We start from the raw sequence: 288,358 nt of genomic DNA, 5'->3' as shown, positions 1-288,358 counted from the left end.
GAATCCCCATGGACAGAGGAGCCTGGCCAGCCATAGACCATGGGGTCACAAACAGTCGGATATGATTGAGCGACTAAGCATAGCACAATGAGGTATGAGGCACAGCCTTATGTGCTGAAATGGATTATTTTATATAATCTTCGCAAGAATTTTATGAGATACCTACTATTTATTTTATCCTCACTTTACAGATGAGGCAACTGAGACTAAGAGGTTAAGTAAATTGTTCAAGGTCATACAGTTGATGAGCAGCAGAGTCAGTTGCCATGCCCTGAACCACCAAGCTCTATTGCCTCTGTTTATGTTCCAATGATAGATGCCTGACCGTGTGCTGGTAATTATTATTCTTACTTCCCAGGGCCCAATCTCCCTTGAAGAAGCTAAACACTGAAATTTAAACATTGAGTGTCCAGATGTATGAACATCCAGAAAAGCAGAACTTCAGGGTTCTCCCAGAAAAAGCAAACAAAAAAACTCAGTCTACAAATTACATGAAGTAAGAAATTCCTGGGCAGTAAGTGAGAGAAACACAGCTCAAAGTGGCTTACTCAAAAGGGGGGACGTGCTGGCCTCCATCCTCGCTGGCCTCCATCCTGGGAGAGGCAAAGGCGAGGCACCTGGAACCTCAGGTCCAAACATCCACAAGGCACCGTCTCTCTCAGTCTCTCACCAGCTGCTGCTTTACGCACTCTGCCCGCCTCACCTCATCCTCCACAGGAATGTCTTTTCATGGAAGGCTGCACAACTAGTGGCAGTTCCAGGGTCACAGCTCTGCTACCAAAGCTGAGACAAGGTTTCATTTCCCAGCTAGAGAGTAAAAATCTCAGTGAAGGTCTCCTATTGGCCCAACTTGAGTCATGAGTTCTTCCCTCTGAACCAATCACTGTGGCCAAGAGCATATGGTTCTATGACTGGCTACCCTGCTCAGGGGGCTACATGGCCCCCATCTGACCAGTGGGAGTGGATTTGTTATTAAAAGGTGGGGGGGGCGGTAAAGATGGCAGCACAGATATGGATTCTGGAGGAATCTCTGAAGCCAATGGTCACTCCAATTGTGTCCCTTCCAACTTTTCCTCTTTCTCAATCCACACCTACTAGTAGAAAGTCACCTAGTGGGCTATTAGTTTCATATTCCCATCTCCTTCTTCAGAAGGGTTCAGGCCATCTTCTATAAGGATGGAGGAGTGGGTCTGTCCTCTTCTGCAGGCCACTTATCCATGGATGTACCTCAGATTCTTTGTCTGCAAAGGGAGGGTGACCGAGCCTGCCCAACCTTCCTTACAGAGCTGTGTGAGGACCACAGAGCTAATGGATGTGAAAATTTGCCTTAGAAAGAACAAAGTGCCATATTTACAAACATAGGATGTATTTATTGATTTATTTATTCTCCTTTGTGTTCTAAAAAAGGATTTGAGGTAGTTTACCGAAATGTACACAATACAGTGGTATAAAAATAGATAAAGTGAGAGAACAAAGGGAAAGCCAGGACAGAAAAACAAAAGGAAGCCGAGGAGAATGCTAGTACACGAAAATCCATGCTCAAAATCCCTGAACAAGTGCAGATCTGAGCTTCGTCGTGAGCAAAATAGTGGGAAGTATAATCAGTTACAAAAGGTACAGCAGCCATGAGGTAAAATTCTATCAGCACGCCAGGAAGGGCCACATAGTTTATCTTGTGCTAATATCTGATAGACATTTCTTCTTATCAAGAAAACATTATTGAATTCCCTGGTAATCCAGTGATTAAGAACCCACCTGCCAATGCAGAAGACACAGGTTAGATCCCTGGTCAGGGAAGATTCAACATGCTGAGGGCAACTAAGCCCGTTTGCCACAACTACTGAAGTCTGCTCACCCTAGAGCCTGGGCACCACAACTAGAGGAAGCCTGCATTCAGCAATGAAGACCGGCGCAGCCAAAAATAAATAAATTCGTTTTTAAAACTATTATGGGAAGGACTCGTCTGCATATTCAACAATATTTAGATTCCTATCCTTTTATTTTCGAGATGTCCCCTGACATCTGCTTCAGGGTGTCAGGTGGGTTCATCATCTATTTGTGATATGGTTTAATTTAGCTAACATCACTGGATACCAACTAGGTAGAAAGCAAAAACTTTTTTTTCATCTATTTTGCTTTTTTTTCTGTTTATGGGAAAATGAGGTTAGGTGCAGGAGTGGTACATGAGCTCCCCAGTGAAGTATGGGACAAAAAAGTTCGAGCATCTTGGCTTAGCTGAAATGTATAAAAATCACTAAGACATAAAACTGATCCAAGCAGGCTATAAAGACACGGCTGCCTTTGCCTCAGAACCTGGGCTATAATCTCCTGTCCTGGAACAAAATTCAAACATAAATCAGCCTCCACTGTATTTTTAACCACCTACGAAATTCTTCATTTCCTGCCTGTGATACTTCTGACAATGAAAGATTTCATTCTCTCCCATTCCAGCTCTGAGAAGGTGCCCTTAGGGCAGTGGTAGGGGTCCAGGCCTGGGCCCTATGGGTCCGGCAAGCCCACGATGGGGCTGGGATGGAAGAATAGACCTAGGGGTCTCCATGACAATTTTGCCAGGGCTGTGGATAGCCAATACAGTGCTTTTGTGCAGGGTTGAAAAGGGCACCCACTGCACAGGAAACCCTTGGATTCCCACCTGGAGTGCCCTCTCCCATCTTCAACTTACCCAGTCTCGTTTATCCTCCAAGACCCATAGCCTCCACCAAGCCACCCCGGATATGCATGGCATTCTTTTTTACCCTGAGCTCCTAATGCATCAACAGTAAGTACCAGACAGCTGGCTTTTAATTATATGTTGTCTGGCATTCACTATTTCATGTTGTCAGTCTGTCTCTCTAACTAGATTGATGACATCTTGAGGGTAATGATTGCTTCTTATTTTATATGTCCACCTTACAGGCAACGAGGGTGCCTTATATCTGGGCACTTTACAAGTAACAAGGCCGTTAAAAACAGAATCCTAGGGTGTCTAAGCTGTCTAGTCTCCCCAGTGTGCCCATTTCACAGACAAGAAAATTGAGAGCCAAAGAAGAGGCTTGCCCTGCCCAAGGTCAGGAAGTGAGAACCTGACCTGGCCAGGAGTGAATCCAGTTCTCCTGTTTGCCAGTGTGGTGCTTGATTTCCCTTAAAAATTTAGCTACAAAATTCCCAAATAGACAGTTCAGGACCACATCTCACTGGAGAACAAAGACAGACAAACAGACAGCCGACCAATAGTAATCCATCTGCATGTGGGCAGAATTTCCGGCTCAAAGCCAGGCCAAGCTGCATCAGGCTCAACAAACAGCCCCCATGGGAATCAAAGCTGGTCTTTGTATGTACCAGGGGGTGAAAGGACCTCAGTGGGTTACCTGGGGTTCTTTCAACCTCCCCAGCACCACCGTCTGCAATGTCTGGGCACATGACAACCCACAGTTGATGATCTCAGCAGGAGGATGAGTAGAGAGGTGAAGAGGGCATCTCCTCTCTGAATAGAGTGTACCTGAGGGGCTGTATTTTGCAGTAAATGACACATCCTTAATAATAGGAAATAAACCAAGTGTTTGCCCCAAACTCCTAACAGCAGATGGTTTACAATAATATCAAAGTTGACACAAACTAGTATCAAAACAATAGCAAAACATATGAATGGCAACAACTGCTAAGCAAAACCCTATAATGAAAAGCTGGAAGCAGGTGCCTTAGTCTTGCTATCTCTCCTGGTCACTCACAAACCACAGTACCAAACACTTAGTATTTCTCACAAGGACCCTGTAAGTCTGACATGACGAGCTTATTTTGTAGTCATGGGAATCAAGGCTCACCGAGTTTAAGTGTTTTGCCCCAAATCACACCACAGCTAAGTGGCAGAGCTGGGACTGGAATCCAGGTCAGCCTCACTCCAAAATTCCCCCTTTTACTACAACCCACGTAGGCTCTCATTCCAGCTTCAATTCATGCATTTTGTCCCATTAGCAGATACGTGGGACAAACTCTGGTTTGGAAAATCCAAGGCTCCTTGGGGAGAAGGATGACAGCTCACCCATCAGTTCACCAGGAGTGGGGAAGAGAGACAAGGGACTGACATGAAGCATACCCATGACTTTTTCTTGGTGCCAAACAAATGCAGAAGGAATCACTTTTAAAAGAACACAGTGTTTTTCCTTCTCTTCTCACCTCCCCTGGGCCTGTGCCTATGATAATTGGGAAGCAGAGAGTCTGGTTTTTCTGGGATCAGAACCAAAGCTATGAAGAGTGTTCTGACAATAAACGCTGTTGATTGACAGTTGATGGACAGTGTTCTAGAGTAAGCTTTTCCTGGGCTGGGTGTTAAGCTAAGAACTGCACTAAACAACTGCTCAACAGCCTGCTTCCTGTTCAGATAGAATTTACTACACTTTGGCGCTGTGGGCCTCAGTCAGGCAGCCAGGCGAGATGGTATCTCAGGTTCCCTCCAGCTCCATCATTCAATGACTCTATCAAGAAGAGAAAACAGATCTGAAAAGACTTTTCCCCCCAAACACTGTCAAGGTTATTATTCACACACAGAAACACAGACTCCAACAGAGAGATAACTGGTCAGAAAATAAGAAGCTGCAATGCTGTTCTCATACTCTTTGACCCAATAATTCCACTTGTGCGAATTTATCTTAAAGAAATAATTCAGAAGGATAGAGCTATGTACACAAAGATATTTGCTTTAGCATAATTTGGTGGTAACATCCAATAAAATAATACAAAAATAAGATGTGTTCACTTGGTGGCAATATACCCCACTGCAAATATTGATTTCAAAACATGGGGAAATGGGACTTCCCTGGTGGTCCACCGGTTAAGAATCCCCCTGCCAATGCAGGAGACACAGTGGGGGAATTGGGGGGAGGGGCGGGTTTGATTCCTGGTCCTGGAAGATTCCACATGCCATAGGGCAACTAAACCCTCGTGCCACAACTACTGAATCCTACACACCCTGAAGCCTGTGCTCTGTAACAGGAGAAACCAGTGCAATGAGAAGCCTGTGCACTATATTAGAGAAAACCTGTGCTCAGCAACAAAGACCCAGTCTAGCCAAAAACGAATATAAATTAAACAAAACGCTTTTTTTAACCTTTAAAAAAAGCACATGGGACAATGTCTATTTCAAATATTTATTCATTAATGAGTCACGAAATAAACTTAATAGGTCTCCTGCCACTAGCTTTTTTCAGTTGAACAGACCAGACTAGAAGATATTTGAGGGCATCATAGGTGGTAACGGTGTTTATCAGGGAACATTAGTTTCGCTTATACGAGTAACTGGGTTACCATACAAAACTGGATTCCAGTTAAAGCATTTCAAAGGACATAGGTCTACAGCATACTGTATGCACAGGACTGAAAGTGAAAAGTGAAAGTCAGTCGCTCGAGTCTAACTCTCTGTAATCCCAAGAACTGTAGCCTGCCAGGCTCCTCCATCCACGAAAGTCTCCAGGCAAGGGTGCTGGAGTAAGTTGATAATTCCTTCTCCAGGGGACCTTTCAGACCCAAGGATTGAACCTGGGTCTCCTGCATTGCGGGCAAATTCTTTACCGTTTGAGCCACCAGGGAGGTACGATAGGACTGCTGCTAAGTCACTTCAGTCGTGTCCGACTCTTCGCGACCCCATGGACTGCAGCCTACCAGGCTCCGCCGTCCATGGGAGTTTCCAGACAAGAGTACTGGAGTGGGTTGCCATTGCCTTCTCCACGATAGGACTACAACAGCATAAAATCTGATGTCTGAGACCAAGCCTGGAGCAGAATACACGAAAACAAAGACAGGAACTGCACTGAGCGGTTGGATAAAGGAAGCTGCTTTTCAGTTAAAAGTCTTCTGTGACGTTTGTAGGCTGTTGATATTACAATAAAACAAGAAAAATAAGAACAAGACGAAAAGGAGGAATAACAACAGATCATTATCAGTTCCCAAAGGACCAAGGGGCTCAAGATGGGGCTTCGAGGTGAGGCAGTGCTTCAGTATGGGCCTTGAAGGTCCATACCGAAGAAATGACAGAATTCAAGGGATGGGAGCTGGCTTCCTCAAACAGCGCAAAGTGGTCCCCAAAAGACTGAAGGACACAGATAACGTTGCTGCGAAAAAACAGCGTCTCTTGTGCTGTAAAGTGGCTTTGGATAAGCAAGGAAAGGGATAGCTCCACCTCTGGGCGGGCCATCGTTCCTTCCGGACCAATCCAGGTACTCTCTCCCTACCGCCCTCTACGCTGAGGCCACAGAGAAAGGTTGCCCCTCACAAACATGGCCGCACCAGGCTGGCCACGCCCCTCAGCCGGACGGCGCCCGCAAGTAGTCCCGCCTCCCGCCACCGCGGCGGCCAATGAGGGAGAAGCACGAGGCTTTGCACATGCGTGGCGCCACCAGTGGGCGCGTCCAATAATGACTCCGGGAACCCGTCGAGTAACATGACGAAAAAGAAGCGGGAGAATCTGGGCGTCGCTTTAGAGGTGAGGGGAGCAGCGGGGGCTGCAGCATGTCGTGAACTTCTGCCCGCGGCGCGTGGTGGGTCGGCCGGGCTACTGGTTGGAGGACGGAGTGAGGGGAGGAGATGAGGGCGACTTGGGTTTGGGAGAGGGACGCGCGGGTGAGAGACGTCCCGCTGCGAGAATGGCAGGTTGCAGAGCCCGAGGGGTCACGAGAGGTGGGTGAGGGGACTCCCAGAGGGGAAGAGACTCGCGGGTAAGAGGAGCCCCAAAGAGGGCGCGGTACGGAAATTTGGAGGCCCTGAGAGGGAACGTTTAAGTGACAGGGGGAACCCAAAAGGGGCGGGTACTCGGAAGTGAGGGGGATCCCCAAGGGGTAGAAATCTGTAGATGAGGGGACCCCCGAAGGTGAGGGACCCCATACTGTTTAATATATAACTGGTGGCCTGAGATGGGGAATTTTCTTCTGGGGTACTGAAGCATGGAACTTGAAAAGTACTTTGTGGGAATCTGTAGAGGATTCTGGAATGGTGTTCTCAAAGAGCTTACAAATAACTGCATAAGGAAGGGAAAGAAAATTGATGCCTATTGAGCAAGTGCTATTTGTTACTTTATTTGCATTCTTGGTTAATCCTCACTACAAGCCTGTGAGATTTTCACAGATGGGGAAACTGAAGATTCAAGTAGAGCCCGAGTGGAAATAGTTGAGGTGCCCAAAATCAAGCACAGGTGATTTGCCTTCTGCTGCATCTTGTTTCTCCCGTTTCATGGTTCCCTTAGATCACCCTTCCAGTGGTTGCAGGAAATAATACTGGGTACTTGTCTTCTTGAACTTACTCCGAGTTCAGTGGTTCTCAGTCTTAAGAATGCATTAAGGATCATCTGTCTTCTTAAAAATGGGGAGTTGAATTCTCCCCCATCCCAAGTAATTCAGTAGGACTTGGGTGTGTATTCTTAACAAAGAATCTGTATTTTTAACAAGCTACACCTATGCTTAATGCAGGAGGTTTTCGTACCACCGCCTGAGAAAATATTGGCCTACTCGGTAGGGAACAAGGTTGGTGGAAATGTGAATCTTCTTGCATTGGGATGGTCAAAAATTTCGTTCGAGTTTTTCTGTAAGATGTTATGGAAAAACACAAACTTTGGGAAGACTGGGTTCAATCCCTGAGTCGGGAAGATCCTACTGGAGAAGGAAATGTTGACTCACTCCAGTATCCTTGCCTAGAGAATTCCACGGACAGAGGAGCCTGGCTGGATACAGTCCATGGGATCGCAAAGTGTCAGACACAACTGAGCGACTAACACACAGTTAAATCGAATATAGATGCTAAAATGAGATGGCACTCTGAAATGGGACAAGCCTAGACTTTGTAGCCTGTATTAGGACATGATAAACTGTTGTAACAGAGAAATCCCAAAATTTGGGGTTTTGTTTGTTTATAAAGGATAAGATAGTAAATGTTTTCAGCTTTATGGGCCATATGGTCTCTATTGCAACTACAGTTAACCCTCTTTGTTCACAGATTACATATTTGTGCATTTGTCTACTTGCTGAAATGTGCTTGTAACCCCCAAATCAATACTTGAAACGCTTTTGTAGTAATTACCAAACTGACTCAAAGCATTGAGATTTGATTCACCTGAGGCACACATGTCCAGTTACGGTCAAACAAGGCAATAGAGTGTCTTTATTTTTCAACTCTTCTGTGTGCCATGAACAAGTGTCCTTTTTCTGGTCTATTTAGTGCCAAGTTTCTTGCATTTTTGTGCTTTTTGTTGGTGATTTTGCAGTTTAAAATGACCCTCAAGTGTAGGCCTGAAGTGCTGTTTAGTCTTCCAAAGTGCAAAAAGGCTGAGACATGCCTTATGGAGAAAATGTGTGTGTTAGATTAGCTTTCTCAGGCATAGTTATAGTGCTGTTGGATGTTAATTAATCAACAATATATATATTAAGGTCTTTTTAGACACAAGCACACAGGGTTTTGTATTGATCAGCTGATAAAAATGTTGTGACCAGAGGTTCTCTGGAACCTGACCTGGTTCAGTATTTGCTAATTTTTTGTTGGCAACTTTATAGAACATAACTACCAAAATAATGAGACTCAGCTATAATAATAATAAAAAAAAACCCACAAAAGCAGCCATAGGCAGTATGTAAACTAATGAGTGTTCCAATAAAAGTTTATTTACAAAAACAAGTCATACACCCAATAAAACTTTTATTTACAGAAACAAGTCGTGGACCCTATTTAACCCACAGGCCGTTGTTTGCCAACTCCTGGTCTAGGGTACCAGGACAGTAGTGGTTCTACCATATTCCTTTGGTCTTGTGGTTCTGCTGCCCCCCAGGGCCTTGTCACCTCATGAATGAAGCTAGGTTGCACCACATTGAAGTGTTCACTGACAGGAAAGATAGAGGGGAGGAAGCACACACAGTGTCTTAAGAATACTAGGCCCAAAGTGCCCTCTCCCCATTGGCAAAGATTGCAGCTAAGATGCAAGGCCTGTAAGGGGTGACTCGTAAATACATTCATCAGCTAGAAGACCATGTGCCCAACTAGGGCTCCGTTGCTGTGGAAGAAGGTGTAAGTGTATTTTGCTGGACAGCCTGAGTCTCCTCAGCAGACTGCATCTTACCTCACAGGGTAGTTTTGGGGATTAAATGAGAGAGTATTTTTACAGTAGCACGTGTGACACACTATGGATAATCAGTGAGCAAGTCTTCCTTATCGGTAGCCATCCTTCCATTGTAACTAAGTTTGGACTTTATGGTTTCCTCACTGGTAACATGAAGGACTTGAACATCGCGGGGGGTTGCAGACTCAGTGACTAGGGTCCATATATAGATCATAGATGTTCATAGATGTCTTTTGTTTGTCTGACATGGGTTTTATTTATTTATTAGAGATAATACCTTTCCTTTTTTAATATTTATTTTTATTTCCTTTCTTTGTTTTGGCTGCTTACTTGTGACAGCTGGGATCTTACTTTGGGTCTTTCTTTCGACAAGTGGGTTTTTTTTTTTAGTTGCAGCATATGGGATCTAGTTACCTGACCAAGGATGGAACCTGGGCCCCCTATATTGGGAGCATGGATTCTTAGCCACTGGACCACCAGGGAAGTCCCTGATGTGAGTTTTAAAAGTGTTTTGAATATGGTGATGTGCCTGCTCTCCTAGTGCCTTATACCAATCAGTTTTGCCCGTTTTTTATTAACCTGTCAATATCAATATAAGTATTTACACTGGTCATCTTGATGACTAGATTACTTTCGTTTGGATATTCTAAGGTTTGAGCTCTGCAACTGTGTGCATGAGAGAAAACTTGGCTTCTGGCTGTCTGCTCACCTTGCTCTTCCTCCGCCCCCTGCAGATCTGAGTATTGAATGTGCACTGGTGTTCAGGAGCAGCAGATATTGTCCTGTTATTAAAAGTCGTGTGCTCCGAGCCAATGAAGTGGTGATTTAATAAAAAATGTTTGTTAATCTGACGAGTGCAGTAAACCCCTACAAGTGAGTAATTTCAGCACCTGCAAACAGTCTCCACTTGCTGTAATGAAGCAGTTACTGAGCAGGCAGCACTCCCCCTGAGGGCTGGCTCGTACCAGCTGGACTGGACAGTCACCTCCCAGGACACCAAGGCATCTCTCACCCTCCCTAACTTGTGGCTTCTTTCAAAGCCTTTTTATCCAACTCTTGTGCCACCTTGTGAGATCTCAGATTTGGGGAAAAACTGGCTACCGAGTTTTACTCTGAATAACAAGAGAGAATTATAATTCAGATGAGAAATCACCCACTCTGGTACTGATTTTCAAATTGTGTGGGAGGAGAGAAAGATTGTATTTCCATCTAAACTGATGGAAGGATTCTGGCTGAGGGAAAGGTTGCATTTCAGTCTCAATAGGATTTTGGCTCACGTAAAACCTGTTTGTTTTTTAATTTCTGATAGTAATGACCTGTTATTTGGTCATTGTACTTTCCCACCACAGCTGGACCATTCACCTTGGTGTCTTTAAATGTTTCAACAGTCTTAAGTTAACAGATGTGTAGTGTCTTGGCTGACATTTAGAGAGTTGGATCTGGTGCCCAGTACAAAAATCTATCAGTTTGGAAAACTTTTAAGCCATAAGTTACAGAAAACTGACCTCAGTGACCTAAAAAAACAAGAATACACTTTTTTTCCCCCATCACAAGAAATTTGGAGGGAGGTAGCTACTGACTTTAGTTCAGAAGGTCAGCTATGTCAGGGCTGGTGTTTCTGCATTTTCTTAGCTGTTTCCTCTATTCGCAAGATAGCTGCCACAGCTCCAATCATCATATTCAACTTTAAGTCAGGGAAAAAAGAAAAAGGAATTATAGCACTCTTTGTCCTTTTTATCAGTGAAGCATAAGTTCTCTTGGTAGTCTCCCAGCTGACTTCTGGATCATCTCATTGCGTAAAAGTGGGACACGACCACTTCTGGCTGCATTGAGGCTGGAAAAGTATCTTTGAGCTTTTCTAACTTCTATGGTGGCATGCAAAGGAGGAGGGGCTGGGAATCCATGTTGTGTTGACCAACTAACAGTATCTGCTAGAGGGAGTAAAAGTGAGTGGTAGTCATTTAAAATTCACTTACCAGAAAAAGAGGCCGGGATCAGTGATGGAGAAAGACAGGTGGCAGGATGAGCACCAGGAGGAGAGGAGCCTGGACACTCGCGTTTGTGTAACGCCGGCCACTGCTGTGACCTCCCTGAGGGCAGTGAGAGACAGTAGCACCAAGTGTGGATGAAGACCGTCTCGGTTCTGGAACAGGCTGTGTACAAGGCTGGTGGGAACCTACCAACTCTCTTAAGACAAAGGTTAGAAGCAGCCGAGTGGGCCATCCATTTACTAAATCAGTCTTGAGAGGCTAGAGGAGGCATTGAACCCTCACCTCTGACTTCTAGGCCCAATTGACTGGTTCATTGGTCAGAGGTCAGGAGGCTACAGTGGAGCAGGCAGCTGGACACCACCTTGCTGGCTGCCACCCAGCCAGGGGCTAGGAGAAAAGCTTGAGGCCTGTGGACACAGTTCAAGGGCGATTGACCATTAAATAAGCCTCAGCTGCTGCCAGGCACAAGCGATAGGTCGCCATTGGGCAGGTGATTCCTCTTGGGCAGCCTGTGTCTGGCTCCACTCCACTTGACGGGGGTCAGGAGACTAAAACCTCATTACCTAACGCGGCTGGATGTCAGCGTGTGTGGAGTGGCTGTTTGCCAGCATCTTAATTAATGAATTCATAAGGCACGGAGTGGATGCCAATTCTTAAAAAGGGCTCTGAGCCTTTCAGCGATGAAGAGGCTTTTGCTAATTTATCAAAAACTGTATATTGGGGGAAAGAAGAGAAAATAAAGCTCAGACGGTGTTCTGGCCCAGGGACGACTGAAGGCTTCAGGCACAGACTGACATGGCTCTGCTTGTGAGCTGCTCAAAGGCCAGGGGGTCTCAGAAGGCTTCAGAGCTCGCGAGGGATTCAGCTGGGCCCCCAGGTTCCTGACCTGGGGCAGGGTGTGACTCTCCAGAGAAATGACAAGCCCCTTAGCTCTCTGCTTTTCCTGAAAATTGTTCATTGATTAAAAACTGGGTGGGTTTGCTGTCATCTGCCCAGCCTAGAAGAGAAACTTCTGATGATTTGGGAGCTGTGGTGGAGGTTTTTGTTTTCTACCCTCAGAAAACAAAAGAGCCTCCTCCACAGAAAAACATCCCTTAGGGCCTATCAGCGTAATCCGTCCTCTGGGGTTTTAGGGTGGTCCCCTGGAAAATCAGGGCCCGTGACCCCCACGTGAGTTGGCTGTGTGGCTTCAAGGCCCCAGATGGGAAGCTGGAGACCATCTGGGCTGGCGGGCTGGCTTCTCTCCCCATCATAATAAACCTCCTGGGGCTTCCCTGACATGTGAGAATGAGTGGATTTCCAGAAATCCAGTTCCCGGACTGCTGGGGCTGGAGATGAAACACTCCAGTGGAGATGACCCCACTCTTCGGGCTGTGGATTGTTAACAAGTAAGAAGAAAGGCTATGGGGAAAGGAGAGGTTTTCAGGCCCAACTAGCCCACCTTTTTCCTTCTCAGACGTGTTATTTGTTCTGTGTGCTTTGTCAGGGTCTTTAGCAGCATAGGTCGTTTGGGGGAGGGTACCTCGGATGTCTGAAGCTCAGAGTTGGAAGGTAATAATTGCCTTCAGTGTGAGTACACGCTGGGCTCCCATCTCACTGTCTCCAGGCAAACAGATTTCAGTCAGGTTCTTCCCTCACAGCGAGTATCTGTTATGTGGACAGAAACCAAGCAAAGCCCTTGTACAAGATTATTCAGAGCAGAGAATCTGTTAAAGTCAGATCAACAAGCTTAGATGGGCTTCAACTGGGATGTGTAATGATTTTGTTCCACAGAACCCTTCTTTGTCATGAATGTTTTCATGAGGGATTTTGGTGAAAGAGCTTGAAGTGGTGGAAAGAGCATGAGCTCTGAAGCAGAAAAACACCGATTCAGACCCCAATTCTGCCACTTCCCAGTGCGATGACCTAGATCGGTTTGCATAAACATGCAGGAGTTTGCTCCTCTGTCAAAAGGGGAAGGTCCCTTTCTTGCAGAGTTGATGCAGACGTTGGAGAGCATGCAGGAAGCTGCCCACAGACTGGCCCAGGGTGTAAGTGGAGGTTTCGCCTAAGAGCTGAAAGTGGCTTCAGGCTGGCGGCTCACAGCGCTGACTCTTACCACCACCCCCTGGGGTACCAGCTGTGTGACCCTGGACAGGTTACTTCATCCCCGTGGCCCTGGTTTCCTCATCCACAAGATGGGGATACTGACACTTCTCCTCACCGCCCAGGGTTATTGTGAGTGTCCTGCGAGGGAGCTGTGTGAGGTGTTTAGAGCAGCGCCTGCTCCCAAAGTGCTGGCTGCTGCCGGTATTACTGTGGACCCTGGGCTTCCAGAGGCTGCTCTGACTGGCGCGCTGCCATCCAGACACGTGTAAGTCCATGATTTGACTTGGGCTTAGGTCCCTCAACACCATGCTCGTTATTAGGTCTTGATGCAGGGAGGATCTGGCCAGGCCGGTGCAGGATATGCCCTGTGACCACTGCTTGACCCCTTAACTCATTCTCAGCCCCTTGTCACTCAGCCCAGAAGCTCCCAAGTAAGGCCAGCAAGACCGGAAATGACTTCCTAAACCAGAAAGCACAGTGGCTTGCCTGGCAGTGCCAAGCCCCAAGTGTGCCTCTGCCCTTTTCCAGAAGAAAGTCTGGCCCTAGACAGTGGCTCCTTAGGAAGTGGGCAGGGGCCACCTCCCAGGCTGTCAGGATGCTTCTGGGAGCGCCATTCAGCACCTTCAATAGGAGAATCTTCAGTGGGAAAGCCACAGCCTACAGCTTGTGCTTGTTGGCAGACCTGCAAATGGCCGCCCGCGGGCTTGGCCTGACCAGGGTGCTGAGTGCTTATCCTTCCCTGCCCCCAAAGGGGCCACTTCAGTACCAGGAGGCTCCACACTCCTGAAAAGATGCCCCCTGGGGATTCTGGGAGAATTTTACAGTTTCTCTTAACAGTGGTTTTATGGCATATAGGACCCCAGGGAGACTTCCCTAAGTTGTGAGAATAGGGTGTTATTCCCCAAGTCAGGCGGCAGAGGCGGTTTTGCTTAATACTGAACTGCCTGCAGGGAGCCCACAGCTGCTTCTGACGGAGAGGCCCTGGCCCTGATGCCGGCCAGCAGGAGCAGTGGCCCCACTTGGCTGGGGCCGGGGCCTCTTCTGACCTTAGTGTCAGTCTGCCTTCAGAACTCCGAGATCTGCTGCAGGAAACACCCCCACCTCTGGGGAGAATCCTTGGTCTTACAGTTCTCCTCACTGAGCCTGCTCCTCTGCCCACTCTCCAATCCCCCAGCCTGAGCTTGGGTAAGAAGGGCAGCAGTTCCCATTCTGACTGTGGAGGAATCCCTCGTGGGCCTTTCTGTTAAAGTATTGAGTTGGCCAGAAAATTCTTTCAGATCTTCTCATAAGATGGTACAGAAAAACCTGAGCAAACTTTTTGGCCAACACAATATAGATTATCTGGCTCCCGTCTCCAGGACCTCCCCCGGGGCCCTCAGCTCCCCACTCCTTGAGAGATGCTCCCTGCCTTTCTCCTCCTCCCTTCTTCCCCACCACGGCTCAGACCGGCAGTCTCCATGGGCAAGTTTTAGCTACTGCTGGTCTTGGGGTCCAGAGCAGACTTTACTGTCAGGACAGGCTGCCTGTTCACCGCCTGTTTCCCGGCCCCCTGAGCTGCTTGCACACAATTTTACACAACATCTAGCGGGTGCTTGGCTCTGTGTGACATGCTAGAAGGCAAACAGTGGTGTGGAGCTCACACCACGGCCTTACTGATTCCTCGGGCCCCTGTGCAGCCATGCTTCGCCTGCTGACTTAGACACACTTTCTATCCCCCTGTATTAAAACAGACACTTGGTCTTCTGAGTATAAATAAAATGTGTAGACACTTCTCTCGTCCGTGTTACTGTCCGCCGGGGCATCCACTCTCTGCTCCCACACAGCCTGAATGAGTGCCTGCCTCAGTGCCCGCTGTAGCTGTTACTGTACCTGTGAGAGCCACAGCCAGCAGACCGCTCCAGGGAGGTCCCAGAACTGAACCAGTGGGGCAGCCACGCTTCTGCCGATTGCCTACCTTCTAGCCTGTTGGGCAGGAGTTCCGGGAGCCTCCCTGGCCTCCAGAGTGTTACCTTCCCTTCCCGTCGGAGTTGGTCGGATCTCTGATGGAGCCTCTTTCTACCTGAAGTCCTGGGCTTTGCATTCCTTCTCCCAGTTTAGCTGAGCACCTGGCCCGAGAGAGCCGCAGCTTCAGGGAACCTGGGCCCCAGCTGCCAGCCCCCACCTGCTGCTTCCCATCTTCTCAGATGCCCGCTGGGGCTCAGACCACAGTTGAGTCTGTTCTGCCCCTAGCCGCTGCTCTTGACCTCTGCTTCCACCAGGCTCAACCTTTACAACATGGCACTGGCTCCAGACCACCCCAGGGTCATCCCAGGGCAGGGTCATAAAGTCCCCAGTGTGCCACGTCCCAAGCCAGCTGGGGAGGCTGGTCTGGAGGCATGGCTGTTCTGACGGCCGACCCTGCAGGCCCTGCTGACCCTCTGTGGACAGGACGGCAGTACCTGAGCCAAGGGGCTCCCCCGCCGCTGCTGCCAGCCAGTGACCAACAGGGAGTTCACTCCATTGCACACTCCCATTTCTCGCTCCTCTTACTCTTGCCACAAATTAACTCAATTTTCTTTTTATTCCCTAAAGATCTAGTTGAAAACCATTCTGCAATAATGATAGCAAACACCTGTTAAACCTTCACTGTGTGTGAGGCACTGTTCTAATATTAACACCTTACATGATTGCTTTGTATCATCTTCACAACTCTTGGAAATAGGAAACATTAGTACCTTTGTTTTACACTCGAGTAAACTGAGGCACAGAATTAAGGAAGTCACCTAGACACACAGCAAGTGACTGGAGAGCTAAGTCGCCAGATTACAGCCCATACTCCCTGTTACCACACTTCTCAGGAACTGCAGCTTCAGGCCTCTGGGTCTTCCAACTGCTCGCCCAGCTCTGACCCTTATTCTTCCGAATCTTCTTGACATCTGTCTCCTTATTCTGGTCCTAAACCATGTTTTCTTTCCTGGTCCTGGCTGTCTTGTCCTCTGTTGCCTTCAGCCTGGTGGCAGAGAGGAGGCTGATCAAAGACTATAGATTTGTTTGGGGGAATCTGCAAAGTGTGTTACCTATGTGCTTGTCATTGTTGACTGAAATGCCAACTAGAGGCTTATTTTAGGTCTCCTTCCTGGGTGCTCGCCCGTATTTCAGGTTCCATCTTGCTGGGCTAGCTCTGCTCTGTGGCAATCACTCCCTGACCCCAGTTGCAACTTAAATGATGCATCTTGACCCTTCCTCCCTGCCTGATCGGCAGCCAGTAGGTCACCAGATTATTTATTTATTTATGGCTCTCCTGGGTCTTTGTTGCAGTGAGTGAGGGCTGCTCTTTGTTTTGATGTGCAGGCTTCTCATTGCGGTGGCTTAGTTGCCCCATGGCACGTGGAATCTTCCCAGACCAGGGATCGAACGTATGTCTCTGCATTGGCAGGCAGATTCTTAATCACTGGACCACCAGGGAAGTCCCTAGGTCATTAGTACTTTTGCAGCCATTTATTATGGCTGCTTGAGAACCAGCTTCTTGTTCAGCAAGTGCTGCAGGGTGTTGGACTGCGGGGTGGGGGTACTTTCTGAGGATGGGTCTGTGGCCTGCTGAAGAGCCTCCCGACAGTCCCAGACTGTCCTCACTCTGCCCACAGCAGGCAGCTGGGTTTAAAGGAGAATTTGATGTTTAGAAGGGAATCAGAGAGAGCTGCAGCAGGCCATAAATATTCATGGAGGGAGGTTAGAACTTTAGTCCCTAAAACCTTGATTTGTGTTAGTCTGTTTATGCTCATTAAAAAGTGGTAAGTGAAAGTGGGGTATTCATGGAACTGCAGATAAATTGGACTCGTTCAGAAAAAGGTCTCCAGCTGCCAGCTCCACAGGCCCTGCCTCAAGCATGACGGCAGACTGGTGTGCCCACTTGTGGTTTGCCAACCTCAATTTAAAGATTTTGCTTAGCATGATGAGTTCCTGGCCCCCAGTGGCCTTGTAGAGGTGTTTAGGGATGGAAAGCCCTGAAATTCCTCCCCAGAATGACACGCAAACCAGGGCCTGGCCAAAGGGTGGCAGGGAGAAATCTAACCTAGCACTAATCCTTGCACGGGGTGGCCCACAAAGCATATAATCCACGTGCGTGCACCATTGCTGCTCCCAGCTGCTTTCTGCTTCTCTGGGCATGAGGGTGCTAAATGAGGCCTAGCTCCGCTCATTCCTCCATGGCTGCAAACACAGGGACTGCAACAGGTCAGGCCTTGCAGTGGCCACAGAGAGGAGACAGATGGCCACCATGCCTTCTAGGGCAGGAGCAACACAGTCAGCCTTCCTTAGAGGCCAGGCATCAGACACGTAAGTGGAGTGGGTTGATCTAGGCTAGACATGACCCTGGGCTGCAGATTATATCATCTACCTAAGGGGTTCCCGGAGTTTGGCAAGATGAGGTTTGAACACCCACAGCGGGATGACATAATATGCGCTTGGCTTCATGAGAGAAGGATTGACTAATCTGCCCAGGGAAGGAGGCAGTACCTCTCCAGCCAAGGGCCGCAGAAAAGGCCTCATAGAGAGCACATCAAGAATTAAGCTTTGTGTGGGACCCAGCATAGAATTTGGTGCCTTTAGTTTCTGCACCAGGAAATGGAAACCACAAGTCTTAGGGCCTGAGGGGTGGCTGTGTGTGTTGGGGGTGCTGCTGTGAAGGGTGGGCCTCACGGGTGGTCTGTCACCTGTTCCTCCTGGCTCCGTCTCCACTAACCTTCACATCAGGCTGTTTCTGTTCCCTGAGCCTGGCTCCCTGGTGCTGGTTTCCCTACAGTGTAGGTTCAGGACGGCCTTTGGCCTCCCCAGGCACCGGCCCCATCTCCTGGCTAGGGCTGTTCCCAGGACAGCCCTCCCTTTGGTACCCACTAGAAGGAAATGACACAATTAACCAAGATATTAACTCAAGGCTCTGCAGTGGCTCTCTCCCACAGAGCCCTGCTTCCAGAGCTGGAGTTGGCGGCAGCTGGGGCTGCAGGGAAGGGGGTAGGTGGTGTGTCATTTGGGCTGAGTGTTGGGACAAGGGAAAGAGGCTGACCCAGAAGGACCAGGGTGGGTGCGGGCCAGGAGGAGGGGCTGAAGACCCAGAGTCTTCAAGGGCAACTCTGACACTGTCCCCAGGGATGCTGGGATTGGTCTGCGCAGTCATTGATTTCCATCTGTACAGGGGTCACTCCAGAAAGGACTGGAGCAGAGAGCTGGCTGAGACCTTTAAGGAGAGGGGTGTTCTACCCTGCCCTCTCAGTAAAGTCCTTCCATCTGGGGGACCCATTCTCTCATTTGTGAAATCAAAGTGGTATTTGCTATCCCTCCTAGGGTTGTGGTAACAGTGAGTGAGGTCATATGGAAAATCAAGCATGAGCTGGACCCAGGGCACTGTTCAGTCAGCTGCTGTGAGGGACACGGCCCTCTGAACTGCCACCCACTGCTGTCTAGGCTCCACCATCAGGGCAGAGGCGCAAGCAGCAGCAGGCCCGGACCTGAAGAGGTGGCCAATAAGACACCTGGAGACAGATGGACACAGGTGAACTTTCAAAGCCAAATGCGTGACACCAGGACCTTGGATGATCCAGTCTAGTATTTCATAAAACATTTCTCCTTAATTCAGATTATTTCCCCAAGAACACATCTCTGAAACTATAATAAAAATAAATGGGAAAACTGGCACCTTTGGCATGTAGCCTTTCAGGAGCTTAGCTGTTTTACCACACATGTTACAGCTGCCTTGATGCTGGTCAATGCTTTTGCACAAAAACCAAGTCAGAAAGAAACTTTTGATCTGTACTTTCAGTAATTTTTATTGGATCTCATGAGAAAATGTGTATTATTACAACTTGGGTTACTTTAAAATGAAGTGTACCAATGTGAAGAAACGCCTCTGCTTTTTGGCCCCTAGATGTCTAATCACGCATGGAGCGCTTTGGCAACGCAGAGGCTGCCCACGTCACCTCATTCATTCTAGGATCCGCCTGTGTAGCAGAACCTGCCACATTCAGGGCTCCGGTTGTTCCTGCTGTGGGGCCCAACTGGGGACACAGCTGACAGGGGCTGCTCCTGTCTGCCCCATCCCATGCTTGGCCCAGTGGGTCAGAGCAGCTCGGAGACCCTGAGCAACGCTTCCAGGTGTCTCCAGCCGGGCTCAGGCTGTACCACCTGGACGTAGAGGACAGCAAAGTGTAATTTTGGGGTGCGGGTGCTATCCTAAGACTCCTAGAGACTCCTTCTTCCTCATCCCAGGATCCCAGCTGTCTTGAAAACTGCAAGACTCTGCCACCCATCTCTACCTGCTGGGTGTGCTGTGTCTTTCAGATCGATGGGCTGGAGAAGAAGCTGTCACAATGTCGGAGAGACCTGGAGGTCGTGAACTCCAGGCTCTGTGGGGCGGAGCTGAGCTCAGAGGCCAGGTGATGCTCCTCCCCACGTCCCCCACCGCTTCGTATCTGTCCCTGGGTCCTGACCTTCAAATTCCATCTCTCCCCTCCCCCTGCCTCCAGAGACCTGGGCCCTTGTTCCTCTTGTCCACCCTGCCCTGTCGTGCCCACTGCCCCTTAGGTGGGAAAAAGACTCAAGCTATTTTGACCTTCCCCCCTCACAGGAGGTCTCTGGAGAAGGAGAAAAGCAGCCTGATGAACAAAGCCTCCAACTATGGTAAGAAAGCTCCTTCCCACTGCCAGCCCCACCCTCCAGTCCCAGGATCAGGAACAGGCAGACCATCTGGGGAGCCCACAAAGTGATGGGGGTCAAGGGTGCACTTCAGCAGGGGGCCAGCCCTCAGGAGGCCGCAGGACCGCACTGAAGGCCCAGCAGCCTAGGAGAGGAGCAGGTTTGCTCTTCTGTTCCAAGGGAGATGGAGAGGCCAGAGGGTCTGTTCTCCCCCATGGGATGGAGGGGGTGGTTGTAGCCAGGTTGAGATCCCTCCCACTCCCGCCTTAGGAGGCCTCTTCTGGCCCTCTCCTTGCAGACATCCATTCCATCCCAGGAAAACCTTGCGATGGGAGCGATGGTAGTAGGGTCTTTGGGGTCCAGGATGGACAGTGAAACTCTCACGTGGGTGCCCTGAAGGGCTGCTGTGGGTGAGGCGATGCTGCCACCTTCTGGGTGCTGGGCGCCGAGCCAGGGGGAGCCCACACCCAGCTCAGAGCTGAAGGGTGGCTGCTGTCCCCCACCACCCTGCTGCCGCCCTGCCCAGCGGCCTGGGAGGTAAAGGGTCTGCAGAGGCTCCTTGGGCTCTGTTCTATTCACCCTGGGGGGCCAGACCTGGCCCAGAATCAGCCCTAGAATAGTCTGTACTGCAGGGAACCTCCCTGAGGAATTTGAATCAACACTGTAAGCACAGTGCGTGTCACATACCCCTGGCTGGGTCCTGTCTGGCCTGCCCAAGGCTGGTTTGCACATATCCCCACTCCCTCACACAGGGAGAAATGAGACCTGTTTCCCCCTCAAAGCTGGCGGTTTTCACAGAAAAGTGTAGCATTTATCACTCAGTTTAGCTCTCACAGAGTACCAACCACCTCTGTTTCACGAATGGACACAGCGTGGCTGTGGACTAGCGGGGCTGGCGTCCTCCAGAGGCAGCCCTTCCACCCCGTGAGCACAGCCAGCCTCCTCTAACCGTCACTGCTAAGTCACTTCAGTCGTGTCCGACTCTGTGTGACCCCATAGACGGCAGCCCACCAGGCTCCCCCGTCCCTGGGATTCTCCAGGCAAGAACACTGGAGTGGGTTGCCATTTCCTGCTTAACTGGGCATCCAGTAGAGGGCAGCCTGAAGTGCTGCTTGTGTGGCCTTACCTTGTACCTGCTCCCCAAGGAGGGCCCAGCTGCCCTCAGTCTCTGCCTGACCAGATGAGATGCCCCGGAGGGAGGGGCCCCACAGGGCCGCCCAGGGACAAGCCGGAGGGCCCTCCTGGGGAGGCCACGCCGCCACCTCATCAGGCTGCCGGGCGCAGCCCTTTTGCTGACTCTCTCACACATGCTGTCTCTGGCTGCATTTGGAGAGAAACGGTTCAGCGGCATTGGGGGTTGGGGCTTTTTTGGGCCCAGCACCTATAGCCAGAAGGTTGTGAGGATCTGGGCAGATCGAGGACACCTGTCCACCACCCTTTTTCCTCCCAGAGAAGGAGCTGAAGTTGCTTCGGCAGGAGAACCGCAAGAACATGCTGCTGTCTGTGGCCATCTTCCTCCTGCTGACTGTCGTCTACGCCTACTGGGCCCTGTGAGGCTGCGATTTCTCCGGTCAGCCCTGGCTTCTCCTCAGCTCCGTGATCATAGCTAAGCAGGCCCTTCAAGCCTCAGGAGCACCAAGGTACAAGGGCTGTTTCTTCCTGACCCAGACACTGGAGCAGGGCTTTCTGTTGGCCTGGCCCGTCTCGCCTCCCATTCCTGCTGTGGGGCTTGGGGCTCCAGAAGGACTTCATGCTGGCTTAGCCCAGGGGAAAGGCAATAAAGAACCTGTGTGCTGAGGAAATGTCATGACCCGCTGGCAGTGGGGTGGCATTCAGGATTCAAGGGAGGAGAGGGGCTATGAAGGTAAGCCCCCAACCCAGGTGGGGAATAAGGCTGTGACAAAGCACCTGCTCAGGCAGAACTTGGGCTGCTGGGCTGAGGCTGACCTGGCACCACTTGTCCCTGTGCCCCCAAATGCAGTCTGGCACCCCAGTCAGTGCCTGCCTATGATCACAGGAGAAAAAGTGCAGCCTGTGCACGAAGGGCAACCTGGGGACGCATGCTTGTGTGGTGGTCCCACTGGAGGGCAGAGTTAATCTATTATCTTCAAGAGGCAGCAGGCCTGGTGAGGTGTGGCAGAGCCAATGGGCAACTGGGGCCACAGTCATGACCAGACAGGCTCACAGTGAGTGGCCAGGAAACCTGGAGGGGTTTGCAGGAAGGGCAAACGCAGACCACCCCACCCTTGCTCACAGCCTCTCCTCCAGCATAGGCGCAGGAGGCTGGAGCAAGGCCAGAAGGATGCGGGGCTTAGGAGCCGAGATCACACCAATTAAGTCAGAAAAGCAGGGAAAGGCATTGCCCTGGACACTCAGGCCGTGGAATGTGAAGGAAGGATCCAAGCAGTGTGTAGGCAGAAGGCTCTAGGTGAGGACTGGCTGGGTGACAGGACTGGGGGAGAAACGTGCCTAGAGCAGAGAGGGAGGGGCACCCGTGGCCTCCAATGCAGGCGTGGAGCCATGGCTCCCTCCCGTCTAGTGACACTAACTGGTCTGACGCCTGTTATTTTAGTCACACAGACTGATCCTGGGTTGTCACGGTGCCACTGGGAGTAGCTGAGTGATCATGTGAGGGGGAGGGGCCTCCTGGGCTGCGGGGTCTCTTCTTACAGGAGCCATAGTATTTTCTGACTCTTCCTTGGGCCCCTCTTTGGCAGCAAGCAGCAGCCCTGGGAGCCCTGAGCGTGGACACGGCACTGATTAAACCAACCCTCTCTTCCCTCTTCACTGAGGAGAGCTTCCTTCCCTTCACCTCCTAGCCCCAGCTGTTTCATCCAAGCCAGCCCCAGACCACAAAGCACAGAGGACACACAGCAGCAGCGCCAGCACAGAACCACACAGGCGTTAAAAATATGTTTGTCTTTAATGATCCAAGGTTCTGCAAGACACTCTGATACCCAGAATTGGGTGGAAATAGTGTCTCAGCGGTGCTGCTGACAGCCTGGGGGGAGGGGCTGGATGCTGGCTGCAGACCCCTGAGGTGGAGTCAATTCCAACCTCATGGGGAGCCTCAGTGCCCTCTATCTCCATGGAAACCAGTCTAGTACTGGGATGGGGCCTTAGGGAGCCCCTGTGAGCATCTCCGAGAGGTATTTCCCATTAAAAACAACCACAGGTTCCCTCCCCCACCCAAAGCTACTGCCCAGCTTCCCCCTCCACCCGCCAAGATAGAGGACATGGAGTGACAACATAAGGACAAACAAAAGCAACTGTGCCTCCTGCTGGGGAAGAAAACAAAGGAGGGGGAGGGTGGCAAGGTGTCTGGGGCAACCAGGAGTGCCATGATCGCCAGGGGACTGAGTGCCACCCAACCCTGGAGGACCCTGTTACAGGGGGCCACCACTGCTGGCCACAGAAAACGCAAGTCTTCAAGGTTTACACTGAGAGGGGTGGGGCACAGAAAGGCTCTGCAGCCCCAGGAAGCAGTCATACCCACTCCCGGACATGCCCCCTGCATCCTAAGTAGTATCAGACGGGGTCCACATGCTTCCCTTCCCGGCCTGCAGGATGGTCAGAGGTGTGGGCTGGGAAGAGATCCAGGGAAGACCAGGACAGGGCAGGGGAGGAGGCAATCTTCTTCAACTTGGCATCAAAACAGAACAAGTTCAAGGAAACAAAACTTTGATTTATATAGCAGCTGCTCCGGCCAGCTCACAACAGTGGGCCTTCTCCCTCTTGGAGTTTGCCCAATAAAAAGTTGGGCAAGGCAGGGGCACGGGCGCCCTCAGGCAAATGCACAAAACTCAGAAAAGTGAGTGTGCACCATGGGCGAGAACAGCAGAGCCCCGCTGCCCCTGACACTGGCCCCAGGTGCCCTGACCTCGACCTGCTGCAGGAGCTGACGGAGTCCTGTCCTGGCAGGGGAGACAGTTCCCAGGCAGCGCTCCAGGGAGGAAAGTTCAGAGTGTCCCACAGAAAGAATATGTGTCCTCTAAAGGCTCCAACTGAGCTCTTCAGAGGAGCTGGAGGGGCCACCACCCTCAAGGCCGGGCTCTGAACGACAGGGTGTTGGGCAGGGTGGGCGCACCCCAGGCCCTCAGGCGCTGTGCGTCTGGATGAAGGAGAGGACGTCCTCCTTGGACAGCTTGTCCGGGTCCTGCGGCTTCTGGGATTCATGCACACGGATGCCATCCCCCCACTCCCAGAAGAGCCGGCCGTAGTAGCAGATGCTGGGGGGAGACGGGAGGTCAGAGGCTGCACCCAGGGGAGCAGGACCAAGAGACCCCCGCCTACCCGGCCCCTGTGACGGGAACGATTCCCTCCGGTAACCAAAACACCCAGTAAGCCCCGCTCCTCACGCCTTCCGGAACCCGCTTTTCCAACAACACATAGCTTCTGCTGCTAACGGCATCCTACTGGATCCTCTCATTACTGATATTCCTGGCTTATCTGTCTCTGCTGCTCTAACAGGACAGTGTTAGTGTGGCAACACTAATTACAGGTACATTAGGGCTCCTGCTGCTGTTGAAACCTATGACCAAGAGTCTGGCAAACAGACGCTGAGAGCAAGGCTGTGGGCCTTACCACGTTCCCACGCCCAGGCCAGGGTCGGCCCTTCACACCCAGGACGCCCACCCAACCTTCACAGCCAGTCCTGACATCACCTGCCTCTCCCTGAGCCACCGCCCAGTCCCAGATACACCCTGCGGAGACCACCATCCCACCCACGGGGGAGGCCCCTGCCAGGGCAGCAGTTGGTCAGGGCACAGATGTGCCCCAAGCACCGGCATCCTGCTAGGAGTTCCTGGGGCTGCTGAGGCGGCAGGCCTGGAGGAGGCCTACTTACTGAAATGGAGCAATGGCGTCTGCAGGGAGGTCAAAGGTTGAGTTCTTGGTTTTCTTGTTGTAGAAGAACTTCCTCTTGAAGCTTTTGCTGAATCCCATCGTCCATGGCTCTGATGGGAAGAAGGGGACAGAGGCTCAGAAGGGACACAAAAGACCCTTGGGGAATGGGTCAGGCCTTCCTCCCTGGTTCCTCCATGCCCTCTCCCCCAAACAGCAGCAGAGAACAGCCTGGGAGGACACAGCCCTCATCATCACCCACAAGGGCTCCAGGAGGATGCCTAGGATGACTACTCAGCAAGCCCACCTCCCCCAGGGCACCATCTCTGGGACCCTGGCTGAGGAAACAGGATTCTATTAGCCAGAGGGAAGAAGATTCAACAGGAGATATAAATGGCCTGGTTTGTCTTTCTGGATCTGCCACTGCCCATGAGGAAGGCCCTTCTCCTGCCATAAGGCCACCATATGTACATATACAAGTTGGGCCCCACTCTCCAGCCCCAGCCCAACCCCCAGGACTACCAAAGACACAAGAGCTCAGGGATGACAGTCCCCCTCAACGTACACCTGGCTCTGCCCCACCTCAGTAGGAAGCCCTGAGCTCCGGCCCAGGCGGGGTGTAGGCCAGTCGCCCTGACGGAGGGAGGGAGTCAGGGAGGGGCTCATCACCCACCATTCACCGTCCTGACGATGTAGAGGCCAGTGGGCACGAAGTGCCGGTCATCCCGCCCTGTGTAGCTGAGCTTCGGTGTGCCACTGGAGCCCTTGATGATCTTCATTTCTAACCTTGATTTTCCCGAACAGGCGTGCAAATAGGAAGTGTGTGTGTGAGAGTCAGTCCTGACGTTAATCTCTGACTAATGTCAAAACCAGCCAACACAATACTTGAATCTCCCTCAGCTCAACATAAGAGAGACTGAAGCAGAGACTTGAGTTGCTCCAGGTCTCACAGTGGGGTGCTGGGTTTAGAACTCAGCCTCTGAACTCCCATCTGAGCAGTGGAGGCAGGGGAATGGCACACGCGTCTGCTATGTTGCTGCTGTTTGCGGGGTATCAGGGTGACACCAGCTGGGGTGAGATCTGAAACCCCCAAGTGCCACTGGGCCTTTGGTTCACCAGCCATGGTCTCAGTGTGGCCACTAAAGAGTTAATTCGGGAGCTCTGAGACCAGGTCTGGCTCCAGTGGCCACAGCGGGCACACCCAGGATGAGCCCCCAGATCTGAGCACCCTGCACAACGGCTGAGAACACGAGGAAGCACTTAGACCCTCCAACCCCCAGGCTCAACCCCTCTCAGCACCAGGGCCTTGCATTTACAGTGTGTTTCAGGCAGCTTGTGCTCTGCCTCTTGTAGGGACACTCGTAACCATTACAGCATCAATGAGCCCGTATTTCTGCCTGACTCACACCTGCCCTGCTCCCCTCCTGACGTTGCTGAATCAGCTCAGCCGGGGGCCTCTGGCTGCCGGGCAGCCATGCAGACAAAGGAGATGGGGGTTAGAGGAGCCGCGGGGGCCACTTGGCGCTGCACCCCCAACCCATCTCTACAGAAAAGCAGAGGAGTCCTGGACGCTGCCACACGCCCCACCCCAACTCCTCTCAAATCCTGAGCTCCCTGGCTGAGCCACTCACCTAACAAAAATCTTCTCCATCTCCTCCAGCCGGTACACCTCCTTCACCCTGTGGAGAGAGGTGCAGAGATGATGAGGGCTTCCCAGGGCACCTGTCTGGGCAGCAGGGGGAGGGCAGGAGGCTGCGCCTGCAGGCCCCACACCACCCAGGCCCCCAGCCTGGCACTGCCTGCACAGACAAGCCCCAGGGTTCACAGCTGCCAGGCACCCTGGAGCCTGGCCAGGGCAACTGGGGAGCAGAGCCACGGCTGAGGAGGACGGGAGGGAGGGAGAGGAAGGTCTGCCAGTATTCCAGCCCCACGTCAGCATCACTAGAGGCCAGGACGCTACGGGCCAGGCTCTCGTCCAGGTCTGTCTACATGTATTTTAGGCCTTCGGGTAGCAGAGTTGCTTCCAAATCATCCGAACAGGCCTATTTCCATCACGGGTGAGGAGACCCTTTACCCAGCCCCCCAGCCCTGGGGGCTGCTGAGCACGCCTTTGGAGCCACTACTGGGTAAGGTGCCCAGAGACTGAGCGACCAGACCCCACACAACAGAGGCAGGGTCCCTGAAGCAGCTTCTCAGGACCTGGCAGACAGGACATTTTAAAGTACGAGGAGAAATCACTTTTTTAGACTTTCAGAAGATTTCTATAAAGTGCATTCTTACTACTGGATTTAATTCTAAGTAAATTTGTATTAAAAAGAATAATGAAAATTATTTTTTCAGTCTCTAGACTCACGAAGCCCCAAAGATAATAACATCAGACCTCAGCCCAGACTAGAAAAGTCTGTTCTCTCTCTGTCTGCTCTGACTGTTCTTATCCTCCTCGCCTCCCACAGGGTCTGGACCTTTTCATATCACCTCACATGGCAACAAACCATGGCCTTCTTTCCATGCACCAAGAATCCCATTACCTCAAACCACCCTTCTCTTTATCACATTCAAAATCTCCCATTCCCTCAGCACCCTTTTCTTGCCTGAAAAAAAATGAAAAGGCCAGGATTGATATGCTAATGACACCCAAGCACGAATGTGTGGCTAACAGGTGTGTTAGCGCCCTCAGAAGCACGTGCGTCTGAAATGAGGACGCCTGAACCCCGAGGAGTGAATCTCGCGGGTGGAGGTTGGCCTGCTGTGACAGGCGGGACGGGGAGATACTCTGGGGCAAGCAGGCACCTCTCCAGGACCCCCAAGCACATCACTCATCAGTGGCGGTCTGGCCTCCGCTGAGCCCTCCCCCACCTCACAGGACAGGGGGGCAGGCACTAACCAGAAAGAAGCAACAGGGAAGGAGGGTATGGGGGAGGTGATGCGCTCACCTGATGGGATTCATGTCAGGCCGACTAGGCTTAGAAACAGCTTTCACAAATTTCTCAGCAAGCTGAATCCTACAATCCAATGGAGTCTCTCAGAGGCAAGTAAGAGTACCTCTCAGGACCCCCGCCCCCAGAGCATCTTCATGGCACCGGTGGGAGGACACTCCTGAATCTGCAGCAAAGCTGCTCTAAGAGGCGGCACCACATCCCCCTGGAGGCCCCCTCCTGCCCTTCTCCACCGACATCATCGGGGAGGCCAGCTCCCCCTCTCTGGATTCTGACCTCTAATTTTACAATTTTACGACATCTTGGTTGGTTTTCCTCAAGTGTAACTTTGGCTGTGCTCAGTCACCTCCAGCAGAACTTCCAAGTATCATCTTTATTGTAAACGTCTGCTCCTTCACCCCAAACCACAGTGCACCCACTCAGATGAGCCAGCTTAGGAGTGATGTCAGCGGCATGGCAGTGTAAGGGTGTACTGTAACTCCCTTTATACAACTGATTAGCATCCGTCCACAAACAGAAGTGGGAATTGTGGGACCCAGGTGAACTGACTTAGGTGGGGCCACCAAGCACAGAACACATTCTTCATGGGAGAAGACCCTCCCTCTCCCCATAAGGTCACCCTCTTGCTCAGCCCTAAAGCAAACATCACTCCTGATCTAAATAGTGGCAAAGTAGAGTGTGCTGGCATCCATGAAGTCAAGGGCAAGCCCTAGTGAATAAAAGTGCCAACACCAACTTCTCACCCTGCCTTGGAACCAGCTAGTGGGTAGAAGACGGAAACTAAGGATGTTCTTAAGCAGAGAAGACCTGAGTGAGGAGCCAAGCCACAGAGGTCGCTGCCATAGCGCCGCCCTGGCCCACCTCCCCCTCTGTCCCCCAGGGCCCAGGTCAGACCGTTGATTAAAGTGCTGCTCCCGCACATCGCTGCCGTTCAGCACGAGGACATCAAGAATGTGGATCGCACTTATCTTCCGCTGGGCCTTCCCCTAGAAAGACAAGGACACTGCCCACCCCGCCAGGCACTGGCCTGGGGCCCACTCTGCCCAATGTGGGCTGCTGGCCGTTCTAACCTAGAGCCGGGGAAAGGGAGGTGCTTTAAACACACTTCTCTCACCTCCCTCCCAGCTGATGCTCAGCCCCAGACTGGCCCAGGCTTCTGAGCAGACAAGAGACCTGAGGCGCTGGATCAACCCCCTTAAATCTCAGACCCAGTGAGACCGCTGCTATGCTGCTCTGGCAGGGGCTGGCTCCTGCTCTGGTCCTCTGCTCCCACTGACTGTTCTGAAAGTTATGTGTATGGTGGTAATACCCAAAGCTCAAGGGAAATAAGTTGCTTCTTTCCCAAGGGATCCTTGGTCAGTAACAATCAATATCTAAAAACTACACAGCAGGTTGACTAGGGCCTTTGCTACCCAGAGATGATCAAGATTTCTGGCACAGAAGGAGACTGTGAGCCTTCCTCCTGAACATACTATGGCTTAAAGCAACTATTGGAGGAGGAGGAATAATTACAAAGCCTTCATTGGGCCCTGGACCCTGTCAACCACCACATACAGTGTAACCCAGTTAACTTGGGGTGTGTAGAGGGGGAGGCAGTGCAGAGCCAAGCCCAGCTGTGCCTCAGTTCCCTAGATGGCAGAGCCACAACGCGTGAGCAGAACCACCTCTGACCTCCCCTTTCAGCTCATGGACAATCTCCACAGAGAGCAGAGTATCCCGGGGTAGCTCTGTCTTCAGGTCCAGCTTGACCCAGCGGTCTGACTGTCGGCCATCCCACGTGTAGATCTGAGACTTCTATGGGCAGAGAGAAAGGGTTAGGTCAGGCAGAATAGGGACTGAGCAGTGAGAGGTCAGTTCTCAAAAAGGCTTTCAGTTGGTGGCTCCAAGCTGACGGGGCTGGAAATGCCAGAAGAGGTCTGGAGAAAGGAGCTGGTGGTACTTCATAAGCGAGGAGCACAGTATTGCCCTCCACTGCCTCGGCAGAAAAGGAGCACTCTGACTTGGTCCTGCCGCGGGGAATAGGCTCAGGCACCATTCAGGAGGCCTGAGTCCATGATCAGAGGCCCTCAGGAAAGATCCAGCTTGGTGTATGTGCGAAGAGGGTTTAGTGAAGGATCCAGAGAGCAGAGCAGAGAGACAGTGAAGAGGGAAAAAGAGAAAAAGTGAGAGGACACAGAGAAAGGAAGTGAGGAAGAAGACAGAAAACTATACAGGAAGACCAGTCAGAGTTGGGGGGAGTGGTGAGGACTTTACCCAGCTCAGATAAAAAACTGAGGCCGAGGCTTTCCCTCGCCTCATGTTACATTCCAAAGGCACCAGAGTAAGGATAGGTGGTGTCTCTGTGAGACAGGGATGGCAGGGGTGGGGGCGGTGCTGCCAGGGCTCGAGCCAGCCGAGCCTGCTGACCGTCCTGCTAGACCAGGAGGCACCACGTCACCAGGAAGGAGGCAGGGCTCCCGTCAGTAATGCACCAAAGTGAACAAGCAAATACATGAGTAAGTGAAAGAATGACACATGGGTAACTCAGAGGAGGAAAGGAAGGGAAGTTTCAAGAAATACCTTCCCTGGGGTCAAAGCGCCAGCTCCTCGGTGCCAAACAAACACGCGCCAAATGTGGCAGGCGGCTGTCCAGATTCCCACAGGCAGAGAGTATGGTTCCACCACCCAAGCCGGGGAGGAAACCAGCTGCAGACTTACCCCCAGGCCGATGAGGAACTTCTGCTCGCTGCCAGACACCATGCAGCGGTAGTCGAGCACTGGGCGGATCTTCTCCAGGGTCTTGGCAGTAAGCAGCGTGGGCTTATAGCTGAAGATGTCAATCTCAGTGCCCTGCAGCCCCGGGTCAGAGAAAACACGGCTGGGTTGGGGGAAGGGACAGGCGCTCAGTAAGGGGGGCTGGGGGGTGGCGGGTGGATGGGGACAGGAAGCACTTGCTCTCTGAAACATGCCCCCTGCTCCACCTAACCAGGAACAAACTGGGAGCTAATTCCATCTGCTTGGAGTGTTCCTTTAGGACCTATTAGAAGAGGCTGGAAAAGGAAAGAACACCGAGTCCCTGAGTACAGATCGATTTACCAGAGCTATAAGGAAATGTCACCAGAATATAAAAGCCTCCCCTTCAATAAAACTGAAAGCAAAGACTTGCAAGCAGTTGATCTGAAAGCAGTTAAGTGATCTCTCCACCTGTTTCAGAAAAATTTACACATGCTGTTTTTTTGAGGCCATCTTGAACCTCATTCTCCAGTCCCTGACCTTCACAACAGCTCAAGATTTGGGCCAGATTTAAATGAAGCCCAGGGAAAAGCTGGAGTTCAGGTGGTAGGAAAACACAGGGCAGAAGAATTCCGGAGACCACTCACCAGAAACAGAGCCTAGGGCTGGGCCGCTCCCCTGTGGAGCTCTCCTGGCAGCCCCTCCTGACCCTCTGACCAGCTCCCGGCCTAAGATCACCTCGCACTTCATGTCTCCCCTGCAGGCACATGGCACCCTAAACTTGCCGGGGAGTAAGAGCCAGCACCACCCTTGGGGCAGTGGGAATGCTGATCACAACACATCTCAGGCCAAGAATCTTCAGGCAGCCTGGTGGGCTCTGCGGGAATTCAACACCCTCACCAAAAGTCCCCACCTGTAGGAGGTCTCAGCCCACCCCTGAAGCCCACGTGGTACCTACACAAGCCCCCTGCCAGGCACCTGGAGGTCTCAGTGGTACCACCTCTTACCAGGCCTCTCTCTTTATTTTCACTAGACACCAAGCTTACCTGGATGAGCTCAAAGAACTTAGATTTTGGGTCTGTGGAAGAAGGAGCAACTCGAGCTTGGTCCGGGATCTGAAACAAGAGCAAAGAACTTCGGTTTTCAAGTGCACTTTTGATCAGGGTTGTGTGTGAGCCTACACGTAGGCTCAGATTGGGCAAGAAGAAATGGCAGCCAAGGAAGCTGGAAAGGGGGCTACGGTGGCCACTTCAGTCACTGCTCCCTTTCAGGCCTTGTGGTAACATTCCTTCAAAGCCATTTACCTTTCTCTGGGGCTCTCTGTGGTCAATACTGCTACCCAGGGCCACCAGCAGGAAACTGAGGCCTGTTCACCCACCACCGTTGTCCTTTCTGACCAGTCTGCGGGGCTAAACTAGGAGTGAAAGAGCCAAGGAAGTAACTCCCAACAGTGCTGAGAGATCCAACTCTTGAGTGCTCTAGGGGCCGGCCAGGCTGGGAGTCAGTCCCAGTCTTCTCAAAAGCTTCCCTGCCCTGGAGCAAAACTGGGTGGGGGGACACTCACCCCCCAGAGCTGGAGGCACTCCTTCCGGATCTCTGCCTGCCGAGGCTCGATCAGGGTCCTGGGAAAATGAAGCCAGTAAATGAAACCTCTGTGCAAGCAGTGTGCCTCCTGCATGCCCATCAGAACCCCAGGGAGAGGAAGTCGGGTGAATGAACGTGTGCATGCCCACATGAGGCCAAGCCGCCATTACCCAAGGTACTTATAACACTCACACGGCTCTGCCTCGGGGAGATGAGAGCACAGGGGCACGGAAAACAAGATGATCTCCTTGTTCAACCACAAAGGGAAGGGAGGAGCCACCCTCCTGACCACCCTTGATGGCAGGGTCCCCAAACACCCTTCTTTCAATTACCCATCAGAACACACTGGTTCCTTCCCTGACACAGACCACATGAAGTCCATCCTGTGGACATCGCCATGCCCGAGGAAGCTGAATTAGCTCCTGCTCACCCCCTACCAGAGGTTTTCCTTGACCAGTCCTCCCTCTCCTTGCCTGATCACTCTTTATGTCCCCTGAACATTAGATATTCTACACATGCCCCTCTACAGTCTCTGATGCACTGGTAACAATTTTTCCTGTATCCTTTGCCTGGGTTACTCTTATCTGTCCAAAGACAACGTAAAGCCTTTGAGGCCGAGGTTCATGTCATACGCTTCTTCGCATCCTTCACCAAATATGGTAAAGTATGAGATAAAAAGTAGGTATTTTTAAATGTTTGTAGAAATAAAGAGCTCAGGTTGGGGGTCGGGGGTGGGGAACAAAACATAAAGATCTTCCCTTGAAATAGGTGAATTCTGGAAAGGGCAACACTCACGTGTCTTGCACAAAGGCACGGATTTTGGCCAGAGCTTTGATCTGCAGACTACAGTGGCTGGAATTAAAAAAAAAAAAAAGATTTTATCTCAGAAGGATTACCAAAAAAGACAGCCTACGGTCATCAGGACAGAGAAGTTTAGCCTGAGCAGTGGCCATCTATGTTTGGGGAAGGGGTTAAAGTCAAAAAAGAACCCTTTCAACCACACCCTTAAGGTACAGTTACATGGACCTGATGAAGGCTTAGGGTAAAGCAGAACAGAGTCAAACTGTCCAGACACTCAGATCTCAAGCCCAGCCAAAAGGAAGACTCTGATCTCATTCTTAAAGATCTGAGGACTTCCCTGTGGTACAGTGGATAAGAATCCACCAGCCAATGCAGGGGACATGGGTTTGATCCCCAGTCCAGGAATATCCCACATTCCGCAGAGCAGCGAAGCCTTTGCACCACAACCACCGAACCCAAGCTCGAGAGCCTGTGAGTCGCAACTACTGAAACCCACGTGCCTAGAGCCCGTGCTCTGCAACAAGAGAAGCCACTGCAATGAGAAGCCCGAGCACCTCAGCAAAGAGCAGCCCCCTCTCACCACAACTAGAGAAGGCACGCTAGCAGCAACAAAGACCCACAGCAACCAAATAAATTATTAAAAAACCAAAAAACTGAAAGCTGCAGTGAAATTATTTTTTTGGCTGCATTGTGCAGCTTGCAAGATCTTAGTTCCCCAAGCAGGGATCCCCAAACCTGCAACCTTTCAATTAGAGTCCTAACCACAGGATCACCAGGAATTCCCTGAACTGATTCTAAATGAAGCAACAACACAGACCAAACCGAGTTCAAGTACACACTAAACTGACTTACCTGCGCTAAGAGCTGCCCCTACTACCTTAGCCTCCACGACTCTTAGAGACAAACTTTTTCATTTAAAAAGTGTGACGTGATAAAGCAAGAAAATGTGACCCAGTGACAAGAGAGGGAAAACAGTCCAACAGAACAAGACCAAGAGATGATCCAAATGTTGAAATTATCAGACAAGACCTTTAAAAATAACTGAAACATATGTTAAAGGATCTAGTGAAAAAGGTATAATATACTTTAAAAGATCGAAAATACTGGCAGAGATATATAAAAACTTTTTCAAAAGCAAAAATTCTAGAAATGAAAAATAGAGATAAATGGTATTATTTATTTAGCTAATTTACAGAAGTATAGTTGATTTACAATGTTAGTTGCACGTATACAACATAGTAAATCAAATTTTTATATATTATACTCTATTTAAAGTTATTATAAAACACTGGCTATAGACCCCTGTAGCTTACATATTTCACACACAGCAGTTTGCACCTCTCAATCCCTTATCTTGCCTCACCCCTCCTTCCTCTCCCCTTGGTAACCTGATAGTTTGTTCTCTATTAGTCCATTTCTGTTTTATTATTCATTTTTTCTGATTCCACATATAAATGATAACTTATCTGACTGATTTCACTAAGATCCACTGCTCTAGGTCCATCCATATTGCTGCAAATAGCAGAATTTCATTCTTTTCTTTTTAATGACTGTAATATTCTGTGTGTGTGTGTGTGTGTGCGCGCGCGCGCGCGCGCGCCCATCAACAATGTACTAGGGTTTCCTTTTTTTCACTTCCTCATCAACATTTGTTATCTGTAGACTTTTTGATGATGGCCATTCTGACAGGTGCAAGGTGATCACGTTTAATTTGCATTTCTCTGATTATCAGTGATGTTGAGCATCTTTTCATATACCTGTTGGCCATCTATATGTCTTCCTTGGAGAAATGTCTATTCGAGTCTTCTGCCCATTTTTTAATTGGGTTGTTTTTTAATTGATATTTAATTATATGAATTATTTATATATTTTGCATATTAACCCTTTATCAGTCTTACCATTTACAAATACTTCCTCCCATTCAGTAGGTTGTCTTTTCATTTTGTTGGTTTCCTTCGCTGTGAAAAAGTTTTTAACTTTAATTAGGTCTCATTTCTCTATTTTTGCTTTATTTGTCTTAGGGCCTGATCCCTCCACCTCTAAAATTTCTACTCTTTATGTCAGAGTGTTCTGCCCTTGTTTTCTTCTAGATTTATGGTTTCTGGTCTTACATGTAGGTCTTTAATCCATTTTGAGTTTATTTTTGTATATGGCGTGAGAAAATGTTTTAATTTCATTCGTTTACATGTAGCTCACCAGTTTTTGCAGCATCACTTACTGTTATAGAGACACAAAGACACAGAGACTGTTTTTTCTCCAGTGTATATTCTTACCTCCTGTGTCGTAGATTAACTGACAAAATATAAAGGGAAAATCCTGAAAGCAGTCAGAGGAAATAGGACACATGACACACTGACAAGGTTTATCCCTATGACTAGTTTATCACTACTACTAGTCTGCGAGTTTTAATGAGTAGATGTTTAATTTTGTTGAATATTCTTTCTGTATCTATCAAAATTATATTATTTTTCCTCTTTATTACTTTAATACAGTGAAGTACAAAAAATGGTTTTCAAAAGGTACACAAATCTTGCATTTTTAGATAAACTCCAGTTGATCATGAGCATTACTTTTATACACTGTTAAATTTGATTAACTAATTTTTAAAAATTGTATTTAAATTTTTGGCTGTGCTGGGCCTTTGCTGCTGTGCAAGCTTTTCTCTAGCTCCGGAGAGCAGGGGCTCCTCTCCAGGTGCGGCCCCCGGGCGCTAGAGCACAGGCCCAACAGTTGTGGTGTGCATGCTTAGTTGCTCCACAGCTTGTGGGATCTTCCTGGATTCGGGATTGAACCCATGTCTCCTCCACTGGGAGGTGGATTCTTTACCACTGAGAACCAAGGGAAGATTTTTATGTATAGGCTCATGAGGGGTATTAATCTATAAATGTGTAGTCTTCTGAAGTTTTGGTGAGATGGTTGGATGGCAATATCAACTCAATGGATATGAGTCTGAGCAAACTCTGGGAGATAGTGAAGGACAGGAAAGCCTGGCATGCTGCAGTCCATGGGGTCGCAGAGTCAGACATGACTGAGCGACTGAACAACAAATAATATATATATTTAAATGCTATAAATTTCCCTTTATTAATCCTTTTCTAATTCCTTTAGGTATATATATATAAAGGAACATATATATTTATCTATTCATCTGTCTATGGACATTAAAAGACATTCAAATTGGAAAGGAAAGCAAAAAATTATTTACTTCCAGAAGATACGGTTATATATGTAAAAAATCTTAAGGAATCTACCAAACTACTAGAACTAATAAGTAAATGAAGCATTCACACAAAATATGTAGTCAGTATATAAAAATCAATTGTATTTCCATATACTAGTAATGAACAGTTAGAAAATGAAAGTTTTAAAACACCATTTACATACCCACAAAATTCTTAGAAATAAATTTAATAAAAGATGTGTAACATTTCTACACTGAAAACTATAAAACTGCTGAGAGATATTAAAGAACCCAAATAAAGACTTCTAGATGAAACTTCTGACTGATATTCTAGTCAGAATATTTTCATTGCTTTAGTACAGTGAAAGTTTTTCAGAGAGACAACAAGAATCACCAACAAAAATTAAAAATTGATAAACTGGATTTCAGCATCAAAATTTAAAACTTCTTGGCAATCAAACTGAAAAGAAAGAAGTAAAATTATCTCAGTTTGCAGATGACATGATCTTTTATGCAAAAAAATCTAAAGATTCCACAAAAAACTGTTATAATAATCAGTCACATTTCTACACACTAACAACAATCTGAAAATGAAGTTAACAACTCCATCTACAATAGGATCAAAAAGAATAAAATACTGAGGAATAAATTAAATCCAGAAGTGAAAGACTTGTACACTGAAAGCTGTGTAACACTGCTGAAAAAACCGAAAACAGATATAAATAAATGAAAGGGCATGCTGTGTTCATGGATTCAGTTCCGTTCAGTCGTTCAGTCGTGTCCGACTCTTTGCGACCCCATGAATCACAGCACGCCAGGCCTCCCTGTCCATCACCAACTCCCGGAGTTCACTCAAACCCATCAAGTCGGTGATGCCATCCAGCCATCTCATTCTCTGTCGTCCCCTTCTCCTCCTGCCCGCAATCCCTCCCAGCATCAGAGTCTTTTCCAGCGAGTAAACTCTTCGCATGAGATGACCAAAGTATTGGAGCTTCAGCATCAGTCCTTCCAATGAACACCCAGGACTGATCTCCTTTAGAATGGACTGGTTAGATCTCCTTGCAGTCCAAGGGACTCTCAAGAGTCTTCTCCAACACCACAGTTCAAAAGCATCAATTCTTCGGCGATCAGCTTTCTTCACAGTCCAACTCTCACATCCATACATGACCACGGGAAAAACCACAGCCTTGACTAGATGACCTTGGTTGGCAAAGTAATGTCTCTGCTTTTTAATATGCTATCTAGGTTGGTCATAACTTTCCTTCCAAGGAGTAAACGTCTTTTAATTTCATGGCTACAATCAGCATCCGCAGTGATTTTGGAGCCCAAAAAATGAAGTCTGACATTGTTTCCCCATCTATTTCCCATGAAGTGATGGGACCAGATGCCATGATCTTAGTTTTCTGAATGTTGAGCTTCAAGCCAACTTTTTCACTCTCCTCTTTCACTTTCATCAAGAGACTTCTTAGTTCCTCTTCACTTTCTGCCATAAGGGTGGTGTCATCTGCATATCTGAGGTTATTGATATTTCTCCCAGCAATCTTGATTCCAGGCTGTGCTTCTTCCAGCCCAGCATTCCTCATGATGCACTCTGCATATAAGTTAAATAAGCAGGGTGACAATATACAACCTTGACGTACTCCTTTTCCTATTTGGAACCGGTCCATGTCCAGTTCTAACTGTTGCTTCCTGACCTGCATATAAGTTTCTCAAGAGACAGGTCAGGTGGTCTGGTATTCCCATCTGTTTCAGAATTTTCCAAAGTTTGTTGTGATCCATGGTCAGAGGCTTTGGCATAGTCAATGAAGCAGAAATAGATGTTTTTCTGGAACTCTCTTGCTTTCTCCATAATCCAGCGGATGTTGGCAATTTGATCTCTGGTTCCTCTGCCTTTTCTAAAACCAGCTTGAACATCTGGAAGTTCACGGTTCACATATTGCTGAAGCCTGGCTTGGAGAATTTTGAGCATGACTTTACTAGCGTGTGAGATGAGTGCAATTGTGCAGTAGTTTGGGCATTCTTTGGCATTGCCTTTCTTTGGGATTGGAATGAAGACTGACCTTTTCTAGTCCTGTGGCCACTGCTGAGTTTTCCAAATTTGCTGGCATATCGAGTGCAGCACTTTCACAGCATCATCTTTCAGGATTTGAAATAGCTCAACTGGAATTCCATCACCTCCACTAGCTTTGTTCGTAGTGATGCTTTCTAAGGCCCACTTGACTTCACATTCCAAGATGTCTGGCTCTAGGTCAGTGATCACATTATCGTGACTATCTTGGTCGTGAAGATCTTTTTTGTACAGTTCTTCTGTGTATTCCTGCCACCTCTTCTTAATATCTTCTGCTTCTGTTAGGTCCATACCATTTCTGTCCTTTAGGTCCATACCATTTCTGTCCTTTATCGAGCCCATCTTTGCATAAAATGTTCCCTTGGTATCTCTAATTTTCTTGAAGAGATCTCTTGTCTTTCCTATTCTGTTGTTTTCCTCTATTTCTTTACACTGATCACTGAGGAAGGCTTTCTTATCTCTCCTTGCTATTCTTTGGAACTCTGCATTCAGATGCTTATATCTTTCCTTTTCTCCTTTGCTTTTCGCTTCTCTTCTGTTCGCAGCTATTTGTAAGGCCTCCTCGGACAGCTGTTTTGCTTTTTTGCATTTCTTTTCCATGGGGATGGTCTTGGTCCCTGTCTCCTGTACAATGTCACGAACCTCCGTCCATAGTTCATCAGGCACTCTATCAGATCTAGTCCCTTAAATCTATTTTTCACTTCCACTGTATAATCATAAGGGATTTGATTTAGGTCATACCTGAATTGTTTAGTGGTTTTCCCTACTTTCTTCAATTTAAGTCTGAATTTGGCAATAAGGAGTTCATGATCTGAGCCACAGTCAGCTCCTGGTCTTGTTTTTGCTAACTATATAGAGCTTCTCCATCTTTGGCTGCAAAGAATTTAATCAATCTGATTTCGGTGTTAACCACCGGGTGATGACCACGTGTAGAGTCTTCTCTTGTGTTGTTGAAAGAGGGTGTTCATGGATTGGAACACTTAATATTGTTAACATGACAACACTACCCAAAGCAATCTACAGATTCAATGCAATCTCTACCAAAACCCCAATGGCAGTTTTTGCAGAAATAGAAAAACCCATCCTAAAAATCATACAGAAACTCAGGGGACCCCAAATAGCCAAAACAACACTACAAATGAAGAACAAAGCTGGGGGCCTCATATATCTTGAGTTCAAAAAACTTTACAATACTACAGTAAAAAGTATGGTACTGGCATAAAGACCAATGGAACAGAACAGAGAGCTCAGAAATAAACCCTCACATGTCCGATCAAATGATTTTCAAAAAGAGTGCCAAGATCATTTCATGGGGCATGCATATAGATAGTCTTCAACAAATAATGATGGGAAAACTCGATATCCACATGCAAAAGAATAAAGTTAGACACTTCACATTACCCATAAAAATCAATTCAAAATGGATCAAAGATCTAAACATAAGAAATAAAACTGTAAAACTTTTCTTTCTCTCAAAAGATAACACAGAGAAAAGCTTCACGACACTAGTTTTAGTGATGGATTTCTTGAATGACACCAGAAGCACAGGCAATAAAAGAAAAAAACAGATAAACTGGACTATATCAAAATATAAAATTTCTGTGCAAAGGGCATAATCAATAGAGTAAAAAACAAAAACAAAATCCTACAGAATACAATATTTTCGAATCATACATCTGATTAAGAGATTAATACCCAGAATGTATTAAGAATTCCTATAACAACAAAAATCAAGCAAATCAGTTTAACAATGGGCAAAGGGAGGTCTGTCAAGATGGCACAGTAAGACCCTGAGCTCACCTCTCCACATGGGACACCAAAATTACAGCACAGGAACCTGGAATATCAGATCCATGAATCAAGGCAAATTGGAAGTGGTCAAACAGGAGATGGCAAAAGTGAATGTCAACATTTTAGGAATCAGCGAACTAAAATGGACTGGAATGCGTGGATTTAATTCAGATGACCATTACATCTGCTACTGTGGGCAGGAATCCCTTAGAAGAAATGGAGTAGCCATCACAGTCAAAAAAAGAGTCTGAAATACAGTACTTGGATACAATCTCAAAAGTGACAGAATGATCTCTATTCATTTCCAAGGCAAACCATTCAATATCACGGTAATCCAAGTCTATGCCCCAACCAGTAATGCTGAAGAAGCTAAAGTTGAATGGTTCTATGAAGACCTACAAGACCTTTTAGAACTAACACTCAAAACAGATGTCCTTTTCATTATAGGGGACTGGAATGCAAAAGTAGGAAGTCAAGAAACACCTGGAGTAACAGGCAAATTTGGCCTTGGGAGTACAGAATGAAGCAGGGCAAAGGCTCATAGAGTTTTGCCAAGAGAACGCACTGGTCATAGCAAACACCCTCTTCCAACAACACAAGAGAAGGCTCTACACATGGACATCACCAGATGGGCAATACCAAAATCAGATTGATTATATTCTTTGCAGCCAAAGACGGAGAAGCTCTATATAGTCAGCAAAAATAAGACCGGGAGCTGACTGTGGCTCAGATCATGAACTCCTTATTGCCAAACTCAGACTTAAACTGAAGAAAGTAGGGAAAACCACTAAACAATTCAGGTATGACCTAAATCAAATCCCTAACGATTATACAGCAGAAGTGAGTAATAGATTTAAAGGACTAGATCTGATAGAGTGCCTAATGAACTATTGTCAGAGTTTCGTGACACTGTACAGGAGACAGGGACCAAGACCATCCCCATGGAAAAGAAATGCAAAAAAGCAAAATGGCTGTCTGAGGAGGCTTACAAATAGCTGTGAGAAGAAGAGAAGCAAAAAGCAAAGGAGAAAAGGAAAGATACCCATTTGAATGCAGAGTTCCAAAGAAGAGCAAGGAGAGATAAGAAAGCCTTCCTCAGTGATCAGTGCAAAGAAATAGAGAAAAACAATAGGTTGGGAAAGACTAGAGATCTTTTCAAGAAAATTAGAGATACCAAGGGAACATTTCATGCAAAGATGGGCTCGATAAAGGACAGAAATGGTATGGACCTAACAGAAGATATTAAGAAGAGGTAGCAAGAATACACAGAAGAACTGTACCAAAAAGATCTTCACGATCCAGATAATCACGATGCTGTGACCACTCACCTAGAGCCAGACATCCTGGAATGTGAAGTCAAGCAGGTCTTAGGAAGCGAAGCATCACTATGAACAAAGCTAGTGGAGGTAATGGAATTCCAGATAAGCTATGTCAAATCCTGAAAGATGATGCTGTGAAAGTGCTGCACTCAATATGCCAGCAAATTTGGAAAACTCAGCAGTGGCCACAGGACTGGAAAAGGTCAGTTTTCATTCAAATCCCAAAGAAAGGCAATGCCAAAGAATGCTCAAACTACTGCACAATTGCACTCATCTCACACGCTAGTAAAGTCATGCTCAAAATTCTCCAAGCCAGGCTTCAGCAATATGTGAACCGTGAACTTCCAGATATTCAAGCTGGTTTTAGAAAAGGCAGAGGAACCAGAGATCAAATTGCCAACATCCACTGGATCATGGAGAAAGCAAGAGAGTTCCAGAAAAACATCTATTTCTGCTTTATAGACTATACCAAAGCCTTTGACTGTGTGGATCACAAGAAACTGAAAAATTCTGAACAAGAAGGGAATACCAGACCACCTGACCTACCTCTTGAAAAACCTGTGTGCAGGTCAGGAAGCAACAGTTAGAACTGGACATGGAACAGCAGACTGGTTCCAAAAAGGAAAAGGAGTACGTCAAGGCCGTATACTGTCACCGTGCTTATTTAACTTATATGCAGAGTACATCATGAGAAATGCTGGGCTGGATGAAGCACAAGCTGGAATCAAGATTGCCAGAAGAAATATCAATAATCTCAGATATACAGATGACACCACCCTTATGGCAGAAAGTGAGAAGAATTAAACAGCCTTTTTTTTTTCCTATTGGAGGCTAATTATTTTACAGTATTATATTGGTTGGTTTTGCCACTAAACAGCCTCTTGATGAAAGTGAAAGAGGAGAGTGAAAATGTTGGCTTAAAGCTCAAAATTCAGAAAACAAAGATCATGGCATCTGGTCCCAACACTTCATGGCAAATAAGATGGAGAAACAGTGGAAACAGTGGCAGGCTTCATGTTTTTGGGCTCCAAAATCACTGCAGATGGTGACTGCAGCCATGAAATTAAAAGATGCTTACTCCTTGGAAGAAAAGTTATGACCAACCTAGACAGCATATTAAAAAGCAGAGACATTACTTTGCTGACAAAGGTCCGTCTAGTCAAACCTATGGTTTTTCCAGTGGTCATGTATGGATGTGAGAATTGGACTATAAAGAAAGCTGAGCTCCGAAGAATTGATGCTTTTGAACTATGGTGTTGGAGAAGACTCTTAGGAGTCCCTTGGACTGCAAGGAGATCCAACCAGTCCATCCTAAAGGAAATCAGTCCTGAATATTCAATGGAAGGACTGATGCTGAAGCTGAAACTCCAATACTTTGGCCACCTGATGCGAAGAGCTTACTCATTTGAAAAGACCCTGATGCGGGAAAGATTGAAGGTGGGAGGAGAAGCGGATGACAGAGGATGAGATGGTTGGATGGCATCACCGACTCAATGGGCATGAGTTTGAGTGAACTCCAGGAGTTGGAGATGGACAAGAAGGCCTGGTGTGCTGCAGTCCATAGGGTGGCAAAGAGCAACTGAACTGAACAGACCATCTATCTATGAGAACCACGTGAAAACTAGCAGAAAAGATTTTTCAGATATAAAGAAGAAATCACAATGAGATGGGTAGGAGAGACAGAGATGAGGTATAGACAACACCCACAACCCTGAGTGGGTAACTCACAAATGGAAAGAGAACCACAACTGCAAGGGTTCTCCCCAAGGACTGAGGCATCCAAGCCCTGGATGGGACTCCCTGGCCCAGGGACTCTGCACCAGGAAAACGAGCCCCATAGCAGGGCTTACTTACAAGTGAGCTGGAGGGCTGTAGGAAACAGACTCTTAAGGGGCACTTGCAAATTCTCACATATTCCCAAGTCCCAGTACTCAGATGTAATTTGAAAGGAGTCTGCCGATCTTTAAATTAAAGAGCCTCCCTGAGAGACAGGAGGCCACTGGGACTCCTCCTGGGGACATATGGTTGCGGAACTAAGAGCCCATAATGCCAGGAAGTGCGGCCAAAAAAAAAAAAGCAAAATTAATAAACTGAAATCTGTTGCATTTCTATACACTAACAACAAACTATCAGAAAGAGAAATTAAGAAAACAATACCATTTACAATTGCATCAAAAAGATAAAATACTTACAAATAAATCTAACTTAAGAGGTAAACCAAGAGGTAAAAGACCTGTACTCATAAAACTGTAAGACACTGATTCATTCAAGAAACTGAAGATGACAAAAACAAATGGAAAGATATACTGGAAGATACCAGAAGAATATTGTTAAAATGACCATACTACCTAAGGCAATCTACAGTCAATGCAAACCCTATCAAAATACCAATGGCATTTTTAACAGAACTAGAACAAATAATTCTAAAATCTGTGTGAAACCATAAAAGACCCCAAATAGCCAAAATAATCTTCAGAAGAAGAACAAAGCTGGAAGTGTCATGCTCCCTAATTTCAAACTAGGAAATATGAGCAATTAAGCTATGACCAAGGAGGCAAGAATATACACTGGGGAAAAGACAGTTTCTTCAATAAATGGTGTTGGAAAAACTGGAGAGCTACATGTGAAAGAATCAAACTGGCCTACTTTCTCACTCCTTATACAAAAATAAACCCAAAATGGATTTAAGACTTAAATATAAATAATACTTGAAACCATAAAACTTCCAGAAGAAAACCCAGGTAATATGCTCTTTGATACCAGTCTCAGCAATTTTGGGGGGACATATTTCCTTAGAGACGAGAAACAAAAACAAAACTAAACAGATAGTACTACATCAAAAGCTAAAAAGCTTTTGCACAGCAAAGGAGACTACCAACAAAACAAAAAGGCAGCCGAATGGGAGGGAGATAGTTGCAAACAATATATCTGATAAGGGGTTACAATACAAAACATAAAGAACTCATACAACTCAACATAAAAAATGAAGATGTGGTGTGCGCGTACGCACACACACACAGACACACACACAGAGGAATATCAGTCATAAAAGAATGCAATAGGGCTTCCCAGTGGTTCAGTAGTAAAGAATGTGCCTACCAATGCAGGAAATACGGATTCAATCCCAGGTCCAGGAAGAAACCAAATTCTGCAGAGCAACAAAGCCCATGCACCCAGCTCCTAAGCCTGTGCTCTGGAGCCTGTGCAACTACGGAAGCCCGCACACCCCAGAGCCCTGTGCTCTGCAACAAGAGTAGCCACTGCAATAAGAAGCCCACACACCGCAGTGAAGAGTAGCCCCCCTCACTGCAACAAGAAGAGCCCACACAACAACAAAGATCTAGCACAGCCAAAAATAAATAAATTTTTTAAATTATTAAAAAAAAACAAACACGTGGAAGGGAGAGGCTTCCCATACCAAGTGATTCTCTGTAGACAACTTTAAAAAAGAATGAAATAATGCTATTTGCAACAACATGAATGGACCTAGAGATTATTATACTAAGTGAAGTAAGTCGGATAAAGACAATATCACACAATATTACTTTGATGTGGAAACTAAAAAATGATGCACAGGTACTTATTTACAAAATAGACTAATTGAAGTTGACTCACAATCACTGAAAACAAACATGGTTACCCAAGGGGGAAGAGGCAGAGAGTGATAAATTAGGAGTTCGGGATTAGCAAATACAAACTACTACATATAAAACAGATAAGCAATAAGGTCCTACTGTATAGCACAGGAAAGTATATTCAATACCTTGGAAAAATGGAAAAGAATGTGAAAAATAATATATATATACGCATAAAACTGAATCACTTTGCTGTACACTAGAAACTAACACAACATTGTAAATCAACTATATTTTAATTTTAAAAACACTTGCTTAAACTATAATTTTAAAAACTGATTAAAGAATAGGCAGAGGATTTAAATATTTTTCTGTGGAAGACATACAGATGGTCAACAAACACATGAAAAGATGTTCAACATCACTAATCTAATCAGGAAAATGCAAATCAAACCCACAATATCACCTCCCCCTGTCAGAATAGCTATTATCAAAAAGACAACAAATAACTGTTAGCAAGGAGATGGAGAAAAAGAAACTCATGCAGTGTTGGTAGGGATGTAAACTAGTACAGTTACCATAGAAAACAGTATGAAGGTTCCTCAAAAAATTAAAAATAGAACTACCATGTGCTGTGTTGTACTTAGTCGCTTCACTTGTGTCTGACTTTGCGATTCTATGGACTACAGCCAACCAGGCTCCTCTGTCCATGGGGATTCTCCAGGCAAGAATCCTGGAGTGGGTTGCCATGCCCTCCTTTAGGGGATCTTCCCAACCCAGGGAATGAATCCAGGTCTCCCACACTGCAGGTGGATTCTTTACAGTTTGAGCCATGAGGGAAGCCCAAGAACACTGGAGTGGGTAACCAGCCTATCCCTTCTCCAGGGCATCTTCCCGATCCAGGAATCAAACCGGGGTCTCCCGCATTACAGGCGGATTCTTTACCAGCTAAGCAGTATACCAGGGAAGCCGGAATTACCATCAGTTCAGTTCAGTTCAGTTGCTCAGTCGTGACTGACTCTTTGCGACCCCATGAATCACAGCATGCCAGGCCTCCCTGTCCATCATCATATGATATAGCAATTCCATTTCTGGCTATTTTTCCGACAAAAATAAGATATATGCACCCCAATGTTCACTTCAGTATTATTTACAATAGCCAATATATGGAAGCAATCTAAGTGTCCATCAATAAAAGATGTAGTATATATACACAAAGGAATATTACTGAGCTATAAAAAAGAATGAAATCTTGGCATATACAACAACGTGAATGGACCTAGACAGTATTATGCTAAGTAAAATAAGTCAGAGAAAGATAAATACTATACAACTTCACTTATATGTGGAATCTAAAAACAAAACAAATGAACAAACATTAACAGAAGAAACAGATTCTTGGATACAGAGAACAAGCTGGTGGTTGCCAGAGGGGAGGGGAACGGGGAGTATGAGTGAAATGACAGAGGGAGATTAAGAGGTACTTACTTATAAAATAAGTAAGTCACCAGGATGCAATGTACAGTACAGGGAATATAGTTAATAATATCTTAATATCTTTTTATGGTGACGGATGGTAATCAGACTTTGGTGAACATTTTCTAACGTATAAAAATATCAAATTGGACTTTCTGGTAGTACAGTGGTTAAAAATCCAGCTGCCAATGCAGGGCACAAGGGTTCAATCTCCGGTCCAGGAAGATTCCACATGCCTTGAGGCAACTAAGCCTGTGGGTCACAACTGCTGCCTGAGAGTCCTAGAGCCTGTGCTCCACAACTAGAGAAGCCACTGCAGCTAGAGACCTGAGTACCCCAATTAGCCTCTGCTCGCTGCAATTAGAGAAAAGCCCATGTGTAGCAATGAAGACCCAGCACAGCCAAAAATAAATAATTTAAAAAAAAATCAAATCATTGTGCTGTATACCAAAAACTAATTTGATACTGTAAGTCAATTATACTTCAATAAAAAATAAAATTTTAAAAATAAAAGAAAAATAGGCAAAGGACTTGAATATATTTCTTCAAAGAAGATATACAAATGGCCAATTTGCATATGAAAACATACTCAACATTATTAGTCATTAGGGAAATGCAAACCAAAACTACAATGAGAGCCAGTTCAGACCCAATAGAATGGCTATTATGAAGAAAAAAAAATAACAAGTGTTGGTGAAGATGTGGAGAAATTGGAACCCTGACATATTGTTGGTCGGAATGTAGAGTAGTACAGCAATCCCACTTCCAGATGTACACCCGGATGAAGTGAAAGGAAGGACACATTCTTCACACCAACACTCACAGCAGAGTTATTCTCAATAGTTAAAACGTGAGGAAAATCCAAATGTCCATCAACAGCTGAGTGGATAAACAAAATGTAGTATGCACATATAATGGATTATTCAGTTCAGTTCAGTCGCTCAGTCGTGTCCGACTCTCCGCGACCCCATGAATCACAGCACGCCAGGCCTCCCTGTCCATCACCAACTCCCGGAGTTCACTCAAAAAAAAGGAATGAAATCCTGACACATACTACACCACGATGAATCTTAAAAGCACTATGCTAAGTGAAACAAGCCAGAGGCAAAAAGAACAAATACTGTATGAATGCACTTACATGAGGCACATACAATAAGGAAATCCACAGAGAGACAATATCAGAGGGCACCAAGGGCTGGGGATAAGGGGAATAGTTGTTGCTATCTCACAGGTACTGATTTTCTGCTTTGGATGATTCAAAAGCTCTGGAAATGCACTGTGGTGATGGTTGCAGAACAGTGTGAATATATTTAATCCCACTAAATTTCACATTTTAAGAAAGGTTAAAATGATAAACTTTGTTATGTGTATTTTACAATTTAAAAATGACTCAAAAAATTTTTAACTTCTGCTTATCAAAAGACATCATTAAGACAATGAATAGGCAAACCACAGATTGGGGAAAAAAAATTCCCCATATACCAGACACAAATCAGTTTACCAGGCTGCTTAAACACTCTGCAACTGGGAGCTTTGACAAGACCAGTTCTGCCATGCATCCACGCACACCCGTATGAAACTGCAGCATGGCTCAACAAAAAGAAGTCCAGAAATGTGACAAAGCCTCGGCTTTGCTGATTTCCGGTCCCGGGCCTGCTTCCTCATCTACAACACGCTGAAACTTAGTATGGGCTCCACCGTGGTGCCAACTCTTAAATCAAGATGAGAGCATTTATGTATCAGTACCACAGAATGGAAAGTTACAGTACTGAGAGATGATGGATAAAGACTTCCTCTCCTCCTATGTTTCCCTAGGGCCACCTACACATTCAACCTTCTCTGGGAGACCTGGGATTCCACTCTTAGAAATGGCCTTTCCAGTATATGTTTGGCCCCTAAGCACACACTTCTATTGATTCATTGCTACTAAACAACTCTCCAAGCTTCCTCATAAAACTGTTCAATGAGGTTTACCCACTTAGAACACTGAGCCAATGGTCACAACTTTAAATTATCACCACTAACAAGAGGGGGAAAACAATTAATGAAGGTTAAAACAAAAACAAAACCAGCATTCAGATGGCCTATTCGAGAAACTCATGGTCTGGCAAAAGTTTTGATACCAGAAACTTCCAAAACCATGTTTTATACTTGCTTTCCAGCCATCTCTTGCTTCCAGCTAAGGGACTTCATGGGACAGCAGACTTTGATGGCCTTCTACAAATGGAAGCAATTAAAGGGAGATTATTCCTTCCTCCAAGGACACAAAACAAGTCTGCCCTCTAGCTTCACTATCATAGTCAGGCTCCCACAGGCAGGGCTATGCCTTCCAGGCTCCCACCAGCCACCCTGTGACAGGGCATGGGAGCAGGATGAAAGTCCTCAAGGTACTCAAAGTCCTAGGGAGCCCTGGAGCGAGCAAACCGATCTCAGCTACCAGTTTTTCAAAACGGACAAAGTGATACCAAGAGCCAGTCATTCAGTCCTTCATTCTCTTCATCCCTACGGCGTTCCTGATACCCTAGAGATGCCAGCAAACAACAACAAAAATAAACGAAGGAAAAAACACATCGGTCTGCTTACCCCTCGTTGGACCGTATCATGTAGTCAGTAAATTCATGGTCTCCCTTGATCACCTCCAAGGGGACCACAAGGTTGACGTCAGAATCAGTGTTCCGCAGCTGGTTGAGTTTAATGTTGACTGAGAAGAGGTAATCCCGCACTTCATCTATGCCCACCTTCAGGCCCTTGCACACCACATACCTGAGAGGAGAGACCCTGTCACTCTACTGAGCAAGGGCTTCCCCGGCGTAATTCCTCCTCCCTGAACCCCCTGCTGAGTCACAAAACCCCTGTCTACGTACCAAGAACAGAGTGCTGCAAAGTTCACCTCAAATCCTTCCTTCTTAAGTTGGGCTGTGTTTCTACTCTCTATGGCAGTGGTTTCCAATTACCCTGTGCCAGGCTGGCTGAATCACCATCAGGTGGGGAAGTCTGCTAAGTTAAGGGCAAACAGACTCTCCAGGGACGTTTCTAACAAGCCACCTAGCAATCTGGATTGGCTGCATCTTCTCTCACTAGATGCATGGGCACTGTGTCCCACCTGGGATGCAAATAGTGACTCTGGTTGGTGGCCCATTTGTCCTTCAGGTAACCCTTCCTTGGTCTCCTTCACCGTCTGGGGACAAGCCAAGGATCGCCCACAAAAGTGTGGTGAACAGGGTTGGTGGAGGAGGCAGAGGCTGAACAGTGCGTCAGAGAACCAAGAAAATCCAAATCCTCTTGGCGCCAATCACTTTTTTTAAATCAGGGTTTTTTAATGTAGCTTGAGTGCTCATGCCAGAGATGCACCAGGTTTTCTTGTTTTGACATTTAGCCAACTAGTCTGATTCAAAGGGAGAGGAAAGCCTCACCTCTCTGAGTTGGCAGGACGGCTGGTAATCGGCTTAAAGAGACATACTCGTTCAAAGCAGCAGTACAGCAGGTAGACGAGCCCCACGCTGAACGGTGTGAAGAGGTCGAAGGTTTTACAGATGAAGTGGCCTCCTAGGTTAAGAGAAAACACCAACGATAGTCAGCAGCTTCCACTCCAGGAAGTGGGTTGGGTCATCTCAGGGAGTATGACAAAGTCAGGGCCCAGATACCTGAGCCCATTAAAAGTCACAGGCCACAGAAGGGAAAGAGTTGCAGAGGGGACTTTGGGGATTCCATAGCACTTTCCCCCCTAAATTCCTCATTCCGTCATGTGTCATCTCATACAAGCAGACCATTAGTTAACTTTCAAGCCAACCCCAATACATGTTCTTGTACAACAGGGCCTCTGGTGGGTCCTGGGTGGGAAGACGGCAGAGAAGTGTCACCTGTCCGGACAACAGACAGCGCCATGAGGAACTGACAGAGCAGCAGCTGTTTGCTGAGGATCTCCTGCAGGTTCTCCTGTCCCTCCACTGAGAAACCCTGAAACGAGAGCACAAGGGTCCGAGGAGAAAAGAGAAGTGCTGAGAACTGCAGAGAGCTCCTACCTCATCTTCCCTGAGACTTCCTCAGGTGTTTCCATCGATCTCCACCAGCTGACTGACACAGATACAGTCTGAGTGTTTAGATTCTCTGGTGTGGTCATATGGCTCACTGTGGTAAAGACAGCACCTGGGACCCAGGCCTGCCTACTGAGCCAGTGCTTTTTTCCTGCTCTATCACTCCTGGGGATCTGCTCCTCCAAGGAGATGGTCCAGAAAATTTTAAAACTCATGCTGGAATCCAAGGGAAGGATATGGCAAGACACAGGCAAAATACGCTAGTCACAAGCCAACTACAAGACAGGAAACTGAATGCCCTGGTGAGTCCAGTGAGACCCAGGGAACACGTGTGGCTAAATCTATATGGGCTCCCTCAGTACTGGGCTGACCACTGAACATGCCCCAGTCTGGTGACAGGAGAAAGAAAGTCTGCCTAACTCTGACAGTCACAAGAATCTTTCTTTCTCTGCTGACCACAGATTTACTCACAAAACCCCCCCTCCTGTCCCAGGACCATGGAGCCTCTTCCTCCAGCTGGCAGAGTCTCTGGGCAGGCTGTTTGTATGAAGAATGTATGTTGCTGTTCTTGGAGTGGTCTCCCTCCCTGTGAGATCCCAGCAGAGCCAAGCTCACAGGAGAGTGAGGGACGCCGGGGGCTGTGATGGGAAAAGAGGCGAGTTGTTGTTTAATGGGCATAGCATTTCAATTTTGCAAACTGGAAAAAGTTTTGGAGATCTGTTTCATGAAAGCATGCTTATATTTAACATAACTGAACTGCAAACTTAAAAATGGCTGCAACGGTAAATTTTATGTTATGTGATTTTTATCACAATAATTAAGAGAAGCAAAGAGGCTGGCCTCCATTTAACTGGCCCCACCCTGGTCGGCAGAAGTAAAAATGTTCAGTAATGTCTTCCAGATTTACAGATGCTTCTTAAAATGCATGGCTGTTTATAGGGAAAGGGGAAAAAAAACACACAAAAAATATCCCACGTGGGTCACCAGTCTATGTTGCCTAAGTCAGAGGACAATCCTTGAGTTTGCCACTCGAGCTGATGCCCTGCACGGCTGCCTCCTAAGCGTATCAGACCCCGACAGGCTCAGTGGAAGCGGCCCCTCCTTCCACCCAAGCCTATCTGTTGTCCCCTGCTAGGCACCAACCTTTGGGGACTGAGGGCATGTTCAGCTCCTGTGCTGACATCCTAAACATTTCTTCACCTCTCCACACAGCTACTGCTTGAGAGGCTGCCCAGGGGGCTCCAGAAGCTTTTTGCAACTCTGGTCATGTGACCCTGGAGCAACTACGGCATTCTCTGATCCTTCTCTACACTAAGCTGTGGCTCACAACTTTTCTGGTAGTCCAGAGAAGACTACCGGCAGCATCAGATTACTAGGGGAGAAAACTGCAGGGGACTCGCCTCTCTGCCTCAGGCAGCTAGCTGCCCAAGAAATGGGTAACCTGAATATCTTCTTCAGCCCAGCCACTGACAGAGCCTTTTGTGGAGTCTTAATTAATATGGAGTGACTGCGTTTGGTTATGTGGTCACCTATCAGCTGCTCCCGAGGCTTAGGAGTGGCCGTGTACAGACAGCCTCTCCAAGAGCAGCACCCGGGTGAGAGATGATGGAAACATCCTTCCCGTCGACTCTGCTGAGTTCATCTTCGTCACGGTGCCCCCTCACCAGGCCTCCACCCCGACCCGAGGCCCGCTGAGGAAGTGAGCTGGCAAGATCCACCTGCCCCAAGCAAAGATGCCCATAACAGCACAGCCTCGACAAAGTTACAAACTGAAAAGATGTACAAAAAGAATAAAAACATACATCATCACCCCACGAAGAGCAGGTCACCTACCCCATCAGCCATCAGAAAGTGGACACCCTTGTGATCGGTGTTATCCAGGACGAAATTCCGAAAAGCATTGATGTTCTCCGGGCGGGTGATGTCTCCGTCTCCATCGATCCCACCCTCACCTGACAGACAGGACACAAGGTTCACATTTAGCTCGTCTGCCCTGTGCATCCCTGGCACCGGGACACAACCTCGCCAGGGCTGTGAACACAGGTACCAGGCAGACCTCAGGCCCAGGAGAGGAGCCTCTGTGAGGAGCAACTCAGTGAAGGACCCATCACACAAGGCTGCCCTGCAGTGATGGGCCAGGAGGCAGAAACAGGGCCCTGCTACAGTAGAGGAGAGCTCAGGAGGAGTCAACCAGCCGTGAGCCATCAACTGAAACAGAAGGTCTTCATGTTCAAGATCAAACGTGTGTTTAAAGCACCTCCATTTAGGAAGCAATATCAATTTCTTAATAAGTTCTGTTAACAAAGGACTTGGGATTTCCTGCCAAATCACAAAAAGCAAGACAGAGTAGAGGCAACTGCTAGGGGGTTGCTGAGCATCTGGCATACAGGGCTGGGGATGGGTGTGGGTTTGTATTTGTTAATAACCCTGCCAGTTCTCAGCCAGAGATCAAACAGTTTTATTATATCCTGTCACCACAAGAGAAGGAAGGAGAAATTAACATGGATCTGCTGAGCGTCTGCCTATTGGAGGGTTTAACCTGGATCCCACAGGCCTGGGGTAAAAGAGACAGTTAAGAGCAAACTGAGACCTTCATGACATGGGCTGGGAACCCTGGGCTGAGACCTGGGACAGAAAACATGGCATATGGATAGTAACTCCTCCTGATAAGACTTGCCCCTCTCGGTCCCTGGTAGCCTCCTCCAAGTCCCTACCGTAGTAGGGTTCGAAGAGCTCACTGGAGGCGGAGTAGAAGTCTTCCAGCTTAAAGTCATTAGGACCCTTCAGAGTCATTCCAAAGCCCTTCGCATGCCACTTCTTCCTCCACAGCACATACTCTGAGAAGCCACCCGGGCCTGCACAGACGTCAGCAAAGTAGAGAAGCTCAGCTTCCCGGTCCTTCACCAGTGGCTTCTGCAAAGGTAAGTGGAAGCAGGGGAGAAAGAGGGAAAAAAATGCCTCAATGGGGAGCAGGAAAGAGAAAGCAGGGGAGTAAAGTAAGCCTTTCAGCAAGCACAGTGCGGAGTTCCTTCTAGAGCCACAACCACCAGGAAACGTGTCTTCTGAGACCACTGCCTTCAGAGTCACCCATCCCCACCTCAAAACACCCCTGATGCCTTTCACACCACCATGCCCAGCTCAGACTCCTAAAAAAATATCCTAATAGGCACCCAAGTGGGCATGTTTTATTTCTCAGAATCTTTTCCCCACTGTATCCTGCCTTACAAGAGTCCCAACGAGCGGAGTAGATGTTCTAGCCCCCCACATGACAGACAGAGAAAGAGAAATGCCAAGATACAAACTGACCTGTTCACAGTCTGCAGCACCGCTTAGTCAGCATCCCGTCAGCCTGACCAGGAGACGCAGGCTTCCTGTCCAACCAGAGTCTGAGGGGCTCTCACATCACTTCCTCCCAGCCCAGGGCCTCACCTTCCAGATGACAGCGTCTGCATCCCTTCGTCCCCTCCTCCTAGACACTCCCTTTTTTTCCCCACTCCAATTAAGTTTTTATCATGGAATAATTTCAGATGTACAGATAAGTTGCGAGGACAAAGTCCCTACATATCCTTCACCTAGTTTTAATAACATCTTACACGGTCAGTTGTAAAAATTAGGAAACTGACATGCATGGGTGCATTCCTATGAACTAAACCCCTGACTTGATTCAGATCTCACCAGCCCCCTTGTTCTGTTCCACAAGTCCATCCAAGACACCACAGTGCACTGTGTGTCCTCCTTTTTTGCACACCCCTGCTCCTGCCTTTGCCCCTCTGCTGAGCAGGGCCTGCGCAGGGCAGAGCTGGAAGCTGATAAGATTGAGAGAACAGGAGACACTAATCTAGGCAGCCATCAGAGCATCCACCCACCTAAAGAATAACTGAATTATACTATCATCATGTGTATCTAATGATTAGTTTCAGCCACTTAAGTGGCTTTACATTCTTAATATAAAAGGCTGGGCGTTCTCTGGTGGCCTAGTGGTTAGGATACTGGGCTTTCACTGTTGTGGCCCAGGTTCCATCCCCGGTCAGGGAACTGAGATCTCACAAGCTGCACAGCTTGGCCAAATTAATTAATTAAATTTAATGTATGCTGAATGCAGATCTAGATTGTGTTTACACTTCTCTTCTACACATCTGGGCCCTCGAGGGTGAATTCTACTTGTCTCAGGCCTCCACGGCAGAGACGTGCCATCTGCACTGGTGACAAGAGTCTGAGCTCCAGAGGGGTGACCACAGGGTACCCTGATGAACATCCAGCAGGAAGGGCTAAGAAAGCTCAGCCTTCTATCCCTCAAAGTCTGGCACGGCTGGGTGCTTGTCCAGAGCTCTCTAACTGCCAGATAAAGATCAGAAGGCTTCAGGGGAAACAGTTATAGGAAAGAAATGGAAATTCTAATGCTCACAGTCCAGTCACTTTCGAGGTGACAGGGGTTTTGCATCTGATGATGGTTATCTAGCTTGATCACAACAGTGGAAAGAGTTTCTGGAGAAAGGGATTGTAGCTACAAATACACTTCATCACCCTGTGGCAAGCCCACTCAGTGTGCTGGGACATTTCCGTTCCTTCTCCCCTCCTCTGCTCCACCACCCTAACATTCTTTGTTCCTGAGCCATCAATTATTCATATTTTCTAACTGTATTCATTTGCACATTAAAAAAGACCTAATGGCATATGCCAAGATATTTTGCAGCACTTCCCAGGCTGCAAAGCGGTAGTGAGGCAGGCATCACAAGTTTAAGGCCTGCACACACTGCAAAGAGTGAAAACACTGTTTCTCATCACAGGCCAAGCCCTAGCCCCAGGCGCCAGCTTCTTCAGGTGAGAGGCTGGCCCAAAGAAGACCATGAGAAGAAAGGAGAATGAATCTCAGCTCTAAAACACAGCATAAATATGGTCTGTTCTGTAATTTCAAGATGTGTCGCTCTCGCAGGCCGCAGCCAGAAGTCCTTTCACAGAAAGGACGGCCGGGGTTCTTACCTCTGCCACTTACTGACTGTGCAGTCAAAGGCAAGAACACGATTTATGTCTTTAAGTCTGAGCTTCCTCAACGACAAACTGGAACTAATGTAGGATATTTCTTAAGGCTACTGTAGGATTAAACAAAGTACCTTATGTCGAAGACCCTTAAAAACTGCACAATGCTGAACAAACGTTAAGACGACATGAAGTTCACCTAGATCAGCCAGCTCCCTGAGAGTCAGACCTTTGTTCCCCCTCCTTTTCTCTCTGCAGAGTCTGGTGCAGTGCTCCACAGCCAGCAGGGGCTTTGTAAGTGCTGTCTAATTTCTTCTAAGACAGCGCCGAAACTTAAAGATCTACATTCAGCTTTTGTATCCTGTCACGCTTCATAGCCAATGCTTTCTTTTCTTACCACAACGATAACCGCAGGCACACAAGTCCCTCACGTAACGTTTATATATAATACGCTTCCATATACCCAAAGAATGTAAACGCCCTTCTCTTCCTGGCCCCTTCCAATTCTTGTTTATGATCTCTCTATTTCCCTAGCCTCTTTTCTCCTTTTACCACAACCTGTAGAAGCAGAAACATGCTGAAAAATCTCAAAGACCCTCCAGCTTCCCATCTCCAACCTCCTCACACTTTCCTGGGCTTCACGCTGTCTGCACTCTTACTCTAATTTCCCTGATCCAAGAGCCACTGAGACTCTAGCAAACCTGGGTGTAATGCCTGGGGCTTCTGCCACTCCCACATCTGCTGGGACTGCTCTAAACACAAGCCTGCTGGGCTTGGCTGTCACTCCAGTCCTTGGGAGGAAACAGGGGTGAACAGACAGCAACAAACACTAGGGGCTAAACAGAAATCAGTTTTATAGTGGAGTGCAGAAGAACTTCTCTGGAAGGGCAATTCTCCATGGCCACTATCAATCAGTCAAGAAGCTGCCTGAAGCATCGCAAACACAGCCACCTTTTCCTATGTAACATCTCCACCCTCCACCTGAATGGTACGACCCTGATGCCTACTTCATTTTCCTGACAGCAAAAGACAATAACCAGATCCCATCTGCTGGAGGCGTTTATATTCAAAAGCCCAAAATGACGCTGTGATTTCCCATCAACCTGACAGAGTTCCTCTGCCAGGCAGGGGTTTAAGGGAAATCATTCGGAGCTCAGAAAATTAAATCAACATTATATCAATGTTATTTTCTCAAGATGCTAATTCCAAGAGCCGTTTTGTACAGCTTGCTGGTACTGTAAGGTGGGAGGGAGACCTGAGAGAGAGAAATAACTAAAGGCTGGAGGGGTCCACCTGCCATTCTGCCAGCATGGAGGAAACAACCAGTTGGGTGAGGCTGAAGCAATAAAGAACTTGGAAAACAAATTTCTTTAAGCAGTGGATAATCGGGGGCCTAGCAGAAGGAGGTTGAGTGAGGCAGAAACTGGACTAGGAACAGCTGGCTCCTGGCCCCTTCACTGTCAGAGAACTAACTTTCTAGGACAGGGTGAAAATGCTTTGAAACTCTGAAGGGAAAGCTAGAATGAAATTTCCTTTTTACTTTCTCTATCATATGGAGGGTCTGTGTTCAGAAATATGAGAGTAGCAAAGTAGAAAATCATTCCGATCCACCACTTGTAATTAGGATCCCACACAAGGCTTGTTCAGAGAAGCAGAAAGGGAAAGTGGCTACATTTGAAGTCACAGATTTTAGAGCTGGAACAAACCTTAAGAGTCTCTTGGTCCTACCCTGGTCCTTTGGCAGGCTGCTGTTGCTAAATCACTTCAGTCGTGTCCGACTCTGTGTGACCCCGTAGACGGAAGCCCACCAGGCTCCCCCGTCCCTGGGATTCTCCAGGCAAGAACACTGGAGTGGGTTGCCATTTCCTTCTCCAATGTGTGAAAGTGAAAAGTGAAAGTGAAGTCGTTCAGTTGTGTCCGACCCTTAGCGACCCCACGGACTGCAGCCTACCAGGCTCCTCCATCCATGGGATTTTCTAGACAAGAGTACTGGAGTGGCTTGCCATTGCCTCCTCCGTTTGGCAGGCTAGTAGGGCTAATTTCAGAGATGAGGTAGCTGAGACCCAAAGAAGGTATGAAACTGAGTGACACCACCTATGACTAAGTGCTGCACCTCCTACCTGCCCCCGACCACAAACACAGACCTTCAGACATGATACTGATTGTAAACAGACCAGTGAAAGAACCCAGATGCCCACATTTCATTCAACACTCAGACATTTCCCAGAGTACTGCCCTCTCATACCAGAAACAGCAGCAACCAAATCAGATGATGTCACAAGTTTCTATCTGGAACATTAACTCACTGTAAGGACTGCTCACAGTCGTCCCTCAGTATTGATAGGGGATTGGTTTCAGGTCCCCCCGCCCAGACACCAAAATCTGCAGATGCTTGAGTCCTTTACATAAAGTGGCGGTTTACAGCTGGCCCTCTATATTCGCAGAGTCAACAGACTGAATGCACTTAGACTCCACCCCAGCCTGTAAGAGGCAGGCTCAAGCTCCCTGGTGGCAACTGGCCTCCACACGTCGACAAGCATGGAGAGGCTCGACACACACCCAACCCTTACCCTTATCTGCTTTCAAGTCCCCCAGGATGTCCAGAACCTAAGCACCATGGAGAAAGGGATCACATCTGTGTATTCCTGGTGCCTAGCACTGTGCCTGGCACGATGTAGGGGCTGGATACATGTTTAATCAGTGCAGCAGGGAGGCCTATGCAATAACTCATGCCCTCACCTCCCTGTTCCCTTGGTCTATGGAGGCCACACCTGCTGATCTGGTCAGGAATTCCCCTCCTCCACTGCTGCAAGCCCTGTGCTCCTCCACCAGGAGTGAAGAGCAGGATCTGCAGAGTCGGGAGCTGGGACTCCGGGCCTGAAGCCCTACAGATAACTGCTTACTAGGGCACTCCTGGGACCACAGGAAGCACTGTGGAACCCTAGCTGAAGAGCTCAAAGCAAAACATATCTCATCGCAAAATGCATCTCCATCACCCAGCAGGAATACTCTCCTAGCATTGTACAAATGGCAATTTCTGAGCCATTGAAGCTGAAGCCTATTTAGCACTATGAATTCAGAAGCAAAATCTTGTTCTCACCCCATAAGAGTCCCTTGGATTTGTAAACATGCGATCGAACACAAAATCCATGTTAGCCATCTTCATTGCTGCCCTGCAACAAAGACAGGAAAGCATACCTCAGTGCCAGACAGATGGGAGAGCTGAGGCTCAAACGGAAACATCGACCAGTGCACATCGGGGGAGGGGAGGGAAGGGAAATGCCAGCAAACCTGTTGAGGAAGAAGACTCCTCGGATCATCTCGTAGGGATTGGCCCGGGTACGAGCTCGCCGCATCTCCTCCCCATCCAGGACATCAAACACACTCTGCCCAGAGAGAAGCAGAACCACAAGGTGAGCATCACCCTCGGGATGGAGCTTGAGGAGCCGGATTCACAGCCCTCTGAAGAGCTAGGCCTCTGCTGCATCCCAGCTCTGAAATGACCAGATGTGTGACCCCAGACAGGTGGCTCGATCACTCTGCCTCTCAACTACTTCACTTGTAAAATGGTACAAAATAAAAGGGAAGCAAGCACGTGCCTGCCACGTGGTAACTCTAATCCTCATTGCTAACCCTCACTGCAAGCCTGCTTCTCCACTCCAGCAGCAACTTGGCAGGGACTGGAGTTTTGCTATGAAGGGTGTACCCAGAAAGATGGCAGGCAAACCAAGATCAGGCTTTTCTGAGGGCACCTACCTCCCAGCAGGGAACCCTTCTCTTTCTTCTCTCTGGAAAGAGAAAGCCTCACTTTACCTGAGGCTATTTCCAACACTCTACCTGCCAGACAAATAAGCTCCATGAGGCTCCTCTCAGGTCTTGCTTCTCCTCCAACTCACTGTTTCCTCAGAGTTTCCCTGGCTCACCCTGCCCCAGGCAATGCATCTCCTGACCAAAGTCAAGTCAGGTCAGAAGACATCAAGGGGAGAGTAACACCAACTATCTCTTTTAACTCTCACAACAACACTGAGTATTTTTTTCTTCCCAATTTAAAGATAAGGAAACTCAAACTCAGAGAAGCTAAAGCAAATGGTTCAAGGTCACTCAGAAAAGAAAAAAAAAATGCTGCAAAACTAGGATTTGAATTCAGCTGATACTGAAGAATGATTCCAAATCTTTCACTATGCCAGCCCCACTTCAGGATTACGACGAACCCACCCACTGAAATTAAGTGGTTCCCTTCCTGGCTACTGACCACAGGGACAGAACAACACTGCAGGGCAGGGGAGTCACCAGGAAAAAAGGATGCCTCACAGAAACACGCCAAACTGACATCTGCTCTCCAGGAAAAAAACCTTAGCTAAATTTCAGCTTCCCCACAACCGACTCAAAAGAACAAGAAAAGCCCAGCACAACCCCTCACGCAAAATCTTCAGCGCCAGCTCTAGCCACGAGGCCTTACCTTACACTTCAACACACTGCGAAGCAGGCCTTCCCCACAAAACTCTGTTTCATCTTCAATAAACATCTTTCTCTACAGGGAGAAGAAAACAATCCATAATGACCACATGTGACTGCATTTGGGGGGATGGATGGAGAAACTAGGGTTCTGAGTGAGCAGAGCAAAAGGGGGCTTGATTCCCTGCCAGAGAACATCAACCCCTGGGGGACAGGAAACAGAAAAGCCTAAATCCCTCTGGCTCGGCTCCAGACAGCTGCAAGAAGGAGTAGCCCCCTGGGGCTCCCACGAAAGCACCATATGGATACAAGACTCGTGAATGCTGAGACTGAGAAAAGCAAACAGGGAGGAGACACCCAAGCTGTCTGTCCCCAGAGCGTGGGGGCAGAAGGATGGGGGATACTTGGGAACACCCAAAATGACAGAGGCTGTCCTTCAGTCAGGAAGCCTCTTCCTCCGTGATGAGAATGAAAACAAGACCTCGGGCACCGACTTGGCAGCATCACAGAAAACAAGGGTGTGGGAGCCTCATGGGGATCTTGAGTTCAGCGTCATGCACGAGTGAGGCTGCCTCTAAATCAGTGGTGTTCAAACTCGGTATTCTCAAGTTTTACACTCTTTAAGATCACTGAGGATCCTGAACAGCTTTTGTCTCTGTGGGAGATAGATGTGTGTGTATGTGTGTGTATTTATAAACCTTATTATTATAAGTTAAAACCAAGATGTTTAAATATTTACTAATTCAGTTTAAAAGAATGTTATATTAATATACACGTGTATGAAAACTGTATTCAAAAAAAAATGGTTGAGAAGAGTGGCACTGTTTTCCATTTTTGCAGAGCTCTCAGCATCCAGTTTACTATAAGACAGTGAGAGTCTCCTGTCCACATGTGCATTCAACATGTGGTATCACATGTCATAGCTTCTGGAAGACTTCTCAGGACACTTGTATGAGAATGAGAATGAAAAAGGCAAATAACTTTTCAGAATTATGAAAATAACTGACCTTGTAGACCCTCTGAAAGGGTCATGGAGATCCCTGAAGTCCCTACACTTTGAGAACTGCTCTCTGGGACATGCTGATCTGGTAAAACTATATACTTAAGTCTTACAATTTTCCAGAAAGAGAATAAACAAATTCCTTTTGTAACAACTCTCTCATTCCTTTCTGAGGACAGGGGTAGTCTTTTTTATCTACCTGAAACAGTGCCCAGCAGTGACCAGAATATACACAGGTGTATAATAAGCTACTCTAAAAAGCATCCAAGAGGAAGACAGAAGTTATACATTTTGTGCTGCCTTGCAAGGTAAATGACTAGGAGGAAAAAAGCCCTGTGTGCCACATCTCCCAGGGGCATATCCGTGAAGCTCTTGACACCCTCTAGATGCAGCATTATTCCTGCCAGAAAGCTCAGATTCACACTTTTCTTAAACTGTGAGTATACAGACACACACACCTGATTTGAGGAGGAGAAATGTCAGAAGTGTCAAGAATTCAGAGTACATTTTCCTGAACTCCTACCTTCCCCACAACCATCCAATCGCTCATTTCCTGAGTGTCAGGAATTTCAGTGGTGCATTCTGGGAACCATGACACCTGCTCACAGGCACTGGGCTACAAACAAAAGAGAGGCAAGTAAGTCAGGTAAGGCAGACCCTCAGGGCCATGCCCCAACTCACCAGGGCTTTCCCCAAAACGATCAGGAGGGGCTCAGAGTGAGAAGTGTCCAGGAAGCTGAGGCCAACGGCAGTGTCAGACCTAAGAACTGAGCCAGAATTCTGAAGTTCAGCTTCTAAAGGCCAGGGCCAATTCTGGTTTGAATTCTAAGAAACTTCTCCAACTTTCAAAGTTTCTTTCATTTGTTCCAATATTATTTGATGAAAACCTACTATGGACTAAGTGCTCAGTACACAGCAAAAAACACATGGTCCTTAAGTCAGGTGGCCTATAGTCAGAGCAGTGGGGACGCAGACAAGAATATAAGTCTACAAGGTAATTACATCAGGAAGACAGTGAAATGAGTCTCACTTCCTGATGCCTTTTATTTCAAGACACAGTAGCAACTGGCTTCTCTAGTGCTGCTTCCTCTTAATTTTTCAGTCACTTTCCTTACCAAGCTAAAACTGTGGTTTTCATCCTGGCCACACTTAGCATTATCTGTAGACCTTTTAAAAAGTACTGATGCTTGGGGCCCACCCTCAGAGCATATGATTCTGTTGGTCTCAGGTGGGGACTGGGTATAAGGACATTTTTAGAGGTCGCCAGGTGATTCTAATGTGCATCCAGAACTAAGTTCACAGGGCTGAAGAGACAACGATTATAAAACCTAAATAGGTGGCTAACCTGCATTGGCAGCTCCACATTTTCCCTCCAAGCAAGTGTAGAGAAGAGATTCACCATTGCGAATTGAAGCAATGAGATTAAAGGTAATATTATATGCTCTGAAAGGCATAAAATGGTATCTAAATGCAAGGTCTTGAGGGCAAGCCAACTACCATCAACAGAGAAAAAGTTTGAAAGAAAAATTACTGAAAACTTTGTCAATGAATCTAGCAGTGAATCATGGCTTCTCCTCCTGATCAAATCTGGTCTCTTTAGGTATAAAAGTTGTGAATTATAACCGGTAAAAAGAAGCTCATACACAATATGGATGCTCCTTTGGAGAGGAATAGCAGATTCAACCTCCCCAAGGAGGTCTGAACATTACGGCTACCTACAAAGTGAACTCGGTCTGAAGCTCCACACCTTGCACTCCATATTCCTGGACAGCAGTGCCACTGGAGCATTCTCCATGCAGTGACTCCAGGAATCAGACATTCACCTCAGGCCGCCCAGGCTCAACTACTTTAAAGAAGTGGGACTTCCCTGGTGATCCAGTGGTTAAGACGCTGTGCTTCCACTGTAGCGGGCACAGGTTCAATTCCTAGTTGGGAAACTAAGATCCCACATGAGCTGGCATGGTCAAAAATAAGCAAACAATTAAATTTTAAAATGAAAACAAACAAAAAGAAGTGGCCACCAACAAATAGTTGAGGCAAATTCTTAACCAAAAGATTATCTTTAAGAAAAAAAAAGTGAACTATGGTAAATGGTGATTAAGTCAGTCTTGCCTCAAAAAAATTATTCATGGAATTCCCTGGTGGTCTAGTGGTTAAGACTTGGCGCTTTCACTGGCATGGCCAGGGTTTAATACCCAGTCAGGGAACTAAGATCTCACAAGCCATGTGACAGCGCCAAAAAAAAACGTTTTTTTTTTCAATAGCCTGTCTCTACTAAAAACAGATTTTATGAGCAAATTTCAAATTCCAAGTTCAGCAAAGTTAATTCTAATTCTGCCCTATTGAGAGGGTAGGGACTTTTCACTCACTTTAGATAAATGAGGACATGGAAAGTACCAAGGAATTTGGAGGTAGAAACCTACATCTAGCCCCAACTATAAATATTTGCCTATTTTGCATTGTTGAGTCTCCTTACAACTACAAGGCTACACAGCAGGAGCCCTCTCAGAATCCATCAACTCCTGGTTTGTTAGCATCTTACTCTGACACTTTATTAGGCTTTTATCATGCACAGGTTCACAGAACTTCTTTGCTGGGCTGGAACATCAGGGAGACAAATAAAATATCAATTTTCCAGAGTTCGGAGCAACATCTGAAGCTCAACTTAGAGCAACTATATGGAAGGCTAGACACCTGTGTTTTACCTTCTCTAGTTTCAACTCTATAATGGTAACATTTTACCATTATTTTTACATACTTTTATTATACTCACTTCAAATCCTCTGTGGAATAAAGTAGGGCATAAGTAAATGAATAAAATCTCAACATTATCTGTGCCATCAAAAGGGAATCTCTTTACATATTCAGGTTTAAAACAAATTCACACCCAAGGAGATAAACAGAATAAACCCACAAGAGAAAGGCTATGTGGCATAAACAAACATCTATTTAATACCAGGATATCATAAACCTGAGGAGGTGCAAGGGCCTTGGAGGGTACCTGATCCAGTGACTCACAAAATGGGAGAGTGGTCCTCATTTGGCTCACATGAATCCTTTCAGCACAGGGAGCTCACTACCTCCTCAGGCATGTTCATCACTGGTGAAAAGCTGTATCTATTTATTCAAGTTCTTTATGGAGACACACTCTGCCTTTCTGTATCTTCTACCCACAAGTCTTAGACCCAGTCTTACATGAAGCAACAGGAAACAAATCCATATCCCACCGTATCTCCCCCAGGCTCCTCTTTTCCATTTTGGACACCCCCATATCTTCCATGTAAAAAACTAGTTCCAGTCTCCACCAGCCACCCTGATCACACTGTCTCTGGGGACTTCAAGTTTGTTAATATGTTTTCATAAAAACATAAATGGCCTTCCCGTCTCCTCTCCACAGGAGGTACCTCTGGCTCATCTCGCCAGTTCACATTCAGCTCTTGGTCAAAGCCTTGCAGTGTCAGACCCAAGCCTCGTCGACCTTTCTGATTAGAGGCCTCAACGATGTCCTTCCGACCCTGGCTGTATTTACCCAATCCTTCACCTTCCTTGAAGCCCATCTTGGCCTGAAAAAGAGAAGTAAATGGTGCATTTATATAAGCAAACAGAAGTGGAGCACTTACACACATAAGACATTTATTCAGTTCTCTACTGTGTCAGACACTGTATTAAATTGTGAGAAATATAAACGAGTAAGGCCTAAAGTTTTCCTTCTAGCCTAATAACTGCAATTTGATTGTGAGCCCTGTGGCTGTCTATTCTGGGGGTGAAAGTCTAGGGCAACCAGAAGTTGGATAAATGAGAAGGGACCTCATAGCTGTAATTAAAGGCACCAAGAGTACATAATGAATCTCACTGGACATTTGCACAACCACCCTTTCAGCTAATTTGTCTGATTAAGTGAGAAGTAAATCTACAGCAGAGCTGATAAAGAGGACATAATTTAAAATGGAACTGCTTCCAGCGGCAACTTCTAAACCTTACCCTTAGCCAGTCAAATGGCCTTACTAGGGAAGGACAATGAGGGCTTGTAGGAGCCCACTTAATCAAGAGATTAACTGAAAAATCACTTCATGTAAAACTGAGGTACGGAAGGTACTGTAAGACTGGACAGAAACATCTGTTTAAATGTCACAACTAACTACAGAGCTTACATTAAACTCTAGAGTCCTGGGCCCAGTTACATATCCCTAAAACCAGAGACCCCAAACCCACATACCCTTATCTAATAAAAGAACTCCAACCCTAAAGACCTGTTTCCTCTAGAGGCCTGTATTCCCTGTGGAAGGGGCACTGCAGGCTCAGCAGCTGGATGAAATTCCTACAGTAGCCACAAACCCTTCCCCAGGTCAGAGTCTGAGTCACCAATCTTCCCATCTCCCACTTCCCCGAAGTTTTTGGCCCCCAAATCAGAATCCTGACCACGACTTCAGAAGTGGCAGTTCTCCTTCTTAAATGACTTCAACAGAAAACAGAGACGTCAACTATAATATTTGTGAAGCTAGACAGAAGACAAACTTGGATTTCCCTGACCTTTGCACATATACTGAAGTCTGATAAGAGAAGTGAGTGAGTCTTTTCTTCCACCTTCCTCCTGTGGTATATCAACAGAGTACCAAAGCTGGAAAGGAAAACTGGGCCCTCTTCTGGAAGTTAACACAGCAGACAGCTCTACTCCCATTTATTTTAGGAACCTGGGAGTGAGCAGGATTTTACTCATTTTTTTTTTTAAGATCACTCACGAGGGCAAAAATCTTAGCATGAAGCCTCCTTATCCACCAACACACATCCATGTACTCACATATGCTCATAAGAACTCACTACTAAGGAGACCAAAGGCTGCCCCACCTCTGGACAGGAGCAACAGGCCTGAACAGCTGCTTCCCATGGATGGTTCAAATGTGATACGTGTATCAAGAAGGGGTTAGGCTCTCTCTACTGAACTACAGCAGCTGGTAAGCAGAGGGAAAACTTATGCCCTCGCTTTGCTGCTTCTCCTACCAACAGTTTCCCTCCTCTCATTCTTTAGAGCTTTAGAAACCCAACCCAAGCACTGACATACCATGAGCTTCTGGGACACACTGTTATACATGGAGTAGCGAGAGGAAGTTCCCTCCACAAGAGAGTCTGCTTTGAATGCATCGTCGAAAGAGTCCGAGCTGCGTTGCTTCCCTTCAGTGTCGCTGTCAGATCCACTTAGGCTTGTAGCAGATGCTAGAAAAGAAAAAAGAAAATGTTTTGGTGTGTTTATGGCACAATATAGCCTCTAAAAGTTCAAGTCTCATGTATACAACTAGTGTTCAGTATATGCATTGCACACACACAGTTCATTAAGTGACCCAGACCAAATGCACTCTCTGCCTCTTACAAACTGTAATCTTGGGCAAGGCCACTGAAGATTCCTAAGGGTATCTGACACACAATGGGAGTTCAAAATATCAGTCTTCCTTTCCCATCTCTTGATAACACCTTCCTCACAGAGTTGTTTGAAGATTAAGTGAAAAAATGTATTTGGGAGCACACTGTCAAATAAAAAATCTATTAACGATATGATTATTATTTCCGCTGCTGTTTATTAGTTGAACATCACTTTCCAAACTGATACCTGTTTTCATTTTCAACAATTCTATCATGGGGACTACTAGTTTGCGATTGTCTAACCTCCTGGCTTTCTGTTTTCATGGTCCTTCAAACTTGTGGGTGAGGGGGGCGTCTACAGCACAGCCCCAAAGAGCTGGCTCACAGAGTCAAAGTGGGGGAAGACAAAGGAAGAAGTGAAGGGGGAGGTGGGGACAGGAAAGGAAGAGGAGGAGAGAGAAGACAGGGAAGACTGGGGTTCAAGCAGCTGCACTGAGGCGGGGAGTAGAGGAGCTGCAACGAAAGGCTCCAGGAGGGAGCTGCCAGCCTGCGTGAGTCAAGCCATTAGCGTCATTTGTCAGCAATTTTGTTGCCAAGACTCCAAACAAGACCCACCTTAGCAGCTACTAGAAGTGGTGGGTAACCTGTCTCCTGGCCAAAGGTGGGATAAGCCACAGTCTAGATAATCACTATAACTGCATCTTTCCTTCTCTTTGACAGATATGTGAATCTCTTAGAAGATTTTAAGTAATTCCCTAGCAATCTAGTAATCAGGACTCAGAGCTTTCATTGCCAGGTCCCTTAAATCCCTGGTCAGGGAACTAAGATCCAGCAAGCTGCATGGCAAGGTCAAAAGAAAGATATCTCAACCCAATATAGTTTTATTCAGGTAGTTTCTTAGGCAAACCCACCCAAATTTGGAAATAAATTCTATCTCAAAGATAGTTAAACAGGGGACTTCTTTGGTGGTCCAGTGGTTAAGACTTCATGCTTCCACTGCAGGGGGCGGGGGTCCGATCCCTAATCAGGGAATGAAGATCCTCCATGGTGCACAGAATGAACAAAGAAAAAAAATCTGGTAAACAATTTCTGCATATTCCCCCTGGAAATGGTATAAACACCAAGCCAGGAGGAATGCAGGACAGGAAATGACAGTGGTAGTGTTCAATCTGACCCCAAGGTTAAAGAAGCTGTACAGTGCTCAGGAGTATACAAATCTCATTAATAGGCAACTGTGCTTATTTAAGAATAAAATTCTGGGGACTTCTTCGGTGGAATAGTAGATAAGACTCCCTCTGCCAATGCAGGGGTCACAGGTTCAATTTCTGATCTGGGAAAATTCCACATGGTGCTGGAAAACTAAGCCCCTTCATCCCAGAGCTTGTGCTCTGCAATAAGAGAAGCCACTAGAGGGAAAAGCCCTTGCATTGCAAGGAAGAGTAGCTCCTACTCATCACAACTAGAGAAAGCCTGGATGCAGCAACGAAGATCCAGTGCAGCCCACAATAAAAATTTTTTTATTTCTTCAATTTATGAATATTATTCTTGCAAACATCTGGTAGTTATTAGGATATAAATGCTTACTATTTAGACCTAAATACTTAACAAACCTGTAGGTATTTCTTTTGGTATTTTAAGGGCATAGTGAAAAAAGCTAAGGCAATGCTAAGAGTGTCAAGAACCAAGAAAACTTGGGGAGCTCCACTCTATGTATTGAAATGATGAGACCACCGAGACACGTTGTCAGCTGGATAACAGAAGACCGAGACCATATTCATGAGCACGGCATCCTAACTTTCATGTTCTCAAAAAGGACAATAAGAATAAAATAGAATAAAATTTTTTATTTCTTGTAATTACAAAAAGAGCTCTTGGAAGGCAAGATATACAAGACCAATAAAAGTGATTAGCCACACATGTGGAGTTGAGGCATAGAGAAAGAATACCAAAATGATTACTTGGAACAAGTGGAAAAAGTGAAGCCTGATTTCTATTTTTTATATCACTAGAGTTTATAGTGGCTATCTTTTTATATTTTTTGATTTATGAACCATGTACATACATTAGCTATCAAAATTTTAAATAAATGTTTAAAAAAAAAAACACCCTAACTTAGCAACATAGCACAATTAAGAAAGAAAGGAGGTCCTTGAGAAGAGATGCTGACTCTAAGTTTGGCTGCTTGTGGGAAGCATTTGAGAAAATGCACAAAAGACAGCCATTTTAAAAAAATTCTCTACGTACCCAAAATGGGCTTTATACAGGTATTCATAACTTGAGGATTACATTCTAATTCTAAAGCCTGTCTGCACTGATCCATCCTTCTCCCTGTGAGAACACGGAGTTGCAAAGGGTTGACAATCAAAGAACGAAGTCTTCCCTAGCACCCAGGCCTGACTTTCCCTTCCACGGAGCTCCAATAGCACCAGTATTCACACCGTCAGCAGAGCGTTCATCACACTGCCTGAGAGCTAGTTGCCACATGCCATCCCACTGGACACAGTCACTCCTAGGGAGCAAGGACTGTGCCACAATGAACCTTCTATCTCTAACACCTGAACTGAGGCTTTGCATTAAAACAAATAAACTAGGTACTCACTGTAGTGAATTTAAAGAACTGGCACCCAGTTGTCATCTTTGCTAAGCATCTACTGAGTGTACAACTCCTTAGGACATTCCCTCTTTTTTTTTTTTGGATTTCATAAAAATGAAGTTTATTTGAATTTTAACATCCACATGGTTTGAACAGTACACAACAGTTTCCCATTTTTGTCCCCCAGTTAACCAGATGCCCCTCCTAAAACTCTTAGCAACTTCTTGTGTATCCTTTTAGAAACTGTTTTAAAAATATTTTTAAACAATCTTTATTCAAAGCGTCAAAAAATTTCAACTCTATTTTAAATTGAGAAGTAAGTGTGAAAAAACAGGACATTCCCTCTTACAATACCTCAAATATGTGGTATAAGACATCCAGCCCTCAGAAATACAGGGAAGAATACATGTCGTTATATATTAGGTTGGAGCAAAAGTGATTGTGGTATTGGATTGTGAATTTTAAAACCGTTATTAACTAGGCTCAGACACATCTTTATTCATCAAAATAGGAACCATTACAATCAACACATTTTGCCAATGAGAAGTAAGTTGGTTTATTCCTATAGAATAAAAATCCATGCTTTGGGGTTCAACAAACTCTTGCAGAGTATTTTCTGCCTCCCACTGGTTGTGGAAGCGTTTTCCCTGCAAAAAGCCATTGAGAGCTTGAAGAAGGGGTATGGTGGATGAGGCAAAACTTGGTAGTCCAATTTGTCCAACTTTTGAATCATTGGTTGTGTGACATATAATCAGGTGTTGTTGTGGCGAAGCATCGGGCCTCATCTGTTGACCAATACTAATTGCAAGTGTTGCAGTTTTCAGTGCATCTCATCGATTTGCTGAGCATACTTTTCAGATGTAATGGTTTCACTGGGATTCAGAAAGCTGTAGTGGATCAGATGGGCAGCAGACCACCAAACAGTGACTATTAGATATTTTTTGGTGCAAGTTTGGCTTTGGGAAGTGCTTTAGAGCTTCTCAGTCTAACCACTGAGTTGGTTATCGCTGATTGTCATATAAAATCCATTTTTCATCATACGTCAGAATCTGATCAAGAAATGGTTCATTGCTGTTCCATAGAATAAGAGAAGACGACACTTCAAAATGACAATTCTTTTGATTTGCAGTCAGCTCATGAGGCACTCACTCACCGAGCTTTTGTACCTTTCCAATTTGCTTCAAATACCAAATGACCATAGAATGGTGGACGCTAGGTTCTTTGACAACTTGTGTAGTTGTAAGAGGATCAGCTTTGATGACCGTTCTCAAGCGGTCATTATAAATTTTCAATGGCCAGCCACTATGACCCTCATCTTCAAGGCTCTTGTCTCCTTTGCAAAACTTCTTGAAGCACCACTGCATTGTACGTTCACTAGCAGTTTCTAGGCCAAATGCGTTGCTGATGCTGCGGGTTGTCTCCACTGCTTTATGACTTCGAACTCAAGAAAATAGCTCGAATTTGCTTTTCATCTAACATCACAGTCCAAAAAGTAAAGATAAACAGCAAGTAAAAAGACATTAGGAGGAAAAAAAAAAAAAAGAAGGCGAGAAATGTGCATTAAAATGATGTATAATATCACATTTATTAAGAATGTACTCCAGCATCAAATGGCAAATTTCAACAATACAAAAACTGCAATTACGTTTGCACCAATCTAGTATTTGTCCAAATACAGAGTGCACAACATCAAGAGTGAACCATAATGCTGTATCAGCACAGGTTCATCAATTTTAATAAATACAGCACTCCAGAGAAAGATGTTGCTAATGGAGGAGGCTGTACACACAGGGGTGGGGGTGTAGGAGGTCCCTTTCTACTTTCAATTTTGTTGTGAAACCAACTGCTCTGAAAAAAAAATAAAATGAAGTCTTAAAATTTTTTTAAGGTTCAACAAAAAAATTAAGCATGAAGATCTATATCCTAACAGAGAACTGTGTCCCCCTTGGACTACTCTTTAGCACCCTGTACCACAAAAGGCCAAAAAAGGACACCTTATTCTGTTTAATAGATCAGACAACAACTTTGGTTCAGGACCTGTTTTTATAAACGGTCCATGTTGTATACAATGGAGTACTATCCAAAAGTATCAGTCCTACTCCCAGAGAGCTTAAAAATCCAACAGCTAAGATAAACATGCACTTTTAAGTGTATATGACATTCTACAAAAGAAAAGCAGGTGAGCAGGTGTGAAAAAATTAGAATAAACTGAAAACCAAAATTCTGGCTTCTGAAGAGGAAAGCTGGCTGAGAAAATCCCTGAATGAGAGGCACCAAATCGGCCTTCATCCTCTTAAGGTGACTCTCCAGCTCCCTCAACAAGGAGCCGACGTGCTGACATAGGCCAATGCAGCACACATCAAGAGTGCTACTCAGGACAGACACAGAACGCTAACAATGAGTAACCATGGAAACTGGGAGGTACGCTGATATTTATTTTCTGTTTTGCCTTTTCTGTGTGAGAAATAAGAATATGTTAGTTTCAAAATTAAGGTTAAAGAAAAAAGAAAGACAAAGAAATAAAGTCTCAGTCAATAAGCCTTGTGCAGAATGTGGTTTCCAGAGTAATCTTCAGAGGACGGCAGATATGAGGGAAAAGACCTGAGTGGCTCAAGACTAAGCCTGGGCCTCTCATCACCCAGGCAGAGGAGAGATGCGCACTCAGCAGAGCTCCCACATGCTGAAGAGCGTTGCTTCCCAAGGCGCAGCGCTTTCTCCTCAGTTGCTTCCCTGTCTCTAACCTGGACCGCTCAGTAGCGGGCAGCTCCCTGCGCACAGCCCTAAAGTTTCTCAGGGAAGCCCAGGGATCCTGCGACCAGACTAACCTAGAAGTTACAATGTCAACATCAGTTGTTATTTCTCTCACCAGCTATCTGGAGACTCACACGCCTATCTATATAAAGGTTAGGAAAGCCTGGTATTCTTCCCACAGGACAATGTGCCCTTGATCCAGCTCTAGGGAGCTGCCAGGCTGTTAGGTTTGCTTAAGGATCCATCAGTGGGCACCCATCAACAATATGATTACCATTCCTGGGCATGCAGGGTTCCTGCCACTGTCAGATCCCAGAGACAGAGAGATCTTTTGTCTTCTTAACATTTTTGGACCAAAATGACAGGGAGAACCAAATTTGGGTGCAAGGCTCACTGGGCAAATCCTTGGTGGCTTAGGTGCAATATTCCTGGATCGGACTCTGGCACAAAGATCTTTCTACTCCATTCCTCTTTCCAAGGTGTCACCTAGAGTATAGCTGTCCCGCCCAGGGTCTGAAGATGAGGTTGACGGGAGATAAAATATCCAACTAGGCTTTTCTTTGTGAGATGGAGAAGTGTGCTGGATTAGCTGCTGCTGCTGCTAAGTCACCTCAGTCGTGTCCGACTCTGTGTGACCCCATAGATGGAAGCCCTCCAGGCTCCCCCGTCCCTGGGATTCTCCAGGCAAGAACACTGGAGTGGGTTGCCATTTCCTTCTCCAATGTGTGAAAGTGAAAGTGAAGTCGCTCAGTCGTGTCCGACCCTTAGCGACCCCACGGACTGCAGCCTACCAGGCTCCTCCGTCCATGGGATTTTCTAGGCAAGAGTACTGGAGTGGCTTGCCATTGCCTTCTCCAGATAAGCCTTATTTCTCTATTTCATGTGCTATTTAAAGCCTGTTCTTAGCCTGACACCATTGAAGCCAAGTGCCCTGGAACAGTCTTGATGTCCACAGACTGCCACGGCAACTACTCATGTTCACCCCTGGGTCTCTGGGGCTACTCTTTTCAGATGAAAAGAAGACACCTGTCTCTGCTGCAGCAAGAGCTAAAGAGGAAGTTTAGCCTCCCAAGACTGATAAGAATTTAGCAAATATTGAGCAGACAATCTTATAATGAGGATATAAATTAACAGGAGTAATAAGGTCAGTCTATTAAAATCATGAGTTTCATTAAGAATTTGCCAAAGCTGGGTGGCATTCCCATTTACTCCCCAGGAGCTTCCCTTCTAAAACCTACCGGAGAGCTCAAGACATTCTTCTGCATTTTCACTTAAGATTTCTTCTCTACCCGATAGAAATCATTACTCTTAAATCATTTTAAAGACAAGAGATTTATTTTAGGGAAGAACCAGAGGTTTCCCAGCTACTGACAGAATTGTTCATAATAGAACAGCAGGTCAAACATGTCAGGATTAAAAATGACAGTGGCAACACATGAGGAGGGACAGCTCTACCCACTAACGGTCAAGGCGAGCAGCACACAGGTGCAGAAGAGTAAATCACGCACTTCAATAGACACCGCAGCCTGCCCAACCACTGCCGTGGAATACGCTCATTTCCGCTTAAAGACTCAATTTCTCCTTCATGCCGGACAAATGGTAACTCGTTAGAGCAATTTAAACAGATACCGATAAAGGAAGTTTTTGATTAAGGTCATGAATCTGGGCTGACAGGAAAACGATGGTGTTTCAGGGGAAATAGCCTATTTAGGGAAGAATTAAACCTGGTGGAGGGGAAGGCACCTTCGGCTGAAGGAGCCCAGGAACTTCCAGAGCAACACGCTGTGGGAGGGCTGGGAGCCCACACAGGATGTGCAGCTGAGGAGAAAAGGAAATTGTCTCGGGGTCTAGACCAACAACCAAAAAGAACAAAATGACTGCCATCTGCCTCTCCTTGCTTGATTTCGAAGAGTATATTGAGGCTTGAAAATGCCTTCAAACTCCTCTTAAAATACTCAAAAGAACACACGATGACCCAGTGGCCATGACAACAGCATCCCTTTTCTTCTTCAGTCTCGTCAGACGTCAGTCTCAGACTGGCAATGCAGCTACCCTGTCAATAATGCAAAATAAACAAACTGATTAAACTAAATAGACCTATTAATAAGTCACCACATTGATCTAGCAAAGGAAGCACAAACAAGGCCCAGACAGACAGAAACTACTGATTTTTCGTTTTTCTATCTGAACTCCCTAAAGAGCATTTTTCAATCATCTATTCAACACCATGTCCAGGCAGAAGTGGTTGGAGAGAAAACACACCTGCTTGAATGCAGTGTCCTCAATGGCAAAGCCACACAGAGCTCTCAGGGGATATGCAGTTTCTGGGGAGACAGAAAACCACCAGAGCACACTGTCCAGGGGATGTCTGAGAGAAGTCAACACAAAAGGAGATGATAGAAACGCAAGGTACTTAATGAAAATGATCCTCTGCAGACTGGAGGAGGGGTGGGCACAATCAAAGCGGTGAAGCATTTTAAGGGTCTTAGAAAAGATACCACTGTTGCCTTCCATCAGTTTTATTCAGTAAATATTTCAGTTCAGTTGCTCAGTTGTGTCTGACTCTTTGTTACCCCATGGACTACAGCACGCCAGGCCTCCCTGTCCATCACCAACTCCCGAAGTTTACTCAAACTCATGTCCGTTGAGTTGGTGATGCCATCCAACCATCTCATCCTCTGTCATCCCCACTTACTGAGCCACTGATTCCATGCCAGGCATGGGGCTGCAGGCAGAGGGGCACAGACAGAAGTCTTGCTGATGGAGACTCCAGACCCTCATCCTCAGAGTTTTCTGTGGAGCTGCCCCACCCCAAAATTAGCTGGCCCGGGAAGTTAACAATGCTTGCCTCTGCCTCATTTTTCTGCCAATCAGAGGGACCAAATGGCTATTGCCAGACATATACAATGTACTGGCCACCTCGAGATTTCCATTCTGCACACACAACAGGAACAGTCAAAGCTGACTGAGTCATACGGTGCTACTTCTGAAAAGGCTGAAGCCATTTGGCAGAATTAAGGGGAGTGTGTGGGAGAATGGGAGGGAGGGGGGATAAGCTCAATTCACAGTCACGTTTCTAAAAGCTTGAAATTTAAATTAGACTGGTTCCCTTGAAAGAGTCTTAAGTATATACCTTCATCTCCTGGGAGTCATTCTCGTGAGAGGAAATGTCCCCTGAGAGCCGCTTAGGACCAGATACCTCCACCACCTAAGTATTCCCCAAGGCACACACTCCCTTTCTCCCTTGCAGGCCATTTCTCCTGCTCAAGACGGAAGGTTCTACCTTCAAGTTGCTCAAATCCCAGGGGAAAAGCAAAATTCCCTTCCTCAACAGTTGCCAGAACTGATTTGCCCAATATATTTTTGCCTTCCCAAATTAGCAACCTCAATGACATTTTCCCACCCACCCTAAAATCCACTGTGACAACTTTAAAGTACACCTGATGCGTAACCGCCCTTCAATTAGCCAACCTCTTGAGAATAAACTGTATTTTTCTATCATCCTCAAGGGAATGCTTTACACTATTTCAGTCACCAATCTGCCACCAAATTTCATTCCAATTTACCATTGATCCAGCAGAGGATACAAAATGCAAAGAGTGCTGGGGGTATTGGGTGTCCAAAACATCATATCCACCCAGCACTGGGAACATGGCATTTGGAAACAGGGTCTCTGCAGACGTAATCAAATTAAGATGAGGTCATACTGGATTAGGATGGGCCCTCATCCAATGACTGCTATCCTCCTAAGAAGAGGGAAATTTGAACACAGACACACACAGAGGCAAAGACTGGAGTTACGCTGCTGCAGGAACACCAGGAATCGCCAGCAACTAGCAGAAACTAAAGGAGGCAAGGCAGGATTCTTTCTTAAAGCCTTGGAGGGAGCATGGCCCTGCTGTAACCTTCATCTTAGACTTCCAGCCTCCAGAAGTCTGGAGAATATACGTCTGTTGTTTTAAGCTACCCAGTTCACAGTACTGTTAGGAAATTAATACAGCTGGCAACTCAAGGAAAATGCAAACAGAGCTACTTCTAATTGTTTGGCATTTCAGGCAAGCTCCAAGACAGAAAGCTTCACAGAAAACACCTGCAGAAACTGTGAACATCTGTCACCCTAGAAAACAAGTAAAATACTAGTTTCAACCAGATCAGTGAAATCCTTAAAGCTTAATGCAAACAGTGAACACAGGGATGCTCCAAGTCCTTCGGGTGTTTCTGACCATAACTGCCAAGGGAACTGAGAAAACAGAATGCAAAAACCTGAGGGAAATTAAGCCAGATCACCACAGCAAAGAGCCCAGCCCTGTGAAAGAGCCCCAGGATCATTAACAGCTGAGAGCAAGGGGCACTCAAGGCTCAACATTACGTCTACCTGGCTGAAGGCAGCAAAAGAGTGCTACTCACTGAAGGACCACAACAGAACTAAGGCACACCTGTAGAAAGTCCAGTATTTTAGTTATAACACATTCCCAACTCCCAACAGGAGAATGGCAAAAGAGAAAGTCTACAGCCGATAGATCTCAGTAAAATTTGCTGAATTTTCCTCATGGGGCAGTGGACTGTATTCTGCCCAAATAGGCATCAGGGATTCAAGCAGCCAGATGGTCAGTGGTCTCTGACCACAGAGGCAAGCTTACCTTTTGCTGCATGATTGACAGAGGAGGGAGGCTCATCATCAGATGTAGAGCTGAGGTTCAGGGCAAGCTCAGCAACTCTTTTCTTCTGCTTCTTGAGAGGGGCAGTGCATTCTGAATCATTTCTCCTCTTCATTGTTGCTGCAACCATAAATCCAGACAGTCAGCTGCCCTGGTCAGAGCCACTAGGATCACAGCAGGGAATTCCAGAGAGTAAACCATTAATGGGATGAAAGCTGGCAACTCCAAACAGCTGCCAGTGCCAGTGCTTGAACAGCTTCTTCCTCAGAACGATATCCAGGAAGGCTAGCCAAACTCTGGTTTTCAATAAGAGCTGTCAGTTTTACCGGAAAATGTGGTGCTCACAGACCCAGAGGTCTCTGGGCTACTGGTGTCAGATACTAAAAAATCATGGATCAACTCCACAAGGGAAAAAAAGGCCTTAGGTACTTGTTATTCTATAGTTTCGATGCAACAAGGGACACGTGTGACAATAGGTACACTGGAAATTAATCATGAAACCTAATGAATATCAACAAATATTTTCAAGGTGAAAAGACCATCCCAGAAAGACTACTCCATCGCCATTATTATTTCACCAGGAAAATTTAAGAGATTACACAATATGATACAAATACTGGTTTTTGGTTTACTTCTGGATGTTTAAAAACATGAGAGAATTGGGAAAATTTTTAAATGGAGTAAGGAATGGAAGCAGTGGTTGACTTGACTGAAAAAATGGAAGAGTGGGAAAGTTAGCAGGACCAGACTTATCATATCATAGGACTCAGGTACAAAAACAGCAATTTTAAGAACAAGAACCCGCCTCCACAAAAAGAGAATGGAAGGAGGCGAAGCACTGTGTCACCATCATCCATGCCTATGGGTAAGCATGAAAAGCAAACATGAGGGGGGTAAATGAGATGGAATGAATAATGAGATTCCTGAAATCATTCCTCAAGGAATGATTAAACTGAAAAACAAGAGTAGGTGAAAACAGAGTGGCTATAAGAGGACTCAGAAAAGAGAAAGTACTCAAAAATAAGAGCAAACAGGTGGGTGCTCAGCTGGCCTGCAACTGCTTGGGGAAGAGGAGCTGCAGGGGCACAAGAGCAGGCGAACAGCATGGGTCAGGGCAGCAAAAGAGTGCTGAAATTCAAAGATATCACTGATCCCTCATGATTCAAACATGAATCACGTTTCACTTCTCTCCAGCTCAAGGATGAGCCAGCCAACGCAACACACTCCTTTCTAAGGAGGTAGCCTCTTAACTAGGCACAGGCAGGAGCTACTCTGAGGAAGAACAGGAGATGCTGAACAAACAGAAAGCAAAACCAGGCTGAGCTACATTTAACTTTAAAGTACGGTCTTAAAAAGCTCCTCCCCACCCCCGCCCCGCAACCACCACCACCTCCAAGGCCCATAACCTAAGCAAAAAGGGCCCTCTGATTCCTAGCACCTCTGGGGGAGGCTGGAAGCACAGGAAACTCAAGAACTGTGTTGAGATGGATGCAGGAAAAGGAGTGGAAATAGTGTGCGAAAGGCAGGAGACACTGGTGTTCTGCCCCTACATATCCTAGATCTGGACCTTCCAAACCACCTCATCCAACCCTCTTTCCTTTGCCTCTGCAAGGAACTGAGGCCCGAGAGGGTAAGGCCGCGCAGCCAACGGACCTACCCAACACAGCTCAAGTGACCTACACATCCAAAAGAATGTGCCCTGGCAGGGAGCTCCTAAGAGGAAGGCAGAAGGCCGGCTTCGACTCGCTGCTCTCCCAGGGAAGGGGTTCAGATCCCCTCTCCATCACCCCAGGCCTGGGTTTCGCACCGCCACCCCTTATCACAAGAGGGAAGAGATGAGCTCGCGTCCCTCCCGGCCAGCCTTCTCATTTGTAGACAACGTGAGTGTGTGAAGAATATGTGCGCAGAGACGTGTGTCAGCAGCGGCTAGTGGACTGGAGACGGGGCGCGGGGGAAGAGACAGGAGCTATAAGGGAGGAGGAGAGAGAGAAGGGGCGGCGAGGGTCACGACCGCCAGCGCGGGGGCCGAGGCGGCGGCGGCGGACGTGAGGATGCTGAGCCCCGCGCGCCCGCCCGCTCGCCGCCCCCCCACCCGGAGCCGCGCGTCGGCACTCACGCTGAGGGAAGAGGGCGACCTGCCAAGGAGCGGAGAGGGGGGGCGGTCAGGCTGCCGATGCCGCCGCCGCCAGGCCTGGCCCAGCCGCTGCCAGAGCCGCCGCCTCCTCCCTCAGTTTCGCTTCCCCACTAGCCCGCCCCGGTCCGCTGGCCGCCTCGTCGCGCTCGGGTCCCGCCCTGCGGGCCGCGCAGCCTGATGACGTCAGGGCAGCCCGCTTCCCTCCACCCCTCGCGGGCCCTGGCCCCGGGGAAGACCTGCTCGGCTTCGGGCCCGCCCCACCCCCACCCTGCCCCGGGGGCAGGGCGCCTGCGCAGAAGACCCGACAAGGAAGGACTATAAAAGCGAGAGTAACCTGGTCGCCTGTCTTCTGGCTCTAGAGGACGAGAAACAAATGTGAAAGACAGAAAAGGCCAAGTGGCATCACATCAACTCCTCTCTCAGTCTCATTATTGTCTTAATTTTACAGATTAAGAACAAGTTTAGAGAAGTAAAGGGTAAAATGGTTTGAAGGCACACACACCTTGTTGTTCACTGCTGTTATCCCCAACATAGAAAAACAGTGCAACCTCTACAGATATTGAAGTAAGGTCCGGAAGAAAGAAGGAGAGATGTCTATGGCCTCTTACTGTATGGACACAGATGGCTTCCCATGCCAAACTACTCTTCTGATCTTCAGACCAATGGGGCCAGAAGTTTGCTGAGCGTCCTCGGTGTCACCTTGTTACTGGAGTCCAAGCTTGCTCTGCTCGCCCTGGGACAGGCCAATGACCCGGAGACCAGGGCTTGAGGCAAGGAATGCAACTTCATTCGGAGAGCTATTTGACTGAGAAGCTGGCAGACTAATATCTCAAAATAACTATCTTGCCAGGTTTTTTTTAATAGATCCGCGATGGGGGGAGGCGAGGAAACAAAGTAAAAAGGCCATTGATCTTGCAAAGATCTCCTAGAATAGCAAGCCTCAGGCAGGGGATGTGTTAATATCTTAAATATTCCCATCTACAGGTGGACAGGGCTCTGAACAGAGGCGCTTTAACAGTCAGGCAGAGGAGCAGGATTCTCTGAGGCAGGGCTTACAAATGATTATAATAACAAAAGCAATGAAAAGCAAGTCTAAGAAACACCTCCAACATGGAGTCAGAATGGGCTTTTTCCTGCAAAGACTTCACACCCATAAATTCAAGTCTGACCTTACCGTTCTCCCATAAGCCTGCTCGTTTTCCAGTGAATGGCACTGAGGTAGGAGATGGATGGGCCCCTGGACTGGAAAGCTAGTGTTTTTACACTGGAGTAAAATCGAAGCTTTGCTTTCCCCAGACACTCCAAGGACAGAAGCTGAGCTGTGCTGAAATAAGATAAAATGACCACTCCTGAGACCAAGGAAGACTTCCCTGTCTGCATAAGTGCAGGAAGGCTCCTTAGGGGTTCAAAAGGGAGGAGGCGCCACCCCATATTAAATGTGGACAAACCCCCTACATATTTCTGTAGTGGAATCCATCTTAACAAAAAGTTGTGCATGCATGTTGGGGAGGGTTCTAGAACAGGTCAAGTGTGGGGGAAAAAAATGAGATAACTGGCCAAAGATTAAAAAAAAAAAAAAGGGAAAGGACTTCCCTGGTGGTCCAGTGGCTAAGACTCCATGCTCCCAATGCAAGAGGCCTGAGTTCCATTCCTGGTCAGGGAAATAGGTCCCACAAGCTGCAACTAAGACTTTACAAACTGCAACTAAAACTCCTGCATGATGCAATGAAGACCAAAGTTCTGCATTTCCCAACTAAGACCTGGTGCACCCAAATAAATGAAATTAAATATTTTTTAAAAGATTTATTTTTGCAAATGGAATTAAGCCTTCAACAATTTTTTGAATCAAGGCAAGAATAATGCTTTTTCAAGGAATATTAGAATTCTTCCAGTATGTTTGAGTTAAAACTTCAATTGTAGTTTTTTGTTCTAAGATTAATGAATTCATCTTTGGTTAGATCAACATCTTAACATCTTTGATTCAGTTTATTTAAGAAAGAAATGGACTGCATATCTGTGGTTCAACTTAGAAGCCATAAGATAGAAATAACTTTTGAAAGACTTCTAAAGTATTCCAGAAATTTGCAGATTTCTCTTTTCAAAGAAATTTGACAGAATTTTATATTACAACTCTGTCTTAGAAAAGCATATCTTCCAGTTTCTTCCATATTAATCACTTAACTGAAAATGTTTTTAAAATTTTTAAGAAGCGTTTATAACATTGACCTCATAGCATTGAATTGAAAGGTTTAACTCATTCACATGATCAGAAGTATATGTCAGGTAAGCCATACATGAAAAACAAAACTCTCATAATGTCCCAAGAGTGGATTTGCTTTTTCTTCTTTGTTTTTAAACTTTCTGTTCAAGTAAAACTTCTGCCCTTAGTTTGAAAATGTGCTTGAAGGCATATCTTTATGAAAACCAGCAAACTTCCATGTGGTACAGAAGGAATTTATATTTTGCTCTCATATCTTTACAAAAAAAATTCAAATGCATTTGACTCAAAGATCTGCCTCTGATAAAGTTGATAGCATTTGTGGCTATTGACACAACCTCTTTTTCAGGGCTGTTAGAAGAATATTTGTTGTCAGTACTTGCCTTAAGTAGAAAGACAATGAGTGGTGTGAAGAGTTTCCTTTCTTATGAAAGTAGTAAAATGAGATGCTTTACCAAGCATCTCAGGGGCTCCATCTGTGCAGAATATAAAGTTTTCTTCCGAAAAGTTTTATTTGGTAAACAATATGTTTACTCTTTTCAAAATGTTCATAGCCTTTGTAGTTTCCAAAAGGACTCACAAGATAAGAACTCTTCCTTGACGACATCAGTATGAGTTCAGTTCAGTTCAGTCGCTCAGTCGTGTCTGACTCTCCGTGACTCCATGAATCACAGCACGCCAGGCCTCCCTGTCCATCACCAACTCCCGGAGTTCACTCAAACTCATGTCCACAGAGTCGGTGATGCCATCCAGCCATCTCATTCTCTGTCATCCCCTTCTCCTTCCACCCCCAACCTTTCTTTTGCTCCATCCCTTCATTCCTTCTAGAGTTATTTCTCCACTGATCTCCAGTAGCATACTGGGCACCTACCAACCTGGGGAATTCCTCATTCAGTATCCTATCATTTTGCCCTTTGATACTGTTCATGGAGTACAGGATACAAAAAGAGGAAGCTGGTGACATTGAGAGCCACATCTTACTTAGATGCCCTTTTAGGCTGGGAAAATGTAAGATGCTCTTTCAATTTTGCTCATTACACTTCAGTTCACATTCATTTTTACACATGCACACACACCATTTGTGTTCTAACACATTGGATAACCCAAGTAAAACAATATAATACAAGGCTGTCATCATCAATTACTTTTCCTTGACATTTCATTTTAAACTGGCTTTGTGAAAAATAGCTGGCTTGAAACTCAACAGTAAAAAAACTAAGATCATGGCATCTGGTCCCATCACTTTATGGCAAATATAAGGGAAAAAAGTAGAAGCAGTGGCAGATTTTATTTTCTTGGGCTCCAAAATCACTGCTGATGGTGTCTGCAGCCATGAAATTAAAAGACGTTTGCTCCTTGAAAGGAAAGGTATGCCAAACCTAGACAGCGTATTAAAAAGAAGAGACACCACTTTGCCAAAAAAGTCCCTATAGTCAAAGCTATGGTTTTTCCAGTAGTCATGTACAGATGTGAGAGTTGGACTGTAAGGAAGGTTGAGTGCAGAACTGATGCTTTCGAACTGTGGTGCTAGAGAAGATGTGACAGTCCCTTGGACTGCAAGGAAATCAAACCAGTCAATCCTAAAGGAAATCAACCCTGACTATTCACTGGAAGGACTGATACAGAAACTAAAGTTCCAACACGATGGCCACTGATGCAAAGAGCCAACTGACTGGAAAAGACCCTGATGCTGAGACAGACTGACGGCAAAAGGTGAAGAGGGTTACAGAGGATGAGATGGTTGGATGGCATCACTGTAGTCAATGGACATGAACTTGGGCAAACTCCGGGAGGTAGTAAGGGACAGGGAAGCCTGGCATGCAGCAATCCATGGGGTGGGACAGTTAGGACTTAGTGACTGAACAATTGAAAAGCAGTAAAAACACATTGTTTTTATGAGCCATTTGAAGTAAATTATATGGGCATGATACCTCTTGGTCCCTAAATACTTAAGTGTTTAAGCCACAAGAATAAGGATAGTCTCTTTCTTAACCATAGTATAATTATAAAAATCAGGAAGTTAACACTGATATGATATTTTAATCTCCAGAAGATCTTATTTCTATTTCACCAATTGTCCCATAATGTGCTTTGTAGTAAATAATTTTTTTGGATAAATGAATAAAAAAATGTGGTATATTAGAGAACAAACTTATCATTGCTAGGGGGAGGGGATAGTTAGGGAGTTTGGGATGGACATGTACATACTGTTATATTTAAAATGGATAACCAACAAGGACCAACTGTATAGAACATGAAACTTTGTTCAAAGTTATGTGACAGCCTGGATGGGAGGGGAGTTTGGGGGAGAATGGATACATATATATGTATGGTTGAGTCCCTTTGCTGTCTACCTGAAACTATCACAACATTGCTAATCAGCTATATTCCAAATCAAAAAGTTAAAAAAAGAGAGAAAATGTGGTATTTACTTACATAACGGGATAAAGAAATCCCATTTGCAGCAACATAGGCATAACTAGAGGGCCTCATGCTAAGTGAAACAAGCCAGATAGAGAAAGTGAAATACTATATGGTATTACTTATATCAGGAATCTGGGGGTTGGGGGGTGGTCAATCTCATGGAAACAGAGAGTAGAAAAGTGATTGCCAGGGGCTGGGAGGTGTGGGGTGGGGGTTATAAGAATAGGTTGGTAAAAGTATACACAAACTGCCATTTTTAAGATGAATAAGGTCTGGGGATTTAATGTATAACATGGTGACTATAGTTGATAATATTATATTGTATAATTGTAATCTGCCAAAAGAGTAAAACTTAAATTTTCTCACCAAAAAAAAAAGGGGGTAAATATAAGAGGGGATAGATGTGTTAACTTCATGGGGAGGGCGACTCATTCACACATTAATCATCACATTGCACATTTTAAATAGCTGAAATTTAATTTGTCAATGACATCTCAATAAGCTGGAAATTTTTCTGGTCCAGAGACCAACCCAGTATCACACATCAAATTATGTAATGTCTCTTTAGTTCTCTTTAATCAGGAACAGTTTCTAAAAGTTTCTAGTTTATAACCTTGACATTTTTAAAAAGCTGTTTCGTGAAACGCCCCCAAATTGTAATCTAATGTTTCCTCATGATTAAATTGGAATCATGTACCCTTGACAAGGATAGTATAGAAATGACACTGTGTCCCTCTTACGGCAGGGGAGGGGCATGATGTCTATCTGTACCATTTCTAGTGACAGTAACGTTGACCACCTATTCAGCTGTTTAAGGGGGTCTAAGTTTCTCTACCATGACATTACTATTTCTTCATTTTCCATTAACAAGTATTTTGAAACTATCTGCATGTTCTGTTCCTCATCAAACCTTTACCAACTAGCTTTAGCTTTTGAGGATGACTCCTGCTCAAATAAATTTTCACTGTGTAATCTACTAAATGGTAGCCTTCTAACGCCATCATTCTTTCTGACTTTAATGGTCAGCATTCTATTGTAAGAAGTTTTTCTTCTCCCTAATGTATGCATGTATATATGTTTGTGGTTATAATAGCATTAGATCATGATACATTACTACTGTTATTTATTTTAATGCTCCAAGTAGTATTTTTGAAAGAATTTTTGTATGGTTTTTAACTAAATTGCTTTTATGAACCTATTGATAAACAAGTAATTTGTTTGTTAAGTAAAATGATATTTAAGAAATATGTATAGTAAGTTGTAGAAGATGGCAAGTTTTATACTTTATCTGGTTTCATCCCCTTTAATGACTTTTAATCCTCAGACGCAGATTATAGCAGTAGCAGCTCAAAAATTGAGAGATTGGTTCAAGAGGGCAGAGTAGGACACGTACCCACCTCTTCCCATGAGAGTGCTGAAATCATGACTAACTGCTGACCAACCGTCAGCAGGGAGACACTGGAGCCCACCAAAAGAGATACCACACTTGCAAAAACAAAGGAGAAGGCACAGAAGGAGGAGTAGGAATCCCCAGAGAATGTGACTTTGAAGGTCAGTGGAATTTGATTACAAGACTTCCACAGGACTGGGGGAAACAGAGACTCCACTCCTGGAGGGTACACACAAACTCTTGTGTACACCAAGACCCAGGGGAAAGGAGCAGTGACCCCACAGGAGACTGAACCAGACCTACTTGCTTGTGTCGGAGGGTTTTGTTACCGAAAGTTTGGTCTATCACTGGTCCTGAATCAAATCCCAGAGTTTTAGATGAAGTAGAAAAGGATAACTTTATTACTTTGCCTGGGAAGGGAGGCTTCTGCTATGTCTCAACCCCAGAGGATGTGATGAAGTTTTTTTTTTATAACAGTGGTTCAGAGGTGGAGTCTCTGACAAGATTAGGGTGTGAGCAGGGTTTACAGTTTAATCTTAGGTGGCCATTTCCTCAGTTTCTCTGGTCCCTTTAAGAGAGTCCTTTGGACTGCATGGAGATCAAACCAGTCAGTCCTAAAGGAAATCAACCCTGAATATTCATTGGAAGGACTGATGCTGAAGCTGAAGCTCCAATACTTTGGCCACCTGATGTGAAGAGCTGACTCATTGGAAAAGATCCTGATGCTGGGAAAGACTGAAGGCAGGAGGAGAAGGGGATGACAGAGGATGAGATGGTTGGATGGTATCACTGACTCAATGGACATGAGTTTGAGCAAGCTCAGGGAGATGGTGAAGGACAGGGAAGCTGGTGTGCTGCAGTCCATGGGGCCACAGAGAAGAACAAGACTGAGCGACTGAACAGCAACAATCTCAGGTAGTCATTTCCTAATCTTGATAAGCCTCTCTGGTCCTTTAATCTTGACTAGGGTAGTTTCTTGGCTGCACCCCCTTTTTTAAAATTAAATATTTATTTTTGGCTGGGTGTTCATTGCTGTGTACAGGCTTTCTCTAGTTGCAGTGTGCTGGCTTCTCATTATGGTGGTTTCAACTCCGGAAGATGATGAAGGACAGGGAAACCTGGCATGCTGCCGTCCACGGGGTAGCAAACGTCGGACATGACCAAGTGAACAACAATTCTTGTTGAGGAGCACAGGCGCTAGGGCATGAGGGCTTTAGTAGTTGTGAAACTATAATTGTCACGCACTGTGTTGAATGGTTTTCTGTCCCTTCCTAGAAATACTGGTTCTTATTTTTTATATCATTCACAGTTTACTCACAAAGTCTTTATCATCTATATCACATAGTAATACAGTGTTATAATCTTGTGGTTTTAAGGATAGTTAAGAAAAGAAGGAAAAATACAGTCTTTCATATTAACCTATGGATATACAATTTCTGGTGCTCCTCATTTTTAGCTATGGATGTGGGTCATTTTCTGGTGTCATTTCCTTTCAGTCTAAATTATTTCCTTTAGTCTATCTTATAAGCGAGCATAGCAATGTTTCCTGTTTTTACCTAGTATTGTCTTTATTTTGGTTTCATTTTTGAAGGACAGTTTTGCTGGATATAGAATTCTTCATTCAGCACCCTGAATACATCAACCCACTGTCTTCTCCCTTGTTTTGGATGAGATTCAGCCAACAGTTGTATTAATTAATGCTCCCTATATGTGGAGTCATTTTTCTCTTGCTACTTTCAGATTTTCTCTTTGTCTTTGAACCCTAGATTAGGATGTGTCTAGGAGTGGATCTCTTTGTATTAATCTTACTTAAGGTTTGTTGCATTCTCGGATATATAGATTCATGTTTTCATCAGATTTGGGAATTTTATGACCATTATTTTTAAAAAAGTTCTGCCCTTTATTCTCTCAACTCCCCTTTGGATACAACCATTAGATATACATTGTATGTCTAATGTCTGTAGGATGTTGTCCCATGCGTCTTTGACCACCAGTCTTTGTTTTCAGTTAAAACAAAATCTTCAGACTGGGTAATTTCTATGAATTTATATTTGAGTTCAATGATTCTTTTTCCTGCCATCTAGAATCTGCTGCTAAGCCCCTCTAATGAATTTTTCATTTAGTTGTGATAGTTTTTGTGGTAACACATACATTACATATTAATTTAACATTTCTAAAGGTATATAATTCAGTGGCATTAAGTACATTCATATTGTTGTGCAGCCTTCATCACTATTCACCTCTAGAACATTTTCATCTTCCCAAAATTGTTACCATTAAACAATAACTCCTTGTTCCTCCTCTCCCCTTAGTCCTTGGAAACCACCATATTTCTATCTGTATGAATTTGCCTATGCTAAATTTGCATATAAGTGGAATCATACAATATTTGTCCTCTTGTGACTCATTCTCTTTGCTTAGCATAATGTCTTCAAAGTTCATCCATGTTGGAGCATGTGTCAGAATTTCCTTCTTTAAGTTGGACTGTGAATTAAGCTGATCGCCGAAGAATTGATGCTTTTGAACTGTGGTGCTGGAGAAGACTCTTGAGAGTTCCTTGGACTGCAAGGAGATCCAACCGGTCCATTCTAAAGGAGATCAATCCTGGGTGTTCATTGGAAGGACTGATGCTAAAGCTGAAACTCCAATACTTTGGCCACCTCATGTGACGAGTTGACTCACTGGAAAAGACTCTGATGCTGGGAGGGATTGGGGGTGGGAGGAGACGGGGATGACAGAGAATGAGATGGCTGAATGGCATCACTGACTCGATGGACATGAGTTTGAGTGAACTCTGGGAGTTGGTGGTGGACAGGGAGGCCTGGCGTGCTGTGATTCATGGGGTCGTAAAGAGTCGGACACGACTGAGCGACTGAACTGAACTGAACTGAAGGTTGCATAATATTCCATTATATACATATATACATACACATATATATCACATTTTGGTTATTCATTAATCCATCAGTGGGTGCTTACATTGCTTCCACCTTTTGGTTATCATGAATAGACTTCTTTGAAAATGGGTATACAAGTATCTGCTTGTGTCCCTGCTTTCAATTCCCTTGGGTATATACCCAGAAATGGAATTACTGGATCATATGCTTTCTATGCTTGATATTTTTAGAAAATGCCATACTATTTTCCATAGCAACTGCACCATTTTGCATCCCCACTAGCAATGCACAACGGTTGCAATTTCTCCACATCTCCACCAACACTTGCTATTTTCTGGGGATTTTTAGTGGTTCGTTTTTTTTTTTTTTTTCATATCTGTCTCAATGGGAGTGATAATGAAGTGACACTGTAATCTCATTATGGTTTTTATTTGCATTTTCCTAATGACTGGGGCTTCTCTGGTGGCTCAAACAGTAAAAGAATCTACCTGCAATGCAGGAGTTTCAAGTTTGATCCCTTGGTCGGGAAGATCCCTTGGAGAAGGGAATGGCTATCCACTCCAGCATTCTTGCCTGGAGAATTCCATGGACAGAGGAGCCTGGTGGGCTACAGTGCATGGGCTAACAAAGAGTCGGACATGACTAAGCAACTCAAAATGATTAGTGATGTTGAACATCTTTTCATGTTCTTATGAGTCATTTACATATCTTCTTTAGAGAAATGCCTATTCAAGTCCTTTGCCCATTTTGCAGTTGCATCTTTGGGGGTTTTACTGAATTATAGGAGCTCTTTTTATATTCCAGATATTAATTCTTTATTAGATATATGATTTGCAAATATTTTCTCTCATTCCACAGGCCACCTTTTAACTCTGTTGATGTAATCCTTTGATGAATTAAAGTTTTTCTTTTTTTTTTAGCCTCCAGCATCTTTTATTTTTCCTAGAATCTGTATACAATTAACTCTAGCAGCGCAGTACTCAATACTGTTTAAGCCTTACATTTTATATTAACTACTTAATATTATTAACTACATAATACTACTACTTAATATTATCTACTTAATATTGGGCATCCAGTCCTGTCACTTCATGGCAAATAGATGGGGAAACAGTGGAAACAGTGGCTGACTTTATTTTTCTGGGCTCCAAAATCACTGCGGATGGTGACTGCAGCCATGAAATTAAAAGACGCTTGCTCCTTGGAAGGAAAGTTATGACCAACCTAGATAGCATATTAAAAAGCAGAGACATTACTTTGCCAACAAAGGTCCGTCTAGTCAAAGCTATGGTTTTACCAGTGTTCATGTATGGATGTGGGAGTTGGACTATAAAGAAAGCTGATTGCTGCGGAATTGATGCTTTTGAACTGTGGCGTTGGAGAAGACTCTTGAGAGTCCCTTGGACTGCAAGGAGATCCAACCAGTCCATCCTAAAGGAGATGAGTCCTGGGTGTTCATTGGAGGGACTGATGCTAAAGCTGAAACTGCAGTACTTTGGCCACCTGATGCAGAGAGCTGACTCATCTGAAAAGACCCTGATGCTGGGAAAGATTGAGGGCAGGAGGAGAAGGGGATGACAGATGATGAGATGGTTGGATGGCATCACCGACTCAATGGACATGGGTTTGGGTGGACTCTGGGAGCTGGTGATGGACAGGGAGGCCTGGCGTGCTGTGGTTCATGGGGTCACAAAGAGTTGGACATGACTGAGTGACTGAACTGAACATTATAAATGTGAATGCACATCCTTATAACTGGGAAACTAAATGACATACATTTACTCATTATTTATGTAACCATACAAAGTTTTATATGCAAGGGGAGCTTTTATACTATAGAATCTGACCTTAGAAACTAGCTTACATATAAAACATAGTTACTCTTTGCTCATCTGTCCTAACCTAGAAAGTGTTACACCAATGCTTAAGATGTGATTAAAACGGATGAGTTCTCAAAACAAGGTTAACATACCTGAAGCTCCACCCTAGAGATACAAACCTATAAATCAAAAATTGTTTCACCAGAAATAGATTATGAGCAACTCTTACCAAAGTAGTACTATAGGGAGTTACAATGCTGACCCAAAGAAGACACAGGTTTTTCATTAAACTTTTTTTAATGGGTCTCAAATTTTGTAACAGATATTTGGTCAAGTTGTTTTCATTAAAAAGTACTGATTTTAAAAACTAATAACTTAAACTGCCACACACAAAACATATGGTCCACAAAAACATTCTCCTTTCCTTCTGAAGGTTTTACAATGCATTGTTATCATTAACCAGTCTTTTAGTATTAAACTTAAATGGCCAATTGAGACAAAGAGTTTCCAGAATGTTCTTCCACCGCTGATTAAGACTTGGGTGGCAGGTATTGGGGATAATATTCATTTAGCCTTCTGAGCTTTCTGGGCAGACTTGGTGACCTTGCCAGCCCCAGCTGCCTTCTTGTCCACCTCTTTGATGACACCCACAGCAACTGTCTGTCTCATATCACGCACAGCAAAATAGCCCAGGGGAGGATAGAGAAGCTCTCGACACACATGAACTTGCCAGGAACCATATCAACGATGGCTGCATCACCAGATTTCAAGAATTTAGGGCCATCTTCCAGCTTTCTCCCAGAGCAATGATCAATCTTCTCGTTCAACTCAGCAAACCTGCAAGCAATGTGAGCTGTGTGACAATCCAGCACAGGTGCATATCCAGCACTGATTTGGCCTGGATGGTTCAAAATAATCACCTGAGCTGTGAAGCCAGCTGCTTCCATTGGTGGATCATTTTTGCTGTCACCAGCCACATTGCCACAACGAACATCTTTGACAAACACGTTCTTGACATTGAAGCCTCCATTGTCCCCAGGAAGGGCTTCACTCAGTGCTTCGTGGTGCATTTCTCCAGACTTCACTTCAGTTGCCACATTGACTGGAGCAAAGGTGACCACCATGCCAGGTTTGAGAACACCAGTCTCCACACGACCCACAGGGACAGTACCAATACCACTGATTTTATAGACATTCTGGAGGGGCAAACGCAAGGGTTTGTCATTTGGGTGAGTTGGTGGCAGGATGCAATCCAGAGCTTCAAGCAGGGTGGTTTCACTGGCACTGCTGTCCTTTCGGGTGACTTTCCATCCCTTGAACCATGGCATGTTAGCACTTGGCTCCAGCACGTTGTCACCATTCCAGCCAGAAATTGGCACAAATGCTACTGTGTTGGGGTTGTAGCCAATTTTCTTAATGTAGGTGCTGACTTCCTTAACAATTTCATTGTATCTCTTCCAGCTGTAGGGTGGCTCCATGGAATCCATTTTGTTAACTCCAACAATTGTTTCACACCCAGAGTGTAAGCCAGAAGGGCATGCTCACGGTCTGCCCATTCAAATTCACCACCACCAGCAGCAACAATCAGGACAGCACAGTCAGCCTGGGATGTGCCTGTATTTTTGATGAAGTCTCTGTGTCCTGGGGCATCAATGATGGTAACATAGTACTTGCTGGTCTCAAATTTCCACAGGGAGATATCAATGGTGATACCACACTCGTGTTCAGCTTTCAGTTTGTCCAAGACCCAGGCATATTTGAAGGAGCGCTTTCCCATCTCGGCAGTCTCCTTCTTGAACTTTTCAACTGTTCTCTTGTCGATCCCGCCACATTTGTGGATCAGATGGCCAGTCATGGTAGACTTTCCTGAATCTACATGCCCAATGACAATGATGTTGATATGGATCTTTTCCTTTCCCATTTTTGCTTACGTTTAACAGCGGTTTTCACGACACCTGTGTCCTGGCAGCAAACCCATTGTGAAAAAGCTAAAGATTTTAATTGTGATGAAGTCCAATTTATCTATTTTTTATTTTGTTGCCTATATTTTTGACATCATATCCAAATAATTATTGCCAGGTATAATGCATGAAGATTCTTTCCTATATTGTAATATTTTAAGAGTTTTATAGTTTCGCTCTTACACTTAGGTCTTGAATCCATTTTGAGTCCATTGTTGTAGGTGATGTAAAGGTCCAACCTCCTTTTCTTGGATATGGATATTCAGTTTTGCCAACACGGCTCGGTATTTTTTTAAGATTTATTTATTTATTTTTATATTTTGGCTGTGGTGAGTCTTTGTTGCTGCACATGGGCTTTCACTAGTTGTGGCAAGCGGGGGCTACTCTCTAGGTACATGTGTTGGCTTCTCATTGCAGTGGCTTCTCTCAGTGGAGCATGGACTCTAGCTGCATGGGCTTCAGTAGTTGTGGCACACAGGCTTAGTTGCCCCATGGCATGTGGGATCTTCCTGGACCAGGGATCAAACTGGTGTCCCTTGCATTGCACAGTAGATTCTTAATCACTGGACCACCAGGGAAGCCTTCCAACACCACTTGTTGAGAAGACTGTCCTTTTCCCATTGAGGTCCTTGCATCTTTGTCAAAAATCATTTACAATCATTTGACCATGGAGATTTCCCTGGCGATCCAATGGTTAAGACTCCATGCTTCCACTTTAGAGGACAGAGGTTCAAACCCTGGTCAGGAAATTAAGATCCCACATGCTGTGCAATGCAGCCAACAATTAAAATTTTTTTTTTTCTTTTAAAGTCACTTGACCATATGGGTTTATTTCTGGGCTGTCTATTGCAGGGGTCCCCAATCCCTGGGCCACAGACCGGTACTGATCCGAAGTCTGTTAGGAACAGGACCACACAGCAGGAGATGAGTGGCAGGCGAGTGAACAAAGCTTCATCTGCCACCCCCCATAGTTCACATTACCGCCGGAACCATATCCCCCCTCATTCCACGGAAAAAGCGTTTTTTATGAAACTCGTCCCTCACGTCAAAAATGTTAGACACCCTGCTCTATTTGATTCCATTGGTTGATATGTCTGTCTTTATGCCAGCACCACACCGTTTTGATTGCTAGATATTCCATATGAATTTTAGGATGGATTTTTCTGTTTCTGCAAAAAAAGAAAATGAATGTTGTTGGCATTTGGATAGGGACTGCATTGTTTTATAGATTATTTTGGGCTGTTACTGTATTCTTCAACCCCAGAATATCCTTGGGTTCTTATTATTTCTATCTCCTTATTGAGAATCTCTATTGTTGATTCATTGTGATCATAATTTCTTTGAATTCTTTAAATACAATTTCCTTTAGTTCTTTGAACATCCTTATAACAGCCTCTTTGAAGTCTTTGTCTGCTAAGTTCAGTATCAATAGTCACTCAGAGTCAATTTATATTAACTGTTTTTTTCCAAGTATGGGTCAGGCATTTCTATTTCTTTGTGTGTCTTATAATTTGTTGTTGTAAATTGGACATTTTAGATAATATCTTGTAGCAAGTCTGAATTCTAATTACCCCCTGCAGGTTACTGTTATTTCTATTTGTTTATCTGTTTATTGTTTCTCTGATTAGTAACTTGTCTGGGCTAAATCCATGAAATCTGTCTCTCCAGCAGAAAACAGCTACGACTTCTGTCATTTTTTAATTTTTATTTCTGTCTTCCTGAAGTACTTGCCTCATGTACTTCATAACTGAGTGACTAGCCACTGATTAAACAGAGCTTGTGTCCAACCACCTCAAGCCACTAAACAATCTTCTGTACCCTACTGACAGATCTGTGGATGCAGGGGAGTGTATTCATAGCTTAGGCCACCGTTTTCACTCTTATCCAGCTTTTACTTATTGTTAGGCCCTTTTGTATTTCCTCTGCACATACACAAAACCTCAGGGTTGGCCAGGAGTGTGTAGCTGACTGGGGCCTCTCTTATCTCTGTGCACGCATGCAGCTTCATCCTGGAAGCTTGCCCCAACCAAGACTACAACCTTAGGATGGTAGAGCCATCAGATAACTGAGGGAGACAGTGACGGAGCAGCCTCAGGCCAGAAAATCACAGATTTCCACTATTCTTACCTGAAGTTCAGCAGTTTTTCAAACATAAATGCTTCTCAGATTGTTGTATGATTTTGTTTGGTTTCTGGGGAAATGAAATGGGTGTTTTGTCATTTTTTCTTTATGTCAACTATTGCTTTTGTCCCATTTTCTTTTGGGGTAAATGAGATGCCAATCTCTTCACTTGGCTATACCTGAACATCTTACCTCCAGTTTTCTTAAATGCTCAGGGAAATTCCTTGGTAGTCCAGTGGTTAGGACTCTGAGCTTCCACTACAGGGGGCACTGGTTTGATCCACGGTCAGAGAACTAAGATCCCACAAGCCACACAGCTAGGCCAAACAAATAAACAAAAGACCTCTCAGTATTTTCTAAGGAAAATTAATACGTAAATATAGCCTATACAAATACCATGTGTTTGTTTATACCTTTACTTCAAAACATAGACACTGTACAAAGAGAGCTTACAGTGTAAAATAAAAGCACCTCTGCTACTTGCAGAATGTGTAACTCTATACATGGCCCATATGGTGTTAACAATACTAAATCATCTTAAATAATATCCAGTAACAGTTACCTCAACAATTAGACAGGTTTGAAAACAACTAGGCCACACTTCTTGACTGCATACTTGCTCACATTACCAAAGGTCAAGCTGCCTTATGGAGTGTTAAGAATTCTCATTTGGACTGTCTGGTTTGCAAAACCTGAACCAACAATGGAAACAACTTACCTCCTCTGTTTGATCTTGTTTGATCAACAAATAATTTTTGATAGAAGTTCCTCAAAAGGAACAAAGATATCAGAGTTATCAGTGTGAGAAACACATTGATCCCTAGGTTCAGAGTTCCCCAGTAGCTGGCCAACTACAAAACACAAAAATGCAAGACCGTAACCATGTATTGTTTTTGTTGTTCAGTCACTAAGTTGTGTCCAACTCTTTCTGACCCCATAAACTGCAGCATGCCAGACTTCCATGTCCTTTACTATCTCCTGGAATTTGTTCAAACTCATGTCCGTTGAGTAGGTGATGCCATCCAACCATCTCATCCTCTGTTGCCCTCTTTTCCTCCTGCCCTCAGTCTTTTCCAGCATTAGGGTATTTTTCCAATGAGCCAGCTGTTCGCATCAGGTGGCCAAAGTATTGGAGCTAAAGCTTCAGCATCAGTCCTTCCGTAAATATTCAAGGTTGATTCCCTTTAGGATTGAATGAATCCAATGAATGAATGAATCCAGGATTTATTCAATCCTAAAGGAAACTGTGTATTATCTAATAGTAAATCTAATAATACTGTAATTCTGAAGGAAGGATGAGTAGAAATAATATTTTTAAATATTTTCAGCAATTTAAATATATTAAAACGGCTATGGTTTCTATTGGTGACAAAGCTAATCTAATATTCTGAGGCTTGTTGCCTACTGTATTAGTTATTGATTGCTGCATAACAAATTGCCCCAATGTTTAGTAGCTTAAAACAACACAATCTCACACCATTTCTGAGGGTAAGGCGTCTAGGGGCAGCTTAGCTCAGTAATACTGGTTTCTCATGAGGTTGAAGTCAAGCTGTTGGCCATCTGAAGGCTTGACTGGGCTGGAAGATCTATCTCCAAGCTCATTCATATAGTTGTTGGCAGAATGACTTGAACCCTATTTCATTCTGAGTGGCAATTCGTCCAGCTGAAAAACTTTAATGCTCGTTTCCCTTGCAGCTAGATGTGACTTCATACTACATGCTGGCCAATGATGTGTAGTTAGAAGTTGTTGGGTGGAAATTCCAGGAAGTCTTAAAACTTTTGCTGTCATGGGCTACTAGGCAAACCCCAAGGATGGTGAAGGACAGAGATAGGAAGAACTTGAGTCCTTAGAAACAACTGAGCCTCTCTTCAGCTTTCATGGGGGTAGGGGTAATGGCTTGTTTAGGGCCCTCTATTAACCTAACCTAATTCTGAAATGCATATACTATCTCATTTCACCCTCACAGAAACCCTGAATGGAAGGATTTTTATTATCCTCATTTCATGGAAAGGAAATGAGGAGAGGTAACCTGACCTGCCTAAGCTCATATGAATAGTAAAGACAGAGCCAGCTGTGTCTGACTCCCTGGCAAGCGCTCACGACATTGGACCAGATAGCTGTGTACCCTGGGCAATAACGGTAGTAATAGCAATAGCTAATGCAGGAACTCTTGCTGTGTTCCAGGCACTACGCTCCAGGCTACATACTTACCATTTCATTTAGTCTTCACAACAACCCCCATGACATAGGTATTACCATCCTCATTTTATAGATGAGAAAACTGAGGCTTGGAAAATGTAATTCATTTGCCGATGACTCAAGGAGACACACGGGGCCATTATATGACCTCATGTATACTTTAGAAAGCCACCTTGGGATGAGGTATGGGGCATGGATTAGAACAGAAAAGAGCAAAGACTAGGCACTTATTTAGAAAGCTTATCGAAAGATTTTGAGAAGAGAAGAGGAAGGGCTGAGCACGGTGCACTCTGTCCCAGGACCTGGCATTTAAGTTGCAAAGTATGTTGGCTGAGGAAGCTCCTTGTAAGAAGCCATTTGCAAGAGGATAATGTTAAGGACACATCTGTCTCTCCTCCCTGAGCTTTTAGGAAGTTCCTTCCATTCCCCTTAGTCTCTCATCTCCTTTAACTTCCAGAATGTCCACTGTCCCAGTCTCACCCAGTGTTTTTGAAGGGAAGACGACGAATGGAAGAGAAGAGGTGATAAATCTATTTGCTTTAGAATGTTATGAACTTAAAATAGAAGCTTCCAGGGACCTCCCTGGTGGTCTAGTGGTTAAGAATCCACCTTTCAATGTCGGGGACATGGGGGTCGATCCCTGGTCAGGGAATTAAAATCCCACATGCCAGGGGGAAACTAGGCCCATGACCCACAATTCCTGAGCCTGATCACGCTAGAGACTGCATGCTGCAACTAGAGAAAGCCTGTGCCCCACAACAGAGACCCAGCACAGCCAAGATAAAATTTAAAAGAAAAGACAGAGAGAGAGAACCTTCCACGGGCAGGGGGGAGGTGTGGTATCAACAATGAGCAGTTCAAGCTGTCCCTCATACTCAGCACAGACCTTTGAGGGACGGGTCACCCAAATCCTATAACCAGAGCAGGTCAGAAGGAAATGCCCTCTTATCTTTTAGAGCTAGTAACTGAGACTTCCGCTTCATTGACTATGCTAAGCCTTTAACTGTGTGGATCACAACAAACTGTGGAAAATTCTTAAAGAGATGGGAATATCAGACCACCTTACCTGCCTCCTGAGAAACCTGTATGCAGGTCAGGAAGCAACAGTTAGAATTGGACAGGGAACAACGGACTGGTTGCAAATTCGGAAAGGAGTACGTCAAGGCTGTATATCGTCACCCTGTTTATTTAACTTCTATGCAGAGTACATCATGGGAAATGCTGGGCTGGAAGAAGCACAGCCTGGAATCAAGATTGCTGGGAGAAATATCAGCAACCTCAGATATACAGATGACACCTCCCTTATGGCAGAAAGTGAAGAGGCACTAAAGAGCCTCTTGATGAAGGTGAAACTGGAGAGTGAAAAAGCTGGCTTAAAACTCAGCATTCAAAAAACTAAGATCATGGCATCCAGTCCCATCACTTCATGGCAAAGAGATAGGGAAACAATGGAAACAGTTACAGACCTTATTTTCTTGGGCTCCAAAATCACTGCATGGCACTTGCAGCCGTGAAATTAAAAGATGCTTGCTCCTTGTAAGAAAAGCTATGACAAACTTAGTGTATTAAAAAGCAGAGACATCACATAGCAAAGACATCATAGTCATTGCTATGGTTTTTCCAGTGGTCATATATGGATGTGAGAGTTGGACCACAGAGAAGGCTGAATGCTGAAGAATTGATGCTTTAGAACTGTGGTGTTGGAGAAGACTCTTGGGAGTCCCTTGGCCAACAAGATCAGGAAATCAACCCCGAATATTCACTGGAAGGACAGATGCTGAAGGTGAAGCTCCAGTACTTTGGCCACCTGATGCAAAGAGCGGACTCATTTGAAAAGATCCTGATGCTGGTAAAGATTGAATGCAAGAGGAGAAGGGGGCAGCAGAGGATGAGATGGTTAGATAGCATCACCAACTCAATGGGCATCAGTCTGAGCAGGATCCGGGAGTTGGTGATGGACAGGGAGGCCTGGCATGCTGCAGTCCATGGAGTCGCAGAGTCAGACACGACTAAGCAATTGAACAACTGAGACCCACAGAAGCTGGGTAACTGGCTAACAGTCACAGAGCAAGTAAAAGGTAGACTTGAAGCTCAGACTCTTCCCCATCACATCTGCCACCTACACAAGTAGTAGAACCTGATGCAGCCAACTCAAACCAAAAGAAAATGTTTTAGAAGAATACAGTCCAGCTCACAGGACTAAGGCAAGGCTGGACAGGCTGTGTCAGTCTTCTGACTCAGGAGTACACAACAGAAATGACTTCTGGGTACAGTAATTAGAAAAAGAATATATTGAAAGGATTAAAAGGATACATCAGAAAGAGGTTTAGCAGCTACACGGCTAGTAGTAACACCCAAAATTGTACTACAGAACCAGTTTGGTGGGTCTATAGTCACTACTGCCCCCAGCACCTGGGCACACACACCAGAGCTTATGTGGCAGATACCCTTGACCAGGGACCATCCTGCAAGCGCCACTGTCATGACTGCTTCTAGAAATGACTTATCAGCCACCTCTCTCACAGTACATGATTCTGCTGGTCCCAGCATCTTAAAATCCCATTCCCAGTTCACAGGTTGAGTGAGCCAAATTAAGGCATCCTTGTTATGTATGTAGCTCTAGCCACAAGGAGTTCTGGGAAAGCAAGTACTTTCAGCTTCTTTGTGGGGAAGTGGGCTTTGCTTCATAAGGAACGGAATTAGTTATTAATATGAAAGTAGTCTGGGTGATGAATAGTCAAAAAAGACAAATGTAGGTGAGATAGATGCAAGAAAAGGACAGGAACCAAAGATTTTTGTAACAGCATCTTAATGCTTAATTTGTTTCGACTGTTGCAGCTGGAGATTAAGGTGGAAAAGAAAGTGGGTGATAAGTAAAAATACATCCTCAAAAATGAAGCTCTTATATATTATTTAAAAATATGCTATCTTCAAGTGAATATATCTATAAAAATATATCCATAAGAACAATGTATCAACATATAACATAGAAATATATAATAAATTGTAATTTTATTATTTAAATAAATTTATTGTACAAATAAAACAATAATATTAATAAAATACATATGATCTATATAATTAAGGGGGCTTCCCTGGTGGCTCAGATAGTTAAGAACCTGCCTGCAATGTGAGAGATCCAGGTACAATCCCTGGGTGGGGAAGATTCCCTGGAGAAGGGATGGCAAACCACTCCTGTATTCTTGCCTGGGAAATTCCATGGACAGAGGAGCCTGGTGGGCTACAGTCCATGGAGTCACAAAGAGTTGGACACGACTGAGTGACTAACACACATGTATAATTAAAACAAATGAGGTTACTTTCATGAAGGAGAGTGCTCATGAAGCAAAGCCCCATCATTTTATTTTGAGATAAGAACATCATTGGTTGGTTGTAGAACTATTCCAGCCTTTGAATACTAAATCCACACATCAGTTCTCCAACTCCCAGCTCTCTCTTTCAGATACTGTTCTTTGATCCTGTGGTAACTCCATCACTTCAACCCCTCTTCACCTCCACAGGACCCCCTTATCCAAATCCCCATCTCTGGAAATGTGTGGATGAAGGCACACCCACTATGCTGGCTTTTAGGTAGGCAGCACTGCTAAACCACTTCCAGAGGATCTGATGAAATCTTGGGAAGCTTTTGATCTTTTGACTCTTTACTAGAATGTAGTTTACAATGGCTTTTTTTCTTTTGTTTGGGGCATAAACCCCTAGAGCAGGACCTAGTAAAAAAATGGGCATCCAACAACAATTGCCGAATTGAATTGGAGACATCCAGAATTCAAGAAGCGACTAGACGACTGAGAAGCCACTTGAGATTTGAGTATTCACAGGTCCTGGGGAAGATGGACAGCAGGGAGAGTGGGTCTGGAAATTGGACTTGACCTGGGGATCCAGATTAGACTCTGGTAAAGCAACAAGCTGAAAATACTGCTTGGAGATTAAATTGATGAGCTTGGGTAACCCCTGGTGGGCACACTGTTTGGGGATGCTGCAGACAAAGGACTTCCAGCATCTGTGTATTTATTGTGCAGGATTCATAGGCTCATCTAAAATGAAAGAATCAGATAAACAAGACAGTTACTTTTCATCAACACAAGGTCCCATCTTCTCCTCGGGAGCTCCTACTGCTTCAACCCCAATTGATGGAAACAGTTAAGAGTTGACCAGCTGGGAAGTTTTCTGGTATTCAGAAGAACAAGCACTTGGCCTCCGGTTACCAGCGGCAGCATTCTGCTCAGATCAGGCCCTGATCTGCTTTTCTGAGTAAGAGACAAGACTGCTTTTCTGAGTAAGAGACAGTGATACTAGGATTTTAACCATCTTAGATTCTTCTTAGGTTAGGACCACAGTTCAAGTTAAGACATTCCTTCCTTTAAATTTCTATGTCAAATAGATTAATTGTAGACTTTTTTTTTAGAAGCCTAGGGGAATGAGTTGTTGAGACAGACAAACCTAGGGCACGCCTGATTTATCTTCAGATAGTAAGTGAGGAGATTCTACACAGAGTCAGGCTGTAAAAAGCCAAACAGGCAGTTGGAGAAAGGTGCCCATCCCAGGCGCTCTTGGAGCTGTGGTGACTGCTTGGATGGTTGTTCACAGAGCAGAAAGTAGTGAGAGAGAAGGGCTGGAGATAACGAGGGGATTTAGGTCCTTCTATAAAAACAGCAGTTTCCAATCAGAAAATCAGATGACAGGTATCCAGCTATCCAACCCACAAAGGGCAGAGTCCCCCGCCCTGGCAGATTCTGATTGCTGGCATGAAGACTGCCTAGAGGTAGAGTGAGCCCTTTCTAGGTTAACATAATCAGATGGATACAGGACACCTGCCACTCACTGCAAAGAGCTTCACAGAGCTTGCTGGCTGCATTCATCTGTTTAATAAAGCCAGAATCTGAAACAAACCCTCTTTACCCAGTTTCTCAGAGCCCTGTTGCAGAGAACATGCCTTTAATTAGAGCCAGAATGCACAGTGGTGGGGTTCAGCTATACTGTGGTTTGGTGCTGCAAGGCAGAAAAGTTACCACATATCTTCCTAGGCAAGCAAAATGGAGATGGTGTTTCATATCAGATATCGCTTCAGGAAAAGAACATATTGTGGGTGAGAGAAACAATGCAAAATTTGGGTTAATTTTTGGTTTGTGTCCTTTAATAATGGAGCATTTGTTTCTGAGCAGTGCAATAATTGGAATATTTAGACCTCACAATAACAGATCAGGGTATTTTAGATATGAAGAAACTGAGGCTCAGAGAGGTTGAGTAACTTGCCCAAGGTCACACAGTTACAAATAGCAGGGCTGGGATTCACACCCGTTTTAAGTCTTTTTTTAAGAACTCACTTTCTGAACTTGTGTGCACCCTTGAAACATGTGTTTTGGAAGGAGAGGTGTCACCGTGTCCAACAGCCAAGGAAGAGAAGGATCATTCTGTGAGATCAGTCTCTACATACAGCCTTTAGGCTCTTGAGTTGAAATGTGTCTCCTTTGAGGATCTTTCCTCCAGTGATGTATAAGGGTGTTCCCTGCAGCACTGTTTTAAAACTGAGTAAAAAGAGGGAAGCTACTTGTCCCCAACATGGTAAAAAAAAAAGTGGAAGTGTTAGTCACTATCATGTCCAACTCTTTGTGAACCCCTGGACTGTACCTCTGTCCATGGAATTCTCCAGCACGGTAACCACTTGACTATGCAAGAACCAGTTAACTATAGTTTTAACTATACAGCTCACTTATAGTCACCCAACACAATTATATACCATGCAACATAAATTATAAGGATTTAAGTGGCAATGACACAAATCTTACTAGAAATGAAGTTGATTTTCTCAAGCCTGGATCTTGTCAAAATGTAAATGGCTATTCATACCAAGTGATATAGTTTTCTTGGTTGGTTGGGAGCAGACTGATTTTACCTTGGATACTCTGCCTTGGTTTTACTGAAGTTTTGTACTGTAGGGTTTGGTGGAATTGGGAGTCTAATAGATTCTGTTCTTATTTCAATGTAGATTATTGAAACTGCAGATGGAAGTAGTCAGATTACTATGGAACCAGATTTACTAGACCGTTACTAACATTTAGAAATAGCTATATCCATAAATTCTTTTTAAAAAAGATTGCAACTCCTTGATTTTAATAAAGAACTCCCACTAGGTGAACTTCCAGATTTCCTTTTTTTCATTCTTCATACACCACTTGATGGAGTCTATGTCATTTTTGTTGCCATTATTTTTTGTTTGTTTTAGTTGAAAGTATATATTCTGAGATATATTTAATAGGACTTTGAAAGCTGTATGAAGAACGTGTAAAGGGTTTAAAAAAATTTAGATTTAAAAAGAGAAAAACTGGAAAAACAAATTTATGGTGCAAACACATAACAGAGTAATAGGCAGCTGTAACACAGAAAGAGAAGATTGCATACGTTCTGACATGGACCAATCATCAAGATGTAATTGAGACCAGCAAGGTACAAAGCAGTGTGCAGTTTGTTACCATTTGTAGAAAAAAAGGTAAAGAAGGCCTACATGTATGTTTTTGCTTGTATAGACAGAGAACATCTCTGGAAGAACATACAAGGAACCAGCACCACTCATCACCTCTGTGCAAGAAGTGTCACTGGGGGACAAAGGTGATGGGCTTTTCACCCTAGGTCCTTTTGTACCTTCTGATTTCAAAACATGTAACCACATTACCAGATGATTTTAAAACATGTGACCCTATGACTGGATGATTATAGGCAGATGACATGATTTTTTTTTACATTGATTTATTGATCTATTTTTGGCCGCACTGGGTTGTTGTTGCTGCATGTGGGCTTTCTCTAGTTGTGGCAAAGAGAGGTTACTCTTCAGTGGTGGTGGCTTCTCTTGTTGCAGAGCATGGGCTCAAGAGCGCAGGCCCAGTAGTAGTGGCGCACAAGCTTAGTTGCTCCAAGGCACCCAGGGATCTTCCCGGACCAGGTATCGAACTGGTGTCCTTGGCATTGTGACCACCAGGGAAGCCCGGCATGATTCTATACATAGAACGCCCTAATGACGCCATAGAAAATTACCAGAACTTACAAATGAATTCAGCAAGGTAGGATACAAGATTAACACACAGAAATAGGTTGCATTTCTTTACACTACCAACGAAATATCACCAAGGTGATGTAAGAAAAAAAACAATACCTTTCAAAAATCACACTCCAAAAAATAAAATACTTAGGACTAAACCTGACCAAGGAGGTGAAAGACTTCTACACTGACAACTACAAAACATTAATTAATAAAGGAAACTGAAGATGACTCAAAGAAATGGAAAGATAGCCCATACTCTTGGATTGGAAGAATTAACATTATTAAAATGGCCATACTACCCAAATCAATCTACAAATTTAATGCAATCGTTATCAAATTACCCATGACATTTTTCACAGAACTAAAACAAATAATGCTAAAATCTATATGAAGCCATAAAAGACCCAGAATTGCCAAAGCGATCTTGAAGAAAAAGCAGCAAGCAGGAGGCATAAACTTCTCAACTTCAGACAATACTACAGTAAATTAAAACAGAGTGGTATCTGCACAAAAAACAGACATGTGAGGCTCAATGGAACAGAACTGGGAGAGCCCAGAAATAAACACACACACCTACGGTCAATTAATCTTCGACAAAGGAGGCAAGAATACACAAGGGGAAAAAGTCTCTTCAGCAAGTGGTGTCAGGAAAGTTGGAGACCCACATGTAAATTGATGAAGTTAGAACACACCCTCTTACTATACACAAAAGTAAACTCAAAATGGCTTAAAGACTTAAACGTAAGACACAACACCATTAAACACCCAGAAGAGATCATAGGCAAAACATTCTCTGACATAAATCGTACCAATGTTTTCTTAAGTCAGTCTCCCAAGGCAACAGAAATAAAAACGATGTAACCAGTAAGGGGTTAACTTTCAAAATACACCAACAGCTTATACAATTCAACAACAAAAACCCACAAACAATTCAATCAAAAAATGGACAGAAGACCTAGACATTTCTCCAAAGGAAAAATACAAATGGCCAATAGGTACATGACAAGATGCTCAACATTGCTAATTACTGGAGAAATGCAAATCAGAATTACAATGAGGTACCACCTTGCACCAGTCAGAATGGTCATCATTAAAAACTCTACACATAACATGTAAAAGAAGATGTGGAGAAAAAGGAACCCTCCTACACTGTTGGTGGGAATGTAAGTTGGTACAACCACTATAGAAAAATGTGTTGAGGGTCCTCAGAAAACTAAAAGTAGAATTACTGTATGATCCAGCAATCCCACTCCTGGGCATATATCAGACAAAACTCTAATTCAAAAAGATACCTGCACGCCTTATATTCATAGCAGCACTACTCACAATAGCCAAGATATAGAAACTAAATATCCACTGACAGATGAATTGATAAAGATGTGATACATATATACAATGGAATACTCCTCAGTCATAAAGAATGAAATAATGCCATCTGCAGCAACATGGACGCAGAGATGTACTTCAATTACACTAACTGAAGTAGGTCAGAAAAAGAAAGACAAAATACCATATGCTACCACTTACAGGGACGACAGAGAATGAGATGGCTGGGTGGCATCACCGACTCTGTGGACATGAGTTTGAGTGTACTCCGGGAGTTGGTGATGGACAGGGAGGCCTGGCGTGCTGTGATTCATGGGGTCGCGGAGAGTTGGACACGACTGAGCGACTGAACTGAACTGAACTGAACCACTTACAGGTGGAATCTAAAATATGATATGAACAAACCTATCTACAAAACAGATTCATGGACACAGAAAACAGATTTATGGTTGCCAAGGGGAAAGGGATTAGGGGAGGGGCTGAGTGAGAGGTTGGGGTTAGTAGACGTAAGCTTAATATATAGAATGGATAAACAAGGTCCTACTGTACAGCACAGAGAACTATATTCAATGATAAAATATAATGGAAAAGAAAATTAAAAACAAAAAGTATATATAACTGAAGGAAATGGCAACCCATTCCAGTATTCTTGCCTGGAAAATCCCATGGACGGAGGAACCTGGTAGGCTACAGTCCATGGAGTTGCAAAGAGTTGGACACAACTGAGTGACTACACTTCACTTCGCTTCACCGCAGAAAGTAACAACATTGTTATCAATTGTACTTCAATTAAAAAAAATAATAATAAAAAAACAAAAACAAGCTCTCATAGCTAACCAGAAGTTTTGGAGTTGGTCTCTGGACATGAGTCTACCACCTCCCCAGACTGTCAGCTTTTCTAATAAAAGCACCTTTCTTTTTTTTTAATACAAGCTCTGGCCAGTTTTATTAAAGAAAAATTGTACATGATTTACTTTTCACCAGTCTGTTCTGGCATGCTTCTAATAATATCAGAATCACCTGGATCAGTGATAGCCAGTGTGTATACTCTGTAGTATTCTCCACATGCTGTGCCCAATTCAATATTATTGCCACGGGAGTGATGGACACCAGTTTTGGCCAACATGGCATAATACTCTATTTCAGATTTCCTCAAGGCTGGGCAGTTGTTGGCGATGACGACCAGTTTCGCTTTGCCTTGTCTGATCATTTTCAGAGTCTGTTTGTACCCCAGCACGTACTTTCCACTTTTCATAACCAGCTGGAGCCTAGAGTTGATCGACTGCAGTGACTTTTTCATCTTCTTTGCGGCCACCATCTTCCTGCATTAGATGCAGGACACCCCCAACCAAACGCAGCCGCCGAGATGGCCAGGAAGCGAGAAAGGGCACCTTTCCTTTCTAAAAAAAAGTATTTATCTGTACAATGCTAGAAATATTTATATCCCATGCAATGTATAAACAAAACACATGGACATGGGATAAACAAGAGACTGTTACATCAAGATGGTAGTAACCTTCCTTCTATTTCTCCAGAGATTTTTGATTCGGTTATAATGGCCATTTTTTTTTAAGGTTTTTAAAAAATTTTATTTATTTTTATTCATTTGGAGGATAATTGCTTTACAATATGGTGTTGGTTTATAATGGCTATTTTTAAACTATTACTTTCTATGTTTAACTTATTCTTCCTTGACAGCATCAGTATTTCAATCAGTAATCCTGTTGAGAAAGATGGAAGTGAAGACTAGGGACACCAGAACCCCAATACACAGAAGATTCAATAATGGAAAAACCTACCATCGCTATGAAATACTTGTAATATAAACAAAGAACTACCAAGAACAGTTCTATAGCAGGCGGTAAAAAGGGAGAGGAAAATACTTTTCCATCTGGAAACAAATCACTGAATGACACAATGCACAACCAGTTTCCTACTGGAGCTCCTTGTTTTAAATAACTGCTCTGCAGCTTCCTGTGTTTTCCTTCCTTCTCATCACTGGTTACCAGGGATACCACAGGTTTTCCTGCGCTTCTGTTTCCCAAACATCAAACTAGTTTTGTTTAAAATGGGAAAGCAGCAAAAGAGAAATGGCTTTTAATTTTTTTTAAAAAAAGCGTATCAGGTTCTCAGACAATCACTGCCTGTGTTTTCTGACATTAGGTAAGACAGATACTTTGGAACTCCAGCTGAAAGAAGGGAATTCACTCCATCCCAAAACCAGGAAGTGGTGACTCATCTCTGAAATGAAAAGGAGACACACCAGTCAGGGGCTTAACAGAGCCATCTGCTGTGGTCATGATCTTGGGCTTGGCTTCTGAGGCAGACATTCACTTGAGTATATCATCTGATACAGTGACTTTCTTGGTTGCGATTTATGAGCTGCCAGTGTTTACTTGTGAGACTGTCTGGAGCTGGAAGGAAAGGAAGATAAATATACCAAAGCCCAGCTGAGCAACTGATTGGTTTTACATTTTATTTTCAGGAAATGACATCTTGTTTTCACAAAGAAGAGGTATGCCATCCTCTCAAATAGAGGCTGCCTTCGCCTTCGGGGGTAGCAATAGGGGTAATACCCAATTTGTCCCAAACAAATGTCAACAGAGGTGCTTCTGAGGTACCAAAACAATAATAACAACAAGTTCATAAAGTACAACAGAAATATATAACCCATACAACACGTAGTGAACAGAGTCTCTCAAGTACCCTGAAGCAGTTGGGGCTTTAGACAATGGTGGCAACAGGGACGGCCCAGGCGGAGGCTCGTGATGGAGGGTTTCCTAACTCAGTCTGTCCCAGTGGCTCCATCCCATGCTCTCATAGCCACCCAAGACCTGTCCAAGAGAATCCTCCAGACCATCTGAAGTTCCCAGTGCCTGGAAGTCTGTCAAACACCTCTGGAGCACCGTCTTCAGAACAATCTCTTTCCTTTGGAGAGAAAAAAAGAGAGAGAAATAGAGTAGGAGCCTGCATTTCCCTCCCTGGCCTCCCTGCTGCCCTCCTCAGTCCTTTCCCCACACAGCAGCCACGGTGAATCAAGACACAGATGTGAGATCACATCACTCTGCTTACAGCCCACCCCTTTCTTCTTCCAGAGTAAAAGTTGAAGTCCTTCCAAAGGCCTATAAATCCCTACTCAGCCTGCCCTCTGCCCAACCTTCTGACCTCACTTCCTGTTCTCCTCCCCATCACTCATTCCACTCCTGCTACATCGCCTCCATGCTGTTCCTCCAAAACCCTCTCTCCAGCCAGCGCCTTTAGAACTTCACTCAAATACTACTTTCTCCTCAGTGACTACCCTGACTACTCTATCAAGAACTGCCGACACTCTCCCCATCACTCCTGGCCCCTTTCTTACTTTATTAGCAAGAAAGCACAAATCACATCTAACTAATTAGATTTTCACTTCTCCTTCTATTCCTCATACCTAGAAGGGTGCCAGGCACAAAGCCGGTCTTCAGTTAATACCTTTTGAAGGAAGGAAGGAAATGCATATACAGCAACAGGCAGGGAGAGGTGCAATTCAAAGTCTGTCCAGAGAGGGAGGGGGTGGGAGGGGCTATTCACTGGCCTCTAGTGTTTTCCATTAGCTTCTGTTTCCTTGATCCCAGAGAAGCAGGGATCTTGGCTTACACCAAAGGCAATCTCAAGACTTTCTTTGAGATTAAGGTGTGGAATGCTTTGGAAGGCAGATTGAAAGGGTTATTACATTTATATATAAGGGAATAATAAGGGTTATGGAGGAGACATTCATCAAGGGACAAGGCAAGGAATGCCAATAAGTGACGAAAGAGAAGGGAAGGAAAAAGGGAGGGGCAAAAATGAGAGGGTGGTGATGGAGAATTTTTTTTTTTAAAAAAGCTTCTATTAACAAATCTGCTAATTTTTGATCCCATGATAATTTTGCAAAGGATAAATTTTTAAGAGTCCAGCATTATAAACTATGTGAGTGCATGTATGTGGACACCTGCCCCACCCCATGCCAATCTTGCTGAGAGCCACTTTATCTTAGACAAACACTGTCCTTATACCATGTGGGCATTATGACTTCATGCACATGACCCTCTAGGTTCTTGGTGCAGGACTGGGTACTTGCTGGGAATCCACTAGCGGTCCAGTGGTTCAGTTCAGTTCAGTTCAGTTGCTCAGTCATGTCCGACTCTTCGCGACCCCATGAATCACAGCACGCCAGGCCTCCCTGTCCATCACCAACTCCCGGAGTTCACTCAAACTCACGTCCAACAAGTCGGTGATGCCATCCAGCCATCTCATTCTCTGTCCCCTTCTCCTCCCGCCCCCAATCCCTCCCAGCATCAGAGTCTTTTCCAGTGAGTCAACTCTTCGCATGAGGTGGCCAAAGTATTGGAGTTTCAGATTTAGCATCAGTCCTTCCAATGAACACCCAGGACTGATCTCCTTTAGAATGGACTGGTTGGACTCTGAAATTCCACTGCCACAGGCACCAGGTTAAATCCCTGGTCAGGGAAATAGATCTCATCTGCAACCCACATGGTAGAGTCAAAAAACATAAAATAAAACATCTTGCTAACAAGTATTCTCTCTGGATGAGGTCAACTTGGCAGACATTGTTACTGCTGCCATTCCTTGCTGCTGCTGCTAAGTTGCTTCAGTCATGTCCAACTCTTGTGCGACCCCATAGACGGCAGCCCACCAGGCTCCCCCGTCCCTGGGATTCTCCAGGCAAGGACACTGGAGTGCGTTGCCATTTCCTTCTCCAATGGTGAAAGTGAAGTCGCTCAGTCGTGTCCAACTCTTAGCGACCCCATGGACTGCAGCCCACCAGGCTCCTCCATCCATGGGATTTTCCAGGCAAGAGTACTGGAGTGGGGTGCCATTGCCTTCTCCGCTGCCATTCCCTACATAGTCCTTTATGAGGCTCTGTCTTTCAACAGGTGATGATGGGTAATAACCAGGGAAAGTCTGCCAGGTGCTCTCTTCAGAGACAGAGTTTCTCCTGTCCTGTGTCTGGATCACCCTCCTCTTAGCCTATAGGAAGCCGGCAAGAGCCACAGGCTATGTGATCTCACCTGGGCCAATCTTCCTGCTGCTGCTGCTGCTAAGTCACTTCAGTCGTGTCCGACTCTGTGTGACCCCATAGACAGAAGCCCACCAGGCTCCCCCGTCCCTGGGATTCTCCAGGCAAGAACACTGGAGTGGGTTGCCATTTCCTTCTCCAATGTGTGAAAGTGAAAAGTGAAAGTGAAGTCGCTCAGTCCTGTCTGAACCTTAGCGACCCCACGGACTGCAGCCTACCAGGCTCCTCCATCCATGGGATTTTCTAGGCAAGAGTACTGGAGTGGCTTGCCATTGCCTTCTCCGGGGCCAATCTTCCTAGAGACCACCAATCTCTGGAGGGACATCTCTATCATAGATTCAGGAAAGCTGCGGTTCATAAACCTTTCTCCCCACCTCAACACCCCTGAAAGGCCATGAACAACTCCCACTAGCAGCCTCACTTTCATATTATAGTACCAAGGGAGCTGGGAACTGCAATTTGAAAAAGTCTCTGGACTGAAAATCACTGTTCTAAAGGACCGACAAGATTTTATTCTAGATAATTTGCTTTTTTCTTTTTTGAGCACAACCTAAAGAAACTCCGAGGGAAAGCTTAAAGGGAGAATGTTAACACTCATGTCAACCAATCAACACTAAATGAAAATAGAATAAACGGGGAAGGGGGAGCAACCGACAGAAGACTCAGCTCCAGCACCTCCCCAGCTCACGTCACAAAAGATCTTTCCTTCAGAAAAACCTCATGTCAATATCCCAGAGGGCTGCAATTACTCATGCGACACATACTTAACATTCATTATCTGCCCCAGCTCTAGGGCACCCTTTCTCCAACACAGGATCTGGCACCTTAACACTCTCCATCTCCTCCCCTCTTCTGGATAATCTGGCCTCACAGACTTTACTGAGGATCTATGGCTAATCAATCATGAGGCTTTACTCCTCCCATGGGGATATGGGCCTTGAAGACACCAACCAGCCAGGCAGGCCTGGAGTAGCACTGCTCTTGGTGAAATCAGACAGGCAGACCCTCCTCTCCGAACTTGTGATAAGCACTCCCCTACCCAGGAGGAAAACGGCCCTGCCAGGGTCAGAACTGTGACAATTACAAGCCTGCCAATTCTAGTTTCCAGATCCTACATTTGGTCCTTTAAAAATTCCCATACACTGGGGATTAAACCGGCTTTCAATTGGCAAAGAAGGTTGGTATCTGAACTGAGAATTTCCTCTAAACTCCATGCTGCAGCCCACTGAAGCTGCTGATGGCTCTGGCACCTGTTTCCCTAAATCAGGCCTCAGCACCTCCGTCTGTCTCTGGAGAAAACCTCAAAGCTGCACTCGCTGCGATAACTGCAGAAACCAAGACTGGTGCCAGCGCTGCTCTCAGCCAGTGTGTGCATCAGGGAGGCCAATTCGGTTTACTTCATCGGCTCCCAGTGTCATCAAAAAGGTACCTGCTTTAGCCTTCAGAGAGAAAAGAGGGGTCTGATATTATCCACCTTGCAGTATTAACTCTGTGTGAGGGGAGTCAGAGATTAATTTAGGACACAGGGTCCTTCTTTCTCTTTCCAATGGCTGCATGCATCTACCATGCTTGGACTTTTGAGAAGAAACCTAGTCAGTGGGGCTGGGTGAAGAAAGGCTATATAGGTGTGTGGAGAGAAAGGAACCCTCCTCCACTGTTGGTGGGAATGTAAACTGGTACAACCACTATGGAGAACAATACGGAGGTTCCTCAGAAAATTAAAAACAGAGCTAACATAAAACCCAACAATTCCACCTCTGGGTATTTATCCAAAGAAAATGAAAACATTAACTCAGAAAGACATATGCACCCCCAATGTTCACTATTGTCATTAGTGACAACAACTACAATACGGAAAACTTAGGTGCCCATCAACGGATGAATAAAGAAAATATACACAAATACATACACACACACACACACAAGGGGCTACTGCTCAGTCATAAAAAAGGATGAGATCTTCCCATTTGCAACAACATGGATGAACCTAGAAGGTACTCTGTTACGTGAAATAAATCAGAGAGAAAGGCAAATTCCATACGATTTTACTTAAATCTGGAATCTAAAAAACAAATGAACAAACATAACAAAACAGAAACACACTTATAAATACAATCTGCAAAGAACAATCTGGTGGTTGCCAGACGGGAGAGTGATAGTGGAATGGGTGAAACAGAGGAAGGGTAACTTCCACTTACAAAATAAATTAAGTCACAGGGATGTAATGTGCAGCACAGGGAATATAATCAGTAATACTGTAATTGCTTTGTATAGTGACAGATGGTAACTAGACTTATTATGGTGATCATTCTGTAATGTACAAAAATATCAAGTCACTAGGTAGATCAATTTTACTTCAAAGAAAAAAATAAAAACAATAACCTCCAAAAAGCAAAAAGAAAGTACATGGGTATCCCCACCCACAGACAGATCCAGCAAACTTAAGCTCACAGGCTTGGTCAAATCCGGGTTCCCAGGTCAGCATTCCTCTCAGAAAGGGAAGAGAGAAGAAAACAGAAGGCATTCACAACACCTCAGCAGACACTTCCTAAGCCTTGGCTGTCCTCATGCTCCTCTGGCACCACGCAGACATCATGTCCTGTTTGGGCCACCAAGCGGGCACTGCGAGGAACAAACAGCTCACTGCTTCTCATGCCTCTGTGCTTGTGCTGGTTCCGCTGCTTGGAAAGCATCATCCCTAGAGCCTTTAGAACTCGGTTCAAAGGTCACTTTTGTGAAGCTTGTTCCCATACCTCCAACCTGTCCAGGTCAAACTGAATGTCCTCTCATCTGCAGTTTTCCAGCACCCTATTATGGAACTTGCACACTATCTGCTTTTCTGTCTCCTCCACAGATTGTGAGAGCTGAAATAATACCTTATCTCTCTATTCCAGTGCCTAGTGTAGTGTTCCTATAAATGGTTAAGGACTGATGAGAGGTGGAAACAGCAATGGATTCTGCCAGAATCAAGTGGCTCCTAGGAAGTAAAAAATAAAACACCTATGGGGACTCAAAACTGGGCACAAAGTCCAATAGCACATAATTGTCAAAAAAGCAGAAAATACTTTGATTTCAAAGAACCACCTGAGAGCTGCCCCACCCTCCCAAAAGTCAGAATGTCTTCCTTGGGCAAAACAGGCTCAACACCTACCCTGTGACCAGTTTGCTGCCCCTGCAATGGCTCACCAACCAAGAGCCAATTCAATACTACAACTGCTTACAAGTCAGCATCAGATTTCTGGCCTGATTTAAAGAGGCTGATATTTGCTGAAGGGCTAAGAGAAAGAAAGCAGTAGACAGAAGATCCTGGTCTTAGCAATGTGGCATTTAAGCCTTTATCTTCTCTTAACTCAGAAAAGGGTACATCCAAATACATACACGAACATGGCTTCCCGATGGCCAGGTGGTGGGAAGCAACTGGAAGGGCAGTGAGGTTTTGGTTCTTCTTCTCTGACTGGCCCTTTATGTGCAACCAATTGACCTCTCAGTACTCTGGCTGTGAGCTTTCCCAGAGGGCAGAGCTGTACAGGATTTCGTAAGGGACTGAACATAATCAGATCGACCCTCCTCTGAACTCTCATCCCTGCCTAATAACCAATCCTTCTGATCCACTGGTTTCGTTGTGCTCTGCCCCAGGACACATTATTTTGCCACAAGGACATTTAAGTCTCAAGCAGAGTGGCTCTGTAATCCTCAACAGAGCAGGCCCCAAGTGTGATGAGATCACTTGGGTTAGAAGAGCAGATACTCTCTATGGGAGTATGGTTCCTTAAGGAAACTCACTCACCCCCACTTCCCTAATCTCTTTATTCAAACTCTCTCTGGGAAACTTGTTTATTACGACGCCCAAAATTAACACAGTAGGATTAAATTAATTTCTTTTTGGCTTAAAGTTATGCCCGATTTGTGTAGTTAAGCTGTGACTGTCTTACAGATTCACATTTTTGGGCATTTTCCAAGGTGTGAATCTTTGACTTGTACACATCCTATTTATAATTTATTGTGTACCCAACCCAAGGTTTCTGCAACCCACCAAGAGCTGCTAAGTCACTTCAGTTGTATCCGACTCTGTGTGACCCCACAGACTGCAGCCGACCAGGCTCCCCCGTCCCTGGGATTCTCCAGGCAAGAACACTGGAGTGGGTTGCCATTTCCTTCTCCAATGTGTGAAAGTGAAAAGTGAAAGTGAAGTCGCTCAGTTGTGTCCGACCCTTAGCGACCCCACAGACTGCACCCTACCAGACTCCTCCATCCATGGGATTTTCCAGGCAAGAGTACTGGAATGGCTTGCCATTGCCTTCTCCGAGAGCAACAGACAGCAACTAAACTGTCTTGAACGACAGCCCCATCTAGTGACTAACACTGTAAGTTGTCCACCCGTCTGTTTTTCTAATCCCATCTTTTCTTATCCCATAACTAAGACACAAACAAACACCTAAGCCGCCCCATTCCCTGCTGCTCAAATATTTCACTCTGCCTCAACTGTTTCTTACATGTTTATTACCTTTAGCTTCCTTTACTTTCCCCCATTTCTTCCACCTCCTTCTTAAGCTCAAGAATCATTTACCTGACTCTTCTGGATCCAAAAAACTCTTTAAGTCTGCTGAGGGGACTCACCTCTTTGCATATTCACTCACCTTTTCGTTCCCTGATGAGGACGATTCGTCGTTCTTTCACTTCTGAGTTCAGATTGTCTACCATCTTACTAATGCAATTGTCCAGAACCAGGGAGCGGGTTTTGGACTTGATGTCCTTCCGACAAATGGGGCATTCTACTTTCCGCTTCATCCACTCATTGATACAAAAGGAGCAGAAACTATGGGCACAGTTCAAGGTGACAGCCTAAAATGGAAATGTGAACACACACATCAGAACTGTGACGCTTACTTCCCCAGGGCGGTGTGATCTCAGAGTTAGGAAAGGAGTTAGTTCTCAAGACGAAATGGAAATTAAACTATAACTTCATCTAGAGGGCTTACAAAGGGTATCAGAAACATTCCCAGGAACAGGGAATTTTAAGCTTCATGTTAGATAATTTGTTTTCTCTCTCAAAGTTAAGCTCATAAACTCAGGCTCCAGGTAGGCTGATTTGTCTTATTTTGTTCCACCAACTCAGTTCACAATGCCAATGTGGCTTAGCTACCCTGCAAATAAATGTCACTGGACTTAAGGAGGACTAGAAAACATGTGAATGTCTGATACAAATACATTACTAATTCTCTCATGAAAAATAAATTTATGTCCTAATGGTGAATTAGAACCTCAATTTTAATTCACACAGTGAATACTCAGTATACAGAATGGTAGGAGGGCTTTATCTCTACTCAAAAGAAGCTTGAAAAGTATATATAAAAGAACTTAGGCTAGGGAAAAAGAATCTAAAAACAAAATAGGAAAAAATGTAATGGATTCAACTAACAGTGCCTTAAGTAATATCAAGAAGCCTATGAGAAGAGAAAAAGAAAAAAAAGGCCCGTATCTGAGGCGCTCCTGAGCAACCCCAATGGTCAGCTTTCTGCCAAGGTCCTTATCACTTTTCAAAACATAAACCATACTCTTCATTACTCTTGTTTTTGTACATCTCCTAAGATACAACTTTTTCTGGAGCTAAAGTTTTTCTTTCGTGCTTTTAGGAAAAGCGGGGGGAAATAACATGAACTTTGTATTATTGTCCAAATGCCAAGTGGAAGCCAGAAGGCCAAATAGGAGACATTCTCAGTAAAGAAGGAGACATACAAAAAAAGAAAAAAGTAAAAATAAAGAATGAGACAAAATTCTCATAAACAGGACTAAAAACCCGCTTGACTAAAATGAAATCTCTTCCCCAACACTGGTTTTAAGAGGACCAGCAGGAAAGGCCAGCACATTTTGTAAACCAAACAAAGATCAAGCTGTTCGTCTCTTACATGTTGTGCGGACACTCTGGGTTGGCTAACTCATCACCCATTCCAACCCCTTTCCTTGTCATCTTCTATTACGGTGGATAAGTCATGTCGAAACAGTACTGAGTTTCTCCAAAGTAGGGAATCAAATGACTATAAACTATGGGGGAAATTATGAAGTCAAAGTAGATCCAAAGTAAAAGAAACAGGTCTATCCAGGACAGATTTTTCAGGAGGCTAATAGACCCAATCTCCCTAAAGGCCACCAGAAAAAAAGGAAGCTGTGTGTGTATGTGTTTTCTTATTAAATGAGTCTGAAAAGCACTATCATTTAACAACTTTAGTTTAACACTTGTTGTGTAAGATGAACTAGATACAAATGGTAGAATTTGTGAAAATAAGAGAGTCTGTGCAAAAACAAAACAGGATAACAAATGAAATCCTAGGCGGGATGTTTCACTTTCATAAGGAGTCTCAGAGTCCCTGAAAAATGTTCCATTTGGCCACTGAATCCCGTGATCATACCTCAATGACATTTACCCCCTTGTTCAAAGGCTGCACTGCAAGCCCACTCTCAGCACTGTGTCCATTCAGAGCTTTATTGAGTAGCTTTATTCTGACACTTCAAATTTCTAATGCCATCTAATTCTGGATTCTGCCAGAATCAAATGGTTCCCAGGAGGTAAAAAAAAAAAACCTGCAGGACTTCAACACTAGGCGAAAAAAAAAAACCCCACAAAACCCAACAGCACATAGTTGTTGGAAATGTAGGAAACATGACGTTCTGACCTGTGGGAGGGTGGGGCAGCTCCTAGATGGTTCTTCAAAACCAAAGTGTTTTTCCCTCAACAACAAAAAGATAAAGGCTTTATTATAGCCCGAAACACTGATTCTGCCAAAAAAAGAACTCAAGAAGAAATGAAGAAAAAAGCCAGTGGAGGTAAAGAAGACCACAAAGACAAGTGAGAAGTGGCTACCCTCCAGCAGCCACTTTGAAGTCAAATAGCTACAGTAAGTTCCTGGAGGAAAGATCTCTTCAGAATGTTACCCTACAGTTGAAGCAGTCTGTGTAGCTGAGGCTCCATTCAGGGGTGGGAGAGTGAGAAGGCGTGAGTCACTGCTCATCATTACCTCAACGAAGTATTCTGAGCAAATAATACACTGGAGCTCATTCTCTAGCACGTCATTCATGTGGCTAAGAACTTCCTCCTTCTGTGCTTGCACCTTCTCCTTCTCTTCCTGCAAAGACATATAACCCCACCCGTCATTCGGGAGAACTAACAAGAATGCAAAATAGGACACAGCAGGATTAATAGTCTGCAGTAGGATTCAGAAAGAATCTAAATTAAAAATTCACCCTGGCGTAGTAACACAAGAATAAAATTCTTGCCCCAAGGATTACTGCTTCTCAGAACTGCTTTCTAATATAGGGCACTGTCATCCTTTTTTTTTTCCCCTTTCTTGACTTTATGAGTATGTATTGGTATTGCAGTTTTGGTCTCCTTCCCAAAAATAACCAAATGAGAAAAAATGAAGTCCGCATACCAACCCCACCAACCATCTGAGGCCAGAATAAGACATTAGGTATTCTATAGCACACTGCAGTTCAGAGGGGATACAAAATCATCCTAAGCAGCCAAGAGCTCACTGGATAAGAAAGAAATGAGAAACAGTTCATAAAGGCAGGAAGCTTGAGGTAGTGTATAAGGTCCCCTGTGTTCTCTGCAGCTGTCTCTCCTACAAAATAAGGATAATACCCAAGGTGCCTGGAGGCAGGAGGCTGGAGAGACGGCCTGTTGAAGTATGTTCAGGCCTCATGCTCTGTGATGCTTGTTACTTCCCACTCCTGCCATGCAATTTCCCTGTGCTTTCCCCAGGAGACAGACTGCTGGTGGACACCCTTTTCAAGGAGGATCTAGATTTGCTCTCTTGAAGTCAACATTTATTAAGTGCCCCTAGCAGGGAGAGGAAAAGCCAAAAGAGGGTCTATTTGAGAAGTTATTTTTCATGTTTCATTTTCTCTTCTTATCAAAGCAAAGATTGTGAGACTAATCAGGACAGTGAAGAGGGAATGGACCCATTTATACTAGAGTCAAGTTCCTTGAAAACTTTCGAATTTAAAAAGTTTTTGGATTTAAAGATGTGGTAGCGTCTTAGAGGCTGGGGAATAAAGTACTACATGATTTAAACAGAGGATAAGGATAGCAAACCAAGGGGGCAAGAGTCCCCTCCTTTCTGCAATCTGCTCCAGATGTGCACCTGAGGAAGGATGGGCTGAGAGATGCAGTCAGACTCAGGCATTAATTCCCATCAGAGGATGCAAACTGCTGGCCTGTGGGCTACATCCAGCCTATAGACTGATTTATTTAGTTTGGCACTCATCATATCAAAAAACTGAACCTGTTACTACTACTTGAAAATTGGGATACGTCACATAAACATCTGGATTTCCATTTTCTGTGGAAAACTCAGATCTGACAACACTGGGCCTGCACTTCTGGTTGGCAACAACTGGCTGCTGCAGAGAAGAGCTGCTCTTGGGGTATGGGTGAGGGTGGAATTCCGCCTCTCAGTTCCCCGCTGTGCTCTTACCCCCAGGCCACTTTATTCACTTCTATTATCAGTCTGACTCCAGGGGGCATTTGAGTCTACAACCCCTAATTTAAGAATGTCATTGATTTGATGTGAGAAATAATTACACAAATGCATCAAGATGAACTACTTTTTATTTTGACTACACCACCCCTTAAACTATGTGAGCGAGACACTCTGAAGGAGCATCTACCCCAGACAATGGACTAGACTGCAGGATGTATCATTCCCAGCATTTCGCTTCTGAATGAGGGAAGGAAAGAGATGTTGTCTTACAGGCAGAACCTTCTACAGGCCTAAATAATTTTATAGATTATTTCCCTTGAGGCAGGGAATAGCCATACCTCTCCCTTCATTCACCAAAGCAATCCTTGCACTGTTGAAAATGCTGAATTGCATGTACTAACCAAATTCTAAACCTTCTTCTTCTTTCCAGTACCTTGGTCTGCTCCAATTCTTTGTCCTTGGCTTGAATGATTGCTTCAAAGTTCTTCTTGCTGCGATTTAGCTCTTCCATCAGAGACCGATGCTGCAGAAACACAGCAGATACATACTCAAGATGCATGGCACTATATTGTTCCTTTTAGCCACCACGCCTGTCCCTCCCTCTGTCAGCAGCTTTGGTTCAAGAGATTAATGGACTGGGCAATTTCAAAATAATGTTTTTGTTTCTTCAAGACATCCCAGTTAAATGCTGCTTTTTTTTTTTCAGGGAAAGGAGCAGATAGGGACGGAAGCCATCAAATCTATTAATCCCTCTGGAAATGACCCAAACTTTATGGTCATCCAAAGCAACTGAAGAACTTCCAGAGAGTCTGACTTTGTGGGTTTGGCTTGGGGCCCAGGGATGTGCATTTTTTTAAAAAATTTTATTGGAGTATAGTTGATTTACAATGTTGTGTTACCTTCTGCTATATAGCAAACTGAATCAGTTATACATGGGATGTGCATTTTTAAAAAGCCACCCAAGTGACTCCGGGAACCAATGCTGAAGAACTAGTAACTAACTCTAAGGCTACCCAGCACTTGGAGCAGCTTTTAAGAAATAATCAGGGATATACAGGATTCAGGAAAACTAGATAACTGTTTTCATTGAAATTTAAAAAAAGACCTTTAACCTATTTACTCTATAAATCACATACTATGTGCTGATAAGGCAACATTGCCTGAACCCTGCCTTGGTATTCTGGAAACTGGCATGCCCAAGAGCTAATGGCTCATTTACCATGACTCACTGCCTACATCAAATGTCAAGAAGTTCCATTTCTGTGAAACATAATTTCTGAGTTCCCTAATGCTTAAGTATAGATTATATTTTAAATTTCATTTCAGATCCTTTTTTAAAGAGGTGGTTAAGTATTCTGAAAAGATATCACTCAAAGAAATATATTTTAAAATGCGTGGGCTTAAAAAAAAAAAAGTTATATCAGAAGTCCTTAGTATTCACCTTGACCACTAATTAGATGCCTGTGCCTTAACTTTCTCATCTATAAAATGGGAAAACAGGTGCCCCTCCTACATCAGGGTTAGTAAGAAAAAACAAAGACATACATGAGAGCACTCAGGAAAGTTTTAAAATTTCTATGTAAAGGCAAGTTGTTTTATAGGTCTGGAAAATGAAAAAGAACAGCTTCAGAAGGACCAGCATGTGGAACAAAAAACCACCATGTTTCATTTGAGAGTGGTAAGTCCCCTAGGCATGTTGTCAGAGAACCATGACCTGAAAGTATCCCATTTTAGATTAATGAAGGGAGATGGGCCAAGTGCCTTTTGCTAAATGATAGTGTTTTCCAGTCTGTCTCAGAAGAGTGTAAGGCGTTGAGGGTGCAGGGTACTTAATGATTCCTCAAGGATTTTCAAGAGCAAAACCTTCCTCTTTTCCAGTCAATTTCAAAATGATATCTGAATATTAATTTAATAATCCTCTAAATGGGAAACATGCCCACCCTCCCAACCTAGAAAATACACAAGCTTAGAAAATAAAATTCCAGAAAGATTGAATTTTTCACCTAATTCTTTCCAAGGCTGTTTGTGAACCCAAGGAAATCAAAGTGGGCAAATTCCCAAGCATGCAGGAATATGTGACTGTTAGCACTGTAAGAAGGTTGACAGAAAGGTAAGCAAAGAAGAACCAAAGGATAAATTAAAAACAAATTCTAACCCAACTGCTCATTTTTCTCAAGAAGATATGAACACCAACCTCCTGGCTAAAATTACTAATCATCACACATAATTGATAGAAGACAAAGCAGGTTTTTAAGATGCAAAAGAACTCATTAAGAAATAAACAGAATGAGGTACTAAAGTTAAATAAGTAACAGGCAATCTTTTAGGATAATTTTATTCCTGTGAGTCTTGCCCATTTAGTAAATTGATATGTTTCAGTGGCTGGTAAACTGCAAATTCTCAGCCTAACCTAAAATGCTTAATTGGAACATTCTTGAATGGTTTTAGAATGGCTTCAGCTCAGGCATAGTGAGGTAATGGAGGCATTGCAGGCCCTGGTGGCCAATCACGGCTCGCAATTTCCCTCTGCTGCCCTCACCTTTCTGAATGTGCAGCCATTCTCCCAGAGAGCCTCCTAATTGCTACAGGCTGTTTCATCTTCACTAGAGCATCTCGTGCTCAGATGAAGATGTAAGCTTTCACGCTGAGGTCTGGCATGTCTGTGAGGTTCCAAATCTCAGACCTGATGGTGTGAGCTGCTGCCACCTGCTCTGTCTACAGACTGGAGATGCTGCAGAGGGGTGTGCTAAGTAGCAGAGGCCACCAGTGGGCACATGAAGCCTGGCTGCTCCCAACTCTGTCGCCCACTATAATCTCAGGACAACAGCAAGACACAAGTTACCTCCTGCAGAGCCTGGGCCAGTTGCTGCTTCAGGTCCTCTTCCCCTTCCTCTTTCTCCAAACCCTGAAAAGCCAAAAACAAAATGGGAGGCTTCCCTGTAGAAAGAGGGCAAAAGGGGCAAAATACAGTAACAAGCAGAGCTGACCTCCTCGCAGAAGCATCTAGAAACAATGGGGCAGGGAGGGAGTGGAAAATCTCCCATTTTACTTCAAGCTGTTGGCAGTAAGGGACTTAAGCAGAGTTAAACTGCTCAAACACTGAACATCTCAGGGCTGCCACCTTCAAGTCACCACTCAGGGTGTTCTGGAGAAACTCTGGATTAATACTCCAAGTCCCCTTCACTGGCTAATGCTATGACTCTCAAAAGGATGGAAACTAAGAGTTTCTGCATCACCAAATATCTAAATCGAATACAATCTCCTGGGCTGGCACTCACAGCTCCGCCATGTTTCTTTCCGCAGTTCTGGCCACTCTGTCTCTCACTTCAAGTCTTTACCACCTCTGGCCCATAAGCTGTTCCTCCTCTGGCTGCCTGGGCTGCATCTCCTCCAAGGGCCCCCTCGGGTGTAGATGTCTTCCACATCATCACTCCCCTACATCCAGCACCCTCCACGAGAACCTCTGGGTCCTTCCCTCCTTAAGAATTACCTACCCGCTTAATACACCAACTGGAAATTGTTCTCTAATTTAAATCTATAGACTTTTGAAACTACTGTGATTATTTTGTGTGTATCTCGTCTCCTCAACAAGATCTATCCCTTAATGACAAAAACCATTTATTAAGCATCTTTATAACCACCCAGACCCAAGTATAGTGCCAGGCATCCTGCATGCTCAAAAAAAAATCTGTGTGGGAATTCCCTGGCCATCCAACTGTTAGGACTCTGCACTCTCACTGCTGAAGACCTGGGTTCAATCCCTGGTCAAGGAACTAAGATCCCACAAGCTGTGCTGTGCACCCACTCCCCCACCGCCCCCCAAAAAATCTGTGAAATAACAAGGGTTTAATGAGATTCTGAGCAAGCAGCAAGGGTAGGATAAATTCCTAGGGCTTGGTGACAGAGGAAAATGGAGCTAATATTAAAGGACAAGATACACCTCACTATGAGCAATTAATTTATATACGACCCTCTCATACCTAGAGAAATTCCCTAAATGAGTCCTTTTTGCCTTTCTTTATTCTTTTAGTATGGAAAAAGACTTGACAGCTAGCTACATCTTGAAGCATGCCCAGAGCAGTCACAAATATTAATTAACAGTAACTCTTGTTATTGAGCACATTAGCCTTTAAAGAGAGTTCTGCTGTGGTGAAGGTGTCATACACTATATATGTAGAGATAAACCTCCCTCTATTAATTTCAACAATCAGTCCAGGCTGGAAAAGGGCAGCAGAAAAGTACATAAACAAGCAATGTATACCCTGAGAAAGACCTACTTAATCCATGGCCTTTGCTAAGACCATCAGTTCAAGGGGATAGCAGAGCTTAGATGAAATCTATAAATTGTTCAGAAATAAGCCAACACAAGTGGTTGTTTCTTACCCTGAGTAAAGTAAAGGAAAGATAAAAGCTTATTCACTTCAATCCTGATTGGCCCTTCTTAGTTCTAAGTCAACAATGGGGAATTCTTGACATTCAGTCTTACCTGAGGAAGTGGGTGGGAGTAAATCATGTGGTTCTGGCCAGATGGGAACTGACATTTTGAGCAGAACCAGGATCAGCCCTAGCCGAGCAGCTCTGTGCAAGACCTTATCATCTAAACAAATGACTCAGGGATGCAGACAGTTACTCTCACCCTGACACAGCTAAGACAGTCATTTCATCTACTGAAGAGGCAGACAGCCTGTGGAAGGCAGCACTCAGCCCAACAACTGAGTGATGGTGCATCTGCCCCCTCCCATGCTGGCTACTCAGGACAGAAATAAACATTTTTGCCTTTCTAGCCTCCCACTTCCTAGGTTAGCTACAAAGCTAACAAGTAACAGGCAAATCAAGCGCAGAGTAACGGCTGACCTCTACCTGCCTTGAGTACAGGAATTTGGCTCTGACCTCAGAGGAGAAGAAGATTACTCATGAAAACAACTAATACTTTAATTGGAATGTACTGTAATTTGGGGGTATCTTGACCTTCATCTAGCCTCTCTCTAAATTCACCTCAGCTCTGAGATGCCTCAGCTTTTACAACCTCACGCATCTTGGCTGGTTCTGCCAGTCCCCTTACCCCATGATGGCAACCCAACTCTGGCTCCTGATCTGATTATCATGCAGACCTCAAAGTTTTCTGATCACATTACATCTCCTGTCCCTGGCACTAAACATATGGTCCCTGATCTAGAAACAGAGAGCTCTGGTCACAGGCTCACAAAGGGCCTGCCCACCCCAAGGGGCATTTTGTCCTTCCCTCCTGTGTGGTACCTGGAGATGCTGCTGCTCTTCCTGGATAGTCTTCTCCAGCTGCTCCACTCTGGCCTGCTGTTGGGCCTGCTCTGCACACAGCTGGGACTGTAAATCCTGCAGTTCCCGCTCCATTTTCACAATCTTCTTTGAGCTCCCTTTTTTGGTCTGCTTTTTCACATTCAGAACAGCTACCTGTTTTTCCTGCATCTGTGTTTTCAGCATTAGAATCCTGGACATGGTTACCTTAAACAGCTCTAAGTTGCTCTGAGATGCTGAAGGATTTGAGGCTTTCTTCTTCTTACGATGAAGCTCTATAACTTTTGCAGGGCCTGGGTTAACATGAGCCCCCGTGGTCTTACCACTTGGCTCAAAAGAAGTCAACTTAGGATCCAAATATTCAGAAGGTTGACTGGCCACTTCACCCTTCCCATGTGACTTCACTGGCTGACCAGGTTCACAAGACAATTTACTTATTTTGGATTTCAAATTTGAGGGGCCTTCAGCTCCAGAACCCTCTAATTCATCCAAACTAAATTTCCTTTTAGTTCTCAAGCCCTTATTTTTCTCCATCATCTGGTCATTTTTTGGGGAAAGACAAGGATAAATCCTCTCCCAATCTTCTTCGGTAACTTCATATTCAAACTCTGCATTCTCCTTATTTTCCAGAGGTACCCCAAGCTGGATGTGATCTCCTTTATGGATAGAATAGACCTTTAAAGGTTCTAGACGTTCTCTGTTTAGCCAGACACCATTCAGACTCTGGGGAAAGGGAAAGAAAGACAAAATAAGCTTCATGATTTTCCTCCTCTTAATTTTTCTCCTGCTGCTGTAAAACCTTCTGTCTTTTTAGGAAGAAAACCCTTGAGAACAAATAGAAAGGAAAGAAAGGTTCACAAACCACCATTCTTAGAAACAGGATTCTTCAAATAGTGCTTTGGCTTATTACCTATATGACGTTCATGTCTTCAGAGAACTGCCTGTATAATAGGCAGGAGTCACCTTATTACCGGAGGATGAATTTACTCAAATAAATGCAGGAGCATTAAAAGAAACTGAAATCGAATAGTTCTACTGACAGAAACTAGGGACAGAGGGCCAAGATTGAAAAAACTGCTATTAGTAAAGGAAGTAGCATTCTAATGATGAGGTTCCAAGAAAGTCATGCAAGCACTATCTCTGGATGTGTGTGACCCCTGAGCACATTGGTGAATTGAAAAAACACTGCCCAGAACTCATAAACCAAGAAAGAAAGTACCAACACCTAGCATTGTGGTCAAATTGAAGGTAGGATATGACCCAAATAACAGCCCCAGAGAGGAGACCCAGGTTCGATCCCTGGGTCAGGAAGATCCCTGGAGAAGGGAAGGATTACCTACTCCAGTATTCTTGCCTGGAGAATTCCATGGACAGAGGAGCCTGGCAGGCTACAGTTCATGGCGTCGCAAAGAGTTGGACACGACTGAGCAACTAACACTTTCACTTTCAATGGGTAACAGAACATAGAGGTTAAGAGCCAGAGCTCTGGATTTATACAAACTTAAGTTTATCGCTCAAATGAACCACCCTGGGTATCTTAATTGCATGGCCTTCAGCAATTTACTCTTTGTACCTCAGTTCTGTCTGTAAAATAGTACAGTTCCTACCTCATACTGCTCCTGTGAGGAATGACTGAGATAATTCATGCAAAACACTTAGCACAGTGACTCGCATATAACAAATGCTCGATATTTACTTTTGTGGTTTAAATCATAGTGTGGAGATTAAGAGCATGGACCCTGAAGTCAGACTGCCTGGGTTTGTAAACTGGCTCCATTACTTAACAGTTGCATGACTCAGGCAACTTTCTTAACTTCTCTAGGCCGCAGTTGCCATATCTATCAAGAGGAAGATAATAAGAGTTTCCCTCATGGTGTCTGTGTGGATTTAATGAGAAAATATATGTAATATACTTAGAAAAGTACCTGGCACATGGTAAGCATTATGTAAGGGTATATACAAGTGCTCACTACTATTTTCTGGCTCAGCTGATTTATCAACAAGCACTTCAACCCTATGCTCAGCATCGTGCAAGGTAAACATACTGAGTGCAAAAGCAGAAGATATGAAAACAACTTTTAGCAGCTGACTGTGGAAAGAAAAACACAAGGGCATATTTAAGCAAATGTGGGATTACATAGAACAGCCTATAAACGCAAAGGAATATCATGTAGAGCTGAGTTAGCTAAGAGATGCTAAGTGGGGATGACAGGTCCTAAAATAGACTTGAAGCAAATGCAGGATTTAAAGTTTAAAGAGACAAGTGGGCATTTTAACCCATATCAAGGACTTAACTTTGGGGGACAGGTCGGAGATGAAATTCACATCTGAACTGGGACTAAAAGTTATATTTATTAACATAGGAGAAGAATAGAATGGAGACCAGAAAAAGAGTCGATTTGAAATTATACACAGGAAAACAGCCTCAGGGAAAGCAATATGACACAGGTAGCCACCTAATGCCAACATTTAAAAAAAACTCAAAGGCAAAGTCAAGGTTAATAAATAAAGAAGGTTATAGGAGTAGCCTAAGACTAGAGAAAGCAAGGATTCCCTAAAAAGCGGGGGCAAACTCTTGAAGTTCTTTGGCAGCCCTCCACTAGATCCTCTGCATTAACCTGCCTCCTTCGAAGCCCTTTAGGTCTGAAAAATAAGCTTTCAAAATTTTCTGATCACATTTTATCCTTGGATCCCTCTGTTTACCCATTAATCACTCCTTGGTGACACCTAGTGGTATAATTTGGACCAAAGGCCCAAATCGAGTTCGTTCACAAAGCAACTATAAAAAGATGAAAACACCACAGCTATATAGGAACAATCAAGTACTGCCCAGGATATGATCTCAAATACAATGGTTTAAATAAATCAAGCTCCTGTCAACATTTTCTTGATGCTGGTTTTCATAATCACCAGTTTGAACAATGTCAGCAGCAGCAAAGTAATAACCAAAGAAAAGCCTGCCCAATGTCTGAGTCATCAATGGAATAAGGGTGGAATAATCCTCAGCCCCTTAAATGCTAATTACTTCACTTGATGCTCAATCTCTGTCTAGAGTTTTAATCAGTTGTTGAGAACAGTGGAAACGCAAAGCCAAAAGCCAATGTTTCTGTGCAGTTCCCTAGGTGATTTATGTAGCTCATAAATGGTTCTCAGCCCTAACCCTATAGACTGAAATCACCTGGAAATGTTTAGAACAAATAGCAGTGCCTGAGTCTCATCCTCAGACTGAATTAATTGGTCTGAGATGGGAACTAGGCATCAGGATTTTTAAAGCCAGGTTTAGACACAAACACCATGTAGAATCATATCAAGACACAAGACACCTTTGCAGTCACCCCTTCTCCCATTCCCAGGCATCTATCTACTCATCTGGTCTCTACATAGGTCTGCCTTTTCCAAATGTTGTATAAATGGAATCATACACAGTATGTACCCTTTGGAGTCTGGCTTCTTTTGCTTAGCATGATGATTCTGAAATGTGTCCACTTGGTTGCATTACAGTAGTTTGTTATTTTTCTTGCTGAGTAGTACTCCAGAGTATAGGTGTACCTGCTTGTTTCTCCATTCCCTAGTTTTCCTTCAGTTTTTGGTGATTATGAATAAAGCCACTAGAAACATTTAGGTGCAAATTTATATGAGAACATAAATCCCTATTAATTTGGAGTAAATACCTAGAAATAGAATCACTGGTTAAGTGATTAACTGTTTAACTGTAAGAAACCGCCAAACTGTTTTTCAAAGTGGTGGTACTATTTTGTTTCCTCACTTGTAGTGTTTAAGAGTTCCAGTTACTCTGCATGCTCATCAGCACTTAGTAATGTATTATTTTAGCATTTCTAATAGATGTACCAGTCAATATTCAAAAAAATTCTTTACTAGAACATAGCTACAAACATAAAAGGTATAAATCATAAATGTACAACTATATGAATATCACAAAGTGAACATTTCAGTGTAACTACCACAATGTTTAAAAACAAAAAATCCCACATTATTAGCACCCCAGAAACATCCCCGTGCTCCTCCTAGCCACTAAGCATACCCCTTGCCCCTTGCCATAAGGTGACTACCAGCCTAGCTTAATATCACACATTAGCTTTGCCTGGTTTTGAATATTATATAAATGACATTCAGTTCAGTTCAGTCGCTCAGTCGTGTCTGACTCTTTGCAACCCCATGAACCGCAGCACGCCAGGCCTCCCTGTCCATCACCAACTCCTGGAGTCCACCCAAACCCATGTCCAATGAGTCGGTGATGCCATCCAACCATCTCATCCTCTGTCATCCCCTTCTCCTCCTGCCCTCAGTCTTTCCCAGAATCAGGGTCTTTTCAAATGAGTTAGCCCTTTGCATCAGGTGGCCAAAGTACTGGAGCTTCAGCTTCAACATCAGTCCTTCCAATGAACACCCAGGACTGATTTCCCTTAGGATGGACTGGCTGGATCTCCTTGCAGTCCAAGGGTCTCTCAAGAGTCTTCTCCAACACCACAGTTCAAAAGCATCAATTCTTCGGTGCTCAGCTTTCTTTATAGTCCAATTCTCACATCCATACATGACTACTGGAAAAACCATAGCCTTGACTAGATGGACCTTAGTCGACAAAGTAATGTTTCCGCTTTTTAATATTCTGTCTAGGTTGGTCATGACTTTCCTTCCAAGGAGCAAGCGTCTTTTAATTTCATGGCTGCAATCACCATCTGCAGTGATTTTGGAGCCCCCAAAAATAAAAAGTCAGCCACTGTTTCCCCATCTATTTGCCATGAAGTGATGGGACCAGATGCCATGATCTTTGTTTTCTGAATGTTGAGCTTCAAGCCCGCCTTTTCACTCTCCTCCTTCACTTTCATCAAGAGGCTTTTTAGTTCTTCACTTTCTGCCATAAGGGTGGTGTCATCTGCATATCTGAGGTTATTGATATTTCTCCTGGCAATCTTGATTCCAGCTTGTGCTTCTTCCAGCCCAGCGTTTCTCATGATGTACTCTGCATATAAATAAGTAGGGTGACAATAAACAGCCTTGACATACTCCTTTCCCAATTTGGAACCAGTCTGTTGTTCCATGTCCAGTTCTAACGTTGCTTCCTGACCTGCATACAGGTTTTTCAAGAGGTCAGGTCAGGTGGTCTGGTATTCCCATGTCTTTCAGAATTTTCCACAGTTTGTTGTGATCCACACAGTCAAAGGCTTTGGCATATTTAATAAAGCAGAAATAGATGTTTTTCTGAAATAATATGTACTCTTTTGTGTCTTTTTCTTTCACTCAATATTATGTTTGTGAGATTTATCCATGTTGCTGGATATAGTAGTCATTCACTCATATAGTGTTTCATTGCAAGAATATTCCACAGTTTGGAAAGTGAGGTTTAAGATGGTTCCCGCGAAAGCACCAAAATCACAACTAGCTGTTGAACAACCATTAACAGGAGGATACTGAAAAAAAAGATACTCCATGTCCAAAGACAAAGAAGAAGTTGCAACAAGACGGTAGGAGGGGTGCAATCAGGATAAAATCAAATCCCATACCCACTGGGTGGGTGACCCACAAACTGAAGAACAATAATACCAAAGATGGTCTCCCACTCTTGTGAAGGTTCTAAGCCCCACATCAGTGGGATTTGATTACAGGACTTCCACAGGACTGGGGGAAACAGAGGCTCAACTCTTGGAGGGCACAAACAAAATCTTGCATGCACCAAGACCCAGGGGAGAAGAGCAGTGATCCCACAGGAGACTGAACCAGACCTATCTGCTAGTGGTGAAGGGTCTCCTGTGGAGGCACAGGTTGGCAGTGGCTCGCCTCAGGGATGGGGGTATGGGCAGCAGTAGTCCTGGAAGGTGCCCCTTGGCATAAGACCTCTTGAAGGTCACCATTAACCCTACTATATAACCTATAGACCTCAGAGCTGGGTCACCTCAGGACAAACAACTAACAGGGAGGGAGTACAATCCCACCCATCAAAAGATAATTGTATTAAAGTTTTACTGAACATAGCCCTGCCTACCAGTTCAGTTCAGTTGCTCAGTCCTGTCCGATTCTTCATGACCCCATGGACTGCAGCATGCCAGGCTACCCTGTCCATCACCAACTCCCGGAGCTTGCTCAAACTCATGTCCATTGAGTTAGTGATGCCATCCAAACATCTAATCATCTGTCATCCCCTTCTCCCGCCTTCAAAATTTCCCAGCATCCGGGTCTTTTCAAATGAGTCAGTTCTTCGCATCAGGTGACCAAAATATTGGAGTTTCAGCTTCAGCATCAATCCTTCCAGTGAATAGACAGGGTTGATTTCCTTCAGGATTGACTGGTTTGATCTCTGCGCAGTCCAAGGGATTCTCAAGAGTCTTCTCCAACACCACGGCACTCAGCTTTCTTTATAATCCAACTCTCATATCCACCTCACATTCAACTCTCACATTGGGCTTCCCTTGTGGCTCAGCTGTAAGAAAAGAATCTACCTGTAATGCGGGAGACCTGGGTTTGATCCCTGGGTTGGGAAGATCCCCTAGAGAGGGGAAAGACTACCCACTCCAGTATTCTGGCCAGGAGAATTCCATGGACTGTACAGTCCATGGGATCACGAAGAGTCAGACATGACTGAGTGACTTTCACTCACTCACATCTATACATGACTACTGGAAAAACCATAGCTTTGACTATACAGACCTTTGTCAGTAAATTAACGTCTCGTTTTTTAATATGCTGTCTAAGTTGGTCATAGCTTTTCTTCCAAGGAGCAAGCATCTTTTAATTTCAAGGCTGCAGTCACCATCTGCAGTGATTTTGGAGCCCAAGAAAATAAAGTCTGTCTCTGTTTCCACTGTTTCCCCATCTATTTGCCATGAAGTGATGGGACTGGATGTCATGATCTTAGTTTTCTGAATGTTGAGTCTTAAGCCAGCTTTTTTACTCTCCTCTTTTACTTTCGTCGAGAGGCTCTTTAGTTCCTCTTCACTTTCTGCCATAAGGGTGGTGTCATCTGCATATCTGACGTTACTGACATTTCTCCTGGCAGTCTTGATTCCAGCTTGTGCTTCATCCAGCCCGGCATTTCACATGTACTCTGCATATAAGTTAAATAATCAGAGTGACAACATACAGCCTTGACGTACTAATTTCCCAATTTGGAACCAATCTATTGTTCCACGTCTGGTTCAAACTGTTGCTTCTTCACTGGCATACAGATTTCTCAGGAGGCAGGTCAGGTGGTCTGGTATTCCAATGTCTTTCAGAATTTTCCACAGTTTGTTGTGATCAACACAGTCAAAGGCTTTAATTTTAGTCAATAAAGCAGAAGTAGATGTTTTTTGGAACTCTCCTGCATTGAAAAATTGCTTTTTCGATGATCCAATGGATGTTGGCAATTTGATCTCTGGTTTCTCTGCCTTTTCTAAATCCAGCTTGAACATCTGGAAGTTCATGGTTCACATACTGTTGAAGCCTGGCTTAGAGAATTTTGGGCATTACTTTGCTGGCGTGTGAGATGAGTGCAATCGTGAAGTAGTCTGAACACTCTTTGGCATTGCCCTTCTTTGGGATTGGAATGAAAACTGACCTGTTCCAGTCCTGTGGCCACTGCTGAGTTTTCCAGATTTGCTGGCATAATTGAGGGCAGCACTTTAATAGCATCATCTTTTAGGATGGTTAATAAGCTCAGCTGGGATTCCATTACCTCCACTAGCTTTGTTCGTAGTAAATGCTTCCTAAAGCCCACCTGACTTTGCATTCCAGGATGTCTGGCGCTAGATGAGTGATCACACCATTGTGGTTATCTAGGTCATGAAGATCTTTTTTGTATAGAAAGAGCAAGACCTAGCTGAGCAATACCCAGTTTTTCCGACTGCCAGTTCCTCCCATGAGGAAGCTTACACAAGCCTTCAGCCTCATCCACCAGAGGGCAGACAGAAGAAAGATGAACCACAATCCGGCAGAGGCTAGAATGAAAACCACATCACAGAAAGTTAATCAGAATGAAAAAAACAGAGGGTTATGCTCCAGATGAAGGGACAAAACCTCAGAGAAACAACTAAATGAAGTGGAGATTAGGCAACCTTCCAGAAAAAGAATTCAGAAGTGTGACAGTGAAGATCATCCAGGATCTTGGAAAAAGAACACAGAAGATGCAAGTAATGTTTACCAAAGACCTAGAAAAACTAAAAAAACAAGCAAACAGAGATGTACAATACATTAGAAGGAATCAATAGCAGAATAACTGAGGCAAAAGAATGGGTTAAGTTACCTGGTGGTCACTTTTGGATGTCTCACGTGCATAAAACAGAATGGTGGAAATCACTGCTGCAGAACAAAATATAGAAAAATGAATGAAGAAAAATGAAGACAGCCTAAGAGACCTCTGAAAATGAAAAGTGAAACTGTTAGTTGCTCAGAGACCCCGGGACAACACTAAATGCAACATTTGCATTATAGCGATCCCAGAAGAAGAGAAAAGACCCAAAAAAATATTTTAAAAAATAATAGCTGAAAATGTCCCTAACATGGGAAAGGAAATAGTCAACCAAGTCCAAGAAGCATAAAGAGTCCCAGGCAGGATAAACCCAAGGAGGAACACACCAAGACACACAGTAATCAAACTGACAAAAATTAAAGATAAAGATAAAGATAAAATATCAAAAGCAACAAGAGAAAAATGACAACTAACAGACAAGGGAAATTCCCATCAGGTTATCAGCTGATTTTCTCAAAGGAACCCTACAAGCCAGAAGGAAATGGAATGATATATTTAAAGTGGTGAAAAGGAAGAACCTACAACCAAGAATACTCTACCCAGCCAGACTCTTGTTCAGGGAAAACCTAAATCCAAGAATAATACTTTACCCAGCAAGACTCTTGTTCAGATTGACAGAGAAAACAAAAGCTTTCCAGAGAAGCAAAAGTTAAAGAGAATTCAGCATAACCAAACCTGCTTTATTTGTAACAAATGGTAAATGAACTTCTCCAGGCAAGAAACACAAGACAGGGAAAAGACCTACACAAAATAAACCTGAAACAATTAAGAAAATGGTAATAGGATCATACATATTGAAAATTACCTTAAATGTAAATGAATTAAATACACCAACCAAGACACAGACTGGCTGAGCAGATGAAAACATGTGCATGTACGTACTTTCACTTACCACATCACTCTGCTTGACCCCCCTCATTGTATGTAATTATTTTATATTGTTAGGTTAATCATGTTATCATTGTGACTTGTGATTGGAATTATCTTTTATTTTTTGTCTGGCTATTGACTGTGAAAACTGATAAATATCTTCTACTATTGTAAAAAAGAAAAGGACAGTGAAGCAAACAAAAGTGAAAATAACAGGGCCCCTCAAAATATTCATGTTCATCATTTCGTAATATCCATCACAGCTTTACTCCACAATCTGAAGAGGACAAAATATAAAACAAACATCTTTTCCCAGGAAAAAAAAAGAATATTCCATAGTTTATTTATCCATTCTACTGTTGAAAGATATTTGGGTTGCTTCCCTGGGAGTGAAAATATAGTGTGTGTGTGTGTGTGTGTGTCTGTGTGTGTGTCTGTGTCTCAGAGCTTCCCAGATGACTCAGTGGTAAAGAATCTGCCTGCAATGCAGGAGACCTAGGTTCGATCCCTGGGTTGGGAAGATCCCCTGGAGGAGGGCATGGCAACCCATTCCAGTATTCTCGCCTGGAGAACCCCCATGGACAAAAGGGCCTAGTGGGCTGCAGTCCATGGGGCTGCAAAGAGCTGGACATGACTGAGCAACTAAGTGCGTGTGCCCATGCACGTGTGCACACACACACGCACACACCCATCCAAGTATAAGCCCTTCACTGATTATATCTTTAGTAAGTATCTTCCACTTTGAGCATGCTTTCACTCTCTTAATGATACATTTTGGTGAATGGAAATTCTTAATTTTAATGTGATATCATCAGTATTTGTAAAAAGTATCCCATGTATGGGCAAAATTGGAAACAGTTGAAAACCACTGCTCTAGCTGCTGGGAGGCAGAAAGCTGCATTGCCCCAAGCAGCAAGGTTTGTTCAGACTCAAGTGTCCCCAGAAGGGGTTAAACTAGATCATCTCTAAGGTCCCCTTTTCAGTGCCAATTTCTATTCTGCTCACAGTGCCTTGCCAAGAATGCCAAACCAATTTACTTAGCTTTTATGCTCTCCTTCAACACCATGCCAACTCAACTCAATCCTAGTGCAGGAAGATACTTTCTCCAACACCTTAAATCTAGCAGTTCTATGCATGCAAAATGAGGCTGCTGGGCAGGCCAGCAGGATACCTGTGATACTATGAATTATAATAAGAAATATATATTTGGTATTCATCCCCATTTCTAGCACAGAGTTTCTAAAACCCTTGAAATTTCCTAAGTGGTAAGAGAGAGCAAGGTATCCTTTGTTATGTTAATGAGGTGGCTTTTGGAATGCCCCAGGGTCACCTATGAGGTCTGGCTGCCAGGGTGACTGGAGGGCTGGAACTCTCTTAGTTATCTATCTTAGTTATTATCAGATTTCAGTTCCACCCCTCAAGCCCTGGAAGGGGAGAGAGGCTAGAAGCCAGTGATTCAATCAATTACATGTATGTAATAAAGTCTCCACAAAAACCCAAAAGGATGGGGTTTGAGCATGGAAGCTCTGTGTCTTTTCCCATATACAATCCTAAAGGAAATCAGTCCTGAATATTCATGGAAGGACTGATGCTGAAGCTCCAATTCTTTAGCCACCTGATGCCAAGAACTGAGAGCATAGAGAAGTAGTCATCTCTGGGCAAGACAAGTGAGTAGCTATGGTAGAAGACATATTTTTTAATCTTTTAATTTTGTACCATGTATTACCTTTGGGGAGGGAAAAAATCCTAACCTAAAAATAAATAGCAGGAGGGAGATTCAAGAGGGAGGGGATATACATATACCTATGATTGATTCACAATGATATATGGCAGAAACCAACACAAAACTGTAAAGCAATTAAACTCCAACTAAAAATAAATAAATTTTAAAAAATCCAATAAAAGTAACTAGGCTTCTGTGGATTACTGTACCTTGTTGTCCATAATTGTCCACTGGCCCTCAGCATTCTGCTTCAAAATACAGTGGTTTCGGGAAATCATCAGAGGGCATATTTTTGATACCAACTGGTATGTGACACCAAACCCTCGCCCTACAGTCACCTAGGAAGATAATAACAAAGCAAGAGACACAATCAGCCACTGCACTGAAAAAGGAGGTCCTTTACCATCTTGTCAACCAGCAGTCGGAGAAGGCAATGGCAAGCCACTCCAGTACTCTTGCCTAGAAAATCCCACGGATGGAGGAGCCTGGTAGGCTCCTAAGTCAGACACGACTGAGCGACCTCACTTTCACTTTTCACTTTCACGCATTGGAGAAGGAAATGGCAACCCACTCCAGTGTTCTTGCCTGGAGAATCCCAGGGACGGAGGAGCCTGGTGGGCTGCCGTCTATGGGGTCGCACAGAGTCGGACAAGACTGAAGCGACTTCGCAGCAGCAGCAGCAGCAACCAGCAGTATCCACAAATCTTGACTTATGAAACCAGACTCCCGCGAAACCCAAAAAGATCACTGGCCATCTCCTCCTTCATTTGCCATTAGAGCCACTGAGTAGAAAAAGGCAAAAAGCTCTGATGAGATAGTTGAACAGAGTTAGCCATGGATTAGGGTTGGTAATGAAAGTCAATTCCTAGGCAGGTTGATAAGAAGTCCCCGAGGAGGAGAAAGGGGTCTGGGGCTCTCAAAGCAGAGACAAGGGTCTAGGGCTCTCAAGGAGGAGGAAAGGACAAACTTTTTTTTCCCTTCTACATTCCTTAGTCTTGGTCACGTAAAACATTTTTCCCTTTAAGCTCGGAACTGATGATTACAAAACAAACAACTCAGTTTAAACTCTGTACTAAGGATTATATAACAACAATGTATCCTGCTGGAGGACAGTTTCTCCTTCCTGAAAACCTTCTGACTAATCCTGTTATTTTAAAATGTAAATTATGGGAGTAGGTCTAGTAAGATCTTTACAACCTTGAGACATGCTTTTGCTTTATTGTAATAACTAATTAAAAAGTATATAACTCCCTTGCTAACACTCGGGAGGGGAGTTCTCCATCCCCCTCTGATGTCTACGTCAGAAGCTTTCCTGTCCCTTTTCATTTTAATAGAACTGCTGAACAAAAGTTCTTGAGTGATCAAACTTGGTCCCTGGTCCTGAAGTTAAATCTTCTTCAGATTCTGAAAGGCCACTCATAGAATGGAGGATTCCTTTCTACACACCCCCATCAACTAGTCTTAAACACTGTCAAGAACTATAGCTCCTATACAAGACAGTCTCTCCAATTTTTTAATGGCTCTGACTTGGCCTCTTTCTTCCTATAAATTCCATTCTTTGGCCCAGGCTCTGCTCTGGGCACCACCAGAAAAATCTCCAATCCCCCCTTTTCACATGGCAGCTATAAAGTATCTATTGAATCTTCCCTTTTCTTGACCTTGTGTTTCCAAATACTTCGACCTAACTACATGGCATAGGTTTGAGTCTTTTTGCCATCCTATGGGTCTGTGAAGAGGCCCCTGGTTTATTTTTATGCCTGGATGCCACATCAAGAAAAATAAACCTAATTTTTATTACATAGCCAGATGCAAGTATCACTTTCCCAGTCCTAGATATTATCACTGGAGCATATAAAATGCATTAACTTTCATAGCAGATATATCGCACTGTCAATGTATCCTTAGGCTTAGGAATAATTAGATTTCTTGGTCTAATCCTCCCCTGAAAGTAAGCTGAGCACCAAAGAACTGATGCTTTTGAACTGTGGTATTGGAGAAGACTCGAGAGTCCCTTGGACTGCAAGAAGATCAAACCAGTCAATCCTAAAGGAAATCAGTCCTGAATATTCATGGGAGGACTGATGCTGAAGCTGAAACTCCAACACTTTGGCCACCTGATTCGAAGAACTGACTCACTGGAAAAGACTGAAGGCAAGAAGAGAAGGGGACGACAGAGGATGAGATGGTTGGATGGCATCACTGACTTAATAGACAAGAGTTTGAGCAAGTTCAGGGAGTTGATGATGGGCGGGGAAGCCTGGCGTGCTGCAGTCCATGGGATCGAAAAGAGTTGGACATGACTGAGCGACTGAACTGAACCCTCCTCTAAGAATTTTTAGGCTAAATCATGTCTCTTCTATCCTATATTTGACTAGTTGGAGTCTAGTGCAGGACCAATTGATTCCTATTAAATTTCATCTTGTTAGTTCAGCCTACCATGAGCTTGTCAAGACCTTTCTAAATTTTTCATCTGCCATCAGACATACTCAGTATCTCTTCCAGCTTTGAGTCACCCACCAAATTGACATGATGCCCTCTGTACCTTCATTCAAGACACAGATAAAAAGATTAAAATAGGCTGCAACCAAAGGCAAAGCTCTCAGGACAGTCTAGTAAACATTCCACCACACAATTCAGCGATCACCTTCAACAGTTATAGTTCAACCAAAAGATGAAAAAGTCCTTATTTTCCATCTTATCCGTAAGATAAGGACAGGTTGCAATTAAGTACCAGTTCACATCTAACATATTTTTTTGACAAACCTGTCGAGTTCATAATAACTCTGTGAAGGAAGGAAATAAGATTCTTTTGGAATCCAGATCACAGAATTTGCTGCTTTCTCTTCTTGGTACACAAGTCACCTCTTTAATGATCTATAACCCCAAACTTACCTGGGAATATTAAGCCAAATAGTCTGTGGTTTTCTAAAAGCTGCCCCTTTTGTTCCTTCTGAAATTCTTTCAAAATCATGTCTGTTCTCAGTCCCTCAAAAACCACCATAGCTCTTTGCTCCAATCTATTCTTCCCCACAAACTCTCATCTCAGTAACTCACACCACCACCCTACCCACTACTTAGCCCCAAACCCAGGAGCCATCCATGTCCCTCATCCGGATCCACATTCAAATCATCAGCAAAATCTACTGGCTGTAATTCAAATATGCCCTAAATCTATTCACTTCTATCAGTGGCCACTATCTTAATCCAAACCACACTGCTTCCTCTAGTTATGCTGTTTTTGCTCCTATGCTAGGCCCCATTCTTTACACAGTAGCTAGAGTAATAATATAAGAACCTTAAACCAGATCCCCTTTCTTAAAATTCTCTAATAATCCAAACTCACTTCCACAGTCTCTAAGGCCCTCAATGTCCTAACTCCCTCTATCCCTTCAGTTTATCTCACATCATGGTTAGAAACGCTGAGGGTATTTTCACCTGTCTCCTCTGATTAGAACATTCTTCTTTCAAACATTTGCATGGGCTCCTTCCCATCTTTCAAGTTTCAGCTCCTCAGTGGCCTACCCTGATTACCTGATCTAAGGTTGCTGCCTGTTCCCTCCCTCGCCATTGCATCCCTTCACATTATTAGCATGTGCTTACCACAATCCAAAATTATCTTGCTTGTTTCACTTATTTTTGTCTACTTTTATTTATTTTTCTAAATTTATATTTAGAATTTAAATTTCATGAGCAGGGACTTTATCCATCTTGTGTACCACAGTATTTCTGTATTCCTTAGAGCCTCTTTCTGCTCAGTAAATATTTGTGAATAAATGGAATAAAGAGATCTTGCTTATGAGTCCTCCTGGATTCCAGGAGATGGGTGTTTTTTAGGTCAGAAGTTGGAAAATGGGTTATTACCACTGGAAACCATGGAGCAGCAGCCAGGAACCTTACAAATTTGATTTGTTTGCCTTTAAAATGTAGTGATCACCTCAACCAAAATCCTGAGTCTGAAGTTTCTCAATGCTTTGACAGTTTGCCAGAAATTAATTATAGAAGTTCCTCTGAACACACATATCCTTTAAAAATGGAATGTTAAGGATTTATCTGTTATCCATATTCAATAAGAACCTTCATTTAGGTAGTTTTATTTCTAACAAGAAAGTATTCAATATTCCACTTTAATATTTGAGGGGAGACAGACAGACTGCCATTATGGGTAGCCTGGAGAAAATAATACAAAAAAGGGAATAATGAGTGCTTTTTCTGAAATTGCCTATGAACTCTGAATCCAGGAAAGGAAGGAAACACTTTTTTGTCTTTCCCTTCACTATCTGGTCCTAGAATATACCCTGATATACTGATAAGTTCATCTACACCATGGTTAGAGTCTGCATGAGCTTATCTGAATATCCCATCATCATTCATAACATAAAACTAAATTTCCCAAGGGAACTGAATGCCAACAAACTATCAACTATTGGTTATGGGTTGTTTCCATTTATAAAGTTGTGCCAGCCTCTTCACTTACTGACAGTATTAGTCTACAAGATAATCCTGTCCTTACCCACCTTTACTAATGCCTTCCTCCTAGACATGACTCCTGCGTGCATGTATGCTAAGTTGCTTCAGTCGTCTCCGACTCTGCAACCCTATGGGCTGTACCAGGCTCCTCTGTCCGTGGGATTCTCCAGTAAGAATACTGGCGTGGGTTGCCATGCCCTACTCCAGGGGATCTCCCTGACCCAGGGATCAAACCAGTGTCTCCTGTGACTCCTGCATTGCAGGCAGATACCACTGAGCCACCGGAGAAGCCCAGGCATGACTTCTACTGTATCCCAAATGACCATCAACTCTTCTCAGATGATACTTTCCCTTTTAATAACCCTCTTAGGGCTTCCCTGGTGGCTCAGCTGATAAAGAATCTGCCTGTAATGTGGGAAACCTGGGTTGAATCCCTGGGTTGGGAAGATCCCCTGAAGAGGGGAATGGCTACCCACTCCAGTATTCTGGCCTGGAGAATTCCATGGACTGTATAGTTCATGGGGTCACAAAGAGTTGCAAGCGACTGAGTGACTTTCACTTTCACTAGGGCAAAGAGCTTCGTGAAAACCAAATACAAGAGAGGAAAAAAATTAAAATGAAGATACTATGGTTTTCCCCAAAGGCATAGATATTTATAGGGCCTGGGAACTAGCTCATTTGTAGTAAATCTATCTGTTTTTCTACCAAGCTCTCTGGATTGGTTTAAGAAATTTAAAGACAGCCATTCAGGCAGACAATTTGCTACAGTATCTCTTTCAGTGAAATGAGAGGAACTTTCATTATTACAGCTGAGACTTTGGGGGAACTGGGAAGGCAAGAAACTGACCTTACTCTGCTGTTGCAACTAAATGGTATCAGCAGACCTCCTAAAAGCTTGTGTGCACCATCCTGTGCTATGGTTTGGGGGCTGTTAGAATTAGCAAAACATCACATCTTGGCTTTGACTCAAGCTCTGCTCATACAACACTGCGTGCTGTGTACGAACCACTTCCTAAGATCTGACCTTGCGACGGCAGGGCTATGAGGAGAGCCCCATTAGAGGTAGCCTCAGAAAAAATTATCCAATAGTTTAAAATATGTATAGGAGTACCCTTGCTCTTGCTGCAGAGGCTTTAACTCTTTCTGCCTAAGACTCTCAGTGCTACCAAGCTATTCAGAAGCAATGAATTAATCCATCACAACTGAAATTTTCTTTTTTTATGGGGGTGGGGAGAGTTGGGTGGGCTGTGCAGCATGTGGAATCTTAGTTTCCCAACCAGGGATGGAACTTGTGCCCCATGCATTTGAAGGGCAGAGTGTTAACCACTGGACCATCAGGTAAGTCCCCATGGCAACTGAATCTTAAAGAACGAATTAACATGACTACTAAATTCCTTATAGGGTTGTGTGTGGGTGTGGTACATGTGCAGGGCTTGCATTAAGTGATGTATGTGAATGAAAGTTTGGCCCTATAGAAAATAAGGTATAGTTACTATTATGCAGGTGTTAGTATCATCATTTGTTAAACTTCCCCAAAGTAGGGAGACTTCCCTGGTGGTCCAGTGATTAAGAATCTGCCTTGTAATGCAGGGGATGTGGGTTCGATCCCTGGTAGGGGCACTAAGATCCCACACGCTGTGGAGAAACTAAGCCTGCACACCACAACTACTGAGCCCACACACCACAATGAAAGATCCTGCAAGATGCAGTGAAGACCCTGCATGCCATAACTAAGATCAAATAAGTAAATGAATAAGTTAAAAAAAAAACTTCCCCAAAGTATATGCTTTTGGAAAGGGCCATGCAGGGACGGTCAATGCTCTCAAACTGAAAGAAAGAAGGCCTAATGTGGAGTTTTAGGCACTGTTAACACGGATAGAGATCTGGGGGCACAGGTATCTTCCGGGTGTTCTTCAATTCACAGCATACAAGTAATCCTTCATAATCACCAGATCTAGCAACATTTAAGGCTGAATTTGAATCCCTCCTCTGACCATTCTTAGGATGTTGTTGTTCAGTCGCTAAATCATGTCTGACTCTTTGAGACCCCATGAACTACACCGTGCCAGGCTTCCCTGTCCTTCACTATCTTCTGGAATTTGCTCAAACTCATAGCGACTGAGTCAGTAATGCTATCCAACCATCTCACCCTCTGTTGCTCCTCCTCCTGCCCTCAATCTTTCCCAGCATCAGGGTCTTTTCTAAGGAGTCAGTTCTTTTGCATCAGGTGGCCAAAGTGTTGGAGCTTCAGCATCAGTCCTTCTAATGAATATTCAGGGTCGATTTCCTTTAGGATTTACTGGTTTGATCTTGCAGTCTAAGGGACTCTCAAGAGTCTTCTCGAAGAAGGCAATGGCAACCCACTCCAGTACTCTTGCCTGGAAAATCCCATGGACAGAGGAGCCTGGTAGACTGCAGTCATAGGGTTGTTAAGAGTCAGATATGACTCTCGACTTCACTTTCACTTTTTACTTTCACGCACTGGAGAAGGAAATGGCAACCCACTCCAGTGTTCTTGCCTGGAGAATCCCAGGGACGGGGGAGCCTGGTGGGCTGCCGTCTATGGGGTCGCACAGAGTCGGACACGACTGAAGCGACTTAGCAGCAGCAGCAAGAATCTTCTCCAGCACCACAATTTGAAAGCATCAATTCTATGGCACTCAGCCTACTTTATGATCCAACTCTCACATCTGTACATGACTACTAGAAAAACCATAGCTTTAACTATATGGACCTTTCTGGCAAAGTGATGTCCCTGCTAATAATACGTTGTCTAGGTTTGTCACCGCTTTCTTTCCAAGGAGCAAGCGTCTTTCAATTTCACAATTGCAGTCACAATCTGCAGCGATTTTGGAGTCCAAGAAAATAAATTGTTACTGTTTCCACTTTATCTCCATCTACTTGCCATAAAGAAGGGACTGGACACCATGATCTTAGTTTTTTGAATGCTGAATTTTAAGCCAGTTTTTTTCACTCTCTTCACTTTCATCAAGAGGCTCTTTAGTTCTTCACTTTCTGCTATTAGAGTGGTATCATCTGCATATCTGAGGTTGCTACTTCTCCTAGCAAACTTGATTCTAGCTTGTGATTCATCCAGCCCAGCATTTTGCAAGATGTACTCTGCATATAAGTTAAATAAGCAAGGTGATAATATACAGTCTTGATGTACTACTTTCCCAATTTTGAATCAGAATGTTGTTTTATGTCAGGTTCTAACTGTTGCTTCTTGACCTGCACACAGGATTCTCAAGAGACAGGTAAGGTGGTCTGGTATTTCTATTTCTTTAAGAATTTCCCACAGTTCATTGTGATCCACACAGTCAAAGGCTTTAGTGTAGTCAATGAATCAGATGTTTTTCTGGAATTCCCTTGTTTTCTCTGTGATCCAACAGATGTGGGAAATTTGATCTCTTGTTCCTCTGCCTTTTCTAAATTTACCTGGTACATCTGGAAGTTCTCGGTTTATGTACTGCTGAAGGATTTTGAGCACTACCTTGCTAGCATGTGAAATGAGTGCAACTGTACAGTAGTTTGAACATTCTCTGGCATTGTCCTTTAGGACTGGAATGAAAACTAACCTTTTCCAGTCCTGTGGCGGATAGTGACTTTTCCAAATTTGCTGACATATTGAGAGCAGCACTTTTACAACATCATCTCTTAGGATTTGAAATAGCTCAGCTGGAACTCTGTCACCTCTACTGGCTTTGTTTGTAGTAATGCTTCCTAAAGCCCACTTGACTTCACACTGCAGGATGTCTGGCTCTAGGTTAGTAACCACACCGTTGTGGTTATCTGGGTCATTAAGACCTTTTTTGTATAACTCTTCTGTGTATTCTTGCCACCGCTTCTTAATTTCTTCTGTTAGGTCCTCACTGTTTCTGTCCTTTATCGTGCCCGTCCTTGCATGAAAAGTTCCTCTTGACACTTCCAATTTTTTTGAGGAGATCTCTAGTCTTTCCGATTCTATCGATTTACTCTATTTCTTTGCACTGATCACTTAAGAAGGCTTTCTTATCTCTCCTTGCTATTCTCTGGAACTCCGCATTCAGTTGGGTGTTTGTTTCCCTTTCTCCCTCGCCTTTTGGTTCTCTCCTTTTCTCACCTATTTGTAAAGCCTCCTCAGACAAACCGTGCTGCCTTCTTTTCCTTAATACTAAATAAACCACAGCTTGGTACTTGATTAGCCTCTGCATGGATGTTCTCACACTGCTTCACTGTATAAAATCCTCCTTTCCCCATTCAAGCAGTGAACTCTTTGAGAGTATAAGTCGTTATTCATCCCTCTCTTACTATACCAAAAAATGTAAGTACTCAATAAATACCAAAGAGACTGAACTGAGATTACCTAACTTATAAGGAAAATCTAATTAAACATACAAAATTACCTAAAGACTTCTTCGTCCTTCACACAAATGTTTCCAAAACCAAAACGGTTCCCAGTCACCCCAAAATGGTCCCTGATCTAGCCATCCTTTCCAAATAGACTGCATTCTCTCTTCCCTCTCCCTTCCAGCATCGTCTGTAAAACCACCACCCCAGTCCTAGCGGCCCCCAACTGAAACCGTGCCTCAGCGCTCAAGTGTTTTTGCTTTGCATTTATGACAGCATCAGAGAACGTCTTACATGGCCTCTGGAGAGAAAGCTCATATTTCTGAAGCCCTACCCCAACCCAGGAGGTGCCAATGGGCAGTACCGAGACTCACAGGAGAATTGTGGCCCACATCAAAGCGCCAACTCTCATGAACTGGTGAAGAAAAAGGCACTTTTACGTTTAAGCCTGGGTATTTCAAGGGACACTACCCCAAACTCGCAATCGTTTTCAAAATAAACTTGAGAAAGTTTCCTCTCAGCAGTCCTCCGAGCTTCCCCCTCAGACGCCGGGCGGCTCCGAGACTCTCGGAAGTCCCGGCAGCTCCGCCTCCCAGTTCCGCCACCCGAGCGGGCGCCGTCGCGCTGCGTGAGACCCACAGTCGCCTCCTTTCCCCTCGAAACCCCAGCAGTCCTCACAGCCTCTACCCTCACCTCTCGCTCTGCCCCTTGACCAGGCTCCTTCCCGCAACCCAGACACCTGGCCCAGCTCGCCCCTCGGGCCTTGGCCGCTGTCCAAGGGGCCATCTTTTCTCCCGCACGGCCCTACTTCCCCCGGACACCTCCCACCTGAGACCCACCCCCCCGCACCCTAACCGCTCGCACCAGGCGCCTTTCTCCGTTCCCTCCTCCAGGACCCACCCCTCACCGCTCTCCTCTACTTCTGCCACCTCCTCTTTCCGGTTCATCCCTCCCGCCCGGACACAAGGCCTCCCTCGGAACCCGGCCTCCTCCAACCCCCTTCCCTCGCCTCAAGAAGACCCCTCCCCCTCACCTCGTTTCCATCCTCCAGCAGCAGCCACTCGGCGTTCATCCCCACTCGCCGCAAGCACCAGCTCCGTTCACCCGCGCGGCCTTCTGTGACCAGGGAGCCGGGATCCCCCATAGTCCACTCGGACCAGGGTGGCAGTCAGCACACGGCGAGACCCTGACGTGGGTTCCCGCCGCCTCTTGGTTTCCTCGCGGGCGCCATACCTACACCACAGACAGAAGCAGTCGCTACGGGCTCACGATCGATGTGAATGTTCGCTTGGGCTCCGCCCCCAGCCCGCCCCGGCCAGCAAGCGGGAGTCACTGCGCCTGCGCGAGAGGAGGGCGCTTGGCGGCAGGTAGCCCAGGTGAGGGTGGTCTAGGCCGGGAGAGGTGTCCTAGGCCAGCTGAGGGTGGTCTAGCCCAAGGTGCAGCATTTGCCCCCTCCCCCCCGCCCCAGGCATTCCAATGCTCCTGTCACACCTTGCCCACCCTTTGTAGAACCCTTACCCCAGTCTTAGCCTCCCCAAACTGGAGTCTCTTCTCACATTTCCTCCTTTTTAAAAATTTTGCTTTATAACGCTAAGTTGTTTAAAATTACGACCTACTATTAAACAACTTTTAACTTGTGATGTTTTACATATATTAAAGTTGCTTTAAACAGCACCTCTTTTGCACCATCTCCTTTAACTATTTTTTTTAAAAACTTTGAAAAAAAATATTAAAAAAAAAAAGAAAGGAATCCCTTGGCAGCCTATTGGTTAGGACTCCTCGCTTTCATTGACAGGGTAGCACAGTTCAGTCCCTCGTTGGGGAATTAAGATCCTAGAAAAAAAAACATCCTGCAAGCGTAGCAGGGCGAGTCACCCTTCCCCCGCCACCCTCCCCGCCCCCTGCAAAAAAAGTATAAAAAAACACTTAGACCTTATTAGGCAAATCTATCCAGGCAGACGGAGACGGCAATGGCGAGCCACTCCAATACTCTTGCCTAGAAAATCCCATGACGGAGAGCCTGGTAGGCTGCAGTCCATTGGGTCGCCAAGAGTCGGACACGACTGAGAGACTTTACTTTCACTTTTCACTTTCATGCATTGGAGAAGGAAATGGCAACCTACTCCAGTGTTCTTGCCTGGAGAATCCCAGGGACGGGGGAGCCTGGTGGGTTGCCGTCTGTGGGGTCGCAAAGAGTCGGACACGACTGAAGCGACTTAGCAGCAGCAGCAGCATCCAGGCAGAAAGCAGTTACCTTCTGCTAAGTGTGGAAGCCAGGGGGCTGAATGCAAATGGACTTGAGAGACTTTTCGGAGGTGATAGAATTGTTCTAAAACTGGATTGTGGTATACACTGGAACATAATATCCTACATCAATTATATTTCAATTAAAAATAAGTAAATAAGTGAAAATGAAACGAGATTGTAGTGATGAGTGTAAATTTACTGTAAAATCCTTGAAGCATGCATTTCTGATGGATTTTTTAAAACTTTATTGACATATAGTTGATTTACAATATTGTGTTAATTTCTGCTGCACAGCAAAGTGACCCAGTTATACATATAAATTCTTTTCCATTATGATTTATCACAGGATACTGAATATAGATCCCTGTGCTATTCAGTAGTACTATGTGATTTATTCTATATATAGTAGTCTACAGTTGCACCTCCCAAACTTCTAATTTATCTCTCTCCTTGCCCTTCTACTTTGGTAACCATAAGTTTGTTTTCTAAGTCGGAGAGTCTGTTTCTGTTTTGTAAACATTTGTGCTTTTTTAGATTCTACATAAAAGTGATATCATATGGTATTTGTCTCTTTCTGACTTACTTCACTTAATATGATAATCTCTAGTTTCACCATGTTGCTGCAAATGGCATTATTTCATTCTTTTTATGTCTTAGTAATATTCCATTGTATATATATACCACATCTTCTTTATCCACCAGTGGATCAATTTTATGGTGTGTGAATTATCCTCAACAAAGTTTTTAATTAAAAAACAACTTTAGACTCTTTCCTTTGAGTCTCCAGTATAGTCTTTAGTAACTACGTCTGTTAATAACTCAATGCCCCCTTTCATCTTTTAATTTTTCAGTATGTGGTTAACAATTTTCTTAAATTCTGTTGGCAGAAAATATATATACTAAATAATCATACAAAATGAGACAGTAAATGGCTAACATTTATTGTGCTTTTACACAGTTCATGAGATTCTCATGGCAAGTATACTGAAGTGGTTTGCCTTTCCCTCCTCCAGTGGGTCATATTTTGTCAGAACTCTTCTCTGTGACCTGTCCATCTTGGGTAGCCCTACACAGCATGGCTCATAGGTTCATTGAGTTATGGCAAGACCCTTCACCATGACAAAGCAGTGAAGGAACTAGAGATCAAATTACCAACATTCACTGGATCATAGAGAAAGCTAGGGAATTCCAGAAAAACATCTACCTCTGTTTCATCAACTGCACTAAAGCCTTTGACTGTGTGGATCATAATAAACTGTGGAAAGCTCTTAAAGAGAAGGGGATACCTGACCATCTTACCTGTTTCCTGAGAAACCTGTATGTGGGTCAAGAAGCAACAGTTAGAACCCTATATGGAACAATTGATTGGTTCAAGATTGAGAAAGGAGTACAACAGGGCTGTCTACTGTTACCCTGTTTGTTTAATCTATACACAGAGCACATCATGAGAAATGCTGGGCTGGATGAGTTAGAAGCTGGAATGAAGATAAGCGGGAGAAACATCAGCAACCTCAGATATGCAGATGATACCACTCTAATGGCAGAAAGTGAAGAGGAACTAAGGAGCCTCTTGATGGTGGAGGAGAGTGAAAGAGCTGGCTTACGACTAAATATTAAAAAAACAAAGATCGTGGCATCTGGCCCCTTTACTTCATGGCAAATAGAGGGGGAAAAGGTGGAAGTAGTGACAGATTTCCTCTTCTTGGGTTCTAAAATCACTGTGGATAGTGACTGTAGTCATGAAATCAGAAGACAATTGCTTCTTGGAAGGAAGGCTATGACAAACCTAGACAGTGTGTTGAAAAGCAGAGACATTACTCTGCTGACATAAGTCTGTATAGTCAAGGCTATGGTCTTCCCAGTGGTCATGTACGGTTGTGAGAGCTGGACCGTAAAGAAGGCAGAATGCCGAAGATTTGATACTTTCAAACTGTGGGGCTGGAGAAGGCTCTTGAGAGTCTCTTGAACAGCAAGATCAAACCAGTCAATCTTGAGGGAAATCAGGCCTGAATACTTGTTGAAAGGACTTACTGATGCTGAAGCTGAAGCTCCAGTATTTTGGTCCTCTGATGCAAACAGCCGACTCATTGGGAAAACCCGATGCTGGGAAAGATTGAGAAGGAGAAGATTTGAAGAGGGCATCACAGGATGAGGTGGTTGCATGGCATCATTGATGCAATGGACATGAACTTGGGCAAACTTCAGGAGATGGTGAGGGACAGGGAGGCCTGGTGTGCTGCAGTCCATGGGGTCACAAAGTGTCAGACAGGGCTGGGTGACCGAACAACAACAAAAATATTTATTGGTGGCTCAGAGGTTAAAGCGTCTGCCTCCAATGCGGGAGACCCGGGTTCGATCCCTGGGTCGGGAAGATCCCCTGGAGAAGGAAACGGTAACCCACTCCAGTATTCTTGCCTGGAGAATCCCATGGACGGAGAAGCCTGGTAGGCTACAGTCCACGGGGTCGCAAAGAGTCGGACACGACTGAGCAACAGAACGGAACGGAACAGAAGTCTCATTCCGATTCAACAAGATCACATACATACTAACTCACTCTCCAGAAACCATACAGGCTTCACTCTTTATGCTTAAATAAGTATACCCTGGTGATGGACAGGGAGGCCTGGCGTGCTGTGATTCATGGGGTCGTGGAGAGTCGGACAAGACTGAGCGACTGAACTGAAGTATCAAGTACTAGGCCAAGCACCCTACGCACTTTATCCTGCTTGCTTCTCATAAACAATATAATGATGGTGGCTACAATTATAATTTCTACTTTAGGAATGATGAGAAAAGAGGCACAGAGAGGCTTAATAATCTTCCCAGAGTTAACAACTTACATAGTGGTGGAGGCTGCCAGTTCAGGTCTATTTCCAGAACCTAGTGTCCTAACTAGGTTACAGTCCCAGCCTGGAACATTTTTTCTGTGTGCCTTTGAGTCAGGAAAATTGGTGGGAGCTGCACCTGCACTCCGGAGAAGGCAATGGCTCCCCCATCCAGTACTCTTGCCTGGAGAATCCCATGGGCAGAGGATTCCATGAGGTCGCTAACAGTTGGACACAACTGAGCGACTTCACTTTCACTGTTCAGTTTCATGCAGTGGAGAAGGAAATGGCAACCCACTCCAGTGTTCTTGCCTGGAGAATCCCAGGGACGGGGGAGGCCATCTATGAGGTCACACAGAGTCGGACACGTCTGAAGTGACTTAGCAGCAGCAGCACCTGCACTCATGGAGATGCCTCCCTAAGCTTTGGATGAGAGTCTGTCCCCCCTCTCACCTTAGTGCTCTGTCCCAGGAGGAGCAAATGCACCTGAAGGCCAGCCTGACATTGAGTTATCACATCTCCTTAGGCTCTTCTTGGCTGTGACAGTTTCTTGGACTTTCCCTGTTTTTGATGAATTTGATAGTTTCGAGGGATATTAGCTAGGTATTTTGTAGAGTATTTCTCACCTAGGACTTGGCTGATATTTTTCTCATGATTAGATTGGGGTAATAGGTTTTGGGGAGGACGACCACAGAGATAAATTGCCGTTCTCATAGCACATTGAGGGTACATGCTATCAATGTGAATTATTACTATTGATGTTAATCTTGATCACCTGGCTGAGGTGGTGTTTGTCATGTTTCTCTACTGTGAAGTTACTCTTGCCCTTCTTTTCTATACCCATGTTCTTTGGAAGGAAATCATTGCAAAACCCACATGTGTGTCGAGAGTTTCACTCCACTTCCTTAAGGGCATGGTATCCACATAAATTACTTGGAATTCTGCGAGAGAAACTTGTCTTTTCTCCCCCACTTATTTATCAAGTAATTTTTGACATCAGTATGAACTCATGAATACTTATTTTATACTTTGTGCTATAATCCAATACCACTTTGTTACTCAAACTGTTCCCACTTTGGCTGTTGAGAGCTCTATTGGCTACGTTGTTCCTTTGGCATACTTCCATTATTGTGTTTTACTGAGCACTTTCTTAATCCCTAGCATAAGATGCTGTCAACCTGGTATGAGCCACTTCCCCAAGGAGCGCTGGTTCCTTTTATTGGAAAATGATGTTAGAAACCAGGATCTAGGCACCAGGTATGCTCATTGCTACTGGGATGTTCTTGCTTCTAGGTTCTCTCAACTGGCAGAGCAATGAGTATATGTCCTGGGAAGCCATACATGTGAATACCAACCCTTTTATATCCATATGGGCTTCCCTGATAACTCAGTTGGTAAAGAATCTGCCTGCAATGCAGGAGACACTGGTTTGATTCCTGGGTCGGGAAGATCCCCTAGAGAAGGGATGGGCTACCTACTCCAGTATTCTTGGGCTTTTCTTGTGGCTCAGCTGGTAAAGAATCTGCCTGCAATGTGGGAGACCTGGGTAAGATCCGTGGGTTGGGAAGATCCCCTGGAGAAAAGCTTCCCACTCCAGTATTCTGGCCTGGAGAATTCCATGGACTGTCCATGGGGTTGCAAAGAGTCAGACACGACTGAGCGACTTTCACTTATATCCATGTATCAATGAATATGTATGTATGCAAGCATGTATGCTGTGTGTCTATGTAATAACGTGTATATACATAAACATGCATATAAACATAAACATACATATATATATATCCATTCGTGAATTAAACATGTGCGTATTGATGTCTTACAATGCTAATGCATTACTGCTGGATCATTCTTGCTTACCTGTGACCTTCCACTACTCCAAAAGTGAGAAGCCTTGCTCTCACCATGTGCCATCCATTTACTTAATCATCAGTTCCAGTATACATGTACAGTGGTTTCAAAATTGCTAACCCATACACCCATGGAAAACAACTTTATCAGTTACACTATACAATTTACATGCAGGTCTTTTCCCTTTAGTCTCAAAGACTTAACACATTTCCAAAATTACTTAGATCAGCACCCTTTCCCCCCACCCCCTTCAGAGAGGCTGTTTCATACAGTTAGATTCTTTTGCCACCTCTGCATTCTGTCTGATGGAGAAGGCAATGGCAACCCACTCCAGTACTCTTGCCTGGAAAATCCCATGGACGGAGGATCCTAATGGGCTGCAGTCCATGGGGTCGCTAAGAGTCGGACACGACTGAGCGACTTCACTTTCACTTTTCACTTTCATGCATTGGAGAAGGAAATGGCAACCCACTCCAGTTGAGAATCCCAGGGATGGGGGAGCCTGGTGGGCTGCCGTCTATGGGGTTGCACAGAGTCGGACACAACTGAAGTGACTTAGCAGCAGCAGCAGCAGCATTCTATCTGAAATCCCCTGACTGCCTAAATGATTTTTTAAAATTTATGTACATTCAAAGGTTCACTCTTTTGAATGCAAAGTTCTACAGGTTTTGGCAAATGTCTAGGGTCATGCATAGCATCACAGAGAATAGTTTCATCACCCAAAAAGATCCCCCTTGCTTTATGCATTCACCCTTCTCCCACGCCTGTCCCTTACTTGTCTCATTTAACAATATATCGCAGCCATCACTCCATAGCAGTATATGCATGTAGTTGTCCTTCCCCTTTGCAGTGTGTGTTCCTCCACTGTGCTGACTGACCACTGTTTATTGACCCAGCCCCTTACTGGTATACAGCTGGGTTCTCTTCAGTTCTTTCACTATCACACAGCCCTACAATGAGTCAGTAGGTGCATTTTTGAGTATCTATCGCATTATCTTACTTGATTCTCATTTACCATGCTGCATCCATTTACCTGTGAGGAACCTGGGGCTCCTGGGTTGCCCACGATCTCATTACCATGAGCTTCTTGAGGGGTTATGTCTTATTTTCATTGCATTCCTGGCATTTTTATTGAATCAGTGAAACTCTGCTAATAAATGGCAGCACAGGGGACTGAAGCCAGGGCTGTGAGACTGGATCTATCTAGCCCCAAAGCTGCAATCATTACGGTCCAGCAGCGGTCTCTAAGGTGGGATGTCCATATCTCAGAAAGCGCACAAGACAGGCCCATTTGCTTGTGAAAAAAATATATCAGGATATCTAATTAGGATTTTATCCTGTTCTTTTAAAAATGTCCACTTTGGGGACTTGCTGGTGGTCCAGTGGTTAAGAATCCGCTTACCAATGCAGGGGACACAGGTTGTAGTCCTGGGCTGGGACGATCCCATAGTCATGGGGCAAGTAAACCCCTGTGTCACAACTACTGAGCCCACACTCTAGAGCCAGCGAGCCTCAACTACTGAAGCCAGTGCACCTAGGGCCTGTGCGCCGCAAAAAGAGAAGCCACTGCAGTAAGAAGCTCATGTACCATAATGAAGAGTAGCTCCCCCTCGCCGCAACTAGAGAAAGCTTTCACGTACAGCAACAAAGACCCAGCACAGCCAAAAATAAATATTTAAAATGTCCACTTTTGTGAATACTTTTTACTTACATAAAAGAACGTAGAGAATATGTGTAGACTTTACATGAATAAGTAAATATTCAGATGTCAGACTGTATGCTCAGACTTTGTTCTGATGCTAAGAGTGAATGATAAAAACACTTTGGAGTTACTGTCTTCTAAGATTTGAGGAATTTATTAACTCCATTTCTCCTATGAAGTGAAAGTGAAAGTGGCTCAGTCGTGTCTGACTCTTTGTGACCCCATTGACTATAGTCCACGGAATTTTCCGGGCCAGAATACTGGAGTGGGTAGCCTTTCCCTTCTCCAGGGGATCTTCCCGACCCAGGAATCAAAACACCCTACAAATCACAAGATAGTCCCCACAATAAGAATTATCTAGTCCAAAATGTCAGTAGTGGTATGGGTAAGAAATTTTGCCTTACACTCATCCCAAGAGGGAAAATGGAGAGAGTAACAGAGCAGGATGCAGATAAGGAAGTAGGGTGTTATCTATATCTGTGGATCTAACACCTGTCTCATTACATACACCCAATTAATGTTAATTGAACAGAGCCAAAGAATGTTAGAGTTGGCAAAGGAAGGTTTGGGGAGTGGGAAAGGAAAAGGACAGGAAGAGGAAGCACAGGGCAGGGAGAAGAATGGGAAAAGGAGGGGAGAAAAGTGCAGCAGATTGTTTTCCAAGATGATTGCAACAAGATTGCCCATGCCCTGCACTTTCACAATGTGACACTGACATTCCTCACATTGCAAGATGGTGTCTCTGTTTCCTTCCTTTGAATCTGGTGGGTATGTGAGTCCAGCAGAAGTAATGCTATGCCATCGAAGGTGATACAGCTTCCACCTGGCTTTTTGGGATGCTCTTAGAATCCAGTCAACCATGAGGAAGGGGAGAGGTCTCCTGATAAGGCCACATGTACATGTTCTGGCTAATAGGCTGAGGTCCAACTAATATGCCAGCCACAGGAATGAGGATAGCAGTTTTTGAGTCATTCTGGTGAGGCCCCAGACGTCATGGTCAGTCAGTCAGTTTAGTTAGTTCAGTCGCTCAGTCGTGAGACCCCATGAACTACAACACAACGGGCTTCCCTGTCCCTCACCAACTCGCGGAGCTTGCTCAAACTCATTTGCATCGAGTCAGTGAAGCCATACAACCGTCTCATCCTCTGTCGTCCCTTACTCCTCCTGCCTTCAATCTTGGCCAGCATCAGGGTATTTAGCCAAAGTATTGGAGTTTCAGCTTCAATATCAGTCCTTCCAATGAACATTCAGGACTGATTTCCTTTAGGATGGATGGGTTTGATCTCCTTACAGTCCAAGGGACCCTCAAGAGTCTTCTCCAACAGCACAGTTCAAAAGCATCAATTCTTCGGCGCTCAGCTTTCTTTATAGTTCAACTCTCACATCCATACATGACTACTGGAAAAACCATAGCCTTGACTAGACAGACCTTTGTCAGCAAAGTCTCTGCTTTTTAATAAGCTGTCTAGGTTGGTCATAGCTTTTCTTCCAAGGAGCAAGTGTCTTTAATTTCATGGCTGCAATCACCATCTTCAGTGATTTTGGAGCCCAAGAAAATAAAGTCTGTCACTTTTTCCACTGTTTCTCCATCTGTTGGCCATGAAGTGATGGGACCAGATGCCATGATCTTAGTTTTTTGAATGCTGAGTTTTAAGCCAGCTTTTTTACTCTCCTCTTTCACTTTCATCAAGAGGCTCTTTAGTTCTTCTTCACTTTCTGCCATAAGGGTGGTGTCATCTGCATATCTGAGGTTACTGATATTCTTCCCAGCAATCTTGATTCCAGCTTGTGCTTCATCCAGCCCGGCATTTCTCGTGATGTACTCTGCATGTAAGTTAAATATTCAGGATGGCAATATACGGTCTTGACATCCTCCTTTCCCAATTTCGAACCAGCCTGTTGTTCCATGTCCAGTTCTAATTGTTGCTTCTTGACTTGCATACAGATTTCTCAGGAGGCAGGTAAAGGGGTCTGGTATTCTCTTCTCTTTAAGAATTTTCCAGTTTGTTGTGATCCACATAGTCAAAGGCTTTGGCATGGTCAATGAAGCAGATACAGATGTTTTACTGGAACTCTCTTGCTTTTTCTATGATCCAGTGGATATTGGCAATTTGATCTCTGGTTTCTCTGCCATTTCTAAATCCAGCTTGAACATCTGAAAGTTCTTGGTTCACCTACTATTGAAGCCTAGCTTGGTGATTTTTGAGCATTACTTTGCTAGCCTGTGAGATGAGATGATCCTAAAAGATGATGTTGTGAAAATGCTGCACTCAATATGCCAGCAGATTTGGAAAACTCAGCAGGGGCCACAGGACTGGAAAAGGTCAGTCTTCATTCCAATTCCTAAGAAAGGCAATGCCAAAGAATGCTCAAACTACTGCACAATTGCACTCATCTCACATGGTAGTAAAGTCATGCTCAAAATTCTCCAAGCCAGGCTTCAACAATACGTGAATTGTGAATTTCCAAATGGTCAAGCTGGTTTTAGAAAAGGCAGAGGAACCAGAGATCAAATTGCCAACATCCACTGGATCATTGAAAAAGCAAGAAAGTTCCAGAAAAACATCTATTTCTGCTTTATTAACTATTCCAAAGCCTTTGACTGTGTGGATCACAACAAACTGGAAAATTCTGAAAGAGATGGGAATACCAGACCACCTGACCTGCCTCCTGAGAAATCTGTATACAGGTCAGGAAGCCTTAGTTAGAATTGGACATGGAACAACAGACTGGTTCCAAATAGGAAAAGGAGTACGTCAAGACTGTATATTGTCACTGTGCTTATTTAACTATTATGCAGAGTATATCATGAGAAGTGCTGGGTTGGATGAAGCATAAGCTGGAATCAAGATTGCTGGGAAAAGTATCAATAACCTCAGATATGCAGATGACACCACCCTTATGGCAGAAAGTGAAGAAGAACTAAAGAGCCTCTTGATGAAAGTGAAAGAGGAGAGTGGAAAAGTTGGCTTAAAGCTCAACATTGAGAAAACAAAGATCATGGCACCCAGTCCAATCACTTCATGGCAAATAGATGGAGAAATGTTGGAAATGGTGGCAGACTTTATTTTCTTGGGCTCCAAAATCACTGCAGATGGCGACTGCAGCCATGAAATTAAAGACAGTTGCTCCTTGGAAGAAAAGCTAGGACCAACCTAGACAGCATATTAAAAAGCAGAGACTTTACTTTGCCGACAAAGGTCCATCTAGTCAAGGCTATGGTTTTTCCCATGGTCATGTATGGATGTGAGAGTTGGACTATGAAGAAAGCTGAGCACCGAAGAATTGATGCTTTTGAACTGTGGTGTTGGAGAAGACACTTGAGAGTCCCTAGCACGGCAAGGAGATCCAAGCAGTCCATCCTAAAGGAAATCAGTCTTGAATGTTCATTGGAAGGACTGATGCTGAAGCTGAAACTCCAATAATTTGGTCACTTGATGCGAAGAACTGACTCACTGGAAAAGACCCTGATGGTGGGAAAGATTGAAGGCAGGAGGAGAAGGGGACAACAGAGGATGAAATGGTTGGACGGCATCGTGGACTCAATGGATATGAGTTTGAGTAAACTCTGAGAGTTGGTGATGGACAGGGAGGCCTGGCATGCTGCAGTCCATGCGGTCGCAAAGAGTAGGACATGACTGAGTGACTGAACTGAACTGAAATGAGATGAGTGCAATTGTGCAGTAGTTCTTTAGTGTTGCCTTTCTTTGGGATTGGAATGAAAACTGACCTTTTCCAGTCCAGTGGCCACTGCTGAGTTTTCCAAATTTTCTGGCATATTGAGTGCAGCACTTTCACAGCATCATCTTTTAGGATGTGAAATACTCAGATGGAATTCCATCACCTCCACTAGCTTTTTTCGTAGTGATGCTTCCTGAGGCCCACTTGACTTTGCATTCCAGGATGTCTGGCTCTAGGTGAGTGACCACACCATTGTGGTTATCTGGGTCATTAAGACCTTTTTTGTATAGCTCTTCTTGTATTCTTGCCACCTCTTCTTAATATATTCTGCTTCTGTTAGGTCCATACCATTTCTGTCCTTTATTGTGCCCATATTTGCATGAAATGTTCCCTTGGTATCTCTAATTCTCTTGAAAAGATCTCATCTTTCCCATTCTATTGTTTTCCTCCTTTAGTTTGCATCGATCACTGAGGGTTTCTTATTTCTCCTTGCTATTCTTTGGAACTCAGCATTCAGATGGGTATATCTCTCCTTTTCTCCTTTGCCTTTAGTTCCTCTTCTTTTCTCAGCTATTTGTAAGACCTCCTCAGGCAACCATTTTGCCTTTCTTTTTCTTGGGGATGGTCTTGATCACGGCCTCCTGTGCAATGTCACAAACCTCCGTCCATAGTTCTTCAGGCACTCTATCAGATTTAATCCCTTGAATCTATTTCTCACTTCCACTGTATAATCGTAAGGGATTTGATTTAGGTCATACCTGAATGGTCTAGTGGTTTTCCCTACTTTAAGCTGTATTTTGCAATAAGGAGTTAATGATCTGAGCCACAGCCTGCTCCCAGTCTTGTTTTAGACATCATGAAGTAGATCTAAACCATCCCTGCCATGCCCCATTTGAGTTCCTGACCTACAGAGTTTGTGAGCAGAATCCAATGGTTGTGTTAAGCCATTTAGTTTTGGTATAGTTTGTTATACAGTTATAAAAAATTGGAACAGGAAGGGTGTGTGAGGGCTACCTTAGGAGAATTGTCTGCTTTATACAGGCTTCCCAGGTGGCGCCAGTGGTAAAGAATCTGCCTGCCAATGCAGGAGACATAAGAGATGCAATTTCAATCCCTGGGTCCGGAAGATCCCCTGGAGGAGGGCATGGCAACCTACTCCGGTATTCTCACCTAGAGAATCTCATGAACAGAGCAGCCTGGCAGGCTACGGTCCATCGGGTCACAGAGAGTCAGACATGACTGAAGAGACTTGCCACACACGCACTGCTTCATATACTAGTTAGGGTAATGCTTGCTGCTGTAACGTACAAACCCCAAATTTCAGTGGCTCTACACAATAAAATTTATTTCTTACTCAAATAATTATTCAGTGCAGTGTTCCTGATTGGTGGACAGCCTTCCATCAAATCACCCAGGAACTCCAATTACTTCTATTCTGTGGCTTCTCTCTTCCTCAGGGCTTCGGTTCGTTTGCATCCAAAAAGCAAAACAGGGGAGGAGAAAATGGAGAAGGCACACCTGCTTAATTGTCTTGTCTCAAAAGGGACACATATTTTACTGGAGAGGCCTAGTCACATGACACCATCTACATCCAAGCAAGGCTGTAAAATGTAGTCCCTGGTTAATCAGCCAGTTTCCAGAAACAGTTGTATACTCTGGGAAGGGCAGCATGGATTTTGGTAGACAGCTGTCGCTGCAGACTTTAGAACTCAAGTTAATGAATTAAAATGATTTGATCATGATGATCAAATCTTTCTCTTTCTCTCCATCTCTCTCATTTCCTTTATCTCCCTGGAATAGAGGTGGCATAAAAGAATGGAGTGTAAGTGATTGCCTTTTGTTCTGTGTTTTTTTGTGAGGCCAGTTCAGTTCAGTTCAGTTCAGTCGCTCAGTCGTGTCCGACTCTCCGCGACCCCATGAATCACAGCACGCCAGGCCTCCCTGTCCATCACCAACTCCCGGAGTACACCCAAACTCATGTCCACAGAGTCGGTGATGCCATCCAGCCATCTCATTCTCCGTCGTCCCCTTCTCCTCCCGCCCCCAACCTTTCCCAGCATCAGAGTCTTTTCCAGTGAGTCAACTCGTCTCATGAGGTGGCCAAAGTATTGGAGTTTCAGCTTTAGCATCAGTCCCTCCAATGAACATCCAGGATTGATCTCCTTTAGAATGGACTGGTTGGATCTCCTTGCAGTATAAGGGACTCTCAAGAGTCTTCTCCAACACCACAGTTCAAAAGCATCGATTCTTCGGCGATCAGCTTTCTTCACAGTCCAACTCTCACATCCATACATGACCACGGGAAAAACCATTGCCTTGACTAGACGGACCTTGGTCGGCAAAGTAATGTCTCTGCTTTTTAATATACTATCAAGGTTGGTCATAACTTTCCTTCCAAGGAGCAAGCGTCTTTTAATTTCATGGCTGCAATCAGCATCTGCAGTGATTTTGGAGCCCAAAAAAACAAAGTCTGACACTGTTTCCACTGTTTTTCCATCTATTTCCCATGAAGTGATGGGACCAGATGCCATGATCTTTGTTTTCTGAATGTTGAGCTTCAAGCCAACCTTTTCACTCTCCTCTTTCACTTTCATCAAGAGGCTTTTGAGTTCCTCTTCACTTTCTGCCATAAGGGTAGTGTCATCTGCATATCTGAGGTTATTGATATTTCTCCCAGCAATCTTGATTCCAGCTTGTGCTTCTTCCAGCCCAGCGTTCCTCATGATGTACTCTGCATATAAGTTAAATAAGCAAGGTGACAATATACAACCTTGACGCACTCCTTTTCCTATTTGGAACCAGTCTGTTGTTCCATGACCGGTTCTAACTGTTGCTTCCTGACCTGCATACAGGTTTCTCAAGAGGCAGGTCAGGTGGTCTGGGATTCCCATCTCTTTCAGAATGTTCCACAGTTTATTGTGATCCACACAGTCAAAGGCTTTGGCATAGTCAATGAAGCAGAAATAGATGTTTTTCTGAAACTCTCTTGCTTTCTCCATGATCCAGCGGATGTTGGCAATTTGATCTCTGGTGCCTCTGCCTTTTCTAAAACCTGCTTGAACATCTGGGAGTTCACGGTTTACATACTGCTGAAGCCTGGCTTGGAGAATTTTGAGCATGACTTTACTAGCGTGTGAGATGAGTGCAATTGTGCGGTACTTTGAGCATTCTTTGGCATTGCCTTTCTTTGGGATTGGAATGAAGACTGACCTTTTCCAGTCCTGTGGCCACTGCTGAGTTTTCCAAATCTGCTGGCATATTGAGTGCAGCACTTTCACAGCATCATCTTTCAAGACTTGAAATAGCTCAACTGGAATTCCATCACCACCACTAGCTTTGTTCGTAGTGATGCTTTCTAAGGCCCACTTAACTTCACATTCCAAGATGTCTGGCTCTAGGTCAGTGATCACATTATCGTGACTATCTTGGTCGTGAAGATCTTTTTTGTACAGTTCTTCTGTGTATTCCTGCCACCTCTTCTTTTGTGAGGCCAACCCCTACTCAATTCCTTGGTAAGCCAAAGGCTACTGCAGCATGTAGTGAGGTGTGTGGAGTCTGGAGTCACGTTGCCTGGGTTCAAATCCCAGTTCTGCTACTTGTTAGATGTGAGATCATGAGTAGGTTACCTGACCTCTCCAAGCCTCACTTTCCCCATTTATAAGATGAGGGTTAGGAAAATGATAGCATTAAACTTACAGGGTTGTTGTGAGAATTGAATTGTTTTTGGCTGTGCCTCTTGCAGTGGAAGTGTGGAGTCTTAACCCCTGGACCAGCAGAGAAGCCCCATATTTGATTTGGTTAATTCCCATAAGATAATTATGCTTGGTACAGAGTAAGTACCAATAATTGTTAGCTGTTGCTGTAGAAGATGGGCTTCCCAGGTGACTCATTGGTGAAGAATCTGCCTGCCAATGCTGGAGATGCAAGAGACTCAGGTTTGATCCTTGAGTTGGGAAGATCCCCTGGAGAAGGAAATGGCAGCCCACTCCAGTACTGTTGCCTGGAAAATCCTATGGACAGAGGAGCCTGGTGGGCTGCCGTCTTTGGGGGTCGTAAAGAGTTGGACATGACTGAGCCGTAGAATGGTCAGTTTCTGCAGAACCCACCCCCTGCAGGAAAAAACTTTATCTCCCTATACCTTTTCTATGCTCCCTTGTCCAGATATGAAAACAAGATGTTTTCTTTTCTTTTAATTGGCAAGTTATAAAGTAGAAAGCCAATCAATTTTAGGCTCTTTTATTACCCATCTCCAGCATGATGGGTTTTTTAAATGTCTAAACCAGAGTTCCTTCTGTGAGCAAGGGTTGATCCACTCTGGGGGCATAGCTCTGCCAACTGATTTGAAGCATGGTTCTCCTTTGAGAGGTTCAGTAAGGGTGAGGTAGGACTTTTGCATTGTGTTTTCAAAAGATAGAGCAGAGAAGAAAGGTGTCTTGATGTAGCATCTAAAGTGAGGTCCTGTGTTTCTCTTTAAGGACTCTCTAACCTTGAGATTGCAGGTCAATTTTTTGATAGACTGCTACATTTAGTCACCCTGGGGATGGGGTGAACAGTGAGTGCACAGCTGGGTCTCCTAGACTTGGAGGAATTCAGGGTGAGTGACTGTTGGAGAGATAAGGCCCCAGATGGGGTGATATAGCCTTTGTCTCTGGGGGCAGGGGGCAGGGGTGGAGAGGTGGGGCTGACAGCTCTACATTCTCCTTCATTCTACTTTTTTCTTATTCATTTGTCCTCCCATCATCTCTTCTCTGCCCATCTACAAAATGGAAGACTCAGTGCTAAAAGAATCAAGGAAAGATGTCTTTTATTTTGAAAGGGAACTTTTTAGAAAACCCGAAGTAGGTGAGGAGGGGGAAAGGGACCATCTGCTTTGGATGGCTTGTTTATTAAGTGCTATTTTATGTAAACATGGGGTTTCAAGTATAGAGTTATATTTCTGAAACCTTTAATCAAGTTTATTATATTCTGGAAGTACTCAGGAGTCACTGAATTTATTATATTCTGCAGTTATCTGTAATCAGTAATTAGGGTGGATGATTTGGAGGTACTTGAAATTAGTACTGTAGGCAACGAACTTCTTCCTTTTTTGTTGGGGCCCTGGTTGTTTCTTTAAGGATCTACAACCTCGTTCAAATATTTATTACCCATCTGATTCTATTAAAGGGGGGTGAGGAGGTAGGCAAGAGAGAGGGAAAGAAGGCAGTGAGAATCAGCTATCAATAATTACTGCCTTGTTTTCCTCTCATTGCAGAGTTGGCTTCAGACTGTTTATTTTTGGAAATAATACATGGTATCAAGCATCTAATATAAAATCAGGCCTGCGGTGACTTACAATTGAATCAGATCACTGTAAGCTGGCTACTCTGGGGCTACAAAAATCACGAAGACTCATAACTTAGTGCACCTCTGTCCAGGGTTGGGGAAATGGGCAAGAGTAGGGCTGCTCATCATTTGCAGAAGCTTGAGTTCTACAAACCAAGGTAATAATGCAATTTTCATCACATGTTTTTGGACTCATAAATTTATTGCACTATCAGCTCTAGTATTTATTATTCAGGACTTATTGGAATGTGCTTACATTTATTACAGCTAGTAGCAGCCTTCTCTATTTCCATAATATTTGGAGTTGTGTTTTTCAAACAGGTTAACACTCAGTAATGAATATTTTAAAACTAAATATTTTTAAAAACTAAGATCATGGAACCCGGCCCCATTACGTCATGGCAAGTAGAGGGGGAATAGATGGGCGTAGTGACAGATTTCCTCTTTTTGGACTCTAAAATCACTGTGGATGGTGACTGCAGCCATGAAATCAGAAGATGATTGCTTCTTGGCAGGAAAGCTATGACAAACCTAGACAGTGTGTTGAAAAGTAGAGACATTACTCTGCCGACAAAGATCCGTATAGTCAAGGCTATGGTCTTCCCAGTGGTCATGTGTGGTTATGAGAGCTAGACCATAAAGAAGGCAGAATGCCAAAGAATTCATGCCTTTGAACTGTGGTGCTGAAGAAGACTCCTGTCCCCTGGACAGCGAGATCAAACCAGTCAATCTTGAGGGATTAAATCAACCCTGGATACTCATTGGAAGGACTGATGCTGAAACTCCAGTGTTTTGGTCATCTGATGCGAACAGCCGACTCATTGGAAAAGTCCCTGAGGCTGGGAAAGATTGAGGGCAGAAGGAGAAAAGGGCATCAGAGGATGAGATGGCTGGATAGCATCACTGACGAAATGGACATGAACTTGGGCAAACTTCAGGAGATGGTGAGAGACAGGGAGGCCTGGTGTGCTGCAGTCCATGGGGTTGCAAAGAGTCGGACTGGACTAGGTGAGTGAACAACAAAGACTCTTGACCTCTATTTTTGAAAAATGGAATACAATAGAACAGGTCAGAGGCCATCACAAATAGTGAGGGCAGGTGCTGTTGTGAAATGTTGCTCATATTTGTGTATGTATCTATATGGGTCTTAATGTAAAATGTGTTGTCAGTTTGTTTGTTTTTTTTCCACTAAAGGTTGGAAGGGTTTTTGGTTCTGGACAAGATGGAATAAGCCCACTGTAGTCTCTCTGCCAACAGTTACAACTAAATATTCTGGAAAAAATACAACTAACTGAGAACTCTGCAAAGTAAACAAGCAGGCAAATTAGGGAGCTTGGAGAAGCTATCTGTGTTGGGCGGCTCAAAATTTTTTTCCTTTTTTCTTTCACAGCTTTGACCAGAGAGTAGGCCCCCTGGAGGGGAGTTCACAGTAGCAGAGTCAGCAAAAACTTGAAGAGAAACTACAAGAAAACAACTCTTGTCTCTGCTACTCTTCTCACAGCTTTACTTCTGACACCAGACGTGTGTGGGTTTTTTTCCACACCAACCAATTCTCTTAACTCTCCAGACACCAACTGGGTGTCCTACAGTTCAGTTCTGACACTAACTACCTGGAGTTAGTGCATACCTCAAAGATTCAGGGCTCATTCCCACAAGGTTGTCTGTTTCAGATGCCAGTCACACATCTCAGGATACCATCTTTACTTCTGAACAACAAGCTACCGATCAGGAGTTCCCATAACCCACCTCCTCCTCAGGTTTGATAATTTGCTGTATCAGAAACTCAAGAAAACAGAACTCAAGGAAACACTTACCTTTCCTGGTTTATTATAAAGTAACAGCCAGATGAAGAGGTTCATAAATGGAAGTCTGGGAGGAAGGGAGCTGAGTGGAGGAATTTCTGTCCCTGTGAAGTTGGGGAGCACCACTTTATCAGCATATGGATGTGTTCAACTGGAATCTCTCTGATCCTCTTTGGTAAGGATTTGTTATGAAGGCTTCATCACATAGGCATAATCGATCATTAATTCAATCCGCAATCTTCCTCCCTTCCCCAGAGGATGGGTGGTGAGGCTGAAAGTTTCCAGGCTTCTAATCATGATATAATCTTTCTTGTGACCAGGTCCCCATCCTGAATCTATTCAGAAGCCCACCAAGGGTCACCCTCATTAGAACAAAAGATGCTCTTACCACTCAGGAAATCCCAAGGGATTTAGGAGATCTGTGTCAGAAACTAGGAGGCCAAGATCACATGTCAGGAAAAAAAGAGAAGCCTAACACCCCTTGTTGTTTCTCAGTTCCTAAGTCATGTCTGACTCATTGAGACCCAATGGACTATATCCTTCCAGACTCCTCAGTCCTCTACTATCTCACAGAGTTTGCTCAAATTCATGTCCACTGAGTCAGTGATGCCATCCAATAACCATCTCATCCTCTGTCATTCCCTTCTCCTTTTGCCTTCAATCTTTCCCAGCATCAGGGTACTTTCCAATGAGTCAGCTCATCAGGTGGCCAAAGTATTGGAGCTTCAGCTTCAGCATCAGTCCTTCCAATGAATATTCAGGGTTGATTTCCTTTAGGATTGACTGGTTTGATCTTCTTGCTGTCTAAGGGACTCTCAAGAGTCTTCTCCAGCAACACAGTTTGAAAGCATCAATTCTTTGGGTTCAGTCTTCTTTATGGTCCAATTCTCACATCCATAAACGACTAGTGGAAAAACCATAGCCTTGACTACATGCACCCCTAATTCTCAAAAAATTAAATGACTTTAGGAGCTCTGTGGCAGGAACCGGAGGCAGAGACCAAATACATATTTCTTTCACAAACCCCATCTCTCTGACCAGACTTGGGAAAAGGGTTGTTCCAAGTCAGAATTCTCATTAAAATTTTTTTCTGTCTCTCCTGGACCGGTCCCAAGGGTAGCCCTCAACTCTGAAGCAGTGGTGGCAGCAGTATGGGCAGCTGAAATTTCAAGAGAAATGCTGTCATTCTGGTTCACTGACTGGGAAACGAAGCCCTGGTGAACCAAAGAGGATAGGGAGACACCCCCCTCCTCGCCCAGAGAGGGGCCAGCTAGAGAAGGGGGTCCCCTAATTCTGTGTGTGAACTGGCACATCTTTTGCATCATCAAACCCTAAACAGCCGAGCAAAGCTTCTGAAAAACTGAAATGACACTGGGACAACAGCCCACAGAAAAAGAGACAGAGCTTGCAATTTGAACCGAACTGGATTGATTGCCTGCTAAAACAAAACAAAATCAACGCTTCCTAGAGCAGGGGTCATCACACTTTTTCCATAAAGGGACAGATATTACATAGTTTAGGCTTTGTGAATCATACAGTCCATCACAACTATTCAACTCTGCTGTTGCTGTGCCAAAACAGCCATAGGTAATATGTAAACAAACAGGCAGAGTTGTGTTCCAATAAAACTTTACTTATAAAAACAGGAGGAGGGAACTCCCTTGTGGTCCAGTGATTAGGACTCTGCATTTTTTACCAGGTTTAATCCCTGGTCTGGGAACTAAGATTTCAAAAGCCTCACAGTGCAGCCAAAAATAATAAAGAACAAAACAGGAGGAGAGCTGGATTTTTAATAAGACCCAGAGCCTCTTTCAGTAGCTCAGCAGTAAAGAATCCACCTGCAATGCAGGAGACATGGGTTCAGTCACTGGGTTGGGAAGATCCCCTGGAGAATGAAATGGCAACCACTCCAGTATTCTTGCCTCGGAAATCCCATGGACAAAAGAGTCTGGCGGGCAAGGAATTGGACACGACTTAGTGACCAACGACAATAACAGAGTCTCATACACGGTACTCAAAATGTCCAGGATACAATCCAAAATTGCTCAACAGGTGACAGAAGAGGAATCAATGAACTTGAAGATAGATGAAGAGAAACTATCCAGTTTGAAGAACAGAAAGGGGGGGGGAAAGATTAAAAGAACCTAATGAATAGGAGTGTTAGGGGCTGTGGGTCCAACATTCTTTAGAATCCCAGGGGATGAGTAAGAGATTGGTGCGGGAAAAAAAAAAAATTGAAGATGTAGCTGAAAGATTCTCAATTTTGGTTAAAGACAAGATTACAGATTCTTGGGACTTCCTTGGAGGTCCAGTGGTTAAGACTCGGTGTTTCCACTACAGGGGGAACAGGTTCAATCCCTGGTCAGGGAACTAAGATCTTGCATGCTACATGGTGTGGCAAAAATTAGGAAAACCAAAAAAACAGATTCAAGAAATTCAGTGAATCCCAAACAAGATAAATGCCAACCAACCAAACAAACCCTCCAAAAACCAAAGAAACAAAATGACCCAGTCAGACACATAATTAAACCCCAAAAAAAGAAAAAATATCTTAAAAGCACTCTCAGAAACAAAACAATATGGTGGTTTCTCAGATAATTAAAAACACAATTACCATATGATCTGTCAATTCTACTTCTGGGTATATACCCCAAATAATTGAAAGCAGGGTCTCAAAGAGATATTTATATACTCATATTCATAGCAGAATATTCACGATAGACACACAAAAAAAGGAAGCAAGCCAACTGGTGATGAATGGAAAAAATATATGCATACAATGAACTAGCCTTAAAAGGGAAGTCTAACATATGCTCAGAAAAGGCAATGGCAACCCACTCCAGTACTCTTGCCTGGAAAATCCCACGGATGGAGGAGCCTGGTAGGCTGCAGTCTGTGGGGTCGCTAAGGGTCGGACACGACTGAGCGACTTCACTTTCACTTTTCACTTTCCACTTTCACACATTGGAGAAGGAAATGGCAACCCACTCCAGTGTTCTTGCCTGGAGAATCCCAGGGACGGGGGAGCCTGGTGGGCTTCCGTCTATGGGGTCACACAGAGTCGGACACGACTGAAGTGACTTAGCAGCAGCAGCAACATATGCTCAGAAAAGGCAACGGCAACCCACTCCAGTACTCTTGCCTGGAAAATCCCACGGATGGAGGAGCCTGGTGGGCTGCCGTCCATGGGGTCGCTAAGAGTTGGACATGACTGAGCAACTTCACTTTCACTTTTCACTTTCACGCACTGGAGAAGGAAATGGCAACCCACTCCAGTGTTCTTGCCTGGAGAATCCCAGGGACGGGGGAGCCTGGTGGGCTGCCGTCTATGGGTTCCCACAGAGTCAGATGCGACTGAAGCGACTTAGCAGCAGCAGCAGCAACATATGCTACAACGTGAATGAACCTTGAGGACCTTATGTTAAGTTAAATAAGCCAGTCACAAAGAGACAAGTACCGTATGATTCTACTTATATGATGTACCTAAAGCGGTCAAATTCATAAAGACAGAAAGTAGAATGGTGGTTGCTAGGGGCTGGGCGGAGGGGGAAATATGGAGCTATTAATGAGTACAGAGTTTCAGTTCTGCAAGATGAAAAGAGTTCTGGAGATGGATGGTGGTGATGGCTGTACAACAGTGTGAATGTACTTAACACTACCGTACACACACATACATACACACACACCTCCCTGGAGAAGGAAATGGCAACCCACTCCAGTATTCTTGCCTGGGAGATCCCATGAACAGAAGAGCCTGGTGGGCTACAGTCCACGGGGTTGCAAAGAGTTAAACAAGACTTAGTGACTAAACAACGACAATACTATATATATATAGCCATGCCGTGTGGTTTGTAGGATCTTAGTTCCCTGACCAGGGACTGGACCCGGGTTCTGGCAGTTTTAACCACTAGACTGCCAGCTCATTCCCCAGAAATGATTAAGATGGCAAATTTTATAATATGTGCATGCACCTTTTGCTACAATTTTTTTTAAAAAGTCTGATAAAAACGGTTATTTAGATATAGAACAATGATTTCGATTGCTATGGATTTCTCATCAGAAACTGTGGAAGTGAGAAGACAGTGGGACACCGTTAAAGTGCTGAAAAAAAATAACTATATCTAGAGAGAACAAATTCAGGAATGAAAGCAAAATAAAATCAATTTTCAGATGAAGGAAAACTAAGAGGACTACGTACTTCCTCTAAGAGAAGTGCTCAAGGGAGTTTTTCAGGCTGAAGGGAAATAATAGCAGAGGGAAACTTGGAACAGAAGGAATCAAGGAAGAACATAAATGGTAAACATCTCCTCTTAAGTTCTTTAAAATACATGTAACTATTAAAAGCAAAAATTGTAACAGTATCTGGTAAGGTTTTCAATGTATCCTGACATAATTTATATAACAATTCTAACATAAAAGGAGGAGAATATATGGCTGAGAGGCATCTACATTTTACTGGAAGTGATAAAATATTAACAGTAGGTAGTTAGATTTGTGTATTATAATCCTGAGAGCAATGTCTTAAAAAACAGAGATATAACCAAAAGTGAATAGACATAGTACAATGAAATACTAAAAAATATTCAAACAACCCAAAAGTGGCAGGAAAGGGGAGAGACAAACAAAAAACAAAGAGAACAGACAGAAAAAAATAAAATGGTAGACTTTAAAGCCAACCACATCAATATCATTTGTAAATGGCCCAAATGCATCAAATTAAGAGACTGTCAGATTGGACTGGAGATCAAGGCCCAACTATATCTGTCTCTAAGAATCCCACATTAAATACAGGTTAAAGGGATGGAGAAGAAGAAGGATGGAGACCAGTGGCTTGAAGAGACGGTCTGGGTTTGCCTCTCGGACAGCTGGGTGGGGTAGGACAGGTGTGTTAGGGTCACTATAGAGACAGGCTTGGTATCTCCAGAGCAAGTAGTGGCGCCTCGGGGTCTGGCTTCCAGACTCCCCACCTCCAGCTATCAGTTCAAGAAGGGACTTTCACATTCATCACTCAGAAGCCACAGCTCACAGATCACCTGCTGAATCAAAATCAACATGGATTCTCCTTGCTTCTAAGAATTCTAATTCAGCCTTTGCCAAAACAAGGAGATGCTCTGATCGGCTGTAGCTGCAGCTATCCTGGCAAGTTGGCACAGGCTCGGAAGAGTCTGGTCACGTACAACGTGCTGTTCTCTGATCCTGTGTGAATCTCACCTGTTTCATCATGAATCTAATAAATTGACTTCTTGGTGTCTGCAGCAGCTTTCAAAATGGTCTCCAACCAGGAACGAAGAACTGGAAGTCCTGAGGAGAGGTATGAAGGGCTCAGTTACTGGGCCTTAGGTTCTGACTCCAATCCTTGAAGCTTTACAAAGCTGTGTCTGACGTGCAAAGTCCAATCCAAGACAAGCCAAACTCTCAACACGAGATTCACACCTCTAAGAACAACAAGGTCACTACCACTCTCCCCTCATGGATGAATAAAAACAGAAACAGGGCCTAGTTAAGTAGAATTGTAGAAGTTCTGATCGCAGAAAGAACAGATAAACTGCAGGTCAGAGTATGCCAAGATTCATCTGAAAAGTTTTCACCAATTTTCTAATCAGGATTAAACATATTTCAGAAAATGCTTAACTTTCTACATAAATGAAAAACAGAAGTTTTGAATGAAGCCAAGTATAGGTCAGTTATTTTCTCTACCAGCCTCAGGAACAATTAATGACCTGAGTCCAAATAATATCATATAGAAATACTATTTTATGAAAAAAGTTAAATAATAAGTCTGAGCATGAACGATCACTTGAATTTCAGTCAGATCCATCCCCTATTCCCATATGCTTATCAGAAAGTCTCCATTTTCAAAAGTTCTTTTTGTAAATAATGCCACTCAAATTCTAGTATCTGTTCTTCCCTTCCTCCATGGTTTCGAATCCTGATTCTGAGCTAGGCATATGGTGTCCTGGAACAGACTAATCCCCACTAAGTCCTAGCCTATGAGTTGTAAGCGGAGATAATATGGAGCGGCCTTCAGGAACTTTATATAAAATACTGCTCCACATTTCCTGCACTTTTTCTTGTCTCCTTTCTTTAATCTATCTTGTTGCTTGGAAAATGGATGTTGGAGCTGGAGTGCTAGCTACCACCTTGGCCAAGAAGACCTGGAGGATTCCAGGTTCCTAAAGACTTTGTGAAACAGACTCATTGTACCAGCCCCAGGTTGCCTACTTTTGGACACTCATGGTAGCGAGAAGTAAATCCCCATGCTGTGTGAACCCAGCTGTTATTTTTGGTTTCTGTTACATGTAGCTGAATTTGATCCTAATATGGCTCTTAATGACTGAAACCAAGAAACACTCTCCAATGAATCCCAGGGAGATGTTCTCGGTGGAGAAACTACCATTCTAGTTCATTCTTTGTAGAAGGAAAATGCAGTCAACTGCCTTTCTTAAGATATTTCTCAGTAAGGTTACCAAGAGAAAAACTAACTACCACCACCGAAACCTCAAAAAAAACCCAAACACAAACAAAATAACCCCAACCAAAACCTAAGTGAAGGGCCAGTCTGTGGAAGGCCTATCCTCTAGTTCTCATTCTTGATGACCCCTCCTTGGCCTTGGCCTGGTTGGCCTTTCCTCTGTGAACAATGAGGGTGTTGAACTAGATGTCTCCAGGCTTTCATCTAGTGCTGAAATTCCAGTCCATTTTCTAACCTCCATTCGATTATATACTCCTTTTGTATAAATGAAATAAACCTCAAGTGCTTTTCACAGTGCTTCGCACACGACAAGGTGCCCTATACACATGAGCGATGAAGAATCACGAATCACGTTACTTGTTTGTGTCAACAGTATCCACACAGAGGTGGTGCTCGCAAGTGTTTACCGACATCCTAGAAGGCTGCCTCCCGCCCTCCTGTCGATCCTGTGCTTGTCCTACAGAAAGCTCGTCCTCCCATGCTTACAGGCATCGGCACGAAGAGCCCGAGAAAAGGAGACCTTAGGTTCGGGGTTACGCAAATCCACGGCAGAAAATTCAGCAGTGGAGGAGGAAATACACTATTTATTTACAGTCTTTCACTTTATCCACAATTTCCCATACAAACATAAAAACTAAAAAAATAAAACCACCACTTGGGAACACAAGTGTCTTTCTTTAATTAGTCCGGTCGAGGGAGGACCACAGCCCTCTCACTCTGTGAAGGAGGCTATTGAGGCACACGGACGGGGAGAAGGAGAGGGCTGGAAAGAATGCCTGAGAAACAGCTCCTGGTGAGAAATGTAACATGCCGGCGCCATGGGCGCCACTGGGAGACTCAGGGCCTCACCCGCGGGGACACCGCCCAGCTTCCCCAGAGGGTGCCGGCTGCCTGCCGCCTCCCTGCTCCACCTCTTCGCTGCTGAACACCCGGCATCTAACACAGGTCAGCCGTCTGGTGAGCGGTGTGGGGGGTGATGGTGATAGTGGGGGGACACCAAATGCCTCTCTCTGGGAAGAGCCCCAGGCCCCAGGAACACGCAGGAAACCCCTCTCCCTTGGCACTGACAGTCACATCTTATCTTGAATACCATGCTGCCTTGTTAAAAACGTGAAAACCAAAGCCCTCCCCCAATTCCAGGGGAAAGGCAGGGGGCCAGAAACTTGCAGAGGGGCTTCTGCCTCTGCAGTCCTGTCCCTGGGGGTGGGGGAAGCAGCTGTGGTGAAGGGAGGGTAGCTCTGACTGCCCAAGACGGGGAAGGAACAGGGCAAATGTGCCACGGAGGCCTGGGCCCGGGGGGCAGGAGGGGGAGAGGAAAATCTCGGAGACACTGATGCTCATCAGAGCAGCTCCATCTGTCGGCTGCGCTCACTCTGGCCGATGCCTGTTCACTTCCCTCATGGGAGGGGCGCCTAGGAAGCCACCTGCCTGGCAACTTCATCTGTGCTAGTGACCTAGATTGCTTTCACATGTTGATGCACGTTATAAATATAAAAATCATATCTGCTACAAAGAAGACATATATTTATACATCTTTACCCATATACATAATAACACAATTTACACATAATAATATCTTGGAGTGGGTCATCACGGAAAAAGCGGGGGGTTCTCCCTCCCCTGACCTGATCCTTCTCATGGGATGCGTGTATACTTGGTCACTGGGGCCCTTCCCAGCTGGCTGTTTGACGGGGCTGGTCCAGACACATTCGGACATGTAACTAAATGCTGATGGGTGTGCACACCCACCCACCCACACACACACACACACACACACACACAGACGCAGGCACACATACAGACATCTGTGTGAGAAAAGGAAAAATAAAATTCCTAGCCCTTGGGTGTAGGTCTCTCCCCAGAGTTAAAAGCATCAGTGCCTCCTCTGACTGAGAACAAAGCCCCTAGGAAGCTGCCCCTCACTGGCTCAGGCTCGGGCAGAAAGGGAAGGGCTAGGAGCTGGGGGTAGAGGGGAGGGGCCCGGAGTCTTCTGGAAACATAAGGCATTTCTGACCTATGAGCAAATCAAACGACGTCACAGAAAAGCAACGGTGTCAGTTGGGGTTGGGAGGCAACAGACAGCCAGTCCACGTAGGGCAATGTGAGTTGAGACCCTGAGCCTTCCCCTTCTTCCCTCCGGTTTCTCTTAAAGGGGCAGACAACCCTGTACCTCCTTTTCTGTCCTCTCCCAGAGCTGCGCCCATCCACGTGTCATGGAATACTGATAGTGGTCCAGGAGACCCGTCCAGAGACATGGAGCGGTGGGCAGGCACGCCAGAAAGTTAAGACCTGGGCGGCGGATGTGAGCTTTGTACAGCAGGAGTGGTTCCGGGCCGGAGTCCACGGCTCGCACAGTGGCCACAGTGATCAGATTGCCATCAGAGATGGGGGGCAGTCTGGGTCCCCCTGGGGAGACAGCACCTATCGGCGGTAGTGATTGGGGGCATCAGCGAACATGTACTTGAGTCTATAGGCCTCGGCGAGGAGCAGCCCAATCTCTTCGTTGCCCCAGTGTATCGTAGGTAGGTTTTGCAGCAGCATGAGGAGACCCTGGAATGCAAGAAAGGACTTTTATCATTTGATCACTGCGGGACTACTGACCAAGGGACCCGCAGGCCGTGGAATGGAGCCCCTTCCTCCTGGGTCAGCCATCCCCGGGGTCTGGCCTCCCTCCTCCCATGCGGCACACGGCCCTTAGCCCCTAGTTCTCCTTCAGGAAGCCTTGAAAAGCCTCTGCTGAGTCTCTGATTCAGTAACACCTGCCTCTTTAAAAATATTATAAATAGAGGATGACAACAATAAATAAGCATCTTTAAAGGAGAAAAATAATCACTCATCCAAATATACCTCTCTTAATTTCAAAGTATTCCTTTTCTTTTTTTCACATGCACATTTCTTTAAATAGCTGTAATCATAATTATGATTTTACATGCTTTTTAATCATCCTTTTTTACTATAATTTTTGTGTTTTTCCACACAGCTTTCAAAAATGATTATTCTCAATGTTAGTACTCCATCATGTGACTATACTCTAATTTACTAAAACATTTCCCTTTTATTAGATACTTCATTAATTTCCTTTAAGGAAAAAAAAAGCACAAAACACCTTCATGGGGAAGACTGCTACGAACCTTTTCGCATTGAACAATCTTTCTCCTAATCCCAATGTTTGCTTGTTAATCACTGTATTTATCCTCTGCCCTGTTCCCCAAAGACTGTCCTCAACCTACCTGTCCAGCTTATTTCCCACTATTCCCAAGGTATGAGCCTCATCCGGCCAGGTCCACTTCAGCCACATTTATCTGTGCCTCCAGGGTTGAATTTAGGTTGTTCCTCTTGCTTGGAACACCTCCTCTTTTATTCTTCTACCTATCTAAATCCTATCCAGTTTTCAAAGCCCAGGTCCCTCAATCAGCTCCATGGAGACAGCCTAGTAAAGAGGATATTAGAATAAAGGATGAATGTGAACTTTTAGGTTATCTCAATAATCTAGTTACCCTTGCCTTTGCTGCCACTTTGCTTTCTCTCTCTGCCTTTCTGAACTGGATCTTATTTTTCTGATTGTAAAAGAAACAGTAGCAAGACAGAACCCAGAGAGAGACGGACAGATTTGATACAGTTTTGAAACCTCGTGGTATCAAGGCACAAAAATGAAGTTAAAATACAAGAAAACTGACTATAGGACAATATTTATAACACTTATAAAAGACTAAAGGTTAATATCTACAATAAAAAAGAAGTACCTACAAATCAGTAAGAAGAAAAGGAAAACCACTAAATGGAAAAAAAAATCGGATGCAAACAGGTAATGTACAAAATGCCAATGGCCAATCAACATGCTGTAACCCTGCCATTGGCCGATGCGTGCCCTCTAGCAATGCTTCGTAGTTTTTACTGAAGAGGTCTTGCGTATCTTTTACAACATTTCTTCCTTTAGTAACAGAAGTGTAGCTGGGCACAGAGATACATGGGAACATCACTGCTGGGTATGGCCAGTATGATAAGTTCTGGCCAATCTGGGGGGCAGTGTAACTCCTGGGTTCTGCCCTAAACTCCTCCTCCCCTTCCTAGAAAACGGTGATGAATGGAGGAGTCTGAAGCAGTCATCTTAGACCCTAAGAATAAACCTATGTGTTGAAGGTGGCAGAGCAACAAGAGAGAAGAAATCCAAGTCCTTGCCACCCTGGAGCCACGTTAGCCCTGGACTCTTACACTCAGCCTCTTAATGGAAGAAAAGCAAACAACTACTTTGTTTTAAGCCACTGTTATTCTCTGGTCTTGGTTTCAGGAGACAAGTTTATATCATCTTAACAAACCAGAGATGCAGGGACTGCCCTGGCAGCCCAGTGGTTAGACTCAGTGCGTGCACTGCCGGGGCCTGGGTTCCAGCCCTGGTTGGGGAACTAAGATCCTGCAAGCTGCACAGTGTGGCCAAAAAAAACCCCACAACCAAACAATACCCCTCTCCCACAAAACAGAACAAAAAATCAAAGGGGAAAAAAATAAACCCAGAAATACACATGGTCACTGATCCAGCAACTTAACTTCTTAGTACTTCTTGGGAAACATTTGCACTCCTGTACAAGGGTCAGCTCCGCACCATTGCTTCAAATAATGGGGAAGAGGACATGAAGGAGGTGCCTGTCAGTACAGGGCACTTAGAGAACACAACTGTCCAAATTATGAAATACAAGCAGCACCTATAAAATGAAGCAGGACTACATGTGTCAAGGTGCAAAGATATCAAAGACATTTTTAGGGGCAAAAACAAGCAAGCTGCAGAAAAAGTTATGATCCCACTTAGGTAAAAGAGAAAAGACAACTATGTTTGCATATGCACGTCTGTGTGTAAAATTTTTAAAAGGCTAGGTGGTGAAACTGTTAACACTGGTGGATGTGAGACTTTTGCTTTCTCTCATTATATTTCCCCTCATTTTCAATTATTACAATAAAGTCTTTGTATATTACTTATGTTACAGAACATTTTCCCCTTAGTAATACACATTTTCTGCAAGTTTGTTTGTTGAAAGTAACAAAGCACAAAATAAACCACCCTTAACTTCACAATCAAGAGGAAGAGACTGTTAAACATTTCAGCATTTTTCCTCCCAGGCCTTTCTCTGCACATTTTGACACAGATGAAACATTTTCTCTAAACACTTTTGAATCTGTTTAGCACTTAACATAAGCATTTCCTCTTATATTAAAAACTCCTTTTAGACATTTTCAGTGGTCAAAGAATTTTCCATGATGCAGAAGTACCCTAATTTACTCAGTATCTTCCTGTTTTGAGCATTTAATCATTTCTGGTTTTTTACTATAATGAACTGACAATGAACAGCCTTGTGCATAAAGCCGTATTTTAGATTATTTCCTTGGGCTAAATTCCTAGGAATGAAATTACTGTGTCAAAGGGCATGAACACTTTAAAGGTACCTAAGACTGATCCAGAAAAAAATGCTCATGTCCCTGGATCTCTACCAGGGCTTAATACTCTCATTCAACAAACTTGGCTAATTGTAAATTCTGTCCCTGGATTTCCAAGCCCAAGAATCGAACTGAAAGCCACAAGTCAAGCGAATTCCCTGGCAGTCCAGTGGTGAGGACTTTATGCTTTAGCTGTTGAGTGTACAGGTTCGATCCCTGATCAGAGAACTGATCAGATAGAGCAAGCTGCACAGTGTGACCAAAAAAAAAAGCAAAAAAACAAAGATAAATCTGTAAAATGGAATACCCTGCACTCAAGTTATTAATGCTTTCACAATTTTTGTATGAGCATGTACTCATGTAATGTGCGAAAAATACAAAAACGGGAAAAATTATACACATCTATACATTCTGACATTATGGAACACCTGCTATATTTTGTACCAATGATAAAAAGAGGTTACAAAAACAACATATTTGACAACATCATATAGAAAAACCTGAACAGGACTTCCCTGGTGGTGCAGTGGATGATGAGAATCTGCCTGCCAGTGCCAGGGACATGGATTTGATCTCTGTTCCAGAAAGAGATTCCACATGCTGAGGAGCCAACTAAACCTGAACGCCACAACTACTGAAGCCTGCATGCTCTAGGACCCACGAGCCACAAGTGATGGGCCCCTGCGCTGCAACTGCTGACGCCCTGCGCCTAGAGCCTGTGCTCTGCAGCAAGAGAAGACAGCACAATTAGAAGCCTATGCACAGCAACTAGAGAGCTGCCCGTACTCTCCACAACTAGAGCCTTGAGTGCGGCAACGAAGACCCAGCACAGCCAAAAATAAATACATGAAACACAGCGGTGTGTACATGTCAAGTAAATAAATAAATAAAAACCTTAAAAAAAAAAGGAAAATCCAAACAAACCTTCTGGCCAACCCAATACACAGAGTATTTCCATTAAGGGTTATGTACAGACAATATGCATTTATTCACATAGATGTGCATGGCAAAATGTCTGGAAGGAGATATATCACCTTTGTATGGTAAGATTTCAAGTACCTTCTTTTTTCTTATTGGTATTTTCTAATTTTTCTATAATGGTTGCTGTTAGTCGCTCAGTCGTGTCTGACTCTTTGGGACCCTGTGGACTCCACCAGGAGGACCCCCACCAGGCTCCTTTGTCCATGGAATTCTCCAAGCAAGAATACTGGAGTGGGTATCCATGCCCTTCTCCAGGGGATATTCCTGGCCCAGGGATCAAACCTGGGTCTCCTGCACTGCAGGCAGATTCTGTAATGGTTACATACACTTGAATAACTCATAAGCAAAAACAACCAACAGTTAATGTGTCTAGAGGAGAATATTTTTTTCTAGGAGAGAATCTACCTGTAACTTCCAGTTTTTCTAGTCTTGCTAGAAACCTCCCAGAAGCCCTGAAATAATTCTACCCTTGAACATATCAGTTTCCTACTACCTCTCCCACCAGCAGTTGAGGCTTAGGCGGGAGGAACCATTCTGCCACCTGGTGGCCGTACCCAGGAACTGCACCTCCCAATGCACAGCTCTGTAAAAATGGGAACCCTGTCCATGCATCAGGGATAAAGAAGCAGAAACTGAAATCATCATGGGTGTGAAAAGACGCTGTCAATTACAAATCAGGTACGTTAATCAAGGGGTTAGAGAAGATACACTGGTGGGGTGGGGAACAACTGCATGTTACAAAGCCAGCTCATGGAAGTACGAAGCATTAATACACAGTCAGGTGAAACTGCAGGTGTGAGAGGACAGCTTATGGGGCAAGCAGCTGAGTGGGATTCCAAGTGAACGAGAAGAGGCCATGGCTCTCAGAGAAGAAAAGCTCGAAACGCTTGGAAAACGTACCTGCTGAGAATCCAGATTCCAAAGGAAGAAGAGGAAGAACGAGCCATGTGTGAGGGGGTCGGGGGAAGACAACAATTAGACAAGGGGGCCGGAGGAGAAGGGGTAGCGGGTAATAAGCAGAATCCTTGGTAAGAAAATGAGCAGGGGAAACTCATTAGAGAATGTTCAACAGATGGAAGAATCGAAGAACAAGAGGGGGACCATCAAGGATAATCACCATCATAGTGGTAATTACCGCGTACTGAGCAGTTACCACTCACTCGATGGGGTCTTTACATGCACTCTAGCACATTTAAGCCCCATATCAACTCTATGAGGCACATCTTATTATGCCCACTTCACATACGAAAAAAGTGAGGGTGAGGAGTTAAGGAACTTGCATAGGATCACAGAGTAGTGTTGGGCTAGGATTTGAACCTGGGTAATCTGGTTCTGGGCTTCCCTGGTGGCTCAGACAGTAAAGAATCTGCCTGCAACGTGGGAGACTCGGCTTCGATCCCTGGGTCAGGAAGATCCCCTGGAGAAGGGAATAGCAACCCACTCCAGTATTCTTGCCTGGAGAACTCCATGGACAGAGGAGCCTGGTGGGCTACAGTCCACGGGGTTGCAGAGTCTACATGACTGAGTGACTAACAGCAGACTCATCTGGTTCTAGAGTCTGTGCTTATAACCACTATGCTAAATACTGTGTGCCTGAGACAAGAAGAGAAGTGGGGAATGATGCAGAAGGAATGAAAAGACAAGAAGCCACAGAAGGAGCTGTCTGAAGGAAATCTGCAAGAGCTGATTAATTTTACTCGGTAATAAGGGCCAAGGACAACCAAATAAGACGTGAAGTAATTAATAACAGAGAACTTAAAGGGCACAGAAAATATATACTATTAAATATGACACTGTGGGCGGAATCACCCAGGAACACTGGAACATTCTTTGCAAACGTTAAGTGTATTCAGGCATGTAAAAATACTTTCCTAGTCACATAAGTTTTCTCTGTGTGTGTGCACGCATGCTCAGGGTTCTTTACTTCTCATTGTGAAAAATCACTTCTGAGGAACTAAAACCCCAGAAGGTAACCATGACAAAAACATGTTAAGCGCTTTTTTCTCTTTTTCTGAAAACAGTGACTCAAAGGCAGACTTGTAGACTTGTAGCTCGTAAGGAGACAGAAGGAATATGCAGCCTCTGAAGGGAACTGTTCTAATTATTGCCTAAAAAAGTAAAGTTATACAACTATATTCAAGGACATAAGACAAAGCACTACTTTAAAACTAGGATGACTGAACAGTTAGGTGAAAAACAGCTGAAATAAGAAAGGGAAATGGACTTAAGAATAATCTGAGTTGGGACAAGGATCCATCAGTCCTGGATGCATCTGTTATCTGAATATCTTGAATCACTGGGTTTCCTGTTTTACCTTCCACAATGTCTTTGCTGAAATCTCAAATCAGCATTCTTATAGAAGTAACAGTTATCATTTTGTTAGGATTCAAAATTTCATTCCAGAAGCCATCAGGATTGTGAATAAATGCCAGGCCTTTCATTTTACCATCATCAGGTTTCTTTCCACACTGGACTCCCAGTTTTTCAAACCTTTTACAAGCCCCGTGAATGTCAGGAACAGCAATTCCAATGTGACCAAATCCCGAGGGTCTGAATCGCCATTGTGGTAACTCTGGTCCCAGTGTGTTCAGTGCTCCAATTGTGTGTCAGTTCAAGGGCAGCTTTTCCGGAGATGGCCCATGATGCATCTTTTATTTTTGGCCACACCATGTAGCATGTGGAACTTCCCCAAGCAGGGATCAAACCCATGCCCCCAGCAGTGGAAGCGTGGAACCTTTACCACTGGACCACCAGGGAAGTCCTTTTATCTTATCTTCTGGGTGTCGTTTTTACCTTCCTAAGCCAAGGAACAGTGAAAATTTCCCAGTGGGAAAACCTAATTCTGGGAATAGTCTCATTCCAAGAATTCTAGCACAAAAATCCAATGACTTCTTAGGATCCCTAATTCACAGGAAATCGTCCCTGCTGGGATCCGGGTCGCAGCAGCAGCTGAGGGTGGTCTTGTTGGTGAGGCTGCCAGATGTAGGCTGTAGTTCTGCCGTGGTCGCACTGCTGTATCGAGGTCCCTAGGAACGCTGCAGCCACCCACACTCATCCGGCTTCCTAAATAAGTATTCTGAAACAAATCCCTCTTGTTTTGAGAATCAGTGAAGCAATTCCCTTGGTCTCAATAAAAACTTCCAAAGACATGTCCTTGTTATGTAAACTTTTCCAGCATCACACTTATTCACAGGTTTCCCAGCATCAAGAGTACCTACGACATTTAGTGCAAGACTTCCCCTAGAGAAAGTTGAGTCCCCTTCCAATGTTTGTTTTGTTTCTATGTTGAGGAATTGTATCCTTTCTCATACCCGCCTGCTCTGGGTGGAAGATCTTTAGTTCCCAGGGTACTAAAATCTGGGCACTTTCTGGGGATGATTCAAACTAGCAATTTACTGGATGTCTCTGAAAGTGGGGCCTGTGTTTGGGCAATGTTCCACAATCCCACCCTTGAGTTCCCACAGAAGTGGTGGGTGGATGCCATCTGGTTCAAGGGCATTATTTACTCTTAGTTGGTTATCCAGGCTGGAACAGCCCATGGGCTTAGCACTATTTAACAACTCTGACCTGTCTCCTACAAAAGTCACTTTCAGGGTGGGAATCTCTCCAAGGTTTGCTTCTATAATATGAAAGCAAGGGATTGAGACCAGCTGCTCCTCTGGTTTAAGAGTCATCAGCAGGTCCCACCAACTCCTCTGCCAGTTCCCTTTTTATGTATTTAAAGGAACTCAGTTATTGGTCTTGGAGCTCCCTGCACAGGGCTTCTGAAGATCACTTCTGAGCCATCTGAGGGCTGCACCTGCCCTGACATCTCTGTGGGGTCCCATGCTCTCCTGGACTCCCAGAGATGCTGCTTTTCCCCAAGGGGAATTTTTAGGTTACATGTGACCAGGCATTTGTTGAAATGCCTGTACTCTCTGACTTAAATAATGTATCTAGGAAATCATTACCTCCATAATAACGGAGGAGGAGAAGGAGGATGTAAACTGAGCTCCAGTGGCCCAGGAGGTCCCTGGCCAGGCCCCAAGGGAGCAGCAGGACCCACAGTCCACGCCCAGAGCCCAGCTCCCGGGTCTCCACCACTTGAATCAAGCCAGTACTTGACTCCCCTGGGTGACCTTGGCTTTGTCACTTCATCTCAGGTGTGACTAGGCACACACCATAGTCACACTCACCATGACTCAGTTTCCCCATTTGTGAAATAGGGGTAGTTATTACAACTTTTCTTGTGGGATGGTTGTAATGAGCTAACACAGAGAAGCACTTGGGATAGTGCCTGCTACATTAAAAGTGCTGCAAAGTCGCTATTATTAGATTGAACCTTATTAAACTGCCAAAACTTGACTGTGTGACCTATAGACAATTTCATAAAATGCAACTGGACATTATCATTATTATTCTATTCAGCCAGCCCAGGCTGAGGGCCAGAATCGCCGAGGCCCCTTCTACCAGGAAAGGGCCTTGGCCCAGCTCTGCCAGAAGCTCCAGTTTCAAGCAGCCTACAGCCCAGAGGACCGGGCCAATCTGCCCCTACAGCCCCTGTGCATGGACACACCTGAGGTTCCCTTGCTCAGAGGTCTCAGCAAGGAAACCTCTTGGAGTGATCCTCCTGTGTCTGTTTTCGGTCCTCCACCCCAGGCAGCGTGACCCTAGACAACTGCTTGGCCAGGGAGAAGCGGGTGTCCTTCCCTCTGGGGGCTCAACATGGCTGGGGCACCGCCCTTTGCCCCTGCACCCTCTGAATACCTCCTCTCCAGCTCCATTTGGTCATCCAGCTTGGTCGTACCCAGGATTAGCCTATCAGGGTTTATGCAGGTAAGTTAAAAGTCACTAAAAGAGTTGGGTTCCTGACGCTATCTTCATTTCACTGCTTCCCAGACTCAGAGTACACTGCAGGAACTAATAATATTAGGGTTAATAAGCTCACTGCTTTGAAGGCCACGGGCTAAGTATACCATTTGGACAGCTTCAAGGGCAGCAATTTGTATAATCCTCATTAACAGCTCTAGAAGGTAAGTACTCTCATCCCATTTTACAGGTAAGAAAACTTACAGTCCCAAGTTAGTCAGATGAAGGTAGCAGACCTAGAAAAACAGCAGAGCTAGGATTTGACCCCAGGCAGACAGGTTCCAGAGACTGAGGCTTAACCACTGGACTATTCTGCATAGTCCCCAACTTTAGAAGGGGGCGGGGGTCGCTGGTTCCCCTGATATATGCTCCACTGGCTCCCTTTTCTTTAAGGGTGATAAAATGTCTGGTCTGCTGAAACTGCCACAAACTCATTTAATTCTGCAGCTACTTCACCTGGTTCTTCTTTGAGTCACTCAGCTTTTAGCTCGAAAACCTTCTCTCCCATGGGCTGGGCATGTGAGGCTCTCTGGGACACCTGTACTCATGGACAGAGCCTCTTCTGCAGTGTTTTAGCTGCAGGCGGCCTATCAGTAGTTGGGCAGCGTGGGCTGTCTTTCTCTGCAGAGGTCACGGGCCCGTATCTCCCAACACCACACGACACTCTCCTGCCCTTGCTGTCTCCTAAGGGACACCGCTGGCCTACCCAAGCACAGCCAGGCGCCCTTCTTCCTTCATTATTCACAGAATTATACATCTGTGGAGTTGCAGGGAACTCTGCAGATTATCGTTTAATCACCCATTCCGTTTTGTCTCAAGGAAAGAGGGGAGATTCCTCTATTGAGGAGGACGAGCTGAGGTGTTAATGAGTCAACAGAAAGCCCACTATCATTCTGTGGGTTACTGCAGAAAGGCCTCAGATCCATCAGATAATCGAATGTGCTGCCCAGCACAGAACATCTTCACATCTACACAGTTTTAAAGTCGCAGACCATGGTCCTATACTGTCGATGTTGTGAATTGCTACACGCCATTCCAGGAGTTACCTCCACTCCCCTCTGAGCTAATCTGTGAAGCGCTTCTATCACATGTGACAAGGCCCTCCGAGCCTGGCTCATGATAAACCAAATTAGACTGTGGGCTCCCGATAGCTGCGCCACCTCAACCACAGTATTGAAACTGACAGCTCACCCAGCGCGTGCTCAGCCCAGCCCCTTGTTCATCCCGGGCACCACACACACTTCTGGCTGGCAGAAGCCTCAGCGCTTTGCCCGCCACCCTGGCACCTACCCGCAGAGGCCCACTCCTCCCTTTCTCTCCCAAAGCCCTTCCTTGGGCAAGTCGGGTCCTGTCTTTCCACCTATTTGAGGGACAGGTTTCTTATGCTTTAACCACCTAACACCAATTACAGAGTGGGCCTGCCTGGGGGTCACCTGGAGAGGCTACTGTTCCTGAGAATGCCCACGGTATTAGTTAGAAAAATACCCAACCTTCTCTGGCTTCCCCCCTCCTCACATTTTTAAAAGGAATATATGCCCATTAAAACAAAAACACCCCCAAACCCCTCAGTTCAGCAACATACAAAGCAGAAAAACAAAAGCCCACTGCCGCCACCCTGAGAGATTATGACAATCAAGCACCCTCGGCCGTTCTCTCTGCAGACGCAGAGCCCGGCAGCCTCTCCCCTCAGTCCCCACTCCCCATCCCCGGCTCCTGGGCCCCTGCAGCAGCTGGCGGGCTTCCACCACCTCTTCAGTCTTCTTCGCATCCCCACCTCGGGTTCGAGGACACTGCACTCCCACTGGTCACCCCCTCTCTCTCCCTGCCCGACTATCTTTCTTCCTTGATCTCCCGTAAGCGGGGGCACCGGGTCTCAGGCCTGGCTCTTGTGTCTCCTCTGTTCACTCCCACCTCCTTTGGATTTCATCCAGGGGCCCGGCTTCAAGGACCATCTAGCCAGAGGCTCCTAAACACGCATGTCCAGTCCAGACTCCTCTCTCTTTCAAGTTCAGACTCACAGGATCTATCTTCCTACTCCACCTCTCCATTTGGATGTCTAATGGTGTTTAAAATTCATCATGCCCCCAAATGAACTCCAAATGATCTTCCTCCACAAACCTGCTCCTCCTATAGCCTTCTCGCAAACTGTGGAGTCACCCTCATCCCTTTGGTATACTCTATACCTGATTTCTCAGGAATCCCTGTTGGCTCTGATTACAAAGTGCATCCAAGACCTGGCCACCTGCCTCATCTCCACTCCCCCATCCAGGTCCAGGCCACCCTCGTGTAGCCTCCAGGGTGGACCCTAGCGTCCACTGGCTCCACCTCAAGTCCACACTAGAGGGATCCCCTGAAACTGTAAGTCAGATGATGCCCCTCCTCTGCACAAGACTCTCTCCTGGATCCTCTTCCACTCAGAGTAAAAGCCAAAGTCCTGACTCTGGCTACAAGCTGCCATGACTTGAGTCCCCTGTGACTTCTCGGGCCTCTTTCTCTTTCCTTGGGCCACTCTACTCCACTGACCACTGTCATGGTTCCACAGACAGCTCAGGCACACTGCAACCTTACTGCCTCTGCATGGCTGCTCCAGCTTTGTGGATGCTCTCCCCGCAGATCCCCCGATGTCCATGTGGCTCCCTCATGTTCTCCCAGCCTTTGCTCATGTCGCCTTCTCAGTAAGCCTATCTTGACTACGTTATTTGAAACTGCAACCTGTCCTTCCTGACCACCTAGTAATCCCTTTATCCTTTAAAAAAAACAAAAAAACTTATCCACCTTAAAAAAAAATTTATCACCCTCTAATATTCTTTCTAATTTACACTGCTTTTGTTTACTGTGTCTCTCCCCAGGTAGAACGTAAGCTCTGCAAGAATAGGGCTCTCTGTTCTACTTTCTGTGTTTTACTCCCTCAGTGGCGCCGAGCACACTGCAGCCTTTCAATAAATGCTTGTCAGCGAACAACAGTAAGGCCTCTTCGACCTGCCCAGGTGCTCTGCAGCCCTTCCAGTGCTAAGACCCTTTCACACTGAAGAACTCTGGGCCCCCAGAGCTTCCTGCTACCTGGGAGGGGTGCCCTCTTCTGAACATCCCCTCACCTTTCCTCTTCCCAGCCAGGCACCTGCTGGGGCACCTTCTCCCAGGACAGCCCCACGAGCGGGATAATGCCTGCTCTGACACGCATCCCCAACACAGGCTGAGCTCAGGCCCCTCACCTGAAAGTCCTCCTCATCCAGGATCTCTTTCCTCCACTTGATCAAGAAAGCTGCACACACGTAGAGATGAAAGTGGGAGAACCCTTCTGGTTCAGACTGGAAAGGGGTAGAAAAAAAAAACAACAGAAAAAGTTAGGTCTCCAAGCCCTGATGAGAAGCTGGCTCCAGCCCTCTCAGACCCCTCCTTCTGCGAGGGGGGCAAGCAGAGCAGCACCCCTTCCGTGGCTGGGTGCACAGAGCCATGCCCTCAAGGGCAAGGCAGACACAGAGGCGGAAAGGAGGTGGGGAGGACTTCCGAGCCGGCAGGGAGCCGGGTGCCTCAGGGACAGCCCGGCGGGTGTGTTTGTTGAGGGGGAGGTCTCCCCATACCTGGTACGTGTCCCACAGGCGGATGGTGCAGCGAAGGGGAAGCTCCCGCATTAGCAGGTTATTCATCCACCGGAAGGCAAACTGGAGGTATTCCACCTCGTACCTCCTGAAGTGATTATGTACCTGCTCTGAAACAGAAAGGGTCATTGGCCCCCTGCGCGTCACCTAGGGGATCGGACCCTGACTCACATAAACCAAAAAGGCAGTTTCTGGCTCCTTTTCTAAAATTTGTTTATATAGCTGTGTCGGATCTTCACTGAGTCACGTGGGATCTTTCGTCGTGGCGCTTAGGTTTGGTTGCTCTGCGGCATGAGGGATCTTAGTTCCCCGACCAGGGATTGAACCCATGTCCCCTGCATTCCAAGGCGGATTCTTAACCGCTGGACCACCAGGGAAGTCCCAGTTTCCATTTCTGTTCCGCTCCTCCCCCTGGGGAAGCCTGGCATAGAGGGGCCAAACCGGGACCTGACTGTCCAGTGTTGGATCCCACCACCTCACAGCAGTGCTGCTTGGTGAGCTCAGCCCCGCACGTAGGAGAACTATTTGAACATCCCACGGTGACGTTATGGGGGCCTTTCTTCCTGTGCAGGGCTGCTCGAGCCATCAAGCGGGGGAGACACAGGGCTCACTTGGCTGCGTGACCTTGTTACTCATCACAGAAGGAGACGCAACGGAAAAGAACTGTGTGGGTCACCTTGGCCATCCTCCCACCGGTGAGGATTCCTCTTTAGCATCTCTGACAGATGGCAGCCAGCAGGGACTTAAACAGCCAGGGAAAGAGGTTCACCGACTCCACTCAAGGGCAGCCTCTCCAACTGATTAAGTGATTCACCGGAAAGTGCTTCACCACATTCAACAGACGCCAGCTCCCCCCACAACTCCCACCCCGTGGTGTGGGCGTGGTGTTCTGGCGCAACCCAAACACACCTGACCCCTGTTCCGTACAGCAGCCCTTCAGATACTGCTTGATAGGGGTTTTTTTTTTTAAATCACTATCCTCCTCAGTTTCCTAATCTATAAATGGGGATACTCATTCAAACTTCAGTAAGTCTGGGGGCGAATAAAATGAGAAAATAAAAGTGTCTACGATAGCACCCTCATGTGGTAAATACTACAGCTTTTAAAAGAGTAACTATCAATAATGGTTATATCTAGGGAGCAGAATTTAAAGAAGGGGGAGGATTTTTACTTTGGGGATTTTTTGGAATTGTCTAAATTTGTGTAGTGAGTATTACTTCTATAATTCAAAGCACAAAGATATACACATTTAAAAATACACTATATCATAACATACTATGCCTTTTTTATATCAGATATTTTTGATGGCAGAAGGGGAAAAAAAAGGTCAGACCAGACAATGGAAACAACTACAGCACAGACCCTCTGGAAGACAGCCCCTGTCAGACAGCTCCGCATACGCCCCGTCCCAGGAGCCAAGTGAGGGAGGTAGGAGAGCTGGGTGTGGGCTTGGCATGGAGCTGACCGCTGGGCCAGGCAACGAGGCAGAGAGCTAAAAGCATCCCATGTGCAATGCATGGGGAAAGAACAGCAAATAATCAAATAAACTCTAGGGACTGAAACCCTAAGTTGTAAAAAGGAGCTGGAGTGAGCGGAACAAATCAGGGAAGGTTTTCAAGGGAAGAGAATCTGGGAAAGGAGAAAGATGCAATCTCCATATGGGGGGTGGGGGGTGGGAGGGACGAGGAATGCACTGATGAAGCAGAAAAATCCATGATGGAAAACCAGATAGTGGGACTTATTAGTTGTGTAGCAACTGATAGAATTAACTGGTGCTGGACATTCCACTTAACAGAAGACCTTGCTGTTAGACCTGTATATGATCTTCATGAAACTTAATTTCAACTTCTCTCCCCGGGCCTCAGTTTCCTCATTAGTCAACAGCAGGGCTTCCTGACCTGCCTTCAGTTCTAACACTCCAGGATCCCATGGTGGGGCTAAAGACTTACTGCAGGGCTCCTGTTCCTCAAAGACATTGCTTCGGGAGGCCGCGACTCCTGTTCCCCACCCAGACGGGTCACAGGGATCTATGGGATGTCCTGCTGGGGTATCAGGCACACCTGAGGACCCTGCATCGAGCCCAGAAATCCTGAGTCACATCACAGGGGGAAGGACGAGGTCAGACTACAGACTTGATGCTAAAAGCAGCGGAGAACGTGGGCGGGTTCGGGGCGGAAGCGGGATGAGACCGGAACAGAGCTCTGGAGAGATGGAGGTGTGTGGCAGACACGTGCAAGAGGGACAAGGATGCAGGAGGCGAGTGCTGCTAGGAGGAAGCTGCAGAAACCCAAGCATGGCTGGACCAGCGCTGTGGCCAGGGCCATGAAGAACAAAGGGTGAATCTGAGGAGAGATGCTCGAGGACTGGCAGAACCTGGTGACGGGAAACCAAGGCGAGAAAAGGACGTGACCTAACAGCAGAGTTCTCGCCTCGCCGCCCCGGTGAGATGCGGAAGGGTGCCAGTGCTGCCAACAGCACCGAGCGAACCGGAAGGCGTCACGGCCAGGACAGGGGCCGAGGAGATGCCCCCCACCCACCCCGCACCTGCACAATCACACTGTGTGTGATCCACACTTGTGTCAGAACCACACTGCTGCAGGGTTCTTCCTCTGAACCTACCATCGATCCGACTGACAAGCTCTTCCAGCGCCTTGACCTTCTTCTGGATCCCTGGTTGTGCAAAGGTGTAGTTATCCTGCAAACGACACAGAACCTCAGGCCGAGCAGGGAATGCCGCACCGTCGGGCCACCCCTCCCCCGTGGTCACTGAAACATGTTTCAAAGCACAAGCTGTTTCTCCAAAGCTGCTGCCAGTGTTGTAGGGAACAAAGGAATCTCACAGAACAGCAAAGTGTGGGGGAAAGGCATGTGCTTCGGAGGCAAACTGCATGTCTGGGGGCACTGCAGAAAGGCGGGATCAGGCCCTAATGAGAAAGGCAGAGCAACGCGGAGACTCCCCTGGACACTCCAGGGCACATTAGACCATCGCTTTTTTTATTGCACAGCACAACTTGTGGGATCTTCCCCAACTAGGGATCAAACCGGTGTCCTCAGGAGTGAAAACGCACAGTCCTAACCACTGGGCTGCCAGGGAAGTCATCTAGAATCACTGCCTTTTGAAAGCTGTAAAGCTAATGAATGAGGTAAAGATGGATGGCCCAAAAGGGGAGGAGCCATGCTGGGGCCAGAGTGGGGTGGTTGTCTGATGCAGAAGAGCAACAAGGAACCCAAAGGGAGCCCCAAGCAGGGCATCCCAAGAGGGCAGAGTCACTCACCTGGATCCCGTCCAGCAGTTTGCTCATGCACCAAAAGCTGTCGGCTTCTATGCTTCGCAGCATGTCCTGAGACAAATTGGTCACGTCAAAGTTCTCCACATCCTCTTCTGTAAAACAAAAGGTGAAGAAAGTCCAGAGGTTTTCTCTAAAAAAATGGAGAGAGAAAGACAAAGTCTAGTATCTTCAATGGGGTTCTTAAGGCCCGGAGGGAGCCAGGCTCATGTGAGGCCAAGGAACGGGGCCTGCCCCCGCCCCATCCCCTTGCCAGGTGGGCAGGCGTGTCCCAGGAAGGCACTCGAGAATCTCATGGCAACACTACACAGGCCATTTCTCACACCGGGTTGGCTGGGTTCCACACATCTTTTTCTTCCACTGCATTTTTCATTTAGTTTGAGGAAAAAAAACAAAAAACTTCAGGCTTCATGTTCAATGAGCTATATCCAGCCCCCTGGAGACAGTCTGGAAAAATTCTTTGATTTCAGAAATTCAGTAAACTAACACACTCACTCTTATGGGCAGTGAGAACAGCTGGGATCAGGGAGCCCCTTCAGGTCCTTTTAAAGACAGAATTCCCCAGAAGTGAGGATGAGCTGTGTGAAGGAAGATGGCCCAAACGCACGAAAGCTTCCAGGATTTAATTTCAACCAAGCTGGCAGTTATCAAGCTGGATTCTGCAAAAACCTCAATCCTATAGGATACTCAAGTAAAAAAGGTTCCATGGACAAACACAGCAGAGAAACGTTGCATTATATATCCTCATCTTGGAGATTAATAAAAGGATTCGAGAAGTTATTAGGAATTCTGCATTAAGAAAATCTCCTTCATCTGGCTTGCTCAGCATTCCCCCAGTTTCTTTAGCCTTGGCACCTCTTTTAAAGAGGCCTGCCTATGAGCGTGTCATGGAAACCCCACACTAAGTGACAAGAGTGAGAGGTTGTCCATCTGGGCTAAGATGTAAGAAGCGAGAACACAGAAGTCTTCTAGAAGAAGGAATGTGTGATGTTTCCTTCCTGAGGGAGACAAGGTAGACAAGACAGGCCACCTCAACCCACAGGCCCTGCATGCCCGTCAGAGGCCACACATGGAAACGCTCCGGCCCTTGCGCTCTGTGTCAAAGGCAGCTTCTCTCCTTGGAGCCCTGTTTGAAAACAGCATGTTCACTGCAGTCCCTGGTGCTGCAGACTCAGGTATGACAGAACGTATTCAGAATCCAGACCTTTATGAGAATTACCCCTCTATCAAGACTTATAATTGGACTTTCTCAGGATGCTGCACAACAACTCTCTGATTCTCATCCTATATAAACAGCGTTTTTTTAATGGACCTCAAGGGCTGTAAAAACCCTTTTGGGGAGGGCAGGGTGCTTTGTCAGAAAAGCTATGAGCCTGGCAACAGTGTAAGAAGTCCACAGTTAATAAAAGCAAAGTGTCGACAACAGACCCTGGCACACGGTAGGCATGATATAGTTAATTTTAGGTGAGGTTTATTAGGAATTTGTAATGACATGGGGAAGCATGTTACAGCGTTGAGGGAAAGGAATAAAGTACAAAGTTATTTATGGTTTACTCTCAACTACTGTACATACAATATTTATGTGTTTGCATAAGCACAGAGGAAAAACAAAATATATCACAAGGGTTTACAGTGCTTATTCCCAAGGTAGTAGGGATAAAGAATTTTTATTTTCTTTAAGCCTTACTGTTCAAAATTTCTACAGTAAGTATAACTTTTAGGCAAGAAAAAATGCACACGATTCTAGCAAAAAGGAGGTACCATGGACTACATCTGCCTTTTACTACCAAAAAGAGAACAAGATTTTGTAAAACAATACTAAGCCTACAGAAATGAAGACTTCGGATAATATATAAAGCTCTATTTGAGAAACCACACAAAAAAATCCTTCCATGAAATACCATCTTTCTTTTTTTTTTCTAATTTAACCATTTATGTAGTGGGTGTTTTGCCAGTGTAGGGGGTGGCCATATGCATACTATTAATTTAATCAAGTGATACTGGGCTCCAAGACCCTGCTCAGAATCTTCCTTTTTCTTTTTGCTTCATCTTACATTTCTAACATCCCTCTGTGTTGCTGTTCAGACCTCTAGTTCACTGCCCCACACAGGCCACCACCTCTTGACCTATCTGTTCCCCGCCAAGGATGGATACCCAGGGGCCTCCAACACCCGCTACCACAAATAATGGCTGGAGGAACCACACGAGAACTGCTGTGGGCCAAAGGACCTAACCACGGGTACCAGCAGACCACTCTCCAGGAGCAGACTCCCAGCAGTGCGCTAGGGAACCACGTGGGCTCTCCCTTTTAGTGAGTGTGGCTGATCACACTAACCAGCCTGGGCAGTAGCTTCCCTTCCTCTGTAAAAAAAAAAAAAAAATGAAGCCCATAAGGAAAGCTCAAGATAAAAGCTCTGCCACTATTTGTACGTGTTTCACAAATGAAGATCCCGAGCTCCACAATAATCCGAAGGGTCTTGTCCTACCTGGGCATTCTACCATTCCAGGACACTGCAGCAGATGTCACTGGGAATGGAAACCGCACACAGCAGAGCAACTGGGAGAGAGCGCCAGGCTCGCTGAGTATGATGGGGAGCAGGCTGCCACACGAGCCCTGGAGACCTGTGGCTTTTTCGTCAGAACAGTCAGCGGTCAGGAGCACTGACTCTGAAGCCGGATTGTGCAGCCAAAATCCTGGCCCTGTCACTCACAAGCTCTGTGACTTTGGGCAAACGACTTTACTTCCTGAGCCTCAACGCTTCCTCTCTGAAGGAAGTAACATCCTACCACCAGTGAGGCACGTTGTAAGGATTAAACAAGTCAATATATGAAAAGAACGAACTGTGCCTGGGATAAAATAAGCATTGCGCAAATGTTAAGTATTACTGCTATTAAAGCCTCGGTTATTTTAGATCTCTGTTATTTGCAGCCAAACCTAACCTAATTCCAAACGTACCTTAAAAATAAAAGACAAATTTCAAAGCTTTCCATTTCCACCTTTGGCTCTTAAGGAAGAAAATCGAGCAACATGAGGCCCAAGTGGATAAGAACCTGCTCTCAGTAACTGTGCCAGTTCCCAACCTTAGCTGTCCCGGGGAGAAGGGGGTCAACAGTGGACGCTGAACCCTCTCTTGGAGCCTAGTGAATTGGGAGCTGTCCTTTCCCTGTGCTCTGCCCTCACGCCCCGCCTGCCTGCTGGCGCTTGGCTTTCACAGGCAGTCGGGGAGCTCACCAGCACTCGAGAGTGGGAGGAGGGTTTAGTCCTAGCGTTCCGCCTGCTGGGACGCTAAAACTCACACATTCAGTCAAAAACTGTGAGCTAAGCGCACCAGCAAAAAGCAGCAGAGAAAGGGAGGCCCACATGCTCTCGGGAAAGGTTTCATTCAGCATCAACAGTCTGTTCAGAAGGATCATTAAACATCCCACTTGAGAAAATTCAACACATAACTGAAGCCGGAATGGGAAGCCACGCCAGCAATGCAGTCTCAGATGAGGGCAGCGTCTCTGGTTGTCATTACGGAGCATTCAGCAGCCAGGACTCGGACTGGAGGGAGTGAGATTTTTAAGGGATATTTTATGACTGTTTTAAGAGGCAAAGCATCCAAAAAGAGGAAACCCAACAGCTCTTTATAAAAATCGAATTGCCCACTCTAGGCTTGACAAGAACATGCTGTGAAGCCCAGCGTTATTACCCGATAAATGTATCTGAGTGGTGGCCCCAGTCAAGTGTTCATTTTTCTCAGAACTCCAGATCTCGGGCCTAAAACTAGCCTCACCTATGCCTCAAACACTCCCCAACAGCTTAGGGAAGAACTGGTTTTGCTAAAACTGGAAAGAGAACTTGTCCACTCAGTGCTCAAGGCATTTCCCAGAAAGTATCTGTGATCACAGGGCAATTGCTAGATTTTGTGATCTGTTGGGTCGAAATCAACCAGCCCGACACGCAGACACGAGAAGATTCAAGGCACCAGACTACAGACAGCCCTTCTATTTTCCAAAGCCTCTGGCTTACATGATTCCTGTCTGTTTTTTTTAACTGGACTCATGAGAAGAGCTTACTTAATACTTTCTGACCACAAAAGTAAACTGCTTGAGAAAAGGAAAAAAATAAATCTTTTCAGCCATACATCTAAAGAACCTCATAAAATAGGAATTAAATCTTTCATCCAGAAAAACACAGTTTTAAGAAGAGTACCAAGGAATTCATCCTATCACCTGAATGCAATAATTTTAAAGGGGTTCAAGTGCCATAGAAACTTGTTGGGTATTACTCATCTGGCATTTTTCAGGCAACTATCTGTGACAAAGCCACCAGAGCCGAGTATGGACAAGGCGGAGGGACCCCTCGGTTAAACCCAGCAAAGTCACACCAGTTGACAAAGAAAGGACACTGAGGACAGGGAAGAGGTTTTTACAGAGCAGAAACCCATGGGAGCGGGTGGTATTGTTTCACGAGAACCCTGTTCCAGACTGTGAGAGGAGACACGCTGTTTCCAAGACAGTGAGAAGCAGCTGACCATAGAGCCCTCCCCGACATGTTGCTGGTCAATCAGGGCAGCGGCTAAAAGGTAAACATGAATGCAGAACGATCTCTGGTCATCCACTGCTCAGCATGGGGCACCTGGCTAAAATGAATTTTAAAAACCAACACACACCAAACCGACTCTACTTTCCTGAGGTTCGTGTATTACTTCTACTTTTATTTAATGAACACTAATGGCTGTTGGTTAAATCAGCCTCTTGATGCCCGGACTACAGGAACCCAGACTGTATGAGTATTCGGGTTAGAGGGGCAAGGGAGGGGTCAGGTCCAGCACACACTTTGCCTTCACCTTCTAGGACCTGCCCAAAGACTACCCACTGAGCCAGGCAGCGCGTCCCCGAGACTCCTGTACGCCAACCGGCCCTGGGAAGTCCAGGGTCCCTGGAGCCGGTGGTCAGCTGCCCACAGATTTCTCATCTAGGCTCAAACATCTTAACTATGTTGGCTACCTCAGTTTCTCCTCTGTCACAGTGTCTCGCTTATGTATGCCTGGGTCAGAGAAAAGAGACAGCAAGTGAGCATGCACAAGTCACTTGGCTCACCGCCAGGGAGATGGCGAGCCACAGCTTGCCTTTGGAGAGCTTACCTCTACATGGGAGGAAATCCAGCCCTGGACATCCCACCAAATGCTCACACTGCTCCCAACTGCCCGCTGAAAGTAACCCTGCTCAGCACTCTGACTGGGCGTCTCCACATATATGTCTGTTGCTGGAAAGAGCCTCAAATATTCCTCAAATTTCTTAGCATGTACGAGGCTGCTTCGTCTATGAAGACGGGGCCAGGAGGCACCTTGAGGAAAGGGGTAAAATGCCAGACAGGGTGAGGGCTAAAAATTCAGCATCAGCCCCACTCCCCAGTTCCCTCCAAACTCAGAGCAGGAGAATGAAAGGTGGAATATCCTTATTCTAATGACTCAATTTATATAAAGTTTAGAGGCAGGAAAAACTAGCTGAGGTGTCAGAAGTCAGTAAGACATCCATAGTTACCCTTGTGTGGGTAAGAAGGACTATATGCTCTTATTTTCTGTGAATAAACATCTAGAAGTGATAGGCAGGGATTTCTACTTTTTTATGGTCATATCCCCTGTGCCTAGAGCAGTGCCTGGTACAGAGTAAGAATCAATAAGTAACTGCTGAGTAAGTGATGGTGCTCCATCTCTACCCCTTACAAAAGAGAAGAGACAAGAAAGAACTTTTGGCTAAATCAGCACAGAATCAAAATGCTGTGATTCACTGCCCTCCAGTGGCCAAGGCCGGCAAAGCTGTACTATTTCCTGACTATCTTAAACCACTATGAAATTTTCATTCTCTCATTCATTCAGTGCTAAAGAATCTGCCTGCCCATGCAGGAGACACTAGAGACGCGGGTTTGATCCCCGGGTCGGGAAGATCCCCTGGAGTAGGGAATGGCAACTCACTCCAGTATTCCTCCCTGGAAATTCCATGGACAGAGAAGCCTGGTGGGCTGTAGTCCATGGGGCTGCAGAGAGTCAGCACTCACTCTTAATCTAGACACATGCGGAATTTATGGACACCAAAATGAAAGCACTGGGAATGCTAAGATGTTTCAAATAGTCTCTGGCCTCAAAGAATCATAAAGACCAGTGGCAGATGGTAGGAGGGAAACATACAGTAGTTGGTGTCACAGAGTCCTTCAAAGGGGAAATGCACAGTTAGGGAAAGAGTGCCACTAGGTGGTGGTGGGAGGAGGGAGGGAGGAAGTCTCAGGGCAGGCTTCCAGGAGGAAGGGGAGCCTTAAAGAATGCACATGGATTAGCCTGGGGATAAAGAAGTCGTACGGGATAAGGCTTTAGATTAAAGACGTCAATTTTGGATTTCTGCCTTTGAGAGGCGAGGCAGAAGTAGAGGACACAGCGCCTTGCACAACAAGCTACAGAATGTGGACTTTTTTGTCTGTGCTATGTGGCTCGTGGGGATCTTGGTTCCCTGACCAGGGACTGAACCCAGGCCATGGCAGTGAAAGCCTAGAATCCTAACCACTAGGCCACCAGGGAACTCCCGAGAATCTGGACATTTTAAACTGTAGGTGATGAGAGGCTAGTTAAGGGTTTTAAGCAGAGGGGCTGAACAGGCAGGTCTGTGTTTAAATGGTGTGAAAGATGGTATTGACGGGAATAAAAACCAGAGATGGGAAAACATACTTGGCCGTTTCAGCAATCCAGGCCTGAGCTAGAGCAATGGAGAGAGAAAGAGATTCAAGAAATAGTTAGAACATGAAACCATCAGAGCTTTGTAACTGATCGGATATGAAACAATGAGAAAGAATTATTAATACAAACAAGTCTTAGCATTTCTGGGCTTCCCAGGCAGCACTAGTGGTGAAGAACTTGCCTGCCAATGCAGGAGATGTGAGAAATGCATGCTTGGTCCCTGGGTGGGGAAGATCCCCTGTAGTAGGAAATGGCAACCCACTCCAGCATTCTTGCCTGGAAAATTCCAAGGATTGAGTCTGGCAGGCTACAGTCCATGGGGTTGCAAAGAGTTGGACACGACTGACTATGCGCACACACACACTTAGCATTTCTGACTTAAGAGACAGGAAATGTTGGTGACTGAGAGAAAAGGGTGACTGGGCATAGGGAGAAGAGGAATTAGTCAAACGCTGAGTTTGAGGAGCCAAAGGATACTAAAGACCATTGTTGTCCATGAATACCTGCTACCACTTCCTCCTCGATGATAGGATCCTTAAGGGTGCTGGTCACCTGGGATACAGACTGTGTTTTCCAGGCTCACTAGAAGATGGGAATCACCGTAAGACCAAATTCAGATGAGAGATTCAAAACCAAGTGTTACGTACTTGGGAAGTGTCTTTCAATGGAAAGAGTATGTCTTTCTTCCTTTCCCCCTCCATAATGGCTGGAATATAGATGTGATGGCTAGAGAACAAGCAGCTATCTTGGATCATGAGTAGGAAAACACACGCTGAGAATGGCAGGACAACAGAGAGAGGCTGAATCCCTGATATCATGGAACCCTGGACTGCTCACCTCCTGACTTTTAATGTGGGAGAAATAAACTTTTCTCTCTTGTTTACAATACTGGTATTTGTGGTTCCCTATCAAAGTAGCCAAGCTAACCCTAATTGGTCATTTATGACATGTCATTGTTGTTCAGTCACTAAGTCGTGTCTGACTCTTTGAGACCCCATGAACTATATGGCACACCAGGCTTCACCATTTCCCAGAGTTTGCTCAAACTCATGTCCATTGAGTGAGTGATGCCATCCAACTTTCTCATCTTCTGTCGCCCCCTTCTCCGGCCCTCAATCTTTCCCAGCATCAGGGTCTTTTCCAATGAGATGGTTCTTAGCATCAGGTGGCCAAAGTACTGGAGCTTCAGCTTCAGCATCAGTCCTTCCAAAGAATATTCAGGACTGATTTCCTTTAGGATGGACTGGTTTGATGTCCTTGCAGTCCAAGGGACTCTCAGGAGTCTCCTCCAGTACCACAGTTCGGCCTTCTTTATGGTCCAATACTTACATTTGTACATAATTCCTAGAAAAACCATAGCTTTGAGCTTTGTGGGTAAAGTGATGCCTCTACTTTTTAATATGCTGTCCAGGTGTGTCACAGCTTTTCTTCCAAGGAGCAAGAATCTTTCAACTTTGTGGCTGCAATCACCATCCACAGTGATTTTGGAGCCCAAGAAAATAAAATCTGTTACTGGTTGCACTTTATCTTCATCTATCTGTCATGAAGTGATAGAACTGGATGCCATGATCTTAGTTTTCTGAATGTTGAATTTTAAGCCAGTTTTTTTCCACTTTCCTATTCTGCCCTCATCAAGAGGCTCTTTAGCTCCTCTTTGCTTTCTGCATATCTGAGGTTATTGATATTTCTCCCAGTAATCTTGATTCCAGCTTGTGAGTCTTCCAGCCAGCATTTTGCATGATATATTCTGCATAGACATTAAATAAGCAGGGTGATAATATACAGCCTAGTTGTACTCCTTTCCCAATTTTGCACCAGTCCGCTGATCCATGTCCAGTTCTAACTGTTGCTTCTTGACCTGAATACAAGTTTCTCAGGAGACAGGTAAGGTGGTCTGGTATTTCCATCTTTTTAAGAATCTTCCACAGTTTGTTGTGATCCACATAGTCAAAGGGTTTAGTATAGTCAATGAAGCAGATGTTTATTTGGAATCCCCTTGCTTTTTCTATGTTCCAATAGATGCTGGCAATGTGATCTCTGGTTCCTCTGCGTTTTCTAAATCCAGCTTGTACATCTGGAAGTCCTCGGCTCACGTAGTGTTGAAGACTAGCTTGAAGGGTTTTGAGCGTTACCTGTGACATATCTGAGCATAAATGTCATTCAGGGAACATGAGTCAGAGATTTTAAGACTTCCCTTCTGGGACTTCAATTGCTACTGTGCTTCTGAGTAAAACCTGAAATGAAAATCCTGCTGTACTACTTCATGCAGAGGAGAAGGGGGAGAGTTGCTCGCTAGTGTTTCATTTTGCAATGAAAGAAATCACCAGGCATCGTTCTTCTTTTGAAAACAGGACATATCCTGGGTCCCTCTCTTCCAGACAACTCCTCATTCACTTACACAGCTGCTGATATGCAGCTTATTTTGGTGATGACTATATTATTAATTACAATATGTTCTGAATTAGATCAATAGTGCCATCTAAGTCCTAAAGGGTTTTGAAGAGTCCAGAGGGGTCACAGTCCGGAGACTGTATTTCCCCAAGGGTGACCCTCGAGCACTGTCACCGCTGGACCCAGACACAGCTGGCTTATCCACAGAGGTCCCACTTCAATGTGAGCTGCAGGTTTCAGAAAAAAAAAAAAAAAAATGGGAACTGAGGGCGTGGGGGGGCTAGGTTAGGTACAGAAAAATTCTCTCAACAGAGGGGAGTCACCGATGCCCCCATTTTCAGCTATTTTACAACAAACATGACACGAAGCATGAAATAAGCTCAGGTGCTACTTTATACGGAGAAGGCAATGGCAAGCCACTCCAGTACTCTTGCCTAGAAAATCCCATGGATGGAGGAGCCTGCTAGGCTGCAGTCCGTGGGGTCGCTAAGGGTCGGACACGACTGAGCGACTTCACTTTCACTTTTCACTTTCACACATTGGAGAGGGAAATGGCAACCCACTCCAGTGTTCTTGCCTGGAGAATCCCAGGGACGGGGGAGCCTGGTGGGCTTCCGTCTATGGGGTCACACAGAGTCGGACACGACTGAAGTGACTTAGCAGCTACTTTATAAAAGTAATGGAGAATAGGGACTTCCCTTGTGGTCCAGTGGTTAAAAATCTGCCTTTCAGCGCAGGGGATGAGGATGATCCCTGGTCAGGGAACTAAGATTCCACGTGTCACGGGCATCTAAGCCTGAGCGCCTCAACTATGGAGCCTGTGTGCTCTAGAGCCCGATGCGGCAAAAAATAAATAAATACATATTTTTTTAAATGTTTTTTAAAAGTAATAGAGAACAGATAGTGGAGGAGATAGGAGAGAGGCCAAACAAGGTCCTGTGTGTCCCACAGCTCTACTAGGGCACATCCTCCGTGCTACAGCTCAGGGAGATGAGGCGGTGGGCAAGGCTGCCTGGGGACACCTGCCTGGGATGGCAAAGCCACCTGCCTGGCCTGTTGCCTGGGTGCAGGATCCCGGAGGCCTCCTGTAGTAGGGAGAGTCATAATAAAACACCTTTCACAGCAGCTGCCTTCCTAGGATACGGCACTATTAGAGAAAGGGAGAAAAGCAGCATTGTTACTCAGACAAGAGAACTGTTCTTGGAGGCCACAAACAATGTTGAGTCTGTGTTCAGGAAAGGCCTTGAGGCTGGAGAGAAGTCTGTATGCCTTGTTTCTTTGAAGCTTAATTTATATCCAGCAACTGATGAACCGGTACATAAAATGTGGTGTGTTCACACGATGGAATACTCATTTGACCATAAAAAAGGAGGGGAGCACTGACACAGGCTACAACCCAGACGAACCTCAAGAACAAGCAAATGAGAGAAACTGGGAGGGATTAGGGGCGGGAGGAGATGGGGACGACAGAGAGTGAGATGGCTGGGCGGCATCACCGACTCTGTGGACATGAGTCTGAGTGAACTCCGGGAGTTGGTGATGGACAGGGAGGCCTGGCGTGCTGTGGTTCATGGGGTCGTGGAGAGTCAGACACAACTGAGCGACTGAACTGAACTGAACTGAGACATGAAAGATCACGTATCACAGGGTTCCATTTCTATGAAATGTCCAGAAAAGGTAAATCCATAGAGACAGAAAATAAAAGCAGGTAGGGGTAGAGGGGGTGGGGGACTTGGCACTGATGGATATAGGGTACAGAGTTTTTTTTGGGGTGGATGAAAATATTCTAAAATTGACTGTGGTGATGGTTATACAACTCTGTAAATATACTAAAAATTATCGAATTGTACATGTTAAATGGGTGAATTATATTTGAATGACATCTCAGTAAGCTGCTATCAAAAAAAAAACAAAACACAAAAAACAACCCCACAAAACTAATTTGTAAAATGACTGCACCTCCAATAAAAATTCTTCTTACTTCCTAAAGTATGTAGGTTCCCTATTTCCTGAACTTGGCAAATTCATCCAGAAGAAGAGTTAAGACGATTTTTTAAAGAGGATGATGAAAGAAACCAGCCCTGAAATTATAATAAAACACCCTCTAAAGCTCAAATATCCAAGTTGTACATGCATAGTACGTGTGTGTGTGTGCGAGAGCACGCGCTCATTCGTGTCTGACTCTTTGTGACCCCACGGACTGCAGCCCGTCAGCTGTCCATGGAATTTTTCAGGCAAGAATATCGGAGTGGGTTGCAGTTTCCTACTCCAGGGGATCTTCCTGACTCAGGGATTGAACCTGCATCTCTTGAGTCTCCTGCTTTGGCAGGCAGATTCTTTACCACTGAGCCTCCTGGGAAGATGCATAGAGATAGAGATAAATGGAATAGAAATAAGCAAAACCACGTAAATAAAGGAATTTATACTATATTATGAAGAGAGATTTCACACCAGTGAAGAAAGTATGTACTATATATAAACAGTGATAAATAATGAAGTATCCAGTTGGAATAGTAATTTTAAATATCAACCCCACTGTAAAAGAAAATAAATTTTACTAATAGAATTTAAAAATCTAAATGTAAAATCAGAGCCACAAGAGTACTAAAAGAAAACATGAAAGAGTATCTTTATAATATTGAGGTGGGGAAGGTAAAACTTCCTAAGCAATATATCAAATCTAGAAACCACAAAGGAGGAGGTATTTCCTTTGCGTCATGCTTTGCAATGACTTACTTCTTTGTAAGCCCCTCAACTCCCCACTAGATCGGATGCTCCATAAGGGGGCAGGGCCCACACCTGTTATCTTATTCACTCTATCCTCTGGCATAGAGTTCAGTTCAGTCGCTCAGTCGTGTCTGACTCTCTGCGACCCCATGAATCACAGCACGCCAGGTCTCCCTGTCCATCACCAACTCCCGGAGTTCACTCAAACTCATGTCCACAGTCGGTGATGCCATCCAGCCATCTCATTCTCAGTCGTCCCCTTCTCCTCCCGTCTTCAACCTTTCCCAGCATCAGAGTCTTTTCCAGTGAGTCAACTCGTCACATGAGGTGGCCAAAGTATTGCAGTTTCAGCTTTAGCATCAGTCCTTCCAATGAACACCCAGGATCGATCTCCCTTAGAATGGACTGGTTGGATCTCCTTGCGGTACAAGGGACTCTCAAGAGTCTTCTCCAACACCACGGTTCAAAAGCATCAATTCTTCGGTGATCAGCTTTCTTCACAGTCCAACTCTCACATTCATACATGACCACGGGAAAAACCATAGCCTTGACTAGACGGACCTTTGTTGGCCAAGTAATGTCTCTGCTTTTTAATATATTATCAAGGTTGGTCATAACTTTCCTTCCAAGGAGTAAGCGTCTTTTAATTTCCTGTAGGAGCTCAATAAACACCTGTTGAATGGACAGGTTTGACTACATAAAAATTAGGAAGAGCTATATAAGGAGACATAATAAAAGCTGAAAAGATAAATGATGATCTGGGAGAGAAAAAATACTAGGTTGAGCCATAAAGAATTCCCATGGAGTGGGTGTGTCAAAAAAGGTTGAATACTAGCAACACATAACAGATGAAAAATGAGTATATCTAATCCACATAAAGCTCTTAAAAAACGAGACCAACAGTACAATAGAAGAAAAAAAACAGTGTAAATATCTGAACAAGCAGATGACAAGAAGAAAAAAATGCTAATATACAAAAGAAAAGATAAACCACCTTGCTGATGAGTAAGTGGCAATAAAACTGAAACACAAACCATGGATTATCTGCCAGACTGGTGAAACACAATTAGACTTGCTAATAAGGGTGTGAAGAGAAGTGCACCTGAACATTAGTGGCTGGAGTACAAACTGCCACAAACCTCTCTGCAGTGGAAGGTACTACTATCTATTTGGCATGCTTTTAGGACTAGCAGTTTCATGTCTATGGATGTTCTTTCAGAAAAACACGTATTTCAAGACAAAGGTATAAGAAAACATGCACAAGGATATTCATTAAAATGTTATCTATAACGGCTAAAAATTATAGACCATTTAAATGCCCTACTATAAAAGAACTGTTCACTACACTATAGTAAAGCTAAATGAAAATAGATGGAATTGCTGAAAATGACGACACAGACCAGCATGTCCAAACCTGGAAAGCTGGCCAGATACTTGTGAGTGAAAGCAAGAAAGATTTAGAAAAGTATGGATAGTCTGATTCTATTTTGCTGGACAAAACAAAGAAAAATAACACATGTAGGTCTGTTCTCACACAGGAAAAGGGTTGGAAAAATACACATCAAAGGGTGTTATCTCTTGTGGTGGAGGGTACGGGTGAGGTAATAACACTTCTTTATTGTTTTGATCTTTTACTTCTACTGTAATTTTTTGCTTATTTTGGTTTTTTGCTTGGGGCAAGGAGTAACAAGAAATGTGCCACATGCTTTGCAACAGAAAATGGAGAAGAGGCATCTAAATTGCGATACCACCAAGTCACATAAAGAGCACAAGTGAAAGTGAAAGTCGCTCAGTTGTGTCTGACTCTTTACGATCCCATGGACTATATAGAGTCCCTGGAATTCTCCAGGCCAGAATACTAGAGTGGGTAGCCTTTCCCTTCTCCAGGGGATCTTCCCAACCCAGGGATCAAACCCAGGTCTCCCACATTGCAGGCGGATTCTTTACCGCTGAGCCACAAAGGGAAGCCCAAAGAGCACAAGCATTCGGGTCAAAAGATGAAGGTTTGAGTTTGGGAAGCTCATTAAATCTCTGAGTCTTCGATTTCTCACTTGTAAAATGGGTTCACATATCTACTTTAAAGAGATACTGGGGGCTACTAAAGGAAGTCATGTCAAAGTACTTTGCAAATGGTCAAGTGTTTTAAAAATTATGGTAATATTACTGGTTGGCATGGCAAAGTCCCAGTTTGAAAACTGGGAAAATAAGAGAGATGGATGGGAATTGATAGACTGAAACTTAAGAGAGATAACAGCAAACTAGTAGAATGTGTGGACCTGATCTGAACCTTGATTCAAACAAAATGTTAAATACATTTATGGGAATCAAGAAAATTTGAATACTGCTGTATATCAGACTATATTAAGGAACTATTATAACTTCTTAGATGTAATAATTACATTATGTCTGTGAGTTTCTTTAATCATGATCTTTGAGTGACACATATGGAAATATTTATGGATGAAATTATACGTTGCTTGACATTGAGATCTGCTTACTCACAAAGATGAGTGAGTGAAGAACTGACAGAGGTGTGAAGCTGGGTGGCAAGTGTATGAGGATTTATGGTATTATTTTTTTCTACTTTTACATATGTTTAGAAATGTAACATAATTAAAGCTTTCGTAAAACATGAACGGGCCCCACTTTCCTAGCTCTGGAACGAGGTACCAAAGACCCATCTGGAGGCTGCTGCAGAGGTGAGGCTGACTGCAGCCTTACTCAGAAAGGTCTCCCTGCTGAGGAGCAGAGAAGCCCACACTTTACTGTGTAAATGCTGTGGGTGAGCAATGATTTCACTGGTCAGCAGGTGGGGCTGACAAACCAAATAACCAGATCAGAATGCGGTCATATCTGTCAGAGAAAGGCACAGCGCACCGTGTGGCTGACGGAGGTAAGGTAGTAACGGGATGGGCGCCTATAGAAGGTGAAGGAAAATCGGGGACAAAAATAACAAATGACAGCTCACAAGATAATTAACAGCCAACTAGAACCGCAGCTGTTGAGGATTTCCTAAACTGGCATAATAACTGGCAATGCTGCATGCCAGCATCTAGACCTCAAATGTAGATTAATGAATGGATTAATATCTTCCTGGGCTCATCCTTGGGTTCCCCTGGTGGTTTAGTGGTAAAGACTCCATCTGCCAATGCAGGAGACCTAGGTTCAATCCCTGGGCGGGAAGATCCCCTGGAGAAGGAAATGGCAACCCACTCCAGTATTCTTGCCTGGAAAATCCCATGGACAGAAGAGACTGGTGAGCTACAATCCAAGGGGTCACAAAGGAGTCTGGACACGACTTAGCAACTAAACAACAACAAGGCTCATCCTTTAATATCATTTCAGAAAAGTACTCCTGCAAGAATCACATCCCAAAGCATCAGCTGCACTGCTCTTTATAATTAAGTTAAACACACAGAATGAAGGCATTTGCAAAAACAGATCAACTGATAAGAGGGGAAAATAAAAGTTCTCCAGCAAAAGCTTTATTTATATGCTTTTGCTTAGGGTCACTTCATAGCGTGGACAAGAGTGTGACTTTCCACCCTTACTCCCAGTTCTGCCCTGGTCGCTGTCACGTAAGCAGAACAAGGAATGACATCATTTGGTTGCCTTCCTTTTTGAATCATTAAAAAAAAAAAAAAGCTGCCTCATGAAAGACCAAAACACCATCCCTTTGGTCCCACCAGAAAACCTGCAAGGGAAGGATCAAGTGAGACATCTCTCATGCCTCCCACCCCAAGGGGCTCTAAGCCAGCCCCCTTCTCATGACTGACCTACCCTCTGCGATGGCATCATCTCATTACCTACCACCCCCAGGGTCTGAAGAGAAGGGTTCTAGTCCCAGCCCTGCCACTAATGAGGCAAGAAAAGGGGCGGAGAAGACGGATAGTTTCCTAAAATCCTTTCCCATGTTCTGATTCCCACATGAACTTCTCTTTGACTGACTAAGAGAACAAAAACATCAGGCCATATGACAGATGGGTTTTCCTGTGAACCTTGAAGCACAAGTGTTAGGGAAATTAAACGGTCTTGTTTGGCTTCAGAGACAAAGCAGAGCAGGCCTCTGACCTTGCATCTATCCTGTCTGGACACTGCTCTGACTGCTTGATGTGAGTGCAAGCCTGGCAGCACCACAGATAAGATAGGGGCTGAATTTTGAGACTGTTGAGCCGCTGAACAGGGTCTGGCCAACCAAGCCTCAGGCTTAACGACATTCCAAGTTTTATACGACAAAACAAACAGCATTAAAATGAAATAAGAGCTGCAATTTGCTCACAGATTGATGATGATCTCAGTTTGCATCCTGGGATTATAAGCGGAACCCCGAACTGCAATTTTTGAAGTCTCACCGTGGAGGGGATACGCTGCCTGGACCTTTGCCCAACTGGGACTCCAGATGTGCTGTGACACAGGACTTCCAGGGCTGTTTAAGTTTATGGATGTTGGTCAAAACCCAATTTGATGATGTACCCTCTGCTGTTTCTATTTCTCTTTTCTTTTAATGTTAGAATATTGAAAATAAGTGACATAATTCTCTAATAAATATTGAAAGTGAAAGGCACTCAGTCATGTCTGACTCTTTGCGACTCCATGGACTACACAGTTCATGGAATTCTCCAGGCCAGAATACTGGAGTGGGTAACCATTCCCTTCTCCAGGGGATCTTCCCAACCCAGGGACTGAACCCAGGCCTCCCTCATTGCAGGCAGATTCTTTACTAGCTAAATCACCAGGGAAACCCAAGAATACTGGTATAGGTAGCCTAACCTTTCTTCAGGGGATCTTCCCAACCCAGGAATCAAACCGGGGTCTCCTTCATTGCAGGCGGATTCTTTACCAGTTGAGCTACCAGGGAAGCCTAATAAATATTGATATTGTTTATTTGAATATAACGAGTGGCTTCTTTTGTTAACAAATCCTTTGAACCTGAGACAAAAGTGAAAACTTTCTGCAAAACAACAAGAGATTAAGGCAACCAATAGGAGAAGTGGAGAATTCTCAATGCTTTTTGAGACTGCCTGATTTAGGCCTGGCTGGAGTAGTGTAGCTGGCGCTGTAAGAAAACCTAACTGCCGGGGACTTCCTTGATGGCCCAGCGGTTAAGAATCTACCTGCTACTGCAGGGGACAAGCATTTGATTCCTGGTCCAGGAAGATTCCACGTTCCGTGGGGCAACTCAGCCCATGTGCCACAACTACTGAGCCTGCGCTCTAGAGCCCACGAGCCGCAGGCTGAGTCCACACGCCACAACCACTGAAAGCCCTCGCTCGCGCTTGAGAGCCCGTGCTCTGCAACAATACAAGCTTCTGAAATGAGAAGCCTGTGCACCGTAGCTGGAGAGTAGCCCCCACTTGCTGCAACTAGAGAAAGCTCACACGCAGCAATGCAGACCCGGTGCGGCCATAAAGTAACAAACTTTTTAAAAAGAACTATCGTCCTTAAAAAAAAAAGTGACAAGAACCCAGTGAGGTAAGGGGCGAAGAAGGAAGTGGGAGAAACCAAGGTCCTGGAGCTCTCCTTGGCCCATTTCATCATCTCCAACGTGAGCTGGAACCTGGCACCACCCTGCCTCCTCTGCAGGCCCATAAGCCTGCTCCTAAGATACAGCATGGGAACTAAAGCATGGGGGCCTGATGCATAATCTGAAATTCCAGCTTTCACTGATGAGGGCCTGTGTTAGAGCCAAGTTCAAAATAACCCTAAAAGAACCTCAGATAAAGCACCAAACCATCTGTTTATGGTGGAACATAAATATGTCAACTTGGTCATTCTTGTGGCAGAGCAGGTCTTTTAGGTGAGATCTGTGACCATCTCGAGAGATAAATTCTAGGCTGCTGTTGCTGTTAAAACAGGTTCAGCTGTGTATTCCAAAGCCACTATCTCTTTTTTTAGCAAGATGTGCCCACTGGCTGCACTCTTGGGAAAAACAAATAGACCACAGATAAAAAAGAGAGCAATAGCTTGTTCAACTTGGTACTCATGCTTCTTACCCACATATTCTGAGAGGAAGACGACAAAGAACGGAGTGACCAGGTCATTAATTCCCTGGACATACCCACTGGCAGGGTGTCGGATGGCCCAAATAAATAGAATTCTTTCGAAGATCTAGGAAAATGAGAAAGAAAGATGTCATGACGTTAAATCATGGGGATACTCTCCCTCCCTCCGTTTATCTCCCTCACAATTTAACTCAGCACTGCCACAGAATTTGTAGGAAAAATTTAAAAATTACTGTGGGACAAAGGAAGTCTGTAAATACAGGAAGTTTCTAAGATACAAATTGCTTTTAAACAGGCGTTGGTAAAGAATCCATCCGCCAATGCAGGAGATGCAGGTTCGATCCCTGGGTCAGGAAGATCCCCTGGAGAAGGGAATGGCAACCCACTCCAGTATTCTTGCCAGGGAAATACCATGGACAGAGGAGCCTGTGAGGCTATAGTCCATGGGGTCACAAAGAGTCAGACATGACTTAGCAACTAAAACAACAACAACAGGTACTTCTTGCCCTTTACTTCTCTTTCTAGTATCTAGTCATCGTGACATAAATTTGGGAAACAGAAAGGAGAATGACATGGGTGGCTTAGGGAAAGAGTTGCTATGGATGTCATTAATTCAGGCCACCGTGCTCATTTATGGATGCTGTTTCTCTATTTCCAGGAGTAAGATATCGGAATATCTAAGTTCTGACACATTTTCTAAATCTCTTTTGCTCATTACAGTACATAGAGAGGAAATCTCTTCTCTACCACCCTCTTCTTTCTCCCTGCTGAGACGGAACGAGATCTAGATCTGGATTTACTTCTAACCCAGCCTGACTAGGAACCAGTGACAGACAATACATGCAGGAAGTCGTTTTACACATCAGGATGCAACCCGGATGTTTGCTGGGGACAGGAAGTCAAATGAACCAAATCCTACAGCTAGGAAAGCCTCTGGGGTTAAGTATATTAGCCACAACAGGCCAGAGGCTTAGTCTGGAGAGAAAGAAAAGACCCTTAGGGTCCCTTTACAGAGTCCCATCCCACTCCTTTCTCTTCCCCTCCTCTCCGCTTTCACTAGACCCTCAGGGTTTCCTGTCTCCTCTCTGCCTGCTGGCACTCATCCTGCTTCGGCCTGCTGACCACAGCTCCTGGGCCCAACACATCCCTCAGAATGGCTCTCACTGGACTGTCTCCTGTCTCTGGACCACACCAGATGGATGACAGAGCTGACACTGACCACGTGCGGGAGGGACAGGAGAGGAGGGGGCCTCCACCACACCTGTATTCTGCGGAGCCCCATCAGTCAGCTCTATGGGCAGACTGAAGAGGCCTCCCGGAGGTCAGGCGCGAGGAGCAAAAACTTCCCAAGGAGAAAAGTAAAAAAGAGATGGTTGTATGGTTTTGGAGTTGGTTAGCTAGTGTAGGAGAAATGTGGAGAATCTAGAGACACAACAAAGGATGTTTCCCAGCCCAAATCCCATGCTGAGTCTGCCTTATAGCTGGCCGAGCCAGCCAGCAAACACTCCCATCGGCAACACCCCTGTCCTAGCAGGCAGTGTGAGCAGGGCCCTGTCTGGAACGAGCAGGCCTCTCTGCCTCCCCTAGAGGGGCCTGCTTGCTCTCTGGGGCTGAGGGGAAAGGCGTGGCATCCTCGTTTGTGTCAGGCCCAGCATTCCAATGGGGCCCCTCTGACATTCTTTCCTCTGCTGCTAAATGCCCTCCTCCCTCCCTTGAAACTAGGGCTCAAGCTAGACCCACCGTGTTCAGGAAGCTCTCAAGAGTCCCCTGCCCTACTCTGTCTCCTCACACCTCCAGTGGCCTGTGTCTGACTGGACGTCTCTATTAAAAGCTCCTCCAGGTCAGCCCTTCTGAAGGACTTATCAGCGCTTCTATTTCAAACTACCAGTTCCTCGTAAATACATGCATCTCTGGGGAGTAAGGGCAAGGAAGCTAGCCATTCAGAATCAGGAGACCTGCAGTAATCCCTCTCTAGTACAGATAGGACAAGCAGACATACTCACGCCATGCAAGTGGAAATGCCAAAGAGATGGAAATTGAAGAGCATCAAGCCTGGTGACCTGGGGAGACCATAGAACCTTCACTACAGAAAAAGTCTGGGACATGCCAGACACCTCTGAGACACCTCTGCTACTAGTGTGGGTGATTCTCACTATTCTCAATTCTCAAGTGTCTTTCAGGATTGTAAAGCAAGTCTCTCGATATTCAGTGTTACTTAATGTTCTGCTCCCTGGTTGGCAATTTATTCTGTTTATGATGACTATAATCTGCTAGATGGAAAGGTGATTCAAGGAAAACTGGAAAGATGGCAGTTTGAGTTTCTTTCTCTGTATGCCGGGTTCCACTGCCTGGAGAATCCTTTTAAACAAAGTACTTTGCCCTATCTCCAAATTTAAAGGAAGCATGCACAGGTGAAACATCTGAACATCTTCAATCAAGTTAAACTGAGAAATAAGTAGGGCTGAGCCAAAGGAAACTGAAAGGGAGACACAAAGATATCCTGAGTGGGTTTTTACCTTCCTTTAAGCTGATTCTTACAGGTAAAACAACGGCATGACCCTCAAAACTGGTAAGTTATGAAGGATCCCATCATTAGACACATCTATATTTAAACGGAATTGTGAATATAATCTAAAGTCAAACAGAAATTATTTTGAGCATTTTAGATCACATTCTTTACTATGCGGATGAGTGAAAACATAATTCAAAGAGCGCTTCCACCCAGAGTCCGAGCTACTGTTAAGTTGGAAAGGAAATCCCTAATCTCGAGGTGCTTATCCTTCTTGCTTGGTCAAAAGATAGTAGTCCCACTGAAACCTTTCATGTGCTTTGTTTACCGCTAAATTGTTAGGTCTCAACACATCACTACTAATTTGACTTCTGGGCATGTATCTGAAAAGAACTCAAAATAGAGACTCAGACACTTGCACACCCACGTTCACAGCAGCACTACACACAAGACCCAAAAGGTGGAAGCAACCCAAGTGTCTGCTGACAAACAGCAGATCAACGATGTCTTACATACGTATAATGGAATATAAGTTCGTTTTTAAAAGGAAGGAAATTCTGACAACATGAACGGACCTCAAAGGTATTATGCTAAGTAAAATAAGCCAGTCACAAAGGGACAATTACTGTGTGGTCCCATTTATTTGAGGTACCTAGAATAGTCAAACTCATAGACACAGGAAGTAGAATGGCAGCTGCTGGGAAATGGAAAATTATTGCGTCACGGGTACATAGCTTCAGTTTGGGAAAATGAAAAATTGTAGAGATGAATGGTGGTGATGACTGAACAACAATCTGAATGTACTTAATGCCACCAAACTATACGCTTAAAAATGGTTACCACAGTGAATTTTATGTTATGTTCTGTTATGTATCATTACCACACACACACAAATCACTACTCCCAGTTTTATCAACTACAGGACTACGAAAATTCTAGCCGCTTCCAGCCTTCATTCGGTCACCAGATGGACTCTGACTCTGGGCAAGTCCCTTAACCCCTCAAAGCGCTACTTAGCCACAGGTTTGTTATGAGGATCAAATGAGAGCCCACAAGAAAGTGCTCTGAAAAACCAAAGCTCCATCTGCGAACGCAAGGTACCACCATGATTAGCCATACGCCTGCCCAAGGTGGCAGGCAGGGCCGAGCACTCAGCCACATGGACAGCGCTGCAGACGTGTGGGGGGGTGGACAGTGCTGCAGAGGTGTGGGGGAGCGGACAGTGCTGCAGAGGTGTGTGGGGGCGGACAGCGCTTCAGAGGTGTGGGGTGGGGGAGGGCCGACCGCCCTAAGTGCTTCTCTCACCTCCTGGACAAGTGGCTGCTGGAACAACGGAATGAGAGGATTCGTCCTTGGAATGTCAATGTGAATCTGGAAAAGACAAGCCATTATCCAAAAACACAAATGCCAGTTTGTTCTTTTGAGAAGTTATTTTCTTAGGATCTGGGAATCAAAGGGAGTATGAATCAGAGTCAAATTTTATCTTTAGAAAGAACTTTAGAAGGCTTGAGAAACCCACCTGTCCATGTGGAATACATTCCCATGACAGAACAGTAATGAAACCTCCCCAAACAAACCACTTAACACCAAACAGCAACAGGCTTCCAACTAGGAGAACCAGTTGCTTTTCCCTATTGTCTGACATCTGTTTTACTCTGGGCCTGTACTTAAATTTAACAGGTAGGATCAAAATGTGTACGTCTCTTTCAGATTCTTAATCCTCAACAGTTTGTAAGAACTAAAAGAGCTCGGAAAACTCCAAAACTGTACCAGGACAGGGAACCAGAGGGAGTTCGCGTTGAGTAACTGGCACTGAAAGTTGTGGTTTCTGTTACCAAAGATGTCACGATGATTGGTTTTGGCCTTGGGATTTACCAATGTCGAACAAGCCATCAGGCTTCCCTGGTGGCTCAGCGGGTAAAGAACCTGCCTGCCAATGCAGGAGACACGAGTTCAATTCCAGGGTTGGGAAGATCTCCTGGAGAAGGAAATGGCAACTTACTCCAGTATCCTCGCCTGGAAAAACCCATGGACAAAGGAGCCTGTTGGGCTACAATCCATGGGGTCGCGAAGAGTCGGGGACACAACTGAGGGACTAAACAACAGCAACAACCCTAAGGACTGTATCAGCAGCAGCTGAGGCCACTTCAGTTCTTGGGACCTGTTGTAGACAGCTGCCCGCACCCAGTATCTTCCCCTCTGCAACCATCAAGCTCCTTTTCACACCTTCTACCTTTCCACTGGCAGTGCGGACCACTATGGGCGATGGTAGGGCTCTCCTAGCTAAGGCTGCTGACAGCTATGGCTCCAACGGACAGACACACACGCCAAAGAGGCACTGCAGCTGTCAGAAGGACATACTGATGTCACAGGGCAGAGGGATGGACTCACTGAGCAAACTCATTCTTCATCTTGTGTTCCACCACCCTGACTATTAGCAAGGGCCGTCTGTGGACCAGCAGTGTTGGCATCGCCTGGGAGTTCACTGGAAGCCAAGGGCTCACCCCAGATCTCCTGAATAAGAATCTGCATTTTACCATAATCCTGAGTTGGAATTTTATCAAAATCCTAGGTGATTTCTATGCATATTAAAGTCCAAGAAGCACTGCTACTGACCAGGAACTCCCCCAAATCTATCTATTGAAAATGTCTAGGGACTTCCGTGGCGGTACAGTGGTTAAGACTCCATGCTTCCACTGCATGGGTTTGATCCCTGGTTGGGGGACTAAGATCTCACATGCTGTGTAGCACAGTCAAAAAAAAAAAAGAAGGCTAAAATCAGAGCTACTGAATTAGAAAGAGAGGATATAGTTCTGGGAATCAATTTAATTCCTAACCACTGTAGCCTGAAGACTTGGCAAACCTGTATCCCGAGAGCACTTCCAGGAGCCACACCTGAAGATTATGACTAGTGGGCAAAAGGGCAGCAGGCGATGACGTACCTGTCTGTAGGTATCCTGGTGATGTTCCTCATTTCGAGAGTCATAATACTGTTCGATGAAGCCAAAATACTCCTCCCGCTTCCGCTGCAAGGTCAACTTCCTCCTCTCAGTGTTTGCTGGGAGATAACCCTGTAGACAGGACCGCTTGTCAGATGGGGACAGGCACTGGTTGGATGAATCCTTAACTTTTATTTTAGTCTGAGCAGTGGCTTTGAAACTTTCAAAGGAAGGGAAAGAAAGATGCTAAGAGGACAACGGTAAATCCCTTTTTGGTTTTGGCCACCCAGGGTTCGCCCTGTCCTCATTCAATGAGATGCACATGTGGGCAGATGAAGCCCAGCCGGATTTCTCAGGGTTATGTACTCCGGCAGTCCTGGGCGCAGGTCCTGCTGGGGAGCACTGCAGAGCTCCAGGCTTGGCACAGTAAAGCAGCGGATGTAGGTCAGTGGGAGGGAACTGGACCCAAGTCAGGACTCCTGGGGCTGTGTGTGTGCGAGGCAATCCTTCCCAGGGTCACAGAGAGGTGGCCGCCTCCACGGCGCGTCTCAGTGGCGTGCTGTGTGAGCCTGTGCTAGTTACATAACCCTTTCCCGCAGTAATGTTGAGAATTACCAGCTTAGGAGGCTGAATGGAATCTGTGACCCAGCAGCTGCAATGTCCAGACACAGAACTTCTGGCAGCAGCCCCTCGCTCCTGGCCCCAGCTCCCGGCCATCCCTGGTCTAGATCCCATTCTCAATTCTGACATCTCTTGATCCCCTTCCATTCTCACCGCAACTACTTCTAATAGCATTTGGACTTCTTAGAAGAAGCAGGGGCAGTGACTCCACAGCTACGAGAGTCAGGGGTGGGGGCCTATTAGGAGCAAGAGTTGTCCTCTTGCAGGCAGGGAAGGGACACGTCTACAGAGAGAGCGGGCGCCTGGCAAGCCGGAGCTGTGCCGGGCCCACCTCTGTGTATCCTCGCAGCACCTGGCACCATGCCCAGTGAACAGCTTGCCCTCAATAAATCCTTATGAATGAATGGATTTTACGGGCTCAGGAGATCAAAGTGTTCCTACCACAGTGGCTGGCACAGGGCTCCGTGACTTACTGAACATGGGACGAGTGCAGGCTTCTGAGGGAGGCCCGTTTACCAACTCTTCACAGTTGGGAAGTGGGTTTCAACCCCCTTAATCATTCGACTGAGAAAGGAGGGAAGCACAGGGAAAGTGGGACCTGCTCACAGGAGAGCTGGCTCTCCCAGCCTCACTGTACTCCTCCTCGGTGCTGAGAAGGCGAGATCGGGACTATCCACACAAACCTACGCTCTTCTACACGAGTGGGAACAAGTTCTTGAGGATGTGATTCTTTATGCAGAGACAGGACTTCAGTCCCATATCGGGTAGGACCAGAGAAGTCTACGGGGCAAGACTGATGTGCCCAGACCAGCCCGCACAGGCAAGCGGGGCCATGTGAGGCTTGCACTTCTCTACCCAGTGGGCAGAACTCACCGACAGGAGTCTCCAGGTTACAGGCCGAACCTCCCTGGGAACCCCCGGCCAGCTACACTTCCTCAGTTCATCTGCAAAAAGATGAAGGTGTGGTTGGACTTAGCCCTTCCCATAGGTGCCCTGAAACAAGCCTCAGCCAGCGCTGCCTGGTGCCTCCCAGCGTTTCAGTAGGATGACCGCCATCGCCACTGCCACCACCACCACCAGCTACCAACAAGCATGGGTGAAAAGCCCAAAACAACAGCCCTGAGCAGCCAAGGTCATAGCTCTGCAGCAGTGATCCAGTCAGCTCAAGAGATTAGAGTTAGAGGGAGGAGGAAGACCAGGAGGTGTGGATTTCAGGAGGAATCGCCTGGAGGTAGGGGAGACCAAAGCCAGAATGGTTGCACTGGGTTCGACAGGCCACGGAGTCCAGTCCCGCCTAATTTGGCCCCTGATTTCTAGTTAACGCATTTCTGACTGTGATACCTGCGTGTCACGTCAATGGGCACCAGATCAGGAGATGCTGGAAAAGTAAAAGAAGGAAGAAAAAAGGGCAATAGCTTCCGGGTCTCTGAGAATTCCAGTCACTGAGAAGTCCGAGCTTGCCCGGGGCTCACGGGGGCCGGGTTGGGGACTCACCCAGGTCGGTGTTGTGGCTGGAGAGAAGCTGACGGAACTTTTCCAGGCGGGTTTTCTCCCGGACGGTCATCGGGGGCGCCCCAGAAGCGTTCTGGTCTGAGATGCGGGCGACGAGCGGGATGACGGGTCGGAGCGGGAGTGACTGCTGTTTGTGGAGCGGGTTCCTCAGGCATGAGTCACCTGAGGGGTCGTTTGAAAGGGAAAGAGGACAGGCTGTGTGATGAGCACAGATCCAGAGACACCTTAGACCCGACCGCTGGGCATGGGGCTCCTCCAGAGCCACGGCTGCCAGGTCGCCCAGGGCGGGGCCGCCAGCCAGCAGGTGGAAATCCAGCCGCCCTCCTGTTCACTCAGGGGAAGGTCTGCGTGTTTATCATACATACCAAGGCACCTTCTGCGCAGAGACTCCAGTTACTGCAGCAAATCTGACACATTTTTTGTGACTTCAGGGGAAAAATCTATTGTTATCCCAACCTGGAACTTTTCTTGGGTGTCTAATAGCAAGTTTGGGGCGGGGGAGTGGAGGGCAACGTGGTCAAAGGCAGTATTTGCCTTCCCTTTCCATGTCTCAGAGCACAAAGAAAATGACACCGTAAAAGCACACCACGAAAAAAAAGGGGACGGCCGCTCTCCCGAGGCCCCAGGCCCCAGCCGGCTGCCCCGAGGGCTAGGAGGGTCAGTGCTCCTCGCGCAACTCTCACCTGTCTTTGGCCCAGGCAAGAGAGGCTCTGACCGAAGGCAGGTCCTCTATGCCTCGACGTTTCTCACCAAGATGAACCGGCTTCTCGTTCTGCCGGGATATGACTGAAGTAACAGGCACGCGGACTCAAGCTGAACTCTGTGTCTGGTTCCAGACACTTCTGAACAAGAGGGTAGCTAGGAGAAGTGGGCAGGAGAGCGCTAACATTTACTGACTGCTGACTAAGGCACTGAGCTGGCCACAGTTCCCTGTGTTCTCTCACTTGACCCTACAACATACTACATCAGGAATTTATTACGATTTTGAGGGAACTACAGCTCAGAGAGGTTAAGTACTTTGCAAGGGAGAGCTGAGTTATCTTGGGTCTGTCTGACGCCAAAACCCTTATTTATTTTACTCCCCCCAAAAAAACTCAGTTTTAAATTCTGACCATCCTTTCACGACTGTTTCACATTCTTTACATATTTGGGCCTCAACAAGTAGTCGGCACAATAAGAATTAAACAGGGAACCCTCGCCAACCAGCACTAGGTTTACAGACTCAGCGGCCACAGGGTGCTTGGGCTGGAGGCCTAGTGTGACACAGGGCTGAGAAAACGCAGACCGCATGCTCCAGTGCTGAGGCTGAAGGCTGCTTCCAGTTCCAGCGACGGGCTGACCGATGCTCACAGGAGGGAACCCGGAACGGGAATGCTCTGGGGGGTCTTGGCTGCACAAGGGCAGCTCGTCAGGGACCGTGGTGGGGCCCCCTGAAGACCCTCAGTCTCATGTGAAGACACTTCCCACAGCCAGGAGCTGTGGTCACCTGGCCAGTGGGGCACTGAAAGCCTGTCTGGGTGCGTCATTGGGGCCCAAATCAGAGATGCGAAGTGACTGTGGAATGATTTTCCAGGCCTTACAGCCTCATTTCCGGAGCACATCCTTGTCTGAAACTGTAGAAGAAGTTCTCCGAGAACAGGAGCCAGGACACGTGCCAGGGCTCTGACATTCCACTTCCTTTTCACCCTCTACCACAGTCAGCTGTTTTAACTCTCACTAGCAGGAGGGCACTTCCCCTCCAGCTCAGAATGACTGACTCCCATAAAACGCTTTAAGGCAACATTAGACACAGCAATGGATACTAAAACAAGTACACCAAGGTGTCTCCAAACATCCCATAAAACCACCATCATCTCAACCGGTTACTGCTGCCAATTTCCTGAAAAGAAGGTGGGACCTCCTCCCACCCCACCCAAACCTGGCAGGCAGGGAACTGTGACACAGGGACTCCGAGCCTGAGGAACAGCAGAGAGACGACCTGCTGCTAGGGGCTCTTTCCCAGAGTGGAGGAATGGTGCCAAACATGTTTGAAATTCAGCCACTAACAACTTCAACTACATTTCATCTACACACTTCAACCTGACCAGGCCCAAAGAAATGTGAAGCAACCACACCATAAGCGTTCTGGACCCCAGCACAGAGAAAGGCAGGCAACACGGGGGTGTCAGAAGTGAAGCCCCGGGTCCCAGGGCCAGGCAGCCATCCGGGCAGGAGGAGTGAGCACAGCTCCCGACCAGTGAGGCCCCCTGAGGGCCCTCAGGCTCCAGCTCGCTTATTTATCACCCAGTGGATGATCTAAGGGATGCCCCCGCTCCCCGAACCTGCTTTTATTTAAAGTGCGCTCTACTGAAAAGGCTGAGTCTATGGAGGGGAGCTGGATAGACTTACTGGAATTTCTGGACAGCTGGGCGTCACTGCTGGACTTTATGACCTTGTAGCTGGCAGGTACATCGGATGTCGTTGACTGGGACCGTTCTGGTTTCACCCTCAGCTTGCTGTGGTTTTCCAGCACTTGGGCGGCGGTCGCCAAAGCAACTTTTGAGTTCAGAGTTTGGAAAGCAGGGGACGAAAAGTCCTCTTCCTCGTCATCACCAATGTCCCAAGCATCACTGGTGTTCCGGGCAAACTCGTGAAAACTGGAGGCCTTCTTATTTTTCAGAGGAACCGTGCTGACTTTTGACCGTTCTTTAATGAAGCTTTAAGAAAGGAGACACTGTTACCAAGGAACAGTCTGACATATCCAACCACTTTCTCTTAACAGATTATTAATAGTATTACACATTATCTCATAAACAATCATTACCCTCTTCAAATAAAAAAATATCCATGTCCAGTCCTTATCTAGAAGCGTCTAGACCAGCATTATGCTGCAGAACCAGATGAAACAAAGACAGCATCACTCTCCAAATATTCCACATGCTCCTCTATACTTCCTAGCCCCTGCACTTAGGTGAGGCTACTTGTTCTGGCCAATGGGCTGAGGAGAGAAGTGAGGCAGTCCCTTCTGAGCCAAAGTGTAAAGAACAGATGTGAGTTCTCCCTCTTTTTTTTTTTTGCCATACAATGTGGCATGCCGAACTTCCCCCGCCAAGGATCGAACCTCTGCCTCCTGCAATGGAAGTGCAGAGTCCTAACCAATGAACCATCAGGGAAGTCCTACGTGTGAGTTCTCTGTAAGCCTTGTTCTGCTGTGGTAACTGGCGAGGCTCCAGGTGGTGGCACCTCCTTCAGCCTGGATGACAGTGTGACTGTGTGGAGCAGAGTCTGCCTTCCACACCCACTTTACCCTCCCTTGGTCTGGAAGCATGTCTGAGAAATAAGCATCTGTTGTGTCAATTCACTGAGATTTCAGAGTTAATCTGTTACGGCAACATACCCTAAAATATTTTCTAGAGCAGGACTTCAACTACTGGTAGAACAGGAGATAATTTTAGGTAGCCCACGTGTATTATTATTAAACACTGAGTTTCAAAATGAACAAGTTGTTCTCTTTTTACTCTGTTAAAGTCCTGCTGCCCTTGAGGAGGGATCTGAGTTTGACACCACTCTGTCTTTAGGATTATTTTTTAACAAAGTGAAGGCAGCCTCAGGTTAGGTTCAACATTTTGTAAGCAACAGGATCTGGCTTAGAATTTAATTAATAAGACTGTTTTGTGTTTCACTGTATTTCTAAGGTTATTTTCTATTTTGGGCAAATACCGGTTTTCCACTTACAGAACTAGTAAGGTTTATTTTAAAAGTAAATCTAATTGAGTACATAAGTTTATTTTTTCAAGTGCATTTAATAAATAATATATAAAATATTGCAAAAAAGTGAAGACGGTACATGACTTGAGTTTGGGAAATACTCAGTTAACTTGTTGAGCAAAGAGAGCCTAGTCCTAAGAGTTAGGTAGACCATTCCCACTTTCCTGAATGTTTCCTCTTTTTTTTATGGCTGTGCCATGCGGCATGCAGGATCTTAGTTTCCCAACCAGGGACTGAACCCACGCCCCCTGCAGTGGAAGCAGGGAGTCTTAACCACTTCCGCCAAGGAAGTCCCCCTAAAGTTTTCTTCTTTCTGTGAATCCCTTAAGGTCTGGTGGCCCTTATTCTGGTTCCAGGGGACTATGTGGTTGGGATGTTTCTATAACTGAGTCTTATCTAGCATCCCTCATACCCAAGTAGGGAATCAAAGAATACAGCCTCATGTAAATTTACACGTGAGGACTGGAATGCAACATCATTAAAATGCCTCACTATTTCCCTCGGCAAGGCAGGGCAACTCTAGTCTAAAAACCAGGCTCTGCCAGAAAAGCTGAAGTCCCCCATTTCCAAGAGATATTCTTCCCTTTAGGTAGATGAGGCTGGTCTAATACCTATGACACCTCCCATGATATGTCCAACGGTCATTCTGAAAGATAGCTGTTGTTAGCATTGATAAAGACAGACTGGTAACTCACACAGCTCATCGGAAAGACCCTATTATTAACACTAAAAAAGGAGTAAGATATGACAGGCATATTTTCAAACACTGGCCTCACACAGAGTAAAGGAAAAGGTATCACACAAGATGCAAGAAATAACATAAGATTACACTATGTAACAGTTCAAACGTGATGGAAACAAGAAACCCACCCACGAAATTAGCAAAGATTCAAAAACGTATCCTCTTGGTGCTGACCCAGGTGTGGTGAGACCAGCTCTCTAATAGCACAGGTGGGGGTGTATGTCGTACCACCTTTCGGAAAACAATCTAGCAATACCATGAGCCTGAAAATGACTCATAATCTCTGACCGTAAGAAAATAATCAGACAAGGACCTATTGTGTAGCACATGGAACTCTGCTCAGTGTTATGTGTCAGCCTGGATGGGAGGGGGGTTTGCGGGAGAATGAATAGGAGTATATGTATGGCTGAGTCCCTCTGCCTTTCACCTGGAACTATCGCAACATTGTTAATCGGCTCTACTCCAATACAAAATAAAAAGTTTAAAGTTTGAAAGAAAAAGAAAAGAATCAGAGAGTCAAACAAAGGTGATTTGAAACAGTTTATAATGGTATTACCCATTTTGGTTAAAAACTGCAAACATAAACATCTAGAAATTGCAAATGATGAAATATACTATGGTTCAGCCACCAGATGCCACTGAAAATCACACCGTGAAGGCTATTTAATAACACTAGAAAGTGATCTCAATAAAGTGAAAATTGAACCAAAATTATGTATTTTTTATGATCTCTATATTTCTTAAAAAGTATGTGCACAGAAAAGACCAGGAAGAAAATGCATCAAAACTGTTAACACTGCTTATCTCTGGGCTCTGGAATGATAGCTGACACTTAATTTTTATACTTCTCTGAATTACTCATGTTTTCTACAATGAGCATATTATTTTTATTAATCACTGGAAAAGGTTGTTTTGTTGGCTCTCGTCAATCCCCAAAGAAAGAGTACTTCTAAACCTACTGAAAAAAAAATAAAACTGAGGCAATGCAGCACAAAAATCTGCTAGTCAGAAATACACCCAGGAGCCAGAGGCAAATTACTCTTCTGTAGAACCTCTGAGGCTGTACGTTCTGGACTCGTCACTATGATGGCTTCTCCTCTGTGAAAGGGGACCCAGATCCACAGCCTACAGTACTCAGAGGGTCCGCTGTCAAGAACAAACAGGCAGATGTGTCAGAAAGAGCTGCCATGAAAAAAGAATGGAAAAAAGCACAGGAGGATGCTGTTTTCCTCCTTGGAGACCACGTGAACCTCAAGACTGCACATAACAAATTCAACAGAGTGATATGAAGTGCTTGGGAGGGCAAGGTTATTATTTGTTTTTCTCCTGGCTGACGTTTCCTAAATACCCTCTTGAAGTCTTAAGGATTCTTTAGAGATATATGGCTGAGTCCCTTCACTGTTCACCTGAAACTATCACAACATTGTTAACTGGCTATACCCCAACACAAAATGCTTTCGGTGTTATTTATTTATTTAATAAATAAATAAATGAATAAAATCTAAAAAAAAAAAAAGAATTATTTAGGGAATTCCCTGGCGGTCCAGTGGTTAGGACTTGGCGCATTCACTGCTGTGGGCCCAGGTCCAATCTCTGTTAGGGAACTAAGATCCCAAAAGCTGCTCTGCATGGGCCAAAAAAGAATCCTTTAAATAAACCATGAATCAAGAGGCTCAAAATCAAGCTGAATTTTAATTCAAGTCAAAGAACTGACTGGATATGGTTAGTCTAACACTGGGTGAAACAATAGGGACACCCTGCAATGGATTAAGACACTGCACCGAGAGACGGGCCATGCTGAGCATCGGGTTCTGACAGATGCTGAGCTTTCCATACCAGTGAAGAAGGCAAATTAGCTGAGTGGTGGGTACAGGAGTGTTTGTTATCTTTTTCCTTTAACTTTTTTATGCATTTAAAATATTTCATTATATTTTTGAAGCAGATGAAGGTTCAAAATAAGTGAACTAGAATAAGAATTGGAATTACTCAGATGACCATTCTGCAAATAGACATTGGAAGGAAATATTCCAACACAATGGAGAGGAGAGAAGGGAGGAAAGGCTGCCTTTCCCTGTGGTGAGAAGACACGAGACAGTCCAAGCTACCCATTTACAGTCTGCTAGAAATTAGAGATACCTACCTCACAAAAGCCCAAACTCAGTCATCAGCCAGTTAAAGAAGTCAGCTCTGTCCTTAGGAAAGAGACCTTCATGGAGGAAGGGGTTGGCATCACCTACAGGGGAAGGAGTCTGAGGACAGAATAAGGCTGTAAGAACCGCTCTCAAGATTGAAAGAGGAGGGAATTTCTCGGTGGTCCAGGGGTTAGGACGCTGTGCTTTCACTACAGAGGCTTGGGTTCACTCCTGGTCGGGGAAATAAGATCTTGCAAGTCACGCAGCACAGCCAAAAACAAACAAAAAAAGAGGAGCGTGACAGTGAAGAGATTCCTCAGAGGAAGCAGAAAGAGCTACAGACCTGCCACAGTGATGGGAAGGTTTAAAAGCTTTGAAGCTTTCCTATGCTTATTAATATTGTTCTCCACGGGAATCCTGTAAATTCATACATACATGGTTTCGCTGTTGTTGTTTAGTTGCTAAGTTGTATCCAACTCTTTCTGCGACCCCATGGACTGCAGCCCGCCAGGCTCCTCTGTCCACGGGATTTCCCAGGCAAGCATACTGGAGTGGGCTGCCATTTCCTTCTCCAGGGGATCTTCCTGACCCAGGGATCGAACCTGTCTGGCAGGCAGATTCTTTACCACTGAGCCACTAGGGAAGCCTTTATATACATGGTATAACATTTATTGGCTGTGCACATTTATTGGCTGTGCACCAGGTGCCAGGTGCTGTACTACTATTTATATATATCCATTTTTCTTATGCTCATTCATAAGCCTATGGAGGTACTATTATTATTATTCCTATAGACAGATGAGGAAACTAAGGCTTCCTGAGGTCATAAGCAGGCAGCGAAGTCTGGGCCCAAATCCAGGTCTACCTGTACTTGCTAACCACCCTGCCTGGAAGAACTGGTTAAAAAGATGAATCGAGATGAGGATCTGCAGCCTGGGAAGAGGAGTTACCAACCTAACTGAGCACACTGCACCACAGCTATAATCTCCACATGCCCACAGCTGACAGCCCTAACTCTGTAGGGAGACTCCCCTCTCTACATCAAACAGGCTGTGTGTGCTGGAAGCCAGAATGGGAAGAAGCCACATCTGGGGATGTGGTCCTTGGAGGAGAAATGTCTCTCTTCCCCTCTGACCCCAGCAGTCACAGTAAAAAGTGAATCTAGGTGATCCTGGCTGGGGGCGCCTCTGGCATACAGGCTGCCTCATTTTAACATGGTCCCAACTTAACCTATAACTAACCCAAGGCACAATAATGCCACAGTGTGGCTTCAAGTTTAACCAAAATTATTTAAACAGAACTACACCAAAGTTACAACCAAACTGGCCTCATACAAACACCTCCTTATAGCTGTATGCCACATTATAGGTTAAGAAGCACTTTCACAGATACCTCATTTAATCCTCACAACAACTTTGTGAGGTGAGCCTTATTATTTCTACTTCATGGATGAGGAATCTAAGGGTCAGAGAGGTTGACCAATTTGCCGAAGATCATGGAGTTAGTAGGTGATGCATAAAAAGAGATTCCAGAAGTGCAGGTGACACTCAGAACTCACAAATACATAATGAATGACCCATTAAGAGAAACTCAGTTGTTTGATGATTAATAACTTGTTAAATGGTAACACAAACAAAAGGATATTTTGGAGAAGAGTGGCTACAGGTTATAGGGGTTAAGAAAGAAAAGATCAATAACTCTGTAATTGGATTAATATACCTTTTTTACTGATATGGCTGTTCACTTAGCAGAAATATGACAAAAATTTATTTGACACTGGTAAGGGATGTAAGCAAGTAGGGAATTTGGTAAATCCAGTCATATCAATAGCTGGAGGGGCTTCACATGAACTAGAATTATAACTCTGAACTAGGATATTAATTCAGAAAACAATAAATTTAGAAGCCTGTCATACCATCAGGTAGCCAATGGGGCCACTCTGCGGTAAGTCTAGTTCTATCTGAGCAATAAAAATTATTGCAGGCAGTATTATCACTAATGGCAATTATTTGGCAAATGGAAGTCAATATACACAGACGGGGAATGACTGCTTGTGCTTGTGCAGTTTAGATGATTGAAGGTCCAACATAAAGGCTTCTGCTGTGATGAGGATTAACCACTCAGTAATTAATGGCCTAAAGTGGAACGATAATCATGTATCAGAGAAAGCAATAAAAACGTCCCAACAAAGGTACTAAAATAAGGGCAATAAATGTTTTACAGTAACAATCTGGAGTTGTAAAATGGTCCAGGGCAGACCTACATGTGGTCCCTTACTGTCGAGAGCTAATACCAAGCCACCATGTGCGCACACACAAAAAAGGAGACACAATTTATTCGGTGACAACAATATTCCTCCCAAATTACAAAGCTAAATAACTACTTCTACTGGTCCAGCATGAATGCAATTCTGCTGAATGACCAGTGGAAACATTCATGGTTTTATATTGTTAACAGGTGCAAAACAAGAGTGTATAAAGTTTGCCTTTGCAGTTTGGGATATGGTGATATTTTAAGACCCATCCTAAACACAGATTCAAGGAAAACTCAGCTGATGACAGGTACAGGCAAGGTATGGTGACTCTGAACCAAACATAAAATAGGATAGTACATCCCACTGCCTTACAAACATGGACAAATCCTAGCTGTGAACAGAATTGGCTAAAAGGAACAGACTACTCAACTGTGACACTTAAATTGTAAAGACAGTGATGTCAGGGTACTGAATTGGTGTCTCTGCAATTCTCTTGTCTTTCCCTCAGGTTACAAGTTAACTGTTAACAGTTTTTGGCACCTTATTTTCACATTAACGCATGCAAAAGCAGGGAATGTGAGTGGAGACAGAAAGTGGCTTTCTTCACAAAATCATCTCTTACTGATCGGAAAAGAAAATCCTGCTAAAAACCCTCCTTCAGACTTTTCTTTTACAGCTCACTGGCCAGAACCAATGAGATGAGCCCATCACAGATTAGTCACTGGTATTACCAAGGAATTATTATAAAAGGCTTAAACTAACCCAGATGCCTACTCTAAGTACACTGTTGCCCATTCAAGAGCTGAATGAAACTATGGTCTTGAGCAAGGAAGAAGCAGGGGCCGGGAAGGCAGCTGGATAGGTAATCAACAGTGCCTGCCCCATTGGTCAACAAACCAGACAGTCTACTGTGAGTAAAACTGGGAAACAGAACCCATCATACTTAATGGAAATATTACACAAACAGCACAGAAAACATGTATCCCCTTGAGAAGATCTAATACAAGATACATACTAAGAAACATTAAAGAAAAACCTACTGTCTAAGCAAATGGAGGGATTTCATTCCTTCTTTCCATAAATATTTACTTAGCACCTTAGGACCTAAAATAAGGGCAATAAACGTTTTATAGTAACATTTACTGAATTTTATTTTCTGCTCGTCTGGGTGTTAAGGCACACTGGTGAACAAAACAAAGTCCCAGCCCTCAGAGAGCTTACACTGGTAGTTTCTGATTAAAAAGACAAAACAAAACTGCATTTTACAGAAATGAACAGCAGTCATGCTTCACAGTATTTCAGAAGACTGTACCTTCTACCTATTGGCCACACTGAAAAAAGAATGGGTTGGTGGAATTAGAGAAAAGTTCACCACACATTAAGTTATTAAAATAATATTAAAATATTGATAATGCATATTTGTAAGGTATTTTTCTAGGTATTCAAAATACTTTAATGTATATTCTCTTTACGTCCTCACTGACTATGAAGGAAGAAAGGGTGGCTATTATGACACAGGCCCCAGAAGGATGAAATCTAGGTCTCTTGTACCTCTTAAATCATTCAGCTTTCACTACGAATGATAGCTTTCCTAGGGGTAAGACTCTAAGATTAAACTTGCAAAAAGAGAGAGGCCAAAGTTCTTAGAACATGTCAGAAGATGCCCCATCATTTAAACTTATTGTGACTGGACGATGGCCCATGAGAGAAAGGTGTGATAAAGTGATAACTGGGGGTATGAATACACACCCACACATCTGGGATTTAACTAGGGCTCTTCTGTGTTTGAAAATAACGTATTAGAATTTTACTAGAAGAAATAGCCTCCAGGGATCTTTTAACTCCACCATCTGGCTGGGTTTCCTTGAGTGTGTCAAAGAGAAAAAGGACCTGAAGAATGCCAGCTCCAGAGTTAAGTTCTATTTGCCCCAGTTCTCAGAGAGTAAGTAAGGAAGAGCGGAGGTGATCTGTCTATCTACATATATATCTTCAGAAGCATGGTCTCCAGAAGCCAGAAGATCATCAATCAGCCAATTTTAGGACAATATTTACCAAATAAAGACATTCTCACAGAACGGAGACAAACCCTATATAAACCACCTTCCAACATAAGAAAAAGGTCTTTGATGTAACTTAATTTTACACTTAGCAACAGACTGCTTAGAGGTAAGATGACGGTTCATATTCTGATCCAAAACAGAACAGAGGAGCAGCCAGAAAAGGTCAAAGTGGAAACTGCCACTTCTCCAAAGTAGGGAAGGGTTCCACGGGTTTTAGAAGAAGTACATGCATGACAGGAAAAATATCTTGACTTACTTTTTGGTGAGCCGAGGGTCCAGAGGAGGGTGCTGTGCTCCATACACAGGCTGGATGCTAAAAGCAAGATAAAAAGGAAGACAGAAGTTGTCAGGAAGGTAGATATGTTGGGTGAGTACCACCTGCATCACAACGTTGGAAGGGACTCCGAGAAACAGGTGACCTCCAAGAACAACTATGCCCAAGCCAAAGGACAGCAACCTACTCTTTAAAAAAAAAGTTCATCTTCTTCCCTGGTGAGGTTTCAGCACCCTACGCAATTATCAGGAAGTTCTATCTGTAAAGGCAGCATGGGAAGGCTGACAGTTGGACAGAATACAGTTCAAATGCAGGTTGTGGCATCCACTATAAACCTTCACTAAATTACCTGACCACTTTGAACATGCTTCCTTATCTGTAAAATTGAAATATTGCCTACCCCAAAGGACCACTTGGACTACACAACAGTGAAGCAGCACCGCAGATCAAGGGAGGAGTGACCCAAGGGGTTCTCACAACTGCTGGCAGGGGTCTAAACTGATACAACCACTTTGAAAAAGCTTGGCTATATTGAGGAAGAACGAAATATGCATACCCTAAGACTAAAGACACACATATATGTGTGTGTGTGTGTGTCTTTAGAAAAACAAAGATATGTGTATCAGGAAACATATAAAAGTGTTCATAATCTCAGATATGCAGATGACACCACCCTTATGGCAGAAAACGAAGAACTAAAGAGCCTCTTGATGAAAGTGAAAGAGGAGAGTGAAAAAACTGGCTTAAAACCCAGCAATCAGAAAAATAAGATCATGGCATCCAGTCCCATCACTTTGTGGCAAATAGATGGGGAAACAGTGGCAACAGTGACAGACTTTATTTTTATGAGCTCCAAAATCACTGCAGATGGTGACTGCAGCCATGAAATTAAAAGACGCTTGCTCCTTGGAAGAAAAGCTATGACAAACCTAGACAGCATATTAAAAAGCAGAGACATTACTTTGCCAACAAAGGTCAGTCTAGTCAAGGCTATGGTCTTTCCAATAGTCATGTATGGATGTGAGAGTTGTACTATAAAGAAAGCTGAGAGCCGAAGAATTGATGCTTTTGAATTGCGATGTTGGAGAAGACTCTTGAGAGTCCCCTGGACTGCAAGGAGATCCAACCAGTCCATCCTAAAGGAAATCAGTTCTGAATATTCATTGGAAGGTCTGATGTTGAAGCTGAACCCAATATGTTGGCCACCTGATGCGAAGAGCTGACTCATTTGAAAAGACCCTGATGCTGGGAAAGATTGAAGGTGGGAAGAGAAGGGACGACAGAGGATGAGATGGTTGGATGGCATTACCAACTCAATGGGCATGAGTTTGAGTAAACTCCAAGAGTATGTGATGGACAGGGAGTCCTGGTGTGCTGCAGTTCATGGGGTCGCAGAGTCGGACACGACTGAGTGACTGAACTGAACTGATAGCATTATGGATCCTGTTAGCTCCAAACTAGAAATAACCCAACTGTCCATCAACAGAGAAATAAACTTTCATGGGTTCACATAATAAAACACTTTACAGCAAAGTAAATAGAGTAAGGTTGCAAGCAATGTGAATGGATCTTGCAAATGTCACATTGAACAAAAAAAACAAGCAAAGAATAAAAGAGTAAATACTGTATGATTCTATTTATACATACTTCACAAACTGGCAAAAATGATTTCTATCGCTTAGGGATCATCCATACTAGTAACACTATAAAGCACGGAGTGATTAACATAAAAGGATGTGGTTATCTCTTGTGGGGGAAGGAAGGAGGTGTGATAGAGAACAGACACAGGGGCTTCCGGGGTGTTCACTTTCTGATTGTTTATCAAGTTTATCAAGTTACCATACCACACAAATGTTTTATGTACTTTTATACAGTAGTTCACAGTTTAAAAAAAAATGAAAAAAAAAAAAAAAAAGAGTGACCTGAAATAATTGTATACTAATCAAGGTCCGTCTAGTCAAGGCAATGGTTTTTCCCGTGGTCATGTATGGATGTGAGAGTTGGACTGTGAAGAAAGCTGATCGCCGAAGAATTGATGCTTTTGAACTGTGGTGTTGGAGAAGACTCTTGAGAGTCCCTTATACTGCAAGGAGATCCAACCAGTCCATTCTAAAGGAGATCAATCCTGGATGTTCATTGGAGGGACTGATGCTAAAGCTGAAACTGCAATACTTTGGCCACCTCATGTGACGAGTTGACTCACTGGAAAAGACTCTGATGCTGGGAAAGGTTGGGGGCGGGAGGAGAAGGGGACGATGGAGAATGAGATGGCTGGATGGCATCACCGACTCTGTGGACATGAGTTTGAGTGAACTCCGGGAGTTGGTGATGGACAGGGAGGCCTGGCGTACTGTGGTTCATGGGGTCGCGGAGAGTCGGACACAACTGAGCGACTGAACTGAACTGAAGCCAAACTGTGGTTTAAGTACAAACGCAACAGAAAAGCACACTTCAGCATGTAAGAACTCAGGGAATCTGGTTTCCTTGACTCCTTCCTGAAGAAACTACTAGAGGAAAAACTTCAATTAATAATATAATAATTGGAGACACTACGGCAAAAGGCTGGTGGTAGACAAGAATCCACCTGCCAATGTCGGGGACACGGGTTCGATCCCTGTACTGAAAAGACTCCACATGCTTCCCCATGTCCCGGCGCAACTAAGCCCGTGTGCCACAACGACGGAGCCCAAGCTCTAGAGCTGGCAAATCACAACTACTGAGCACACACGCTGCAACTGCTGGAGCCCACCCACCCACCTAGAACCTGGACTCTGCAACAAAAGAAGCCCCTGCACCACAACTAGCCCCCCACATAGAACCAAGACCCAGTTCAGACAAAAGTAAATAAGTACGTAAATTTTTAAAACTTTGTAAAGATTGAGCCTTAAATTTGAGGCTTTCTGGCTGCAGAAGAGGATGCAAAAATAATGTAACTGGCAAATGTTAAAGTGGGATGGAGAAGTAGACTGAAATAAGTAGACTGATTTCCTCATCTTTTACTGATAAGGCTCAAAAGATATTTATAACTGGTAGTTCAAGTAATATATAGGTATGTTGTTGTTGTTGAGTCTCCCAGTCGTGTTTGACTCTTTGTGACCCCATGGACTGCAGCATGTCAGGCCTCCCTGTCCCTTATCATCTCCTGAAGTTTGCCCAAGTTCATGTCCACTGCATTGGTGATGCCATCCAGCCATCTCATTCTTTGACGCCCTAATATACAGGTATGTTTAAAGATATAAAATAAAACTAAGAAAAATAACAATAATCAACTAAAAGCAGGTGGGAAGGAGGCAGGAAATAGTGCTAATTTCATCATTACTCATGGTAGGGAGTCAACAGACACTGTCTGAAGAAACATGGCATAAAGTTACACACAATCACTAGAATAAAAAGATAACTCTTTCAAATCATCAGAACCTACACCAGAATATACCCACCTCCTCCCAAAGCAAGTACAGTCCTGATAGTGAAAGTTTTTTAAAAGAAAATATTAAAAATAGAACTAAAACCAAATATATCAGTCACTCCAATAAATATATATGGGTCAAACTTACCTATTAAAAGAAAAGGGATTATTATCAATGGGACTGGTAAAATCAACTACAGTACATCTGTTAAAAAGAATGAGGTAATTCTATATCCACTGACATGAAACACTCATTGAAAAAAAAGATGCAGAATTATATGCAAAGTAATAACTCCATTTTGTGTAAAAATCTTTAAAATAGAATATATCCACGTACTTACATATGATTACGTTTATGTATTTACAGTGCATTTCTGAAAGAACACATAAGACTCAGAAGCAGTGGTATGGAAGTGGAACTGATGATTGGAGGCTCTGTGGCAGAGACTAAGTTTTCAGAGCAAACCTTTTTATACCTTTCTCAATTAGTATTGTACACACGATCACCTTTCTAAGAAATAAATTAAGCAATCTTAAGACCACTGGGAAGTTTAAATGGGATAATGTGTAAAAAGTCCTTCAGCACAATTCCTACAGGTAGTTAAGCAATAATAGCAGGTGATGAGGTAAATGCTGCCTGGCACACACTCAGTGCTTTAAGAAATGTTGGTTTTCTTCCTCCCCCTGATTTTTGTAATTTATTTCTTACTAACATTTGGAAAACAGAACAAGTAGGTTTACCAGGTACCTTTGACATGAAGTACTTTGACATAAAGATGTGATCCTAAAGTTGCTTTTAAATAAAAATGTAGTCAATCTGATCATTTTCACATTGATTTCTACTAAGATTCGGAAGGGAATATTCATGTATAAATCTTTAGCTATGAGTAGGAGAAGGCAATGGCACCCCACTCCAGTACTCTTGCCTGGAAAATCCCATGGACGGAGGAGCCTGGTGGGCTGCAGTCCATGGGGTCGCTAAGAGTCAGACATGACTGAGCGACTTCACTTTCACCTTTCACTTTCATGCATTGGAGAAGGAAATGGCAACCCACTCCAGTGTTCTTGCCAGGAGAATCCCAGGGATGGGGGAGCCTGGTGGGCTGCCGTCTATGGGGTCGCACAGAGTCGGACACGACTGAAGCGACTTAGCAGCAGCAGCAGCAGGACCCTGACCTTTTTAGTAGTAAGATTTCGGAACATCTATGGAGGATTGCTGAGTAAATTGTAAACAAACCCTCACATGTACTACTACAGAAATACAAACAATGCTACTTGAATGTGTTTACAGTTTCCCAGGCAGCGGAAAAGAAGAGAGAAAAGAAGGATTCAAGAATACAGGAAAGTTTGGCTTAGAGAGAGAAAGCTTAGACAAAACAAAAAGCTCAAACAAACTAGAAAACCCAAAGGGCCACTGATTTGTATTTCAGCATTTGCAAATACTCTTAAGATGAGTACACTTGAACTCTCTAAGTCCATAAGCTTCTATGTTAGCAAAATAAAAAGATCAGAGAATAAACTCTGCAGGAAGATATTAATGGGCAAGTTGGGTTGGGTGACTGAGTAGCAGAATAAGAATCTTCAGATTCTCTCCATAAAAGAGTATTACCACCTGCCAGTAATACAGCAGGAAAAAAAGCGATCCTAATGGTGTAGCTAATGGTATTTCATGTGAAATAGATGGAAAAACAGTGGAAACAGTGTCAGACTTTATTTTTTGGGGGCTCCAAAATCACTGCAGATGCTGATTGCAGCCATGAAATTAAAAGACGCTTACTTCTTGTAAGGAAAGTTATGACCAACCTTGATAATATATTAAAAAGCAGAGATGTTACTTTGCCAACAAAGGTCCATCTAGTCAAGGCTATGGTTTTTCCCGTGGTCATGTATGGATGTGAGAGTTGGACTGTGAAGAAAGCTGATCGCCAAAGAATTGATGCTTTTGAACTGTGGTGTTGGAGAAGACTCTTGAGAGTCCCTTGTACCACAAGGAGATCCAACCAGTCCATTCTAAGGGAGATCGATCCTGGGTGTTCATTGGAAGGACTGATGCTGAAGCTGAAACTGCAATACTTTGGCCACCTCATGGGACGAGTTGACTCACTGGAAAAGACTCTGATGCTGGGAGGGATTGAGGACAGGAGGAGATGGGGACGACAGAGAATGAGATGGCTGGATGGCATCATCGACTTGATGGACATGAGTTTGAGTGAATTCTGGGAGTTGGTGACGGACAGGGAGGCCTGGCGTGCTGTGATTCATGGGGTCGTGGAGAGTCGGACACGACTGAGCGACTGAAGTGAATGGTGTAGCTTTAGGAGCTAAAGGCCATCAATAATCACCCAGGAAAAGGACCTTAACATCACTGTAGACTATTTTTTAAAGACGTTCAGCCCAGAGTGCTGGCATAGCCAGAAAGGCCAAGATAAATGATGGACTTTATCAGCAAAGGTATCAGAGCCTCAGTTCAGTTCAGTTCAGTCGCTCAGTCGTGTCCGACTCTCCGCGACCCCATGAATCACAGCACGCCAGGCCTCCCTGTCCATCACCAACTCCCGGAGTACACTCAAACTCATGTCCTAAACTGAACTTATTTCTGAACTAAAACCATAATGTATCTGTTAACATTTTTAATTAACATATTCCTGAACTAAACCATAATGGGTCTGTACCTGGAACACTCTGGATAGTTTATCAGTTTACTGAATCTCAAAAAGGAGAGGCAAGAAGTTAGAAGAGGAAGAGAAGCCCAGATGACTACATGAAGACACACTGAAAGAGCCTGGTGATTAAGGTGCTCAATTTCTGGGCATGTATAATTCACCTATCAACTTGTACAATACACTTCTACTAGACTCAAACTCAACTCTACAGTAGGCTGGTCTCCACACACCCTAACCTCAAACGCTAAGCTGGGCTCTTCTCCCCATTGCATTTTAAAAATATTATCCATCCTGAAACATTCCTTCAAATTCTACACCCTCTGCCCCATGAGACTTTCTCTGAGCCTATCCCCAGCATCCACTAACCCATGCCTTCGCTGATTCCCTAAAACACGGACATTGAGGCTTATGCTGCTTTTAAAGAATAAACTATTTTTAAAGTAAACTAGATTTAGAGCATAATATAAAGTATACCCAGGTAGGGGCTCAACCCCTACGTAAGAAATAAGACATTATGGAGCCGAAACCCCAGCACAACCCTTTTCTGGAAACCACTGAGACTGGCATTTTTCATCCTCATTTTTGTTTTTATAGTTTCTGTGCATGTATCCCGAAACAATACAGAGTATTGTTTTGCATGTTTGAAAAACTTCATATAAATGGCATCACAACTGTATTTACGACTTACTTTGATGCTAAATCATAAATGCTACTTTAAATCTTACTTAATTTCATGGCTGACTGGCTGATTTCTCCAACACACATTTAAAAAACATTTGCTTTACCACAAGAGTAAAAGGCATTTAACTCACATTTTCAAAAACAAAGAAAAGTATAAAGATATAACACACACCCACGAACCCATCACTCTGACTTAACAAATAATTAATGCCTGCCACATTTCTTTTTCTAAGAAAATAAAGTGTTAAAGAGACTTCTGAAGTTCCAGTTGCAGTCCCCAGACCCGTTCCCCCACCTCCCCAAGAGATAACCACTATCCTGAAGCGAATACAAAATCCTTCCTGTCTGTTTTTATACTTTTACATATATTCATGTATCCACAAACATGCGATATCTTTTTTTATGTTTTAAAACTTTTACATGAAAGACTGCACACTGGACATATCGGTCTACATCTTGCTTTTCTCACTCAACAGTGTTTTCACCCAGCTCCACTTTTCAGTTTTTCTGATTACAAAAGTAACATATGCTTAAGTGGAAAAACCAGAAAGACAATAACACTGAGCATCCTCTCCACGGGGAAGCTGAGCTGCCGAGCACTTTCAGATTCTACAGAGCAGTGATGGGGCCATGTCTTTTTCTGTAGCCTCCTCACCACCTGGCAGAGCATGACACACACCAGCAGGCACTTAACAATACTCATTGAGTCAAGCCTGGAACGATGAAGAACCCAGGCCTCTGTTTAAATTGACTCCTGTCTTCAGTTCAGTTCAGTTCAGTCACTCAGTCGTGTCCGACTCTTTGCAACCCAATGAATCACAGCACGCCAGGCCTCCCTGTCCATCACCAACTCCCGGAGTTCACTCAAACTCATGTCTGTCTAGTCGGTGATGACATCCAGCCATCTCATTCTCTGTCGTCCCCGTCTCCTCCCACCCCCAATCCCTCCTAGCATCAGACTCTTTTCCAGTGAGTCAACTCGTCGCATGAGGTGGCCAAAGTATTGGAGTTTCAGCACTACCCCTACAAATGAAGAGGCAGTCACACTGTATCTCAGAGAAACCAAACTGCATATACAGAGAAAAGAAGGCCATGGGCTGTGCCACAGCAAAGGAAAAAATGAAGCAAAAGTTTCGGTCAACCTCCATTGTTCCCTTCAATAAAACAACACTGCAGAACATGTTGGCATGGCTGGTTTACGTAATTGGAACAGTGCAAAAAGCTTGATAGGAAAAAAGATCAACAGGTGTTTGTTCAGCACTGGCAGAGGAGCTAAAGCAAACACGGGAACAGAGCTATCCACTTTGAAGCCAAACACGCTGGCAATCAACGCAGGGTCACACGCTCAGTCGATGGAAGTCTTCCAGAACTGGGGATCCACGCTGCTGTGGTGATAATTTAGTATCTCCTAGTCACTGACTAAATCAGTAAAGCATTTCCAAGCTAAGAATAGGTTGTAATGTACCTGCCCAGACAGGCTGGGACCATTACACTGAGTCTACTATCAGATTCTTTAAAGTTACAAAAAATGACCAAATGACAGAGAAGGTTTCAGTTAAAAATCTACGGGCTACTAAGTAATTCAAGGAATCAGACACTTCTCAGAGTCACTGAATATTAAAAGAGCTCCTTGACTTTAATAACACATGTGTGTGTGTGCTAAGTCACTTCAGTTGTGTCTGACTCTTTGCGACCCTATGGACCATGGCCCACCAGGCTCCTCTGTCCATGGGATTCCCCAGGCAAGAATACTGGAGTCGGTTGCCATGCCCTCCTCCAGGGGATCTTCTGACCCAGGGATTGAGCACCCACCTGTTACGTCTCCTGCATTGGCAGGGAGGTTCTTTACCACTAGCGCTACCTGGGAAGCCCACTTTTCCTTAAAAAGAGGGAGAAGCCCTTCCCAGAAAGATTGGGGATGAGATTGTGGGGAATTAGCCAGGCTGTGGCTCACATTTGTCTCTCCTATTCCAAGTCTCATCCATACTTTCACTGGAAGCATCTACATCCTTGAACCAGATGAGGTGCTTGGACAGAGGGTTATTTCAGTCTTAGCAGAGACTGTGGGAAAGGGGAGGCAGTAGCAGAGTGTGGACCAGGAGTCAAGAAATTTGCAGTGTGATTTGGGGTTACTTTCCCTCTCTGGCCTCAGTTTCCTCAATCAGCAGTGCTCTCAGGGTCGAATTATAACATTCTATAATTTCCTGACACTCAGACATGTGGTGGGACCAGAAATTCATTACTTTCCAAAGCACAAGATAGAAAAACCTACCTTCAGCACTCCCCGCCCACCCCCAAGCTATTCTTACCTATCAATCATACCTCTGTGACTGACAGAGCAGGAGAGACATCCACTGACATGAGCTGAAGTTGGCAAGTTTAACAGTCAACTTCAGAACCAGTAAGAGCCTCAGAGCTCACTTAATCCAGATTTCATTTCATAGATAAGGACATTGAACATGGAGTAGTTAGCATGTTGTCCTAAACTGTGGCTCTTTCTGAGGATAGGACACCACAATCTTACCTGACCACCTAAGGCAGAAACCTGAAGGTGACATCCCTTCAGCCCCTCTTTCTCCCTTACTCCCCAAATCCAGTGATTTACCAAGTCCTGTAGATAGTCCGAAACTTGTCCCAATATCTTGTAGATATTGTCCAAACTTGTCAATAAGACTAGAAGAGTAGGGTCTTCTTACTCTAGTTGAAGACCTCATGGCCTGTCCCTGTACTAACTGCAGCAGACTCTTAACTACAGCTGATTTGAACAATGGGGGTTAGGGGCACCGACTCCACTCACAGCCCAACCCAGGGATCAAACCCAGGTCTCCCACATTGCAGGCGAATTCTTTACCAGCTGAGCCACAAGGGAAGCCCCCACTCACAGCAGGGTGACCAATGAGGAAGGTACAGCAGTGGTCCAGACAAGAGAGGACTCAGTTTGATCCTGAAAGTAGGGAGTAGAAGTGATGAGAACTGCTCATATTCAGGATATATTCCAACAAGCCAACACAGAACCTGCTAATGAACTGGATGTAGCAGGACGAGAAAGAGAATGAAAGACATCAGGATTTTTGGTCTGAGGGACTTGGTAAATGGCTGGACCATTCACGTGAGACTGGACAGAGTAGATTTGCGGGAGCGGGCAAATGTGGAAATCAAGAGTTCTGCTTGGATGTGTTACGTGAGAGATGCTACTAGATAGCAAAACAGAGATGCATTAATTGTTCAGTATCCAGGGACTTCCCTGGCAGTCCAGTGGTTAAGACTCCGTGCTTCCACTGCAGAGGGCACAAGTTTGATCCCTGATCTGGGAACTAAGATCCCACAGGCTGCACGGTGTGGCCAGTATCCACTGGGGGAAAGCATCCAGCATGAGAAATCGGGTTTTTTCAATCTAATTCAAGGCTCTCTACTCAGTGGTTCTCAAAATGCAGCTCCCAGATCAGCAGGAGTTGTACCCTTTGGGAACTTCTCAGAAACTCCGCTTTGGGTGCTCCACCTCAGATGGACGGAATTAGAACTTGGAAGTGGGGCTTGGCAATCTATGTTTTAACAAGCCCCTCCAGGTGATTCATTACAGTTTGAGAAGCACTGCTCAAAACTATACTCCTCATTGCTAATGAACCCCTGACAGTCACAGTGACCCTGCATCAGGCTCTTTCGTGCTCCCATAAACCCTCCGCCTAATCAACAACAGGTAGTATTTTCTCCATTCAGGACTCACTGCGGGGCTCCAGACACACCACTGATCAAAGTTCTTCAATTCGAGTTTCTGAAACTAGAGCAAGGAGGAGAAACAAAAATAGAAGCTACTGTAATCACAACTAGCATTTGCATAATGGCTAATGTGATTGAGTACCTTCTGTGTACTTTCCATGCATTACCTCATTTAATTCTCATAACAGTCTTATAAGGTAGACACTCTGTCCTCATTTTACAGGAGGAAACTAAGGCACCAAGAGGTTAAGTAACTTGCCCAAGGTCACACAGAAAGTGGCAGAGCTGAGATCTGAAACCAGTCAGGTTCCATAGCTTGCATTCTTTTTCCTTTTTTCTCCATTTTTGGAGCTATAACTGACACATAATCTTGTGTAACTTTAAGATGTACATTCTGTTGATTTGGTACACCTACAGTCTCTCTCTGAAGTCTGGTCCACAGTTGGTTGAATTTGTGGATGGATACAAAATTCATAGATATGGAGGGCCAACTGTACCACTACCTCATATAAAGGACTCGAACATCTGCAGATCTTGGTATCCAAGGGGGTCCTGGAACCAATTCCCTCCCAGACACTGAGGGACAGCTCTACTGCAATATGATTAATACTGTCGCATTGGCTAACACTTCTATCATGTCACATAATTAACATTTCTTCTTTGTGGTAAGAACAATTAAGATCTAGTCTCCTAGCAACTTTGAAGATTATAATACTGTGTTGTTGACTATAATCACTATGCTGTCCATTATCTCTCCAGAATTATTTATCTACTAGTTTCAAGTTTCCAGAGCCTGTATTTTTAACCACATGGTACATACTGCCTCCTGTCTTCCCAGGCATCCACACAAGGACCATTTGATATATTAAGCACATGGGGTTCTTAGGAATAACTGAGGACACTTATAAAGATGTTTAATTCCATCAAATTACTATATGAAGTAATCCTACTTCTACACAGAGTCAAAGGAATGGGAAACATACTTTCACACAAAAAACCTGCACACGGATTTCACAGTTTTATTCATAAGAGCCCCAAAGTGGAAACAACTGTAACGTCCATCACCTAAAGAATGGATAAACAAAGTGAAGTACATACGTACAGGGAATATTATTCAGCCGTAAAAGGAATGATGTACTGATCCATGCCACAACAAGAAGCAGCCTTGAAAACACTACACCTAAAAGAAGCCAGCCACAAAAGGCCTCTTAGTACATTATTCCATTTATACAAAGTGCTCAGAATAGGTAAATTCATATAAACAAAAAGATCAGTGGTTGCCAAGGACCAGAGGGAGGGGGGAAGTGGGAGTGACTACTAATGGATATGAGGTTTCTTTCCAGGGTGATAAAAATACTTTGAAATTAGTGTTGATGGTTGCACAAAACCATTTATACTCTAAATGAATGTACTAAATACCACCAAATTATACACTTCAAAAGGGTGAATTTTTATGATATGTGAAGTATCTCAATAAAGCTGTTATTTTACAAAAGGATGTTTAATTCGTTTTGAACCTGAGGCTATTTTACTACATAAAATTCCTATTTGCTGTAATTAACGTTGCTGGATCATGATCAAAGAAACTGAAAGTCATCTGCTCCCGTTTTGAATTTTTACCTTTCAGTTTGCAAAGAGGAAGCTAGTCTCACTTCTAAGTTGCCACGGACCTAGACAGTTATCTGTGTCATTTCTCCAGCCAGACAAAGTTTTTCTTCACTATGACTGAAAGAGTACAAATGCAAAAGTTCTATTCTTGAGAAAATGTACTAATATTTTCCTTACATCAAAGCACTTTCTCTCTAAAAGAATTTTTATTTTCTCCCATAACCAAGGGCTCCTATGGCTTCCTTGCTAAAAGCACATAGTCGAACAATATTTCTCTTCAACAAGCAAAGTACTAAAAACCATTATGAATCATGGTAACATTTTAATGTCTTAAGATAAACAATGAACATAAATACCTCTTACTGGAATAAGGATCAGAAAAACATTCTTTTAAATGTATACTTTCTCTAATAATAACAGAAATATTCATAACTAGTATTTATTGAGCAACTATAATGTGTTAAATACAAATAAACACTGTTTTAGGTTCTTTACAAATAGGATGTTTAATTCAATCCACGTAGGAATCTTGAAGAAAGTATTTTTAATCCTCTTTTCACAGATAAGGAAACTGAGGCTTAAAGAGATTAATTGTCCTTGATCACACAGATAACACTCCAATAATAATCCAAAGCTTTCAGAACTCAAATGTTCTCTCCTCTATCCTTTCATATTCCTCTTCAAAATGAAAAAGGAAGCCACAAACTTGAAGAAACTGAAAAGATTCCTCTTCCTATCTCACAAAACATAGTGCTCTGCAAAAAAGATGACTGCTTCTACAATCCAAAAGAGGAAATATAGAAAATAAAAACTGTTATTAACAACCAGCAGTTGGTAGGCACAAAAAGACTATGCCATGTCCCACATCTCAAATACTGCTTCCTGATTTAAGTTTTCCCATAGATTCTGATTATAACTTTTGATGTCAAAATTTAATGATCTCACCATGGAAAACCCCGGAGAATAGCAGTTAGAAAGACTGGAGAGCTCCCTAGACCAGGAAGGAAAAGGAATCAGTAGGCAGGAAGTGGTGCCTATCTAAAAACATAGAAGTCTTTAGCATTAACACTTTTTCCACAACATTTCAATCTGAAGTTATTTCTGAATTCCCTTACCCTATTTTTTTTACTATATTAAGAAAAACTGATCCCCGACTGTCTAACAGGATACTATCAATAAATAAATCCACGATACAGCCACCACTGACCCTGATTTGTCTCTTGATACTGATAAAACAAACCAAAAAAGCTACAGTTTTAAAGGATTATCCCTTTATCAATCAGCTAGGAAGGGGAGCACATGGGGTACAATCAATCATGAATTTCATCATCAAACAGACTGTGGCTGGCTGAAATCTTAAATTGAAGATTGAAACATACACTCCTTTTACTTCTCAGCACTACCCCCAAACAAATTGAAACTATAAACCAACAGTAGACTGATGAATGGACAATTGTTAAAGAGTCTCAACGTATACCAAAAAGGGGTGGGACGAGAGTGGAGATTATTTTAGAAATAATCTGTTCTCCACCTAAACAACTCTAGAACGAAAAAATTTAATGCATTTGAACAAGTACATTACCAGGCAGAGGAGAAGAGGCCACTGGGGTATGACAAATCCTTAGAAAATGCTAAAGAAATCATCTCGATTCTAAATTACCCTGTAATAATTCCTAATGGGAAAGGTCCAACTCAAGATATCTTAAGTGAGGTCGAGTTGAAGAATTTTCCTCACTTTTCTTGTCCCCACCCAACCCCCGCAGACCAGAACCTTTCTAGGAGTCCAGGAGAAAAATTCGTACGTGCAGAGCTGGGGGAGCAAGTGAAGGGGCCATCCTCGTGCAAACAACCACCTGTGCGTGGTGAAGACCCCCGCCCCCTCAAGAAGGGAGTTCTGCTTAAAGTGAGAAGCAGCTCTGAGGATAGCTTTCCAAACCCAGAACCGACAGTGATTACTCACCCAACTCCACTGTCCCCTGTGCGCGAACTCCGGCCACCTCCCGGCTGAGGGAAGCCCCTCAAGAGCCCGACGCCCCCGGACCCGGGTCTGCTCCCACACCCAACCATCTCCAAAGCTCGCCGCCCACTCCTTTGCCTGACAGCCGTCCTGCCGCCACCAGGCAGTCCCAGCTCCCCCCAGCCCCACGCCCAGGTTTTCCAAACCAGCATTCTTGGATCGCTGGCGCCCCAGGCCCGCGGGATTTAGGGCTTAGGATTTAGAAGGGTTTGGTCCAATCTCCTCTTCCTCTCAGCCTCCTGGGCTCACCTCCCCGGCAGCTTGGCGCTCCTCTTCCAAAACTGCTTGCTATTCTCGGCGGCCATTGCTCCGGCCCGGGGAAGGCCTTGTAGGCGGGCCAGGGGGTTACCCAGCGAAATGCCCCCAGGACCCCGCAATCGCAGGGCCAGCTCAGGCCGCTTCCCCGCTGCCGGTCACCCGCTCCCAGCTCCCGGGGGCGCCATCTTGGATGTGGGCACCCCCCAACCCAACGCCGCTGCCATTGGTGGGCTGCTCAGGCCGTGGGAGACGGACCAATCGGGAGCCAGAATCCTGCAGGCCGCTGAAGCCGAACGGTGACGTCAGGGGTTGGGCACACAGGTGAACCGAGAAGGCGGATCTTGGACGAGCTGGGAGGCGGGGCTGAAAGTTCCTTCTCCAGGGCCCGGGAAGAAACAGGTAAAGAAAGGGACCTATGGGAAGGAGAAGGTGCTGTTTTCTTTGGGGGTAATGAGGTTCTTGAGTCAAATATTTTTTGAAAAGAGCATATATATTTATGTATATAAATCTTTGACCTAAATATAAGGGCCAATGTATTGGTTGCTGCCCATTTTTAACATCTCTCAATTCGATGACACTCTGGTTATTATCCTTCCCACTCCTCTCGTTCCGTTCGGACTCTGATTTTTTTCAATCGGTGGAGGAAAATCAATAACTGATCCGACGGTCCAGAGTTGCTAACTGTTCAACACAACACGTGACTAACGGTTGGTTCATAAGAGCCTCTCTCTCCTCAGATAATTGATCCTTGTGAAAGGACTTGTGCCGTACCTGAAATTCAGATGATCAATTCTCTGTTTCAACCAATAACCGTCTCTTTCTGGCCAAGAGAACCTAGATGTGGACAAACTGTTCAAGAAATAGTCTTCTTTTATCTATCCAATTCAGACAGCCAAAGGACATCTTTAATTCCTTATTAATCTACTATAAATCTTCACCCTTGATTTTATTTTCGATCTAGTTTTGACTCAGAATGAGATTTAATATTAGCATTTTGAATCCTTTGAAAGTCTTGTCAGTGTTTTTTCCCCTTTTTGAGTTTCTGTGCTTGTATATCACAGTGGTGGGGGGCCGGGGGAGAGCAGGAATCACACCCTAGTCCACAGTAGTTTCTGTCCCATCAAAGGACTCTTGAAGTGGGCTGATCGGTCCTCACCCCCCGCTCCTGGTTATTGCTAGCACAGTCCTTCCACATGTTGGAAGGTCTAAAGGACCTTTTTTTTTTTAATATAAATTTATTTATTTTAGTTGGAGGCTAATTACTTTACAATATTGTAGTGGTTTTGCCATACACTGACAGGGATCCACCACGGTTGTTCCCCATCCTGAACCCCCCTCCCACCTCTCTCTAAAGGACCTTTTTTAATAGGCCCACTAATGGCCTCTTTCTGCGTAGACATTACCCCCATTTTTAAGTTGTTTTTGTCCCCTAATTTCACAATCATGAGATTGCATGAAAAGGGCGATTTTAATTTTCTCTGAATGTCTCATGTTTTTGTAGACGTTCATCTTATTTTGTCTCAGATATTCATATTTATAGACGTATCCTCCATCAAACAAAAGTCCCTCTATCCTTTTAATCATTTTAGTGGCCTTTCCTTGCCTGTTATTCTTCACAGGATGCAGTGACTAGCACTGCATACCATGATCCATAAGGGAGTTCCTGAGGTTTTTGTTGAAGCTGATGTTTTTGTCATTATTCTGAAACCACCAGAACTTTTACTGACATTTTGGATTTTACAAGAGCTGATATCTTGAAGGAATAACCTACAGCAGCTTCTGATCCCCTTCTTGGGGGCAGCTGGCAGTTCAGAGTTCATTGTCTTAAAGATGTCACCTGAATTGTCTCCTCCTGTGTGAACTGCCTTAGACTTGTCCACATGGCAAGTCATCTTCCACTTTCCAGCCTACTCATATAGCTTTAGAAATGTTCCAAGAGACACTCCCAATTGACTTGACATTTCAGTATGTGGAAAGCAGAGTATAATTTGTGTACCCAGAAAAATCTCAAAGTATTCCTTTTTCTTAATCATTTATGAAATGTTAAATAACACTGATTCCCAGAGGATGCTATTAACATTGTTCCACCCTGAGAAGCCATTAATATTCCTACTTTTTATTTTCTACTTCTAAGCCAGTTTCCCATCCAAGATTAAAAAAAAAAAGTTGTCTAGTGATAACTTTTAAAATTGTCTTTGTTAGATAAGTTGAAATCCTTGAGCCTTTTTTCACCACCACCACCACTGTGACCAACCAAATCTAAACCAACCACAGCCTTACAGCAGCCTGCTAGTAGGCCTCTTCCACTCTTGTACCCTTAGAGTCTATTCCCCACACAGCAGAGTGGGCGAGAGAGAGCCTGTTAGAATGTCAGTCAGGTTATGTCACTCCTCTGCTCAATACCCTGCAATGGCTCTGTCTCACTTGGCATAACATTCCAGCTCGTTAAAGACTCTCTATGGTTTAGTTCCACTCTCTGCCTCGCTTAATCTGCTCCAACCACACTTATTGGCTTTTTGCTGTTCCTTGAACACTCCAAGCATGTTCCTGCCTCAAGGCTTTTGCAATAGCCACTGCCTCTGCCTGGGATTCTTTCCCCTCAAGTATCTATTTTTCTTTAAAGTGTTACCCCTACCTGCCATATTTTATACCTGTATCTTGTCCATCTCCATCCCCTAGAATGTAAATTCCACATTTCCAGAATGTAAATGTAAGGCAAGGATTTTGTCAGTTCTGTCTCTGCTCTTCTCACCTAGAATAGTGCTTGGCACACAGTAGATGCTTAATATTTTCTGAATGAGAGAATGAAGAGTATAAACTATTCTTGTCTTTTGGTTCTATGTTGTTCACATGTGTTTTTTTGTTGGAAAAGATGATAGAAACCATTTTTCTAATCCCTGGCAGGTGTGTCCACCTTACCTATAAGCTTATTTATGCTCTTTGTTGAAAAACAGCCTTCCTTTCCTGGGAAAGAATGTCCTCTTCAAACTCTTTTGCAGCTTCAGAGGGCTGAACTTGTACCTAAAATGATGAGGGACAGAGGTCATCCGCCTGGCCATCTGTCCATCAAAAAGTGATAGCTGTGGCAGCAAGACCACCGTCACACCAAACTTAAGGTGGAAATCATTGGTTTGAGGTTCCCAAGGGGTGCATGGAGCACTTTTGGTAGAGACTCAGTAATACACCCTGACTGGTCCATTATACTGGTGCTTCTTATACTTTTTTAAAATTTATTTCTTTTTGGTTGTGCTGAGTCTTCGTTGCTGCACAGCAGGGCTGCTCTTCGCTGCGGTGTGCATGCTTCTCACTGCAATAGTTTCTCTTGCTACAGAGCACAGGCTCTGGCGTGCCCGGCCTCAGTAGATGTGGCCCAGGGGCTTAGCTCTCCCATGGCATGTAAGATCCTCCCAGACCTGTGTCCGCTGCATTAGTGGGTGGGTTCTTAACCACTGGACCACCAGGGAAGTCCCTCTCATACTTTAATGTATGTGTGAGTCGCCTGGAGATCATAAGTCTAAATTCTGATTTAGTAGGTCTGGGGTGGAACTTACGTGATAGAGGATGAGATGGTTGAAGGGCATCATTGACTCAATGGACATGAGTTTGAGCAAACTCTGGGAAATGGTGATGGACAGGGAAGCCTGGTATGCTGCAGCGCGTGGGGTCGCAAAGAGTCGGACACGACTGAGCGACTGAACAGCAACAGCCAGGTGACCCTGATGCTTGTAGACCTTGCTTTGGAGACCTTTTGCTCGTGGAACAGAGTGACCTATGATCCTTAAATTTATTTCAAAATTTATTTACTATTTTGAAACTAAGTAGAAAACTCTCAATGTTGTCTGGCTGCAAGTTTTTAACTATTCCCTCTTTATCTTCATCTTCATTCAGAAGAGAGTAAAACAACTTAGATTGGAGCAAAGTAGAGTTTGGAGCAAAGGGAATGAGCTATGTCTGGGTTGTATGTGGACTCAAAAGAGGTGATTCTATCTCAATCCTTAGAGAAAGTTCTATGGAAGAGTTAAACTGAGAATGGAGACATGAAGGGAAAGAAAAAGACCCAAAGGACCTTTCAGAGTAACAGCTACAGAGGGAAATAAAAATCAAGAAAAAAAAAAAAGAAAAGCCTTTGGACTAAGTTCCAAAGAGATCACTAAAAGTGAAAGTGAAGGGTCTGACTCTTGTGATCCCCATGGACTATAGCCCGCCAGGCTCCTCCGTCCATGGGATTTTCCAGGCAAGAATACTGGAGTGGGTTGCCATTTCCTTCTCCAGGGGATCTTCCCTACCCAGGGATTGAACTTAGGTCTCACACATTGCAGGCAGACTCTACCATCTGAGCCACCAGGGAATCCCAGAGATCACTAGCAGACTTTAATTTCAGCATAGGAGTGGAATCGACCCTGTGCTGAGAGAAGAATTAAGAAATGAGAGCGAGAAGCAGACTTCACAAGGCACTGCAGAAAGTTGGACCACCAAAGGAATGGTGAGGTCAAACTGGGATCCAACAGCAAAAGGGCTTTTTCAGCACCTAATCAACCACTGAGAGAATCACCTGAGAGAGACCAGTGATGTCAGGGAAGCAAAAGGCTAAGCAAGACGACTGAAGAAGCAAGAGGTCATAGGAGTAAAGAGAGGCAGAGTAGAGTGTGGAGCGGTGGAAGGAAGATAAAGTGTTTCTTTCCTAGGAATTTATTCTAAGAAAGTCAGTTAAAAAGAGGGAGGGGGACAGCTCTGTATACAAAGGAGTTCTTTGCCTTGTAACCAGTAACAAACGGGGTAAATCAAATGATTACAAAGGTTTAAACATGAGAAGATGGTTATACAAATTATGGCATGTGGTTTGTAAACTTGAACCAGGCTGTCATTAAATCGTGCAAATTTGCATGCTACATAGCACGTCAAAAAGGTTTACGAAGTGATGGCCAGCATGGAAAAGGCAGAATGCAAAAAAATCTTTGCCTAATTTCAGTAAAAATACATTTGACTCTTATCAAAGAGGAGACGAAAACATGGAAAATTTTAGCAACTTTTGTTAGTAGAATTATACATCTTTTTCTTTCTAGAATTCTTCTCTAATGCTACCATATTTTTATCATTATAAAATATATGTCATATAATAAATTGGGGGGTGTTGAGACTTCCTTGGCAGTGGTTAAGTCCAGTGGTTAAGGCTCTGTGCTTCCCCTGCAGTGGGTGCAGGTTTGATCCCTGGTCAAGGAACTAAGATCCCACATAGTGGGCCAAAAAATATAAGTAAGTAATAAATAAGTTAGAGGGTGGCAGACTTTTCCTATAAAGGGCCAGGCTGTAAACAATGTTTAGCTTTGCAAAATTACCAAGGCTGTGTTCCAATAAAACTTCATTTGTAACTACAAAAATTGGAATTCTATGTGATTTTCCCAAGTTAAAAAATATTCTTCTTTCAATTTTTTCCAAATATTAAAACATGTAAAAACCATTCTTAGTTCACAGATCATGCAAAAATACTGTACCAGATTTGGCTAGGGATGCAGTTTGCCAACCCTGCAGTAAAGAATAAAGAATAAATAACATTTGCGAATAAAATTAAGAAACAAAAAAAACCTTCCAAGTCCCCATTATGCCCCTCCTTGATCCCATTCCTCTCCCTTTCTCCAGTGGAAACCACAATCCACTCTCTTCCACATTACACACTTTTACTATATATGCGCCTATCTATAAACAACATGTTTTTCATGTTTTGAAACTTCATAAACAGCAACACACTGTACATATGCTTCAGCAACTGGCTTTTTTCACTGTTCGTTCTGTTGATGCAAGGAGCTCTAGTTTGCTCATCTTGACTGCCCTGTTGTGTTCCGTAATGTAAACATTCCTCAGTTGTCATCGCCAGTTATTTCTATTTTGAGCTGTGCTCAATTAATGTTCTTCTACACGTTATCACGTGCACAATTTTCTCTCGTGTGGCGTTTTTCAAAGGACACTTTGTCAACTGTTATAGTGAGTTGAAATACATTTAAAAGTTGAAACTTTTAATGAATTAGAATAAATGGGGATAATTATACCTGATACACAAAATTGACAGTGTTGTGTCAATTATATCTCAATTAAAAAAAAAGTAGGATTAGAAAAGATCAGAGTGTTGCATGTAATAGGAAAAGGCATTATTGTGCAAAAATTTTATTTCCACTTTTTACATACTTATGCATATGTGTGTATGTGTGTACTTGATTGTAATGTAACGCATATATCTCAGTAAGAGATTGTTGTCACAAAGTTTGAAAAACCGCTGCTTTAAGGTGCTGAGGGATACCCAGAAAAAACATGCCAGATCATAGAATGTGCACAGTTTCTACTTAACTAGATACTGGAAAATGCTCTCCAAAATGGTTTTTCCAATTTATACTGGTCCTCAGGCAACGGGTAAGAGTTACCATTGCTTCACATCCTCACCAGTAGTGGGTTTTTCTCATGGGATATTAAATAAACCACATACACAAAAGATTGTATAGCACTAATATGTATTAGTTCAGTTCAGTCGCTCAGTCGTGTCCGACTCTCTACGACCCCATGAATCACAGCACGCCAGGCCTCCCTGTCCATCACCAACTCCCGTTCACTCAAACTCATGTCCACAGAGTCGGTGATGCCATCCAGCCATCTCATTCTCTGTCGTCCCCTTCTCCTCCCGCCCCCAACCTTTCCCAGCATCAGAGTGGGGTAGCTCCTCACAGCCGCACCTCTTTGCGTGGTTCGTTGCGCCCGGGCCGGCGTCTCTCGCGTCGTGTCTGCGCCGCCGGGGCTGGCGTCTCTCACGTCGCGTTGTATAGTTTGATGAATAATAGTAACATTTCCCTGAACGTCCCCCACTCCCCACGCTATGCAACAGAACATCACCAGTACCTTAGATGCCTCTTAGGAGTCCCTTCCTCTGGGCATTCCCCTGCCTTCAAGTGTAACCACTGTGCAGAATTTTGTATTAATCATCCTCTGTGTATGTGTATTTTTTGACTTATTTTCCTAGTCTTAAATAATGTAGTTTGTATTAATGATTTAATGATATTGTATGGTATCTATTCTCCTGTTGCTTGCTTCTTTTAGGCAACAGGATGGTTTTGAGATTTATCTATGTTGATAGATTATAGCTGTAATTCATTTTCACTGCTGTATAATATTCCATTTATAAATAGCACCACTTACCTATGTTACTACTGGTGAGTATTTAACTGTTCCAAGTTGACCTGCAGCCTGAAGCATAGTGAGAAAAATAGTCACTTGTGGTTGTAAGCCACTGGATTTTGCATTATTACAAAGTGAAATGGAAAAAAAGTAGAAGGGGAAAGAGAGCTAGGAGTACCCTTTCAAGAAGCTTAGCTGTGGGGAATTCCCTGGCAGTCCCATGGTTAGGGCACAGCAGTGCTAGGGACTGTGTTCAGTCCCTAGTTGAGAAACTAAGATCCCAGAAGCAATGCAGTATGGCAAAAGCAAACAAACAAAAAACAGCTTAACTGTGAAGAGACAGAGAAGCTAGTTTCCTCCTCTTCCTCCCCGTCATCATTGCCGTTCTGTTGGAGTTCTTTAGATGCCTGTAATATAAACGCTTTTCCCATGTATGGAGAATTTTTCACTCTATGAAACCTTGTGGGAAGCAGAGCCCACCTACCAGTATTGTAGCTAAAAATGGCAGCTACTTACTCTCCCATCCTTTCTTGTGAACTAAGTCAAGTGCACGTGTAATAGGCTCTGCTAATGAAATTTTCCCAAAGTATACTTTGAATCAGGAGGAGCTTATGATGCAAAGAAAGAAGAGAATTCATTCTTGGTGAGCAGTCCCAGTTGTGACAGCAACACCCAACTTAAGGGAAAAGCTCTGGCAGCGGCAATACCTAGAGTCTTGTGCCAGAAGGCCTCTCAGTGTAACTTTGGCATCAGACGTTCATCACTGGCAGCAGCAGAGTCTTCAGTGGCCCAGCTCTGTGGCCTGATATTGGCTGCCATCCTGTAAGCAAAACCTCCGAATGTGGTGTGATAGATGATGGTATCAATGCCCCAATTCTTGTGGGACCTTCTCAGTCTTCTGACTTGCTGTGATCAAGGGATTTTAGCAAGCATTATACAAGCAGAGGACTTCCCATATGGCACTAGTGGTAAAGAACCTGCAGGCCAGTGCAGGAGACATAAGAGACTTGGGTTCAGTTCCGGGGTCTGTAAGATCCCTGGAGGAAATGGCACTCCACTCCAGTATTGTTGCTTGGAGAGTCCCATGGACAGTGGAGCTTGGCGGGCTACAGTCCATAGGGTTGCAAAGAGTCGAAGTCGACTGAAGTGACTTAGCATGCATGCACACATACAAGCAGAAGCTTGGAAAACATTCATGTGGCTGCACTTACTCTCTTAGTCTATGTGTGATTATGTAACAAAATTCTGCAAACTGAATGACTTGTAAACAAGAGAGATTTATTTCTCACATTGGAGGCTGGAAGTCTAAGATCAGAGTGCCCGCATGGCCTGGTTTTGGCAAAGGCTGTCTTCTGGGTTGCACACTGCCAACTTCTTGCCATGTCATCACACAGAGGAAGGAGCAAGGGATCTCTCTGGGACTTGCTCATTCAGGAAGGCTCCACCCTCCCGACCTAATCAATTCCCAAAGGCCCTACCATCTAATACCATCTCATTGGGCATTAGTTTTTCAACATATGAATTTGGGGAGGACAAAAGCATTCAGTCTGTAGCACCCTCACTGCTGGCCTCTGCCATTGCAACATGTCTGGGCTAGCCTGTTGGATGATGAGAATCACGTGGACCTAGGCCAAGTCTCTCTGAGTTATCCCAGCTGAGGCCATCCTAAGTCAGCCAACAGCCAGTTGACCCTCAGGCATATGAATGAACTCAGCCAAAATCAACAAAACTATCTAGTCAACCAACGGTTGACCCCAGATGTCAAGTAAGCGGAAATCAGCCCAGCTCAGCCCAGCCCCAGAGAAGCTGAACCCCACAGACTTGTGAACTAAGTACTGTTCATTGTTACACGCTGCTGAGGTTTTGTGGTTATTTATGTAGCATTGTTGTGGCAATAAGTAACTGACCCTTTGCACCCATCTCTGAGCTATGACTTTTCTGCTTAAATCAGCCAAGAGCCAGTATTTGTTGCTTGCCCTGACACCAAGACTGAATGTAAATGAGAGAGAAACTCAGGGTCAAAGGAGAGATTGTTTGAGCTGGAAGAGACTTTGGCATGCTTACAGACAAAGTGTTGGAGGCAGTCTTGTTTGTTAGGACATGAGTTTGGGTGCAAAATAACAGTGCTTCAACCGTGACAGAGGGCTTCCCTGGTGGCTCAGCTGGTAAAGAACTCACCTGCCAATGAAGGAGACGCAAGAGACAAGGGTTCGTTCCCTGGGTCGGGAAGATCCCCTGGAGGAGGGCATGGTTACCCACTCCAATATTCTTGCCTGCAGAATTCCATGGACAGAGGAGCCTGAAAGGCTACAGTCCATGGGGTTGCAAAGAGTTGGGCACAAGTGAGCGTGCATGTGCTCACACGCACACATAACCATGACGGAAGTTTATAGTTTCCCTTGGTCACATAAGAGCCTAAGTAAGAGAGGCAGCCCTGCTCTGTGAATCGTCAGAGACCTAGATCCTTCTGTGTTTATCATGTCCTTGCCCAGTTCGTCCAAGGTCACCCTCTATTCTCCCTACTTCATCCACATTTCAGCTGTTTGGAAGAGGGAAAAGAAAGATGACTTTCTCCTTAATACGTGGTGTGTGAATGCTTAGTCATGTCTAACTGTTTGCCACTTGATGGACCATAGCCCTCCAGGCTTCTCTGTCCATGGGATTCTCCAGGCAAGAATACTGGGTTGCCACCCTCCTCCAGGGGATCTTACCAACCCAGGGATCAAATCCGTGTCTCCTGCATTGCAGGCGGATTCTTTACCCCTGAGCCACCAGGGAGGCTGGTCCCATTCATTTCTCCCCCTTTCAACCTATTCTCAGGAATCGGTCAGATGGCCACACTCAGCTACCAGGGAGGCCGGGAAAGGCAAACCTTATTCTGGCCAACCATGTGTATATCTAAAAATCCTGCTTCTGTGGAAGAAGGGGAAAACAAATAATAATAGCTCTTCGCATGTCAATGAGGGAAAGGGGATAATTAATGGAACAGGATCTCCGTGGTTGACTTTATTAGCCATTTCCTTCCTCCTTCCTTGGGAAGGGAACTCATTATTTTTGGAGAGGTGGGGCAACTGTGTTCCCAGTTGGCATGAATCACGATATGTCTTAACCAGTTATGGCAATCCTACTGAGCTTGTCAGAAACTGATTTCCACAGCCTCCCCTGCAGTGTTGTGTGACCATGTGACCCAGCTCTGGCCAGGGAGCCAGGAAAAGAAGGCTGCTGGGGGGTTCTGGGAAGTGCTTTCCTTCCTATGGAAGAGACAAATGCAGAGGAGAGTTTGGCACTTTCCTGCTTGTGGTACTCATGTGAGACTTCTGACCACAAAAGAAAGGTCAAGAGAATCACAAATGCCAAACTAGAGCCCTGGCACCTTCTTGAGGATTCACATGACCTTGAGGGATGAGTATGAGCGAGCCAAGTGTAGAAGGGGAGGAAAGACATTGAAGGAAATGAGAGTATTATATACACAAGAAGGAATGCACAGAGATGTTCCTGGAAAGTTGGATTGGAGTCAGATGGTGAGGACTTTATAAGCAGCAGTGTGATTTATTGTCCAAATTGCCTCATTCATAGCTGGGACTGGTTTCCTGTTTGTTGACTGATTTACCACAAAGCATGACAGGCGTCTTCCTTTTGTAGGTTTAAGAGGACTGCCCATCTTTCCCCCATTAGACAGTTTAAATACTTTTGTTTTGGAAAATCTAGGCTCTCAAAGGCAGAGATCTTGATTATGTGGGTGGGTGGGGGTATAGATCTGAAAAGATGAGCGAACAGGGAATCACTTCCGACTCCTACAGCGAGTGGGGTTTCCCTACCCTCGGGGAATGGAGAAGTGCCTAGTTCTGCCCACCTTCGGACCCGTGTTTGACCCCAGAGCCACAGGATGATTGATGGGTTGGCTGTGTGGACCCCAGGCTGGGGACTGAGCTGTGAGCCACAGCCTTTGGGGCTATGAGCAGTGGGACCACTGAGGCTAGGACATCAAGCCTCTTACACTCTTACGTACTGAAGTACACTCACACGGCCTGAAGTCCAGAGCCCTTCCATGAGATTCTAGAATTGGGTGAACCTGGGAATTCAATGTGACTCCATCAAGGGGAGAGAGAAAAACACTTTGAGATAGAATTTCCCCCTAACTCCTTGAGGAAGATGACTGAGTCCAATTTTATATTATTTTTTAAAAAATAAAAGAAGAGGGGGCTTCCCTGGTGACTCAGTGCTAAAGAATCTGCCTGCCAATGCAAGAGACATGAGTTCAATCCCTGGTCCAGGAGGATCCCACATGCTTCAGACCAGCTAAGCCTGTGTGCTGCAAATATTGAGCCTGTGCTCTAGGGCCTGGGAACCACAACTGCTGAGCCTGTGAACCTTGGAGCCCGTCCACAACAAAAGAAGCCTCCACAATGAGAAGCCTGTGCTCTCTCTGCAACTGGACAGTAGCCCCTGCTTGGCGCAACTAGAGAAAAGCCTACAAGCAATGAAGATCCAGCATAGCCAAAAATAAACAAGTAAATAATTTAAAAATAATAGTAATAAAACTGCTTTCTTGCACTAGAGTGTCCGATTATGGTACAAATTCCTTCTGTGGTATACAAAACCAAAGGAGAGGGAGTGAGAAGGGTTCATAAATTATCTCAGAAGTTCTTTTTTTTTTTTTTAAGTTGATTTTAAAGAGAATGTAGAAGATGTATCTCAAAAAACTCAGGCTCCTATATATGCAAATTATCCATTTTCATTTTTAAAAATCCAATTAAATTGGCCTGATACTGCCAGGCTAGGAGGAAATCCAACCTCCATTATGATCAGAGCTCTTCTGGCCCTCAGGGATGCCTCAGAATCCAGAGGTAGAACCTGGTGCCAGAAACAGGGGCCAAGCTCTTACCCACGGCCATCATGGGGCTGCGGGCAGCTGCCTTGTGCAACCCACCGAACAGAGACTTGAAGCTCACTAGCCCCTGTTTCAAACCCCACATAAGGTGTAGGCATTTTTACTGAGGTGTTAAAAAAAAAATTCCTGAGGGAACTCCTTGGCCGCCCAGGGGTTAAGACTGAGCTTTCACTGCTAAGGGTAAAGATTCCCCGATCCCTAACTGGGGAACTAAGATCCCACAAGCTGCGTGGCACCGCCAAAAAAAAAAAAAAAAAATTATGACAAATATGTTCTAAACCAGGGATGTACATTTACTTTTGGTGGGAGAGTGAATTTATAACAAGCATTTGGTGTTTTGCTTATATCTAGTATTTTTATAATTATATTTATATATGTATATATAGCTCTGGGACTTCCCTTCCTATACAGAGAGTGCAGGTTTGGGCCCTGATCAGAGAGCTAAGATCCCAATGCCTCATGCCAAAAAACCAAAACCTAAAGCAGAAGCATTATTGTAACAAAGTCAATAAAGACTTTTTTTTTAAAATGGTCCACAGGGACTTCCTGGTGATCCTTGCAGTGCTGGGGACTCAGGTTCAGTCCCTGGTTGGGGAGCTAGGATCCCACATGCTTCAGAGCAACTGAGCCTGAACGCCACAGCTGTTGAGGTCGTGCGTCTCAATGAAGATCCGATGCAGCTAAATAAATAAACAAATATTTTTTTTAAAATGGTTCACATCAAAAAACAAAACAAAACCTTTTAATTGACGTAGGTGACTTCAGTTCAGTTCAGTTCAGTTCAGTCGCTCAGTCGTGTCCGACTCTCCGCGACCCTCTTCTTTTTCTTTTTTATTTATTTGACTGCATGTGGGATCTAGTTCCCTGACTAGGGATGAACCCCGGGTCCCCTGCATTGGGAGCATGGAGTCTTAGCCACTGGACTGTCAGGGAGGTCCACTTTATAATGTGTTCACTGCCATTGTTATTTCCCTGCCTCAACCCAATAATGCCAGAGATCGAGTTGAAGGGAGCTGGTAGCAACATCCTCTGTTGGAATCACAAGTTGAATTGTGAAAAGAACTAGAAATATTGAGGTAATTCCTTGGCTGCCCAGTGGTTAGGACTTTGCACTTTCATTGCTAAGGGTAAGCGTTCAGTCCCTGATTGGGGAACTAAGAACTAAGATTCCCCAACTAAGAACTAAAGTTCTTAACATAATTGTGTAAGTCTAAGATATCATCAAATGCAAGATGCATTAATATTTCAGATATCACTGAGAAAAAAATACTATTAATTAAATTATTCCTTCATGCTTTCTTGCCACTTTGTATTTTTTATTTTCTACTTATAAAAATGATTTTAGACTTATTTATCTTTTACTTATTTTGGCTGCACCAAAAACCTGCATGAAAGGTCTTCGTTCCCTGACCAGGGATCAAACCCATGTCCCCTATATTGGGAACACAGAGTCTTAACTACTGGACTGCCAGGGAAGATAGTTTTAGACTTATTTAGATGTAGATTTTTTGTATTTTTTTTTTTTTGTTTATTGATTTATTTTTGGCTGCACTGGGTCTTTGTTGCTTTTCTAGGACTTTCTCCAGTTTTGGTGAGTGGAGGCTACTCTTCATTGTCATGCACAGGCTTCTCAATGCAAACGTTTCTCTTGATGCAGAGCCCAGGCTCTAGGTGCGTGGGCTTCAGTATCTGTGGCTCACAGGCTCTAGAATGTGGGCTCAGTGTTTGTGGAGCATGGCCTTAACTGCTCCGTGGCACGTGGAATCTTTCTGGGCCAGGGATTAAACCCATGTCCCCTGGGTTGGCAGGTAGATTCTTATCCACTGAGCCACCAGGGAAGTCCCTAGACAGAGACTTTTAAATCACATATTGATATTTATAAAAATACTCAACTTCAGAAGAAATCAGTAGACTACGAAAAGATGCTCTCTCAGTGTTGACATCCTTAGCATATTTGCTGTTGTCCCTATGCCTGTTGCCTCATGGTAACAAAATAGCTGCTGAGATTCTAGGCATCATACCACATTCAAGCTAAGAAGAAAGAAAATGTAGAGATCAGTTCAGTTCAGTTCAGTCGCTCAGTCATGTCTGACTCTCCGCGACCCCATGAATCACAGGACGCCAGGCCTCCCTATCCATCACCAACTCCCGGAGTACACTCAAACTCATGTCCACAGAGTCGGTGATGCCATCCAGCCATCTCATTCTCTGTTGTCCCCTTCTCCTCCCGCCCCCAACCTTTCCCAGCATCAGAGTCTTTTCCAGTGAGTCAACTTGTTGCATGAGGTGGCCAAAGTATTGGAGTTTCAGCTTCAGCATCAGTCCTTCCAATGAACACCCAGGACTGATCTCCTTTAGAATGGACTGGTTGGATCTCCTTGCAGTCCAAGGGACTCTCAAGAGTCTTCTCCAGCACCATAGTTCAAAAGCATCAATTCTTTGGCGATCAGCTTTCTTCACAGTCCAACTCTCACATCCATACATGACCACGGGAAAAACCATAGCCTTGACTAGACGGACCTTGGTTGGCATAGTGTTACCTAAAAACTGAGTTTGCTTCTTGGTGGGTGCCAATAGACACACCAAGCCAAAGATTGGGAGAAGGAAGGATTTATTATTACTGGCAGCAAATAAGAACACTGGGGATCTTTTCCAAAGCGATGTCTCCCTGAACAGTGAAATGGGGAAGTTTTAAGCTCAGGGTACATGCATATTCATGAGAGGGCTTGAGCAGAGGAGAATTCAGCATAGAACTGGGGCCAAGGTTGACAGAGTCCAAGCTTTAGTTGGACCTAAAGTAGACTTCTGTTAGCAAAGAAGAGGAAATGGGTATTGGGAAGAAAGCTGATGATATCTTCTGCAACACAACTTAATAAATAGTAGTTTTACATACATAATAAATAGTAGTTACCCCTTGGCATATTGTCACCCTGCTTATTTAACTTATATGCAGAGTACATCATTAGGAACACTGGGCTGGAAGAAGCACAAGCTGGAATCAAGATTGCCGGGAGAAATATCAATAACCTCAGATACGCAGATGACACCACTCTTATGGCAGAAAGTGAAGAGGAACTAAAAAGCCTCTTGATGAAAGTGAAAGAGGAGAGTGAAAAAATTGGCTTGAAGCTCAACATTCAGAAAACAAAGATCATGGCATCTAGTCCCATCACTTCATGGGAAATAGATGGGGAAACAGTGTCAGACTTTATTTTGGGGGGCTCCAAAATCACTGCAGATGTTGATTGCAGCCATGAAATTAAAAGATGCTTACTCCTTGAAAGGAAAGTTATGACCAACCTTGATAGTATATTAAAAAGCAGAGACATTACTTTGCCAACCAAGGTCCGTCTAGTCAAGGCTATGGTTTTTCCCGTGGTCATGTATGGATGTGAGAGTTGGACTGTGAAGAAAGCTGATCGCCAAAGAATTGATGTTTTTGAACTGTGGTGCTGGAGAAGACTCTTGAGAGTCCCTTGGACTGCAAGGAGATTCAACCAGTCCATTCTAAAGGAGATCAGTCCTGGGTATTCATTGGAAGGACTGATGCTAAAGCTGAAACTCCAATACTTTGGCCATCTCATGGGACGAGTTGACTCACTGGAAAAGACTCTGATGCTGGGAGGGATTGAGGACAGGAGGAGAAGGGGACGACAGAGAATGAGATGGCTGGATGGCATCATCGACTTAATGGACATGAGTTTGAGTGAACTCTGGGAGTTGGTGATGGACAGGGAGGCCTGGCATGCTGTGATTCATGGGGTCGCAAAGAGTCGGACACGACTGAGCGCCTGAACTGAACTGACTGAACTGACCCCTTGGCATAAAGCAAAAATGACAATAGCAAAAACTTGTATATAGTACAATGCTTACCATGTTCCAAGCACTGTTCTGAATGTTTTAAATATATTAACTCGTTTAAGCCTCACAACAACCTTATGAGGTAAATATTGTTATTATCCTTGTTTTATTTTAGTGTTTGTTTTTTTTTTTTATCATACTTCACATGCTCACGGTTAGACTTATCATAATCTTTGGTGCATGACATAGCCCTAAATGATGCATGCATAACTCCTTTATTTACTTTAAAAATATTACTCATTTTTAATAAAGTAATATTTACCCTCAAATCCTCTACCCAAAGTGAAATTAAGATCTTGTCAGTAAATCAGATCTGACTATATGATCTCCCCAACCCATTTCACTTCCTCCCCTGGCCCAAGGTGATGGTTGTTTAGAATCCCAAGTTCATCATTCCTTTATTTTCCTTATATAGTCTTGTAGTTTTATTGCATCTGTATATAGAGTCCAAAAATTGTGTGTGTGTGTGTATATAACATACCTATAGTTTCTTTTACCTGTGTATCTTCTTTTGGTACTTTTTCACTTGCTATTACATTACTAAGATTCATTCCAATTGTTCTGTGTTGCTACAGTAATTCACTTTGATGACTGCTTAACATCCCATCGTGTGAATACGTAGCAGTTTATTCGTCTTCAAACCAATCTTTACTGAAGTACCTATTACGTTCTTAGTGATTTTTTTCTTTTCTGGTTATCCACTGGACTAACTCTATCATATCCAGGATTGCTAAAGGCTTCATGTAATTTGAGCAGTTTTCTTCATCATTTTTAATCGCTGCATGAGATCTTGAAAGACTCGCAATGATGCTTTGCAAATTACTTGCTTTGTGTCATCAGTTATTTACACTGGGCTCTCAGAGAGGGGCTGAACAATAAAGACTTGATTTGATGGACTTGGTGCACACAGAGAACCCTTAGTTTCAGCCTAGGGGAATGTTGTGGTGATAGGGGAAAATGGGGAACATCAGTTCATTGATTAATATTTCCTTGTTATGATCACTTTTCCTTCCCTGGTCAGCCTGGCAATCGTGGAAGTTTGGATTTTGACCACTGAGATAACAAGAATCCCCTGCACCTCAGAAAATTCCCTAACACTCCTGACACAAAAGGTAGAATCCATTTCTCCTCTCTCTGAAAATGGCCTAGCCTTGATGATTCACAAGAATGAAGTGCAGCATTAGTTCAATAGCCAAGACATGGAAACAACCTAAATGCCCATCAACAGTTGACTAAGGAAAATGTGATATGTATATAAATATCATATATATAATAGAATCTATTCAGCCATAAAAAAGAATGAAATGATGCCATTTGCTGCTACTTGAATAGACCTAGAGATTATCATACTAAGCAAAGTAAGTCAGACAGAGAAAGACAATGCCATATGATATCACTTATGTGTGGAATCTAAAATATGACACAAATGACCCTAGCTACAAAACAGAAACAGACTCACGAACATAGAGAACAGATTTATGGTTGCCAAGGAGGAGAGTTGGGTTGAGAGTTTGGGATGAGCAGATATAAACTATTGTCTATAAGATAGATAAACAAGGTCCTACTGTATAGCACAGGGAACTCTATTCAATATCCAAATAATAAATAATAAACCAAGGTGGAAAACCAAATGGAAAACCAAGTAATAAACCAAAATGGAAAAGAATATGAAAGAGAATATATACACACACACAATACACACATAACTAAATCACTTTGCTGTACATCAGAAACTAACACAATGTTGTAAATTAACTATACTTCAAAAAAGAAAAGAACAGAGTACAGTAGAAGCAACCCTGTGCAACTTCCAAGGCCAAGTTTAAACAAGGTGATACAGCTTCCCCTAGTTCACTCTTCTGGGGACATTCACTCTGGAGAAGCCAGTCAGCAAGAGATGAAGAAACCCAAATGAATCCACACAGAGAGACCACATGAAAAGTCCTATATGGGGAGGGACTGAGACCCCCAACTGACAGCTGTTAGCAATCGCCAGACATGTGCGTGAACGAGTCTTCAAGGAGAGGTCCCCCAAATTCATGAGTGGTGACAAGATCTCCTGGATGTGTCCCGTCCAAATTCCTCATCATGCACAGTGTTAAGCTAACCTGCAGAATCCTCCACGCACAGAATCCACATGCATAATGAATAACTGTCTTATATGTCTTATGCTACTAAGTTTTGGAATAATTTGTTATGTTGTTGTTGATTGGTTGCTGAGTCATGTCCGACGCTTTGGCGACCCCATGGACTGTAGCCCACCAGGCTCCTCTGTCCATGGTGTTTCCCAGGCAATGATACTATAGTGGGTTGCCATTTCCTTCTCTAGTCAATGATACTAGAGTGGGTTGCCATTTCCTTCTCCAGGGGATCTTCCCAATCCAGGGGTCCAACCCTCATCTCCTGCATTGGCAGGCAGGTTCTCTACCACTGAGCCACCAGGGCAGCCCATAATTTGTTATAATAACTAGTAAAATTACAGAAAGAGAAAAAAGTAACCAATACACCCAATTTTAAAGATGTGGGGACTTCCCTTGGTGATCCAGTAGTTGAGACTCTGATCTCCCACTGCAGGGGGCATGGGTTCAATCCCTGGTTAGGGAACTAGTATCCTACAGGCTGTGTGACACAGCCGAAAAAAAAGAAAATGTGGAGGAAATTCCTTGTTGGTCCAGTGGTTAGGACTCCATGCTTCTATTGCAGGGGGGTACAGGTCCCATCCCTGTAGTTGGGGAACTAAGATCCCACAAGTTGTGCAGCAAGTCCAAAAAAAAAAGATGTGGAAGCCGAGGCCTGGCAAGGATAAGTACACAGTAAGTGGAGAAGCTAAGCAGAAATAACAATAGTCTTGCCTGGGAAATCCCATAGAGAAGCCTGGCGGGCTATAGTCCACAGAGTCAAAAGAGTCAGACAGGACTTGGCGACTAAACAACAGCTTATGCTTTAAAATGGTTAAGGTGGTGAGTTTTATGTTATGTGTATTTTACCACAGATAAAAATAAAATTTAAACACTTAAATAAATAATTCCAGGAAGAGTCATAACCATGCCTGTTTCATAATGTGGTATTTTTGTAGTTCTGTTGTTTCTGCTGGTTCTCCCAGTGCCTCGTTCCTTGTATGCTCAGGTATGTTTCACTACGTACTAGTCATTGTCCCTGAAGAATTACTAAGGTAATTCTTTAAGGACCAGCACAAAGATGTATCCCTCCAGAGGGGAGGTGAGCTTGTTTCTCCCAGGCCCTTAGAGACACTTCCAGTTTAGGACTACGTTATTTTTTATTTTATTTTTGGCGGCACTGGGTCTTGGTTGCTGTGAACGGGCTTTCTCTGGTTGTGGCGAGAGGGGCCTTCTCATTGCAGTGGCTTCTCTTGTTGCAGAGCACGGGCTCTAGGACACACAGGCTTCGGTACTTGTGCTTCAGGGAGCCCTGGCTCAGTAGTTGTGGCACAGGGCTTAGTTGCCCTGCCGCATGTGGGATCTCACCAGACCAGGGATTGAAACTGTATGCCCTGCATTGGCAGGCAAATTCTTAACCACTGGACCACCAGAGAAGTCCTGCGTTCCGTTCCGTTCCATCGCTCAGTCGTGTCCGACTCTTTGCGACCCCGTGGACTGTAGCCTACCAGGCTTCTCCGTCCATGGGATTCTCCAGGCAAGAATACTGGAATGGGTTACCGTTTCCTTCTCCAGGGGATCTTCCCGACCCAGGGATCGAACCCGGGTCTCCCGCATTGAAGGCAGACGCTTTAACCTCTGAGCCACCAGGGAAGCCCATGTGAAGTCCTAGGACTACTTTAAACCAGACTTATTACTTAAAAGTTTTTTTAAATACTTCATGTAATTTGGGCTACAAATCTGTAAAAAGTTAGTTACAGTGACAGTGTCTCAAGGAGCATTTTCTCCTGAAATGTTCAGTTAGGACTAAGTTAACTACCTTGGAGTCTCCTCGGAGAAGATGGAGGCAAGTTTACTTCTGATTCCCCTTTACTGTAATCATAACCTTTTGGGGCCATGACTAATATAGGGAAAGCCTTCTAATAGACTCTCCACCTTGGTGGACCCTGAGCTTTAATTTCATTCCACGTTATGCTGCAGAGTTCTCATAATGAAATTCAAGTTTGCCCAGATTGGCAAAGGGGCTTCCCAAGCAGCGCTAGTGATAAAGAACCTGCCTGCCAATGCAGGAGACTTAAGAGATGTGGGTTTGATGCCTGGGTCGGGAAGATCCCTGGAGGAGGTTGGGGGGGCAGGGCATGACAACCCACTCCAGTATTCTTGCCTGGAGAATTCCATGGACAGAGAAGCCTGGGATCACAAAGAGTCGGACACGACTGAAGCGACTAAGCACACACACACAGATTGGCAAATAACCTCAGAGCAGATTTGCCTTTCATGCTTGCTTACCTGCCCTGTTCCAGTTCCTGAAGTCCTATAGTCTTTTTTTTTTAATGTTATAAAGTGATTTTATTAAATTGATTTGGACATACCGTAGGTCAAATAATATTTTCCGAAGATAACAATTATGGACTTTAAAGCTCGACATAAAATTAGTAGCTTCAAAAGTGTTAGTCATATTCCCCAGCAACAGCATGATAAAATAATTCAACTATGTAGAAATATAGAACTCTAGGACTAGCTGGAAACTCGGAAATCATTTAGCCTAATGTCCTCATTTTGTACGTGAGAAAACTAGACTCAAAGATTAAGCGATTTTGCCCAAGCTCACATACGTAATAGTAATAAAGCTAGAAATCAAACCAATTTTTCCTAAAACTAAAATTCTATCAATGATATTTCAACTGGCTCGCTATCAACTAAAAGTCTAGGCTTTTCTCCACACTACTGTGACATGAAAGAGTGTTAAGACACTACAGTAAATCGTAGTCGAGGAATTCAGGCCTGGAAGGGGTTTGTCAAATAACTAAGCCAGCCCTCTCCTTGCAAAAAGGAGGAAAATTACGCGAAGTGACTTCCCAAAGGCTTGTTAACAGAGCTACCCAGATGAAAATTCAGATGGTAACACGTGTACCCCCAAATCCCATCTCCCACTTTCAACCACTCAGTTATGTGCCCCTTCTAAATCTCCTTTATGCGCTGAGGTTTTAGTTACATGAAAACCCCTTCCAGTCAAACAGAAGATATTAATTCAAATATGAAGAGAAAATCAAGCTTTGTTTCCTATTTCGGTGACTATTTCGGGTAGTTCATTTTCCAACCTCTCAAGACAGTGGACAGATACTGCTACCCTGATCACCCAGTTCAGAGCTTTCAAAAAGCCTTCATTTCCCCCAAAGACTTCCTGAGCAAAAACGACTACATGTGGGAAATCAACGAAAACAGGAATGAGGAGAGAAACAAAGTTCAAAATCAGTTGCTTTTTGTTGTCATTGGGGACTTTTGGTCTTCTGAACATTCCTGGAGTTCCTCCACATGAGTGTTTAATATCAATCTTTGTGCTTTTAAGCCCCTGGAATCTTCCTCTTGAAGAATAACCTCGTTCGTCTCACTTGCAGGGAAAGGCCTGCCCAGTGTCCCCTGCAGCCGGGGGCGAGATCCTGCGTGCTGGCCTTGGTCCCCGGGAGCCTCGCCTTGCAGCGTCACTATGACATCCCACCTCCTCCGCATCAGACAGCAGCCTCCCAGGAAGCAACCACTGTGGGTCCAGGAGTGCCAATCCTTCCCTGTGAGGCCTCCCTGCACAGCTGCTGCTCCGGCGGTCTCCTGTGATCTTGAGGAAGGAGCTCTCTCTTCCACAGAGATGTGTCTCTTGGATTTGCAGGTCACAGTGACGGAAGTCAAAACCCCCAAGGCATTCCAGAGGAAGAGTCAGGGCCCACTGTGGCTGAAGGGCAGCAAGAGCCTCGGGATCCTGGGTGAGAATCCGGCCCTTGTTATGGTCAAACAATGGAGGCGTCCAGCGGCAGCAGCGATCTGCGCTGGGTGCCCGGAGGTTCCTCAGCACCTGAGTAGGATGCTCCGCTGGCTCTGCTGGGACGCGAGGCGCGCCGGTGCCTCGGCCGCCCGCCGGGTCAGCGCGGCCAAGGCCTTCTCGCCGCCCCGGCCCCCCGCTCCCAGCGTGCACCGCGGCGAGCGCTCGGGTGGGACCCTATAGTCTTTTGTCTCCTACTTCCTATCTTGTCAGCACTTCTGTACTTTCAAGAATATTTAGAAACTATTTTACCCAGCAGTTTTTAGTTTTGTTTTTTTTTAACCAGCAAGTTGGCTCCACTAACCTTAGCAATCGGAAGTCCCTCTATCTTTTCTTTCTTTTTATTAATTTCTGTTCTTTTCTTTGTTTTCTTCCTCCTATCTTTTTTTATTCTTATTGGATGTTTTTTCCCCTGACTCCCTAAGTTGAATGCTTAGCTCAATATTGTCTTTTCTTTTTCCATGATAAGGCTATTCTAAGTTTTTAAATTTCCCTTAAAGTACACCTTTCATTGTATTCTTCACGTTTTGATACATAGTGGAGGAGTGATTACTCAAAACCTAATGTTTTCATCCCCTCGCCCAGCAAGGCTATTGTGCTGCTACCCTGACTTTTCTCCTGAGATACCTGCACTGAAGGTCTGGACAATGCGGCCAATTTTCCCAATTGGGGGGCAGCAATGATAACCCAGGGCAAAACTGGAAGAGAAAGAGCACAATTTAACTTTCTTTATTCAGTATTTTAGGCTTCCCTGGTGGCTCAGATGGTAAAGAGTCTGCCTGCAGTGCAGGAGACCCAGGTTTGATCCCGGGATCGGGAAGATCCCCTGGAGAAGGAAACGGCAACCCACTCCAGTATTCTTGTCTGGAAAATCCCATGGATGGAAGAGCCTGGTCAGCTACAGTCCATGGGGTTGCAAAGAGTCGGACATGACTGACTCTTTCTTTCTTTCTTATTCAGTATTGTCCAATACAGGCTACAGATGAAAATCACTAGGAAGTTTTTTAAAATACTGATGTCTGGGTCATACCCAGAGAATGTTCTAGCTGGTGTGAGGTGGGGATTGTCAATAATTATAATGTGAAGCCGGGGTTGAGAACCACTCCTCCAGTTTATCTGCTCACTGCCACCAGCCTGGGACTGCCTCCTCCTTCCTCCCCACTCAAACTCCCAAACAATTTTAAACAGCCTTCCGTCTTCTCCAAGCTGTTACTGCCTGGTGTCCACATTTCTCTGTATTGCTTCTCCAGGTGAACTGGGGGAAGGAGGCAGAAGTCCTGGGTAATTTGGCACATTGGCAGGAATCACAATTATCCCCGGCCCTGCTATTGTCTGTCTTCACAGGAGGTCTCAGCATGAAACAGCAGCACTGGTGTGGCATGACGGCCAAGATGGGCTCCCTGTTGTCAGGGGTCTTTACCATCACCGCCGTGGACTTGTACCTCATCTTCGAACAGAAGTACTTAAGGAGAAACAATTGCACTGAGCAAATGTCACAGATCAAGAACCCAAGTATCCTGATAAAGCTGTTCATCATCTGTTGGAGCCTGACTATCGTCTTCTTCCTATCTTTCGTCACCATCCTCGTCAGCTGCTTGCTCCTATATTCAGTGTATGCACACATGCACAGGGGCCTGGTAATCTACATTGTTTGGATCCTTTTCTACGAAACCGTAAACATTGTGGTACAATGCCTGACCAATGACGACTCTTCCACTGTGGAAGTCAGAGTCATGCGCTGGTTTGGTCTGGTGTCCCGTATATGCATGCACTGTTTCTGGATGTTCTTTGTCATCACTTACGCCTACATGATCTACAAAAATAAAAGTCAGGGCAATATCCTCTCCTACAACAGACGTATTTCTACCAGCAGTGGAGTCTTCCCGCGGCGGAAATCCAAGATCATCAACTTTTCCCGCCGCTACAGTGAGTAACGTGGCCCTGTTCCACAATGGCAGGTTCTCATGGTAGTTCATTTTCCATCTCATTCACTTTTCAGTAAGCAGAGACTCTACTACCACCCTTTGGGGGGAGATACGGTGAGAAAAGGGATTACCATCACAGGTGGAACACCTTGCTAGTAGAGGATGTTTAATTAGAGGACATTGTTACTTATCAAGTTCTCCTTGACTTCCTCTTTCCTTTTCTTGTCAGTACCACCTTATTGGTCAAAATGAAGAGAGGCAGGGATGAAAAGAAGCTGAATTGCAGTCTGGCAATCCTTTCATCTTGGTGTGTCTTCATCAGCCTTCAACTCACAGCTCTCTGGACATAACCCTAGAATAGGCAAACCTGTATTTATATCTCAGATTGTTGTAGCAAAAAATATATTGTTGGGGTCTTGAGATGGTTTTTTGCTGCTTTTTTCCCCTGTGTCATCTATACTATATTCCATATAAGTAAAAGAATAAAAATAGAGACAAATCATACTTCATTTTCTGTCACTTCCATCCTCTCCCCCAATAAAAACTGTCAAGAAGCACAAATGCACTTGTGATTAATCAAAAGCTATTTGTTAAACTCTTCTGTCTGTCACTGTGCAGGACACACTGTGTATATCTCCACTGCAGGAGGATACCAAAAAGTATAAGATATAATTCCTGACCTTGAGGATTTTGCAGTTTAGTGGGAGAGATTAAATCGTGTTTATGTTTATGAATCGATTAGCCAACCACATAAGATGGTACAAGATTACACAATATCACGTATCAACAAACTTCACTTTGAGTTCAGGGGTCAGGAAATGTCAGAAGCAGTTTAAGCCAGAATGGAAGACACACTGAGGAAACCTCTACTTCAAACATTATAGACTTTATGTTAGAGGTTTACTAATAGCTTTCTTGGAAGGACTGATGTTGAAGCTGAAACTCCAATACTTTGGCCACCTGTTGCGAAGAGCTGACTCATTGGAAAAGACCCTGATGCTGGGAAAGATTGAGGGCAGGAGGAGAAGGGGATGACAGAGGATGAGATGGTTGGATGGCATCACCGACTCAATGGACATGGGTTTGGGTGGACTCCGGGAGTTGGTGATGGACAGGGAGGCCTGGTGTGCTGCGGTTCATGGGGTCACAAAGAGTTGGACATGACTGAGCAACTGAACTGAACTGAACTGAATAGGTTTCTTGAGGTATAACTGATATACAATATATAACACAGGCTTCCCTGATGGCTTAGATGGTAAAGAATCTCCCTGCAATGCAGGAGACCTGGGTTCAATCCCTCGTTTGGGACAATCCCCTGGAGAAGGAAGTGCAACCCACTCTAGTATTCTTGCCTGGAGAATCCCCATGGACAGAGGAGCCTGGAGGGCTGCAGTCCATGGGCTCGCAAAGAGTCGGACATGACTGAGCAACTAAACCACAACCACAACAAATACGTGTTTAAAGAATACAATTTAATAAGTTTTGGCATAAGTATATCCCAGTGAAACCATCACCGTAATTGAATACGTGAACATGTGTATCACCCCCAAAAATTTCCTCTTTATTCCTATCTCCTGCCCCTTCCTGCACTACCACCCCCACCCTGCCACCACAAAGCACTCATTTGCTGATTTTCTCTATATGTTAGTTTGTATCTTCTAGAACTTTACATAAATGAAATCACAGAGTATATAATCTTTTTTGCCTGACTTCTTTTGCTCAGCCTAAGCCCTTGAAGATTCGTTCATGTCATTGTGTGTATTGCTAGTTCATTATTTTTTTAATACTTATTTGGCTGCCCTGAGTCTTGGCTGTGGCATGTGGGATCTTTAATTATGGTATGTGAACTCTTTGATGCTGCATATGGGATCTAATTCCCTGACCAGGGATGGAACCCAGGCCCCCTGAATTGGGAGCTTGGAGTCTTAACCCCTGAACCACCGGAGAAGTCCCTATAGCTCTTTCTTTATTGCTGAGTAGTATGCAATGGCAAGAATGTACCACAGTTAATCCATTTGCTCACTGAAGGACATAGAATGGTTTGTAGTTTGGGGCAATGTGAATAAGAACAGTATAAACACTTGTGTATAAAACTTTGTGTGGACTTAAAAATTTCATTCATCTTGAGTAAAGGTGGTGCTGTGGTAAAGAACCCTCTGGCAGTGCAGGAGATATCAGAGACGAGGGTTCAATCCCTGGGTCCAAAAGATCCCCTGGAGGAGGGCATGGCAACCCACTCCAGTGTTCTTGCCTGGAGAATCCCATGGACAGAGGAGCCTGGCAGGTTACAGTCCATAGGGTAGCAAAGAGTCAGATATGACTGAAGCAACTTCAGTTCAGCCGGTCAGTCGAGTCTGACTCTTTGCAACCCCATGGACTGCAGCATGCCAGGCCTCCCTGTCCATCACCAACTCCTGGAGCTTACTCAAACTCATGTTCATTCAGTTGGTGATGCCATCCAACCATCTCATCCTCTGTCATTCCCTTCTCCCACCTTCAATCTTTCCCAGCATCAGGGTCTTTTCAAATGAGTCAGTTCTTCACATCAGGTGGCCAAAGTATTGGAGTTTCAGCTTCAACATCAGTCCTTCCAATGAACACTCATGACTGATCTTCTTTAGGATGGACTGGTTGGATCTCCTTGCAGTCTAAGGGACTCTCAAGAGTCTTCTCCAACACCACAATTCAAAAGCATCAATTCTTCGGTGTTCAGCTTTATTTACAGTCCAACTCTCACATCCATACATGACCACTGGAAAAACCATAGCCTTGACTAGACGGATCTTTGTTGGCAAAGTAATGTCTCTGCTTTTTAATATGCTGTCTAGGTTGGTCATAACTTTTCTTCCAAGGAGTAAGTGTCTTTTAATTTCATGGCTGCAATCACCATCTGCGGTGATTTTGGAGCTCATAAAAATAAAGTCTGACACTTTCCACTGTTTCCCCATTTATTTGTCATGGGACCAGCTGCTATGATCTTAGTTTTCTGAATGTTGAGTTTTAAGCCAACTTTTCCACTCTCACTTTCATCAAGAGGCTCTTTAGTTCTTCTTCACTTTCTGCCATAAGGGTGGTGTCATCTGCATATCTGAGGTTATTGATATTTCTCCCAGCAATCTTGATTCCAGCTTGTACTTCATCCAGTCCAGCATTTCTCATGATGTACTCTGCGTATAAATTAAATAAGCAGGGTGACAATATACAGCCTTGATGTACTCCTTTCCCGATTTGGAACCAGTCTGTTGTTCCATGTCCAGTTCTAACTGTTGCTTCTTGACCTGCATGCAGGTTTCTCAAGAGGCAGGTCAGGTGGTCTGATATTCCCATCTCTTTCAGAATTTTCCACAGTCAAAGTTGTGATCCACACAGTCAAAGGCTTTGGCATAGTCAATAAAGCAGAAGTAGATATTTTCTGGAACTTTCTTGCTTTTTCGATGATCCAGCGGATGTTGGCAATACGATCTCTGGTTCCTCTGCCTTTTCTAAATCCAGCTTGAACATCTGGAAGTTCATAGTTCACATACTGCTGAAGCCTGGCTTGGAAAAATTTTGAGCATTACTTTGCTAGCATGTGAGATGAGTGCAATTGTGCAGTCATTGAGCATTCTTTGGCATTGCTTTTCTTTGGGATTGGAATGAAAACTGCTCTTTTCCTGAGTTTCCTGCCACTGCTGAGTTTTCCAAATTTGCTGATGTATTGAGTGCAGCACTTTCACAGCATCATCTTTTAGGATGTGAAATAGCTCAACAAGAATTCCATCACCTCCACTAGCTTTGTTCATAGTGATGCTTCCTAAGGCCCACTTGACTTCGCATTCCAGGATGTGTGGCTCCAGGTGAGTGATCACACCATGGTGATAATCTGGGTCGTGAAGATCTTTTTTGTATAGTTCTGTGTATTCTTGCCACCTATTCTTAATGTCTTCTACTTCTGTTGGGGCCATACCATTTCTGTCCTTTATTGTGCCCATCTTTGCATGAAATGCTCCCTTGGTATCTCTAATTTTCCTGAAGAGATCTCTAGTCTTTCCCATTCTATTGTTTTCCTCTATTTCTTTCCATTGATCACTGAGGCAGGCTCTCTTATCTCTCCTTGCTATTCTTTGGAATTCTGCATTCCAATGAATATATCTCTCCTTTTCTCCTTTGCCTTTCACTTCTCTTCTTATCATAACTATTTGTAAGGCCTCCTCAGACGACCATTTTGCCTCTTTGCATTTCTTTTTCTTAGGGATGTTCTTGATCATTGCCTCCTGTACAATGTCATGAACCTCCATCCACAGTTCTTCAGGCACTGTCTATCAGATCTAATCCCTTGAATCTATTTCTCACTTCCACTGTATAATTGTAAGGGATTTGATTTGGGTGATACCTGAATGGTCTACTGGTTTCCCTACTTTCTTCAATTTAAGTCTGAATTTGGCAATAAGGAGTTCATGATCTGAGCCACAGTCAGCTCCAGTCTCGTTTTTGCTGACTGTATAGAGCTTCTCCATCTTTGGCTGCAAAGAATATAACCAATCTGATTTGGGTATTGACCATCTGGTAAAGTCCACGTGTAGAGTCTTCTCTTGTGTTGTTGGAAGAGGGTGTTTGCTATGACCAGTGTGTTCTCTTGGCAAAACTCTGTTAGCCTTTGCCCTGCTTCATTCTGTACTCCAAGGACAAATTTGCCTGTTACTCCAGGTATTTCTTGACTTCCTACTTTTGCATTCCACTCCCCTATATTGAAAAGGACATATTTTTTTAGCCTGCATACAAATATCATTTTAACTTTTTAAGAAACTAGCACTCTCTTTTCAGAGGGGCTATACCGTTTTACTAATATATTTCCATCGGTTGTGTATGAGAATTCCAGTTTCTCCACATCCTTGCCAGTACTGGATATGGACAGTAAGATTTTCATTCTAGCCATTCTAATAGGAATTTCACTGTGGTTTTAGCTTGCATCTCTCTAATAACAACGTTGAGCATCTTTTCATGTGCTTATTTAACATCCTTATATCTATTTTGGTAAGGTGTCTATTCAAATTTTGGCCCATTTTTTTTTATTATGTTCACTAGTTTATTTTTTATTTTCCACAGATAAATGATAACATGGAGTATTTTTCTCTGTCTGATTTCACTAAGCATAGTACCCTCCAGGTCCATCCATGTTGTTGCAGATGACAAAATTTCATTATTTTTTAATGGCTGAGCATAATAGTATTCCTATATATAAGAATACTATTATGTATATATTATTATTGTATATCTTATTATATCTATTCCACATCTTCTTTATCCATGACTCTGTTGATGGACATTTATATTGCTTCTACTTTTTGGCTATTGTGAAAAATGCTTCTCTGACCATCGTTGTCCTCAAATTCCATCCGTTGCTGTAGCATGGGTCAGAATTGCCTTCCTTTTTTAAGGCTGGATAATATTCCATAGGGCTTCCCTGGTGGCTCAGCAGTAAAGATTCCACCTGTCAATGCAGAAGATGTAAGTTTGATCCCTGGGTTGGGAAGATCCCCTGGAGAAGGAATTGGAAACCCACTCCAGTATGTTTGCCTGGGAAATCCCGTGGACAGAGGAGCCTGGCTGGCTATAGTTTATGGGATGGCAAAGAGTCAGACGTGACTATACAACTAAACATCAATATTATTATATGTATACACCACATTTTATTTATCCATTCATTCATTGATGGGCATTTGGCTTTTGTCACAATAGCCACCTTTTGGCTATTGTGACTAGTGCTTCTATGAATGTTGGTGTACAGATATCTGTTAGAATCACTGCTTTCGGTGGGAATATCCTCAGAAGTGAATAGGATAATTCTGTGTTTCATTTGTAGAGGAACCGCCATCCTGTTTTCCACCACAGTGGCACATCCCCCCCAATAGTGCACAAAGGTTCTAATTTCTCCTAGTCTTCCCCAGCACTTATTATTTTGAGTTTTTGATACTAACTACTCTAATGGGTGTGAGGTGGTGTCTCATTGTGCTTTTTAATTCACATTTCCCTAATGTTTAGGGATGTTGAGCATTTTTTTTCATGTGTTTATTGGTCTTTGTATATCTTTGTAGAAATATCTATTCAAGTCCTTTGCCTATTTTTAGTCATTATTTACATCATTGTTGGCTTATAGAAGTTCTTTATATATTCTTATTTATCATATATTTGATTTGCAAATATTTTCTCCCATTCTTTGGGTTGCCTTTTCACTCTATTGATGTGTTCTTTCATGCATAGAAGTTTTTCATTTGGTGTGGTGCCATTAATATATATGCATATTTTTTTCCTTTTTCCCCCTATACTTTTGGCATTATATTCAAGGAATTATTGCCCAATCCAATGTTATGAAGCTTCCCTAACGTTTTTCTTTCTAAGTTTCATAGTTTTTTTTCCCCTAAGTTTCATAGTTTTAACTCTTACATTTAATTTAAGCCTTTGACTGATTTTGAGTTAATTTTTATATATGGAGTAAAGGCAAGGGTCTAGTTTCCTTCTTTTTTTGTGTGGATATCTGATTTTTCCAATACCATTTATTGAAAGGACTGTCCTTTCCCCCATTGAATAGTCCTGCAACACTGTTGAAACTCATTTGACCATATGTATTAGTCTGCTCAAGCTGCCATAACAGAATACTGCAGACTGCATGGGTTAAACAGCAGACATTTACTTTTACTCTCACAACTTACTGTGCTTGAGTCTCACAATTCTGGAGGCTAGAAATTCACTATCAAGATGCCGGCAAATTCGGTTTCTGGTGCGAGTTCTCTTCCCAGCTCGAAGACAGCCTCCTCCTCTCTGTGTCATCATGGTTTTCCTTCTGCACACTGGTTGGTGTCTCTTCTTCTTTTCATAAGGACACCAATCCTACTGAGTTAGAACCCTACTCTTATGACTACATTAAATTTTATAGCCTCCCTGAAAGCCCTGTCTTCAAATATAATCACATTGGGGGTCAGGGCTTAAACATGTAAATTTAGGGGAGGAGACACAATTTTGTCCATAACACCATATATGCAAGAATTTATTTCTGAGCTCTCTATTCTGTTGTATTGGTATATATGTCTGCCTTTATGCCAGACATTCACACATTTGATTAATGTATTTAGCTTTGTAATATACTTTGAAAGCAGGAAGTGTGGCACCCTCAACTTTATTCATCTTTTTTGAGACGTTTTGGTTATTGGGGGTCCCTTGAGATTGTATATGAATTTTAGGAAGGATTTTCTATTTCCTAAAAAAAAAATGCTGTTGGGACTTTAATAGGAATTACATTGAATCGGTAGGTATCTTCAGGTAGTAGTGTCATCTTAACAGCATTAAGGAGTATGTTTTTCCATTTATTTTTGTATTTTCTTTAATAACTACAAGCAATGTTCTCTAGTTTTCAGTGTAGTTTTTCACTTCCTCGGTTAAATTTATCCCTAAGTGTTTTATTCTTTCTGATGCTATTGTATAGACCTGTCCAGGTCAAGAAGCAACAGTTAGAACTGGATATGGAACACCAGACTGGTTCAAAGTTTGGAAAGAAGTATGTCAAGGCTATATATTATCACCCTGCTTATTTAACTTCTATACAGAGTACATCATGCGAAATGCTGGGCTGGAAGAAGCACAACCTGGAATCAAGATTACTGGGAGAAATATTAATAACCTCAGATATGCAGATGATACCATTCTTAATTGCAGGAAGCAAAGAGAAACTAAAGAACCTTTTGATAAGGGTGAAAGAGAAGAGTGAAAAGGCTGGCTTAAAACTCAACATTCAAAACACTAAGATCATGGCATCCAGTCCTACCACCTCTTGGCAAAGAGAAGGAGAAAAAATGGAAACAGTGGTAGATTTTATTTTGGGGGGGCTCCAAAATCACTGCAGACAGAGACTGCAGCCATGAAATTAAAAGACACTTGCTCCTTGGAAGAAAAGCTATGACAAATCTAGACAGCATATTCAAAAGCAGAGATATCACTTTGCTGACAAAAGTCCGTGGAGTCAAAGCTATAGTTTTTCCAGTAGTCATGTATGGATGTGAGAGCTGGACCATAAAAAAGGCTGAACACTGAAGAATTGATGCTTTAGAACCGTGGTGTTGGAGAAGACTCTTGAGAGTTCCTTGGACAGCAAGATCAAACCAGTCAATCCTAAAGGAAATCAACCCTGTATATTCATTGGAAGGACTGATGCTGAAGCAGAAACTCCAGTACTTTGGCCACCTAATGTGAAGAGGCAACTCACTGGAAAAGACTGATGCTGGGAAAGATTGTGGGCAGGAGGAAAAAGGGGCGACAGAGGATGAGATGGTTGGATGGTATCACTGATTCAATGGACATGAGTTTGAGCAAACTTTGGGAGATGGTGAAGGACAGGGAAGCCTGGAGTGCTGTAGTTGATGGGGTGGCAGAGAGACACTTAGTAATTAAACAAGGGGATTCAAACCCACCATTTTCCAAGCTGTTCTCCTCCTCATCTTCTCCACCCCTACACTCAGTGTGCCTCGCCTCCGCCTCCGCACTCTCCGCCTTAGTGCATGGGCCACCCTCCACCCGGGTGCCCATTCCAGACTCCTCCCACAGCCCCGGGTCCCAAACACACAGCCCCACACCTCTCTGTTGCCTTGCTTCACCCCATTTCTTTCAACAGCCTCTCAACTGCTCTGCCTCCCTCCACTCTTGCCCCCTTTCTGACCCATGGTCCCCACAGTATCAAGAAAGGTTTGTCTTCAATGCTCTGGAAAGTGCTCTGTGAGTGGGGACGAGGTGAGGCTTGGTTGATGGGGATAGGGAGGTATCCGTGCATCTATCCACCAGCGGCACACTGCCTCCCCCGCCCCACCTGAAACCCTTCAGGGCCTGGGGTACAGTGAGAAGTTTGTGTTTCAAGACCTAAGACAAGTCACAAACAGTTGGAAGGTCAAGGGGGAATAAGATGTAAAAATATTTGGACTAAACTTTGAAAATACTATGCTGGGTCAGGGAAGGGATAAATTAGGGGGTTAGGATTAAGTTATATAGACTACTATATATAAAATAGATAACTAATAAGAATCTACTCTATAGCACAGGGAATTCTACTCAATACCCAAAATGACCTATATGGGAAAAGAAGTTAAAAAGCAGTGGATGTATGTATATGTATAAACTGATTCACTTTGCTGTATAGCAGAAACTAGCACAATATTGTAAATAAACTACGTGCTAAGTCGCTTCACTCGTGTCCGACTCTTTGCAACTTTATAACCCATAGCCTGCCAGGCTCCTCTGTCCATGGGATTCTTCAGGCAAGAATACTGGAGTGGGTTGTCATGCCCTCCTCCAGGGGATCTTCCCAACCCACGGATTGAACCTGCATCTCTTATTAAGTCTCCTGCATTGGCAGGCAGGTTCTTATCCACTATACTCCAATAAATTAAAAAGATAATAATAAAGAAGAAAAGACTATGCTGTGAAGTAAGCCAGACCCAAAAGGACAAATACTGTATGATTCCATTTATACAGGGTCCTTGGAGGTAGTCAAATTTATAGAGACAGAAAGTAGAATTAACGGGCTGGGGAGCAAGGAGGGAGGAAAAATTAGTGTTCTATGAGTACAGGGTTTTTTCTTGGAGAATATGAAAAGGTGGAGGTGGGTGGTGGTAATCGCTGCACAGCAGTGTGAATGTACTTAATGTCATTGGATTTATGTTATGTATATTTTGGTGTTGTTGATTAGCAGCTAAGTCAGGCCTAACTCTTTTGCGACCCCATGGACTGTAGTCCACTAGGCTGTTCTGTCCATGGGATGCTCCAGGCAAGAATACTGGAGTGGGTTGCCATTTCCTTTTCCAGGGGATCTTCCTGACCCAGGGATCAAACCCACATCTCCTGCTTGGCAGGTGAAGTCTTTACCACCGCACCACCTGGGAAGCCCTATATATATATTTTACCATAGCAATAAAGCAATTGCACTGACCCAAAAGAGGAATATTTGGGATTGATAGAGTGAGTGAGGAGCAGAAGGCTGGAGGGAGGTGACTGGCAGCCCATCTCTGCTCTGACAGGACTGAGGAGGAGCCCTGTCCACTCATCTTATAAAGAAGCCCTGCCAGCTGTCGCTTACTGGCAACACACCAGTCAGAGGCCTGTCCGTGTTCCCCGCGCGTGTGACTTGTCCCCGTGACTTCTGCCCTCACAGTGGTAGCTGGCTGGTGTGGTGAGTGAAGAAGAGGCAGCTTTGCTCTGGAGTTCTCCAAACTGGGAGCTGGTAAGAAGGTGATTCAAGCTGGGAGGGATGTTTGTTCCAGGGTCCAGCCCTCCCCAGTCTTGGGCCCTCTGCCATAGACACCCTCAGCAGGTCTGTGTGGGTGCTGGTCACCTCCAGCCTGGCTGGGGGCAGCCCCTAGAGTTCAGGTCTAACAGGCCGGGGGGTCTGCCTGCTTACATCGCCTAGCTTACTGCTGCAGCACGTTCGCCCCAGGCAGACGAGACAGTCAGCCTTGCATCCGTCAACCATCCCCCCATTCCACTCACTGCTGGAGGAATGCTGTGACTCGGGAGGATTCTGGGTCAGCCCCAAGGAGTAATGCTGGGAAGCTCCATTTCTAAGGGCTTGGACAGAAAGAAATGGACGCCCAGGGGAAGGCCAGGGGGTGATTCTAGGCTCTTGAGGAGCCAGGCTAGTTTCCTGAGAAAATTTTATTTATTTTCAGAGAAACAAATATCCCAGAAAGAAGCCCAGAACTGACTCTTCCAATATATTTTTTTAAAAAACTATTTATTTACTTTTGACTGCCCTGGGTCTTTGTTGCTGCACACGGGTTTTCTCTAGCTGTGCAAGCAAGGGCAATCCTCTAGTTGCAGTGCACAGGCTTCTCATTGCAGGGGCGTCTCTTGTTGGGGAGCATGGGCTCTAGGGTGCATGGGCTTCAACAATTGCAGCACGTGGGCTCAGTAGTTGTGGCTCAAGGACTTTGTGGCCCTGCAGCATGTAGAACCTTCCTGGACCGGATATCAAACCTGTGTCCCCTGCACTGGCAGGCAGATTCTTAACTATTGTACCAGCAGGGAAATCCATCTACTTTTATTCTAGATAGTTCAGTTCAGTCTCTCAGCCATGTGCAACTCTTTGCGACCCCATGGACTGCAGCACGCCAGGCCTCCCTCTCCATCACCAGCTCCTGGAGTTTACTCAAACTCATATCTATTGAGTCGGTGATGCCGTCCAACCATCTCATCGTCTGTCATCCCCTTCTCCTCTCGCCTTCAATCTTTCCCAGCATCAGGGTCTTTTCAAATGAGTCAGTTCTTCACATCAGGTGGTCAAAGTATTGGAATTTCAGCTTTCAGCTGAATATTCAGGACTGATTTCCTGTAGGATGGACTGGTTGGATCTCCTTGCAGTCCAAGGGACTCTCAAGAGTCTTCTCCAACACCACAGTTCAAAAGTACCAATTCTTTGGCACTCAGCTTTCTTTATAGTCCAACTCTCACATCCATACGTGACTACTGGAAAAACCATAGCTTTGACTACACAGACCTTTGTCAGCAAAGTAATGTCTCTGCTTTTTAATATGCTGTCTAGGTTGGTCATAACTTTCCTTCCAAGCAGTGAGCGTCTTTTAATTTCATGGCTGCAATCAGCATCTGCAGTGATTTTGGAGCCCCCAAAAATAAAGTCTGACACTGTTTTTGCTGTTTCCCCATCTATTTGTCATGAAGTGATGGGACCAGATACCATGATCTTAGTGTTCCGAATGTTGAGTTTAAGCCAACTTTTTCCCTCTCCTCTTTCACTTTCATCAAGAGGCTCTTTAGTTCTTCTTCACTTTCTGCCATAAGGGTGGTGTCATCTGCATATCTGAGGTTATTGATATTTCTCCCGGCCATCTTGATTCTAGCTTGTGCTTCATCCAGCCCAGGTTTCTCATGAGGTACTCTGCATATAAGTTAAATAAGCAGGGTGACAATTCACAGCCTTGATGTACTCCTTTCCCGATTTGGAACTAGTCTGTTGTTTCATGTCCAGTTCTAACTGTTGCTTCTTGACCTGCATACAGATTTCTCAGGAGGCAGGTCAGGTGGTCTGGTATTCCCATCTCTTTCAGAATTTTCCACAGTTTGCTGTGATCCACACAGTCAAAGGCTTTGGCATAGTCAATAAAGCAGAAGTAGATGTTTTACTGGAACTCTCTTGCTTTTTCAGTAATCCAATGGATGTTGGCAATTTGATCTAAATCCAGCTTGGACATCTGGAAGTTCACGGTTCACATACTGTTGAAGCCTGGCTTGGAGAATTTTGAGCATTACTTTGCTAGCGTGTGAGATGAGTGCAATTGTGCAGTAGTTTGAGCATTCTTTGGCATTGCCTTTATTTGGGATTGGAATGAAAACTGACCTTTTCCAGCCCTGTGGCCACTGCTGAGTTTTCCAAATTTGCTGGCATGTTGAGTGCAGCACTTTCACAGCATCATCTTTTAGGATGTGAAATAGCTCAACTGAAATTCCATCACCTCCACTAGCTTTGTTCGTAGTGATGCTTCCTAAGGTCCACTTGACTTTGCATTCCAGGATGTCTGGCTCTAGGTGAGTGATCACACCATGGTGATAATCTGGGTCGTGAAGATCTTTTTTGTACAGTTCTGTGTATTCTTGCCACCTATTCTTAATGGCTTCTGCTTCTGTTAGGTCCATACCATTTCTGTCCTTTATTGTGCCTGTCCTTGCATGAAAAGTTCCCTTGATATCGCTAATTTTCCTGAAGAGATCTCTAGTCTTTCCCATTCTATTGTTTTCCTCTATTTCTTTGCATTAATCACTGAGGAAGGCTTTCTTATCTCTCCTTGCTATTCTTTGGAACTCTGCATTCCAATGGATATATCTTTCCTTTTCTCCTTTGCCTTTCGCTTCTCTTCTTTTCATAGCTATTTGTAAGGCCTCCTCAGACAACCCTTTTGCCTTTTTGCATCTCTTTTTCTTGAGGATGGTCTTGATCACTGCCTCCTGTACAATGTCATGAACCTCCATCCATAGTTCTTCAGGCATTCTATCAGATCTAGTCTCTTGAATCTATTTCTCACTTCCACTGTATAATCGTAAGGGATTTGATTAAGGTCATACCTAAATGGTCTAGTGGTTTTCCCTACTTCCTTCAATTTAAGTCTGGATTTGGCCATAAGGAGTTCATGATCTGAGCCACAGAGGAGCTTCCTAATTCCCACAAGCCTGACACCAAAAGGAGTACCCTTTGTGCCACCTTAAAGCACAGCTGCCACTGGAACAGCAGAGCTACCTGAGAAATATTCCAGGTCAGTGAGGCCCCCACTTCCCAATGATGTGCTCCCCTTTAGCTAACGAGGCCAGAGCCCACATGCCTCGACTTCCAGCCTGTTGCTTGTTCACCCATCACTATTACTGTTAGCTCTTCCATTTACATCTAGTGGCTTGAGAATTTGCCCCGGGCCAGCTCTACCATCTCATCGGGTATCTCCACAATTTTTTTTCCCCTGCAGCCGATGTCTCTGGTAAAACAAGTATAAAATGAATGACAGGAAGTACTCCATCGTGATAGGCACCTTCTGTTTCCTCAACACTGTCCAGTTCCTCATCTTTGAAGTGAATGAGCTTGCCTTCTTTGGCTATGAAGAGCAGTTCAGCGTCTACCAGAAGACCAAGTATGAGCTGGTCTCTTGGGTTGTGACCTACAAGAAGAACATCGGCATCGGCCTGTCCACCGTCACCCTTCTGGTCTGCTCCTTGTTCCTCTACTGCATCCACACCAGCAACTACATGGGCATGTTCTGCTACAGCGTGTGGGTTATCATCTATGAGCTGCTCAGCCTCTCCATCATCCTGCTCACCAACATGGCCGTCAAAGAGCAGTTCAAGGAGCTGACGTACCTGCACTTGATCTTCCAGATCTCGCGGATGCTCCTGCACTTGTTCTGCCTGCCCTTCGTCACCAAGTATGGATACTCCATCTTCAAGGACCCCAGGGCTGTAAGCAAGATTGGCCAACGCAGACGCTCTAGCATCAGTACAGTCGAGTCGTGGCCACCCGTCCGGGGGTAGTTTGTACTGCAAGCTGAACTGAACCATGCCAGGAAGAAGGAAGTGCAACAGCACTCCCCAGTGATGGCTCCCACTTCCCTGCCTGCCTTGGGTTGATTCTGCTTACCTTTTCAGGGCTCTTGAGTTTTAAGTGCTTAAGAATGGCTCTTGGGGGTTGGGGGGAAGGGAGGATTGCGTGGATCAATTATTGTACCTGTGTGTGTTTGTGCCTTGTTTTAGCCTTTAATTGAAGACCACCTTTGTGCTTGTTTAATCATCTCTTTGGTGTATGCTGTGGTCTCTCTCTGCACATCCTTAGTTTCTAACTTTTCTCTTATGGATTGCCCCACCGATGCCTAGTTCTGCTGAGTCCTTTATGAGCAGTGCTGCTCGATAGAAAAATCTGTGCTGATGGGACTGTTGGATATCAGCGCTGTCCACTGGTCACATGTAGCTATTGAGCACTTGGGATGTGGCTATTAAGATCCAGGAATCAAATTTAAAATTTTATTCCACTTCAGTTTGTTTCCACTGCAAGAGCCATATGTGGCTGGCTTGTGGCCACCATATCAGAGATTTGCAGTAATCTGTGGCCTCATTTTACTCCTGAGCATAACAGCAGACCTCCTTTCCAGCTTCATGCATCACTCTGCTTTCCTCGTGATGTTCAAAAAGCAGTTCCTCATGCTGGTTCATAACATGGCAAGAAGAATCCCCATTTAAGAAAGCTCCATGATTTCTCAACTTAAGCACTGTTGACATCTTGGACTGAATAATTCTGTCTCATAGAGGGCTGTCCTGTGCATTGTAGGATGTCTAGCAGCCTCCCTAGCCTCCATCCACTAGATGCCAGAAGCATCCCCTAGCCTTGTGACAAACAGAAATATCACCAGGCAATCCCAAACATTCTCTGGTAGGGGTCAAAACTGCCCCCAGATGACAACAACTGTTTTCAAGAAATGTACCTCAAGCCCGCTGAGAGCTTATGCCACTACTCTAATGGAGAAAATCTTTTATGAGAGTTCTTTACGTTCACCACCGTGTGTAATTTTAACCCTAACGTTCCCATTTTATGACTTGATGAAATGTGAGACTCAGCCCATCCTTAACTGATATGATCAAGATCATACAGTATCAAAAATCAGCATTTGCATCTAGATCTTGTAACTTCTCACGTGAACGTCCTACTTCGTTCCCTGAAGTACTCTTCAGTTTCAGTTTCAGTTCAGTTGTTCAGTCATGTATGACTCTTTGGGACCCCATGGACTGCAGCGCGCCAGGCCTCCCTGAACGTCACCAACTCCCGGAGTTTACTCAAACTCATGTCCATTCAGTTGGTGATGCCATTCAATCATCTCATCCTCTGTCGTCCCCGTCTCCTCCTGCCTTCAATCTTTCCCAGCATCAGGGTCTTTTCAAATGAGTCAGTTCTTAGTATCAGGTAGCTGAAGTATTGGAGTTTCAGCTTCAGCATCAGTCCTTCCAATGAATATTCAGGACTGATCTCCTTTAGGATGGACTGGTTGAATCTCCTTGCAGTCCAAGGGACTCTCAAGAGTCTTCTCCAGCACCACAGTTCAAAAGCATCAATTCTTTGGTGCTCAGCTTTCTTCACAGTCCAACTCTCATATCCATATATAACCACTGGAAAAACCATAGCTTTGACTAGATGGATCTTGTTGACAAAGTAATGTCTCTGCTTTTTAATATGCTATATAGGTTGGTCATAACTTTTCTTCCAAGGAGCAAGTGTCTTTTAATTTCATAGCTGCAATCACTATTTGCAGTGATTTTGGAGCCCATAAAAATAAAGTTTGTCACTGTTTCCACTGTTTCCCCATCTATTTTTGAAGTGATGGGACCCGAAGCCATGATCTTAGTTTTCTGAATGTTGAGTTTTAAGCCAGCTTTTTCACTATCCTCTTTCACTTTCATCAAGAGGCTCTTTAGTTCCTCTTCACTTTCTGCCATAAGGGTGGTGTCATCTGCATATCTGAAATTATTGATATTTCTCACAGTAATCTTGATTCCAGCTTGTGCTTCATCCAGCCCAGCATTTCTCATGATGTGCTCTGCATATAAGTTAAATAAGCAGGGTAACAATATACAGCCTTGACATAATCCTTTCCCTGTTTGGAACCAGTCTGTTGTTCCATGTCCAGTTCTAACTGTTTCTTCTTTCTCACCAAGCTAAGAAGGGGGCTTTCCTTTTAGAATAATTCCTTTTCCTTCCAAAAATGGTGGACGTGGAGTTGGGGACACTGTTTTGACCACACTCCTCCAAACCGATGCCAGCCCACTTTTACTGAACACACTTTGTGCCTGGTAGTACTTGAACAATGCGCTCAGCTCTTCCCACCACCCTGTGCACAGATTAGATCCAGGCCAGGTCCCAGAAGGGTTTCCCAGGTGGCAGTAGTGGTAAAGAACTCTGCCAATGCAGGAGATGCAAGAGATGTGGGTTTGATCCCTGGGTTGGGAAGATCCCCTGGAGGAGGGCACAGCAACCCACTCTAGTATTCTTGCCTGGAGAATTCTATGGACAGAGAAGACCGGCAGGCTACAGTCCCATAGGGTCGCAAAGAATAGGACACAACTGAAGCGACTTATACCAGACCACCTGACCTGCCTCTTGAGAAACCTGTATGCAGGTCAGGAAGCAACAGTTCGAACTGGACATGGAACAACAGACTGATCCCAAATTGGGAAAGGAGTACGTCAAGGCTGTATATTGTCACCCTGCTCATTTAACTTATATGCAGAGTACATCATGAGGAACGCTGGGCTAGAGGAAGCACAAGCTGGAATCAAGCTTACTGGGAGAAATATCAATAACCTCAGATATGCAGATGACACCACCCTTATGGCAGAAAGTGAAGAAGAACTAAAAAGCCTCTTGATGAAAGTGAAAGAGGAGAGGGAAAAAGTTGGCTTAAAGCTCAGCGTTCAAAAAACTAAGATCATGGCATCTGGTCCCATCACTTCATGGCAAAGAGATAGGGAAACAGTGGAAACAGTGTCAGACTTTATTTTGGGGGACTCCAAAATCACTGCAGATGGTGACTGCAGCCATGAAATTAAAAGACGCTTACTCCTTGGAAGGAAAGTTATGACCAACCTAGATAGTATATTAAAAAGCAGAGACATTACTTTGCCAACAAAGGTCTGTCTAGTCAAGGTTATGGTTTTTCCAGTGGTCATGTATGGATGTGAGAGTTAGACTGTGAAGAAAGCTGAGCTCCGAAGAATTGATGCTTTTAAACTGTGGTGTTGGAGAAGCCTCTTGCGAGTCCCTTGGACTGCAAGGAGATCCAACCAGTCCATCCTAAAGGAGACCAGTCCTGGGTGTTCATTGGAAGGACTGATGCTAAAGCTGAAACTCCAATACTTTGGCTACCTCATGCGAAGAGTTGACTCATTGGAAAAGACCCTATGCTGGGAAGGATTGGAGGCAGGAGGAGAAGGGGACAACAGAGGATGAGATGGCTGGATGGCATCACCAACTCGATGCACATTAGTCTGAGTGAACTCCGGGAGTTGGTGATGGACAGGGAGGCCTGGTGTGCTGCGATTCATGGGGTTGCAAAGAGCCGGACATGACAGAGCCACTGAACTGAACTGAAGCGACTTAGCATGCAGATCCCAAAATGACCACCAGATGGCAGTCAGCAACAAGCTTTTGCTTAGTGCTGTTTGCCTTCTAAACCAGATCCTCTAGGGTTGGCTGATCTGGGACTTAGGCAACCTCAAGCTGATGACTGAGGATTCAGTTTGTGTCTCTGCTCTAGTCTACAAGGGGTGTGTGTGTGTGTGTGTGTGTAGAAGTGGTGGAGCAAGAAGCAGAGTTCTAAGAGTCAGCTCAACTAGAGCCCCCTGCTGCCTCAGCTACGAGGCTGTGCTCCCCCTTGACACCAAAGGTCCTTGGAAAGTGAAGTGTCCACCTCCACTTCCCAGCCCCGTTCTCGCCGGAATCCCTTTCACTACACCGTGACCACTCTTGTTCTTGTTTTTTAATCTTTAGCGGTTTATTTGGCCGAGCAGTGTCTTAGTTGCAGCACGTGGGATCTTCAATCTTCATGGCAGCATGCGGGATCTCAGTCGAGGCATGTGGATCTAGTTCCCTGACCAGGCCCCCTGCAGGGATTCTCAGCCAGTGGACCATCAGGGAAGTCCCGAGACCACTCCTGTTAAGATGACCTCCACACTACCCTGTCCTGAGCTCAGCCTTCTCTTGCCAGACCTCTCCATGGCTTTTGACCAGCTGATCCCTCTCTGACCTGCAAACAGGTCTCTCTCTTGCCTATGAGACGCCAGGGTCACCCCTCTTTGTTCACCACCTATGTACCTGGCCCTTCTTCTCCATCTCCTTTGCTGGCCCGTCTGTACCTCCCTGACCTGCAAGCATCGGCAAGCTCCCGGATTCAGTCCTTGGTCCCCTTCTCTCCTCCATCTCAGCCATTCCCGGATCTCCTTGTCCAGGTCCCTTGTAAGCACCCTCCATACAGACATCTCTGGTCTGACCTCTCCCTGAAACATGTACTCGCTGGTCCTGTTGCCTCCATGCTGTGGCAGGTGCCTCTACGTGGTTCCCAAAGGTCCCTGCCAACTGATATTCACACTCATCACCTCCCCGTGAGTGCGAGCTGGACTAGTAACCCTCTTCTAACCAATCAAACACAGAAGAAGTGATAGGGTGTCATCTCTAAGATTAGGTTACAAAACCGCAATGACCTCAGGGTTGTTCACTCTCTCCGAGGGAAGCCAGCTGCCACACTGGGATCATCTGGAGAGGCCAGCATGGTCAGGAAGGACATCACTAACCAACAGCCCCCAGGGACCTGAATCCTAGCAACAACCTCTTAAGTGAGTTTGGCATCAGATCCTCCCTTAGTTGAGTCTTGAGGGGGCCACAGCCCTGGCCAGTCACCTCCACTGCAGGTGAGAGCCCCCAAGTCAGAAGACCTGTGCCAGCTGCCTGTGGGTTTCTGATCCACAGGAACTGTAACATAAATGTATGTTCTCTTAAGCAGCTACATTTGAGGGTGATTTGTTACCAAGCAATTGATTACTAATACATGCGCCCAGGTGGCGCTAGTGGTAAAGAACCTGCTGCCAGTGCAGGGGACGTTAGAGACCTGGGTTCGATCTCTGGGTCAGGAAGATTTCCTGGAGGAGGGCATGGTGACCCACTCCAGTATTCTTGCTTGGAGAATCCCAAAGACAGAGGAGCCTGGTGGGCTACAGTCCATAGGTTCATACAGAGTTGGACACGACTGAAGTGACTTAGCACACACGCACACATATCTCAAAACGTGTTGAGGGGCTTCCCTGGTATCTCAGTGGTGAAGAATCTGTCTGCCAATGCAGGAGACATGGGTTCCATCACTGATCTGGGAAGATCCTACATGCCTCAGAGCAAATAACCATCGAGCTTGTGCTCTAGAGCCTGGGAGCTGCAACCTCTGAGCCCACGTGCTGCACCTATGAAGCCTTCACACTCTAGAGTCTATGCTCTGCAACAAGAAAAGCCAACTCAACAAGAAGCCCACACACTGCAACGAGGGAGTAGCCGCCACTCATCACGACTACAGAAAAGCCCGCACAGCAATGAAGACCCAGCATAACCAAAAATGAATAAAGAGACGTCACAGTCCAGACTGTGGTTTTCCCCGAAAGCTGCCTTAACTCCTAGTCTTTGTCACCTCCACCCTTCTAGTTGCTCGGGTCAAGGACCCAGGAATCAACCTTGGGTTCTCCGTCTCTCTCAGCCTTTATCCAACCCCTCAGCAAACCCTCCCAGCCCCACCTTCAGTGGGCACTCAGATCCCACCACTGCTCCTCACCTCCGCTGGCCCCGGCCCGGCCCAGGCTGGCACCATCTTTTGCCCAGGTTATTGCAGCAGCAGCATCCTAACTGGCCTCCCTGACACCACTCTTGCTCCCTCTGCAGTTCTCCACCCAGCAGGCAGAGGGATCCTGTTGAAACCCAAGGCAGATCACGTTCCTCCTCTCCTCTGCTACCCGTATCCCTCCAGGGCCCCCTGCCACACTCGAGGAAAACTCCTAAGTCGTCGTCATAGAGTGTTGAGAGCTGAGCGATCCATCTCCCCGTCATCTGTCCAACCTCCTTCCTCGCCACCCTTCTCTTGGCTGCCCGGGCTGCCTGGCACTTCCCCTTACCCGCCCAGCACACTCCGGCCCCAGGGCCTCTGCACCTGTCTCATCCTTACTCCTGGTGTCCACTGGCTTCCTTTCTTGTTTCTTTTGGGAGTCTGCTCAAAAGCCATCACAGAGGTCTTCCCTACTGACCATGTGAAGCGCCCCTTCCCCAACCCCTGCAACCCACTTACCCTGCTTTGCTTTTTTTAAAATGATTGCTTTATTGTTTGTATTTGTTTGCCTCATGACATACGGATCTTAGTTCCCCGACCAGGGATTGAACCCTCGCACTCAGCAGTGAAAGCGCAGAGTCATAATCATTGGCCCACCAGGGAATCCCCTACCCTGCTTTACTTTCTCCTTAACACATACTATCACCTGCCTTGCTATATATATTGGGTTTGGTCAAAAAGTTCTTTGAGGTTTTTCCGTACAATGTAACAGAAAAAACCCAAATGAACTTTTTGACCAGCCCAATAGTTATGTTCCCCCCAAAATGTAAGTGCCATATTTTCTTCACTGCTATTTCCCCAGCACCTAGAACAAGGCCCAGCACACAGCAGGTGCTTGATAAATATTTGTGGGATCAATGGACCCACCCCCTCAGCAGAAGAGGGTGTTCCTTGATTTTCAGATGATGCTTATGGTAGCTGGGCTGGCGAGGGGCAGATTACGATTGCTCCTTTGACCTCCTCTTCCTCCTCCTTCTTTTCTCTTCTCGCTCACATCTGGAGACCATGGTGAGACTAGGGATAGTCACAGAGTTACAGGTGGGGAAATACCCACAAAGGATTGTCCCTTTCCTCCTCCCCTAATCCTCTCCCTGTACCAGCTGCTGACACTAGAAATACCGCCTCATCTCCCAGCTTTTCGAACAACGCAGGAGTCCCTGGGAAGGGCGGTGCCCTGAGCTCTGTCCCCCACCCCAGCGACAGTCTCTGACTTTCCATCTTCGCTTTCTTCACCACGTTTGCTGAGTATCTGCTGCATAGAAGGCCCTGAGCTAGGAACAGGGGATGCCCTGAAAAGTAAGTCACAGCCCAAAGGACTGTGGACACATTCCAAAGGACTCCCAACCTATTGAGGGGTGGGGGTCCTTGAGGGGCCCTGTGGATCCCCAGTATGATCGGCACTGTGGGAGAAGCACTGGGGGCCACAGGAGGAGTCCCAACTCTTAGAGGTTGGAGAGTCAGGGAAGTCTTCCTGCAGGAGGAGGCGTTCAAGCTGAGTCCTGGAAGCAAGTTTGATTTAGCCCTGAGAAGTGAGGGGAGGAAATGGAAAGGTGGGAGCCTGAGAAGGTGCCAATCCCCCTGGGACAGCAGAGCTGTGCTCTCTGACGCGGTTTCCACATCAGGGTGAAGGCTCTGCACAGGGGAACAACGGTGTCAAGAGGAAGCAAGCAGTCGGAACTTCCCCAGAGAAAAGAGGGTCTCCCCTTTTCCCACGGCCTCCGCTGGCTGCTCCCAGGGGCGCCTGCTCTTAAGCGTAACCACCACGGGATGTTTCTGTGCATCTTCCCCACCTCACTGCTCTCACCTGTAAGCCCAACGTCCTACGGAGGACAGACTTCATTCTGTGTTGACTTTTCCCCGCCGGTTTCAAGATGTGTAAATGTTTCCATAGGTCTTACTTCTTTTTTCCTCCCAGCCCTGGGTCTCCATTTCCCCTGCTTTCTTTCACCCCAGAAGTCCCCACATTGAGTATTACTGTTCTTGGCCTTTGAAGCCTTCATTTTTCCCTTTCTTCAGTCTCTTCTGACTATCACGGGTCTTGACGCACAGGCTGATGCTATACTTTTCTTGTTCCAATTACCCTGCCCCCCAGCAAGTGGTTAACGAGGGCCCCTGAGAGCCAGCCGCCAGGTGAGCCTGCCCTGGTGACGAAGGCTGAGCTCCCGACCCTTGGGACAGCCTTTGACTGAGCAAGCTGCCCCGTGAAACACTCCTCAGCTTCCTTCCTCTTCCCTCTGCCCCTCACCACTTGTTAGTAAAACAGATTTTTTTTTTTCACCATTGAAGTGTTTAAATTAAAAATAAATAAATTAGGATTTTCTTCCCTGGCAAACAGGTTTTACAAATAGCTTCTGACTGTATTAATTTTGTTTCATAAACAAGGGTCTTGCTTTAGGTGTGCCTATTTGTGCATATGATTGTGTCTGTGTATCCGTGTTTGTGAAGGTGTGTGTTTGTGTATGTTGTGTGTTTGCATAGTTATGTATGGAGAAGGAAATGGCAACCCACTCCAGCATTCTCGCCTGGGAAATCCCATGGACAGAAGAGCCTGGCAGGCTACAGTCCGCGGGGTGGCAAAGAGTCGGACACGACTGAGAGGCTAAACAACAAAAACCAACAAAGAGACTGAGGTCAACAATTATTTGGTGATTGTCAGAAATAATTTACATATTCAAGATACAAAAAGATTTTAAAAATCATTAAAGCTTTATATTTTTCTAAAATCTTCTGCCTCCTACCAATGCGTCCTTTCCCTTCCGAAATACATCCTACAAGGGGAAACACTGGATGCATCTTATTTAAAAGGGGATGTTTGGGGATTTCCCTGAAGGTCCAGTGGTTAGGACTCCAAGCTTTCACTGCTGTGGCCTGGGTTCAGTCCCTAGTTGGGGAACTAAGAGGCCACAAGTTGTACAGTGTGGCCAAATAAAAAATAAAAGGGAGACTTCCCTGGTGGTTCAGTGGTTAAGACTCCATGCTTCCAATGCAGGGGGCATGGGTTTGATCCCTGGTTGGGGAACTAAGATCCGACTTGCTGTGTGGCAAAACTAAAATAAAAAAATAAAAATAAAATATATGAAAGGGGATGCGTGTTTTTCCTCTTACCCCTACAGCATGATACACATGTATTTTATGAATGAAATGGAGAATGGAACTTCCATCTGTCTTGCTTCTCAAACAATTGGGAGCAAAAGGATCCCATTCAAAAGAATTGGGAGAAAGCAGTTGTAAAAAGTGTCCAAGCAAGTAGAGGTCCTATGGAGTCCACTAGTAGAGACTCAGCAGCTTCTTTTCAAGGATTCCCAGCTTCTGGCATTTTCCTCTGCCCAGGCTGAGCCTCCTACCGGCTACCTTGACTCAACCTGACCCCACCTGCCCCTCCCTCTGATCCAACAATCACTTGCATTTTCTGGCCTGATGAGATGATTTTATTTAGCATTGGATCACTTTTGTGCAATAGCCACCCTCCTTCTCCACATCCTGACAACTTGGAACATACTTTTGCTTCCTAAACATGTGCATTCACGCCTTCTTTCTCATTTATCCATTCATCAAAATGCAGGGCTTGTCAACTATGTGCTGGGCTTTGTGCTAAGAAGTGAAACAAAAATAAAAAACAAGATACAGTCTTGGCTCTGAACCAAGAAGGGTGCCCGTGAGGGAGTAATTACAATATTATATGATAAATCAGGTAACAGAGTTAAATCCAAAGTGCTATGTTCTCTATTTCTCAGTGGTTCATCCAACAAATGTTTACTGAGCACAGGTATGTTAGATGTTGGTACAGGAATGAAGAAAACGAAGTTCCTTCTCTCACGAAACTTGCATTCTGAGGAGGGAAGACAAGTGATAAGCTGGTGAACAGGTAAGTGTATATATAATAAATTCATGGGACTTCCCAGGTGGCCCAGTGGTTAAGACTCCAAGTTTCCAATGTAGGGGCTATGGATTTGACCAGGATCCCATGTTATGTGTGGCCTGGCCAAAAAAAAAATAAATAATAATTTCAGCTACTAATAGGTACTAGGAATAAAATTAAGCAAGGTGATATAATAGAGTTTTATCCCAGATAGTGAGATTTAGCCATTCTTAGTAATTCTATCCTCTTGTGATTGACTGTTTTAGAAACAGGCCCAAGACCCAGTAGAGAGGGGCACCTAGGAGGTCTTTGAATGACGAATGTCTCTCTGGGGATCTGGTGCTTTACAGGACGGGGAAGATATGTGAGAAGGGCCTTCCAAGCAGAGAGAACAGCAAATGCAAAGATCCAAGCACAGGGAATAAGTTTTGTTGTCAAACTCATGTCCATTGAGTCAGTGATGCCATCTAACCATCTCATCCTCTGTCTCCCCCTTCTCCTCCTGCGTTCAATCTTTCCCAGCATCAGGGTCTTTTCCAATGAAGAGTCGGCTCTTTGCATCAGATGGCCAAAGTATTGGAGCTTCAGCTTCAGCATCAGTCCTTCCAGAATATTCAGGACTGATTTCCTTTAGGATTGACTGGTTTGATCTCCTTGCTGTCCAAGGGACTCTCAGTCTTCTCCAACACCACAGTTCAAAAGCATCAATTCTTCCACTTTCTACCTTCTTTACGGCCCAACTCTCACATGGGTACATGACTACTGGAAAAACCAGAGCTTTGACTATACAGACCTTTGTTGGCAAAGTGATGTCTTTGCTTTTGAATATGCTGTCTAGGTTCATCATAGTTTTTCTTCCAAGGAGCAAGCATTTTTAATTTCACGGCTGCTTAGCATGTTTTCGGAACAGCCAGAAAGCCAGTAACCAGAGCTCAGCGAGTGAGGGGATAGGGATATACGGATCAACTGGTCCAGCTTCCCTCTCAAGCCCTCCATTGTACCTTTCTGAGTGTCAGAGAGGGGAGCTATAATGAAATGCCTCCCTTGTGGCTGTGGTCCTGAAGGCTGGATGTGGATCGTGAACTTGGGAAGGCAGAAGTGCGGTGGAGGCCCTATTCTTGCCACTTTTGACTGCATCTGACAAACAAGATCATGAGTCACCGTGTTTCTCTGCAGCCATGTTCCAGTGATCTGTCACTAGCTGTGGGCAGCTGTAACCTCCAGATCCCTGGATTACTATTGTGGCGGAGTTTTTTGGAAATCAGTAGTTCCAAAAGTGGCGTCCCGGAGGAGGGTGGTGGCAGCAGCTCTCCTGTCAGGCGGGTTCAGCAACGCTGTTCCAGAGGTCATCCCACAGACCGAGCACAGAGGCTCTTGTTCTCTTCCAAAGATTTAGAAGAAACAAGTTCCTTATTCAATCCCGTTTTGCCTCAAATACCTGGAAAGGTCTCTACTTTCCTGCGTTTGGTCCTGAGATACACGGGGGTTTGGGAAACCCGGCTCTCCGCTTTGGGATGTGTGTGTTTGTTAGTCACTCAGTCGTGTCCAACTCTTTGTGACCCCGTGTACTGTAGCCCTCCAGGCTCCTCTGCCCATGAAATTCTCCAGGCAAGAATACTGGAGGGGGTTCTCCACGGGATCTTCTCGCCCAGGGATCAAACCCAGTTCTCTCACATTGCAGGCAGATTCTTTACCATCTGGGCCACCAGGGAAGCCCACTTTGGGATCAGTTCAGTCCAGTCCGGACACTCAGTCATGTCCGACTCTTTGCAAGGCTCACCCCACATTTAAACAGAGAAATACCCATTGAACTCTACTTTCTGTTTCCCAGGGCAGATTCAACTTCATATTCATAACAAAATATTTTTCCTCACTACCTCAGGGTAGTTTAAACTTGGTCAAACAATTGTTGGCAGTCTTAATAAACAACTCCACCAGTTTCCCTTTGTCTGCCATGCTTGATGAATTGCTCAGAGAATTTAAATACACATGGCAGGCTTGGTTTCCTTTGGCTCTGTCTCCCTGAATAGGTTACACTTGACTAGGTGTTCACTGACCTGCCCTTTATTACAATTCCCACACGTTAGCCAGATATGGAAATGACACTGGTATGGATTTCCAGGTGACGTGCCAATTAAAGTCAACATTTACAGAGAGCTACTTTGAGCAAGTGTTTTACAAAAAGCACCAGGGGAGATGTGAAGCTTCCCTTTAGGACTTCCCTGGTGGACCAGGGGTTAAGAATTCGCCTGGCAATGCAGGGGACACGCGTTCGATTCCTGATCTGGGAAGCTTCCACATGCCACAGAGCAACTAAGCCCATGTGCCACAACTACTGAGCCCTGCACCCTAGAGCCACTGAGCTGCAACTACTGAGCCTGAGCCCTAGAGTTTGTGCTCCACAAGAGAAGCCACTGCAATGAGAAGCCCAGGCACCTCAACACAGAGCAGCCCCCACGCACCGCAAGTAGAGAAAGCCCACGCGTAGCAACAAAGACCCAGCACAACCGAAAAACAGAATAAATAAATGACATAAAAACTTAGAAAAAGAGCTTCCCTTCAGGTGCTGACAGTCCCGTAGAGAGAAATAAGTAGACCATAATAACTCACACTGATTTGATTCTCAACAATGCCGTGAACTAAGCGTGCTGTTTTCCCATTTTACAGATGAGGAAACTGAAACCCAGGAAGGTTGTGTCACTCTCCTAGAGTCACACACAAAGTGGCACTGCTGCGAGTTTAACCTGGCTGCAGACACCCGCAGTTAATTCCAACATGTGACGCTCCGGGAAAGCATTAGGGGAGGGGAGGAAAGCGGAGTTTGAAATAATTCAGTCTAAGGGCACCCAGGCAGGTTTCATCACCCCCCAAAAGAAATCTCCCATTTATGGTCAAGTTCAGCAAACATGCATTGGACCTGGACTTTGTGCTTGGTCTTAGAAAGGTGCTGGCAATATAAAGATGAAGGAGACCTGCTTTCCTGCCCTTGAGGGCTCACCAGGTAGGAGGAGAAGCCAACATCTAAGAACATTAATTGTGATAGAGCTGGCCACGATGACAGAGCAGGAAGACCCTGAGCTTACCTCCTCCCACACACACACCAAAATCACAGCTATTTACAGAGCAATTATCTGTAGAGTGTGAGAACAACCTGAAGACTAACAGAAAAGATCGTTTACAAATAAAGACATAGAAAAGTAAACACCGTGAGATGGGCAGAAGAGGCAGAGAGGCTGTAAGGTTAGGACCTGCACCCCTGGGTAGGCAAGCCACAAACAGGAGGACAAGCAGTGGTTCTTCCCAAGAGGTGAGGGTCCAAGCCTTATATGAGGTTCCCACTCCAGGGTTCCTGCACTGGGAAGATGAGCCACCAGAATGTCTGATTTGTATTTATTTATTTTTGTTTTCAGAACATGTGACTTTAAAGGATAGCCAGGCTGACTTTCAGGAGAGCCGGAGGGATGTAGGAAGCAGAGACTCTGCTCTTACAGGTCGTGTGTGAAATCTCACTGTGCATTCCAGGGCACAGGCAGTAATATGCAAGGAGCCTGGGTCAGACCCACCTGCTGACCTTGAGAGACCCTGAGAGAGGCAGGAGGCAAGTGGGACTCCCCCTGGGTACACAGACACTGCTAGAAGTCATTTTGGGGAGATTGTTCTGCCACAAGCGCACTGGCGCTTAGCAAACACCATCTTGTCCTCTCTCTAGTCTACTAGCACCGGGTGGGGGGGCGGGGGGTGGGCAGTACCAGCTCTGAGACCCTCCAAGCCATGCACTCAGCTGCCCTGGGATCCAACCCCCTCCCCCACAACCAGCAGGCCAGCAGCCACCACATGAGGCAGGGCCTGGCCGCCAAACAAGCCATGCAC

At 44.8% G+C, this 288,358-nt stretch overlaps 6 protein-coding genes and 3 pseudogenes across 13 annotated transcripts; 3 read left to right on the top strand and 6 right to left on the bottom strand.

Moving 5' to 3' along the window:
- The first annotated feature begins 6,378 nt into the window (after positions 1-6,378).
- CCDC167 (coiled-coil domain containing 167) lies at positions 6,379-22,612 on the top strand. Its single transcript, XM_088831386.1, has 5 exons — positions 6,379-6,475; positions 9,482-9,584; positions 19,483-19,577; positions 19,769-19,821; positions 21,287-22,612. Exons 2-5 carry the CDS (start codon positions 9,516-9,518, stop codon positions 21,388-21,390), a joined length of 321 nt encoding a protein of 106 aa, XP_088687512.1. The 5' UTR covers positions 6,379-6,475; positions 9,482-9,515; the 3' UTR covers positions 21,391-22,612.
- Positions 22,613-23,504: 892 nt separating this feature from the next.
- Positions 23,505-78,217, bottom strand: CMTR1 (cap methyltransferase 1). 2 transcript variants are annotated; one of them, XM_055405994.2, is made up of 24 exons: positions 78,061-78,217; positions 75,927-76,064; positions 65,647-65,798; positions 63,992-64,150; positions 61,111-61,203; positions 59,592-59,663; positions 58,424-58,518; positions 58,233-58,305; positions 52,870-53,068; positions 51,989-52,107; positions 49,982-50,078; positions 49,535-49,667; positions 48,705-48,884; positions 32,706-32,762; positions 31,891-31,948; positions 31,373-31,441; positions 30,312-30,443; positions 29,286-29,408; positions 28,509-28,600; positions 27,612-27,680; positions 26,310-26,357; positions 25,352-25,464; positions 24,683-24,791; positions 23,505-24,065 (listed from the first exon to the last, which is right to left on the bottom strand). In XM_055405994.2, the coding sequence occupies exons 2-24, from the start codon at positions 76,057-76,059 to the stop codon at positions 23,933-23,935; spliced, it is 2,508 nt and encodes an 835-aa protein (XP_055261969.1). In that variant the 5' UTR covers positions 76,060-76,064; positions 78,061-78,217; the 3' UTR covers positions 23,505-23,932. The 2 variants fall into 2 exon arrangements, with proteins under 2 accessions (XP_055261969.1, XP_088687511.1); XM_088831385.1 differs by lacking the exon at positions 78,061-78,217 and having other exon boundaries at positions 75,927-76,083.
- Positions 78,218-88,916: 10,699 nt separating this feature from the next.
- On the bottom strand, positions 88,917-96,520 carry LOC129543797 (elongation factor 1-alpha 1 pseudogene; annotated as a pseudogene). Its single transcript, XR_016036045.1, has 4 exons — positions 93,628-96,520; positions 93,102-93,226; positions 92,916-92,979; positions 88,917-91,957 (listed from the first exon to the last, which is right to left on the bottom strand). The product of XR_016036045.1 is annotated as an elongation factor 1-alpha 1 pseudogene (transcript).
- Positions 96,521-104,404: 7,884 nt separating this feature from the next.
- LOC148774106 (large ribosomal subunit protein eL30 pseudogene) lies at positions 104,405-105,821 on the bottom strand (annotated as a pseudogene).
- Positions 105,822-105,956: 135 nt separating this feature from the next.
- Positions 105,957-143,219, bottom strand: RNF8 (ring finger protein 8). Of its 5 annotated transcripts, XM_055407259.2 has the most exons (8): positions 142,967-143,216; positions 133,347-133,475; positions 122,285-123,025; positions 119,871-119,933; positions 117,462-117,551; positions 115,562-115,669; positions 113,186-113,390; positions 105,957-106,420 (listed from the first exon to the last, which is right to left on the bottom strand). In XM_055407259.2, the coding sequence occupies exons 1-8, from the start codon at positions 143,075-143,077 to the stop codon at positions 106,404-106,406; spliced, it is 1,464 nt and encodes a 487-aa protein (XP_055263234.2). In that variant the 5' UTR covers positions 143,078-143,216; the 3' UTR covers positions 105,957-106,403. The 5 variants fall into 5 exon arrangements, 4 of the variants coding, with proteins under 4 accessions (XP_055263234.2, XP_055263236.2, XP_055263235.2 ...); XM_055407261.2 differs by lacking the exon at positions 115,562-115,669 and having other exon boundaries at positions 142,967-143,218; XM_055407260.2 differs by lacking the exon at positions 119,871-119,933 and having other exon boundaries at positions 142,967-143,218.
- A 25,180-nt stretch (positions 143,220-168,399) lies between these two features.
- Positions 168,400-237,177, bottom strand: TBC1D22B (TBC1 domain family member 22B). Of its 2 annotated transcripts, XM_088831175.1 has the most exons (15): positions 236,942-237,177; positions 222,583-222,639; positions 213,780-214,087; positions 211,374-211,553; positions 210,753-210,823; positions 209,262-209,390; positions 207,625-207,690; positions 203,802-203,916; positions 202,161-202,234; position 201,589; positions 185,966-186,072; positions 185,310-185,385; positions 182,673-182,800; positions 182,304-182,399; positions 168,400-170,385 (listed from the first exon to the last, which is right to left on the bottom strand). In XM_088831175.1, exons 1-15 carry the CDS (start codon positions 236,995-236,997, stop codon positions 170,257-170,259), a joined length of 1,593 nt encoding a protein of 530 aa, XP_088687301.1. In that variant the 5' UTR covers positions 236,998-237,177; the 3' UTR covers positions 168,400-170,256. The 2 variants fall into 2 exon arrangements, with proteins under 2 accessions (XP_088687301.1, XP_055263232.1); XM_055407257.2 differs by lacking the exons at position 201,589; positions 202,161-202,234 and having other exon boundaries at positions 236,942-237,173.
- LOC148774105 (lactoylglutathione lyase pseudogene) lies at positions 173,945-180,660 on the bottom strand (annotated as a pseudogene).
- A 22,900-nt stretch (positions 237,178-260,077) lies between the features above and the next one.
- Positions 260,078-261,151, top strand: TMEM217 (transmembrane protein 217). The gene has a single exon (XM_055406887.2). It carries the CDS (start codon positions 260,147-260,149, stop codon positions 260,723-260,725), a length of 579 nt encoding a protein of 192 aa, XP_055262862.1. The 5' UTR covers positions 260,078-260,146; the 3' UTR covers positions 260,726-261,151.
- Positions 261,152-270,893: 9,742 nt separating this feature from the next.
- TMEM217B (transmembrane protein 217B) lies at positions 270,894-274,781 on the top strand. Its single transcript, XM_055407278.2, is given in 3 exon segments — positions 270,894-270,956; positions 274,201-274,752; positions 274,754-274,781. Coding segments are annotated over 2 exon segments (552 nt in total). The 5' UTR covers positions 270,894-270,956; positions 274,201-274,228.
- The last annotated feature ends 13,577 nt before the right edge of the window (positions 274,782-288,358 follow it).

The sequence above is a fragment of the Moschus berezovskii genome, chromosome 23 (assembly GCF_049115385.1).
Source record: "Moschus berezovskii isolate FMDL1 chromosome 23, NW_MosBer_1.0, whole genome shotgun sequence".
NCBI lineage: Eukaryota > Metazoa > Chordata > Mammalia > Artiodactyla > Moschidae > Moschus > Moschus berezovskii.
Note: the sequence above shows the minus strand (reverse complement) of the source record. Positions and strands in the feature narration are given on the sequence as shown.

Coding starts and splice junctions, on each gene's coding strand:
- CCDC167 (XM_088831386.1), top strand. CDS start 9,516: ATGGAACCTGGGCCCCCTATATTGGGAGCATGGATTCTTAGCCACTGG. Junction 9,585..19,482: donor CCACCAGGGAAGTCCCTGAT/GTGAGTTTTAAA, acceptor TGTGTCTTTCAG/ATCGATGGGCTGGAGAAGAA. Junction 19,578..19,768: donor GAGCTGAGCTCAGAGGCCAG/GTGATGCTCCTC, acceptor CCCCCCTCACAG/GAGGTCTCTGGAGAAGGAGA.
- CMTR1 (XM_088831385.1), bottom strand. CDS start 76,074: ATGGTTGCAGCAACAATGAAGAGGAGAAATGATTCAGAATGCACTGCC. Junction 65,799..75,926: donor TGTCAATCATGCAGCAAAAG/GTAAGCTTGCCT, acceptor TTTCTTTTCTAG/CATCTGCTACAAGCCTAAGT. Junction 50,079..51,988: donor ACTTTCTGATGGCTGATGGG/GTAGGTGACCTG, acceptor CTCTCGTTTCAG/GGTTTCTCAGTGGAGGGACA.
- RNF8 (XM_055407259.2), bottom strand. CDS start 143,077: ATGGGGGATCCCGGCTCCCTGGTCACAGAAGGCCGCGCGGGTGAACGG. Junction 119,934..122,284: donor AAGAGCAGCAGCATCTCCAG/GTACCACACAGG, acceptor TTGGCTTTTCAG/GGTTTGGAGAAAGAGGAAGG. Junction 117,552..119,870: donor TGGCCCAGGCTCTGCAGGAG/GTAACTTGTGTC, acceptor GTGTTTCTGCAG/CATCGGTCTCTGATGGAAGA.
- TBC1D22B (XM_088831175.1), bottom strand. CDS start 236,997: ATGGCCGCCGAGAATAGCAAGCAGTTTTGGAAGAGGAGCGCCAAGCTG. Junction 214,088..222,582: donor GACCCTCGGCTCACCAAAAA/GTAAGTCAAGAT, acceptor CCTTTCTTAAAG/CTTCATTAAAGAACGGTCAA. Junction 170,386..182,303: donor TGGATGAGGAGGACTTTCAG/GTGAGGGGCCTG, acceptor CTTGCATTCCAG/GGTCTCCTCATGCTGCTGCA.
- TMEM217 (XM_055406887.2), top strand. CDS start 260,147: ATGAAACAGCAGCACTGGTGTGGCATGACGGCCAAGATGGGCTCCCTG.